Genomic DNA, 243,793 nt, shown 5'->3' on the forward strand with positions numbered 1-243,793 from the left:
ACCAGTTGCAGAGGCAGCTATGAGACTGGAAAACAAAGAAACAAAGAATCAAACTATAATTCCTGAAGATGTGCACTCTTTAATAGTCTATAATATAGAACTTATTTTAAAAAGCAGCATAATTCTCTGTTGGAATCTAAGCAGTATTTGCTTTAAACATCACAGGCTCATACTTTATATATGAGTAATTTTTTCTTAAAAAAATGAAGGAGATTCATTCAAAAGTCTTATTCTTGCAGAAATGTCCTTTTATTTCAATGGAATAAAATATGCCTAGTGCTATTTCATTCAGTAATGATCTGTGCGCTCTCAGCTCCCGATGGTAAGCCACGTGATTAGACCTTCTAGACAAATAAGATTGTTTCTCCACTCGTGTAATTGATTCTGATGTGCAGGTCTGGACATTGTTTCTGTGTTGTGCCACTTTGATTCGCCTCTTTAATTGAAAATGTGTTATGTTTACAGAACATCAGAGGGAGTATATAATCCATTTGTAAAAGTCTGTTGCAGCAACTCTAAGCCACAAGATGGCAATGGTGTTTACATTTTTTATTAGTATTTAGATTATGTTCCGCTATATAACCTACACTTCGGTTCAATGTTAAAAAATAATTGAGATTTCACTCTGGAATGACATCTTTAAATCTCTGACCATATATCTAAAACTTTAGCCATGGCCTTCACACCACCAGAGAACACGCAGTGAGTCACACTATAGAAGCCATCCCACTATCTCTGTCAGTCACCTCTCCCAAGCCAGAGGAAGTCACAATGACACTGTGGTGAAGAGAGGTATCAGCTGGCTAATTGCAAGACAGCTTGAGTCCAAGGGCCACAATTCATTCACTTTGGACTACACCCGAGCTACCACATGGACTTTGTGCTCTGGGTGCACACACCAACTGTATCTATACCTCACTGCTTTATGTTGGATAGACGTACACTGGATGCCTTGTGGAGAGCAAAACCAAGAAGCCCCTGGCAGAAGTTCTGTGATGGTGTATAACAAACTTCCAGGTGCTCAGAGCTTCTCCCTGGTCCCCCTGCTGGGTCCATAACCATTTCTCCCAAGCTCGGACAAGGTAAGACAGACTGCCTCACACACATCTATGCCTTGTAGTGCAGACTGTTTCAGATGCAAACATTTTTTTTCCCAGAGATGCTCATTTACTAACATGGATTTAATTTCTCCAGTAGTACTCTAATATCCATACTTAACTACCTCTGGGTAAATTTAATCCTCCATGACCTTTATTTACATTTGCTGGCAAACTGGCTGGCTTGGTTGGTTAGTAGACTTTCTGTCCCAAGGTGTTTACCTCACTCTCTTGAGACATGATCTAAAGCTTACTGAAGGGAGCAGAATTGCTACCTGATTTCAGCAGGATTTGAAACTCCTGACATTTAGTTTCCTCCCTGTGCCATTGCTACCAATCCATCCTTACTCCACCATGATTTATACTTATATATATATGCATATTAAAACCCACAACAACAACAAAAAATAAAGAAGCAGCAGAGGAAATACAGGATCATCAAAGCAGACTCCTAACCTTGCAACTGTAACTGCATTACAGCCCTCAGCAAAGAGTTTAGGAGTTAGTTTATTTAATGACGTACTTCAATTTGGAGTATAAGATTTTAGGCCAGGGAACATTTGTTCTTATTTTTTGCTAAAACATTTCTACAGTACAGCACTAGACAGAAACAAGTAATACAATACAGAAACACTACATGATAAACAGCTTCACTATAATCAACACTGATTAACATCATCTTATCTGTTTCATTATAATCTCAGGTATAATAAGTAATGATTTCAGACTGAGAATGCACCCACAGGTTACTTAGGAACATGAAAAAAACTCTTCACAGAGGAAAGCACAGGGAACAAAAAGAGGTTTTAAGGAAGAAGGCCTAGTTCAACTTTGGCCATGAGAAGATTAAATCAACAATGGAAACTCACAAAGATGTTCAAGTGAGTCTGTCTCTGACACTTGTATTGGGCAGAGGGAAGTGGGATGGGAGCAGAGAGAGAGAATTCTTAAATGTGAGATACTGAGAGGTTTTGTACAGAGCAATGGGCTATTGATCCCGAAGGCAAGAATGGCAAAGAGGAACATCCAAACAGCTGCTTGGGCTCTGGGTCAAAAAAGCATCTTTATTCAGTACATTTTTTTAAGCATATGAGTGTATGATTTACTGTTTCTCTGAACAGAATTGCATTTAATCAGTTTTTCTGAATAGAGACCAAAATAAATACTGAGAGGCAGGAGACGAGACAGTAGAGGACTGAGCTGTGAAAACAAAGGGAAGGTAATATTTCAAGGCAGTTACCATAATGTTGAAATCCAAGGAAAAGTCAAGGATGATGAAGGTGGTATTTGACTACAAGGATGGCATTAGTTATTTAAGTATAACCAGTTTTAGAATAATGGAAAAGGTCTCAAGAAGGACTTTAAAGAAGCAGGAGAAGAACAAAGGGCAGCAACAGCTCAGGGAGAGGCAGGTGTTGAATAGGGAGTTGGGAACAACAATGCCAGGGAACGTGGCATGTGCGTTTCGAAATAGTGGGCTGTGATGGGAACAAGAAGACAAAAAAGAGGATGAGAGGAGACAGAGGGCATTGGAAATGGAGCCATTGGAGAAGGGGGAGAAAGAGGTGAAGGGATAACTCAGCTGGCAGCCACTATGTCAATCTGGCCCATGAAATGTTTCAGTTTGGATCATCAGTTTTCCCCAGAGAAAGAGGAGGAAGGTTCCACCCTGTGCTGATGTTCCCACAAAAGGCAATGCTTTCTCTTGTGCCTTCTGCTGTCAAAACTGGTGATGCTGAACAGCAGTGACTGATGGAGACCGAGCTTCCAGACAGCTGTTGCATCCTCTCGCTTCCTATGCAGCAGCCTTACTCCATATTGGGCCATCAGCTTGCTGTCCTGCTGCCCTCCTTCACGCTCTCTAGTATCCTGTGAGGCAAAAGATTCAGTGAGGTTCGGGATAAGTTGACTTATAGCTTAAGCATGATTGTGCATTAAGACTATTCATCAGAAACCTTCTTGTGTCATCCAAAGATGGGAAGCGATGGATGTGCTCTACAGTGTTTGCCTTTGTATACTCAGTCAAAGACAGCTGGCATTTTGCCTCAGTAGAGATTGCAGAATCCATCTACATGAAAGAAAGATTTCAGTATCTCACTCTAAGCCTGAAGAATCAAGACTGGCTTTTCAATCCTACTTCTCACCCCAGCTACTTCAGTGACCTATGGTAGCACATTTTGTAGCACAGCTTTCAAAATGAACGGTAATTTTGATGCCACACAGCCTGATATTCAGACATGCTCAGCTCCAATTTCCAGCTTAAAAATTAAAGGCTATATTTGAAAATGCTGCTATAGCCTCTGGCCCAGTATCCCTGTTTGTAATAAGGAGTTAGCTTATTTCCCAAGAATGCTGAGAATTTAATTACATAATGTCTGTAAAGCAATTGGAAGAAAAGCACTATATAAGTGTTAAGCATTGTAATTGTATTAAATGTGTATGCCCAGTATTGCAGGGAAGAGATGTGATTATCTAATAAGCAATGACCTCTCATCACCAGCAATAAAAGACTTTGTGAAGACCACAATGTTGTGCTGGCATCGGCTGAATTAAATGTCAAGAATATCAAGCAGTGCTTTTTAAGTTTTCATTGTGCAGAAGGTTAAAAGAATTTCTGTTAAAACATGCACTGCCCAATCAGAGTATTCTGGCTACTAATGGTTTTACAAATACTGGTACAGATATTAACTGGAAGAGCTAATTTGAGGCTATCTACTGTCACCAGCACAGCTTTAGATGGATGAATTTTAATCTGACCCTCAAGAGTCAGTCTAGCCGAATAATAACAATGAAAAATGCATGAGAATAGCAATTTCAACATGGCTATTTCACAGACAAGCTTATTTTATGCATCGATAGCAAATAAATCAAGAAATTGGATGGACTTTCTGAATGTCTTTCACTGATCTAAGTAAATCCATCTAGCCAGCATAACCATTGGTTCTGAAGATAGGAGAGTAAACAGAGGAAGAATATTGATTGATTGCTTTATTTGGAATAGAATTTCTAATGTCACCTTTGCTAGGAATTTAGCTTATAGGGGTGAAACTATCTTTTTGCTATAAGCTGAACTGTAAGATATCCTAATTGCTAGCATTTGGGTTTCACCGATTATCTAAACAGAAACTGCATCTTAAAATGACTTGCTTCAACTTCGTATAAATACCATGGCATAAAAACTCATCGCTAGCAACAGGTTGTTATACAGCCCTGGTAGAAGGGGCTAATGTATATTTAAAATTACAGTTTCTACAAAATGCACTATAAAGTATGTGTCCTAATTAGTAACAATTGGAATTACATGTTGTCACAGAAAAATAGACAAGTCCAAATTTAGGTGCCTAAAAAAGTAATTCAGCCTATTCTGGCACAATTTTGTGGTCTATCACTTTTTGCTCTAAAACAGTTTCCCAAGTAGTACATACACTGTGCCACTGTTAGGCAAAAATATTGGGGTTTGTGTGTCATTTATCTGCTCCGAATATTAGGTGCTCAGGTTTAAATTTCAGGCCCAATTCCCAGGACATATTTCATTTGATTTGGAAGACGGCCCAGACCTTTGTATTAACACAAAGCAGAAAAGTTTTAATATCAGTGCTTACCAGTGGATTCAAGTAGAGTTCAGACAGCCAAAGTTTCATTAAAACCATCAAGTCCTAAACAGTAGCTTACAAAAACAACAGATCGTATTTTGTTTTTAAAAGGAAGTTTGACATATTGTACTTGATGAGTGTTCAATTTTGCTATATGAGAACTGATGGAGTCTCAGAATAATATTCTATAACATAAATTACTGTACAGATTTCAGTATCTGAAAATCTATAATATCAGTTTTTTTAAATACAATTTTCACTGGAAACCCCAAGCATGAACATGTGCATTCAGGTTCATGAAGATTCCCCTTCTATTGAGCAAGACGTAGTAACTGCTCTATTAAGTACAGGTGAGTTAAACAAGTGATGTATTGTTATACCCGAACAGGTGCACAGGAGATGACTCTTGGACTTTGTATGAATGTGCGCCTGCACACATGCAGCACTGAACAGCTGGGACTAAAGATTATGTTTGAGAAGTCTTAAACAAAACACTTGTTTCATTTACCCTGTCCTGTGCGAATCTTCATTCATGTGGGCGGTTTAAATACAATATCAGCATTACAATGGTCTGCCCATGGACTTAAAATTGCATTGCTGAGAACAAAACTAAGCAAATGTTAATGAAACTCTCCTTTTCAAAATCTGCAGCAGAAAGGTGATATGAAGCCCTTCTGGGCTTTCATTTCCAATGTGTCTCTCTCCTGGCCTGATATTTGCACATTGATACAGATGAGAAAGAAATCCTCATGGGCTATTTGAGATAATTGAGACTATTTTTTTCTGAGCAACTTCCTCTGTGAAATTGAAGGTCTGTGTGATAAACTAAGAACACACCTGGAGAATGGATCTACCAGGAGAGTGGTTAGAGGAAGTACCCAATAAGAGTTGACAGAAAGTGTGATTTCAAAGGCAACAATAACATACATACACAGAGTTTTGACCTTAATGGGGAAAAACTAAAACTAAAGATATGTTTCTATTGCAGTACAAACATTCAAGAAAGCCTCACTTTGGAGATTTAGAAGAAAACCAAAATAAAATTCAACAAAACCCATTGTTGTGTCTATACCAATAAGATGCATCTCAGAGTAAAGGTAGAGTTCTATGCCATATATTTGTAACACATCATTAACATCACTTTCATCAGAGACTGGGAGGCAATATAAGACCTTCACTCCACAGAGTGGAGAAAAGAAATACTGAGTACAAAAATCCTCTATGAAAATCCCTTTCCTAGTGTATTAAGCAAAAATAACATCTCCAATTAAAATAATGAAATTTGTAAAAAGTCTACTTCCAGCTGTGTATGACTGATACAATTCAGAAGTGTACCTGGGTTTTCTTTGGGTTAACACCTATTTTCAAACGCAGTACCATAGCACATGAGCCAGATGACTGCCATCAACAGGAAGATCCACAGCATTGGAAAAGATCTCTTAGAAGGTCGTGGAGATGAATATAAAGATGCAACAAGGGATCCTGGTCCAATGTAGTCAAAGCTTGAGCCTCCCCACTTTCAGTGATATCATTAACAAGATTTTCTCAGCACGTGCATTCAGCATAGTAGATCTTCAGTCCTATGTCAGAAGATCATTTGGAATGATTGCAATGGGTTATCCTTTCAATGTTTTAAATGTTTGGAAAAGGTGTGCTGAAAGTGTGATAACTATGTAAAAAACATCTCAATAAAAAATGGCAAGCATATCAAAACAGAAAGAAAGTATTGTCTAACATATTTTCCTGAAAGTTTCATGGGAGGACAAGATTTTTTGAAAGTGGAGGAAGAATTTGGGAGGAAGAAGTTCACATGATACTACAAAATATTTGTGCATTTGTACATAAACCAGAAGCATAAATGATGGAATCGGAAAGAAATAAAAAAATCAGGAAGAAATAAGATATTGAATCTCTGAAGAAAATAAAAAGGCTTGCACAACCATGCTTCTCTGCCCTCAAACATGTTCTTTTGGCATTTAAAACATGTTCAAATGAAAAACAGATTTACTGTGTAAAAGAGACTATTATTCACACAAGATTAAACAATGATCCCAAAGAAAATGTCTTTGAATCCCTGTGTACGCTGCACAGGGTAAAAGATGGACAAGACATCTTAGTGGCAGCATGAACAAACAGTCAGAATTAGTCATAGACTGTTTCATTTGTGCAAAATATCAGGACAAAGCTGCAAGAGACCTTAGGTAGTTTGTAATGAATCTAGCAGAGCCTGGCAACAACTGACCATAGATTGACCTATCTGAACAATGGGAAACTACTATTACCGCTAGCTAGTTACTGAAAATTCATTTTTGAAGTAATTCAACCATGTTATTCAGCACTGGGATTAATCATACCATGGCAATGTGCATCAGGCTTGCTCTTCATGATGAGCTTGTTTTAGCTAATGGCTCACCATACGTAATCAAGGAACTGTATTGGGTTGCAAAGAGCTGGGATTTCATGCCTATGGCTAATAGTCTGGACTAGAGCAAGCTAAAGCAAATGAGAATAGTTAAAAGTTTTAACTGAGCTTGCTAGACTACAGAAAGACATGTACAGGACTACAGGCTTCACCTACACAGTTATATAAGCAGAACACCTAAATAGGCAAACCTCATCAAACAGTATTGACCAATGCTCTAAGCTGTGCAAACCATAACAAAACAAATGAACAAAAAAGCCTTGGATACACAGAAAAGGATAGAAATGCCACTAAACCATAAATGTCTGAACACTGAAGTTCTTCGCAAGACATGCCGACATAATGGTGAAAATGCCAGATGTTGTTTGGTGTCTTGTCATGGTAACTGAGTCAGCCTTTGCCTAGAACAACCACAGCCTATTAAACCTGTAGCTAAACAAACAGACCTATTACCAACAATAGAACAGGTAAAAGAAGCTTTGGTTCAAAACTGGCTTAGAGTAGGACAACTGTGATTGTAAGTATATTGTAAGATTGAAAGTATAAAGAGCCACAGTAACGCCAAGTATGGGGAAAGTTTAAACCTCAAGTGTGGCAGGACAAAGAGATATTCTAATGCTGGGGTAAGAAGTCTATTAGCATCAGCACTGTTCAGTCTTAATTTAGGGTGAATAGATTTAAGGCATGTCCAGGAAATGACAGCAAGATCCTTCTGCTTTCTTTGTATGTGTGTGCAGACATGCATATACACAAATGGAGATGACTACACTGAGGTGAGAGCAGGGAGCAAATTTGGAAAAAACCCTCAATAATAGATGGTTTGTTTAGTTTGTTGATCCTGAGTGGATCTTCATTCCACCAAGTTGCTTAACCAAGCCACTGCAACTGCCAAATCATGAAGTTCCCACTTCCAAACTCTTAAGTGAGTGGGATTTTTTACTAAGAAGGACTCAAATATTTAAGCCAGAATCAGTGCAATTCCTGGCAATAAAACCAGTAAAAACATCTTGGTATTAAAATCCTCCATCTTCCAAAGAAGTGTCTCTGTGCCTCTGACAGAGGTGAGCTCTAGAAAGATGAGCAATATGCTTTACTTAGCCTGCATACACTTGGGTTATGACTATCAGTTAAGAAGTTTGTTCTCTAATGCATATCCATCTGGACAGGGAACAATAAGAAGTTAAAATGGGGTGGGCAGGGGTGTAGGAAGGAAGGAGGAAGAAGATACAAACTTTGATGGAAATAGTACCAATACTTTTCACAACATTAGGCATGTGGAAAAGAGATAACAGAATTCTTTTTCAAACAGCTCTTTGGCTTCTCTGACTTGGGGAGAAGATCCTCCTGCTAGCTGGGGAGAGCCATAGGGCAGAATTGCTCTTGGCTTTCCCTTGGTGAGGAGCCAGGCCCTCTGTTTAACTTTAAATAAAGCTTCTGTAAACACTCTGCCAGTACATTTGCAAAGGATGTCTGAATTCCTGGTGGAATGAGTGATCTGTGCAGTTCATAGAAACACTAGTGTGACACTTGGAAGGAATGTAAGGTGGTGCCTACACACAGTCACTAGTACAATAATTTCTCCTCTTCCTTTAGGGCACAGACAAAAGAAGCTGCCTTATTCAATGTAGGTGGTTTATTATACAGCAACGTCCTTTGTTAAACTGCAACAGTACTAGGGAAATAATAAATATGGAACAGTTATTTCCCACTAATTATTGAATCATCAAATTGAAGGCAAATGTATCTCACCAAATTTACAAGTCTACAGCATCACGAGCTAGTCACCATTCACTCTCTTTACAACTGATGGAGAGATAGATGTGTTGTAAAGAACAGTTCATTTGACCAAATTTCAGAGTCCGCTTCATAAATGTTATATTTTAGAAGTGCCTTTTTATCTATTGACTATAAAAGGATCTAGATGATCTGCTTAAAAGTACACCTACATTGTTACATATGTAAGAATTCACTAAAGGGTTTTTTGTGATTATGGATACATGACATATCTTGTTTCTGTCAAACTAAGATTGTGAGGGGAACCCAAGTGGTTTGTTGTTAGTTTTTTTATTTTAGTGATAAATTATTTTTAACTAACACTTTTCTTTTTGCTGTGCAATTTCTGCACTTTACATGTTGTTTAAATACATCCAACAAATCTAGGATGGAGGTCAGGTATTAAGATGACAACTTCGGAAATATTTCCAAAGAGCTATTATTTTTCTCTCCAAATCAGCTAAATGATCTATTCATTAATTAAGTATATACCATAGGCATAACTCCATAATAAACTGAGTTACAGTATTATATTGGTAAAGTACAGCTTTATTTTACACTTTCAGCACAGAATCATTAAAATCATAGTGTTACCTTTATTGAGTGCTGTATGTATATATCAGACAGATTCAAAAGTTTACATCATATTTTATCACTGTCAAAGCAATATTTCTCTTGACTTGGTCTAAACACCTCCCAGTCCTAACAAATCAACACATCATAAGGTTTACTACTCAAATTAACAAGAGAAGTTGGCTTTTATGTCAAGGGTAAATCATCTGTATTCTACTTATCCCACAGTCCTTAAAGATTTTAGTTTGGTAAAAATCAGTTAGGTCTTTGTCTCCCTGAAGTTCAGTCTTCTCTTGCTAAGCTTCATAAAAGAACTAAACCCAAGACCTTTACACAGAAACAAATCCCACCCAAGAAGAAAGGCATCCTTCAGAAACAATAGCATGTATTCATGCATATAACTAAGACAGTATAGTTAAGACTGTGTGGAGCATCATGACTTACATTTTCACACTCTTGAATGTTTTGATCTACTACCTTTTAACGTAGGTATTTGCTAATATAATTAGGGAAAAGCCATAAACAAACAAAAACCCCCAAAATTCCTTTTTTGAATCCTACAGTGAGCCTATCACTGTGATAGCTTATGCAATGAAATGTGCAACAGAGATTTAACTCAGACATGGAAATTATTTGCTTGTCTGGATCTGATTTATCTTTGCAGTCCTGGGTCATTTTTATTTAAACTTCTACCAGCCCTCCCACTCTATATGCTGTAGTGGAAACATAAGGTCCTCTGAATGAAGTAAAGCAGGATAGAGATTTTCAGCTTCAACCACACCAGTTGTAGCTTGACTTTTCCTACACTGCCCTGACTTGAGCTATGAAATAATGCATTTTTAGGTAGTGAAATAAACTTATTGGAAAAAGAGCCTGATTATCTACAGACTATCACACTGTGTGGCTATTTATATAGAGCAAAGGAGGAATAAATCAAGTCTTCACTCAATCTACAAACAATGTTGTAAAATATAAAAATAAAACAGAAGACAATACCCAGAAGAGAAGTGGGAGTATACTTTCAGCAATGGAGAAGTAGAGAAGATTGCATGCACTATAGTAAAGCGAAGTTTGGACCAAAGCTTGTACATTGCCATGCAATTGCTCAGTGCTTAATTTTTAGCAGACTGTATCATGGTTGTGGTTAAGCCAGCTACCATTTTCCCAGGCAGTGCCCTGGCACGAACTGCTGGATAGCTTGGGCTAGGAAGTGATCCAGTAAGCAGTATGGTTGGGAGCATCTGGTTTGGAGCAGGGAGGAGGGAGTTTAGCTGGACAGATGTAAGCCAGGACATTGTCACTGTTGTTTATTGGTTAGTATAGATATGGCCACAAGTGTATACAGTGGAATAGTCTTTTTGCTCTCCTGTAGAAAAATATTTTTTTTTACCCTCCTAGTCATGGGTGGCCTATGCTAAAGGGCTTGGTTGTTGGGGTGGGGAGAGGAGATGATGGACAGTTTACCATCTTTTATGGAAAGGTTCATACCCATTAAAATTATTATTACAATCTCACTAAATAAACTAGTCTTTTAAGTTCATCTACTAGAAGATAGAGGGAAGAAAGAGGAAACCATTCTCCTTGTTATCAGGATTGTTCTGTGGCCAATACCAAGTAAATTTACTGTGTTTGCACACATGAATAAAGATTCTCTGTGGTCTAAGCAGTCAAGATCTGATTAGCAAACCTCGTGAAGATGTTCACAGTTTAATACAAGTGACACTTATTTGCCTACAGCCATCTTTCTAGTAAGTGAAATAATGAATAATTGAAACATTGTTATTTGATACCTGCTCAATTATTCAATGGTAAAAGAGAGAATATAAATTTTTAGGTAAACATTGCTATCCTTAATTTGTTTAGCTGTGGTGCTAACATCACAGTGGCAGTTTTACCTGCAGTTACAGTGAAGAAGTTAAGGCTATTTTCTGATGGTTTTTCTATGTTCTAACAGACTAGAAGCATTATTTTCAGAGGCATTTACACTCGGGCTTCCCACAATGTTTGTGTTTCTGGGTTGTGTTCAAGAACTCGGAAAGGAGGTCAGAGATTTATACACTGTGCAGTAAAATTTATTTTCCTTCTGGCTTTGCCTATTGTATCTTACAGAACATTCCTAATTCATCGCAGAGCACTGATGCTGAGCATTCTGCTCAGTTATTGACAACTGGATTAAATTTCCAGGAAGAAATGTAAGAAAGGTGAGATACAACATTAGATTGAGGATTTGAAGCAATGATCATTTTACAGCTCTGAGAGAAAAAGGTTTGTAGTCTCTAGGTTACACAAGTAAACTGATGACCTACAAGAATTATGTACAGATAGAGTATATATGAGTACATACAGTACATATATTTAGACCAAAGATCTTCCAGCTAAAATTCAGCAGTCAACATTTCACATCAGATTTTTTTAAAAAATCAGACTAATAAAATAAACCTACTTAAGAAATCTAGATTTTGACAGCCAAAAGTTCAGATATGCCCAGAGACACACCTCATTATTTGTATAGAGGCTTGCAAGGATGTTTGAATGCCTGCCTTGGAAACAGGAAGTCTGAAAGAGCTTTGGAGTGGTTAAGGTTATCACAGGCAACAAACTGACTTCCTCAGAGACACTCAGAGCACAATGTGAAAAATCATGACTCAAAGAAGAGATGAAAACCAAATTTACCATTGCAACAGTTACATTATCACAGCGGATGTTACAACTCCCCATGTGACTTTTTAATAAGGGAACCCAATTTTCCCAAAGACATATATTTTAAATACTCTGTCTAGACTTTCTGGAATGATGTTTTCTAACTCTACCAGGATTTGGACAGGACTTCAGACTTGTGTAGCAGGTCAATTAAGTGTTCTGAACTTTACTCTGTGTATAGAAATCAGACTCTAAGGCTGAAGTCCCAATTGCTTTGTTTCTACAACTCTTTTCAAGGAGTTTCCAGTTCTGGCTCGACCAAGCACTCCTCTCTGAGCAAGGTTTTCTGGTAATATTTGCTCTGGAATAGGTGGTTGTGTAGCTTATTACACATGTACTTAAGAGACATAAAATTTTGATGTCATTAACCTCTATTCCTATAGGTGTATTTTTGGGTTAGGTCCAAGAACTTGAGGTCCTAGCAAAAATTTGCTCACAGTTCAATAGAAGATACAGTCTGAATTTCTAGATTTCTTGCAAAGGGTACTGACTAGTCCTTTCAGTGCTTATTCTAAAAAAGACAAAATATTGGAAGAAGTATAATTGCATGATTTCCTGAAGTAATTTAATTGTCCCTGATGCTTTCCCAAGTTTGACGGCAGTATCAGAAGAAACAAGGTACTGCTTCCACAACTTAATGATAATGCCTTCATCCAGGACAGCAATAATTGAGTTTTAATGTCCTGTGCTGTTGCTTGTCATAAATCCTCTCTGTGTGAAACTCTAACCTATGTTAGGCAAGATTAATGGTTAACAGTGTATATAATATTTATTAAAGCTCTTTTTTATATTGCTTGGCAACCTGTGCTGCCATCAAACAACTTGAAATAATTGACATTTAGCACATCAACCTTCTTTTGACTAAGAAGCATGACATTCATGTAGATAGTAAACATTTGACAATTGCTGTAAATGTCTCCAAATTTAACGCCATGACCTTTTCTCAGGTAAATGTTTTGGGATAAAATGTAAATAGTAATTTGCTGTATGTCAAATATCATGCAACGTCAAGTTTACTGTCTTATTATTCTTGAGAGGTTTGCAACTTGATTTTGACCTCTTGCTTCATCTTTTAAACTTTTGTACAAAATACACGTGTATGTGTTTTCCAGTTTATTTTTAGGACTTGAAGACTGGGAGAATTTAGTTGTATCTTTTTTTTTGGTAGTTTTACAGTTGACAAGAACCCAGTAAAATTACCACTAAAATAAATAGGAAGAGACATACAAATTTTAGCAACGTGACTTTAGTAATGTTGTATATGTCAGAATGTTTAAAAAAAAAAAAAATTTTTATTCTTTGTTTGTTCTGTCATGTACTCTGAAGACAATGCTCCAGAAATAGATGAACCAAACAAAATTCACACTAGAAAAAGCAGCTGAAGAAAAAATGACAAAAGCAATGAAAGTTGGGTTCATTCAGGTCAAAAAGGCATTATTACATTGTGATTTAATTTGGTCCAGAATGAACACAGCAGGTGTCTGATTTCATGTGCGGTCAGCAGGTAATTATTTATATTTAACCGCTTTGGAGTACAGTTAATTTGGAAAGAAAAACTGGAATATTTCCCTGTATACGCCTGTGATTAATAATGGAGGCATTTGTTTACTAACATGGTTTGTACCAGTTAAAACACATGCAAGTGAGAAAACATGTTCCTGAAGTGAGAAGAACACAGGTTGTTACTAAGAGACCTGCTTTGGTCAATGAGGAAATGAGGCAGTATGTTATGAGAGTTAAAACAAGAAACACGCATGTCTGAGTCCCATGACTTGTCTTCCTGTTATTGTACTCCATTGACATCTGGCTCAGCTTCACACACTCCTACCAACTATTAATCACTTTGTGAGGCCCATAGAGGTGGGAGTAGCAATTCCTGTCTGAGGAGAAGCCTCGGGTATTGTCTGAAGGCAAACTGAAATCTTTCTGATACTGCTGTTAATTGCCATTTTAGCCATGAATTTGGAAACAGTTTATGATATGGAGGTCTCTTAAGGATAGCCACACAGCAGAGCACATACTTGCTATGATCTGGCTATCACTATCACTGTCATCACTGGTCTGTTGTTACCTTTCTCTTCTGCAGGATGGTCCTGGTCCTCTGATTCATTTAATTTGCTGCTTTCAGAATATCAGTTTACACAGGAAATTCCAAATAAAGCACATAAAGTCCCAGCAAGGACTTGTGTAAAACTCTCAGCATTGCTGCTACAGTTCTTTTCAGTTCTTTCCCTCCATACCTCCGCAAAGACTTGTAGGGTGAATGAAGGTCTTGGCTTGTCACTGAATAGCAAATCCCTCTCCAGAAAATTCCAAGCAAGACCAGATACAGATATTTTCTGCTAACCCCAGCTTTGGACTATTAAACTTGTGTCTCTTACATTTACTGTCAAAAAACAAACACCAGTCTCTGTTTCTAATCCTTCACCTTACTAAACATCATATATGTGCCAGGAACAGATCCTTCCCCAAACAATATATTTCTCAAGCAGTAGTCAGTAAAGCTTCCTGCTCTCTCTCTACAGGCCAACAAAATCCTCTACATGGTTAGCCAGATGTGTTTGTTTTGATAATTGAGCTTCCAGGTATCTATTCACCCTTCTATGCCAATGTGGTATTAATGGACCTTCTTACAAATGAATATACTGTATAAAAAAAAACAAAAAAACAAAAAAACAAAAAAACGAAAACCAAGCTGAAATAAATAGCTGAAATAAATGCAGAGAATGGACTACCAAGACTCACTTTGCTGGGAATATATTTGGATTTCTGTTGATGAAAAGGGTATGAAACAAATGCCATCAGAGTGGGAGGAGCACACAGCAGAAGCCATTCAATCTCATCACGACATACATTTCAAACATCTTGCAAAGCTGTGGATGAGTGATAGAATTTAGAGGAAGTCATTAGTGTGGCCATGAACCAGAGCATAACCTGAGAAATAAGTAAAACAGATTTGCAGAGAAGCAAGGAGTAAAAGCCCCATCCTAAGACATCCACAACTTGAAAACTGGAGTGCAGAATGCTGTATTATTGCTTGGCTTACGTGGCTGCTGATGGAGCAATAAGGATGAAGCATATTCTGCCACTATCTGCAGACTATCAAATAGTAAGTGTGGATATGTTTTTTTAAGAAATTAGCTTTGTGTTCACAGTGAAATATTCACTGACTGAAGATGTCTGTTCGTTAACTACATATTTGCAGAACAGGCAGTATAAAACTCATTATCTCTTGACTCAAGCAACAATCAAAGACACTGATGAGCAAAAAAGCTAACTCCATCCAGTCATCAGTAGCTATAATCAATAAACAGAGCCATAGGTTTGACCATCAAACCATAAGTGGCAAGAGAAGATAAAGGCAGCTATTTGTTACAGTAATAATGACCGTATAGTCAATAATAATGTCTCAAACATATAAAAGTTTAGTTGGATTTCACCAGCCTCTAACTTCCTTAGATACTTTGTTTCTGGATCACATTTAGAAATTTTGACCTTCCCTATTGATTAAATGGCAATTTCATATAGCCAATGATTAGATAATCCAATCTTATCTGCCAAAAGTGATCAACCGTATATGAAATAAAGGGCAGAAGTTGTGCAATTTACAATACAAATGAGCTGGTTCCTGTGGCTCTGATTAAATAAAACAAAAAATCAAATTAAACAGTGATCAAATTACAGGGGTGGCACTGTAACAATTTTAATTTTTCATGATTCATTTAATTTAAGACAGCACTTAGCTAAAAAATAAATAAAGAAGAAAACGCTTTTTACTCCTTCCTTCTTTGAAGTTAATTAGCCTTACTTAAAACTATTTATTGAATGCCATGGTGGAAAACATTGAGAACTATTTTCAATATCATCCAAGTATTATTTCTACACCACACATAAAAGTGCTGACAACATCCTCAGTGATAAATTTAACATGGGAACAATCCTTCCACTTTTTAAAAGCATTTTTTTCCCAAGCTGTTTCAGTCCATTCCAGAGAAGTTGCTTCTGTTACAATACTAAAAAGAAATCTTCAAAGCATCAGTTTCTCATGTCCTAAAATTCATCAGGCAATCCAGCTGGGAGAATTTAGGCAACTTTTCCTGAGCACCCACCTGATCTCCGTATCCATATGTGGGAGGATGAGGGGAGGCAGGTGGCTGCCTCAGGACACCCTCCTCCTGGAGGGAGGAGAAGGAGAGGTGTCTGTGGTCACTGATCTGAGTCAGACCATAGAAGCAGTAGATACAGGTACAGGTGGGTATGTCAAGCATCAGGAAAGTTATGCTTACACTTGCAGAGCTGTTTCTGCAGATGGACAGACTACAGCTGTGCCTGTCAAACCATGAAGCTACTTCTGAGGTGCAGCATGCATCATTAGAGAGTTTTGTGTGATATAGACGTTTTCCACTAACATAGGAATGAAGTTCTTTAACTGGAGAATTAGTATTAAGCTCCTGCACAAAATAATGTGGAGTACAGTGTCAATTTTTAATAAAGATCTAAATGACAAAAAAATTAATAAGATTGTCAGTGTGCCTCTAATATCTGGATCAATAGATCAAATGTACACAAGAATGCACTGGTGACCATTTTTGATAATACAGATCCAGAAATAAAACAATTGCTGCAAGTATGGCATCGAAGCTATACTGTGGACAAACTGGAAGACAGGTTCTTTCTGGAAAGAATGTAAATGAAAGTTTGAAAGTGGAAGGTGGGATAAAATGAGTGACTGATATCGATTTGGTGTATTGTTTAACAATATTTTATAGATTAAAATAAGTAGAGCTAAACAGTGGTTTAAAAGTAGCTCACTTCAGAAGGAAAGAGCTTAATGGAGGTGGTGAAAGTATGACAATCTATTTTAATAACTGGTTTCCACTTACAAGAAACATACTGATTAGATATAAGGAATGCAAGGTTTTGAGAGGCTGCTCTATAGCTTTGTTGTTGTACTAACACTGTTCTTCAGTGTACCTCCATGTCCAGTACTCTATTCAACAGTTTGGGGTCTGAATAACTCACTATTCTAAATTCTAACTTGTTTCTAAGAGTCTTTCTGGTCTCTGGACTCAGAAATTTCTCCCCTCTTAATGCTGAAACTAGGCTTTAGTTGGCTGGGAAAGCTGCTGCTTGAAGACTTATGAATGGAGTGAAGAGAAAGAGACCTTATTGGCCAATGCTTGTTCTGCACATATTTGTTTCAAAAGGCAATGAAAGACAGGAATAATGATTTATATGAAAACGATGTAGAATCACTTCAACCTATTAAAATTTAACAAATTCTCCTTTCCTCCTCTTCATTCCCCTCCACCCATTTTTTTGAGTTAATTTTTTAAAGTAGTAACTATAAAGTAAGTAATTTCAAAAAGCAATCCTTATTCGTGATGGTCAAGGTTCAACACAAGATTAGCAGACCTAACTTTAAGCTGTTTTTCTGTGTAAGTTAGAGTAGGATATACCTGCTCCATGTGCCCTTTCAGCATCAAACTAGTTCCCTGACTGTCTACACACTATCTTCAAGGTAATCTTTGGAGAAGGACCTCCCCATAGGAAAGTATGCTTCTGCCAGTGCCAAAATCTGTCCATTGTTCTAATTAAGCTTTTTTTTCCCCTTAGGGCCACTAAGGAATTGATGCTGTTGAGTCAAATATTATGGGCAGTTTAGTATTGAGTTGGTGCCATTGTTTATCTTGGCTTGCTACCTCAGAAATAATTATATTTTTAAAAGGCTGACACCAAACTATCAAAAATGTACTGCAGGTAAATCTAGACAGATGGTCACCCTAAGTGTGTATGCCTGGACAGTGGAAATTTCAAGACTTGTTTTTCTCAATTCTGTCTCTGTATTAATGAATTGACCCCCAAATAAATTTGGGTGTTTTAATAGTTTCAGTACTTTGACATGTTCTCAGTTATGGAATGCTGCCCCCCTGGCACTAAGAGAGAGACACTAGGAGAGAGGCAGCAAGGTGACTATAGATTAATGATTACAGTAATTACTTAACACTAAAGAGGAAAGTGTAACTTTGCCTTATTTACTAGGTGAGCTATAAAATTTCTGAGCCTTTTAGCACACTGTTAAAATTCAGTAAGGGGATACTACTCAGGTGACAAGAAGGATTTTTGGAGTGATATCTGTAAGAAGCTGTGTAGAGTTAATCAATTTACAAACCTATGAAATTCCAAAGGCTCTGAAGAGCCATGAAAGTAGATGGCCTGAGTAAATCAGGTACTGATCTATGTAGTTTTAATATACTTGTATATAACAGAATTTGTTTTTATAATCACTGTAAATAACATAGAAAAAGAAGAAAATTACAGTTGCAAATTCGAGCACATCAAAGGTGATGCACTCTTAAATCAGCTTCCATTTATTATATATCATGATACAGTCTTTAATGACATGATAACATACCCCTACCTCATTAAGTGTGCAGAATGTAGTGTGATTAAAGGAAGAATGTTTTACAGTAGAGAAAAAAGCACCTTCTGTTGCAGCACAGGATGAAAGCCCAGGAAAGCTGGATGTACCCATGGTTCTATCACAGACTGCATATGTGATGGCTATGAGAAAGCAGATAAAAAAGGATTTAGAATATGACTGCATGGCCAAACTTGTTAATTTCTGAATACTTTATATTTTCAGAGGTATCTTTCTCTTAGCACCATTCTCTGTATGAAATATAGGCTACATGCAAGCAAACTACAGCAAAGTTATGAGATGCTCAAGTAGTCTTCTACAGGTGATAAATGTTTTTCTATTTCAATGACAAAATACATAACAGTTCTTAGGGACAGTAAGCTAGGAAGAGTAATTTTCACCACAATGCAAATTAAATTCTAGTAAAGACATGCAAACTGGTGAGGAAATTAAAACATTCTTGCCCTTTTAGCTCATCTGACACAGATTTATACATTGAGTCATGAAATAACAGAAGCGTACAGTATTCAAAATACAAACGCACTCGAACATTTGATCTGTTCTGTTAAAACTTTTCTGTACAAAGCATTTTGTTGGCAGACAGACCCACTCTACACAAACAAATTCTAATTCTAGACTTAGAAATGCCCCAGTTCAAAGTAAAGGGTGTCTTCCAGAGCTAAGCCATTGTAGATATTCTCCAACAAATTTTTCATTAAAACACTTCATTTTATGTTTGTTTCCAAAGTGTTACAGAACACCAAGCAGGAGAAAACACTGTTTCAGCTGTAAAAGATACTTCTTATACATAAGAAGCAAGATAAAGATGTTAGGGAGTAATTAGTATACTGAATAATTCACGGACATGTGTTAAAATATATAGAAACTTACAGATATATATTCTCTGACTCGCTACTATCTCATTTTATACAGGAACACATTATACATTTTTCAAAACGTTAGCTGAATTGTAATTGGCACTTGAAATGAAAACTTAGTGATAGCAAAAACTTTCATCAACTGCTAGTGAAGCTTAAATGAGAGATAATATAATAAATATTTTAAAACAATACAAGGCTACAAATTGAGAAATTATAAACCAGAAAAATCTGTTTTGACAAGAATTAAGTTTCTTCAAAAGACCTTTTTGCTTCCTGAAACTTAATGCTAGTTTTTGAAGTCACTTCTGTTTTTTCTGCACACCAAAGTGTACATAAGTACACACACTGTTTATAAATCTGAAAAATAGATGCTTTCAAAACTGTAATACTAAGGCTTTTGAATGCTGAAGAAATCTTTTTAGTAATACTGCAAAAACAAAAAATTCATCACAGAATAAAATTAGAAAAATACATACAAACTAATTTCTGACTTGCCAACTGTTTTGGAGTAATATGATATACAGCCCATAATCTGCAATTATTAATGCCTAGATAAATTGATCTACCAGTAAATACTTATTGTTCCCCTTAAAATATCCTGGCTTTTATTGAGTTCGATATCAGGTTTTAAAACTCATTTTAGAACACTGCTGTATATTGAATTTATTTGAGACTTATATCCCTAAATACCTCCGATTTTCTTGTGATTGTAATTCTACATAAATTAATAACTTCAGTCAACAGAAAGGAGTGACTGTGCTTTGAAATGTGGAAAAGATTACAAAAGTAGTACTCAGCAAATACATTAACTGTACACTGTCAACCATTAATCTTAGTTAATGTGGACTTAACGGGGTTAGCAATTGTAACTTGAATGTTGGGTTTTCGGTGTTTCTGGAAAATGCTAAGAAGAATTAGCACATCTTGGAATATGGTCTTTAATACAAGAAATGCAGGGAGATATTCAGTAACAATTTATTGAAAATGCTAATGTTAAAAAAGGGCTAATTAGGTTATTATTTCCACAGAACAAGTTGTTTCCCTGCTATAAAATGTCAGGTAGAACAGCCCAGATTCTCTGTTGTTGCACTAACAGTACACTGATTTAACCCTTGCTTTTTCTGCTTTATAGCAAGTTTGAATGTGACTTCATCCTAAAACGAATTAAGCTCCTTGATTTTGTATTTCCTGTGAAACTGGTATTTCAGAACACTTTCAGAGTTGAAGGCTGCCTATTAGAAGACAAAAGCTTTTCATTTCTAAGTATGGCTGAAAATGGATGAAATTCTATAAACAATTTGTAATTTATAACTGAGGGGACCAGTTCCATACTGAGTGTTTTTAATTTATGGATCAGAAATTGTGCTCCACAGAACTCTTCCTGGCACTTGTTCTAGCTGCCTGCCCTGCTTGTACAGAAAGCAGAAAGCAGCCAGCTGTAGCGAGTGACTGCAAGGGCTCTTTCCACGGTCCCCTGCAGTGGATGTTTCCAGGAGAAAGCTCTGCAGCTGGATGAAGCAATGCAGTGATGGCTTGTTTCAGGGTTGTGGGCACAGCAGGAGAGGGATATTTGCATTCTCTACCCTCCACTGTGCACTGAATGCAGCTGAACCAAGTCAGAGAATATAAAACTACGCTGTGCCTGCATACATCCTGGACATGAGCAATGTTGTAACACTAGGTGTGAAAATAGTACCGATAAATATTGCAGATTTAAATGTAACAAAATGAGACTTCGGGAACTCTGTTAGCATTAAAAATGTTTTCAATAAAGAGTTGTTAGCAGCACATATTTTTTACTTAGAGAACCCAAATCACTTCTTAAACAATGGGAGGCCATCATTCCTGTCCCAGCCTCTGGGGGACCTTCTCTGTCTCAAAGAGCTTGTAGCTTTGCTTGTAGCAAGTTATACAGCAAAAGCCATATAGTATTAGGTAGGTGTGTGGGATCTTGATATTTTTTCCTTCTCAGGCTTCCTTTGGTAGTGAACTGAATGTCTGCCAACCTTTGGATGAGCACCTACATGACAGAATGTTTCTATCCAAGTGCTGAAACTATTCTTAGACAATGTTTGTTTAAATCTTCCCTTTTTGGTAGAATTGCTGGTTGCTCTAAATTGCTAAATATGTCTATACATTGAAACTCTAACTCTTAATATTTGACCTGTGTGAGTTTGGGGATTTTATTTTATTTTTTTTTTTTACTAAACTTGTTTAATTCAAATTCCAGAAAAAATCTAAAAGCTTGAAACGTTCTTCTTAAGTTCATGCATCAGTTCAACTTAAAATTAAGAGCTACAGGAGTCCTGATGTTGAGAAGTTAGCTCATTATATTTCCTTGAGATATGTCAAAACACACAGCAATGCCCTTCACCAAGGTGGAGCAAGGAAAATTCCATACCACTTTTTCTTTAAAGTCATAAAAGGTTTTGCTCATATCCACAGTCTCTGTAAATACTGGAAAACATACAGAAATTTGTAGTCAAAGGCCATTCATGTATAACCTAATCCCCAGATCTTTAAAGATCTTCAGATATCAAGCTCCTGAACTTCCATTGACTCCCAAAGGTTTTAACAACCTAAATAACTTTGAAGATATGGTTACAGAAACTTCTTTTTTTCCTTCACACCAGTCCTCACAAGAAAGTGGCTATTCAAATATACCTGTCCACCATCGGGTATTACTGCCCCGTGCAAAAAAGGAGACTCTTTAGTATAATTTCATATTATAGGGAAGAAATGGAAGAGGAACCCTGCAGAATGAGTGTCCAAGCCCAAATTTGTCACTGAGCACTCATAGTCAGCAGTGGAGAGTGGCTGCAGGGAAGCCAACACTAGATCTTTTCTGCACAAGTGACTCTATAAGCATTTCACCTCTCCTTGTGAAAATAACACAAGGAGGCTTTCAGTGTATGCAGAAGATTTGAAGTATTGAAGTCTCAGTGTTTCCTCATTAAAGATTTCCAGAATATGTAATGAGCAAGGCTGCTTGATAGACAGCCATATGTAACTGACTAAAACCACTTTTAACCAGTGTTCTGTTCTAACAGAAATTATCTGTGTAACATAGAAAATTAGGGTAATCAATCCATTTTTATACAAAGGGCAAAAATAATTTTCTAGCATATTGAGCATGTTCTGTGTAGAGATGTCACAATAAATCTTTACAATAAAATAAATAGCAGAAGTAACAATTATGCAAACATTTTAGATAAAATAAAAAACCTAGTTATCATCAGCTCACTAGGAAAGGTGAAAGATTACTTTTGTATTTTTCCAGCTACATGCATGAACCTTCCTTACTCTGTGGTATCAGGGACTTCTTGGGAGTGATTAGCACCAGACTCAGTGTCCCTAATTGAACACTCAGACAAAATGCCATACTTCAGAAACTACTAGGAAAAATATTTAGTGAATAAATAAAAAAGTTATGAAGCTGCAACTATAAATAGAGCTTAGAACATTTTACTTTTAGCTCCTTTTCAGCGATCAAGCAAAGCAGTTATTAAGTGCAAAGAAATTACCAGTTTTCAAATGTGGCTATTTTGAGTACACTTACCCAGTAATAGCTGTACTATTTAAGTAAAAATGCATACTAGTAAAATGACTATGAATTGCTAATAATTAACAGGAAAAATATAAAAGTAATTGTTTACTTTTGTTAGTGAGCTGATGATAACTAGTTTTTATGGCATTCTAAATGGATGTATTTAGAATCAATTATGAAACAAATGTTAGAATAATAAGGTTATAGAAAAGGTCAAAAATCAGAAATATGCACTGGTTTAATCCTTTACTTTTTCATTGGACCAACGCAGGAATTTGTTTTCACATTAAGGATTTTACAGTATGCTGCATACAAGAATATATAAAATTAAATGCTGAAGGATGATGGCTAATAATTTAACTTTTAGGATGTGATCTGCATTTAATAAAACTGACAAAATTGCTAGCAGATTTAGAAGAAGGAAGATTAGTCTGCCAGCTATCAGAATCAGATTTCTTCCAGCTTCCAGAAAAATTAAAGTCTTAGAAACCTGTCTCCAAAATTTGGCTGAAATTTGCATAGAGCAAGTCCTAACCACATATTGTCTCTATAGACAGGCGCAAAAAACTTGATTGCAAGTATAGAATTGTCTCAAAGATTACTGCTTTTTGCTTGCAATAGAATTAGGACTGGACAAATGTGGGAGATCTGAAAATCTAAATTAATGAAGCTGTATTGGAGCTGAAGAGTTCACTACCATATCTCATCTTCCATGAGACACAAAGAAGGTGAAAGCAACGGGAAAGACGCATTTCCTCTTCCGCAACAAAAGTAACATGCAAGGCATTTAGCAGACAGTCTCAGTGAAATCTGAACATCTCTCCACTGTAAGAAAATACATTTTATTATTTCAAACACTTCTCAGGGTTGCTGCTTTCCTTAAAGACTGTAGTAGGAACCCCAGTAACTTTTCTGCCAACAGAAAGTGTCTTATCCTTACTAATCCCCCGGTAGATTGGTTTAGTAAACAAAAATATTTCACCCTTCTTTGTATGTGTATATAGCTCACTATTATCTAAATACTTGAATTATTTTTAAAGTTGGAGCAACAAAATTACTACTGATCAACTACTTCGGGAGTCTGTTTCCTGAGGCTGATCCCTATATCCCTCTGCCCTCTGTGCAGTCTTTATTTAGAAACACCAAGATTTTTGATAGAACTGATTTATCTTTTTTTGGTACATTTTTCTACACAGAATATTTACAGAAATGTAGGATTCCAGCTTGCAATTCTTGCACCTAAATATCTTGCTGTGAATGTATGGTCAGTAGATCAATTTGACCTATGACTGAAAGTATCTGAAATGATGGCATGGCAATGTTGTTATGGAAATGCCTAACATACAAAGCCATATGACACAGTAATTTTAAGCATACCTTGACTGAGAACTAAGGATGAATTCTCAGTTGCATCACCAACAGACATATGGTCTGAAATCTGTTCTGTGAATGTGAAAATTTTGCCAATGGAATTTATAATTATTTTACAGATTGGATTAGTTGATAAGGCATTGTATGTGGTTTGTTCTTGTTGACTTTAAATCCTAGCAAAAAACCCAGTACCATTTAGACTATAAAGAAATTGTGACATATTCACAAATCAGCCAAAATATGAGTGAAAGAGACACTATAACCTCAGTTTAAGCAAATGAGTTTTTACTAACAAGATGCTGTGAATGCAGTTGCTGATATCAATGAATCTATGGGATGTAGAATGGTCATTACTGAAGCAGAAGTCACCACATGGAAGCCAAGATGAGTTATTTAAGAAGTGAAATATACGTAGGTCATCAATGAGAGATATTTGTATTCAGTTGTGCGCGCCCCCCCCCCCCCCCCCCCCCCATTTTTGGTGTTTTTTTTTTTTAAGTAGAGAGGAGTATGGCTGAGAAGGAGGAAGCAGTGGCAACTCCTTCCGAGCTATTAGTAGAAACAAATCTATTCCTATGTTGGGGAGGTTCATATGCATGTTCTGTAATGGGAGTGAAGTTACAGGGGAAGGAGACAGAGGCTGTGACTCAATTTACAAGTATTATGGATTACTTTTAATGCCTACTCATCTATTGTAATTCCTGTCCAGAAGTGCTTGGAAAAAGTAAGTAAGAAGCTAGAATAAAGCTCTCCATAAATCTCTGCAAGATTCTCAGTCATAACCTGATGGCTGAGAGGACTTACTTTTGAAGTGGGAGAAGCAAATTAAATGATTTTTCTCGTCTGAAACCCTCTGCTTACAGCTTCTGTTCTTGATATTTTATTCTCAAGACAATTGAGAGGTAGAATGTTTATTTCTAAATGACTGCATGTGTAAAGATGGAGCCCTAAAGACAGATTTGGTTTTCAGGCAGCAAGAGGTCTCAGGCTTATTCACAAAAGTGCTCTTTGCCACCAAAGTTAAACTGCATATACCACAGTCTCCTTTTTTCTAGATATCAGTGATACAGAAATCCAAAATCACTTCTCATTATATTTGGCACTGATCTTACTCTTAATTTGAAGCATGTGGTACAAGCCAGAGATGTGCTGCTGTAATCAGTTGCCCTTTAAACAAATAGACTTAAAGTTTATAGCAGATATATTATGAGTAAAATTAACCATTTAATTCAACTTCACATAGACTTATTCCTAGGGACAGCTTAGCATAGCAAATGTTAACTTTCCAGTTAGTGGAAGTGTGCATCTTCCAACAACAGTGATACACACCCTGGATTCCTTCTCCTTTGGCCATGTTGTAACAGACTGCTGCCTCCGTCACAGACCATACACTATAACTCAGAGGAAGCCCAAGTATGGCAGAGTTATTCTCCTAATTTGCACCTTTCAAGAAACCTGTAGTGGTTCTCAGTAAATTCTTAGAAACTATTTTACCAGTCAATGAGTCTGTCTGCAAAGTGTTGTATGTTTGTACTCCTTTCCTTACATCATGTTGAGGACAACAAACAGAGTCTGGCATTGTTAATATTTTCTGAAAAGCACTGATGTCACTTAGAGTGAACAGATAAAGGCAGTGAGGCTGATGGAAAGCAAAGCAGATACTTCTCTTCTTCCATCAGTATGTGGTTTTCCTTTCTAATGGGTTCACTTTCATGAGAGAAAAGAACTTGGAGGCTCCCACATAAAACATATTTCTAGATCTCAAATATATCATGGTATCTTATTCACAATGTAAGGCTAAGGAGCCCAGTTTTGTAGAATCATAGAATAGTTTGGGTTGGAAGGGACCTTTAAAGGTCATCTAGTCCAACTCCCCACATACCTTACAGCAAAGCCCAAGTCTGAAAATATTTCCTTCTCAAACTGGTGAACACTGCCAGCAACATCCTAATTTCCTCTCCTTCCTCCTCTTTTTCCCTCCACAAGATGGAAGACCTCTCTGAACCTCATTTTAGCATCCCCAAACCTTTCCAGACAACAGTCAGCTCCTGGAGCATTTCTCAAGCACCACACAACCTAGCTATTTCCCAGACAGAGCACTATCCCCCTGGAAATTCTCAAAGGACTGCTACTAGAAAGCATTTGTAATTATCACACTTCTACACACTGCAGGGAAAAAAAGCCTGCCTGGACAAATTCTATCAAGTTTCTACTGCTCAGTTCAGGTAAGCTGACATCAAGATAGCAAGTATGAACATTTAGCCAAATAGCACACATAGAATGCATTTTGAACTAAATATTTGAATATTATCCTGATTTACATCTAGTTAGATGTTTACACAGATTAATAGTACCATAATATTAATATTAATTTAAAAAGCATACAAAATATAAAAGTATTCAGGAATAAGCTCAGTAGTGCTACAATCCAAGTCTTCATACTGCATTAAAGGCAGTGTTATAGCTAGATGTGTATGTTTTATTGCTTTGGGTTTCTTAACTCATATTTTTCTTTTTATCTCAGGAGAACACCATTTAATCTAAAGATGTATTACCTTATGGGATACCAGAAATGCCAGAGCCAAAGCATAACATGTGATGCAGTATGAAGCAGAAAGAACACAGGCATAGCCTTACTCACCAAATTTATTCTGTGAAACAGAATGCAATTGAATTACTTAACTATCAGATTTCAAGAGATGCTCTCAAGTACCTATTAATCTTATTAAGGTTACCTATTTTCTAGAAAGAATATACAGTTCAGCAATTAAGAGGCTTAACAGTGTTGCTTCTTACATATTGCCTTTTATTTATTGCCATATTTTGTAATGGATATTGAAATAGTTGCTGGTTTGTATGTAATTTCTCCACTAGCTTTATATAACTCTGTTTTCTCTTAAAGTCCAGATACCTTCACAACAAGTTGAAAACCACTGGGTGATAACTTTGCTCTGCCTAAGTCAATGATGAAGTTAACAGAATTTCAATCACTATGTGTACGGGCATGCTTTTAAATTCAACGTTTACACTGAGCAGCTAGCAGAACTACTAGCTAGGTATATAAATCTTGGTGATAGTGATATAATATTACACATGTCAATGCAGAGGGTGTCTTGAAGGCCCACAACTATACAACTGAATTGTTGAAAGGTTGTGAGACAAGTTGATGATCTTTTATGCTGCTAGAAATAACTTCTTAATCTCAGCTTCAAGTAAGTACATTTTCGCTATGTGAAAACTCATTTACTAGACATGTAGTTTTAAACTAATAATTTAATTCGTGTATTTGGACCATCATTAACTACAAATCTCTATCCCTAAGCACTTCATAATGAAGTTAAATTGTGAACTAAAAGGTATCCTTCTGTTCTTTTATTTCAAAAGTCCCCAAGTTTGTTGCTATCATAATGAAATAAGTTTTGAGTAATTCAGCATCCAAGCTAGAAAAAGTATTTTGACTGGAAAGTGGGGTGCTAAAATGTACAAATGGTACCAGAAATCAGACAAGTCAGTAATGTGTATTTGTAGTCTGACTTTGCACCTTCTATACTGTTAATTTATTAGAGAATTTACTATGTGCTCTTTATCACAATGTACAAAGACTGAGAGATCCTTCAATGATTACAGAGTCAGATGATTTCACTAAGCAAAAACCTCTCAGTTACATGTATAGTGGCAAAAACTACAAGTGTGTTCTTTACCATATGATTTTAGCCATCAGAGAATTACGTACTAATCTCAGGAAGAGGAAGAACCATCTTTGTATTTCCAAACTTTAGAATTTATATTAGACACTTATAAAGATTGCTTTAGATGATTAAACTTGGGCAGTGAGGCCTGCGTCTAGTGTATTGCTGACTCCAGAGCCGTGAAAAAAAAAATCTGGGAGAAGAGATCTCTTGTAGACATCTTACTTGCACGGATGTAGTGGACTGTTGTGAGGAGTACCGACAAATTCCATAAGATGTCTTGCAACATTCTAATATTGCAGGTTTTATTTGTTTTAGCCGCCATACAGTACAAAAACCACCCCAGGAGTACCACATATTTGTATCATATCAATGACTACATATTCTACTTTCACTTTGTAGAATCTTGGAAAATTGGATTATTTCATTTGCTACTTCACCAAACATATCATACTGAGGTTCTGTTCTGATAAAAATATGAGCTCATGTATTACCTATAGACACTGTCACCTAGCCTTAAACTAAAGAATGAGATACAGAGATGCCCATTATTACTCACTTGAATAGAAGATTATATATTCTCCACTTAGAGAAACTGACCAAATTAAGATTTTCTTATCCCTATATCTTACCTATATTACCCATATATATTATTATCTATATATCTTACCTATAATTACCTATAAAATGTAATTACACTTTGTTTTAGGCATAATTAATAATCATATAGAAACCTTCTGGATAGTTTGATAGTAAGTGAAACTAAAAGAATCAACATTCCTATTAGAATTAATTGAAAATAAAAGTTCCTGTATTGTTCTCATGTGTTATGAGTTCTATAATATTTTTCTATAAAATAGAAAAGTTCATTTAATAGTCTTAAAGCAACTTTTTTTAAGTTACATCAGCATACTAATTAGAGAACAAATTTGATAGTTTTCCATCTTTCAGCGTACAGGTGCTTCCTTGCAAGGAAAGAATTTCAGCCCTAGTTGCTGTTATCAGCTGGGGTGCACACTGAGAAGTATCCAGGGCTATCATCTCCCTCAGAGACAGAGACATTTAGGGCTGGGGGGGAGGGGCGGGAAGGGGGGAATTAGTGGTGCAACAGGCTTTTTTATCAGTTTAAGGAGCTGATGCAGGGATGCAGTTTGGTTGCATCACCTGCAGTACAGCTGGGGAGGATGAATCGTCACCCCTCCCTTGGTCTGTGCTGTCCTTGGTCTGTCCAAAATGGAGTTGGGACAGATTTTCTCTCCTCTTCACTTTACTTTTTACCCTGCACATCAAACAGCTGGAAGTAGGGTAATGTCATGATCAGTCTTTCCAAAGCAGGGATGAGCTGCATATGAATGTCACCACTCTAGAGCAAACACAAGAAATGGTTCTGTTGCAGGTTCTGTTGGCAAAGACAATTCCAGAGCAACTGTCCCTTACTAGGACAACATGGCTGCTTTCCTCTCTTTTCTGGAGACTCTTTTCAGAGATAACCAGAGGCTAAGCCTCTGGTTATGCAACACTACCTTAAGCCTGTTGAATTTATGGTGTCATACATTCTCAATCTTTACAAGAAATGTTTCGATTAGTCTGTTAGTATCCAAGTCAAATAAATAAATTTCGTACTCTAAAACAAATACATGAAGAACTTACTCTTTTAAACTTAACATAATAGACCACAAACCAGTAAATGACATATAAGGGCGTTTTTTAAGTAAATTTTTAAAGAGAAAAATGCTAGCGTTCTCTATCTGTATCACTCTGATAAGCTGTTCAGGATGCCACCTGACATTATGTAGCTAAATGATTTCCAATTGCTCTTCAGATTTGTGGAGCCTAGAAATAAACTCAAAGTGGGTTTACTGGTCATTACCGTTCCTTTTTCTTTTTTTTGTTTTTTTGTGGGTTTTTTGGTAAAAAGACTTTTCTTAGGATATGTTATTTGTGGTGTGCTCTAGTCTTTAGAATTTCCCAAAGACACCTGAAATTTCTGCTAAGACCAAAACTTCACCGTGTCTGTGGTAGTTAGGGAGTGCTATATTGATTCAGCTTTCATTTCTAATCCATGAAAGTTCACTGGAGAAGTTGTGCCAAACCAGTGTTAATTCCCCCATCACACATACTGTCAGAAGATGATGTTTACACTTTGTCCTCTAATTGTGCCTGCGGGCTGCCCCTCAAGCAGCCTTGAGGGTAAGCTGGCAGAGAAAACACACGGGAGCTTCGGTGGAGAGGAGAAGGAACAGTCCTTTAAACTGTCATCACTGGATGTGTCAGCAAGCAGAATCCTTGCCAGTGCAAAGTCAGGCAGGTTACATGAAGAAGGAAGGAATGTATTGTCTAGCCCGTTTTATAAAGTCTTAGATATCATCAAGATGGAATGTTTTCTGGATTTTTCTTTTTCCGCTTGTGTGTCTAGGACCACGAATAAGAATCATGCCATTTAGGGTAAGAAAAGAACCAAACAACAGTTGTAACAGGGGGCAAGGATAAAGGATTTGAAAATACCTCGGCTAGTTAGGAGCCTCCTATTGTACTAGTCATCATTAAAGAAACAAAAGTAAAATAGCCAGAAAGACCTGGGGCCACTCAGACAAGAAAACGATTGTACATGAACTTAATGACTTTCCTTACTGATTACATGAGAGTACTAAAGATATATCATGGGAAAATATTCATAAAACATAGCTCCATTTTTCCACTGATCATGGCCACTTTTCGCAAAATGGCTCTTTGAACCAGCTTTACATGTAGGACAACAATTTTATTTCAAAAGCATCCTGGCAAGTAGGGCAAGACTTCCAGAACAGACCACAACAATACTAATGTGGGACAGGCTATCAATTTTTCTGCATTAAAGTATACTGGTTGTAACTAAATTAGGAGAGAGCTTTAAAAGCAGGTTTATTGTATTAAGAGCTTTGTGGAAGCCATTAGTAAAAACTATTTTCCAAAAGTAGTCAGTAATATTTTCAGGCAGTTTTTTTCTCGGCTTGTTTTTATTTAAAAAGAAATACTCATATGAAAATTTCTGTTGCTTAGGAGTACATTTGTTCCACAGGGATTTTGATTTCAAGTCACGAAAAAGCAGCAGCAGCCAGTAAATTCCTACGTGCATATTTTTATGCAAATATCTCTAGTAATCAATAGGGAAAAGTGATAAAAAAACATATATGCTCTAGAAACAGAATTATTTCTATATAAAATGTTTTCAGAATTTCCCATGAGAAGACAGTAGTTTTAAAAAGTAAGTTGCAAATGCCATCCTTAATCTGAAAAAAACCCCATCTATGGTAAGGTTTTCACAATATATTTATGAAAGGCATAGAAGTAAAGATTAAAGGGTGCACTCACTGTCAACCTTGGAAACAGTGCCCATTAATTAAATATGTGCGCAATTTTAGCTATTATGTTGAAAACACGCCTCTGTGAGAGCATCTGGCTTAGCACTCCTTGTCATCTAGTCACCAGGTTACTGTCAGGGAGAGCAGATACTCCGTCACCCAAATATTGTAAGCCTCAAGAGCTACATCAGAGCCCAAACACTGTCCATATTTTACTGCCCCTGCTCACTCGAGGGATGCTGCTGTGCTGGTTAGGATCCCCCCTTGAGTTTCCTCTCAACAGACACTTTGCCTTCTGTCTTGCTCCTATCACCTAAGTTGTTTTTATCTCTCTCCCATCGCAATACAGACTTGTCCTTTCCCATTATTCCTTAAACCTTCAAGGTTCCTGGTTTCCACTTCAGCTCTCGAGAATACGCACTATAAACATGCAACGAATAGTGAAACAAAGGTAGAGGTAGATACAGGTGCACCCTAGATTGCCATAACGGATTACATTTGCTTGCATAATTTCCTTTTACTCAGAAAGATAAAGCTGCCAAGTCATTCAAGAACAAACTTACAGAAAACAGTGCAACTCAGGCTATTTTAGACTTCTCAATTTAGCCTTGTATGTTTGTTTATTCCTGTTCTTCAATCCAGTCCCTCTGAGGCACCTTTTTTTTAGATTAGATGCAAACACACCTTCTTCCTTTGCCAGAAGCCATTGAGATGTACCGGGCTTTGCCTAAGGCTTGATGGAGCACTTCCAGCTCATGGTGGATATGCAGATAGGGGTATTCATTTCCACAATGTTAAGCCTCTCAGCTGAGCATTATCTTGTCCAAATACAAGGCAATATTGAATCTAAGGCTATCCTCTCTGTCCAAAGAGCAAGTGTCAAAAAAATTGCATTAAGAACTGAAACTGCAGGTGCCCCTCCTTTACATATGAACCTTTCCTGTACCACTGCACAGACTGCTTTCCCTGCAGTCTGACTCCATCCCCCATCCTCCTTCAGCAGGTAGGTGCCAGGTAAGTAGGAGGCTAAAGAAAATTAATACACCTCGAGTTTATCCTCTCACAATGACATTTTGGCTCATAGAGGACCTATGCAGACAAATAGCCCTTAGGCTGTCGTCCACAAGTACAGGGTGAGCTGCATTTTTCCAATCTTAATTCCCCAAAAATCTGGCTTTATGTTCAACTTAATATGTTGAAAATTTCTTAATATCAGCCTTAACTCTTCAACTGTATAGACAGGTTCCTTAAATCATTGTTCCAGGCTGATCATTGATCAGATCAGAGTGACGTCAGATTCACATCCTTCACTGTCCTTCGGGCAAAGAGTAGGTAAGGTACAAAACAGTTCACCCTCAGTCCATCTCCACTAATAATAAAACACATTAATTTTGTAATAATTTCAGTATGTATTCAGCTAAAAAATACTCACATTGAATCTAATAAATACTTGGAAAATAATAAATTCTTTTTAAAAAAAAAAAAAAATTAGGCAGAAATCCTAAGACCAGTTCAATATCAATAGGAAACTAATCAACACTGGGCACAAGTAACCTCCTATCTTGACTTCTTGGATGCACTCTTCACATAAAAAGAAAAATATCAAAGTATTCATAAACTTCCTGAAAAAATCCAAAAGTCATTTGCAAATATATAGTCACAATTATGGAACCTTTATCAGTCATTTGACTGTAGGTGCCACATAATTTTAGTGACACGTGTCACATTTTTCAGAATCAAATGATCAGTTATTCTATGGACATGAAGAGCATTGTTACTCAGAAAAAGAATTTTCTATTCAATGAAAAATTCAGATGATTGTGAAATGTTTTCTATTCAAAATTGCATGAGGAAACAGTTTTAATGATACTCCAAAATTGCTTAGGACAGTTAGACTACTGTAATTATATAAAATATAAGCAGCTGGGTTTGACTATTTTAATGTAATTCTTGATAATTTTTCTTTTCAAAGAGAAAAATAAAAATTGAAAATTCTAAAAATAAAAAATGTTAGTTTAATGTGTTTTGAGTATAAACTACTAGTGTAAATGAATATTGTCAAATTTAATATCGTAATTTTGACCAATAAATATTAGACCAAATAGTATTCACTGATGTAAAAAGGAATATCAACAAATTTTCTAATGGCTTTGAAGATAAGAAATTGGATGAAAGAGAATAGAAGTAGAAAAAAATTACACAAATTGGCATTCAGTGGATGTTCAGAGAGTGTAATTTACATGTATAGGAGACAGAGGGAAGTCATTAAAGGAAAAGCAAATTATGGGATAGTGTAAGTCAAAATCTGTTCCCTTAGAACTTTAATTAGCTACCCTCATCATTGCTTTTCTCTTGTAGGCACTTCTGCCCCATCTTATTCAATCTACACCCGTCTAGTGCAGCACCTAAATTCAGGGATAAATTACACGTTTTAATAAATACCCCAGACAGGCTCAGTCTACAGCTTGTCACTCTTTATGATGTTGCTAAAGTTAGGCCAGCTTTGATGGAAGATTCGCTCACTTACTGCAGCCCTGATTTATCTGTCTTGGAAGCATGATCTGAGGCAAGCTCCTTACATTTTGTGGAACTGCAGTGAAAATTTTATGGCAGAAAATATTTATTTTTAAGGATTATTTTATTTGATTAAATACAACAGTGCATACTGTTGTGCACAGCATGATTTATACAGTATGTCTGATATTACATTTATTTCATACTGTCCATGTCATTTCAGCTTTCAGTGTACCATATGCTGTCATTTGTAGGTTTGAGTTAATAGTTCATTCATATCTGTAGGACACTTCACGTTCCTCAGCAATCATGTCTTTAAGGTCTGGAAAGCATCACTAAATCAGTTTATACTTGATTCATATTTTCAAGGCCGTCACCACAACAACAAGGTCTAGGATGTTGTTTATTTATTTGTCAATGTAAAGCTGGGATTCTTGAACACTGTTCCTGGGTAAGGGGTGAAAACTATTTGGGGCTGACTGTGCAGAAGTTTTTAAAAGGATAGCATTATCTTCCACCCTGATCTTTGTGGCCATCTTCTCTATCATTACCAATTTTTCTACATTATTTTTGACTACCAGCTCTGGATGCATTTTCTTGTATTGATTTTACCAATTATATAAAGCATGTTATATTCCTACTCCTACCATGGACTCCCACAGCCACATAGCCATTGTCTCGCTCAGCCAACTCACTGTAACAAGAATTCAGAATGAGACAGTTTTCTGCTCAAAATGATGAACCTTTCTGAAGTCACTGTTTGCCAGGAAACAAAGTTTCATCCTGTGCATACAATTTTATTCTTAAATATATAGATCGGCATTCAGAGTCTATTTTTTTGAAATGGCTAAGGCTGCAAGATGAACCAGCATGCAAGTGTGGCTGGTGCATGGTCCCCAGACTGGGCAGGGGACAGAGCTGCTCCTTACACAGCAGACCCTGCCCCCAGGACAGGTCCCAGTCACCAAAGCCAGCATCAGCCACAATGTCAGGACAGGGATGCTGGAGCAGGTCGCAGAAGGTATAGCGGCAGTTTCCCATTTAGCAAATATTAATAATATGTGGGGGAAAAAGACTTTAGAAGACAAATATTCAATAAAGCAATAAATCTCTTGTCATATTTCTTCTTTTTTCTTGCTGTCATTCTCTCAAGTAATCTATCAAATCACAGTAAAAACATTTGGGTCTAGTGAGCACACATTATAATTTTCTCCTCTATAATAACAACTAACAGTGCAGTTTTAATGTTCTCATATATGAAGAACATTTCAGCTTTTTTCAAAACAACAGAAAAGATTGTAATTCTTGTGAACTGCTTATGAGACATAACCTGTTAACGGTTGCTGTGACTCTTTGGCAAGTCACTTAATCTCCCCTTCTGATTTTACTTTTTATAATAACTTATCTTTGTCTTACAGAGTTTGACGTAAAGACTAAATAGAACTATTTGTACAGTAATTATGGCAAGAGCTACCAAAAAATTGAGTGTATTTTTTTGAATGAAAAATACATTAATATAGAATAAAATTATATTATTATAAAAATATATAATAAAACACATATAGTACAAATACCATCAATTGAATATTGAAGTAAATGAAACAGAGCACTTAAACTGAATTTCTGTTAAAAAAATTTAAAAATTAGCATGATTTGTAAATAGGCTTCCCTCAAGGTTTTATTTCTAAAAAATAAATTTTTAAAATGTTGTTCAACTTTTAAATTAATAGCATTTTACTGATAGTCCTTTAAGTGTCTTTTAATTCCTTTATTCTCAGACCATAGGCAGTTGTTAGAACTTTTATGAGATCTGAAATGAGCAATATTTGAATATAAACCAACCTTAATCTCTTCTGTTTTAAAGCACTATACTGGGAAAACCTTTAACAAAATTGAATTCATTAACTTAAGTTGTAACTACAATATAAACAGGCATACATTAAATACCATAATCACCATGTCCTTGCAGTTACCTTTATGTTTACACTTACAATAAGGTAAATTTACAGCTCCACAGAAATTTCAGGCAGCTCAAAGCCTTGAAACACTTGCAACGTTAATCTAAATTTAGAGCAAAATGATGTGAGATCTGACTTTTTGGAGCCCTGGTGAGGGATGATGCCTGTGGAGAGCAGGCATGGCTGGGGTAAGGCCATGGGACCAGGGCAGCATGGTGGTGCCCATGGTGGCGCTGGGTCAGCAGGGACATTGCTGGTTGCTGCCTGGCTGGAGGACATGGGAATTGTTTGTGCTGCTTGTGTTGCCTTCTCAAGAAAGCACCATGGCATGAGACCAGGCTGCATATGGTGGGGAGAGGAGGAAGAAGTCCCTGTGCCTTGCCTTAAGGAGAGGAGAGATGAGAAAAGAACATGAGCTGGTCTGCTGGTTTCTAGTCCATGCTCAGCCTCAGACCTCCATTGATCGAAATTACTCCACTACAGGTGAGAACAAATGAAATCGGGGTCTAATTGGAAAGAAGTCACTCAAAATTTAATTTCAACTGCAAGGACCAAATCATGGCATGTGTTAAACATGTGTAACCACTTGGTCCTTTGGCATGGATTGGGTGTCCTAAAACTTTATCGTTTTGTCCACAACTTGTTAAATCAATGTGTCACAAATACTAAGTAAAAGCCTTTTTACCTATTAACACTATTGCCATGAGGTGTTGGAGAAGTTTGACATAGAACTAACTATTTTTAGTTGCTAAAACTTACATGGCTTTTAGAAAAAGTTTACGGGGGGGGGGGGGGAATAAAGATGCGGTGAGAAAATGTTCACAGGAGAAATAGAATCAAACATCACTAGGAAACCTTTACTCACAAGAGCACTGTTGTGCAGACTATGAAAATGCTGTTTAAACGTCTGTTATCCTCCCACTTTGTCTTTATTCATTGTTTCTTTACCTCTTTTTGGTGTATTCGATCTTTATTCTCCCCCCCCCCAATTTATGCCTCTTCATGGCTTCTTCTCACAACAGAGGGGTATTTTATAGACAGTGCCACGGGCTTATTTGAATTTAAGGTAATGGAAGCAAATAACATTTTAGTGGCAAAGAAATGAGTCCAGAACACTTACAGCTTATGCTTTTATATATTGCTATACTGCAGTGTTAACAATGATGGCCTGTAATTACTTTAAAGTACAATTTCCACTTTGAACATGCTAGCAAATGCTTTCTACTAGGTGAACTCTTAGCTCTTGACCTCTGTTCTTGTGCACAGTTGTGAATAGCCATCTGGAAAGGTTGTACATATTGCTGCTCTTCCTGCATGTGCTTATGATTACTGACACCAAGGAGTACATAGGAGTGACCTTTTAATGCTCCTATGATGGGCAAACTGTATTTAATTTTTAATTTAATATGGAATAGGATTTAATAATAATCTCAGAATGAATTTGAGAAGGAATATAGTCTAAATGAAGAGAAATCATTTGCTGAAAATCATTCAGATAACATAAAATTTTATCAACTCTGGTCATTTTACTGCTACTCAGATGAGGAATTTGCATGGTGATGTGTTTTTTGGAAAAATGATTTGCAGCACACAGTCTTAAAAACATATCCATATACAAGTCCTTAATTTAATGAGTCTTTATTCATGTTATTGCTACTCATTTTAAGGGTATATGAAGTCACTTAAATACCTATGTTTCCTTCCTATCATTGTTTTTGGTGTATCCAGTGAAAGAATTTAAGACTGCATCAACCAAAACTTCTATTAAAAATTCCACTGAAAATGTTCAATCCAGAACTCCAAAACATTTCATCCTCATAAAAATGGACTGCAAATGGGATCACAAAGTTCTGAATAAGAGCCAGAAATAAAATCAGACTGATCTAATAACTTCTTCATGAAAATTTTAACAAAAGACAAATTAATTTTGTTAAATTAAATACGCTAAAAGTCTAGGTTAAGAAACTTCAGAATGCTTCATGCACTTTGTTCTAGTAAACTAAGTGGAAATCACAGACATTGCAAAATGTCTGAGGCTGGAAAGGACCACTGGAGATTGCCCAGTCCAATCTCACTGCTCAGAGCTGGGTCACCTACATCAGGCTGCTCAGGGCTGTGTCCAGATGGGTTCTGAATATCTCCAAGGGGGGGGGCTCCATACCCTCTTTGGACAACCTGTGCCAGTTACCCTCACAGTAAGAAAGTGTTTTCTGATGTTCAGAGGGAACCTCTTGTGTTGAATTTTGTGGCCACTGCCTCTGGTCCTGTCACTGGGCACCACTGAAAAGAGTCTGTCTCCATCTTCTTTGGACCCTCCCTTCAGGTTTTTATACATTGATAAGATTCCCCTCAGTCTGCTCTCTGGGCTGAACAGTCCCGTAGCTTGTCACCTCATGAAAGATGCTACAGTCCCTTAATTGTATTTGTGATCTTGACTGGATTCATTCCAGTAAGTACATCTCTTTTATGTACTGGGTAGCCAAGCAGTGGACCCAGAACTCCAGATGTGTCTCACCAGCACTGAGCAGAGGGGAAGGATCATCTCCCTTGACCTGAGGGCAACACACTTTCCTAATGCAGCCCATGTGGCTGTTTGCCTTCTTTGCCATGATGGTGAATTGGTGGCTCATGGTTAGCATGTTGTCCACCATAACCCCTAAGGTCTTCTCTGTAGAGCTGTTCTCCAGCAGTCAGTCCCCAGTTTGTACTGGTGCTGGGATTTTTCCTTCCCAGATGCAGGACTTGGTATTTCACCTTGTTGAGCTTATTGAATTCCTGTCAGCTCATTTTTTCCACCTGCTCAATACCAAATCCATCATCTCATCATAGAAGGTAATCCAATTAGTTAACTAAAATTTCCTCTTTGTAAAGCCATGCTGACTGCTCCCAATCACCTTCTTGTCTTTCAAGTGTCTGGAAATGGTTTCCAGGAAGGTTTGGTCCATCAGCTTTCTAGGGACTAAGTTGAAACTGACCACTTCAGGTTCCCCAGATCCTCTTTCTTGCCCTTCTTGAAGACAGGAGGACACTTGCTTCCTTCCAGTCCTCAGGAGGCTTCCCCAATTGCTATGACCTTTCAAAGATGATTGAGAGTGCCCTCTCAGTGACACCATCCAGGTCAGCCCTTGTGGCTGTGTCCCATCAGGTCACATGGACTTGTAGATGTCCAGTTTGTTTACATGTTCCCTAACCTGATCCTCCTTCACCAACAGTGCATCTTTCTTGCTCCAGACTTTCACGCTTGCATCAGGGGCCTGGAATAACTGAAGGTTAGTTGTACTAGTAAAGACTGAGGTGACAAAAGGACTGCCATGTCCTTTGTCACCAGGACCTGTTCCTGATCTGGTCAGACCTGGAGAGCACAGAGACGATTATGTATGTGCAGTAGCGCAAGGGAATTGGCTGTGTGCTGATACGGAACATGAACAACTTTTATACCCCTATTGAGTCTCTCTCAATACTTTCTTCATTGTGTCAGCGATGCCCTGGCTCTGGGGGAGATGAAAATCCAGCTGGGAGACATCTTCCTCCTCTGACACCTCACCTGTCGGGTCACAGGCCTTGCTTCCCACTTAACTTGAGTTATACCGAGCCTGGCAGAGCCCACTCCCATAAGGGGCATCCTGTGCACACAGTCCTGCAAAAAAATGTCACAGATTGCAGATCTATGGACTTAGTAGTGGCACCTGGTACAGGAGATGAAGAGCTGGAGGGAGGTCAGATGATGCACAACTTGCTTGTGCTATATCAGGAACATATGACACAGGGCCAGGTGAAAAATATCTCATCTATTATGGGATTTTTCAGGTCTGGCAACATAGAGAAAACATCATGGATGCTACTGTCACCCCTTTTCCTTCTGCTCCTTGTTCTTTTCATTTCTCAGCTCATCTATAACCTGCTTTCTATGGCATGCTACCTACAAAAAAGCTAAAAGGAAAATTCATCTGGGTAACCTGTGGACACATCTATTTGTACAAGATTCCAGCTGCTTTAAGGCGTTGTTTTGTTTTATTAAGCTGGAAAATAGCTCATGGGGGAAAACCAGCATTTTGCACATATAATTAGGAAGGTAGGATATTCTATTTCTGTAGATGCACAGTCAAGAGCTGGGAGATTCTGGCACTTACTGAAACAAATAGCTTTTGAATGTCTGAAATTGCTCCTGAATATATTTTGATTACAGTGTGAGTATGGTAATAAAGGAGTCCCTTGAGAGAGAAAAGATCTGGATTCAAATATTAATATCATTTGGCTGGGAACTGATTATCTCCCAACCTTAGAGCTGTTAGGTTTCTCATTGATAAACCTTTCTGCTGGCTCATGGAAAGAGTCAGAACTGGGGCTGCTCTCTGCAAACGGGGTACAGAGCCCTGCTTCAGGCAGAAACAACAGTTGTTCTCACATTGGTCAGTGACAATCTCCCGTTTAGCCTCCAACATGACTTCCCATTTTGATCCCAGACCCTTTGCATTTTGCTGTTCTTTCGACTCTTCTGGACTCCTGTAGGCGTCACTGTTATTCCAGATCCTGGCACTGCCCGTCAGTTGAGATATCCCCAACACCAGCAGCCAGTCTGCTAATACAGGGAAAGGAACTGTTTTATTGCACTGGCTTGTGGAGTTGAAGAGCAACTGGACCTACAGTCAAAAGACTTTTCTTCTTTTTAAAGGGGTTCTGAAACTTTATTCTGCCTTTCTGGATAGAGACACAAGTCAGTCTCTCCATTTTGTGCCTTGTGACTAATGACTGGGTTTGTGGACGTAGTCAATACTTGCTAAATCATTGCTAATTCTGCCAGCTGCATCACAAGTGTTTTGATAACTGCATGAGTTTTTTGTTGTTCAAGCCCAATTCTGGGGCCACAATTTTTAATATTTTATTAAAAAATAAACACATTGTTACTGAAAAAAGCTGTAAGGGAGAAGACAGATGCCCTTGAAGTCTCAGTACTCAGTCAGCACTCTGCCCCAAACTGTACACTCTTTTTTTTTTTTAATGTTATAAATTTTAAAACAATCTGATAATTTTTGAATCTTTGGCACTGCGAAGACTGATATTACATTAGTCTTTTAGAGCTTTAGGGATTTTTCAAATGTTCCCAAACTGCAAAACTGTTCCCCCATCCGTAATGTGAGTACAGTTCATAAAAATAAAATCCATTAACATTAATGAGGTAGTTAAATTAAAAATTAAAAAAAAACTATAAGAAAATCTCTAAAAATGATGTAGCTGTTTTTCTGCTACTAGTCACTCAGCCACTGTTTATAGAAATTTAATAAACTTCTTTTACAAAGATAGAATCAAAGCATTGAAGAACAACCAAAGCTGAACCTTGGCCTTTGTTCTTTCAGAATTGTCTTTAAAATTAAAAAAGAAAAAAAAAAAAAAAAAAAAGGAAAAGGCTCGCACTCTAATCAGCTTCAGCAGCTTCTCTCTCCACAAAAGTTGAACGATTTATCAAATATATTGTGAAGCTTCTTCACCCAGTCAACAGAGACAAATCTGCCTCTGACTTCTTAAACATTATCAGGAAACATTATGTAGAAATAATGTAAAAATTAGAGCACACAGCAGTGCCACCATTTTGTACAGTCTAATACAAACTATACACTCTGATATAGTCAGCAATTAAATGCCTGTCAGATGGTCTGCAAAATTAAAGTATCCTGATCCTCTGGATCACTTGTTTACCTACATCCATCTCTACTTGTAGCATAGTGAAGTTCACTGAGTTCATCCAGGTTACAAACAGGCATAAAGTCAAGCACATATAAAAACTACAAAAGGGCTAGGGCAGAGTTCAGAGTCAATTGAAATGATTTTGCCTTTGAGAAACAAGGCATGCATACCTAATAGTAAAATGAGGATAGCCTAGCAAAATTAAATATATGTAGGTATATGTATACAGTCTCATGCTGATAATTAATTTGTCTTGTAAAGGGTAAGCACTGTTAAAAGTACTTTTAAAAAATTACTAACAACCTCAGATAGAGGTTGCTGTCAAATAGAATAGAACTAACTGCGATTGAGATCTGTGACAGTAATTGATATAAACATTGACATTAATGTTGAGATACTTACAAGGAAGAATTCAGCACCTCATAAACCTCTTTCCATGCAAAAACTGACCTTTTAAGCTAATGACAGAGTTGCCTGTCTCTTGCATAGCAACTCATCATACCCATCTCTGCTTTTTCCACAACTGCCAGAACAAATCCTTTTTCATCCTTATTCTATATCTTTTTTAGGACAGTTGCAGCTCAAGATAATGATAAAACAATAACAAAATGGAATCCAATTAGTTCTTTAATCAATAAAATGTCCTTTCCTGAGTCTTGTCTGAATAGTTTGTGCTAGAAATTGGCTGAATCACTGCAAATCAGTATAATAAAATGATGATGACCAGTTCCTGTGTAGAAAATGAAGCAATAAAGAGCTTTTGTGTTAGCTTTATGTTTTTGTTGATAGATACCATACTGGAGACCACACACATTACCATTATATATGAGAAAAAACATAGCTGTTTCAACAGACAAAAAAGAAAGTGCTGTTGATTCATCGGCTCCTTTAAGAGGACTGGCATCTGGACCACATGCACTTCAAAGTCAAATGCTGTACTGAGATGTGCTGCTTTGAAGTACAGCTGCTGATCCAGACAAATTTTGGAGCCTAAACCAGCATATGAATCTGCTGTACTCTGAAAAAAAATCTATTTCAGATGCCAGTTTTGACTCATTTTAGAAAATTGCTGTCTGGATCGGCTGAACTTCAAAGCAGAACATCGCAGTGTAGCATTTCCCTTTGAAGTGCAGCTAATCCAGATAGTGGGTTTTTTCTCCCCCCTTTTTTTCTAAGTACTTAAAATTGGCATCTGACCTTACCAGTATTTCTCCTCACCCTCTGTACATTCTTCTTCCCTTCTCCCTTATTTCCTCTTATTTTGACCTCTCTGGAAAATACAGCGATACTCACTATCTTGTTAGCTCCTTCATTACCAAAGCTACACTAAAGAGGGTCGTTGTGGGAATAATCTATATCAAGTCACGTAATGGACAGTGGCCAATTACTGCACATGGCTTGTCATAAAGTTTGTTCATAAAAAATGCTTAATTTTACCATCCAAGAAAAATAAAGGTCAAAATAAATCCCCTCTAAATGCTTGTATTCAGAGTATTCATAACTACATTTCCATGGTTCTGCTAACTTATATTAACGGTCATTAGCACTGGTTTAAAAAGTAGCTGAGCTTCTTAGTATTTCAACTTTAAGAAATTTTAAGCTATTTTGTCACAGAAAGATCTCCTTCGCAGCCAAGTCAGGAAGGCCTTAAGAAAATGGTATTACTGGGGAAGAAGTGAGATTACTACAGGGAGAGTTTGCACAGCTTGTGGCAAGGGGAGCCAAGAGTAAGTGCAGAGTACTCACCAGGACAGGACAAAAGAGGAGCTGAGACATGGTTGTCCAGGAGGACCTTCATGCAGTGGATGAAGCAATCTCTCCCTTGCCCAAATTGTTGCCAGTTCCACAATGTAAGGGAGGCCAAGGGGAAGGGATTTCCCTCTGGAAAAATGCAGAAAAGTCAACAAATTACTCTTGCCTCTTAGTAAAGGCAAATCAGAAAATGCGTTCTTCACGTTGAATATAATCATGGTGATGGCTGCTCATATAACCACCTACTAAAGAAAAGTCTTGAACAGACTAACAGCATTCTCTGTTACACTGAACTGTTGAAAAGTTTTGAATCCTGCTGACTCTTTTTTGCAGGTAGCTTGTTAGATCCTTACAGGAATAAACCTCTGAGGAGAAGGAAATAGGTTGAACAGTCCTCAGGACAAACCCAGAGGAACAGGAACATATGGTTTTATAAATAAAAACAAATCTTGAAAAAAAGTGGGTAAGCTTTAGCCCTGGGCAGTGGTTGTGGATTGTATTTGGGAGAGGCTTATGTCTCCTGAGTACCTTAAGTCCTGCCAAAGCAACATGACTTGGCAGACAAAACGTGGGAGCAGGGTCCGAGGCACATGGAGAGCCACAACACCTGCCAGGCTGCTCAAGCCACATGCACAAGTAAGGGTCATGTTTTTTCCTAACCCCTCTGTGCTCAGACCTCTGAAACAGGCATCCTCTCCTCACCTCATGGGTTGTGGGTGAAGGCAACCAATGTTTGTGAGACTTGACAGAGAAGCCCAGGAAGAAATTAATTGTTACTTCTCCTACCAGGAGGAGAAGGAAGTAGGATTTGTGTCCATACACCAATCAATGTGACTAGAAGAAAGAGAAAGTAGCTGCTTATTTTATGACTGCAGCCAACTGAATGAAAAACTATCATGCATTTTAACATTGCCATAATCTGTATTTGCCAGAAATCCATAAAAATGTTAGAAGGACACCCCTTATTCTGACAGTTCCCAACTTGTGACTGAGTGACTTTGCCACTCCCAAGATGTTTTAGCAATGCTCCCGTCTTGTATACACATAAGGGATGCTCCCATTTGTTACTAAATTAAAAGACAAACGATGAAGAAATGATGAACTCTCTTCAAACTGCAAAGACAAAGCAAAAAACCCACCTAAATAAATGCTAGTAGAAGAGGACGATTTAATGACAGCATCTCTCATTTGCTGAGAAATAACTTTGGAGAGAGAAAGGACTGGACAATGACCAGCATTTTATTTACACAGGTCATGAGACATGTCACTTGGGTGATCTGTTCCTGTCAGGCAGTTCTTAATTAGAAAATTCCTAGAGAGAGCTCCTGCTCCCACTAGGTGCTTATTAAAATCTAAAGACAAAAGGAGTTAGTAGAAAAGCCTGAGAAATGGACAGAGAACTCAGGTTACACTGGAAGGCAAGAGTCAGCTGCTGCTAGCACAGGGAGAGACACTCAGGATGGGATGCTGGATTTTGAATGAAAAACTCTCAGTGCTGTTATTAGTGAGTATTTTTAGCATTAAAAAAATCTAATTGGATATATATATAAATATTTTAAGCTTGTTTAAAAGACATTTTATGGTTTGCTTACAGTAATACTCCCAAGCTCAATGTAAAACTTGCTATAAAATATTCAGCAGCGTTTTTATAACTAGTCTTAAAAACAGTTTAAAGTCTTACTGTTTTATTTTTAATTATTTTTAAGTCTGTGTACTTTAGTCCTCAGATAAAGGGAACAGGGGGTTGCAATTGTAATTGAAATTATATACTGAATTTTTTTCAGAGGCTTTGGTGAACTGAGAATGGAGGACAGAGAAAGGAATTTCCTCAACTCCTAACTCCCTCCATTTCTGGAATTCTTTAATTTTAGCTTTTATTGCCTTTTTAGAGACAAGGCTAAGCCCTGTGTTTAAGATCAAGTTTACCATCACACAGTAAATGTCATCTATATCCTCTACTGGGGATGTGGGGATAGGACTGTAATCCTGCATTTGCTAAAAGATAGCCTCATTCCAGCAGACATTTGTGATTTCTATCATCTGTGATCAAGAACTGCATAGCACACTGATTTTGAAGTATCTCTTAGATACTTTTAAAACTGTAACTATAACCGGTTTTATATGCATCAAAAAATACTGTAAGTGTCACTAATCTGTACCCTGTCTGCTTTGCAGCTGGTGTGGCTGGGACTGAATTTCTATTTGTTTATTGATACCTTCCACTGGTATGAAGATGAAGATGCTTATATTTATACACGGATTATGCTGGGAGTAAGTATGAGTTTGACTGTTAAAGGGCTCCACAAGAAGAATATATGCATAGTCTGATTTTATTTACATCCTTCATAATAATATTTTTGATGCTTCAACAGTGATTTTCCCATATAAGAGTATAATGTTATTTTCTTTCTTTTGCTATTTCTATACCAAGCTTGTAATTTAATTTCTTTATACTGTTATATGTACAGTCAACCCTGGCTTGGGCAAGGGCTTCTGCAACGTGCCTTAATTTTAACTGCATGCTAATCCTGTTACCAGTCAGTAGAAACCTTACTTCATTCTTAAGAGGAGCAAGCATTGTAAGTACCATTTCTGAAATAGCCATATTATCCGCTCTTTTTTATTTCTGTAGTTCAGCAGTATTATCCATTTTCCAAAGAATTTTAATTTTTGACAGAAAAGTCTGTATGCTATTGACTAGTTATTACCATTCAAATTGTCAGTATTCATGACTGAAGAGAAAAAAATGGCTTGTTTAACACAGTGCTCTAAATGCAATGCTGATTTTGGCAGTTGCTGCATAACATGGTGTCATGAAATGAAAAGTGAGGAGCTACAAAAAATGGATATAATAATGCAGTTTGGCCAAATGGAGAAAATACGTATCCATCATGTGTATCCTCTGTAGCTGTAAAGTGAAAATTGGAGAGAGAAATGTACAGATAGATAGAAGTGTCATAAGGATAATAAGGAACATGTCTAAACCCTTCTGCCTGAGTGGCCACCGTTCAGGTCTTTCTTGTAAATGTGTTTTTGTAACTGAGTGGTCATCTGCTCAGAGGCCTTTACATTAACCTTGGCATCATGCATAGGAAGCACTTTAGGCTTTAGCTCTACTAGCTACAGCTTCAACTTGCAGTGAATTATTACAGTGAGAGCAATTCCAATACTACATGTTTGGGTAAAAAAATCACTGATCACTTCATGCCTCCAAGAACTACAGGAATTTAGAAATCATAACATTAATTTATTTTCTTGCAAGCTGGTTCTTGAATTTCAGTTCTGCCTTTTTTTTTTCTTCAGTGTTAGAGATAGATTTCAAGCAATCTTTAGGCTGGGAATCAACACTGGTTTATCATTGTCTGAGTCCAGGAACTGAGCATTTAAGAAAAAAAGTCTTATTGGTTTTCTGAATCAGTTTGTGAATTAACATAAAATATATGCATGCCCACTTAGGTGCTGATTAAGAACTCAGAGAACTGGAACTCTTTTGCTCTTCTGAACAATATTCTGCTCTTCAGGAGCATGGTACAGAGCAGCTTGACTGGCTCCAGCATGGTCAGCGTGGGACTGGACCCAGTGACTCTCTGAGGAGGTGCTGTGTCTTGGCATTGCACCCACTGTGCTCCAGATTTTTGGAAGAATTATTAGCTGGGAAACAAGATGGATAAATGCCAGGACCTTTGGCATGGCATGGCACTGTGCCAGGTCAAGCGAGCAATCCAGACACCCGCAACACCATTCAGAGACTGAATTAGGTCCGCGAGGGCTGTCTAGGTTCCAGCAGACCGTGTTAGTTTTGGCTGATGGCCGCCCGCGCTGGCCCCAGGCTTGCTCTGCGCAGAGGCACTCAGCTGGTCATGAGCACACCACCGCCAAGCATTTCCGATAATGGGAAGACGGCTCAGTAACACATCAGCATGCAACCACCTGAGGTCTAGACAGCCTCACCCTCGTGGGGTGTGCATTTCATGAAAGCAGCAGAAATGCTCCCGTTGCCAGCTGTCTTTGCCAGCAGTTCAGCTGTGTTCATGCAGCTAAACCTAAGCTTGCAAAGCAGTGGTAGCCCAGCCTGGCGTCCTTGTATCAGCAAACTAGTTAATCACCAGCTCAGAAAAACCACTCACAAATCACAGATAAATTTAGCAGAGTATTATCAAACCTGGTTTTGAGCCCCAACATAGGCTGAATAGCTTAAGAAATCCTGGAGTGTCACTATGCTGAAGTTGCCTGAGCCCCAAAATTAAGGCTAACCCAAAACTTCCACTGAATTCCTTCAGCATTCCATTTTTAAATGTACTGAACTCTTCTCTTCTCCTATCCAAAATGTGAGCTGCAAATAGTAATAGGAATGATATAAAACAAGGTCTGCTTTTTCACCAAGTGCTGTGGAGGAGCACTGAGGAGACAGCTTGACAAAAACATCGCATTTCACAAGATGGTTGCCTATGGAATAGCTGTAAATGCAAGTAAGCTTTTTTTTTCTTTGCCTTTGAAATGTTTTGAATTTCACAGTGATGCTGCCTAATGCTGTAATCCTCATCAGCTCTGAGACATGCTATTTTAGTGCATCATTTGATGACTGCAGCTTTAAATAGGCGTAGCAGTCCCATCTGGTTAACCATTTGTAACTTTTTTTGCTTGAGAAAAGTTTGATTCTTAAGTCAATAAACTTCCAACTTGGATAGTAACTATTAGTTGCCATTTAGTTAATGTGACCAGCTTGTGTGCTCTTAACATTTAATGTAAATAACTTTCATTAAATCCCTGAGAGTAGATGTTTGTGGAGGTGACATTACAGTGTGGTTTCCTAAGGAAGTGGTGCTCATGAGTCACACTTCTCATCTGTTCACCACTACATATTCTTCAACAATTTTTCAACCAGGTAATAAATTTAATCTGAATTTGAGACAAGGAGCTGTCTCAAAAACACTAAATTCCTAAATATATATATTTTTATAATAGGTGATGGGTAGAGGGAGCTAATGGCCCCCTTGAGGGGAAAACTGCAACTTGAGATCAGAAGTTCTCTGTTCTGCCGGTCTTAGTGACTTACTGACCTACAGATGTTTGTTCACATGACTGGGAAGAGGACATGGCACCTTTCTGTTCCCCAAGCCATTAAGGGATCTGGAGAAGACTGAAGCTTATAGGAATTCAGAGGACATGAGGGGAACAGGAGAGAGCATGGGGAACGGGGATGTGCAAAGAAGGAAGAACAAAAGGTAACATGAGGAAGGATATAAGCACATAGAGATGGAGAGGTATCTGGAGCAGATAGTTCTCTTAGAAGACATAAAGGAGACACAGGAATAATCAGGGTAATTTGCAAGCATAAGACATTGCAGGGTAACAGTACTACCTCCAGGCTGTCCAGGTGGATCCTGGTCCCAAAATTTTTTTCAGCCTACATGAGGCAGCTGCTTTTGTGTGTATAGGCTGTTAAAGTCCCCATGCAGTGAGACAAGAATATGAAGAATATTGATTCCTGATTGCCATCAGGAATCAATAGCTAAAATTTGTTCTTTGTATAAGAATTAAGAAGGGAAGGCTGGGAAACGAGAATGTGCATCTTATAGTGTATTATGATGATTTACTTATCTGTCATGTCCATTCATTTATCAGAGTTCAGTTTCAGCACAAAGCAGATTCCTACAGAATGCAACATTGCTTCTTTAATTAACAAATCAACCCAGGAATGTAAATTAACCAACTTCTACTTGGTGTATAATTTGTCATGCTCCAAAAAGAAAGCAAAACTGCACAGTCAAACCTTTTATGTTTTTTGTTTTTACATTAATATAAAAATGTTTGCTAGTGCATTAAGGTGGACATTTTGGGAAGTGCAAGTCTTTCAGAAAAGTGATTACTTTATGCCTTCAGTAATTCCAAGGAAAAAGACACAACACAGGGAAATGTGGGAAATGAAAGAAAGCACCATTATTTAATTCTGTCACTCTCTAGGCAGAAAATGTGTGTTTGTTGTTGGGTTGTTATTTGGGTTGGGGTTTTTTCCAGAATATAAAACGGACAAATAGTTGATGAGATATTTGGGGAAGAGAACAAAATAAAGGGAAGTCTAATGAGCAAAACATGACAACTTATGAACTCATGCTTCCCTAACAGACAAGTGAGAACAAACTATCATACCTAGAAAAACTCTACATCACTGTATAGTCAGACTTGGTTAAAGAATGGTTAGAAACTCCATTGCATGCAATTACATTTCAAATTCTAAAAAAAAAAGTAAAATCTACAGCACATATTGTGACAGGAAAGCAATGTTTCAGGGTAAGGAGGTACCACAAGTATATTGAGTCCCTTTTCATAAAATCTAAGAGTGTTAAAATGATGTGTAGATGCTGTTTTCCTCTCAACTGACACATTATTTATCCAAGTGCTACCTATATTGCCTTTTGCTACACAAACCATAGTCAACTCCTATTAGTCTATTGCAATTTAGTAATTCTTAGTTAAATGAATGTTCTCCCCTCTATGATCAATAGCCTAAATGTGGCAGCAAGAATTTAAACCAATTTGCAGATCAGATCAGTAAGCTTAGCCTCACAATATAAAATTGTAGACTCCTTTATTATTAAAGTAAGATGTATTCATCTCAGCTTGCCAGGTGGTGTTATTCCAGCATATTTATTTAATAGCATGCTAAAAATAGTCAGTGCAACATCAGTATTGTCTGGCTTCTAACAGGCAGCCAGCTCAGCTGAGGTGCGCATGGCCTTGGAAAAAGTACATCTGTACCTTTAATTTTTCATCAGCTCTAATACAAATTCAAGAGCAGGCTTTAATTGGTCAGGTCATAAAGGGATATAATTAGAGACTAGTGGAAGAGGGAAGTTGGAGGAAAGAGAGGGAGTAAACAATGCTATCTATAATCAAGGGCATCATTGAAAATTCAGTAAAGGGAATTCTGCTTAGTTTGGCTTCCTGCATTCTGCATGCCTGTCTGTGATAAGAGCTGTCTGGGAGTTATTCACCCACTAATAAATCTTCCTTATAGACCTGTAACTCTGCTAGAATAAAATCATAGTTTCATGCACTCCCAGTATGATCAGTGCAAATCATTCTTTGCTTTCTAATACAAAAGAGACTTTTCAGTTGAGGGGCAGTTGTCTGAAACCTAAAGATAAGAAAATAAGATAAAAAAAGATAAAACCAAGAGATAGTAAATAAGATTTTGTACAACTCCTCTCTCTTGTTTTTATTGTTTGTTTTTTATCAAAAACAAGTTTTAAACAAAAACTGTATTGTTTTTATCCTCATAAGTACGTTCATACATTTTCTGTGGGGAAAGTGGGGAGTGTTGGGGGAAATTTTTTTTTTTTTTTTACATAGGCATACAGTGCATATTTTGAAGAGCAAACCACTTATGTTGTTTTGATGTTTACAGAAAGATTATATAGATATATTGTTTCAATAGTCTTTGAATGATATTGAACTATTGAATTAAGCAATTAATGGAAAGTAGGGGAAGGACAGTGAGGTTCTTTGTAGTTAGGCTGTTTGAAATGGTGGTTCCTGATCCTCAAAAATTCCAGCAGTATGACTTTCTTTAAAAACATGAAGAATGCAGAAAGAAGTATAGTGATACCAGGTGTGTTTGTTTTCTGTCAAGCACTGAAATATCTATAGCTAAAAATACTGGAAAAGCTTTCAATTTTCAACTACATTTTGGTGTGGTGGCTAAGTGAAGGGCTTTGGTGATCTGAGTAACATTTCTATGTAAGCGATGAAGATTTCAGGGAAACATGCTTATCTTCAAAAGAAGTTTAGCTGATATCTCAGTGTTGTACTTTTAGAAATTACAGAAAACCAAATTTCCATTAAAGTACTTTTTTTTTTTCCAGTCAGATTGTTTAAATCTAGACTTAGTGCAAGTATGAAGAAGGAAACTACATTAAATTAAAGATTATAAGCTTCCAGCTATCATAAAAAATAGTCCAAGTCATGTTCTTCTTTGATGTTTATAACCTTTCTAAAAAAAAAAAAATCAAATGTAAGTATGTGTGTGGTCACTATTGTTGTAATTTGTACATAACCTGCACTTTTTTAGTCCACAAAGATAGCATGAAGCTGAATTAAGGGTTCTGTGTAACCAGAAAAGACACAAGGCAGTGAGTGGCAAAAGAACCCCGGCTTTGTCAGGAACAGACTTCCCTGTGCCTGGGATAGCTGCTGTTCACTTCACTGTGGGCAGAAAGGCCAGGATTTGACCCTTTGATTTTATCATGATGGGTTGGTTAACCAAAACATTTAACTGCTAGCAGCAAGCTCCAATTTGATTATTATCCTGTACAGGCATGCAGAAAAAGAGAGTGAAATCTTTTCCTCAGATAAACACAAGCAATTTCTGTTTAGTTCAATGAGAGTTGTGCATGCTTCACTGAAGGCACAATTGGCTGAATAAAACTAGTTAAATTGACCAGACTTTCAAGATAATTTAATTACATCTCCTTGTATTTAAGAATACATACAGTAAACACCATGCTCTAATAGCAACCCTTTTCCTCCCTCCCTCCTTCCAATAAAACCTTTTATTTGATCTCAGAGGTGGACTAGATAGAACATCTCAGGGTCAAACACAAATTAATGCATGTTAAGTGCTTCAGACATTCCAGATGTGGTTAAGAACAACAGTCAAAATCCTTCAGTCTTCATGCACAGTTATAAAAAAGGACTTTGTTTAAAAGATTGCATGATTTATTCTGTACTTTATGTTTGGCCCTGTAGAATAAGGAAAAAATAAAACTGAAAATCCTGAGATGTAGTACCTTAAACTTTGCCCTCATGGTTAACTTACCTAAGTGGTGCAGAGAAAAAACCCAACTGTTGTAAGCTCAGATTTCGCAAATCTACATATCAATTTTGGAATTGCTTAGTAAATTCTATTCACTGCAGATGCGAAGGACTTTCAGAAAATGCACTTTAGAGATATAAAATATTTTAGCTAATGGCAGTGTATCCAGTGCCAGACTTTTTAGTCTGCTACAACTATTGTACATTAAATGAACCACACTGAAAATGGAATTAGATCTTTGCATTACTCTTACCATCCAGCTATAATTCATTTTTAGATTGCATCATTTTTTCCTAGCACCATACAAAAAATCATCAGAAGTATTCATCTAATAACACTCTAGGCAATATTTAAGATCATGGGAGACTCAGGTAAACCAACATATTCAGTACATCATTAGTTTGAATGTTAATATTTTCCACTATATCATTATACTCTGTACTTTAACAGCTACCACAGAATAACTTGCAAAAAAGACCACCACTTTTTATTCTGGAAGTCATTAACACTTGCAATATCCTCTACCTGTTAAATGAAAACTGCAGGGAATGTCACCCAAAAGGGAAGATGTGGTAAATCCCAAAGAAGAGTGTATGACGGTGTTTCCACTGACAGTAACACAGTGAAGCAGAACAATGTATAGATGAACAAAATGATGTCCTTTAATAGCCTGTAGAAAAATCTTACTAGGTTAAGTAAGGCTTGCCAAGCTGCTCTCCATCATTTACCAGCAGTCCTGGTTGACCAGGGCAGTCCTTGACAGATTGGAAATTGGCCAATGTGACACCCATACATAAGAAGGGTCAGAAGGATGATATGGGAAATTACAGGCCTGTCAGCTTGACTTCGGTGCCTGGGAAGCTTGTGGAACAGTTCATCCTGAGTACCATCACACAACACATGTGGGACAACCAGATGCTCAGGCTCAGTCATGGATAAGTTTATGAAAGGCAGGTCCTGCTTGACAAACCTGATCTCCTTCTACAACAGGGTGACCTGCTTATTGGATGAGGCTGTGAATGTTGTTTACCTTGACTTTAACAAGGCCTTTGACACCATTTCCCACAGCATTCTCCTAGTGAAACTGGCTGCTCATGGCTTGGATGGGCACACGCTTTGCTGGGTAAAAAACTGGCTGGATGGCCGTGCCCAAAGAGTTGTGGTGAATGGAGTTAAATCCAGTTGGCGGCCGGTCACGAGTGGTGTCCCCCAGGGCTCAGTGTTGGGGCCACTCCTGTTTAACATCTTTATTGATGATCTAGACGAGGGGATCGAGTGCACCCTCAGTCAGTTTGCAGATGACACCAGGTTGGGTGGGAGTGTTGATCTGCTCGAGGGTAGGGAGGCTCTGCAGAGAGACCTGGACAGGCTGGAGCCATGGGCTGAGGCCAACTGGAGGAGTTTCCATAAGGCCAAATGCCGGGGCTGCCCTTGGGCCACAACAACCCCCAGCAGCGCTACAGGCTTGGGGAGGAGTGGCTGGAGAGCTGCCAGTCAGAGAGGGACCTGGGGGTGTTGATTGACAGCCAGCTGAACAGGAGCCAGCAGTGTGCCCAGGTGGCCAAGAAGGCCAATGGCATCCTGGCTTGTGTCAGCAATCGTGTGGCCAGCAGGGACAGGGAAGGGATCTGACCCCTGTACTCGGCACTGGTGAGGCCGCCCCTCGATTCCTGTGTTCAGTTTTGAGCCCCTCACTACAAAAAGGACATTGAATGACTCGAGCGTGTCCAGAGAAGGGCAACGAAGCTGGTGCAGGGTCTGGAGCACAGGTCGTACGGGGAGCGGCTGAGGGAACTGGGGGTGTTTAGTCTGGAGAAGAGGAGGCTGAGGGGAGACCTCATCGCTCTCTACAGCTCCCTGAAAGGAGGTTGCAGAGAGCTGGGGGTGAGTCTCTTTAAGAAAGTAACAGGCTATAGGACAAGGAGGAATGGCCTCAAGTTGCACCAGGGAAGGTTTAGACTGGAGATTAGGAAGCATTTTTTTACAGAAGGGGTTGTTAGGTGTTGGAATGGGCTGCCCAGGGAGGTGGTATAGTCCCTGTCCCTGGAGATGTTTAAGAGTCGGGTTGACATAGCGCTGAGGGATATGGTGTAGCTGGGAACTGTCAGTGTTAGGTTAATGGTTGGACTGGATGATCTTCAAGGTCTTTTCCAACCTTGATAATTGTGTGATTCTGTGAAGTTGCAGAAAGTAGATCTCTTCTTCCAGGGAAAAGTTGCAACATGACTACCCTTCATTAAACCTCGGGCTTCAGACCTTCTTGAGAAGCTTTGTCTATTCAACCCACAGTTTTTTCCTGTTCGAGTCTGAAAATACTCTGCGAAGAAACATGGAACTTCCTCTGCCTGGAAGAAACTACAACCTCATTTCATTCTCAACACTCAGCATATACCAGATAGCATTAAGTTTCCTGTCACTGCTGACATGACTGGAGTTTGTACAAATGAAGAACAATCCTGCACTTAGAGGAAAGTGCAAGACTTCATAGTCTTATAAACAACAGGAATGTCATCATTTCACATGAAGATTTTGCAACCTGCAGTATCACTTTTAAAAAAATATGTGTTTTGAAGGTGAAAGAGAGAAAGTGTGTTATGCTCTGAACACAGATTTGAACCACCACCTCTAGTCAGTTTTGCTCTTTTAAGTGAGCAAGGATAGTTCAAAACCTGCAGTTTACATACTGCAGGGAACCCTTGGTAAAACACCACTGTGGATCACAACTGTGTGAAACTCACCTGGTCCCAAGGCTATGGTGACTATTACATCATTTAGGAGTTATAAAGAGCATCCTGCATGTATAGAGGACAAGAGGCCCAAGTACCATTACTTATTGCAGCAGTAATCAATAGCAGATGCCAAGATATAACTCCTCAGTAGAAGTCCACTCAGAGATTCATTGCCAGGGCTTTCCATCTCTCTCCTCTTTCCCTCCATCCAGTACCAGAATACATGCAGCATGTAACTCCACAACCTACCGCACACAGCAGTCCATTAGCCCACACTCCTGTCCTCCAAGTGAGCTCTTTCAGATGCTAGAGAAATCAGGTCCTTGTCAAGCAATTACTTGGTTCCCTTCCAGCTGGATCTGATAACATCCTTACCAGGCCAAAACATCTGTTCTGAAAGAAACGCCTTGTAGGAACAGCTCCCCCTGCTTCCCACTCAGCACTTAAAAGTGCTGTTACACTTAAATACATAAACAGTGTTTATATACTGCTTATACATCAGCTGTACACTGGGGAACAGATTGCCACAGCCCCCACACAGCTGCCACCTAAACCCAGCAGCTCAGAGCCTCTCAGCCTTTTGGGTTTTTACAGTCTGAATCCACAATTTCACTTGCTGTTTGTGGTTTTCTGCGACATTTCTTCCAGTGTCAGGGTGCTGCCGAGGTTCTCGGAGCTTCCTCTCACACACAGGCTCCAGGGAACATCTCTCACCTGACGCTGGCCAGGTTGTTTCACATACAGCACCTAATCTATAACAACATACACAGGACATGCCAGGTCACTGAGTTCAAAACCCTCTAATGCTCACAGTCACGTCATATATGCTATTTCATAAAATGACCAACCTTCAGCTGAAAGCTGCTTAGATTGCTTGATCCCATTATCCCATTTATTGAAAGGTTATTTTAGAGTCTCATTCCTTTGATGGCTTGAATCTGTCTTCTAATTTCCAGGCTCATTTTATCTCTGTGCAGCTCATACCCATTTGGATTCAGTCTCCATTCTGCTGAAGCTATTCCAGCTTGTATAAATAATTTATTATTCATTGGGCCAAAGATTCAGAAAAAATGGGAGCTTGATTTTGCAGTTTGGGTGCTCAGAATATTCACTTGGGATGCCTATGTCAATAAATATTTGATTATTTTTATTAAGGGTTTCATCAGAAGACAGCCCACAGGAGAATAACCAGTCAACCCAGTGACTAAGACTTGATTTGGTTTAAAGCCCTACTTTAAATTTAATGTAACAAGGATTTTAAAATAGGTCTTTCATCTCCCAGTAAGTATCTAAGCATGGGGCAATGAGGTGAAGCAGGTGTTAGGGAGTGGCAGGGGGGAGTCCCTAAGCTAACATTATGTTTTGAATGAAGTGCAACCTGACAGTCAACCAACCACAACACATCTACTGCTCTCAAAGGATCACCTCAGGAGAACAGAGTGAAAATAATCTCCCTCCAGCCTGGACACATGGGCTAGCCTACTGTTGGGGGGAAGAGTGCAATCTTCTACGTTTTTGCACTGGCTGCTTTAAGCACTTCCATGGCCAGCATCCTACCTTAACTCATTCCCATGCCCACGGCTCTCCCCATGCACTGCAGAGGAGCTGGACTCCAGCATGCGGAAGACTTAGCAATACCAAAGTCCTTTTGCATTTAATCCTGTGTTGTCATCTATGATTACACAGTGACTAGCACAGTAAGACATTACGTTTGTGCAAATAGGTACAATTAAAAAAAAGAAAAAAAAAAAGAAAGAAGAGAAGAAGAGGACAGAAAGAAGAATAAAGAAAAAGAAGAAAGAAGAAAGAAGAAGAGATGAGAGAAAAGAGACAAAAAGAAAAAGAAAAAAGTGAAAAGAAAAAATTAAAAAGAGGAAATAAATCTTCTTTTGAGAGAGTATTGTTCAGGGAAGCGGATCATATTTGTTTTACTACAAATACTGCCTTTTAGAAAAGTTTTTTAAACGGACAGGAACAAGAACAGATAAACACTGAAGGAGAGATGATAACAGAAAGCTAATGATAAATCCTAGAAATGACACATCCTAATAGGTCTACTGTAAACATATAATAATTTTTCATTGTTATCTTTTCATTCTTTGGTGTTTAATATTTTTCATTAATTACAACTTTCCTGCAGTAGACTCAAGAATCTCTCATACTGAAAACTGAAACTCTGCACCTAGCATGGTTACAGCTTTTTCTATGTTAGTCAATAATAAACAAAGTCCTTTCTTTTTCCCCCTTTTGAAATTACCATCTTTCCACTGAGGAAAGACATTACATGGGAGTTCTTACTTCACTCTAAGGCATTTTTCTAAACTGACTATTCCATATACTTTTTGGAGCAGGCCAGAAGTAGAGGTGATATATGATGCTCAGGGCAAATCAGATCTAACACTGTGATTCAGACTTCTCCCTTAAAATCATAGTTCCTGTGGTTTCTCCAGGCTCCACCTGCATAAAGTACTGCTATAGTTACTTGTTAATAGCAGACAGATTTTGGATGCACCTCTTAAATATCCCTGGTGCAAGTTGCAAACTGGTCTATGCCTAAAATAAACAAGTTAATGTCCTGCGTAGCAATATTAGACCATGGCACATCCTAGTATGTTAATTTAAAAAATAGGGATTTTAATTATTTTACCTCATTTGGAACAGTTTAAAATCAGAGGCAAACACCTTTATATCATCTCTCAAGACATCCTTCTTTGATGACACTGAAGACTGCAGGGCACTTGACTGTAAACATGGGAAGTGACCTTGGAACTGTTCCTCTCCTCCTGTAGACACATATTTGATAAAATTTTCCTTTCATTGTCAGCTTAACCCTTTCAAAACACTTCAGATCATGCCCAAGCCTTTTCAAATAGTTCATAGTGTGCTTAATGAAGTTCCTCCTGGCACTGTGGACACATACAAGTGGGTCTGTAATTTCACACTACTCTTTCTCCCATGCAGCCATCCATATTGTTGCCCACTTGATCAACATCGAGCGGTATCATACCAGCCAGTCAAAGGAAGCCGGAGAGTTACAGAATAAACTTTCTGGCCTTGGCAAGAGCCCAAATGAAAGCTACTTGAACCCAATCAGGACCTATGAAACTGTAAGCTGTCACTTCTTGGTTTTCCTCATCTAAAAACTTTTCCTCTGTGGATTCTATTGTCGGTAAAACTGTATTTCAAAGCCTTTTAACCAGAGCGAGAAGGTGCTGCCAAAGGTTAACCTCAATTTCAGCTGAAAACACTTACTCAGAGCTGCAATTTTCAGGTTACTAAGCTCAAAGAAATGTCTACAGTATTTTAATTAGTTTGTCAGGAGACAGATGGGAGGGGGAATAAGGAGTGTTGTGAATAGTAGGCAATGAAATAAACCTGCAAATAATTTAAAAAAAAACTAAACTAAACTATCAGTACATGGAACAAACACAATTTCTTTCCAGAAAGAAAAAAAAGAAACCAGCAACAGCACATAACAATATTTCTTTCACAGTTGCTGTTTGTCTCTCCCCATGGTTGTGCATTATCTTCCCAATCTGGGGGTCGATTCTGCCTTGTTAACATGTTGAGTGTGGCTGCCCAGGGAAGAGCACATGCAAAAGCACCTGGAGGCTTTTGCTGCGTATAGGAGACTGTGCATGGGGAAGCTAGTGCTGCTGTGTGCTCTTCAGGGCCAAGTAGGACTACGGGCACCTCAGCCCTGCAAATAAAATTTTCTGCTTCCTTCAGGGAAAAAAGTGACTGTCTCCTTCCCACTTCTCACAACAGCACTGTAAGTTCTTCCTTATATACTCATAACACAACCAGAGCCTTTCTGCAAGGTGTCATGTAAAACATGCCAAAGTTAATCAGCTTTTTCCTTATGCCATTATACTATATATCACAATTTATGTTATATGTTTGCTTATGTACATTGTTGTATACTGTTATATACTGCAGGGTTGAAATGGTCCTGGTGAGATTCCCACACATACTGTTTCTGCTCTTTAGAAAATTTCCACATAGCCAGCGTGCACTAAAGACTGATTGAACACCATGGAGTGGGGCTCTTTCAATTAGTGGCATGCTCTACTGAAACAAGAAACAAAGTGGGACAATGGCTGGACAACCATCAGTAGGATTTGATAGTACTTTTCAGTTAGAAGACATTTTGTCTTGCTTTTTCTCAGTTCCTTTCCAGTTTAGACAGTGTGATTTTTGCATCTTTCAAAAGAAACAAGTAAACAGTTCTCAAATTTGAAGAGATCAAGAAAATTAATGGTCTCAGTGATATGAATATAAAAGTCTTCATGCTGATGTTGACAAAGTAGTCAGGTTTATTTAAACAGGACAGTGAGCCAAGGACCCAGCTGCAGAATCTTTCGGTACACCTGGTGCCCACTCTCACCACATGCATGTGAGGTGTTCCCCAGGAACAGAAAAAAGCTCATGGGTCTGAACAGGAACCTACCAGTACACATTTTTTTCTTCACTAAGCCCATGGTGATATAATTGTGAGGTAGGCCTCTAATTAGCATTAAGATCCTAAATACCCTTGAGGAGGAAACCTAGCATTTTTTGAGATCTTTTCCAGATTTCTCACAGTAATATGCCCTACAATTACCTTTCAATTCACAGCCTAGATTTTACTCTAACCTCTAATATTTGTATGTCTTTTATCACTCACTTGTGTCTCAGTAGCTACACTCAGAATTAATAAATTATTAAGGAAAGCAAATAAAAGATTGCTTCTAACTTCAGAAAGTTCTGAGCGCAACAATTCAGGCTTTCTTTTCAGTTTTATCCTACCCTTGTAGTAGCAATGTACTAAGTGTCTTTGACATTTTTCCTTGTTTCATCTCAACATTCAAACTAGCCACTGTAGTGGAAATGTTCAAAATATCACCTAGATCAATCCTGTTAATATGTAATAGGATCTGAACACACTCTTCAGAGGCACCAATTTGAAAATGTACTGTGTGCTGTCAACTGTGAACATTTAGAAGAATGATTTTACTGTAAAAAATGACTGTAAAAATGGCATTGTGGAATTTTATCACTTCTAGGATTTCCATATCAAATGAGTGCACATTACAAGTACAATATAGGGCTTTTTTCCTCCTAGTGTATTAAGCTGTAGAATCAACTCAGGATCCAGAAAGCATGGTGAACTCCTTCATTCCTGTACATCACCACCAGGAAAACAGATATACATGCCTCGCAGGGCAAATGGAGACTTCATTTATACTCTGTTGGCATATTTAGCTTTAGTTTCATCTTGCATGTGAGATTTTTACTGCTGTTCTTCATGATTTGCACTTTATAACTGTGATCAGCATCTGACTTTTGTGTTCAAAATACATCTTCATTCACACTTCTGTGTATTTTGGTGGGTTTAGACAGATGTAACAGACCTATGCTGATGCCTGTGAGTCATGAACAAGAAGGAACATGATCTAGCCCAGCATATTAATGTACCATAACTAAAAAGCATAAAAAAGTAAATCTAAATACGTCTTTTAAAAAATAAACACAAGTATTTTCCAAAGTATCTCCAGGTAAATGTGAGGAGCCAGCAAGCGCTACAGGCTTGGGGAGGAGTGGCTGGAGAGCTGCCAGTCAGAGAGGGACCTGGGGGTGCTGATTGACAGCCAGCTGAACAGGAGCCAGCAGTGTGCCCAGGTGGCCAAGAAGGCCAATGGCATCCTGGCTTGTGTCAGCAATAGTGTGGCCAGCAGGGACAAGGAAGGGATCTTACCCCTGTACTCGGCACTGGTGAGGCTGCACCTCGATTCCTGTGTTCAGTTTTGGGCCCCTCACTACAAAAAGGACATTGAATGACTCGAGCGTGTCCAGAGAAGGGCAACGAAGCTGGTGCAGGGTCTGGAGCACAGGTCGTACGAGGAGGAGCGGCTGAGGGAACTGAGGGTGTTTAGTCTGGAGAAGAGGAGGCTGAGGGGAGACCTCATCGCCCTCTACAGCTCCCTGAAAGGAGGTTGCAGAGAGCTGGGGATGAGTCTCTTTAACCAAATATTAAGCAATAGGACAAGAGGGAATGGCCTCAAGTTGTGCCAGGGAAGGTTTAGACTTTTAGACTAGATATTAGGAAGAATTTCTTTACAGAAGGGGTTGTTAGGTGTTGGAATGGGCTGCCCAGGGAGGTGGTGGAGTCCCCATCCCTGGAGGTGTTCAAGAGTTGGGTTGACATAGCACTTAGGGATCTGGTGTAGTTGGGAACTGTCAGTGTTAGGTTAATGGTTGGACTGGATGATCTTCAAGGTCTGTTCCAACCTAGACAATTCTGTGTTTCTGAGCAGGTAAATGAGCTATGCTGTTTAGGTAAAAGACAGCGTGCCTTTTTTATACACCATTTCAGGCTTGCTAAAAACCCACGAACTTTGAAGTAAAATAAGCACAAACAAGCCCCATACCTTCATGGTTGCAGGTGTCTTAGCACCTCACTTTATCACCCTCACATGAATAAGCTGGTTTCTAGTGCTGTTTTGCTTATCACATCTCTAGATTTCTCATTTCTCTAATCATTTTCCTTTTTTTCTGAGACACTTTTACATAAGCAAAATAGATAAAAGTACTAATGAGACTGTCTAATTTCCTCCTTTCAATTCCTGAAAAAAAATAAGTGGCAGCAAACATTTACACATCTGTCTGGGATAAGCCTGAGTGGAAATAGAGCAGAGGGATGTTTTTCCATGCTTTTCTGTGGTAAAATGGAGCTTTGCCTTGCCTCCATGTCTTGTTCTGGTTTTGTTCCTAAACTGAAAATATATCTTAGATTTTGGTTTCATATGTAATAGAAGCAACAGTAACAACAGTAACAGAAGTAGTAATAAAAAAAAAAATATAACAGCAATAGCTACTAGTATTAGTACTAATGATGTATTCTTATTTTAGAACACAACAGGAGAGGTACTAACCACCATAGCTGGAATAACTGGAGTTGTGATAACTGTGGCTTTAATTCTGATCATTACTTCATCCACTGAGATCATCAGAAGATCATGCTATGAGGTGTTCTGGTATACCCATCACCTCTTTGTGGTTTTCTTCATTGGTTTAATAATCCATGGTATGGGGTAAGTGTCTGCATAAACTACATGGGGTATACGTACACAGTTTGAGATTAAACATGATTCAAATCTATAATCCTGTGCTTTTCTATTAACAAACTGCTGAGATCTTTGCTTGGAGACAGATTGCAAAATGAAAGCATTTTGAAATTAAAACACACCACTTTTCTGAGGACTAAAAGTGTGTTCTAGTTCTTTCATTCACCCTTCTAACATCTTACAATGTGCAACTTATCAATCCATCAGTCTGAACTTTCATCCCGGAGAGCTGGGGGCATTACAGATTAGGAATCAAACCTTTTGAGGTACAAATTAATAAGGAATAGACCTTAGGCTCACAGCTCTTGTAAGGCATTTTGCAAGAGAGCTTGTACAAGTCTGACAAGCTTTCAGCATGTCAGCTACCCTATGGTGGGTATCCTTGTGCCCATTCTCTGCATCCAAAAATGTAAAGTGGTTTTGACCTTTTTGTCTGTGGGAAAAGAACCCCAAATTTCCTTACCATAGAGAAATACTGTGCAGCAGCAGTAGGTGCTATATTACAAACCAGGTTTAAATGACTACAGTAACAAACAACTCAATCATAGAATACCCAGGTGGAAGGGACCTCAAGGATCATCTGGTCCAACCCTTCTTGGCAAAAGCATGGTCTAGACAAGATGACCGAGCACCCTGTCCAGCTGAATCTTAAAAGTGTCTAATGTTGGGGAACCACAACTTTCCTGGGGAGATTATTCCAGTGGCTGATTGTTCTCATGGTGAAAAATTTGTCTCTTGCATCCAGTCAGAATGTCCCCAGGAGTAACTTGTACCCATTACCCCTCATCCTTTCCCTATGACTCCTTGTAAAAAGGGAGTCTCCATCTTCTTTGTATCCACCCTTTAAATAGTGGAACATGGTGATAAGATCTCCCATAAGCCTTCTCTTCTCAAGGCTGAACAAACTCAATTCTCTCAGCCTTTCCTCATATGGCAGGCTTCCCAGTCCTTTGATCACCTTTTTGGCCCTCCCCTGGACCCTCTCCAGCCTGTCCACATCTTTTTTTGTATAGTGGAGACCAAATCTGAACACAGTATTCCATGTGTGGCCTGACAAGCACCAAGTAGAGTGGGATGATGATTTCTTCTCTGATGGTGATGCCCTTGTTGATGCAACCCAGTATCCTGTTGGCTTTCTGTGCCACAACAGTGCACTGTTTGCCCATACTGAGCTTGTCGTCCACCAGGACCCCCAGGTCCCTTTCCACAGAGCTACTCTCCAGCCAGGTAGATCCCAGTCTATGCTGCACTCCTGGATTATGTTTACCCAGGTGCAAGACCTTACAACTCTTCTTATTGAACTTCATAAGGTTCTTGTTAGCCCACTCCAGCCTATCCAGGTCTTCTTGTGGGGTGGCTTGCTCTCCTGATGTTTAAACATAAACTCAAGTTTATGACTAGCCCAGACAGGTGGCTTTTACAGAGAGGGATGACTGCCAGGTTGCTGATTGTCTCCCTGTTCCTCAGCACAAGAGGAAGGTCCATCTTCTTGGTACAGGGCTCTGGTTCTTACACCAAGTGACAGCAGAGTCATGGGAGCCTCCCTAAGAAGCGCAGGGGCTGATAAATCCCCTCTCTATGCAGAGTGAAAGCAAGAAGATGCCTAGTGCTGAAAATATTTCCATCTTCCATTTCCAGCTCCACTGACATCTTCTGCTTCTTATCCATTGTGTGCTTTCCCTCATTTCCTTTTCTCATTTCTTAGTGACGGTGTTAATGTGAATCTACAGTGGTACATCTATATTCACATGTTAATTCAGATAAGGAGTGCAGTTTTGGGGTAAATCTCATGGTCCTCCTCACCTTGTAGGATTGGTTCATACCAATCCCTGGACTGCATAACACAATCCCAACAGAGCAGTACCCTGTTGCCCCAGCACATCCCTACCACTACCCCATTTACGAAAAGGAGTCAAAACCCAAGGTTTAATCCACTTCCCAACTCTTTCTCCTTCCCAGATGACTGAACAAAACTCACTCGAGCCTACCTCCTTTTCTGCCTTTCTGTCTGAACTGGTGGCAGCCACTGACACTGCCATGTAGAAAAAGGCAGCGCTTCTTATCTCCTCATCTCTTGTTAGACTAGTGGGCAGCACAGGCTAACATTGTAGAAACAAAGTAAGTATGGGAGGGAAAATTCAGAGAAACAATATGAAACAAATAGGGTTTCCCCATTAAAATCTTCCTTCACTACCCATAATCAACACCAGCTGAAACCCATTTAAACTGAACAGTCAGGATTGATATGTTTAGGAAAATTCACATCATTAATATTCTCAGAAGTAAAGAAGCTAGAATTTAATATGTTTAGAGAGTATACATCTAATTACAGTCCTCCAACTTTATTTGCAGCTTTTAAAAATGCATTTAGAAAGCAGCAAAGGAAAGAGAAGGTCTGTCACTATTAAATTTTATTATTTTACTAAACAATACCAGATGCTCATATACAGAGGAGGTCAAAATGTCTGCTCCAAAGAACTTAGAAATCATTCTAATTTTGTCACAAACAGCACAATGTACATTTTATACACAAGGACTCTCCACACTTCAGCTGCATCAATATATATCAGTACTATAACACACTTCTTGCATTTGGTCAAAAAGTCTTGGCAAAGCTAAAGGAAAGGTAATTTGAAGAGAGACAAACAGGGTGGAAATGGCCAGTTCTTGAATTTTCAGTTATCACTGAATCTGCATTCAACTACTAATGCAAAACCTACAGATGCACAGAAACCTGGCAAAGCAGCACATCACTGATGAACATTTTTGTTTTAAGTCAGCTTGTCCGAGGTCAGACGCCTCAGAGCCTGCTGCTTCACAATGTCACTTACTGTAAAGATCACTACTTGGAATGGGAGAACGCCACTCAGTGCCCTTTGCCACAGTTTTCTGGCAACAAACCTGTGGTAAGAGTGATGTTTGTCTTCTGTTTTTAAGTTCATGTCCTTCCCTGGGAGGCCCAATGACTTGGGGAGCAGGGGGCTGGGGTGTATGCTAGTGACCAGCACTTAGTGTCAGGTTTAGAGAGTACTTCCACATTTCTTTTCCATGACCTCTCCCTGTGCATTAAGATAGTGATCCTGATCCCATCTATAGTCAGTATAGACAGGTACGGATGAAGTGTGATGTATAAAAATTGGTGTTGTTAATAATAATTTTTATTTCTGGAATATCCTTTAGTTAGGCAACACTCCCTTTGAAGGGTATGGATTTCAGAATTGTACTCTATTTAAATCTGTTGTTGTACATTTATTTTTAATTATTCAGTATCACAGCCTCCAAGTGGAAACCTTACACGGGTAGAAATACAGAAAATACAATGGAACAATAAAGCTAGGGATGCAAATTAATGTTATTATTTTAACTAATAGTACTTTAATATGGATAACCTAAATACCAAGGGAGAATAAGTTGGAGATAAAATTATGTCCTTGCTTTGGGGTACATGCTTCATATTGTCCAGCCTTGATGTCTTAAGTTAGGGAAAAAGGAAAGAATTTGAAACAATGAATTATGAAAGGGAAAGGCAAAAGGCAGGAAAAATGTCCCACGGAAGGGTGGTTTTGCTGCAACAAGATTGCAAATCCACAGGGGGTAATTAAGTAGCAGATTTGTACAGTATGTCAGATGTCTAGCATCCAAACAAAATCATTTAACATTTACAGCTCAAGATTTAGCTTGCTCATATGCAAGTTTTTGTTGTTTCTTCCAAAAAGAGAAAACATACCAAAGGAAATCCTAAAGTAGAGGAGAAAAATTAGCATTCAGTGTCTTGCAGCTCTTTTAATGGCTGACATAGATTTTTCTTAAACTAAACTATTGTTAGCCACTATCCAACCCGCATATTAATGAGAAAATGAATGCCTCTCTAAAAATTTCAGCTACAATGTCGCCATAAAAATCAATACATGGCTACGCACCATGAATACAGACACAAGCTTGCTTCCAACAGCATGTCTTGACATTCATTATCATAAAGCTAAGTGGAGAGAACTTCTCTGTGTTAAACCTATTTTGCCACACTTTCCTGCATACCCAAGGCCATACTTGCAAAGTCATATTACTTTAAATGAATTGTGATAATACCATATGGCATATAGATCATCTCTAAGAACAGTGCTTTGCTGGATGGGTAATGTGCTATGGTGTGATACCTGCTAGACACTGCAGATAGATAGCACAAATTCATTCAGAGGCTAAAAAGCCATGGCAAGGCTTGTGCAGTGCTGGCAGGGCAGACACAGATGGGGCTGAGCAGGGAGGGGACAGTCTTGTGCACAGCTGGGACTGCGTGGGGTGACACTGGAATGCATGCCCTGCTGGCCACAGCTCCCATGGGAGGCTACCAGGGCAGAGCCCCTCTCTGTCAATGCCACATGTGCTTCACTGCTCCATATTTCAGCAGGTAGGAGCCCAATCTGGCTCCTACTGAGGACAATGAAGCACCTCTGTTGCACCCGAGGCATTCAGACTTTTATCCTCACAGCCTCTCCTGAGGCATCGCTGCCCCATCTCAGTTCATTCTCATTACAGGAGGAAACACCACTCAGGCAAGAATACTGATGCCTTGATTAGCTGACCAGGAGCTGTGCTGCCTAGCAGCCCATCCCTCCTGGTGGATGGCCTGTTGTTCCAACCCAGCCAAAACATATTTTGGATCGAACGCTCCGTTTCACTGGAGCGATGGCACATTTGAAATCTTAGCTGAGCTCCTGCACAGAGTAGCCTGCAACTTGAACATTCCTGTCACGTGCTTTTATTTACAGGTAGCACAAATGGAAGGGAGGAAAAACAGGTCTCATCATTATTGTGGCTTGATATATGCAAATATATTCAAGATGTGAAATTACCCACTGTGCAGAGACACCTGTAGTATTTAGGGACAACAGATATGTTGAGTTTCTGCGTTAACTGAGAATCTTCTGGCTTATGCTGGTTTCTTCCCATTATTAAATCATGCATTTTTTTAATTTAATTTTCAAGACTTAACCTTGGGAAATTGCTACTCCATCCTCTTAGCACTTTCTAAGGAAGCCACAGAATTTTATCGCTTGGTTCTCATAAAAGATACTTTATAACCCCTGTTACCCAGCTTGTGGAGCAAAGTCAATGTTTCAGCAAGTAAAGCTACTCTTTGAAGATTTTAAAAGCCAGATGATTGTAGAGTCTTCCATTTGCTACAATGAGCTGTGTAATTAACAAAACTGAAAACAAAACAGTGTCTCTTCTAGGGGAAAAAAAAAAATTTTAAACATGAAGATTCAATTACATCTAATTATCTTAGCTATCCGTGCAACACAGTAAAATCATCAGCTAGTATACTTGAATAGCCAAGTATCTTTGATTGTATAGTGATCAGTACATACGATTAGCAAGTACAACCACAGCAATCATCTGCAATACTTAAAGTATGACCAACTTAGCATCCTAGATCAAAAAAGCACATTTATTGATGCAGAGCTGACTAATGAATTAAATGGAAATGTATCCTGTTGCTCTAATTGAATATTTGGGACAATGTTTTCTCAGGCAGCATCAGAAAACTCACAGCTGACAATAAAAGCTATTCTTGTCTGACCCTTCTGAAATATTTTAGACTTTGAAGAGCAAAAAATAGTAAGGCTATGGGTAATATTGTATAAATGTATGCATCTATATATCTTCAGGTCCAATGACATCTATATGTAACACCTAAATAGAGTAATCATTTTGCCTTTTAGTAGGAAAAGATTTTAAAGGACTCTTCTTGGCCAGAATACAGATAGATATTAGCACTGCTTTCGGAGTGTGTCTGTGAAGGAGTCCCATATGTCTCTTCCACAAGAAAGCCAGAACTGCTACAGTAGCAACAGAAATACTCTCATGAAAAAGGCGAACCAAAAATCACAGAAGAGAAATCAAATAATTTAATTTTAGGCTACTTGCTGATTTAAACCAGAAATGCAAAACACTTTTGTAGACATTCAGATAAATGTTATTTCTTAATATGCAACTTTCTACAGGCTTGGAAGTGGGTTTTATGTCCTATGGTTTTGTACATCTGTGAAAGAATTGTTAGATTTTGGAGATTTCGACAGGAGGTGGTCATTACTAAGGTATGTAACATAGCTTGCATGTCTGTGTAAAAAAGTCATTATGTCAATGACTTCCTTATTTTTTATTCGTAACCTCTCTACATTATGACCTTATTTTTCACTTCTAGCTTCAGCAGCTCTTCCATCATTACCATGGTTTCAGCCAAGTATTGATTTTTTTTTTTTTTTGGTTTTGCATTCATTCTAATAGCAAGTCCATAAGAATATTCCATATGGGACCAAATTTCATTAATCAAGTACCAGACTTTACACCACCATAATGCACAGAGGGTATTGCTTTTTCATGAACAGAAACCATGTTCCACTCCAGTAAATGCCAGAGACACCCTCAACTGTTGTAGGACACAGTTTTTATTTTCAAATCTGGAGGCTTCCAATGAGATTAAGGGTTATTTTATCCGTTAGCATAAAGAGTCGAAGCCTCATTAACACCACTGCAGCAATTGATCCTAGTTGTAAATATCTCTGTGTGCTAAGGGCCTATTTAAATCACAGCAGAATGAATGGGGAATGCTGCTACTGAAGAAGCCATGTCCACATGTATCGAGCTGGCAATCAGAACAGACTTGCGTGAGGGGAAAAGTATGTCGGATCAGTCTTTCTACTGATTTCACAGAGTGGCTGTGATCTGAGAATCTCAGTATACATGTGTGACATCTAAAACTGGCTGCTTGACTGAGATTACCTCTTAATAAAAGTTTTTAGACTTGAGTTGAATTGAGCTCAGTGGGCTTTTTTCTTCTTGCCAAGCCGACAATAATCCCATACATGTTAATTGTGTTACATGAGAGTAAATCTGGGAAATTATTCCAGGCTATTAAGGAATACTTGTGCATAGGGTCTACTAGGATAGAAAGTTGACAAACTGTTGAATTGTTACAGCCTTTTCTCTGCCTCTTACACTCACAAAGCAAGCTGCCCCTCAATACACACTGTATATGCTCTCAAGCTATTGGGCAGCAACAGCACTGCAACATGCAGTTTAAGACGCAATCTACAAAACATATAAAAATTACTGTGCATCCCAATTTGCATTAACTTGTGGTTGAGCTCAAGTAGAAACGATTGCAAAATCACCTGTAATGTAATGGAAACACACAGTTACTATTCTGAGGAAAATAAAGCAGGTCTTTTTATTATTGTTTAGGTGGTGACACATTCCTCTGGAGTCCTTGAGCTTCACATGAAGAAACATGGCTTTAAAATGGGACCTGGTCAATACATCTTTCTACAGTGTCCCTCTGTCTCACAGCTGGAGTGGCACCCTTTCACCCTCACCTCGGCTCCTGAGGAGGACTTCTTCAGTGTTCACATACGAGTCGTCGGGGATTGGACTGCAGCCCTTTTCAAGGCCTTTGGAGCAGAGGAAAAAGCTTTCAAGGAACTGTGGACATTACCAAGGTCTGAACAACAAAAAATATACTTTAAAATGTTAATTCTACATTTTAAAATAAATTTTAACATTTTAACTTTAATTCCTTTTTTGTGTGTTCTTTATGATACAGTATTAGATTGTAGTTCTGGATTCATAAATATGTCATTATGCTAAAAGAACCACAAATAAACACAGTCATGAACTTAGGCCAACAGCTACCAAGAAGACATGATGACTAAACCAATATTTAAAGTCCATATCAATATCTCTGTCGCTATCATCTAAATCTCTAACATCTATATCTACACCTAAAGATACCCATTTTTACAGACAGGTGCTTAAGAACTGAATTAAAATGACACTGGAAGCTATCTGCTAGCTTTGTGCCTATATGCTTATGTTCTGATGGCACCCATCATCTGCCATCCAAATTTTCAGCTTTTCCCTTTCAGTTACTTAGATATTTTGTGGTCCCAGAAAGTTCTGCCTGAACCTTACTTTTTTACAGCAGTGTCCCTCAACTCTGTCTGCAGTTTCCAAACCCTGCTTCACGTTATCAGGGTTACTGGTGTTCAAATTCTGTATCTGTGGCATCTTAATCCAAGCGAAAGGTTGATGCTTTGTTGTTGCAAGTCAGCAGGGCTCTGCTGAAGTTGATGAAGCCATCCTGACTTACATCAGCGAAGCATCTGGCTCTATACATGATGCATTCAAACCATGGCATATTGGAGTTTTACAGCAAAGAAGAGCCCAACACAGGATCATTTCAATTATGGTGGAGTGTGTAGGACCTGGGACCAAAGGGACTATTTTCCCACTGGAAAACTGCTTTTGATGAGGGTGTTCTGATAAAATTGAACAGTAAAATGCCCTTGTTTCACCACATTTATATAATTTAATGGAAACTGGACATTAAATTAATGGAACATTTCTCTAAAAAGCTTATAGACACCACTGAGCTCCAGAGGCATACTAGAAGGTGGGGACACAGAAGAAAGTCTGGTCCAGTCCTTGCATTTTATCAGTTAATAAGAATTAGAACTGAAAACCTTGCCTTTGCTAAAGGCAACTGAAATGAGAAGTGTGTCATTTCAGCAGAACTGGAGCAAAAATTGTCAAAAAGTGATTGACAGCCAGTGTAAAGAATGAGAAAGAGAAAAATGTTATCAAACGTTGCTGGCCACAATGCAGAGTTGAAATTAACAGCACTGTTATATATAAAGACTTTTCTTTTTAATCTTGTTAGGGTGCCTAATGCCATCATTCAGTTGCTTTCATGCAATATATTAAAAAGAATATTTCAATAGTTAAGCTAGCAACAAAGCAGAAACAAGTCTTTTTCACAGGTTTCAATATCTAGATAAACACCAAATTGGTGACTATATTAAAAAATAACATATAGCAGAAGCTGAGCAGAAGACATGTAGTAACAATAATAAGGTAAGGTTCTAAAAATAAAATATGTCTATTGTAATTAATAAAAGAAGACTAAAATAAAATGTATGTACATATATACAGGTAGCAAAGACAATTAGTTGTGATTTCCAGCCAATTTGAGAGACAAGACCATAGAATAGACTATTCCTGTGAAAATAATCAAGTTCGATATTATACCTCTTTGGGATTTTGGCTCACTTAATTGCTATTTTAGCACATTGTCCCAAAATATAACTTCTTTTACAGTCAGGAGTACTACACAGTCATGCTTATCAGAAAATGTTTAAATTCTAAAAATAATAAAAGAATCCATTAATGTTAGTTTTCAAGAACTAAATATTTGCCCCGTCTTTCCCCAAAGTATAATGTTTCTTTCTAATGAAATTGTGTAGATGGACACAAAGAATATGGAGAATCCAAGCCACAGCTAGAAACAGTCTATAGTCCTATTTTCTACTCCTCCCTTGGCAAATGCAATGTAATATTTTTTGTCACTTTGTTTACTATCTTCTTATCTTCCTCCCCTCTCTCTAGATCGAACGAATGGGTTGTATATCTCAGTTTCTCTTTCTCCAGTTTCTCCTCCCTACTTCTCTGAATCTCTGTATTTGGCTAAGCTCTCTAGCTACGGCTGAGCAAGGCATCCAAACCAATGATGGGATCTCTGTCAACTGAGGATTTAGGAGCAGACTGACAAGACAAATCTCTGTAAGGAATGGTTCAGAAATAATTGATCCTGTCTTGCAGCACAGAGACAGATTAAAGAATCTCTTGAAATTCCTTCCAGATCAATTTTTTCTCAATCTACTAACAGTAATGAGAATTGCTCCCAATCCCACATTGAACTACATAGAAAGCTTACCTGAAAGCAGTTCTTAGGAACTTTACATATATACTATAAATTAACTGTATTTTACAGGAAGTTTTGAGTGCTCAAAGAGTACAGGCCTGGACAATAATCTAAATAACAACACATATTTTTAAAAAGATTATTTTGTTTATACCCCAAGCCAGATTTCCAAAAGTTATCCCTGAGTAGCCGTTTCATTTGCTATCACACTTGCAGAACATTTGGAATATTGAAATATGTGACAAGTGACAAGTACAAATGAAAGAGAAAATATTTGCTAGGACTTCAGGTACACTTTAATAAAGCAACAAGAGGTTTTCAGACACATTGTGTCCCTATATTTGTATGTACCATTGCTTGGTGATCCCCCTTTCAATTCCTATTAAAACATTTAATTCTTCCTACATCTGCGTATTGTTCTGTAGTATTTAAGCTGAATTTCAACAATTATTTGTTCAATAAAGAGCACAAAACAACAGAAAATCTGAAAGAAGTAAAAAAATGATTTTTTTCTGAAGACTTGGTGTTAGTGAAGCCGTCTTCCAGAGCATTTGCATTATTTAAAGACAGACTGGACAGAGCACTCCAAAGTACTGTATGTATTTACATTCCATGTCGCTAGAGGAATTAACCTGACTATTTAATAATCTTTTTCATCTCTAATTTTGACCAAAATGAATGCCTTAGCATCAGCAATATTGATTATAGGAGGTAGCAACATAAACAAGCGTTTCTCCTTACACATTTTGCCTTTATGTCAGATACTAAGTACAGTATTATTGCCAAAAATATATTTCTGAAATACTGGTTTTCAGAAAGAGCTGAGAAAATAGTAGTTTACTTGCATATGATGCCCTCTCTCTTGCTTTCTCTTTTATCACTAACACATATAGAGAACTTTTCAAAATTATTAATATAATCTGTTCCTCTTTACTTTGATATATACAATACAGAAAATAAAGCTCTAAAACAGGATGCTTTTCAGTAATTTGTAATCAAATATGCAAATTCCACAGCTAAATTTGGACATGCAATTATATGACTAATCACATTTCAGAAAGCCAGAAAATTGCAATTGCATGCTTAAATAGATGGCCAGGCCCCAAACCCACATGGGTACTCTTGTTCTCTCACTTCAGAAAAAACAGTTGCTTTGCTATTAAATGTCACCCACTGAAAATTAAATGTGTTTGTAGGGATAATGTGTGTGCGAGCTTAGACCTGTCTTCTCTCTTTTATTTTAACAGAAGTTCAGTTTTGAAAATATGTAGTCCAACTTATTTTAACCTTTCTGTCATTTTATATGTTGCTGACCGTTGACTAAATGTCTTGTTGCTGTAGATTGTCTGTGGATGGACCATACGGATCTGCAACCACAGACGTCTTCCACTACCAAGTGAGTGTGTGCATTGCAGCAGGAATCGGCGTGACGCCATTTGCCTCTGTTTTAAAATCCATTTGGTACAAATACTGCAACCCTAATTCAGTACTGGTGCTGCAGAAGGTAGGTGGGAAAGTTTATTGCTCCATCAAAAAGTTCTACAAATGAGCCTATTTTGCCAGCTGAGAGAAGCAATTCAGAGCTAGAGACTCACATGAGTGCTTTAACTCGCTCTCAGAAGCAGTCACTCACTTTCTAGCTGCCTCAGGAGCTGTTGTGGGGTAGGGTGTCCTGAATTCATTGTTACTCCCTGAGGAAGAAAGGAGCCCTAGCTGCAGTGGTTTTAGCAAAAGGTGAAGAATTAGATTTTCAATAGCAAATGGAGATAAACACGGACTGTCTTTCATAGCTAGACAGGTAGTTAGAGAGCTAGAAGAGGAATTTGTCCTCTTTCCTACCAAAAATAAATCCTGCAAGGTCATCTTAGACAGAAGTGAAGGGCAGCACTTTCTCCTTGTACAGCTGCAGGTTTTGTAAGGGCCCTTTGACTTAGTGTCCTGGTCCAGAATGCTGCATTCAGCAACCATTAGATGCTTTTCTCACCTTGCAAAGTCAGGATATTAGCCAGCACAGAAGGAATAAAAAAAGGCATTTAAGCTCTGCATGAGATGCATGTATCAAGATGCATGTTACTGCCTCAAACCACTTTAACTATTTTGTTGAAAAAATATGTTGGGGTCTGTAAGGCATGGATGGCACCAATTAAGTTAACATACTCTTGATTTGCTAACCTGTTATACATCTTCTGCTGAGGATATGTGAGGCAGCACTAGAGTAGGATAGGTGAAGAAGACATAATGGATGAAGTCGAGTGAGGGATAAAAAGATAATAGAGAAAAAAAACAGCCTTAAACATTCTCTTCCCTACCCACCATGGCAAATGGTAGTTTGTGGACCTAACAGCTTCTTTTAGATCATTTTCCAATGTAAAAGCTAAATCAGGAACTGTTCAACATTTCACATTTAGGGACAAATGCTGAAATTGCACTGGAGTGGACAGATCTCTGAGAAGGTCAGTACATATGGAGCTGATTGCAGAACCAAGGGGCTGATCTTTTTAAATGAAAGAGTTAAAACTGGCATCTTAATGACAATCTGCCACTGAAAAAGCATCTGGGATTTTAGTAACTGAGGAGTTGAGGACAGGTTCAAAATGCCAGGGGGGATCTTTGAGGCAGAAAAAGCACTGAGAAGGGAAGGAAATAAAAATGAAAATATGTGCTAGATGTGAAAAGTGTATTTGCAAACACTATGACTGTACCAGAAAGATCTTTTCCACTGGAAGGAGAGTTATATATGTACATACACATTACATATGTACATTATGTATATTCTATACATATACAGGCAAAATTATTATTGTCATTGCTGTTATTATCTTAAGGGGAAAATAAAAGAATTTAACTATGCACTGAGAGTACAGTATACTCAGGGTGTTCACCTATAGCTTAGGAAGAATCTTGGGTAAGTTGCCTGCAAAGATAAATGCACGGTTCATTCTGCCATGTTTTTTTGCTATAAACTCAGTTTTTCTGAATTCCTGCAAAATACAAAAGTATCATGATTTCTATATGTCCTTTCTCTATATCTTGGCTTCCTTATTGGTGCAGTGGGAACAGTGATGCTTATTTTTCACAGGTGTTATGAGGCTAGACTTCATCGGTGCTTGTAAAATATTTTGAAAGCCTGGATGAAAGGTCCTGGGGAAGTTCACAGCATTACTTAAAAAATTTAGCAGTCATCTTAGTGAGAACGATTAATCTCAGGGTAGCTCCACAATTTTATTCCATTGGTTAAAAGCTTCCACTTGTGGTATAATTACAAATAATTTAATCTTCCTCAAAGTATTCAGCACTCTTTTTCTGCCATGATGAGTACCATAGAAATGTCTATTAAGGAAATAAATAAGAGGTTTTTCTTTTTTTAACAACTTCATTTTGATTTGAGTACAGCTATCATTACGCTTATTGAACTAATATTTCTTAGTGTTGCCCACATACGGTTGAGATATAAATACTCATAGCTTCCATAATGTCTGCAGCTGTATAATTTAAAAAACCCAGCAAATCAAAAGGAGTACACATTTATCTAATTGATTCTTCACAATTAAATAGCCTTAGAGCCTTCATTTCCCTATCATTTTTTGTGATGAGGAAGGGCACTACTACTAGTCAGGGCTGGAAAGTTTCTACTGGCTTTAGTTATGCATAAAATGATCTTTTTTTCACATTAGCGGTCTCATTTTTCAGATCAATTGCTGCTGAAATTGATAAAATTGTACTGATCCGTCAGATGCTAGTATCAGCAAATATCCACTTCCTCTTCTACCCTATATAAGGACATAAGAAAGGTCCTACTGAGTGTCACTGAAGATCCATCTAGCCCAATATCCTGTCTCCAACAGTGGCTCTTCATGAACGCCTAGGGAAAAGTATACAGACCAGAAAATCAAACAGTAATAAGTATGGACACCTTCTCGCCTTTGAGCAACCTGCAGTTCAGTAATGTCTTGATATAAGAGCTGCATCTCTGTGTTTAATATCCCTTAGTAGATTTTTCTTCCATGAATTTGTCTAATTGCTTTTCGGACCCATATAGACCTTAAACAACCACAGCATGTTGTGGCAGTAAGTTCAGCTACATACTGTGAGGAAGACAAAACCAGCTTCTTCCACTTGCTTTGAGACCGACCGTCCCTGCCTGAGGTAACCTTCTGCTTCAAGCTCTACCCCAGCCCACATCCTCCACAAAATATCTTCTTCCAAAGATCTAAAAACCTGGGTTGTTGTTGCTGTCAAACGTAACCACCTTTCTGAACTCTGACTGAGAACAGTTTAGGACTCCTGATTCAAATTTGAGGGTATTAATTCAAGCCTTGTCCTGCATTTATATGAAAGGATGCTTGCTGCCACCCTAGCTCTAAGTCAGTGCCTCATGCAGGCTGCCAGACCCCTGTGCCCTGCATACCCTGGGCTGCAGGCACTGCTGTGCCTTACCTGTAGCAGCCCACTGGATCAATTAATTAGGCTGGGGAAGATCTCTGATCTTTTTTGGTACTCTACAGCCCATGGGTGATGTGGTACACTCAGGAACAGGAAGGACTGGGGTTTTACAGAGACATGTCCAGCTGCAGGTGTACGAGGGTTTTTCAGGGACTAGTCATGTCTAAGAAGGAGCAAGAAGAGTCAGAGATGAAGGTGCCTCCCTGGGCATCCCCTGCTTCACCATCTTTAACACCCCTTTGTTGACAAATTGGCTTTGCCCAGAGATGCAGCTCCACCTCTGTCTTCGGGGAGGAGGGAGAAACAGACGGATGGTCATCACAGATAATTATTAATGACTTTCCACATGATGAAAACTGATTTATGAAGTAGCTTCTTTCTTAGAGAAAAGAAGTATCAGAGTATGCTCTTGTCTGTTGTACAAAATTCAGGATGTAGGAAACAATGATAAATACGCATGCATTGCAAGGGAGCAGAGTATTACAGAAACAAGCGACTACTCAAAACCCTGCATTACAAATCTGATTAATAGCAATACTGCATCTAACTCAATTTGCAAAAAGAGCACTTGGAAAATTTAAGACAGTTTACTTGGGCAAGCCATCAAGCTGATGAATGTAGTTGATGGGGGTAGGGTGGGTGGAGACTAATGAAACATAAATCTAAACCAGATTTTTAAGAGTCCTAAATAACTGCTGTCAGTTAATAGTATGAAGCTTACAAGAAAAAAAATAGGATTCAGAATTGTTTAATTATAGAAATGCACTGATGCTGGCTTTATTCTAGAGTTTTTATAAGGATTAATTTTATTGTGCATTTATTGTATTTTAATTATACATGTAATATGTTGTGCTATGCTATGGGCAGTCAGTGTAAAGAAAGAAAGACTTCTTTGTAAACACAATTTATTTTAACATATTATATTAGAAGTCCTCTTTGATCTAAGGGAAATGGAGACCTTTTACCTGTAGGCCATCCTTCTTCACTACCTCATTTCTTTCTAAGATTATAATCACGGCCAAAAATACTTCTTATAATGGCCATCTTTCTTCATTACCAAAAGCTTTCCACCTCTAACATGTGAAAACTAGAGACAGTGCAATGGGTATCGCTTCAGTGGAACCACATCAGCAATGAGTTTCAGGAATTTCTGCAGCTTCAGAAAGCTACATCCTTTCTCAAGAGGACTGTGCCAGAGGCAACTTGACCCAGTTTGGTTGGACTGTGTTACTGTGACAGCCAGGTCTGCAATCAGCTAAAAGCACTCCTTCAAGTTCTATAGCCTGATACTCTGGAAACCAGTCCCTCATTTCAGCGACCACATCATCTCAACTCATGGTCTGGCTTTTCTTCCTCCTTCCCTGAATAAGCTGCCCACATGCTCCCAGTTGCTACCCCATGCACAACTCATTATTCTAGAAACACATGCCTCCTCTCCACACACATGTACTAAATATACATATCCATGAAATTAACTACTGAAAAGACCTGAGAAATAAGAAGATCAAGTAGAGGCTGGGGGAAGAAATTTCTCACTACAAATCAACAGACATGATGTGATACAGGCTGACAGCACTCAGTGGGTTCATTTTTGAGACGCTGAGGATGTGGAACAAGTGGGCATCTCAGAATTCAGACACAAAAAACTACATAAAGGTTAAGACTTTAAATCTTATCGAGTTTTTGTGATTTAAAATAGTGCTTCTGTTGGTCAAAAAATTAAATGCTATAAAGTCAGTGGGCTTGCTTTTTCCTCATAACTTATGCCAGTGTAAATCAGCAGCAACCCCCCTGAATGAGGTTATATTTAAAGCAAAACATTGAAACAGAAGGGGAAAAAGCAAACAGCCAAAATGGTTGGTACTAAAGTTCTGCAGAAAGTCCTATTCCTGGACTGTAAAAATACCCTGCTTAACCCTGAATGCTTTATCTCTGTTTCCTGGGATCATACTTCATTTATATTTCTTACAGAAACCACAGATGGTCCCTTACAGTACACTCAGATCTAGGAAATATCTGAGATTACTGGTAGTCTCTTTCACCAAATCTCCAGTGAAATATGATGTTACCATATTTTTCTCCCACCACCTTACCAGAAGTCTGACAACATCCTATATTAAATCTTCAGGAAATCTCTTTACAGAATTCTGTTTTCTCCTCTGATTTTTCACTTCAGAAGTGTTTAATATGCACCCATATTTCATTGATGCTATGGAAAAGGGCTATAATTTCCAAATCATCAGAGTTCCCACAATTGCCTTGAGGAGAGACCTTCCAGATTACCTTTGATACTGAGGTAAAATAAAAGACAGAGGGGCCGGTGAGCACAAAGAGAGATGGATTCGAGGAAATGAGGGGATTTTGCAACAAAATAATAATCACAGTCACAATAAAACAATTTCCGACCCTCTTTTTGTTATAAGCTTATACATTGTCCACCATGACATTCCTTTTTCATCTGAAATTGTGTATTTTTAGGCTTCCTTCATGTTTGTGAATTATTTCTTTGGAGGCACTATAAAAATAATTACACTCAAAATTACATTGCCCACAGATGCTCATTCGAGGTCTAGTGACCTCTGTTCAAAAGTAATGACGGATTGTGTGGCAAGTGCTACAGAATTCAAGTTATCAGAATTGCAATCAGATTTGGCTTATAATTGTGGTTCAGCTGGGCATCAGGGTCTTGCCTGGGCAGACACCCAGAGATGTCAGACATTCAACCTCTGGGTGGTGCAGGAACTCCCAGTCTAGTCATCTACACAGCTGGTCTGGCTCGAGACAGCGGACTGAGCTGAAACCAGAGGATGCGCTGTACTCCCAATCCTCTTCACAGCACAGCACTGGTGGAGGAGATTTCCACATGGGAAATTCTGACTGTCCTGAAGACTCCCTAAGGTAGCTCCTGCTCAGCCTAGGACACTGTATGTCTCAGTGTGTTGCTTAAGATCCTGAGAGGGCAATCTCACCAGTTCTGAGACTCCACAGGAAGTTCCTGCTGCAAAAATGATTAATCTGTACACAGATAAGACATCTGCAAATGGTCAGCAGAAGTGGTCACACAGGACACTCTTTTATACATAGTTAATTAGCTAGAAGATGCTTTGTATGTAGTTAAGACAATAGATCACAATAGATCATGCACATGCTGGGGTGGTCACAATGGTCCCTGAACCAGCTGGCTATAAGAACTGAGCAGAAAAGGGGGTTTGGAGAGTCTCGCCTGATTCAGCTAAAGATGCCACAGCAAGGACTCTTGAAATAGAAACTCTCAACATCATATGGACAGTGACTAACCATCTTGTTTGAAAGATTTTATCCCCATGCAAGCATTACCCTTTGCCAAGATCCTAATAAATTAGCTTTTTTCTTCTTTTTTTAAAAACAGACTCTCTGTTCTGTTTGTGACTGACAGCGGTAGAGAAGGAATAGACAGAAATAAGCCATAGAAATGATTACAGGATGGAAAATTAGCCTCTCAGTGACAGATCCCAGGAATGTTCCATTTACCATAGAGAGGATTATAGGATGACTTGATCCCAGCCTCTAATTTCTACCCGAGGAACAAAACTTTAATAACAGGCTCTTTAATCTGATAGAAAACTAAAACAAGATCCAGCATGTGGAAGATGAAGCTAGAGAAATCTGGATGAGAAAAACTGCAAAATTTTCATAGAGAGGAGGTTTTCAACCAATAGAAAATCCGTGATGGGATAGTGGTTCATTTTGCCCCTTTGGCAACTTTAAAATTAGTTTCATGTTTCTCTAGAAATTATATGCTCCAATTTAAACAAGAAATACATTCAAAAAGAAGTAGAGGCATTCTGTAGCCTGTTTTGTACAGGGTATCTGACTTGAAGAACAGACTTGTATCTTTCAACCAGATCAGCTGTTAACCTATGGCATAAAGTCTTGAGAAACAGGAATCCCTTGCTTTATTGCTGAATGAAATCAAAATACCATTTTAAACATAACTGAAAATAAATCCAAAATTTCAAGGAATAATCAAGTTATTTGCATGAAATGCAGGGCTAGGTATTATAAGTCAAAGCTGAGATGCACTGGCAGGGGGCTATGGGAAACTTCTACATTGCCTATCTTCACTAGTACATTAATATATTAACTGAATCTTTAAGATGAAAATGAAATTTTTAAAAGATAGAAACTACATCATCAAATGTGTAATTATGTTTAAAGTTACAGTGGAGAAGAGTCACACACTATGCGGTTAATGAGTTGAACCAATCATTAGGAAGTTTTATTGATGGTTTGCTTCTTGTTAAATCTCTTTACTTTTATCTGACAGGTTTATTTTTACTGGATTTGTCGAGACCCATCAGCATTTGAGTGGTTTGCTGATCTTCTGTTCCATTTGGAAACAAAAATGGCTGAAAAGGGGAAAAATGATTTTCTAAGTTATCATATATTTCTTACTGGCTGGGATGAAAGTCAGGTAATAATTAAACTGTTACGAGTCTGAGTTAATGTACCTTGCTTTTCCAGTATGGTAACATATGGAACAGGAACAGCTGAATAAATGATGGATGAAGCAGAGAGACAAAGAGCTGTAAATATAAAGACACCAAGCCGTCTGTTTCCATCTCACATTTAGGAAAACAGGAATGGAGAAATCAAGCCAGTGATCCTTCCAGTCCTATATCTTGTCTTGGGCAGCGCTGATTACCAGATGTCTCACAGTAAAGTGCAGAGAGCCTTTCAGGAACTTGTGAAGGGACATTTTATCCATGTCTTTGGAATTGTCTTTAAATAGATTCTGGCATTTTTGTACTGAAACATGGAGAGTTGTATAAAAAGTGTTGGTTTGGTTTACTCTTATTATTTACTATCATTTTTGTTGTTCACATATATGTCCAGTGCACTTTTGAAACCTGCTGCACTCAGAACATTTTGGCAACAAATTCTATGGTCTGATTCATGTTGTTTGAAAAGGCATTTTCTGTGATGGACCTTAAATTTGCCATCTCATAATTCTTTGGATCATCCCACCTCGAGGCACTCCTTACACTGGGTGGATTTTATTCAAATTCTTTAGTCTTTACCTATACCCAAATGAGTTTATTTTCTCTCTCTATTTTTTTTTTTTAATAGATCACTCAGATCACACTGTGATCAGACTTAGGCACCTGCCAGAAAAGCTCTCAGAGGAAAGTCTTTGCTCTACTATTTTATTTCCTGCTGTCTGTGTAGAATGAAGGACTGTCTAGTAGAGATTAAAAAAATAGATTTCATAGAGCTTTTCCTTTCCTGCCTCTGCTGCCACAAAAAAAAAAAAAAAATCTGCTTTCCTTAGGGCTTCTGTCAAGTAATGAGGTATGTGCATAAAGTTGTATTCAGAAAAATCCACTCTCATTGTGAAGTAAAAGGGAGTCATTGAAACTACCACTCTGCATTAGCAATATCACAGGGTATTACCTAAAACCTGCTTTGAAAGAACCTGTTGAGAAACCTAACAAAAGACAAAGTTGCCCTCATCTCTCAGCTGTCATCATCCCACTTCCCTCTTGGGCAAACATCAGGCCAGAAATCAGGTAGGGAGACAAATACTCTTGCTGGGATGTCTGACTCTCTTCACTTGTATGTCCCGCACTTTTCTGAAGTGCTTCCTTCTTCTCTTCAAGTCCCATCATCCCAGCCTCCTGTCAGCACTGCCTTGTTATCCTGTGTTGCTGGTTAGTTGACATAGGAGCATCCCTGAAGCTGTGCTGCCTCCCTGCTTACACTGGTACTGCTCTTGTTCCCAGACTCCCCCAGCATCCCACCTCTAAAGGGCTGTGGGGGAAGAGGAATGCCCTTCAGTGGCTGCTTCTACTCTGACCAAGCTCAGTGAACTGTTCTAGGTCATAACTGCACTTTCTTCAAACATCCACAAAGCTCCCTCATCTTACAGGTCTTACTTATCTTTAGCAAATTCCAGTTCATTATTCCTCAAAATGTGAGCTTCAGCACCAGTAATATTTGGATGATGCTTTACTTCTCCCTTCTAGCAAAACCTACATTCTCCCTATTCTCTCCCTGTCTGACCATACAGATGACCAGTAGTTGGGTGAAGCTGAATCCAAGTAGGATGAGCAATTTACACCTTCTAGTGCACCCTCCACTACTGGCAGGTGTTTACTCCTCAGACATAATGTTTGTTCAATGCTTCAAACTCTTTGTAGATTCCATATTGGCAACAGATGGTCAGATATGGCATATGTCTGCCTCTGCTTGGACAAGAAATCATGTTTCAGCCAATTGCTCGTTGCAATGCCCCTGACATTCCAGGCAACTTAATGCTGTGAGCTATAGCAAGGGCAAACACCAAAAATCCTTGAAACGTTCCACTTAATGTTAACAGAAATTACCCATCTGCTCAGTAGCACAATTTTGCTATAAACAATTAAAAAATCCTGCAGCTCTCCACCTCCCACTCCTACCAAACACCTTGTTCTTTCTTAGACTATTTCAAGTCCTCCACGACATTGGCCCAAACTAACAAGAAGAACCCTTTAGAAACATGACCTCTTGTGACAACTGTGATTGACCAGAATAACTGAGTTGTTAAGCAACATGGAAGACTCATTATCACAAGAAATATACAATATTCCCAGAAAATGGATCTAAATTTCAGCAACCCCTTCTGCAAGAGATGATAATGATGCCTAGTTCATGCTAGGGCTTGAACTAAATGCAAAGCCCATTTTTTAACTTAGCTTTCCTCTAGTAATTTCTTGACAGTGATAGTAACAATGATAGTCTGTAGTGAAAACAAGCATATTACTCCTACACAATAACAGCACAATTAAGAGAGATGGTGGTTTTGTTTTTAAATGCATCTGGGAAGTACTCAGATAGCATGGTAATGGGTGTAGTATAGGAGCTGAGAGACACTAAATGCCCATGAAAATCAGAAAATCGGGATTTGTTTTCTTGGCACTGAGAGCTGTGCAGCTCACTTAGTTCAGTGCTTCACCTGCGCTGATCCACTTTCTGCACCTGCCTCCACCTGAGCAGAAGAGTCAAAACACTCAGTTTTACCCCTGCTGAGCTGGTACATCCGTTGTCTTTTCCATCACCAGTAGAATGCTCTGGACTTACTTAAGGTGCATGTAATTGCTAATATTTATTGTCAAACTCTGTTACAGTACACTTTGCTCCCCTTCCTAAACTCCAATGCAGTCTTAAAATGGTGACTGTCACTTCAGGATCTGCAAGAAGGAAGTGTAGGGTGAGATATTTAATGGCTGCAGAGAGGTTCAGGAATCCAAGACCTGCCTGTAAAAGTGACTGAGGCACTTAGGCTCAGGCCAGTAAAGACTGTTATTTATTCCCAACCATTTTCAAACATTCCATCTGAAGAAACTGAACTCCTTTGAGGTACCGGGCATTTTTGGAAGTGCTTTTTACAATTCTAGTACTATTCCTCTCCTCTCCTCTCCTCTCCTCTCCTCTCCTCTCCTCTCCTCTCCTCTCCTCTCCTCTCCTCTCCTCTCCTCTCCTCTCCTCTCCTCTCCTCTCCTCTCCTCTCCTCTCCTCTCCTCTCCTCCCATTTGATAATTACAGTTTCCTGTCCCTCATTAATAGTTCCGTGTTTCACAGCAAAGCAGCTTTCTCCTCCTACTTGGAGTGTATGTTGTGGACTCTAAATTTATTATCTTATAAATTTGCCTTTAGGCTACTCACATAGCCCTACATTATGATGACAAGATGGATGTAATTACCGGTTTGAGACAGAAGACCTGCTATGGAAGGCCAAACTGGGACAATGAGTTCAAGCAACTAGCCAAAAAACATCCTAGGTAAGGCAGGTTGTCTTCTAACCTTGTTAGGTAACTCTTCTCTCAGCATAAACAGTGGCAGAAGAGGAGGCAAACCTTTCTAAATGACCCTTTTAAAATAATTTAGGGGTTTTTTCTGTGTGGAAAGAAGATTTATGCTTAATGAAGCTTTTAATGAAGAAATCTCGGAAAGAGAATGCCAATAAAATCTAATTTTTGGACAAGAAAATCTAATATTTAGAAGTATTTCAATATCCTGGCCTTTGTCCAGATATAATTGAAACACACAATCCAATTACTGTTCTGCACAAAGGACAAAGTAGCATTAATTTCCCTTGAAGATGGTTATTAAAGAGATAAACTGTGATTTTTTTCTTATGATGTCAAGGATATGTTTGTTCCCTTAACATATTTGGCTACTCTTGCAAGACTATGCTGTTCTGTTATTAGTTCATCTCTGCTGGCAAAGACAGTTCATTTGAACTTGCTGGATTCGCTAGTGGTCTGAGAAAAGCTTCTTTGTTCCTGAAAGCCTTTGAAGCAAGAATTTGAAATATTTTGTGTTCAGTAGTAGAAAATTCCAGAATCTTTGTGACTCTTTATGATTTCCAAACATTTACCTGCTAATGCAAAATAAAGGCTTGCACTTGGGAGACAGAGATACAAAAAGAAAAAGATGAAAACTTTTTTTTAAAGATGAAAAAGACCCAAGAAAAAGCTGAAAGGGAGGAGATCAAAGAGAATACAGTAAGCTACAAGAATACCATAAAATTGCAAAAATAACAGTAATAGAGAAACCACTTGATGGAGGTCAAAATAAATACAATCAGGAAATATGAAAGATTAAAAATAGAAAAAAGGCCAAGAGTAGAAAATACAATTTTTGAAAAGCCTTTTATAGGGATTCTACTGCATAAACAGAGCTTTTAAAGTTATAGGTAAAGCATTACTTTTTGTTACTTTTCTTGAGTACAACTGAGAAAAAATCTGATGCTCAGGGAGGCAGACGGGCATTAACTTTCTATACTGGATCTTGTGCTAGTTCCTTAAATGGGCAGCTAAAGTGACAGAAAAAGCTGTATTGCTTCTGAACCTAGATGCCCATGGTTACAGTTAATGTTGAACCTTTTAAAAAAAACCTTGAATGAATTAAGGATTTCTTATGAGAAGAAAAAAACCCAACCTTTTCTTGCTCTGAGTTACAGAAGGTTCAAGAGGTAAAGAAACTCAAGCATTTCTATTGTGTGATGTAACAATAGGCTTTTATGCACTGACTACGTTTTGGGTCCCTGCACCTAGGTCCACAGAGTCTCCCTTAGCTACAACAATGTCTTTTAGTGGATTAACAGGAATATACTGATGCATGTTAAACCTAGTGCAATAGAGCACCAGAGCAATATGGGCACTGCTTCTGGGGACTGTGGCTTGGGCACCAAAATCATATCTACAGTCCGTCCTTTGCAGAAGCAAACTTTTTGAAACTCATGCTGTCACCTGTCACTTGCATTGCATTTATGTAGATTGAGCTTTCCTCAGTAGCACAGCACGTGTGTTTATCTGTGTGTACATATATGCTGTAAAGCAATATGTGCCATGTACTTAGAAGCAAACCCTTTAAACCCTTTAAGACTTGTGCACTTATGAACAAAATTGGCCATGTTCTTATTTTATAAGTACTACCTATTTTAAAATGTTGTTCTTAAATCAGCCATTTAAATATTGTCCATAGGCAGAAAAGAAGAAAACTCAGAAGTAACTGAGAATTTTTGGTCTTTTTTAGAAAAAAAAAAAAAAAAAAATCAACTCAGCTGGAGAAAAAGAATTGAAAATTTTCAGCACAAGCAATGTGTTTGCTTCTCTGATTAAAAAAAGCTATGAAGATCAAACCCAAAGAACTACCATTTAAAATAGTTTGTGACCTCTAATAAAGCAATTCAAATAAATAATGCAGTAAGACATAATAAACATTAAAATAATAAAATAATTATACTTTAATACTTTGTGACAGTAACACAGATGTTTTCAAATGTATTTCTCGAAAAGACACTTCAAAAGATGCAAATCTGGAGGCAGCCAAAAGGTACAGTTTATCTGCTACTCTTATGTTTTTGTTGTTATTGTAATTACAGCAACAGTATTGGAGTATTCTTCTGCGGACCCAAGACTCTCTCTAAGACCCTTCAAAAGACATGCAACTCATATTCATCAGTTGATCCAAGAGGAGTTCAATTTCACTATAACAAAGAAAGTTTCTAGGTCTTCTTAAGTATATAATCGGTATTACCAAATAGTGTATTTTTTTCTTCTCTTTCTCCTGTCCTCTACTCATTCTGCAGCATTCAGGACAGATATTAGGAGTAGTAAATTGAAGCAGGTGCATTGACTTCAGAAGAAAAATGCCATCCCATGCCAACTAAACATTTGGACCCCATCTCTTAGCCTTTCCTTCAGAGAACCGAAGTGATGCTTCTCCATTGCTTACTTAATGATGCTGTGAATCCTTCTACATCTGTGTGAAAACAAGCACAAACCACTAACCTTTGAATAAAAATTCATGAGTAAAATGGACATTTAGAACTGTACCTCACTGTTGTGTATGATCAAACTACTACTGCAGGCTATACTCACATTCTTGCTGTTTAAATTGTGCCTAGACATTCAAAGCATTTTCCTTCCTGGTGTTCTGATTTTGCACTTGTAGCCTCCCACTGCAAATAGATCCACATCACCTTTTGTGCCGTAGCAATACTGTTTATATACACACACCGTCCAACAAATTCCTTTTCTATGCACCACTGAAATCTGCCTTTTCCACAGTGATGGTGGCTGTGCTTGCATAATTTAGTATGTTCTGAGGGTTAATATGTTAAGGAGACTCCAGAAAATTTTGCACTCAGCAAATGGATCTCCTGAACCAGGCAACTGAAACTGTGGAAAAAAGTTTCAGATAATGTTTTAAATGTCACACAGCTTCATGGGCACTGAAGAATAAGATACAGAATCACAGATATATGACAGAGTGACTGAGGTAGGAATGCGTTCCTGGAGGTCATCTACTCCAAACCCCTTGCTCAGAGCTGATTCCATGAAGACAGGAGTGACATTTACATTCTTCCAGTCCTCAGGAACCTCCTCCCATCACCACGACCATTCAAATATAATGCAGAATGGCCAGCTCCCTCAGCACTTGTAGGTGCATCCCATCAGTTCCCATGGACTTGTTTAAAAGTTCCCTAACTCAATCCTCCTTCACTGAGGGTAAGTCTGAATTACTTCAGATTTTCCCACTTGCCTCAGCAGCCTGGGATCTCTGAAGGTCAGTCTTACCTGCAAAGACTGAGGTGAAAAATGCCCTGAGTACCTCTACCTTCTCCATGGCCTTGGGCACCAGGTCCCCCATCCCATTCAGCAGCAGACCACTATTTTCCTAGTCTTCCTTTTGCTATTCATGCATGCATAGCAGCCCTTCTTCTTGCCCTTTACTTCTCTCACCAGATTCAACTACGAATGGGCTTTGGCTAACCTAACCCCATTCCTGCACACTCAAATGTCTCTATATTCCTCCCTTATTACCTGTCCTTTCTTCCACCTCTTGTAAACCTCCTTTCGTGCCTAAATTTTGTCAGGAGGGATTTGTTCATCCATGCAGGCCTCCTACCACCTTGTCTTGACTTACTCCACAGCAAGAGGGATCATTTTTGAACTTGGAGGATGCAATTCTTGAATATCATCCAGTTCTCCTGGACCCCTCTTCTCTCTAGGACCATATTGCATGGGATCCTTCCAAGCATGGAATTCCTCCTGTGTCCTCTCCATGACACCTGTGTTAGTGTACAGGCACTTCAGAGAGACATTCACTCATGTAGGTTTTCCAGAAGAGGCATTAGAGCTGTCCTGTAGGCACTTGCTTGATTGTGTGGATATCCTTGGGGTGGGACCCCTTCTGCTCTGTTTTACTGATTGTGACATCTCTCCTGTTAACATCATCCTGCACACTTTGCTTGTCACCCCAGTCCACCACTTCCTCACTTGATTGTTGGTCATCCACTCCCTCCCCATCTTTCCTAATTTAAAGCCCTTGCCACGCTGGCCAGCCTTTGCCCCACCCCATCTCTTCCTAATAGCCCTTGATCGTCAGAGCGGGTCTCATGGTTGTAAAAGCCAGATCCCTGTTGTCAAAACCAGATGCAAAACCTGTTGTTGACTTGCAAGATCCATGACCACCAAGTTCCCCATCATACTGAAAAGACTTTTGTTGGGTTGATTGTTCAATAATCTCTGACGATGTGCAAGGAACCATGTTTGCCCATCGTTTTGTGCCAAGCTGACAGCCTCAAGAATGGTGTATGGGTGCAAAGTCCACCCATACATATATTCCTGCTTAACATTTTTAACAAAGTCTAATTCATAACTGCATTTCTTGTTTTTTAAATCTGCCTTGTAACTGATCCAGCCTTTCCTTATAGGTCACAGACTATGTTACTCAGACTAGTTATCTGTTCTCTGATATACTCACATAGCACTGAGAGGGAGGTACAACACAGTAAGTCATCTTTACACCTCTGCAAACCTTCTGAGGCAGCTGCTGAGAGTCCTGAAACACAACTGAGGACAGCTACAAAGCCACTGGAAACGCTGTGGTCCAACAACTGTCTTTCAAACAACCCATCCATGGCCCATAGAATGTTCTCTGGAGCCACATCTTCTAAAATGCTGGGACTAACTTAAAGCTATGCATGCCACCTGTACAACCACTATTGCTTTCTCCAAGAGAGGACTGTCTCCAGCTGGTTAGGTCAGCTTGTATATCAAAGCAATGAAACAGTGGCCTTCATGTGACCCAAATCTTTACTCATCTTCTTGTAGCTCTCACTGGCACTAGAGCTGCCATGGCTATAGGTACTATCTCCTAAAGCAGTCCTTCTCTCACCACTTTGTACTTCTCATCTTTGATGGCTGAGTATATACCATTGCCAGACCAGATTCCTAGACCTCATGTTGTCTTTCACCTTCAAGTATTATTTGTACTTAGCTTTGTGACTTTAGCACTGTTGAGAGCATAGAGCACAGGATAATTCCAGAATGAGGGGGAAACTAAATAAAAAATATGGGAATGTTGTAACATTCACTTAAGGTAGAAAAGCGAGGAGAATATTTCCCTATTCCCTAGCACAGAAAGTTAAAGAAAAACTATATTCGAGACGGACTGAGGCATAACAGAGTTCACTAGGATCACATAACGCACTGACCCAGTCACGCAATAAAAAGGGGTGGCAGAAAACATCCTGTATATGTCAGCACTCAAATAAGACAAATTACAACATTATATATGTATACTTATACACACACACAAAAATACCCAGTAGAAGGGACATAACTGTATAGACAAAAGAAACAGAATAATAAAAATTATGTCACAGAAGACTCCAATATTATTTCATACCTCTTTTATTAGGGGATAGTATGTGCAAACTGAGATTGTTCTACAAGATACAGTTGTATTATTATTAAGTTTAGGGCAATGCATCTTTGTTTTAAAATTGCTGAAGTTTTTTTAAATGCCTGCCTATGTGAAATGATTAATGTGGTGCATACTGTGTAGCAGTAGAGTGAGTAGAGAATTAGAGCCTCTGCCAGTTCACCTAGAGGCATTTATCTTTTATTTTTTTCCCTGGTGCCCGTGCTGAGCCTCAGGGTAAGCTGACACATTTTTAATATAAATTAAGCTTCTTTTTTTATGTGTGTTGAAAATCTTGAAGGAAATGAGAAATGTGTGTAGGCACCAATACCAGCTGCCATTGCATGAAAGAAAGAGGTGACAATTTCCTGCAGATTCTGAATGATTGTTTTAATGGGGTTGGATCGGAGGTAACAAGCACAAAGATATTGTGCTGCCAGAAAAACAGGATCTGTTCTCCCTCTAGCCTCATGCAACAAGATGTAACATTTAGCTTCTGGCTCAACATGGCATCTCTTCACTGCTTTGATTTATTCCCACTTTTGCAAATCACTGTGGTATGCTACAGGAGATGCATTTAGAGCCCTTGTTATAGTTCATTGAGTAGCACTGCTGTTATCACCACCAGAGGAGAATTTCACTTGTATCAGGAATGAGTGACCTAGAATAAAAGAAAAATAATAATAATAAAAAAAAAAAAGAAGAGGGGAGGTTTGTTGGACTAGGATGAAACTGCATTTCGGTTGAATGAAAATCCCTTTATTACAAATACAATTTAAATCAAAATGGGAACTAGGAAGATTTGGCTTCCTGCCTTGTTTTGAATAACACTGAGCACACAGCAGCTATGATAATGTGAGTGCATATGTAATGACTCTATTATTATGTTTATATATGGAAACATCATTCACTGTCAGGGATAATGAAAGATATCTTCATGGATTTGTCCATTCAGCTTCTTCAGCAGGAAGTGTTCAGCACAGTGTAGGAAAATATTATTAAATAAAATATAGTCATAACAGCACAGACTCACCATATCCTATGACAGCAAACTAATCATAGACAAGGATTGTAAATATACTGATTAATTACTTTGGCTCTTACAATAAAAAGAGTGGTATTATAATGATTGAAGTTGTGTTACGATAATTTAAGTTTATTCACTAGTAAGTGTAAATTGAAATACATGGGTTTATATGTTCTGGGTTTCCTCCCCACCAAGTTATGTATGTAGCAGAAATTATTTAAGTAGATTTGCTTCTTAGTTTACACAGAAAGATTAAACAGAAACTGCCATTCTTAACAGAAAGTCCATCATACAGTGACTGTACCATATCATTATAAGGACTCTCCTGCTTCTTTCCTGCTCTTAGATATAATTAAATGGTTAAGAGGAAATACTGTTAACTGAAAAAAAGTAACAAACTTTTCATAGGTTTGAGTACTTCTGATTAGCAGGAGATTTTATAACAACTGCCTTAAAGGCAGCTCAGCCACTCTGGAAAAGTAATAAACTAAATTACATGGTAGGTTTATAATCTCAACAGGTCAACAGTTTCACTGATTTTTTTTTTTTTTTTTTTTTTTTTTTGAGGGAAAATCACCTGAATTTTTTCAGGTACAGAGAAAAGGAAAAGCAAAATGTGACAGTGCTTCCACCCAGCTTGCCCTGAGAATACAAAAGCTTAAATGAAACATGCATAGTCAGTCAAGTAATGAGGAATGCAAACCCATGACTGTGAAAGCAGCATAGCAGGTGATGGACTGCGAGGTGCAGTACTGCATACAGCAGAGGCGAATTGTCCCTATGCCTTCCTCTCTTCTCCTGACACTTCTCAGGCAAACAAACACTAGGCATGAAGTCACCTCTGTGACCTCGTACAGGGTGGAGGGCATTCTTCTAAGGAATGGCTGGCCTAAACCTTCCTAGTGCTGGAAACCAGCTGAGCTCAGGCTTTTGCATCTCAGTCAGGTTATGTACACTGCAGCAGAAACTCCAGCTCCTCATGTAGGATCACTTAACGGTCTCAGAAGTTCTGCTTTTCTGTGGAATAAAATCAGGCGTCCATTTCACTGAAGCTGTGCTACTTACATGTTACTGAACATGTTCAAATCAGAGTGGACAGATGATTTGCATTTTAAAACTCTAACCAGTTAAGTCTATTTAACAGGAGTCTTCTTGACCTTCAACAAATCACATCTTACAGTGAAAAATATCACAATTACACAATGGTCTTAATATATGTGAACAAATGTGTTAGTTGACATGGAAACACACCTTTTCCACTTTCAAAAGCAAGAAAGGATGAAAAGGCTTAAAAGATACATTAATATCCTTTCAGAATACATAGAAACAAACAAAAGTTGTATAGTATAATGAACCACTCAAACCAGCATATTTCAAAGGCTATCTGCTTCAAATATTTGCAACTATTATTTCTAAACAATAATGACTTCTAACATGGTAAGACATTTGTATTCATTGAGGATAAAAGCCCTGAGCCTGCCAATACTTACACATGTGCTTTTCTAACTTCAAACAATCTTTTTACTGTCCTAGAGGACTAAATATGGTTTCTTTGAAGCTCATGCACAGAAGACTGATGTCAGGCTCAAGGTTGGGTCCTGAAGGCTGATCTGTATTATTCAGCTATTAAACTACTGGATTGTCTTGATTCTTGTCTACAGACTGTTTCTTTGGTACAGTAATTCTGAATATGAAAGACAATTTACAGTCACGCTTGCCTTAAGGTATACAGATAAGATTGAACTTATGCACTTCAATAAAAGGCCTGGTTTCAGTGGTCTTAGAGCTTCTATTCAGCAAAATACGTGGGTTTGGGGAGAGCTTTTATCTTTTTTTTTATTTTGGCCAAATGATGAATATGCAGATCTGAACATTTTATTCCATGGATACACACAAATAAGCAGGAGAGAGGGCAGATACAACACTGCCCTCTGAGACAGAAGTCCTGGTCTCCAGCCTACTGCTGATCATTTCCCAGCATCACTGCCTTGAATGTTGTCTCCTGTCCCACACAAAGACCTGTGCCTTTGCTTGAGACAGGGGTTCTATGCACAAGAGCAGTATCTTTCCTCCTGCTGCTGTTCAAGGCTGTAAAACCCTCACAGAAATCATTACTGTCAAAAAACTGAACTAAGTGGGACTTTGTCAGAAAAGATAAGGAAGCATGCACACGCCCAAATTAACACATAGTAGTTGTGGCTTGAATGCACACAGGAAATTTGCAGAAACCTATCTGTTTTATATCTCACAGAAGATGATGTCCACTATTCCTTCATTGTAACAAGTACAATGTATTTATTCTCATGTTTCCAGGAACTGATCAAGGTTAAAAAAAATGAAAGACAAACTTTTAATTCAAAATGTCACAGGGACCTAATCAACCTGCAAAACATCACGTTCATTAATTATACATTACTATACAATTACATTACATTTAGATAAAAATGTTTAGATTTAAGAATGCCCACCATTTGCTCATCAATATTAGTAAAATATCCATGCAATTTTCTGAGTTTGTGTTCTGCTAAGTAAATTCAGAGAGTTATGCAGAATGCATACCAATGCAGTTAGCTGTTTTTTAGATCCCTCTTTTTTAGATTCCTTACCATGCTGGCAAGAGGAAGATAGTTAAGAGACACAGTTGGACAACTTTGAATGTAATATCAAAGGTCTGAGGATGAAACAAACAAATGTACACTGTGATACTGGTCAACACAGAACTTACCTCAAATATAAATCATGTGGAGAACAGCTAGATTTGACTGAACTGGACCTTGTGTAATACAAACATGCCCAAGTACAATTTCTCTGACAGGTATGTACATAAACTATTTTATTATCTAATGGAAGCTGTGGTCACCATTACAAAGATGTATCTATACTAAAAGACATCAAGCATAATTGCAAACACTGGCCACCCTATGTCTATTATAGCAAGTACATCATCCTTCCATAACACTGTGCATTCTTAAAGTATCACAGAATCATAGAACAGTTTGGGTTGGAAAGGACCTTAAGGATCACCTAGTCCCAACCCCCCTGCCATGGGCAGGGACACCTCCCACTAGACCAGGTTGCTCAAATCCCCGTCCAGTCTGGCCTGGAACACTGCCAGGGAGGGGGCAGCCACAGCTTCTCTAGGCAACCTGTTCCCCTGCCTCACCACCCTCAGTAAAGAATTTCTTGCGTATATTTAAACTAAATCTACCCTCTTTCATTTTAAAATAATACCCCTGGTTCTATCCCTACACTCCCTGATAGAGTCCCTCCCCATCTTTCCTGCAGCCCCCTTTAAGTACTGGAGGGTCGCTATAAGGTCTCCCCAGAGCCTTCTGTTCTCCAGGCTGAACAGCCCCAACTCTCTCAGCCTGTCCTCACAGGGGAGGTGCTCCATCTTCCTGGAACTTCTCTGGACCCAATCCAGCGAGTCTATGTCCTTCTTATGTTGGGGGCTCCAGAGCTGAACACAGTACTCCAGGTGGGGTTTCATGAGAGTGGAGCAGAGGGAGAGAATCACTTCCCTTCATCTGCTGGTCATACTTCTCTTGATGCAGCCCACTAACAAAGATGTTAAACAGCGCCAGTCCCAAAACTGCTACCTGAGGAGTGCCACTGGTGACTGCTCTCCACTTGGACACTGAGCCATTGACTGCAACTCTCTGAGTGCAACCATACAGCCAATTCTTTATCCACAGAGTGGTCCATCCATCAAATCCATGTCTCTCCAATTTAGAGACAAGGATGTTGTGCAGGACAGTGTCAAATACTTTGCATAAGTCCAGGTAGATGATGTCAGTTGCTCTTCCCTTATTCACCAATGCTGTAACTCCATCAGAGAAGGCCACCAATTTGTCAGGCACGATCTGCCCTTAGTGAAGGCATGTTGGCTGTCACCAATCACCTCCTTATTTTTCATGTGCCATAGTACAGTATTCAGAAAGAGCCACTCCATGATCTTGCTGGGCACAGAGGTGAGACTGACTGGCATGTAGCTCCTCCGGTCTTTCTTTATTTCCCTTTCAAAAATGGGGTCTATGTTTCCCCTTTTCCAGTCAGCAGGAACTTCACCAGACTGCCATGACTTCTCAAATATGATGGATAGTGGCTTAGCCACTGCATCCATCAGTTGCTTCAAGACCTGCAAATGCATCTTATCAGTGCCCATGGACTCGTGCACCTTCAGGTTTCTTAGATGGTCTTCAGCATGATCTTCTCCTCCAGTGGAAGTTCTTCATTCTCCCACTCCCTGCCTTTGCCTTCTAAGACAAGGAGCTTGAAAACACTTTTAAAATAGTCTGATGCTGGGAGGTGCTGAGCTGAAAGAGCTTTTAGTGAAACCAAAAGAAACTGCATTCTGCAGAACCAGATCTTTGGAGTCCAGGCAACAAAATTAACTGGAGTTTTTCCAAAATGAGGACAGTAGCATTTGGCTCAGTTAGTCCATGTCAGTGCAGAATGATATATTGCAAATATTGAACACTGAACTTTAAAGGAAAAATTTAATTCACTTTAAATTGTCTGACTTATCATGAAATAGCTCTTTACAACATGCTGATTGACTTATTGCTATACATGTCATCAATAATGAAGTCTGTAAGTGGAGAGACACCTTTTTAGGGATAGACACAATTATATCCATATATATATAATATATATTATTGATGTTACTACACCAGAGTCCAGTTCAGCACAGCATTGGTGCTTATGATTAGTTGAAAGCATATAAGATGTGTTTTTGTTTCAAGAGGGTCAGACACATGCTCAAGGCTCAGTCCATATCTTGAGAGCTCTGGTCAAGTGAGACATCAAATGCCTTCACAGGGAAGTTCTTCCTAAATTAGAAAAGACTTTTCTCACAGATAGTGAAGAAACTGGGAATCTTCTTGCCTTTGCTCTCCATAAATCTTGTCTTATACAGGGGTATGAAACTTGTTGTCCTCTTTTCCTGGGAGCCAAGTAAGACTATTCTCAATTCTTAGATTTGCATTTGGCATAACTGGCTGTAATGTGGTTCCCTAAAGAAAAAAGACTTATGGAATTATGTGTGTGTCTGTCTACTGGTTCCCTTTTCTGCCCTTCTACCCTCAGAAAATATTGCTTAATTTGCCAACCAACTTCAACCAAGATTTAAGGTAGATAATCTTATTCTAAACTCATATAGCCCATATCACCAAAAAAGACCTGAATACTTCAAAAGCTTTAACAAGTGGGCAATATCACTAGGCAGCCACTCAAACAAAAAGGCCACTGAGAAACTGCACATCTCAGCATGGGAGGCATGCCAGACTCAGAAGCATACTGATGGACCTTGGAAATTAGTGAGGATGAAGAAGAAATTGAGGCTTTACTAGACAAACATCTCATCACACACACTCAGTAAAATAATGCAGCAAAAGAGATAACTGCTCCTTTGCACATGGGAGGGATGAGACTAATACTGGTATACTGAAAATTGTTCTGTTGCACATCTTAGGATGTTAAGAAATCAGAGTAGAGGAAAGAGCCACAAACATATTCAAGGACTTCATAAAATACCTTGCAATTAAAGGGCTCAATCAGCTTAGCATATCAAAAATTAGATTAAGAGATGACTCTATAATAGCATACAAGTACCTTCATGTGGAGAAAAACTAGGCACTAGCAGGCTCTTTAATCTAGCATATTAAAGTATAACAAGAACCATTTCAAATAGGAAATAAGGCTCTCACTTTTAACAGAGGAGGTGATTAGCTACTAGAAAGCCCCATTGAAAATGGTAAAACCTGTATCTCTTGCTGTTATCCAGTCAAGCCTGGGTGCTACTCTGGAAGATCACAGAATCACATAATCATCTAGGTTGGAAAGGACCCTGGAGATCATCCAGTCCAACCGTTCTCCTAGCACAGTTCCCACCTACAGCATATCCTTAAGCTCTAAATCGACCCGACTCTTGAACACCTCCAGGGATGGGGACTCCACCACCTCCCTGGGCAGCCCATTCCAACGCCTAACAACCCCTTCCGGAAAGAAATGCTTCCTAATATACAGTCTGAACTTTCCCTGGTGCAGCTTGAGGCCATTCCCTCTTGTCCTGTCACTTTCTACTAGGCTAAAGAGACTCATCCCCAGCTCTCTGCAACCTCCTTTCAGGGAGCTGTAGAGGGTGATGAGGTCTCCCCTCAGCCTCCTCTTCTCCAGACTAAACACCCCCAGTTCCCTCAGCCGCTTCTCAAAGGAACATGTGTTCCAGACCCTTGACCAGTTTTGTAGCCCTTCTCTGGACACGTTCGAGTAACTCTATGCCCTTTTTGTAGTGAGGGGCCCAAAACTGAACACAGGAATCGAGGGGCAGCCTCATCAGCGCCAAGTACAGGGGCAAGATCGCTTCCCTGTCCCTGCTAGCCACACTAATCCTGATACAAGCCAGGATGCCATTGGCCTTCTTGGCCACCTGGACACACTGCTGGCTCCTATTCAGCCGGCTGTCAATCAGCACCCCCAGGTCCCTCTCTGACTGGCAGCTCTCCAGCCACTCCTCCCCAAGCCTGTAGCGCTGCTGGGGGTTGTTGTGGCCCAAGGGCAGCCCCCGGCATTTGGCCTTATTGAAGCTCATGCAGTTGGCCTCAGCCCATCGCTCCAGCCTGTCCAGGTCCACACTAGCCAGATACAAGTTAGGCTTAGTTAAGCAGAAGTTATTGGTGCAACTCAGTAACTGGGTTCAAATTATTGGCTGTTGCTGCTTAAGCATCAAGGGTAAAGGTATAGTGGTCCCTTTGGGGTTCAATCTTCTTTGAATGTACGTTTTCTCATAATATCCTTGACAGGTGGAGAATTTATTACTTCCAGTTTTAGATGGGAACTGAGACATAGAAATGCTAAGTGGTTTGCCTCAAGCTCTCAAAGGAATAACAGAACAAGGATTAAACCACAGCCTTTTAGGACCAGAACTATTGCTTGAACTGCTACAGCAATCTTCCTCTCCCATAAACTGTATTACACATATTTGACATGGCCCTTAAAAATATCTATGAGCTTTCTGAATGAACATAAAACTGAATTGAATTATATTCTTTTTAGTGGCAATGGTTAATATTGTTATTAGGCAGCATGGTCTGAAAGGCAAGTATTTTGATTCTTAGGACCAGCATGATACATGTTTGCTCACTCTTAGAATTATATGTATGATATAAAGTATTTACATGAAAAGTAGGTTATCTCACATACAATGAATGATTTCCACAATAAAATAAGAGGTTTTAAAACAACAACAACAACAACAAAATGTATCAGAAAAGAAACAAGATTTGGAGTTTTCTACTAATCAGTATTATTCAAATATGTGAGTACAGATTTTGATGCTGGACTCAAGCCTGATCCTACTCTGAGTAAAGAGCACAGGAAAATGCCACATAGCACAGCAAAATATGCTGTCAGGAAAGCCAAGATTTCATTTTCATGTAGGACAAGTCAGAAAATTTTCAAGCGTATTAAAGCTCCTCTTTAAATATTTCACACGAAGAATATACAATAACAAATAATAAAGCTTGGTAAATAAATAACATTCTGCTTTGGTTTCCTGGGACGCACTTATCCCCTTTATGACCATTTGAGGCTACACTGCATTTGTTTGCTTTCTGATTTCTGCCACTTTGCTTGTACTTAGAGAATTTTCTAAGATTGCAAAGGTGGACCTATTTATTTCTTATGTCTATCTTCCATTAACAGCTTGAAATAAATTCTAAGAGAACCAGATATGAAGTCTTCATCCTGACTCTTTATCACCTCTGTTATTGGCTCCTTAGTAATCCAGACTAATGGTATTTTGTTATTGCCCTGCTTAAAGGTACATTAAAGTGGTGTCTGCAATAATAATATTTACAAGAGTAAATTCATTTCTTCTCATTCCATTCACTAATCTTTTCTATTAAATTAATGCTAGGGGAGGAAGGATTTAGTACACTTCACCTCCTGCAGAAGTAATCAGAAAACATTTATGAATGTTTGCAGTTGTGATGGGAGGAATAGAACAGAAAGCATTTTATTATGCTGATTTTATCCTATTTCTTTTGACTGGTGTTAACTAGTGTACAAAAATCCAAAGCTCATCAGAGAAAATGGATCTATGAATTTTCAAAATTTCCGTTCAATAAAATGAATCTGAGGGGGGAAAAAATAATTCATACCTTACTGTGCAAGTTCAACTCCACTAGCTGCCAATACCACAAAGCACTGGCACATACAGTTGAGCAGAAGAATGAAAACTACACTAAAAGACAATATCAATCTAGAAGTTCAGTCATTGAGAGGTTGCTTCATGAACTGAAGCTAATTAATGCTCTCATGTAGGGTTGAACCAAAACCATCAGAATGATAGCAGCTCCACAGCTGAATTACTTTTTTAGTATGCTGCCACTTAAAATTCCACCCAGTCACTTTAAAAGGATGGAGCACATGATTAAATTGTGCTACAGGAAGGGAAAAGATGAACAATTAAAATGACAATCTCCTAAAAAACAAAGATGACCTAAGATATTTAAATATAGAACAACTTTATATTGCAAAAAAGCTTTCTGCAAAAAGAATCCTTTAATTATCTGCAGAGGGTTACTCTTTGCACAGCTCTGTTTGGAAGCTCTAGAAAAGGTACCTTTGTCAGCTCAGTCTTAAATAGCTGCTTCAGTAAAGGAGTTGACTATCCTAGTATCAAAGCACAACAACGACACTGACAGTGTGAACTATGCAATTTTTTTAACCACAATAATTTATCTGTGCAGATGTCTGGAAGAATGTGAAAATAAAAACCAAGGGCAGATTGAACAGATCCTTTACCTTAGGAGCTGGAAACAGGACAGATCATTCTTATGAAAGGGTATGAATCTGGAATATTAGCAAGTTACTTTCAGATTTTGCAAAATTACTTTAACTTCGGACATTGTCCATGACAGTGCTTTCAAGACATTCCAGTTTATTTGCATTCCCAGCTGCTCTTCTTTGGATACTCTGCTTTCTGAAATAGACAAGAATGAGATTTCAATGTGTGTTTAGACTTGGAGAGGATGATCAGATGTATATGGCTATAAAACCACATCTGTTAATGTCTCTAAATGATGCTACAGCTGCTGAAAATTGTAACATTTACTTGTCTAGGTTATCAACTAAATGAAAATTATATTTACAACTGGATTTTTACTGGATTTTTCATCAAATACATGGGATTATCAAAGGTAACATTTCAAAAGGAATTGAGTTAGGAGACTAAATCACATTGACTTTCAATACAATGCAGGCATCTATGTGACATAAATATGTGACATATATAGATGAGTATTTTTAATACTAACCTATGTCAAAGGCATGAGGCCTTTTGTTGAGTTGGGAAACAGCACATTGCAATTGGGAAGAAGCCAAGAGAAAGGGAGGAGCACAGGAAGTGTAACAGGGGGCACAGCATTTTTAGAGACCATTGTTCAGTGAAGCGTGGTTTTGCCCTCAACCAGGAATAGGTGGAAGGCTTCCTCATGCTGCTGTGAAGGAAGATTAGTGCCGCCTTCTGCCTGGTGTTTGGATTTGTTGTGATTTATGCCAACTAAATCAGCTTGTAATATTCAAAATAGCATGGCTTTGACAATCCTTTGTCATAGTCAGAATATATGAAGATCAGTCCCATATTGGAGCAATGGACAATGAGGCCACAGTCAGTGGCAGGATGGGTGGTAGGATAGCAAGAGCTGTGGGAGGCTGTAAAGCACGTGGAGGCCCAGAAATAATCCTTTTTCTAGCTATTGAACTGGGATCAGATACGTCACACAAGGTAATGGCACACAAGGAGAGGGAATGCTACTATGGCAGAAGCTCCTTTATAGATGTTTCAGAGTGATCTGTGAGGCCCATAAATGCCCCGGGTATGTATGGGCTGTCTTTCTGTGATCAGCATGGTGCATGGCACAGGGCATAAAGCTGCCATCCCTGACTGTAGCAATGTGAGTGAATCTACTGATGATGATTTAGGCAGGAAATGTTCTTTTCAGACTCATATCCAGGACAACATCACTGCAGCTCAGGAGTTTGTGCAGCTCACTCAGAAGCATGTTTCCCTGTTGAATCATTGATTTTGTAATAGCTTTCTATCTGGCACCATACAAAGAAAACTTTTGCTTCCAGCAATGTGTCTAGCCCTGAGGAAATGATATAACATGCAGAAAACTGACAGGAATTTTGACTTGGGCTTTAGACAACAAAAAGAGGCAAAAGCCTAAGGTCTTGAGCAATTAAGTTTGTCAACTCCTCCTGAACTTCTAGGCTGTTCTCCTTTCTGAGCTGGATCTAGTCTTCTCTGTCCACATACATGGGGAATCATGTTAGATAACAGAAGTGCTTTAGGAGGAGTGAGCACCTTAGGAGAAAGTAGAGGTCCTTAACAAGACACAAACCTAATGCTATGGTTCCCTCATGTTAAGTACCTGCAGCTGTATCTCAAAGATTGCTGGAGAACTTCTAGAACTACATGGGAAGTACACAGGTAGCAGACAACTCAGAACTCCCAAAGCTGAGTAACAGGCTCAAAGTGTGTGTAGGTGATGCAGCTGTGGATCCCACCATGTGGACAAACAGACACTGGTACTGAAGTCAGGTCAGGTGATGATGACCCTGGTGCATATAGGTTTAGGCTTGAAACTGGGACCTAAGAGACTGATTTCTGTTATAGACCATTAATCACATTCTGTACACTTGTGTAACTGTCTAGAAGAAACATCCTTTCCTCTTATCACTTCAAAACAATGAAAACCATGTCCAGAATGGTGGATCACTGGAGGATAATGGTGTACCCCAGAAAAACAGTCTCTGCAGGTTGACTTGAAAATACCCTGTGTTTCTGGGGCAGGCAGAATTCCAAGAGAGGTGGCCAGGTTGTTCAGTTCACTGTACAGATGACTGGCAAGTGAGTTGCCAGTTTACCCCATATAGGATTCCCAGTGCCATAGGTAGACAAACTGATGAGTACAGCACAGAATGAAGGGCTTCTCTTGATTCACTGCAAGATGATGTCATTCAATAGCGACAGTATCCCAGGCTGCATTAGGAAGTGCAGGTCAAGGGATCCTTTCCCTCTACTCAGTGCTGGTGAGACACATCTGGAGTGCTGGGTCCAGTGCTGTACTAACCAGTATAAGAAAAATACGGACTTACTGGATTGAGTGCAACAAAGAGCAATAAAACCAATTATGAGACTGGAGCATCTTTCATGAGAGTACAGGCTGAGAAAGCTTGGAAAAGAGAAGGCTCAGGGGGATCTTATCAGTATGTATAAGTACCTGATGGGAGAGAATTAAGAAAAGAAACCCAGACTCTTCTCAGTGGTTCCTAGTTACAGGGCAAGAGGAAATGGGCACAAACTGAAACACGGGACTAGACTACCTCAAGAGCTCCTTTTCAACCTAAACAATTCTTTGATTCCCTAAAGACATTGCTGCATTTCTTGTGTGCAATTTAACAAGTCTTACGGCCATCTACGGAATTTTCTCCCTTTCCATTATTATACATAAAGTAGCACCAGGGAATACTGAACCTGCAGGAAAAAAACAGAGAGCAGAAATAAAAATGTGACCTGATATATCCTTCACCTGAGGAAGTTGCACAGATTTGGATACTTTGCCAAGAACCTATATGCCACACTATACTCAATAGTAATGTAATTCAGTGTTGAATGTTACTTACCAAAAATCTGATCAGATTTTGCTTTTTGATGAAAAACACCACCAAATTGTCAGTAATTGTCATGTCTCATTTGAGATACAAAGGTGAGTGGGGAAGCTGAAAATGTCATTTGTTTAGTAGGGAAATGTGGCCATGATAGTCTACTGCAATTTTGGAAAACAGGAAAGATGTGTTAAATTCAAGGTTGCGCTGTCCAAACTAACCTTAACAATTCAAATACGTGTCTCGGCAGAGGATCTAAATGACTCATCAGAGAAAACCTATCTTAGACCTCAAAACAGAAGCTACAAGACAAGCTAAGAAGTTGTCAGAGGTGTTTATAACCAGGTCAACTGAGCACCTTTCTAACTATATGGAATTACTAAGTGTAAGAAAACACTTTGTGAGGTGGTTATCAAAGAAACCAAAAAATAGTTGCAGAAAATAGCTCATTTAAGCATCTTTGAAAAGTCACAATTGTTTTAGCTGGTAGTATCTGCAATTTGTATTGATTCCTAGAAGGGTTCTAAAAAATGAAGCAGATGAATTGACCCAATCTGATACTTTGCACCGATGAAATGCAAAAGACTTGGGGAACAGCCATTGAAAAAACAATCAAGTTAATTAATGGATATTGGCAAGGTCTGTTATTCCTGAAAACCAAGAGTTACATTAACTGCCTTTCTAGTCCCTATATCAGCTGTACCTATACCACATCCTGCTGCTAGGGCTAGATGGAATGGCTTGGTAACTTGCGGATGAAGTCCTTTGATACTATGGATATTCATACATACGTCTTGATACATCACCTTGCGAACTCAGTCCTTGCAAAGAGAGCTCCTCAAGTCTCTAAGGTCTTTTTCTCCAGCAGTGTCACATAATTGACTGCAGGTTTTAGTAATATCTAATAAGGTATTTAGACCCTGTGCAGCCTAGTTACTGTGGGTTTAATCAAAGGAAGTCTCCATTTCTCTCACATCAAATATAAGCCACTACTTATCTTCACCCCCAAAGTCCCCCAATGCCCTATTTCCAGCTTTCTTATGATCTCTTGTTCGCTACTGTGAATGTACAAGTCAGTGAGTTACTTATCCATGTGAAGCCATACCTTGGATTCCTGCTGATTTTAATTCCTGCTTTAAGGCCTTTTATTTAACACAGAACCAAAGTTTCTGACGTACTTAGAGCAACAAACCTTCAGAGTCTTGGTTAGATCTCCTTCTCTAACGCTCAACTGTCCTTCTAGTTCATAGCCAGATCCAGGTTTTTGCATCCTTCTTGTTTACAGCTTGTCTTAGTAGACGACTCCTATACTTCAAACACTTTCCTAAATTCTTCCTGCTATCAATGAGTCTTTCACAAAGTGCTTTCTGATCTTGACCTTCCCCCTTCACTCTTAGCATGAGCTACAAGAGCTAAAGCTTCCAGTGTGCACCTGTGTGCCCAGAATGAGGCCTGGGATGACATGGTCTGGACAAAAACTGCCTTAAAATGTTCTTCCTGCACATTCTTAGCAATACTTTTTCTGATTACCATCAACAATATTACCACTTCACTCTCATCTACTCATATAATCAGGTTATCGTTATCACCTTGGACCTCTAACTGGGCCTCATTCCCACCCTTTGTCTTGCAGACATTTCTGTGCAACACCTCTAAGATACTTTTTCACTCATGTAGTTAAAATTCTCATCCAATTCTCAACTCTTCATACCTTGCATACTGAAACCACCTTCTCTCTGGCTTTCATAAATGCTTCCTTGTCTGTCTACCTCTCACTTTGGCCAGATCTCTCTTAACATCTTCCACTGCTCGCCTTTTATACTGCAACATATGCCACAAACCCTCACACTGACTTGCCCCTATACAAAGATTTCTGAGTCTGCTTCCTGGAAAGTTGTTCACTGTTGAGAGGCCAGCTGGTTCATGAGAGCAGCCCATGTTTCAAAGAAGCACCTTGATGTTTTTTTCCCCTCTGCCCTCCCTGCAAACATCTGCAAAGTTCCCTTATTGTACCCTTCAGATCCTTCTTTTGTGATGCTATAGGAAAAATGCTGCCTTGCTGAGACCACAGCTTGTCATGCTGACCAGTACTAACTCAGTGACTCCTTATTCTCTTAATCTTTCAGTATCTACTTTTCCCTGTTCTTCTGGACTCACATGGCAAGGTTTTCCTGACAGAGGTCATATTTTCTGCTGTGTTAGTACAATTCCTGACATGCTGGAGTTCTGTTGGGGGACTCTGGGTGTAAGTACAATAAAAAAAAATCCATTCTAAGCTTTGAATACAACATTGAATAGTGTCTATTTAATACACAGGGCTAAACAGACACATTCATTAGCAGTCTGAACAGAGCTGCAGCTCCAAATTAACTTCAAACAAGTGTTTTGCAAATGACGAGCCAGAAAGAAATCAGTCTATCCCCCCTCTACCTCATTTTCAGATCACAGTATGACAGAATATATCTGTAAGTAAGCAGATCACTGTTATATTTTCAAAGATGTTAGAATATTTTGGTTTAAAACCAAATCAAACTAACAAGACAAAATAATTAAAAACTATTCCCACCTGTTTGAAATCAGCACAGTTACCATGACTTTAACAGCACAATATACTTAGAAAAAGCTCACACTGTTGATTAGGGGAGCAATTCCTTGCTGATTAATTTTTAGTTTAGCACTTCCCTTACTCTGGGCAGAGAAATCATTCCAGTTAGCTTTACTCTTCCACACTCATCACTACAGCAGTGGTGGTTAGCTGCCACCTCAGAAATGCATGATCATCAGAATGCTGTGGTAGCTACAGCACCCTAATGATATAGGTAACTCAAGCTTCAAACAGAGGCATTATGTTTTATTGTAGCATCAGCAATAGATGCAAAAAGCTGACTTAAGATCTAAGTTAATGAAATGCTTTCTTCTTAAAATACATTTTTGAATCATTCTTCTTACCTCTTTTTTAGCAAAATACAAATTCTGACCTACCCTACTTAGGAACTCTCAAAAAGGAGAGCACCTATGATTAACAACCTACCATTTCATGTGGCATATTCAGTAAACCTGAACCTCCAGGTTTTGTAGCTTGAATCTTGCTTGCTAAACCTTCCTTTCTTGTTTACTGTAGGCGTCTATCATTGACCTTCTGCTTTTTATTTCTGCTAGGCAGACTATATGGCATTCGTATTCTAGCAGCCTGACTCGACATAAGGACATACAGCGGAGTCAGTAAACTTTTTGTTCCTTCCTAAAGACTGTGCAGTTCACTCACCGTGGAACAAGAGTGGCACCCAGTGGCCAGAGAGCTTGGTCCAATAGTCATGCCCTGAAGTTTTTGCCTTCTGCATTTTAAAAATCCCCTTCCTGCATTCTGAAGACAGAAATTCTTCCATCTTCAAGCTCAAAGATGCCTCTCCCACCTCTGTACTTGAAAGACAGAAGCTAGAGAACTGAAGCTAAGAGGTTTCCTCTCTGTATTTTCTGAATATCACCTTTCCTGAGAGCATAAATAACCCACCACAGGTATAAGACATTTCTAAATGCTTATTTCTGAGGGACCAGGCAGCAACTGATTTGTCCGACAGAAGCAAAGGAGGAGGACTTCAAGGACCTCATCTAACTTGAACATATTGTCCAGCAAGTCCAGATGAGGTAAACATGTTTTTAAACTGTCCTGCAGAAAATGTAGCAGCAGGAAAGGAAAACCCAGGGATAGAGCCTGCTTTGTGATCCCCCCTCATGGGGAACATACAGCCTCTGTGCTGCTCCCTGTCCTTGCCTGGGTTTTGTAAGACCATAAATTAGATTGTTGCAAAGGAGGCATAGATGGTGATAGTGTGATGATGAACACTGTTACCTGTGTGACAGTACACATTTCATGTGCTTCTCAGAGGTCCATGTAATTTTGTATTCATTTTTCATGATACACAACCAGAGTATAAAAGTCTGGGCTTCAGCTGATATATCCTGTACTTTGAATTAAATTCTTTGTGGGAGCTGTTGAAAGCAGTAAGAAAGCTTTTACTCTTTTTTTTTCTTTAACTTAGGGATACTTCATGCTTAAAACTGGACCATCAATTTTGAAAATACTCTGCTAGAGAGCCTAATTAAGATGCAAACAGCTATTACCCTCATAGGAACATTCTCCAGGATGCAGACTTGAGTGCTGGGTGAACATGACCAAGCTCACTAGAACATCAATGTTTCATAATGCTATACAATTCCCCATGATAAGGGTGCTAATAGTGCAGCAGCTTGCAGTGCTCAGTCTGGGTCTGCATTTTTGGGTCCTGCCTGCAGTGTGTAAATCCCTATTTCAATAGAGGTGAGCAGATAATGTAAGTGAGAGTAGTCTTGATTCTCCTGAATCCTGGCATTCCTAAAATTTCACCTCAAACTTTGCACTACGTGATATCCCTTCCAAATGTCCTAGCACTTAGAATGATATGATCAAGTGGAAATCAAAACTGTCAACTAAAAATAAACTTTCTAGTGGATGGCTACAGCTAGAGCTTGACAATGTTGCCCAAGTAGATTAAACAGCTCACAAATCAAAAGGCACATCAGCAGAATCAAGCATTAAAAGAAATTCTAATGTTTTAAAATAAATATAATGATTTTTAGACATCTGCTGTGGCAATACTGAAAGCCATGGATCTTTGTACTTCCTGAGTTATGTTAGGAAAGAACTCAGCAGTCTGGACAGAAATTTCTGCCAGATTTTCTGTTAACAGGAAGTCTTTGTTCCTTGAGTGTTTAGTTTTTGCTACACAACATTACTGAAGCGGTAACAAGGAAAATACTGTTCTTGATCATAATGTGGCCTGATGAATCGACAGTGGTAGACTGACAAAAGTAGGAACATTTTCCCCATAACTGGATTGTTTTGCTCTAGGGGAAGAAATGGATGTAATAATATTCCAGTTTATTTCACACTGAATATAACCATTGCACTGAGCAGAACATACAGTTCAAAAAAGGTATGCTAAAATGCATTGCCTCCACCATCAAAGAGCAAGAAACCATCTTACAGATCCTCTACAGAGTTAATACTGAAAACGTTTCATGACAGTTTTGCGCTTTTTTTGCAGCCTGTGGCTTCTAAAATTACTGTGACTATGCAAATGTACATCTCTCTGCTGTTATCTTACCGAAACTTTTTCCCATTTGCTAATTTATTTTCTTCAGCATTTTATCTGGTCACAGAAGTTTCCCTGAGGGAGGACAGTCACTTGTTTGTACAGTGCCTGGTGCAATGGGCTCCTAAAATCTCTTGAAGATCCTTATGAGATCATAGAAATAATAGAACAGAAATAATCAACATTTTATTTTAACAAACAATAGAAAACAGTGTCTTTGAGAACAAGCTGAAGAATAGAGGCCTTGTGGTATGAAAATACTTCCAGCAGGGTAGAAAAGATTTTCTGTATCTATCTAAACTCTTTGGGGTGTTACATTTCCTCATAATTTTTCAATGCATCTGGCCATTTACAACTTCTCATCTTATTTACCTTAAGCTGATGCAAAATAACTGTCAAATAGATTTGTCTCAGAATTCAAATGGAGTGTGTCATTTCAAGAGCATGTGTGAATGCTGTTTTCTACAACATGATACTATAACATAACACTAGTAACAATCCCAAGCAACACAATCATTTTAGGTCAGTAATAACGTACATACTTTTAGAGGGGGTTATTTTTAAGTTGTAACAACCTGAACTTAGAACCAGTAAATAATTAGAATCTATGAATAAGCTCAGCAAGTCTGTAAAATTGAAAATTGAAATTGCTACTGAAATTCTACAATTACTGTGCAAGCTTTCCACTGGTGCACATGCTTTTTCATACTTAAGGTTGCAACTTTTCTTTCAAACCTTGCAATGCTGGCAGGTGAACCTGAACTAAAGCTGCAGTCAAAAAAAGAACTCCAAGTGATCCCATAAGGGTGTCTCTGCACAACTAATCTCAGGACCTGAATCTGAGCTGCTTCAGATGCCCAGTTTATCTTTCCCTGGCATTTATCTGATCTGTGGAAAATGTGCTGAATGTTTCATTGGTTTCAAAACATGCTATGTCTCCAAGGTCAAGACAGAATTGAATGATTAAGTCAGTCAGATGGTGGATTCCTGCCATTCTCAAAATAAAGTATTTCACCAGCATTCCAAAATTCTGTATTATTTTATTTTTCTGTCAACTGCTCTCACCCTGGAAGAAGGGAAGAAAATAGATTAAAAACTTAATAGATTCTTGGGCTGAGCTCCAGCATCAAAATGTCATTGTCCAAAGCCTAACTTGAGGGGTCATTAAAGTTTTGTTATTGTCGTTCAAAGTAGTGCTCTCCATATTCCAGCTGCTTTCTACATACTTAAGGACTGTCCTGTACATGGTGCTCATAACCCTTTGTTGTTACACAAATGTCAGAAAGTCGGTTCTGTCACCAAAGACCTTACATTCAAAGCAGGTAAGACAGCTATAAGGCAGTGAATGTACAGAGGAATGCACAGTACCTCCCAACAATCACACACATCATTGGGACAGGTGGGAACAAAATCTTTATCTCCCCACTTATGGGTCACTGCCTTGTCAGTGGCACCACAATGACTCCTCAAGGTTCTCTTCTGGACAGTGAACTCTGGAAAACAAACGGTTCACATACAGTGTGCAGGTCATTAGAAGGCCACCTTTTTAACAGTGGCAGAGCTTGAGATGCGACACAATAGCTAGAGTAATGCAGAAGATCTTCCAGTAGCTAGTAGTAGATCTTCTTCCTGCAGACTTAGAGGCACATAATCAGAAGTGTCTTCCAGTGACAATTCCAACATGTCAAAGGAGAAACCATTTTCCATTAAGAGGCTGGAGAGTCACAGGGTGGGTGTGAGGCATTCACAGAAATGGAAAAATTCCTTCTAGTTTCTTTTTCTCACATCTACTCTGTGAACTTTGTGAGGACCATAAGAAGGAAGTGCTCTTCCTGCAGGCCCTATGTAACCTGCAGAGGAACAACAGGGCTAGGATAAGCAGATGAAAATTCGAAAGGCTCACTTCTCCTCTTACAGAATATGCAAAACTTAGTTGTAGGCATCTTCTATAAATGACCCAATGATGTGATGAATTAAGGCTCAACTCATCCACTTTCCCTTCATGAGTTTTAGGGGCCACCTTGACTCTCCAACCCATACACTGCTACCCCTATAGCTACTTCAGGAGTCTGGAAAACATGTCAAATATAAACTGGAAATATTATTTTAGCAAGTGATTTTTCTACCAAAATTTTTCTACAAGTAGACCTATTAGCACAGATTGCTATATTTCTTTCAAGTACTTAAGTATAAATCTATTATATCTTGTTATTATTACAATAAGAGTTATGGCCACATAAAAAAATTGGAAACTGCTATATGTGCATCTAATCAAGAAAGAGCTTGTACTTTTAACTATGACAGAACAGTATTTGTATACAAAGACTGAGTAGACTTGAGGTTGCAAGATGAAAAAGTCAGTCTTAGAGACAATCAGGTATGAAATGCATTCTTAAAAAATTTTTTATGTATTTAGAAAAACTTTTAAACTGGCATCTTTTTTGCTTTAGAGTTAACATAGCCTGGGTGCCTCAGCTGGTCATAAAGCTGATTCATCCCATGCCATTTTCACACTTGCTCCTCTTAAGAACCAGTCCATATTCCTTCAAATTTCTTCAGATTTTAAGTAGGAAAATCACCATTATTTTCTCATAAAGCCCTTTTGGAACTGGGCAAAGTAACAAATTTAATTTGAAATCCCACATTTTCACCAACAGGTGGAGCTTACATTTTATATTTCATTTATCATTACTTTATATTTAAATAATCTATATTAAGACAAATACTTTATAGCCCACAAACTGAAAACTCCAGTGTTTCAGGTAAGATTAGGACCACAGTTTTTATTGCAATATTCCACTGTATGTAAATAATAAACCCTGGGCCTGCTCCTTTTTTTATTTACACCAACTGCAGTTTCCTGTTTTTAATGACTGCATAATTAGATCCATTTTCATTTTTAAGTGTGGCCACTTTCCTATTAACATTCCTATTAAATGTTCACACATGTATTATTTATCTCATATGAATAGGTTTCAACTGTGATAAAACTGATGGGTCTCAGAACACAACTGAACCTGTATCTGTAAAGAGATATTGATGCAGATATTGTGTATCAACATTCTTCCACTTAATTCTACACAGGACAACACTAAAATAAATTGTTATTATTTAACTAGAAAAGGCTATTGATGGCTGAAGCTATGTCTAATGCACAAAGCTATTTAGAATTACACCCACTAATTATCCTGAGTGAGGAGTTACTTTTCACAAATCCTTTAATGTCTTCATTTTCCTATATCTACGTAACAACATCCTTGATTGTCCGTGGCTTTTTAGTAACTGTTGAGATTTCTAGAAACTTCTTAGTATTCACTTGCACTGACATAATAATCAAGCAGGGAATTATAAAGGCAAAATGGAAAAATAACCTTAAAATCCAAGTTGCTCAAAACGTGCTGTGTAGAAGGGAACTTCCTTAATCCACCATGACAAAAGATATCACTGAAATACTCTGCCAAAATGGCTTCTGATGCTACCAGTGAATTTTAGGATGAGCAAAACTGGACAGTATTTTAAGAATATATACACAGATATAAATACACAGGCACATACATATGAACAGATGTACTTATATGTTGGTACAGTATATTGCAGCTAAAATTCTCTTGCAGCATGCATTTTTTCAGTTTATATAACTACTCCCAAGAACACTATTATTAAATCTGTTCCTTCAGTACTCATTTCCCAGCCAGATGAAGACATGCATGTTGTATGACTCCAACTGGAAAAAACTTTATACAGAAACATAGAAGCAGTCATCTTTTCAAAACAAACAAACGACAGGTTCAGATCATACTCTTAAAATTAAATCTTCATACACAGAAATGAGCAGAGTCAGACACCTGTGCAGTATCCAGACCAGCTGAAAAATAGCCTAGCAATTGGCTCAAACTAAAAAAAAACCAACCAACCTCCACTGCAAATATAGAAATCCAACTCAATTACAGTCTGATCAGCAAGTCTGTGAACCTGCATTCCCATTCCACTATGTGTCGTTTGAAAACATACCATGAACATGCATGTGCCTATTCGGGAGCCTGAAGGTAACAGTTCTACCTATCTGAAAGGGTATCAGACAAATCGAGTTCCCACAGAAATGGATAAACTACACTTTAACCAACGATGACCACCAACGCTGGCTTTTTTACTGCCTAGGATCACCTCTGCCGTGGTTAGGCACATCCAGAGTCACTGCCATTTCAGGCTCACGACAGCGGCCCATCCCCGCCAGCAGAGCCTACAGCTCCAACGAGGCCTTGCTCTGGGCCTCCTGCGCAGACGCTACAGGAACCCTCCCTGGCAGCCGCAGAAGCAGCAGGAAAATGAAACCTGAAGGGTTCACGCTGTGGGTACAGAAAGGCCTCCGAGGCCGGCCCGAGCTGGCAGGGCCGCTCCGTGACCACATCGACCCGCAAGAGCCGCCAGCACCCTTGCCAGCCGAACACCATTTCGCACCGCGCATGCGTGCCCCGGGGGCGACGGTGGCGCCCACCCGCCGCGGGCGCATGCGTGGCCTCTCCCTCCCGGGACGCGGAACCAATTAGGGCGCCGAGCACGCGCATGCGCCTTGAAGGATCCGCCCCCGCGGCAGCGGAGCGGCACTTCCTCTTCCGGGTTCTCTCCCTCTCCGCACCGTAAGGAATGGCGGCGCTGCGGGGTGTCGCGCTGGGGTTTCCTTTTCGCAAAAGTAGAGGGAGAAAAAGTGTGTCCGTCCGCATGGCGCCTCCGTCCAGGCGGTGGCTCCATGCGGTGCCCCGCTCTGCTCCTCCCCTGGACCTTGCGCGGCCCCGCTTCCTCAGCCATGCTGGCGGCTTCTGCGCCTGCGCAGCCGGCCGCGCTGGGTGTCCCTGGGAGCATGCGCGGCCAAGGCGGGGGCATGGGGCGGCGGCCGGGGTTGGGGCCGCTGGGCAGGGCGGTGGGGGGAACCCCGCTGCCGCCGAGCGATGGCCGGGCTGCCCCAGCCCTCTGGAGGAGAGGAGCGGGTCGTGCTCCTTTGGGTGCGAGCGCGCTGGTGACAGCGCTGTCCGTGGCAGGGGCCGTCATGGTGCCGCCGCCTGCCCGCCTGCTGGTCTCGCCGGGCCGCGGCTTTGCCCCCCTTAGCCCTGTCGTGAGGCCGCTGAGACCGAAGGCGGCCTGTCGTGGGGTGGTCCGCTGCGGCTTGGGTGGCAGCTCGGAAAGCAGCAGCTCTCCTTGGGTGGCGGGCCCTGCTGCCACGCCGTGACTGCGAGCGCTCCGTGCTGGAGCCTGTGGGCGCGGTGAGGCTGAGGCTGGCAGGTGCAAGCAGAGGGAGATGCAACATTTTGTCCTGTCAGGCTGAAAGTGAAAAGAGGCTTGTAAAATTTTTTTAAATTAGCTCATGCCATTGCTTACACTTGGGCTTCCTATCTTTACCTCTACTGAGAAAAGCAGGTGGATCAGTAATAAAATATTTTAATTCTTCTTCAGGGACACCTCAGTTACATATGTTCTGTTCTTACCTGATGCTGTGGATTCAAGCAGATCATCCTTAATGATTCTTTTTCTAAAGGAATGAAAGAGTGACATTGAACAATTGTGAGGGGGTTTTGTTTTACACTGATGTTTTGGCAAAGCTACAAAATAAGACTTGCCCAAATCCTACAAATACATGCAGAGCATAAGCACTGCACATGATAGTCAAAATATTGATGTTGAAAATTTAGCACGTATAATGATTTGTAAATCGTGTCATGCTTTGTAGACTTAGTAGTGGTTTTAATATTAAGCATGTTAGAATTTATTGCATGTACTAGAATAATCTTTTCAATATCTCTAGGAGGAAGGAACAAGAGTGTTGTCTTATGGCGGTTCCAGGGAAGGTAGCAGCTTTCCGTCTACCTCCCCTGCCAACGGTTGGAGAGATTATTAAACTATTTCGCCTTAAGGCACGGAAACAACTTTCTCAGAACTTTCTACTGGATTTGCGATTGACAGGTTAAACATTTTATTCTAATATTTTTAGCTGCTGTGAAACATACATACTGGTTTTCTTCAGAACCCAGATTCTAGCTAGCCAGGGAGATGATGCTTACACGATGACATCTGTCAAACTAATGGCAGCTCAGTAGTAAACCTTTAAAGTAGTTTTAGCTTAGACAAATTGATTTTACTTGTAAATGCCTAGAAAATGTGTTTCTTTATAAATTATAGTGTAGTTTTTAGGTAGAAACTACATTCCTATATAAAACATGGATTATTGATTGAAATGTAAACTTCTAAGCCTTAGTAGTAATTTTATCATTCAGGTACTATAATAGTTTATAAATTTGATTCAAAAATTAGTATTTCTTTCAGGTTGTTATGTATCATAGAAAGTACTGTAGTTCATTGTGCAGTTTAACTTACTATATACTGTGGTTGGGAAGGTCGTTTGTCTCAGTTTATCTGAAATGTTCCAGCATTTTTGAACCAGTTACATTGTTTTGAACCATTCCGTTTTCTCCAGCTTCATGTCAGTAATGGGTGACAAAGCTGGCACACTTCGATAAGTGGTGGATTTCTTTACTGCCCTAGTGGTGGCTGGGTTTTGCAGTAATAAATGTGCAGCTTCATGTAGCTGATGACTGGATTACATTTGAAGATTCAGGTTGATCAAGATTTAGGATATGAACATGAAACTCAGTTCCACTTCCTGAACAACTGTACTCTTATCCTGGAACAAAAATGTCTGCATGCGTTTAGTAAAACCTTACAAGTAGACAAGTCTTCAGATACTTCTTATTTACTCAAGAAGTTATGGAGTGAGCATGATAATTTCTCTCAGCATCTTCCTAAGGATCCCTTTGTTTCATTAGCTACGTTTTTAATCCTTAATCTGTTTTCTTTCTTGGCTGTTATACCTTCCAGTGTTGTATCATTCCACTCATGTACAGATATTCTTTCCCTACCTTTCAAGTTCCCCACTTCCTATAACTACCAGTTGCCTGTATTCCAACTCTTACTTTACTCCAGCTCATCCCTCAAAATTGCTCTGTACATACTGCAGTCTTGGTAGAGCTTCACTGTGTCTTTTTTACTTCTTAAATTTCCTTGAAACAGTTACTGTAATGAAATACCTTTGTAAGGTTAAGTTGTGAGATTTTATGACATTGAGCACAAGTGCTTACTTGCAGGAGAATAGTACTGCTGGTTTACAGATGAGAAGTAATATTCTCTTTTTATTTGATTCTGTGATGAGGAATAACGTATATTAAAGATATTAAACTGAAAATAGTATTTTTTAAATAGTTGACCATATCTTGTATGAAACAAATCTGAATTCTGTGCAGTCTAGCAGGCGCACCATCATTTGATTGGGATGTGTCACTGTTGGTGTCTGTTCAGAGATAAGCATGCTTGTGCTTTAACAATAAACAATGAGTTTATCTTTGTGAGCTGGATCTTCTGGAGAATAAAGGCTTAGTATGTTCTTTGTGTCTTGCAGACAAGTTAGTGAGACAAGCTGGCGAGCTGAAAAATGCCCATGTTTGTGAAGTGGGCCCTGGGCCAGGAGGAATTACCAGATCCATTCTCAGTGCTGGTGTTGAACAACTCCTTTTAATCGAAAAAGATGCTCGATTTATTCCAGGATTGAAGGTACCAACTGGAGAATAATTTTTATAAATGTATTCACAACGTTGAGTAAGAACATCTTAAGAACATAGAAGTGTTCTTAAGATGTTGAGATGTCAGCATTGAAAATAGGTTTGCTTCTTTGGCTTAAACCAGAGCTACCATTTGCGTGAAGATGAAAATTCACAGTATAGCAGTTAACTGCTGCTGCTTTCTCATAGGCCTGATCCCTTAGGACCTTATCCTGCAACTGAGTTAATGCTGAGGCCTGTCTGTTTTTTTTCAGGTTGAGACATTTCGGGTGCATTGCAGGTGAAATAATAGTTTGAAGGCTGAACATGATGTTCTTTGGTCTTATTTTTAATTTTAATCCTAATGTGCTTTAAAGTTTATAAAATTGTGAAAGTGTATGTCTAGCTAATACAGTTCAATGTGGATTAACATCCAGATACAGAAGAATAAAGCAAGCATTTATTTTACAGTTAAAGAAAAACACTCTAAAACTTTTGTTCATTTCTTTTAAAGTTGGTATAAGTTCACAAGTCACTGTGCCGTTTTTCAAATGCCATCTGCTTGTGTTGCTGTTATTTCCATGTTTATGGAATTTAGCTGTATAAATCTAGCAAGAAAAGCGAGTCCAAAAGCTCTTCAGATATGACTGTTTTTCTTGTGCCTCTACAATCTCAGATTGTAGCAATTCAGAGGGCTTTCCTTATATTACACTGTGTCTTCTGTAGTAAATCAACAGTGAAAATAAATAGGTAGTTTACTTGGGAACTGCTACCATCTTTTTGTAGGTCAAAACCAATGTAAGATACGAACAAAATTGCTTATATTCTTAAACCTGAATATGTGTGTAACTATGTCTTTGTAAGGTTAGCCATTGATAATTTACAGTATGCCATCTTTACCTTACAAAGCATGAAAACTATGTTTTCACTTTTCTTGAGTGGGGGCAAATCTGCATTTTTGTTTGAATTTTAAGAACTGGTTTGAGATTGGAGAGAATTTGAGAGTAAATGATACTTGCTTTAGTTACCAGTTTTTTAAGTACTTATACAATTTTCCTGATCTTTCAAGAAACAGCCACTACAACAGATTTCTCTGAATAAAAGTATACTTTTCAGGGTCTGTAATGAGCTCTTGGTATGTAATTATCTTTACTTTTCAAGTGACTTAATGTTAGTCATTATTTTTAATTAGCAACCTCCTCACAGTAGAAATAAATACGTCTGAGTGAGGTTATTGAATATAAAGATGCTCTAACTTGGTAACAGTGGATGTGAATGAAGAAATATGTTGCATCCGTTGTGTTAAATTTGGTACCTTTTTTTCCCCTCCTAATAAGATGACACAACAGAATGTATCTTTTGTGATAATGTGAGTTGTAATACCTGTAATGGTTTCCCGTTAAAAGCTCTATCAAAATCAAATGCCCATACAAGGGTTGAGATTCGAGTAACAGAAATGTTAGTGATTAATAATTGGGGACCGTTACTTACCTGATACTTGTAAAATCACTGATGTAAAGCATGCAGCTTTTTTCATTACCTTTTTCAGGCTGTGATCTGTCACAAACTGAAGCTGGAATCCTCTTTACTGCAAAACTGAAATATAGTAAAGAATGTGTATGTACAGAGTAAAAGTACACCAGCTAGGGTTCTGTCAGTTCTGTCTCATTCTTAAGGAATCACAACCTCCATATGCCCTGATATTTGTTAGCCTGGAAAGATTTACACAGAGAGAAAGGGTGCTCTCAGCCAGAGAGTGGGTTGAATATAGAATTCTTCCAGGAGCACCATTTTATTTTTTAAATTATGCCTTTTATGTTTTCTTTTTGCCTTTTTGGTTATGCGTGAAGAATGGGAGGATTTGTATGATGGAGAATCACTTGGCTCATGTTCTTGGCATGCAACAGCTCCTGGAGCTGTTAGCTGCGCACATTGGCCTTAAAGGGGAGATAGTTTCAGTGGGTTTCCGAGTCTTTATTTCAAATTCGAAATATACAACTGTAATTTTCTGCTCACAAATTAAATGCAGTGCTCGTTTATGTTAAGTGTGATACTTAAAAAAACCCCAAACTCCTCCTAAGATGAGAACCATTATTTAAAAAACAATATAACATATGTTAATCCATTATTGTGTAGGCAGCTGTCTGCTTCCTCTTAAGCTATTTTTGAACTTTATCGATCTTACATTATCTTTCATCCTGTTACAGCATTTGTAACAGCTTCAAAGAAAGATCTGACAAATAATGGTAGATCAGTGAATTTGTATGCCATATAATTGCTAGTGTAATGCTGAAAAATCTGTTAAGTGGTTTGGAATTGAGATTAGATTTATTTTTTCTATTTGGAAATAATTGCACTTAAAACATGTAGGAACACTTAAGTTTTAGTTAAGTTTTTTTTTTTCATACTCAAAATTTAGCTGTTTTAATGCTAAGAAAACCTTTTACTCAAAAACATTCAATGCAGATATTTTGTGAACAGTATGAGAAAGCAGCACTTTCCTTTGGCTTGGAGACCTGTGAAAGCTGTTTGTGCCCCTGAGCATATAAACATGATTCGATTGAAGATGGAACTAACAGTGGTGAATAGTTTATTTCAGCAGTTAAGCCACTTAACTGTTTATGGATTTTGATTTCTGTGCAAAAGCAAAATTGTTCTTTAAGCCATTTTTCATTATTCTGATTTTAGGAACAATAAATATCCCCAAATGCCATCTTTCTAAAAGTTGACTTTGCTTTTGAATTGTGCCGTTTGTGCATCATTTCATACTATAAGAGAAAAGATTGCTACAGCACTAAAAAACAACTAATTTTGGTTGTGTAAACTGATACCAGAAATTAAAGAATTGGTCATAAAACCACAGCCTGTTCTGGGTATGTATTTCAGCCTTTATTAAATACTAGATAAGCTGCAGAAGTGGGATAGAGAAGTTAACAACAGAGTGGATTTTGTTATGTCTAAAAAGATACACTTAAAAAAAAAATTCTCTACTGCTAAGTACTTATTCCCTCATTTTTTGGGAACTCCTTGGTTTTTAATGGTGTGAGTTCAGACAACTACAGGGAGTATTAAGAGAATCTTTTCCCCTTTTTTATGTAAAAGGAAAAACTACTGAATATTTCTGCAACCCCGTATCGCATGTGCCTAAAATTGGATAGTAGACCCTACAGCTGTGGGGGAGACAGAATATACAACATGAGCCTTGTTTCCATAGGTAATGTATCTAAAAACTTCTCAAAAGCTGCTGCTTGCATTATTACTTAAATCAGGTGTGATCCTGTTAGTGGCCTGGGTTTGTTAATTGTCCTTGTTGAAAAGACTCTTAGCAGTCTTTTCAAGTTTAAATTCCCTATTAGGAATTCTACAGCTGTGCATAGTAAGTGTTTACAGAATCACATTTTTTATTTAGTGTTTGCTTTTTGAAAGTAAGTACTTACTAATAGTGTGCTCAGTCTTAACTTCTATTGTACTTTTTTGTATATTGAAGATAAATATATGGCAATGGTTTGATTCTTGTTGTGGCTGAAACTGGATATCAGTTTGGTTAGTACTCTGAATTCTGCTTGCTTGCTTATAGATGTTATCTGAAGCAGCTCCAGGAAAAGTGCACATTGTTCATGGAGATATCCTGACATACAACATGGAGAAGGCTTTTCCAAAGTGCTTAAAAAAGAACTGGGAGGACGGTTAGTATTTGGATTTGGTTTACTTCCTTTTCAAGGCTTCCGAGTTAGAGTTGGAGTTCACTCAGTGCAAGTGTTACTCTCTTCTAGTGCATTCTGGAGGTGAGAAGAGAGACAAGCTACCTTTCTTCCTTTCTGGAAGGAAACAGAGAATCATAGTCCTCTCTTAAAGACGAAACAATGAAATTTGTGTGACATTCTGTGATTCACCCTAGTCAACAGTGAGGAGCTCTGTAGTTACAAACCTCCGAGGGTCTTGACTGTACAATAATGACTCTTGGAAAGTATAAAAGCAAATCAAATTATATACTTTCTTACTAGCTTCTTCCACTTTTTGAAGAAGGCAGAAGCCACCACTGCTGCTGTTCCACTGAAGAAATTTCTGTAACTTGCTTTGGAACTTTTAGGAAATTTGTCCTCAACAATTTAGTTTTCTCATTGCTTTGGTTTCAGCTAGATAACTTTGGCAAAAGTAGAATTTAATCAGAGATTTGTGGGTTTTTTCAAATGTGAGGTTCTCACAGGACTCAATTCCACCTCCCTTTAAAACATGTAATATTATTAGATAAATCAGAGATGACCTCTCAGTCCCTTTTTCCAGATGTCTTGTTTTAAGTTAAGAGTTGCTGTCTGCAGTACCTGAAGAACAGTAAACTGCTTTCTGACTTCACAGAACCATTCAGGTTGGAAAAGACCCTTGGAATCATTGAGTCCAACCATCAGACCTACTCTACAAAATTCTCCCCTGCACAATATCCCCCAGCATCTCATCTAAACGACCCTTAAACACATCCAGGGATGGTGACTCCACCACCTCCCTGGGCAGCCTATTCCACTGTCTGACCACACTTTCTGAGAAAAATATTTTCCTAATGTCCAGTCTAAGCCTCCCCTGTTGGAGTTGAAAGCCGTTCTCCCTTGTTCTGTCTCTAATTCCCTGTGAGAACAGACCAGCACGAGATGCTCTACAATGTCCTTTCAGGTAGTTGCAGAGAGTGATGAGGTCTCCCCTCAGCCTTCTCCTCCTCAAACTGAACAGTCCCAGCTCCATCAATCTCTCCTCATAGGATCTGTTCTCCAGGCCCTTCACCAGCTTCGTTGCCCTCCTCTGCACTCGCTCCAGCACCTCAATACCTCTCTCATTGAGGTGCCCAAAACTGGACACAATACTCCAGGTGTGGCCTCACCAGAGCAGAGTACAGGGGGACTATCACCTCCCTACTTCTGCTGGTCACACTATTTCTAATACAAGCCAGGATGCCGTTGGCTTTCTTGGCCACCTGGGCACACTGCTGGCTCATGTTCAGCTGCTTGTCAATTAGAACCCCCAGATCCTTCTCTTCCAGACAGCTCTCCAGCCACACCTCCCCAAGCCTGTAGCCATGCATGGGGTTGTTGTGGCCCAAGTGCAGGACCTGGCACTTGCCTTGTTGAAGCTCATCCTGTTAAGATTGGCCTACCGATCCAATCTATCCAAGTCTCTCTGTAGTGCCTCCCTATCTTCATTCAGATCAACACTCCTGCTTAACTTGGTGTCATCTGCAAACTTAGTGATGATACGCTCTATGTCCTTGTCAAGATCATTAATAAAGATGTTGAACAGAAATGGTCCCAACATGGAGCCCTGAGGAACGCCACTTGTGACCGGCGGCCAGCTGGATTTAGCTCCACTGACCACCGCTCTCTGGGACCGTCCATCCAGCCAGTGCTTGACCCAGCAGAGCGTTCACTCATCCAGGCCATGGGCAGCCAGTTTTTCTGTGAGAATCCTACAGGGAACTGTGTGGAATGCTTTTTGAAAATCCAGGTAGACAATATCCACAGCTTTTCTCTCGTCTATTGGTTGGGTCACCTTGTCATAAAAGGAGATCAGGTTTGTCAGGCAGGACCTGCCTTTCATAAACCCATGCTGACTAGGCCTGATCCCCTGGTTGCCCATTATATGACTTTTAATGGCACTCAAGAAGGTGACCTGCTCCATGACCTTCCCTGTCACCGAGGTCAGACTGACAGGTCTATAGTTTCCTGGATTGTCCTTTCTGCCTCTCTTGTAGATGGGTGTCACATTTGTCACCCTCCAGTCCAGTGGGACCTCCCCAGTAAATAATGGACAGCGGCTTGGTGAGCACATCTGCCAACTCTTTCAGCACCCTTGGGTGTAACCCATCCGGTCCCACAGACTTGTGGGCATCCAAGTGGTGCAGCAGGTCTCTGACCACCTCCTCTTCAACTGTGCTGACCTCAGTCTGCTTCCCCTCCCCATCTCCCAGCTCATGAGGCTGGGTGTGCAGGGAACAGCCAGTTCCACTGCTAAAGACTGAGGCAAAGTAGGCGTTGAGCACCTCAGCCTTTTCCTCTTCCTTTGTTACCATGTTTCCCTCTGCATCCAATAAAGAAGGAAGATTTTCCCTACATTTATAGAAACTTTTTTTATTATCTTTAGCAACTGTAGCCAAGTTGAGCTCTAGCTGCACTTTGGCTCTCCTGATGTTCTCCTTGCATAACTTCACTACATCTTTAGAGTCTTCATGAGAGACCTGCCCCCTCTTCCAAAGGCAATAGATTCTCCTTTTGTTCTTGAGATCCAGCCAAAGGTCCCTGTTTAGCCAGGCCGGTCTCCTTCCCTGCCTGCTTGTTTTTCGGCACACAGGAACAGCCTGATCCTGTGCCTTTTGGATTTCTCTCTTGAAGTACGTCCAGCCTTCCTGGACTCCCGTATCCTTCAAGGCAGCCTCCCAAGGGATTTTGTTAATCAGTCTTTTGAACAGGTCAAAGTTAGGCCTCTGGAAGTCTAAGGTGGCAGTTTTACTAACCCCTCTCTTTGTTTCTCCAAGGATCGAAAATTCGATCATTTCATGATCACTGCACCCTAAATGGCCTCAAACCTTTACTCCTCCCACAAGCTCTTCCCTGTTCACAAGAAGCAAGTCCAGGAGGGCACCTTCCCTCGTCGGCTCACTTACCAGTTGTGTGAGGAAGTTGTCCTTAGGACATAACAGACCATGCCACTTTATAGTCACCTTGAAAATTCCATGCCATATTTGTCTCATTGCAAAAGGTAACTGCTTCACAAAACAAAACTATGAGCAAACGCATGTATGAAGGTGTAGTGCAGTTTTTAAAAATGTACTTTTCTTGAACATACCTGTAAGTCGTTACTGTCTTTGGAGCTAACTAATGAGAGGTAAGATACACTTTTCCTGTATTACTATCATATGAAAATCTGAAAGGCTGGTGGGTTTCAGAAAGATACTTAGCCATTTCCAATATATGTGTAATATCACAAATATCCTAGAAATATCACAGCCTAAAAAGTGCATAATAAGTGTGCCAGAAAACCAGCTTAAATTTTATATCGTCTCTTATTCATGTTATCAAATGCTGTAGTATCCAAGAAACAACACACTTGCTTTTGTTTTGTCCACTTCTATTGCACTCCTGCTTAGATGTAAGGATCCCTGCTAATGAAATGCCTGCTTTGTGTTGTAAAACATGTATATACTGATACAATCCATAATTGAACAATACATATCACTTCTTATAGCTAAGTCATGTACATGCTCTAAGACCTTTTGATTAAAGAGGACTCTTTACAGAAGGAGAGATCTGTGCAGTTTGTGTTAGGTAGTTTTGGGGATTCTGAAGACTCAGTAAAATGCCCCTGGGAGGAATGTATTGGACAGAAGGATGAGTGTGGCTATTTACTCTGCACGTAATAGTCATAGTTTAAAATCACAAAAACACTCTTGTAGTTTTGCTGTTAGAGTTCTGCTATTCTGGAGTAGCTCAGCTGAAATCTACTGATCAGCAGAAATCAGCTGAAAGCTACTGATTTATTCAAATGTAAATGAGAACCAAACCTAACCACTTTTTTCCAACTAATTACTGGGAATAGTAACAGAGTTTTGTCAGTGTAAGACAAGTATAAATGGAAAGGCATAATTTTGGTGTGGCATCATAAAATTGTTTTCGTATTGTAAGACTCAGTTGATACACACGTATCGTTCTTTCTTACTTGTTCTTTCATGGCAATATCTTATCCAAAACTTCTTGACAGTTGTTTTTCTTCCATCAAATGTTAACAGAGCCACCAGATATACATATCATTGGGAATCTGCCCTTCAGTGTTTCAACTCCTCTAATCATCAGATGGCTTGAAAATGTTTCCAAAAAGGATGGACCTTTTATTTATGGCAGGACGCAGATGACACTGACTTTTCAGAAGGAAGTTGCAGAGGTGAGATGGTAGTGTTTTCCCAAAATTTTACAGATGCTAAACTGAACAAAAATTTGTTTGCATGCAACCTCTTGTTCGAAAGTACAAAGCCAATATTAGTTGGCTTTAAACTTGTTCGAAAGTACAAAGCCAATATTAGTTGGCTTTAAAAAGAGAGGAAAGAGTTGATTCAATTTTTAGTTTGTGTGGCTGTAAGTTATTAATGTTGAGTTAATAATTTTCTCTGATCCTTTCACAGCACTTTTTTTTTTTTTTAATTTCTATGGGAAGATATATTTCCATGAGGTACTTAATCAATTCTTTTCTGAAGTCTGATTTCTTTGACAGATTCCACAGCACTCTTCTGTTTTTAAGTATGTTTCTTCTCTCAGTCATTCATGCACCATTTCATCAATTTTTTTTTCCTTACCTTTTACTCATCTCAGGAAATACCCTGATAGTTCTTTCCTTTCCCCTCTTACTTAAAAATTATTTTTAAAAAATGCATCTTCCTTGAAATGAGGAAAAATGGAAAGTCAGCATTATTTCCAGTTGGGATTAAACACTTAAAACACAGGGAGTGTTTTTCCAGACCATAGAAATTGACTCTGGCTTTTTTGAATGAGACTTGATATCAGAATTATTAGTGGATTGCTGCCAGTCTTGTGTGTATAAAAAGGCATCATTTGAGTTCTGTCACAGCAAATCCAAGAGCAAGTTGAGATTTTACTTTGTCTCAAACCATTGTATTCTCAAAGCAGGATGAACAAATCTGCTATGCAGTAGTGTTAATTCTAGATCAGTTGATGCTAGGTTGACTTTCCCCACAATCCTTTCAGACTTAACAGTTTATTTCTGTTGACATTACATGAAACATGTCATAACATAGATGCTGAAAGACTTTTTGCTCTATATTTATGAAAGTGTTATGGCTCCTTACCAGCATCTCAGAATGGCTTCTCATCAGCACCTCACTTGCTTTTAAAAATAAGAAAAAGCACATCAGACTGAAAACTGAATTTCGATCTAGTTACTCCAGTGTTTGTGAATAGCTGTTCTTCTGTGTGCAACCTGAATGTGTGTATTTTAATTCTAATCTTTTAAAGTAAAAATTATAATAGGAAATATTTTTGGTATGTAAATCAGTAATAATTATATATCCAAATGTCATGTCTGCTGTCCTTTTTTTGGGGTCATAGAAAACCATATTGTGCTGTCATGACTCTAGCCCTGCAGTCAAGATTCAAGACAAAGACTGAAGTATTTCCAGTAGGTGGCTCTAGAGAACACCAGGGACAAACATTTGGTGTGAAATAAGCTAGATTTCTTAATTCAGTTCTGAGCTCATACGGTTTCAGGCATTAAAAAATCCAGATCTGTTTTCCAAAACGACTTCATGTCATTTGAGATTAGACCTTGTTGCAAAATATGGCTAATAGACTATGATGTAAAACGCAAAGTGATGATGGTTAAGTTGCCAAGTTCTGTGACAGCAGTGGAAAAAAGTGGCCTAGCACTGAGAGTATAAATGCACTCTGTACTTTATAGAGCTGTAACCAGCTGCATACACCATCGGTGACATGCAGATTATAGTACTTCTGCAGCCAGCGTAGCACAATGAGATGCAAAATACCATGCACTCTTAAGTTCCTTGTACTTAGAATGCTGAGAAGTTAGAAACGGAAATTGAATATGTTGTTCAAGGTCATGAAGTGAATCAGTGTTAATTGTTGAGTTTACATTCTGAGATCTCTTGATTCTTGTTCTTACATCTATTTAAACACAGGTCTTCCACTGAAGACAAAATTGTTCCTAGTTCCTGGTTTGCGTTTATATCATTGATTGGATATCATGAAAAACTAATTGAGGGGGACTGTTTGGTTTTATGATTAGGAGAACAGATGATAGTCAAAAGCTGTGTCTTTTTTCTAGCCCTCTGGAGTTGCTTCAGTTAACATTATAATTTGACATATACAGGCCTATTCAGTACCAGGAAAGAGAGAACACTGTAATTCAGATAGTAAGTTGCTACTGTCATTGTATGTATCTGTGGATTTATATTCTTGAAAGGAAAATATCTCGTACTCAAAAGTTCAGTGTCCTCACTGGATATTTCTAAGCTAAGAGCTTAAATATCAAAGAAAGTCTCGGTGTATATGCCATAAAATCAGCAGAAAGTTAAGATGCTGTCATGGAATGGAGCCATGTGCTTTATAACCAGTTAGGATAACTTGATGTTAACAGTAAGAAAATAAAGCAACATGCTGTGTATTCTGTGGTCAATTTCGGTTTTGCTAGTATAACAGGAAGAAAATACCTTTGCCTTTCTTGCTAGCTGTAGTTTCATGCTTTTCTGTTTCCTTGTAGCACAGCTATGTTGGCATGAGTTGTGTCAGTATGGTTCTGTTACCACTCTGATCTGATATGATTTGATTAAATTGGTTAAAACTGTTAATGAGAACCAGCAGTTATGTTTTGTACTGAATCCCAAGACCTGTTAAGGAGGATAAGGCCACATATCCACAGCAATCAAAATGGAACTTTTAAGTGTTGAGCAGATCATTCTGTGTCTCTCTAGTTTAAATTCATAAAATTTGTGGATAAGAATTTTTACCTTGCCCCACATTCTTCAGTGCTTACCCTCAAATCTGCCACCTGGGCTGGGTACTTCCTGGCCTGCTTCCATTAAAATGAGTCATATTTCAGTTTAAATAGAAAATCTTTGTCAGTCGCTAATTTTGAGTAAAACTGGGCAGAGAAGAGTTTGCCTGAACTGCTCTGCCAACATGATCTGCAGGCTGGGAGGTGGGGTGCTAAACTGTTAGATATCTAGAAGACAGGCGTGTTAGAAGAGCAGAATACTTAATGATTTTGTATTTAACACTGCTGTCTATTTAGAACACTAGGCAAAAGGTGCTAATAAAGTGGAAAATATTTCAGATTTATGAGCAGCAAAGAGAAGAAAAATTACCATTATGTTTTCATAACTGATACAGATTAAATACTTCAGTTCTAAAAAAAAGTTGTTTTGCAGGAAGCAGCTTGTGTACTAAAGTGTGTTTAATATTCCTTTATATGGTCAGCTTTGCCAGTCTTAATTCTTCATGTTTAGTTCTTGCGACAGATTTTGCAGATTCATTAATACTGGGGTTCTAATACATGTTTATGAAAAGCACAATTGTATGTATAGTTTACTGAAGAACAAAACAAATAGTTGTTCATGAGGTAGTCATTGAGAGTGGTTGATAGTGAGCAGCATTAGAAGAGATGTCAAGTACTACCTTGATTGTATTCCAGAGTAGGCTTCAGAATCTTTGTTTTGCTTCATGCCTTTCTAAAATTTTCATAGCAGATGTAAAAATGTTATCTAATTAGTTGAACTCCAGCATGGTTTAACCTAGTGCAGTGTCTGGTTTGACTCCAGCTGGCAACTAAGCAGGTACATCTCGAAGCACTATCCAATAAATTCTCATTAACTACCACCCCACTTCCCATCCTTTAATATATTATGCAGATATAATTCTCTTAGTCTATGGACCACCCTTGTGAAATGTCCACAAAATTCCTGTTAATTTAGCCCATGACTTTAGGCTCCATCTGTTACGGTGGTCACTCAGGCAGGACAGGAGAGGTGATGTGTTACTGGCACCAAAGGCAGCTCAGGTCAGGTCACTGCTGCACTTGCAGTGCTTCTTGTAAGGCTTGTCCTCCATTGGTTCATGTGGTTCCTGCTATAGTAATTCCTATAGCATGCAACTCAAATCATGGGTTACAACAATTTGAAGGTATATCCATTACAATCTCCACCCTTGGTCTCTTTGGATCAGATTATCTGGTTTAACATTGTAATTAACTCCCCTTGCCCCTTGCCTGGCTAGCAACAAGGGGTTCCTGCTATAGTAATTCCTGTAACATGCAACTCAAATCCCAGGTTACAAGAATTTAAAGGTATTTCCATTACAATCTCCACCCCAGTCCCTTTGGACCAGACCATGGGGTTTAACATTGCCATGAATTCCTCCCCCTTGCCCTTGCTCTGTCTTGGACTTATCCACAGACTGCAGTTCCTTAGGGGTATACCTGCTCAAGTGGAGCCTTATGTGTGAGGTGCAGCCCCTCCAGGGGTGTACCTGCTGAGGCATGGACTTACCCACAGCCACAGCTGCTTTGAGGTGCACCTGTTCCAACATGGCCTTTTCCATGGGCCACAGTGCCTTCAGAGGTACACCTGCTGCAGGTGTACCTCTGCCTTACCCACAGCCACAGTCCCTTCAGGAGTTCCAACATGGCCTTGCCGATGGCTGCAGTCCCTTAGGGGTGTATCTGCTCTGTTGCGGGCTTATCCATGGCCACATGCTTTGAGGTGCTCCAGATGACCCTCCTGCGCAGCCACTGATGCTTCAAAGTGTACATGTCGCAGCATGGACTTACCCACAGCCACAGATGCTTTGATGTGTACCTTCTCCAGCATAGACTTACCCTCCAACCACAATCCCTTCAGAGTTATACCTGCTGCAGCACAGAAATGACCATGGCCACAGTCACTTTGGGGTGTCCTGCTCCCACATGGACTCATCCACAGATACAGTCCCTTCAAGTCTAGTTCACACTGGAGTTTCAGCCTGGCTAGTGCAGCAGCATAGGAACAGCAGTGATGCTCTGGCCATCTGCCAGCCCAGGCTCATAGCCACTGCTGTTATCAGAATGTTCCCAGGCACAGCAGAGTAAGATGATAAGCAGTACAGAAAGCAGTAAAAGCAAAAAGCATCCACTAACAAACACTAGACTCCACTATACAGTGAGGCAAGCAAGCCCCATGGCAAGCACAGGAGCCCGTCAATTAAGAACTAAACAGCAATAATAGCTATAAATCTGATCTAGCACATTCCAAATAAATCTCTCATTATCTTGAACCCTTCATGCCCCATGCTGGGTGCAAAAAAGGACTGTCATGCTCTAACACCAGCTGGCAACTAAACCCCACACACCCACTCACACAGCCTCTGGTGGGATGGGGGAAAGAATCAGAAAAGTAGAAGTGAGAAAAATTGTGGGTTGAGCTAAAGACAGTTTAATAGGTGAAGCAAAATAAGGAATTAATTCACCACTTTTCATCGGCAGGCAGGTGTTCAGCCATCCACAGGAAATCAGGGCTCCATCACATGTAATGGGAAGACAAACACCATAACTCTGAATGTCCCTCCCTTCCTACTTCTTCCCCCAACTTTATATGCTGAGCATGATGCCATATGGTATGGAATATCCCTTTGATCAGTTGGGGTCAGCTGGCCCAGCCATGTCCTCTCCCAACTTCTTGTGCACCCCCAGCCCAGTCGCTGGCAGTGTGGTGTGAAGAGTAGAAAAGGCCTTGACTGAGTAAGCACTGCTCAACAGTAAGGAAAACATCCTGGTATTATCAACACTGTTTTCAGCACAAATCCAGAATACAGCCCCCTACTAGCTACTGTGAAGAAAATTAAACGTGTCCCAGCCAAACCCAGCACATTCAGTTTCAGATACTATACATATGTTAAAAGTAATAACAAAGAAAATTTTGAGAACTGAGAGGAAAAAAGCTTGCAAAAATAGGTTGGGTTACAGAAGCAGGGTCTGCTGCAATAGGATGAGGTGTAATGGTTTTAAACTAAAGGATGGTAGGTTCAGACTAGATATAAGGAGGAAATTTTGTACGATGAGGGTGGTGAGACACTGGAACAAGTTGCCCAGAGAGGTGGTAGATGTCCCTCCCTGGAAATCTTCAAGGTTGGGTTGGATGGGGCTCTGAGCAACCTCATCTAGTTGAAGATAGCCCTGCTCATTGCAGGGGGGTTGAACTAGCTGACGCCTCCAACCCAAACTATTCTATGATTCTATTCTGTGAATATACTCTCAGTGGTTTTGTGTTCCTTGAGGAGTACCATACACAAGTGTGTTCCTGGTGTTGTGGTTGAAGTGGTTTAAGATGTTACTACCCAGAAGTGGATGATGTTAAGTTATTCCTCCTGTAGCTGAGAAGCAGGAACTAACTGCCAGAGGTTTCTTAGATTGTTCTTGTGGGAAATAAAGACTGGCTTGTTTGAATTGGCATTGGAAGGTCTACAAGCATTGTCATAAGGTCTGTTTCATTTCCGCTGCAGAAGTTAAGGAAGTGCATATCTTATTGAATTATCAGACTTGGCAGCCTGGCTTTTTTTCAGAGAATAATGATGGTAGATAGATTATTATTTTTTTTTAAATAGGTTTTCTCTGAAACAATAATGAAGGTAGTTTTACATGCTGATGTAGGCAAAAAGAATTGCTAAGCTTTCTTTTCAAAAAGTCATTAAAAAGCATTTTATTTGTTCTATGCTGATACTTAAACTGCCTTTAAGTAAGGAGGGTTGTTGAAAAAAATTTAAAACTTCAGCGATATGTTTAATTTTATTTTTCAGTGATGATTTTAATAAGCATGGTAGCATTTCATGAGCAGGCTTTTCATCTGAAGCTACATGATGTACAGGTGTTACCAGATATGCAAATTGGTTTTCATCTTCTATTGTTTATTAAGGTAGTGGTAAATAAGAACAGAAATCTTCTTTTTTTTTTTTTTCCTGCATAGTTAGTACAGTGTCTTTTACCATTTGAGACTTGTTTTACTGTTTAAATGTTTAAATTGTTTTAATGTTTATATCTTGTTTATGCTAGCAAAACACACATTTCTTTCAAGGTCATGAAAGTGTAGAAAACCTCTCTAGGCTACCTTTTTGTTATCTTTGTTATTAAATTGAATAATGCTACTACTAATTGAATACTAACACTAATTGAAATATTAAATGTTCTTGCTGTTAGGTATTCTGAATTTATGTAAACTAGATCCAGCTTCCTTGCATATCTTGTAAGCGTAGACCAGTTAATCATGAAAAAATGTTGGGTTCTACTTGAGTTTATGGAGCTTTGTTTCATCTTGAAGGAGAAAAAAGTAGTAATATTTGATACAGAAACAATGGAAGGAAAACATGTGAGAATACTGTCAGCTGGTGTTATGTTCGTTTTGAATCCTGCAGTCAGAATAGTTTTCTCTTGTGCCCATACAAAATTCTTTTGACATTCATTCAGTTCTGCAGACTTTCAAGGAGCTCCTTTTAATGTGCATTTGACTGCAGGACGGAGGTTGTAAATTAGCATGGTATCTTAGTGAAATGCTGCTATACTGGAGAAGAAAATTCTAGATTATCTGGGCATAAACTTTGATTCCTAACAATTGTGGTTTTTAATTTGTCTTTGCCATCAGTTATACCAAAAATTAAGCTTTAATGTAACGGACCATTTGGTCAACTCAGTTTCGCTGATTTACATGTTTTGATTTTTCAATAGAGGCTTACAGCTAATCCGGGGGGTAAGCAACGTAGCAGACTGTCCATCATGTCTCAGCATCTCTGCACTGTTGAAAACTGTTTCGTAATTCCAGGTCAAGCCTTTGTTCCACAGCCAGAGGTAAGTTTTCATGTATTTCTTTGGGTCTTTTGTTACTGTGTCAGTCAAGCAATATATCAGATTTTGTGTAAGGAACACAGTTGTGTGCTCTAGTTCAACATCTGCATACTACAAAGTGGAGTGATGTGATATTCCTGTAAACAAAGCATACGTGCTTCAAGAAGGTGCTCTTCTTTTTTGTTCCTCATAACTTGTCTTTAACCTTCAAGTCTGTCTGCAGGATCAGCGTACTTCTTTGGGTGTTTCTGGAGAGGGAGATTAGGATTTGATGACAGGATAGTCTGCTAGGATTGTAGCATCTTTGGAAAGCCTGCTGGTTTACAGTTTGAATTTATAAATAGTTTGGGAATTGTGCCTAGAAAATTTGATGGGTGTTTTGAAAGACCCTGATAAATAAAAGCTTTTCATTTGTCATCTTTGTCAAAGATCTCTAATTTTACCATGTCTATAATCATTACGTTTCACCCTACTCATTTTTAGCATATTTAACTCCTTTTCACTATAGCACTTTGTCATCAACATCCCACTGCCTGTTTAAAAAAGCAACAATCTTTTCTCCCTCCTGTCTGCTCTTGAGCGAGTGGAGGAGAACGATCTCCTTGCTGTCCTCTTATCTACTGCCACTGTTTTTTATTAATAGTCATTATGATTACAAAAATCAAGAATTAATAAATTAAACTGCATTTTGGACAGGAAGGTATCATCTTTTTTTTTCTTTCTTTTTAAATGTGTGCCTGATGCTAAGTGGGGTCTGTTTTCTCTGAATGCACATGGAAATCTGATGTTCAGATTCAGAAATGAATGTGCAGCTTCTGAAATTTCCTCTTGAACTGGTTGGCTCAGCCCATCAATACATCTCCTTTCCCTGTTACCGCAGTCTCTCTCTTGGTCTTTTTACTTTTCAGGCTCATGTCCTGTGAACCCTTTGGAAGGTCGTTCTCTCTTTTATCACAATGAATTTTAAGGCCTCTATCTGGGCATATTCTGATGATGATTTAAAATTCTGTTAATATTTTTTGAGCAAGTAAGTCTTCAAATATATTAAATGATTAGTTGTGACAGCAGTCTGTTGTGAAGAAAAATGACCATGCTTAAGACATTTCTTGCTTTGAATTTTTGGGTGATTTGTTTTTTGTCTCCTGACTGAATGAAAAATAATTTCAGAATGTCATCTCACTGTTAAATATGTGAAATAGTGTTCGGTAAGGCCAAAATTCCAATTTCGTGGTGGTTGTTTCTCAATAGTGGATACAGTTTGAGGGCATAGTAGAGCTAGTGTAGTCAAAAGTCCTGTGCAGACTTTGTCTTAGAATTGGGAAGCTACAACTGATATTCCCATTTTCCTGTACTGAAAAGGCCACAGTTGTCTGAGAGAGAGGTAACTATCACAGAGTTGTGACAGATGTCTTAGTATAAGCAAATCCTACAGCTGGTGCTCTGTTGAATAAAAAAGGCAGTACCACTAAAGGCAAGCACATTTTTATTTAATACATTTCTTTGAGTTAAAACAAATACTGCTTATATTCCAAAAGCAGAGAGTACAGATTTTTCCAACAGATCTGGCACCTGTTTTCACTGTATTTTGTTTCCTTCAAACTCCTGTTGTAGATTGATACCCTGTTTTGTCCCTGTTTTTTCAGCCGTGGATTGACATGTGGTTTTAGATATTATTGTTTCTGATAGAATCTTTGTTTTCTTGGAAAGCTCTTGCAGTGTATTGTGACTGGTGGCTCAGTGCTTGATTTTTGTTTCCTAGGTATACGAAGAAGGTCAGGTGCTTCTGTGTAAAGTTTTAGGAAGAAAAATTTGCTGCTTATGTAACTGATGACTACATTTTGCTCGTAGTATGCAATTATTACCTTTTTCTTATGCTCTCCTTTGGTTCTTATTTTACAAATACTAATTTTAATTTACATGCATAGCAATGATCACAGCTTAATGTCATGTCAAACCTTTTACTAAAGATGGAGATGCATATTTTTGGGAATGAGTTATTTACTTCATTTGCTAAATGAATGAATATTATTTCAACAACACTACAAATGTTGAGACATAAAAACCTCTTGGTTTATGGAATGGAATGGTGCTGTACAGCATTACGTCTAAGCAAAGAAAATTTGGCTTTTTGGTCATAGTTAAGTCTCTGCAATACCAAATAACTGCTGATACTAGCATTAGGAATGGTACAAAACAAGCTCCTTGATGAATAGGAAACTCAAAATAGCTACACAAAGTAGTAATACAAGATATAATTGTATTCTATGTATGTTTGAATAAAGGCTGTTTACATATTAGATGCATAAAACATTTCACTTTATCAAATGCTGTAACAGAAGATTTTACTTTTCCAATAAACTATACATGTAATGGTAAGGCCCCTGCATACTGTTCTAGTGAATTTCAGGCGAGTAATAAGGGAAATGAAAGTTGTATATAAATACGCAAAATAAATAGCAGTTGATTTTGTTGAAAGTCCAGCATAATCATATTCCTAAATTTAAAGGCCTGTATCATACCCCTTTCCAATCCCTTACCTATGCTAGCAAATTATGATCAATTTTATTCTTATTTAAGGAAGCATTTAGATAGAACATACTCTGCCAATAACCAATATAAACCAGAGTCTGTGTGTTGAAAGAGAAGGTTAAAGGATCTGATATTATTAATCAAATAAGGGAGTTAAGAAAATAAATTTAAATAAAAAAGCTGTCTCTTTATCACCACTGTATATTACATTTTACAGTAATAGAATACATGGGAGTGGGCCTGAAACAGACCCTACAGGAATAATTAAAAGGATTTATTAAGTTCTTTTAGAAGCCAGAAATGAAGAAGATGATAAATTGTAGCTGTATTACTTGAGCTATTAAAAGCTACTTTGAGCAAGTGTAAGCGGGAAAGCGTCCAGATATTTCTTGAACATAATTTAGTTTGTATCCTGTGTGTTACAGTTTGCAGGTGTTTTCATAGTCATGGTTACATTTCTGTTGTTGTATTGCACTTCAAATCTAACATTCATTGTCTAGTGATAGATTAGTGGCAACTGGTGAATGCCAAGCAGACATTTTCTTTAACAATAATAAATGAAACCCACAGCAGGTGGCAGTTTGGGGCAGGAGAGCCATTTTTGGCAAAATCTGAATGGTATTGCTGATTCTTCAGCCTGATATGCAGAATTTACAATGCAGTTAAGGTTTGGGGCTAGGGTTTTTTGTTGCAGTTGTGTTGATTGTGGGTTTTTGGGGGTGGGGCGTGTGTTTGTGGTTTTTTGTTTGGTTGTTTTTTGTTGTGTGGGTTTTGGTTTTGGTGGTGTTGTTTGTTTTTTTTTTAAAAAAAAAGAAAGAACTCTAGTTACCAAGGCAATTTAGAACTGAAAATGAAAGGCACATGTGTCTGCTATTTAAAAACTGTTGAATTGGGCTTCTTGGACAAAGAGTGGTTGGGATTTTTTTCTTTGTATCATAATTAAAGATAAAAATGTAAAATATACTATAAAACATTATATATAGTTCTTGATAGCCTGATTTGCTAAATAGAAAGCAGTTATTTTTTAAGCATCTTTGCTGTAACAAGCCAACAGTACATTAATTGTACTGTCAGTTATATTTTAAAATAGTTCCTTTTTCTTCAATAAATGTTACTCAAAAAGTCATAAAGAATGGTTTGAAAAATCAACAAAAATATTCTTGTAGCAGACTTAAACATAATTTCCTACTTCATTCTTTTTGTGGGTGCTGCTATAAATACCTTGCTTAAACGTTATAACTGCAACCCAGATGTAAGAAAAGTTAAGTGCTAGGTTATACATTCTTTGAAATAATCAAACTACCCAGCACAAAAAAACCCTCAGTGGATAGAAGTAACTGTATTTACACATAGTCCTTCAGGTTGTAACCTGCGTTGCTCTCCTGCTCTGTGGATGGGAAATGGTGCTGCTTTGGAGGGTAAATCCATGATGCTCCTTGCCGCTTTTTAAAACAGGAAGTGCAGAAGATCACCCCTGCGATAAGCAGAAACCCTGCTGAAATGAATCCGGTATAAACTGCTCCTCCTGGTTCATGTTTACTGCTCTCTGGAATGGTCTGGTCCAGAAAACTTGAAATAATTTCTCTTGTATACCAGGATGTTGGTACTAATCCAAAGATTCCTGCGAGAATGAAGCAGACTCCTCCAGCAAAGCAAGCATAACTTTTGCTGTCTGTGTCCCCTCCCAACTTTGTGCATTTCATTCCAACTGTAGTGATGCAGATCCCAAAGGCTGATAGGATACAAGACAGTACCATGGTCGTCCGTGCAGCCTGGATGTAGATGGGGAGAGAGAGAACCGAGTATTTCAGGGTACAGCTAAACATCCCAGTGCTGTACCATGTACAGTCCATCCAAAGTCCTTGCATCTGTGTTATAGCTGTTATGATATTTGAACCAACATCTGCATTTACCTTCCAGTTTGGTAGCAAGGTGGCTGTGATATCTCCAAAAACTCCGAACAAAGCCAGAATAAAAGCAAAGAACTGCAGACTTGCTGATGCCATGATGATTATCGGCTCTCACCTTTTGTCTGCCTGTTTCTCTCTTGTAAATGAGTGTAACTGGTTGGTAGCTTCGTAGCCAAGGCTGTAGCCAGCCCTCTGTGTAATAGGGAGAGGGGGAGGAGAAGAGCGAAGGGGAAAGAAAAAGAAATCAGCAAACAAAAAAAGCTTGCATTTAAAATTAGAGCTATCTGAATGAATATCTGAACATGACCCTGCAGCAGATGAAAGCAGCTGAGCAACTGTACACAAGGTACTTGAACATAAATGATGGCAAATGGACAGTGTTTTAGAATTGCTTGTAAGGAGGAGCTGCTGCCCCTTCATACATGATTGCAAGCCATCAAGCAAAACTTATTTTACTGGAGTTGGTTTTGGTAATGGTATACAGATTGCAGGCTTACTAGGAAAATACACCTTGTAAATGGAACATTAGAAGTTTGCAGATTAGAAGTCATTGTGGGAAAATGCTGTGGTAGAAAATATATTATACTCTTCAAGTACTTTCTTTAAATGTGTTGATGGCTGTAGTCGGCTCCTGTTGACTATTTTATAACAGTGAACATTGTTAATAATATCTTTTGTAAAGGTAACCCTTTATTTCAGTTATTTAAATATTGTGGGGTTTTGTTTAATAATTCATGAAATATGTTTTTGAAGAATAAGATTGAATCTGCTTTTTGCAGGATTTTCATAATTAAGTCACATGACTTTTCAAAATCAGTATTTTATTTTCAGTCAGTAATTCTCAGTCCTTGACTTAGAGCAGCAGTATTGAGCAAGTCATAAGAGTGAATATGATCTGCTTTTGTCTATAAAATAAAATACTGGCTTTAACAGTACAAACTGTTAAAAAATTGAACTGTTCCAGAAATGGAACAACTCAGTTGTGTAAGTGCACTTTTTTTTTAGTCAGTCATCTGTCTGAAGTAATTTGCAAATTTACCATGAAGTGGCAGTTTTAAAAATTCATTTTAAAACCTCCCTTCTATTCTTGCATAAAGAGTCAAATTTCATTTGACAGATGGGAACATTTTAGGCAGTATGATAACTGTGCACCTGGGGGGACACAACTGTTGCTGTTACATCAGCTGGACTGTTGGGATAGCAGATGAACAACAGTGGTTTGAAACTTCTGTGACAAGGATTAGAAATGGTGTCCTGCCTTTTGAGTGAGGCTCTATAATTGGCAGGTTTTGTCCTTTATCAGAGTGATAAAGGGCAGTCTTCAGTCTGGACTATGCTTTTTAAGACATTCTATCTAATTATAAACAATAATATTAAAATTGGCCTTTAGCATTGGAACTCTTTTGAAAAGCCATAGTAATGGGATAAAGTTCAAATAAGTGAAACACAAAATAACTGTGGCACTGTACTCTCAGTTCATTATACATAAGACAACAAGGTTTTGATCAGTATGTATTCTATCATTCTTAGTGGCATTAGATAACAAGTAATCCTCTATATATTGTACTTAGTTTAGGTAATTGTTCAAGGATGTGCTAACTTTGTCCAACATACATACATGAAAAATGCTTATAGTTAAGGTGAGAATATTAACAGCTATTCATTTTTAAAAATCTTATTTCAAAGAACTGCCTATATCCAAATCCCTTCAGTTTGTTCAGACTCTGAAGAATTGCTTTGGCAAATAGATACCATTTGCTGTATCAGGCCCATAGGAAAGATGGTTTAACTTCATTTTGAAGAAGGAACTGACATGTCTGAACAGCTCAAAACTCGTTCAAAAGCATATTCTGGAACAGCTAATTAGGGTCTTGAGTTAGCATTTCTCATTGCTTCCTTTTTAAACTTTCAGTATACACAGACATGCAAACAAATGCAAACCACTGCAAACGGTAGTCATACATTACATTTAATGGGATGCACCAAATTAAAGGCATGATAAATTCAAGTATAAGCACTGAAAGTGTAATAAAAAATACAGTTGTGTTTCATTCCTGTTTGTGTAGCACTTACTGCTGGATGTGAGATCTGAGATGTTTTCTTCACTGCAGATGTCCTGGATAAATGCTGTTTCTCTTGAATGGAACTATCCCTTCTCATATAAAACTGCATTGGCGTGTATTAACAAAATTTCTTGGAATGTTGTTTTTTTTCTCTTCTCTACAGCAAGTGCATTACTGCTGTTTGTTCGCTCTCTTAGTTCCATCTACCCGAGAATAAAGGAGTACTTTGTTTTATGAGTTTTGTTTGTCACTCAGTAAGGGAAAGCAAAGAGATTATGGAGAAAAACACATGGAGGTCCTTAGTCCTAAATACATAATGATATCCAGGTTCTGTGATGAAAACTGTGAACAGTGTTTAAAAGGAGTAAAATTCAGAGAATCTAGAAACTCTGTGGATTTATGGGGGGGGAGGGCAGTGAGTAAGTTTTATTTAAATTTAACTGAAAGCCAGAGCCAGAGGGTTTTGTTTGTTGGTTGTTGGGTTTTTTTCTATCACAGATAATCTTATTAAGTGTTTAAATTTCCTAGGAAAGAACTATGCCATTTATTTTAAGTTGTAATTGGAACAGCAGGACATTTCTATTCAGCTGCAGCTTTTGCTTATCTCTTTTTGATAGCTTTAGCCTTCTGTAGGTCATCCTATAACTTGTTAATTTTGCATGAGTTTGTATAAAAGAATGAAGGAATAAAGCTACTATTAAGGCTTATATGGTAACTGCAGTTTATTGGAGAATTGGCCTTGAGAAGTTGGTGTGTGAAATCAGGGTTAGGAGAAAAGTCTTGCTGATTAGAGCAGTGATGTACCCATAGGTTCTGTACTGACTCGTGGTTTCCTGTGATCGTGTTTGTGAGCCTGGTGTGAATGGAGTTACTACAGAGCTGTTCTTACACAGGAATTATATTATTGCTATTAGTGCAGTGGCACAGTTATTTTTTGCTGGAAGTGGACCAAAATAAAACCCCTCGCATTGGAACAAGATTGCTATGAGATACACTTACCTGGTGTTAGACCTAATGTTTGTCTGTAGTACAGTACCAGATAAAATGCTAGTACCGAACACTTGGTTTGTGAAGGTGCTGGCTTAGAACTATTGTAGTAGGATCTCAAGCAGTCTGTTTTAATTAGTTGAATATATTCTGCTTAGCTTTCAATTCCCCATGAGTAAATTACAGCATGAAAAAGGCATGTTGGTTTGCTTTTAGTACAGCCCTGTTGCAAGATACATATATTGCCCATCATGCTATTGTCAACAGCTAGTAAAAATTTCTCATTTAAGATTATTCTGATTTAGAGTGTTGATTTCATCAGCAAGGCAGCAGACTTCTCTGAATTGAATTGTACTCTTGTCATGTGTTCTTTCTACCCTACCAGAATATAAACCTTCGTTGTACCAGATACACTAAAAGAGCAAGGGGTGAATAATTGCTGTGCTATTGACAGTTCAGGATATATCAGTTGAATAATTTCCATATTCATTATTTTGTAAGAATTGAGTATTATTTTGTAAATGTTTCTAATATACTTGGTGGGGTGAAAAAAAGTGTTGCTAATAAAATTATCAGCAAATTAACTTGTGTGTTTTAAGTGCTCTTGTGTACTCTATGGGCTTTCATAATTCTACTCTATTTTATGCATATTAAAAAGGTTAAGGAAAAATAGCATGTATAATTTTAAAGGAGTGGCCAATTACAAGTGAAAAGCTTTCGCCTGTATCTGTTGCTATAGTAACCAGGCAGCTTTCCTGGGGTCCAAAGAAAACAGTGTCTATAATGGAACAAATGCTGAGAAGTGCTGTGTTTTGTTTCAGAAGCAGAAATTATTGCTCACTGGCCCTGAGATTGCAGATTGAGCTGTTTTTCTCTTAAGCTATACACTGCATCTAGATTGTGGGTTTTTTTCTTCTCCTTCAGAAGTTTTTGTTAAAGATGCAGCTCCAACTCCCAGAAGAGCCCTCATATCTCACTTAAAAGCAGTTCTGCAAAACTGAGGTGACCAGGAGATCCCAAGTGGTGTCTGGTGGTTTTCTTATCCCTAATTTTGTGGGGGAAATACTTTGTTTTATTTCTTGACAAAAAGGTACATACATACACATGTGTAAATAAGCCTTAGTATTTCTGTTGAAGGAGCTGGTTGGTAATGTGAAGTATGTATTTGCCCAGTTCAAAAGGATAAAATTTTCTGACACTCAGTGTGAACACAAGTTTTTGCTCTGTTCTTGTGGTCTTCCTGACAGGTAGCAGCAACCTGTGGCAAAGGCAGAAGCTATCGACACTTGAGAAATTCAGAAACTGCTTTGGAAAGTACATTTATGTGCATTTCACTGCAGATTCCATATGTCAAGTTTTCTTTGTCACCTTATTTTTAAATAAGTTCTTGTGTCTTTACATTTTAGTAATTTAAGTATTTTTTCTGTCTTATTCTTAACTCCAGCTTTCAGAAGAGGTGGAAAAGTAGAGAAAAACCACTATCTGTAACATATACTTGAGATCAGCAGTGCTAATACTGGAAACTTGCTGTGGTTTTTTTCATCAGCACTGTTAATCAGAGTTTTCTTTCTCTAGCCAGTATTTTCATTCAGCTTCATAAGTTCTACATGACAAACTTAGATTGTTTGAATTTCATAATTTCTGTTGAATGCAGATGTAGTACCTCTGCTGCTGAAGCAGTTGTACTGGGTATAGATGTACTTGACAGCTGAGCTGTTCCCACTGAAAGTACAACATGGATGGATGGCATATTTGTGCCAGAAGAATATATCCACATCAGAGGTTACTATGATTTAATTGATTTTTAAAAAACCCACAAACTTAGAGCAGTTTTGATTAAAGCAGTAGAAAAAACCCTCTCTAGTTTTGAAGTAGTCTTTTTGCTATGGGTTTTCTCAAACGGTTGGTACAGAGAGTGTGCTTAGAACAGAAGCAGTTCTTTGGCCTGAGTGTATCTTTTATTTCAGCCAGAACTAGCACATCTCCAATTTAATGTCATATAGAATCTGTTCTATGAATGACACTACTGACTTCCAGACCTTTTAAAAAGATGGATGATAGTCTTTCTAAAAAAGCAGACTTTTTAAATAAGAGACTGGATATTTTTAAAAGTCTGGCACATAAAAACTTTGTAGTCGTTCAGTACCAGTACTTGTACAAATTGTACAAATTTTCAATGTGTTCTTCCACAGAAATTTTTCATATCTATTGGTGTTAATATCTAGTTTGGAAGATGAACTGCTTTATTCAATGTTGTACAGAACTGGATTTTTAGTCCAGCCTGTATTTTTTAATACAGGATTCTGAATTCAGACATTTCTGTATAATACAGTTTCTCTATAATTGGATGACATGTTTTGTGTTTTCTATATGTATATGTGTGTACATCAGAAGGAGGATATTACTCTATTTTCAGACGCAAGGAAAGTGACCGTTCTGTGAAACAAGCTGATTTTAGAACTGTAAAGAAATAAAAAAGCTTGAAAAAAACCTTTATAGAATAATTCAGATATAACTTTGGATGAAGGGTGATACAATGCAAATACAGAGTTGTATGGTCACTTAAATGAAAATTATTTCTTCCTACCATTCCTTTAAATAGACTAGAATTAAAAAATTGTAATATGTTGAAAAGTAATTCCTTGGCTTACATTTTAGAAAAGCCCTAGAGCAACAGAAAACATATAGGGAATGGGTTTGATTTCTAATTATAATACCAATTTTCTCCAGCTGCCCTTCAGCCTGTATATCAAATATTGTCTAATTTGTGTATCATGTCAGAATTGTCTTGTGGAAGGATCTGAAGAAAGAAGTGCTAATTACTTTACAGATTACATGGAAGTTGTTCTAGATGGAGGAAGCGCCATGGGGAAAAAAGTACTAAGTACTAATGGCACGTGAACTAATTGGAAATATGTAGATAACTAAGACTAAAATGATGTAGGGCCTTGAAAGTTAAGCTAAATCTTTATATTCAAATACTATGACATTAGTCACTGCACAGCTCTGTTACCTGTCACAATAATGTCTTCTTATGTTCTGCCTGTTTCTTAATGTCTAGACAGCTGACTTAGAGATAATGTCTCAGAGGAATATATCTACTCAAATTTATCTTTCTTTTCCATATAGGTGGATGTGGCTGTGGTACATTTCACTCCATTGGTTCAACCAAAGATACAGCAGCCATTCAAGCTAGTAGAAAAAGTGGTTCGAAGTGTTTTTCAGTTTAGAAGAAAATACTGCTTCCGTGGAATTGAGTAAGGATCTTTAATGAAGATAATCACAGAATCACAGAATCGTCTAGGTTGGAAAAGACCTTGAAGATCATCCAGTCCAACCATTAACCTAACACTGACAGTTCCCAACTACACCATATGCCTACGCGCTATGTAAACCCGACTCTTGAACACCTTCAGGGATGGGGACTCCACCACCTCCCTGTGTAGCCCATTCCAATGCCTAACAACCCATTCTTTAAAAAAATGCTTCCTAATATCCAGTCTAAACCTTCCCTGGTGCAACTTGAGGCCATTCCCTCTTGTTCTGTCACCACTGGGTTAAAGAGACTCATCCCCAGCTCTCTGCAACCTCCTTTCAGGGAGCTGTAGAGGGCGATGAGGTCTCCCCTCAGCCTCCTCTTCTCCAGACTAAACACCCCCAGTTCCCTCAGCCGCTCCCCGTACGACCTGTGCTCCAGACCCTGCACCAGCTTCGTTGCCCTTCTCTGGACACGCTCGAGTCATTCAATGTCCTTTTTGTAGTGAGGGGCACAAAACTGAACACAGGAATCGAGAGGCGGCCTCACCAGTGCCGAGTACAGGGGTAAGATCCCTTCCCTGTCCCTGCTGGCCACGCTATTGCTGACACAAGCCAGGATGCCATTGGCCTTCTTGGCCACCTGAGCACACTGCTGGCTCCTGTTCAGCTGGCTGTCAATCAGCACCCCCAGGTCCCTCTCTGACTGGCAGCTCTCCAGCCACTCCTCCCCAAGCCTGTAGCGCTGCTGGGGGTTGTTGTGGCCCAAGGGCAGCCCCCGGCATTTGGCCTTACTGAAACTCCTACAGTTGGCCTCAGCCCATGGCTCCAGCCTATCCAGGTCTCTCTGCAGAGCCTCCCTACCCTCGAGCAGATCAACACTCCCACCCAACCTGGTGTCATCTGCAAACTGACTGAGGGTGCACTCGATCCCCTCATTGAGATCATCAATAAAGATGTTAAACAGGAGTGGCCCCAACACCGGGCCCTGGGGGACACCACTTGTGACTGGCTGCTAACCGTGTTTAACTCCATTCACCACAGCTCTTTGGGCCTGGCCATCCAGCCAGTTTTTTACCCAGTGAAGCTTGTGCCCATCCAAATGTTTTTTGTAAATTCATCAGCTACCCGGTCAGTTGAGAAGCACTTGTAGCTATGCATTTGATTTTATTTCTCCTGTTCTAAATTTATCAGATCAGAATTTGTGTTCATCAGATCTATTTCAGAATGATTTCTGGAGACAAAAGTATGACTTGAAACGCTTTCTGCTGTAATTATACAATAATCACTGTGCACTTTTGTTAGTGCAGGTGGAAGTTTTTAAGATTACTAGAATAAATTGGTGATCTTTCCAACGGTTTGTCTGTCTCTGAAACCAGAAAGAACCACCAACCACAAAACAGCAGCATTAGTCAGTTGAGTTAAAAAATTATCAAAATTCAGAATGAAAGATGGCAGTGGGAGGAGGGAAAACGTCATCAGTGGGAAATTTTACTTATTTGGGGATAATGTCAAACGGTCAAATTCTTGTTTCTGTACTTGCCCTTTTATGGAGTTCTTACTGACTCCTTAAAAATCCCCATGTCTTACTGAAGGAATTTACTAGGTTCTCTAACTGAGAAACCTGCAGTCGGTTTGCCAAGGATCCTGTTAAAACTCCAGCATAGCCACGTGTCTGACTTGGTATGGGAAGAACTCAGCATTCAGCAGTGTAGAATGTGTGATAGAGCTGCTGATAGGATTGGAGGCATGCTGCTGCAGCTTGGGCTAGCTGAATTTTGTTGGGCATGGTTTTGGCCCTGATGCAGTCTAGAATGAGGGTGGATGCCACCTTACTGACCTAGAAGCCTTTTATGTCACTATTTTAAAGGTGAACACAGAATTTTGCCTCTAGTTTTGAGTTTTTTCACTTGAGGCAGTGAATGCCATTGATGTCTGGGATGCAGATATTGGATCTAAAATGAGTACTGATTTGCCTGTGTTAAGGTTTGAGTATGCATTTGGAGGTGGTTAGAAAATGAGGTATCTGAACTCTAGATTGATTTGTATTTGATTTACAGGGTGGTGGTGGTTTTTTTTTACAAAAGAATGGTTTCAGTTGACAATGTAACCAGAAGGCATGTGCAATCAGCGTCTTTACATTATGCAGAATATTTTTGCCAAAGTTTAAAAAAAGCCCCAACTGTTGTGTAATCTCCAGTAACTGCTTTACATTCTTTTGAGGCAAGGAGGGGAATCCTGAACTTTTGGACGTCATGTATCCCCTAGCAGCTTATCATACTTTAGCCCCAGTGTGCAGCTAAGAAACACAATCTTCTTATTCTTTAGCTGACCTGAAAAAAAGTAGCAAATTTTCATGTATAATAAGGCTATTAAGTTCATTATAAGGTATCTATCTACCTGTATGTCACATACACTGTATAAAAACAAGATAATAGAATGAGTTTATGTTTGTGTGTAAATTCTGAGATCTGAGAAGTATGGCATAGAACATTAAGCTATTAAGTCTGTAAAGAAAAAGGGTATAGTTTGACTTGCTGTTCATGGACATTTATAAGATTGTTCCTGGTCTGTATATAAAAGGTGATCAAACATTTTTAGCTCCAGGTACATCTTTTAACTACCAAATCAAAGGAGAGAATAACTTAAGGACGGATACCAAAATAAGGATTCAAGGTTAAGGATCTAGATGCTAAACTAATGGGGACGTTTTTGACCAAGGCCTGGAGTAGCACATACATTAAACCAGGTTGTTCCCAGAAGTTCCATCCTTCTCGTAATTTTTAAACCCTTTCTTAACTCTGTATTATGTCTGCCCACCAAGAGCAAACTATTGCTTACTTACAAAGCCTTTTGACTAGCTTGTCTATCCAACTGACAAAACATGGCTGGGGATGCTACTGTATTAGATGCACAGCATTTTTAGGTCTTACGTATGACAAAGGCAGATCATTTGAAAATGGAGACATGCACATCAACTGTGTGGAAATTTTCTGCCTTCCTGAGCTGTTGCAGACTGAGAACTACTGTGAATAAAGAGATAGTCCTTTCAATAGTTTGCACTTTGTAGTATGCATTTTTGTGAGGCATTAAAAATCATTTGAGCTAATAGCGTTCATTAAAATTCGGGGAACTTGTAAGAGAGAGGTGTGAATACATCTGGCCACAGAGTAAATATGTATGTTTCCATTTGCTTAGATAATGAGCCATATTAATAGTACCAGAGCTAAAATGATGACATACTTAATAGTAAACCTGTATTAAGTAAATTCCCAAGAGGATCCTGTTTTTCTTTAGGGAAACTGAATTGTCTTTCTGAATTGTTTGACTTTGTTTGTCTTCTCCCCACACCATTTAGGACTTTGTTTCCTGAAAGTGGACGTTTGAAAAGAACAGAACAGCTGATGATGACAGCAAATGTTGATCCAACTCTGCGTCCTCCTCAGCTCTCCATGTCCCAGTTTAGAAATCTGTGCAATACATACAGGAAAATGTGTGATGAAGACCCAAGCCTTTTTGTGTACAATTACAGAGAAGAACTAAGGCTAAAGAAGAGGGCGAATTTGCTTATAAGTAACAGTCAGCCTGAAGAGACTGAAGAAGACAATCAGTTCTAACAGTTATAATGCAGCAGACTGCCTTTTTTATTAGTTTTAACTCCTTGATCTAGAGGTGTTGACTCAGTAAGAGGAGGCTTATATACCCCTACATCTGTACAGGTATGGAAGAACTACTTTTGAGAAAGTGGTAAGGGAGAGGGCTTTCTCATTTTATTTGTTCGTTTCATTCAGCTGCAGACAAAAGTGAAAAGACAGTCCAGTTACAAGGTCCCTACAGGTTCTTTTTACTTCAGGGGAATGGCTAGAACACATGCCAAGAACAAGGTATTTTGTGAGACATGTAATTAGGTTGAGATACTTCTGAGATAATTTGAGTTTTGTATGAATGAAAGTGCATTATTGAAACATAAGAAAAAATACATGCTGAAGTATGAAAGACAATGTTTGGGTTTTTGTGCTCTTTTTATCCTGGAACATCCTACTGTGCAGAGTAATTTAAAAAACAAAAGCCAAAACTCTTGTATAAATATACTCAAGTGACTGGCTTAAAGGAGGATAAAGTGCACAGATTGCCTCAAGGTCTGCTAATACTCTACTCTTTTATGCAAAAGCAAGGAATTTGGGATTTAAAGCTCCAACTAGAGAAAAGCAGCATGATAAAAAGTAGAAAACATGGCTATACTTATTTGTCTTTTACTGTACAGGCTGGTAGAGAAAATAAAAAATACAGTCAAATAAAAGATTACAGGCCAAGCTTTGTTTTTGTATTTACACATATATATATATAAAGTATAAACAGCATCTTAAAACTTACAAAAATGATTTTTCTGCACTATTGTGCACTAAAACACATTAAAATAACTTAATTCTGCTTTAAATAAAGCAAAAATGAAAACCAAAGAAATAAAATGCCCAAGGTATTGAAAAATTCATTTTGCAATGCTACTCACTAGCACCTTTTCCACATTACTTAAAATACTAAGGAGGCCGTCCTTCCCTTCCCCTCCCCAGGAACACTACATCATCTTAATAACTGCTTGAAAGCGATGAACTAGTTTACAGACCTTGGCCAACTTAATCTATTTTTGATCCACAATAAATTAAAATAACTTAAGAATCCTTTACAGCTGGTTTTTGTGGAAAAAATGTATTAGTGCACAAAATCAGATAGTAGTTTTCCTGCAGCTTCCATGAATTTACTGGTTTTAAAGCAAAATAAGTATGTTGAATTTTATGTGGACTTCAAATGAATATTTTAAATATAGTGCTTAGAAAGCTAGGATTTCCCATGCCTTTCCACAGCTTCATAAAAACAGTCCTCATTAACTACAGATGTTAAACTCTGGACACTAAATTCTCTCTCTAAAATAGAGTTCAGATCCAGGTTTGCAGCATCAGAGTGACTGTCAAGGGACTGGTGACGTTCTTGCATTGCCATTAAAGTTCCTCTGTTACGCTTCGTGCTGTTTACTTTTCTCTTCACTGGGCAGAAGTGGCCACGCACCAGCTTTGGATGCTGTCCTGTCTCAAAGCCATCTCCTTCCTCATTTTCAGGAGCCTGATCCCGTTCAGAGTCAGTACTCGGTTCCTCTGAAATCTTCAGCCGTTGGAACTGTATTTCAATGTCTTTTGTAGGGCTGCCCTTCTTTACGCCCCGAAAGTCATCATCGTCATCATCATCACTAAGAATATCAGATTCTTTCACAAGAACGTTAGAAAAGTCGGATGCACAGCTCTGTACATGTTTATCGGCAGAGGAATTTTTGGGCTCCTGTATGCTCTCAGCAGTGTGGCAGCTGCTGCTCTGCGTACTGCTGCTCAGGCTGCACTCATCAGAGTCCTGGAAGGTGCCTTTCCCCGAGTCACCATTCCACTCGCTACTGGATGATTTCTTCAGTAGCCTCAAGGACCTTGTGGACGCTGTGCAGAGGAAAAATGCAGTTTTATTTTTTTCAGTAAAACATCAGCTGGTTATACCGTCTAATAGCCCATTTGGAATTACAGTGCACGTAGTCTCATTTGATAGTCATCCCAGGTCAGATGTGCCAGCATTCCGATACCAACAGTGCAATCCCATGTCAGAGTTTTCATTCCACCTACGCCAGGGCTATATGCTTGCCTTTGTGTGTAATACGTACAAAATCCTCCAAAAATTTTAGTAATGATTTACACACATCTGCAGGAAAGCAAGACTGAATTCAGGCACCTCAAGCAGTGGAGGGCCAGGTTGTAGGTCAGAGTTGAACTGTCCCAGTTCCTGTGATGTTAAGGGGATTTTACAGAGAACTGATCAGATGGAGAAATACTACTCATTTAACTAAAATCTCTGAAGCCTGTACTTAATTGGGGTATCTGCTGGGACGCAGATTTAGTGCACTGAAAGAAGCAAGACCCCTGCCTTTTGCCAGTTGTTTTAGTGTTAAATGTTACCAGGGCTGAGTTACTAAAGGGAACCCAGAGGAAAGAACACTAATACTCCTGCTAAAGGGAGTCTGTTTCTTCCCAGCAAAATTAATTGGGGCCTTATTAAGTCTTCCCTTAAGAGAGCTAATGACATCACAGTGTCATAAGCTTGCCTATCTCCTCTAGGCCTTGTCAAGAAATGAATTGTGGAGAAACTACCACCTTCCCCAGCACAAAATAGAAATGGGATTTGTGGGCCTGCGACGTGACACTACAGTCAATAATAATAATGGTAATAATTGCAAATCTTCTGCCAGCACTGGCATCTCCATTTTTCACTTTGAGAAGGTGTTTCTTACCCAGTTTGGCTGTTGCAGGTACACGGTTCTTGAGTGGGACAATGCGATCTTTACATGTTTTCTCCAGTGGTAGTTCACATTTTATGTGACGTCTGAAATTCTCCCGCAAGATAGAGCGGATCACCTTTACGATGTTAGTCTTGTTCTCACAGTCACTGCAAGTGTTAAGAAAACAGATAACCTAATTTTCCCCTCTGAAGTTTTGACACTACTGGGATAAAATCTGTCTGCCTCCTTTCTGCTGATGGGCTTTAGTGCAGTGGTTTTTCTAAAGCACTTTTCTGCAGTAGTGGTTCTGCAGCTATCATCTTTATGTGCTACTATTATACTTCATGAAGTTAAACACTGGCATAGTGCCTGAATTCAAAGAGTGAGAACCGCATCAGAAGTGCTGATACAAAGGTCACATGGGGGAAAATCTTTTATTTTTGTAATTCCATTAATGTGATTTGTCAAATACAGCCTCCATGTAAAGCTTACCTGCTGCACAACTGAAAAATTGTTTCTGGCCTCCCTTCTAGTTCTGACTTTGTGTGAATCAGTTCCCAGATGCAGCTGTTCTCTGTTCCTGTGCATGGAAGGAAACATTATTTTTGTATGTACTTACAAAATCTTCAGCATTAGAAAGTCCAGTGTAGAGCTCCTCCACTCTGGAGGCAGTGTTAACATAGCCATAGGTAGGTCCACAGATCTCACCCGAGATGGAACCCAAGGGAAGGAAAGTCCCCTGAACTCTGCCGGTTGCAGCAGCCTAGTACTGCCTTTGATAACTTCTCTCTTGGAGAGTTGCTTTTCCCCATTCTTACTGCTTCTTGCAGCCTTAAAAGGCCTTCTCCCAGGTGCAGAAAGCCTTTGTTTGCTCTATAAACACCTAGTGACACTTTACAGAAGATACAGAACTGGACAGGATCATAAAGATCAACTCAAAGAGAAAATAAAAACACAGCTGTCTACTACCACAGATTACACGGTCAACTTTCCCACATTTGGGAAAACACAAGGTTCAGCACACACACAGCATAAGGGTGTCACCAGGACACCAACCATGGTAAATCACCTTCCTGTTCATGCTATCTTTTCTTTGGGGATTTCTATTATTCATTCCTTCACGTCATGTTGTTATCTTCCTGAAGTCATGGAAGAAGCCAATGTAGAAATGAAGAAAGTCTGTTAATGTATCAAGCCTGTACCTCCTGAGTGTAGAGGCAACAATAGATACCATTTTCTCTACATCTGCCTGTTTCCAGAGGCTGCAGAAGAAACAGTATTACAGAATCCCAGAAAAGCGTTCAATCCTAAAGTATTCAGTTCAAGGGAATTACCTGCTGTGTTCCCCAATCGAACTTGAAGAGCAGATAAAGGAATCAGCCAACGAAATTTAAATGGATCCAAGTCACCATAACTATGTGCAGCACGAACATTAGTAGGCTGCAAAAAGAAAAACAACAAGGATATTTCTAAGAAATAAAAAAGTGGGGTTTTTTTGTATTACTCTTACAGGACCTGCCTCTGAAGAGAGACTAGGCTTTTTTCTTCAGTACCCTAATATGTGCTTGTAAATGTAGTTGAAACGGTGATAGACACAACCTTTGGAATTCTTAATTGCTTCAACTTTTAAAAGCACTTGGTTTTAATGGATAAAAATAATACTTTGCATCTAAGTACTACTAGGGAACAAGTTTCCCATGAAGGAACCTGCAAGCAGTTGATTAGCAGAATACATTAATCATGTAGATGCTGCTGCTACTTTTAGAGCTCCTCGATCTGTTATGATAAGCATGGTGCAGTACTTCACCACTGGTACTCGGGATATACAACTTGCGACTTGACTTCAGCATTCCAGTTTTGTAGATGGGGACAGAGGAGGTTATGTTTATAATGACCCTTTTCCTTTCCTTCCAGGGTGATCAAAGGTCTGTAAACAGAGGTCTTTAACCTACACACTGTGTTAAGGTAGGCCATTGTAAATGCCATCTGGAAGAATTAATGATTCCTGCATGGCAATGTTTCACGTTCCACCTGACGGAATTAACATGGGGCTCACACAGAGAAGATGCTGCTGCTTACTAAACAACAAAAAATATTAATTGCTACACAGATATTGAGCACTTGTTTGAGCTGTGATAGCTAGAATTCCAGCCTAGCAAGAGAAGGTGGTGTTTCACTGCAGTCACTCCCCCTTCAACACCGGTTATGGTCCACTTCACACTGCAGTAGGATCCTGTGTGTAAACACCCACCACCTCAACTGATACCAGACTTACCATTTTCTTCTTCAGTTTGTAGTTCTCCTTATACACCAGTATTACGGCCCTCTTAAAAACTAAAAAGAAGAAGGAAAACTGTTAATTACAGGTGTAATATTCAATGAAAATATTATATTGGAGAAGCTGATTATTGTATTAACGGGAATGTGAAGGATGAGATAAGCAAACGAATTTGAAAAACACCTGCCCTATATTAAGATGATAGCTGGGTTTTTCATCCTACATTTGTTCATGCAATGTTAGTAATTTTTCCTCAGATTTTGTTCTGAACATTTAGGATGAAGCCTTTCTGCACATTTGTTCTGAAACTACCATCAACCTGCCTCCTGTAAGTCTTCACCTAAACAAATACAGCAGATGTAGGTTAGATGCAAAGGTTCAGATTTTCTTTTTGTAATCAGTGTATGTTTTCAAGTGGAGTGAAGGGCCTATGGCAAGAGAGTACTGTGAAAAAGGACACTAAGTCTGTTTTTCCTGCAGTTCAACATTTGTTTAGTTGGAAACTCGAACATCGCAATGCCTACTGTTCCATCTCAGGCTTCCACAACATCCAGCTGCAGTGGATCGCTAACATTATTTAATCCTTCAGCCTCTAGGGAGGCAGGGACATGTTCTCTCTCATCTGTAAGGAGGAGCAGAAACATGGGACATGGAAGCTGCAGGCAAACTAAGGGATGGCTCTGCCACGATCGCACTCGTGGGCAGTAATAGCTCTATCCAGGCTCATGCATCCATGTTTCCTTCCAGCAGAGTAAGAGAGAGGGGCACTGGTATGCAGTTGAGTCTCATCCCTATGTGAAGCCATGATGTGGCCATAGCAAGCACGGCCCTAATCCCAGAACTTGGCAGTTTCCTTCAGTTCCACATATTACGTGCATTTTCTAAGCTGCCCACATAGGGTTTGAAGTGAATATAAAATTCAGTTTCCCAAGTGGCAGACGAGCAGTCTAAGCTAAGCATCAGGCCATATCCCACTGGGAAGTGTCCGGTGTACAATGGATCACTGAGAAGCTCATCCAGGGAACCTGGCAGGTAGTTCCTCTTTGTTCTGTTGGAAGCATCCCCTCCCCTAACCTGTCATGCTTCCCAGGGAAGATGTGCATGACAGCACTGAGAAAGAGAAACTTGTCTCTCGTCTACCTGGAGTTCTTCTGTAGGTGCTTATCCAATGACAAAGAAATACTTTTTAAAGAAATGGACAAGTGCCTAAGATGTTTCACTGGAAGATTTACTTAGGTAATTATTAAATGATGAGTTGTATATATACACTATTAAATAAAACTCTCATTTGTATGCTATCATTTCCATATCCATTTTTTAGGTTAAAATAATCTGGATGGGGATTTCGAAGCAGTAGCCGTAAAGCAGAAATTAGCCTGAATTCACAGGAGTAGAATAAATCATGATTTTCCTACCAGCTTCCTTTGAAAGCTTGGTTTAGCAGATTGTTCTAAAGAGAATACTGCCTTTTGAAAATCACTCATTTACATAGCTTACATACAGGCAGGAGAGCAAAAGCAACAGCAAACAAACGAATGGAAACATTTTTCATATTAGGAAATGCAACTGTCTATTTTTTCAGATGTAAGTCTACCCTATATATCACATGGCTACAGGGGAAGGAGATGGTGGCTTTCATCTTGTGCGAAGATTTAATGTGGCAATCTTCAGATTTGAAAGAGCAGAGTCATTAAGGAAGACACTTACCAAACACTGTAAGTTCAAGGTCTTTTCTTGCTTTGCCCAGCGATGGGAAAGGATTCAGCCAGGAAACTATAGAGTGCATGAGAAGTTCTCCCATTGAAAGCTCTGTCACCTGTATTAAATTGTAACAGTAGATAATATAACTAAATAGTATAAATATATACATCGGTGCTGCAATCCACATATGTGAATAAAATGTTAATGAGTACACATCAATAACTTGAAGGATCTATGTTTTCTGTATTTATGTACAGAGAGAAAGGCAGAGATCTGCACTACAGCAGGAAAAGTGTGAGTAATCCCCTTTTTAAAATAGGTAACAACTATAAAAAGTAATAGCCCCTAAGTTATGGAAGTTGGATTGAAGTTCTTACTATTAATAACTTATAAGAATATTAAGTTGGTATGATGATCTGTCACTTACATATAGCCAGTTGTGAACTGGCTGATTTATTAGCTGGAAACATCTTTAATTTTTATAGAGTCATTAGTATTAATGACACTGCCAATAGCCAAATTAAGGAAGGCCTTGTACTCTGAGCCTGCTTTCTTCTGTGGGATACAACGTAACACTGTGAGGAATCTCCCAGGCTGTCAAGTTTTGTCTCCCTGTAAATGATGGGAAACCAGGTAGCCCACAGCGATGATTTGGCTTTTACTAGGAGGAAATAAAACAAATGAGCTGGTGTCTCTCATATCTGATCTTCACCTTTATGGATTTGATCTGCTTATTAATCGTTTGATGTAAATTACGAAGTTGAGACCTTGCTGCCCCAGTTCTGGGAGATGTGTGCACACAGTCTGTTTAACTAATGGTTTTGGCTCTGACAAATGGCCATGGATGCCTCAGAGCTGCCAGTGTAGAGAAGGAGAATAGCAGACTTTAATGTGAAATCCCTCAAATTGCCATTTTCATTTATATGGGTGAAAAAATATCTAAGAACTTAAGAACTCTATAGCATAAAGTCTGAATGCCTTGGGGCATAGATGATCTCTGCAACATTTGAGAAAAGGAGGATTTTTCCTACAAAGAATTATGTCTACTCCTGCTTGTAATTCCTGTCAGTCCAGAAAGCGGCTCTGGCAGCTGTCTGAAAATTTTACCGTAACCTACTGACAAAAAGAAATTTGACAGGCAGATATGAAACGGAAGTCAAAATATTAAAGGAGAATGAAGGAAGCCCAGCACAAATAAGTTCCCAAATTACCTCAGGAAGAGATAAAACATTCAGTGGCAAGTGGGATAATGCTTCATGAGTGAATAAAACATGTTGCTCTTTCTCTCACCTCCTTCTCTGTTCCACTTTGATCTGCAACCAGTTGGTCAAATACAGTGCCATAATCTTCATATATCTTCTGCATCTCATTGATGTGACTTGCTACTTTTTCCATTGCCTTCAGAGCTTCTGTAAGGTTTAAAAATTTCATAGACATCTATGTAATTCAATTGTATTTTCTGAAGATGACATTTTTTATTGAATTCCACTTGAGGCAGGCAAAATGACACAGCATTCCCAAGGTTTGGCGAACAGAATTCTAGCTTTATACCAGTGCTCTCACAGCAACAGTAGAAGGTATGCTTCCTGATCAGAGTAAGTGAAAAATGCTTATCTGGTGTTTTAAGTGCCTGAAAATGCTGCAGTATGCATTCCAGTGATGAGCCCCCAAATATACGAATACTCCTATCAATATGATATTAAACACAGTTAGCTTTTACATCTTGTATATCTAGGACCACTAGGATCTCTAATCTGCACCCCTACTAGGATGTCTTCTGATAAGCTTTAATAGAAACAAATTGCATATGGCTCACCACAGAATAGACAAAGAAATACAGTGCTAGGTTGTACAAGTTCCTCATGGATTGTACCCATGAAATTAAACGCTGGTGGCCAGGTTTTGCTTACATTTTGTTTTTTAAGCAAGAATGGCACTAGATTTCATTTGACTTTTGTGTGTTAGTTCACAAAGGAGTTGGAGAAGGGTGCTTAGTTTCTCCAGTCCTGCCAGCTCTTAACGGTGAAGCCTTTTAGCAGTTTGGCATCCATCCTGACCTGCAAGTAAGTCCCTCCAGCTTGGTTGTAAGGGCAAGGAAACAGAAGCTCCCTTTTAAATCAGTAACAGCCTCGTGACTTTTTGCTGACAGTGTATTTTGTCTGAATGTATTTTGTTAAAATGACAATCAATCCATGAAATGAATCTCCAGACTTTCATCCACCAGGTGCTGACAAACCTGAACGAGAATTTGCCAGGGTGAAGTCCCAAGCATGCAAACCTAGAAAAACAATCGACTCTAATATATATTGGATAGACAAGTCTTTCTACGTGGGAAGACTGCAAAGCTTTGACACAGTTCTGTCCTATGTAAGCGAGACTCACAGCCAAACCTCAAACAACTATAATTTTCTTCTGTGGCTTTGTTAAACTTCGACACATTTTAAGAACTGAGTAACCACCACAAGATGGAGCTTTGGTCAGTGTTTCCCAAGTGGAGGGGAAAAAAAAAAAAAAAAAAAAAGCAACACTATGACCTGAGATGTCCTGTACAAAAATTGAGGAGAAATACCCCAGTCGTATTTGTCATAACAAATCCTGAGCGTATCTTCTTCACAAAGGGACTTCGACATACCAAGTAGGACTTTTTGCTAAAAGCACAAAAACCCTACTCATTATTTTTAAGGAGAGGGAGGAAATTCTCTCTAGGTTTTGATGAATTCTGCAACATCTACCAAAATGGCTACCTGCATCTTCAAAAAGGGCTGGAAATAAAACTTAACTCATGTTAATTCCTGTAGAAGAAAGGAAGAAGTTACCTGTCAAATGATAGTGCTCCTCGCTCTCATTGTCTGTCAGAGACACCAGCTCTTTTAAAAGCAGTGGATATTTCAGCACTCTCTGAACAGGCTTTATGAGATACGACTCCAGTGTAGAAGAGTGTTGCTTTGTGGGATTTCGAGCATCCAGAAAAGCCTTAAAGGCACTATCTGTTTTGGCTAGATGTAAATAAAAAAGAGTTGGTCAACTGAACATGGAAGTCATAGAAGCTACGATAATTTGAAAGCACAAAACTGCAACTTGTAACCAGCACCAAAAGCCTCACCCTTTTCAATAGATGGTTTACAAAGCAGTTTACACATTTAATTTCATAATCATTTCCTGCATTAAATAACATACATAAGGGCTAAGAGAGCAAGTATATCAAGGTGACATTATTCCTCAGTGTAATTTTTCCACTGCGCTGCAGATTTCTTCTGCATCAATAAAGTGATGGCAGAGGAAGTAACTCCTAACTTATTCTGCCATTTGTTGCTTCTTTTTGGAGTATGAATTGGATCTGCAGATGGCACAAACTTGTGGAAGGAGGTTTCTGTAGCTATTCAGGCTACTGCCTGGGTGTTACAAAAGGAATCTTATCCCTTCGGTTCTATACCATACTCCAGCAGAACTGCAAATCTTAACTGTTCCTATTGAAACATACCTGGTTGGCCCTTGCTTTGTACCAGTATTCTCTGCAAGTTGATGAGATTTGTTATGGCAGTTCACCGCCGTTTAAATTCATGCACATGAATTACAATAATTAAGACAATAAATTACCTCTCTCAAGAACTTTCTGAACTTTGATGTGGTTTGCGCAGAAGCCACTGTACAGTTTAAAGTGATCAGCATAATACAGAAAGGAGCCTCCGAGAGAAAACAGCAATTTCTGAAATCAACACAATCAAAATATTACTTCATTATTGGAATCCTAAATAATGTTCAGGCACATAACACAGAGACTCAACACTCTGATTATTTGCTATCTTTCTATACCTATCCTATATATGTGTGTACATATATATATGTGTGTATATATATATATATATATATAAAAATATAAAAATCATGAATATACTATTGGTAGTATTCCAGAATGTTTCTGTATTTCTCTGGGCACAGACTTAAGCGTATTTAGGCAAAGCATGTAATTGTCTCCCATTCTCTTAGCAGGTAACACCACTTCAGACACTCTGTTTTACTCTATCTTTCAGGCAGCACAGGAACAAAAATCAACAATGTAACAGGGTATCTTGTGCTGGGAAAAAACACGAGCAATAGGAAGCAAGGCACAGAAGTGCCAAAGCCAGAAGGAACTGTAAAACAAACACAGAGGATTGATTGCTTTCCAACTGTTTTTCTTCTTTCAGGCAGGTGGTAATTACAGGGCACCTCTGATGCTCTTGGATGAAGGAGAGGTTGTGAAGATGTGGGAGGGACTGAATCACAAGGGAGATGATTTTGGAAAAATGCTTCCCGAATTAAAGATAAGAAAGAGGAGTAGTGAAGGAGGAGGAGGGGGAGGAGGAGAGCAGCCCTCACCCCTCTTTTTAATCGATGTTTGCTCTACAAAAGGCACCAAGTGTCTGGGACACCTGCCAGCAGTTTCACCTGGTCCTGTGACAGTGATGCCATCTCAGGGGAATCTACTTCATACAGTTAGGGCGGGTACTGAGTGGTGCTACCCTGAGCAAGACAGCACAGCGAGGGCACAGTCTATAGCCGTTTACACTTTGCAGGCCCTCTTCTTGGACCTCACAACATGAGCAACTCCTGCGGCATTTAACAGGAAAAGCACGGGTGAACTGGGCATAGGGGGGAGGAGCACAGGGCAGGGCAAAATTCAGCCCAGTTGCAAGAACCTTTCTACAAAGCAGTTCTGCATCATAAGCACTGATATTTACAGCATACTCAGTCTACGCTGCGTCTTCCATGTTGCATCTTCTGCCATGGGAAAGAGGAAGATAAAACCATGAAAAATGGCACTAATCTTTCACTGCTGAACAGTTGTCTGTAACCCAAAATAAAGCTTCAAACAAAAGCAACCCTACACTTAGGAGTTCTTAAAGCCAGATCTTCACAAACAGGTGTAGATGCAGGCATACTACAAAGTATTAAATGACAAAACATTTACCCGGAACTGGGATGGTGTTTCCAGTGTATTAAAATCTGAGGAAGAAGATATTCCATCTTCAAGGGTCTCCAAAAACACCTTCTGGAAATCCAGCATTTCTGGCAGACTGCCAAACAAGGACTCCATCTGTGTGAAAAGCATCAAGCTATGAAGTACAGGCTTCCATGCACCTAACAGTGGTCTTGTGAAAACAGTCCACTAAGGATATTGTGACACACAAAGAAGTTGTGAAGGCCAGTAATGTCTTTGTTAATACTTTTCTGATGGGTTTTATAAAAAAACCCTTACAAAAAATAAAATATTTCTTAGGAGTTAAGTCAGAAGAACAATCGCCATTTAAAAAAAGAAGTGGCCCATGCACCAGACAGAAAGGCACCAACTGGTGTAATTCCTATTGTTATGTTCACTGTTTGCTTTTTCTGTCACACTCTGAGCAATGAAAAATCCACATGCCAAGATTTTAACCCATAAAAGAATAAAAAGCACATCTTTCAGTTATTTCCTCACCTCATCCTGGGTAAGGAAGGTTTCATTTTGAAGGGGCTCCAAGTATAGCTCGAAGAGGCAGCTCAAGTCCTGCAAGAAACAGAACTCATTCACTTCTTATGTAACAATTTGAAATTGTTCTTTATACAACAACTGCAGGATAGGGGCAATTTCTGGGAATCAACTAAGGATACAATTTCTCTTCCGTAACAAAATCACCTGCGTGTTGTTAGCATTAAAGTGATTGCTAAATTAAACACAAATTTCTTTCAGTGTACTGTTTTTGTTTCATCTTCAAGGCTTTACAGCTTGATTATAAAAAAATTATATATTAGTATAGCATGAGGAAAAAAATGTTATGGATGATGGCTTTCTAAAGAGTCCATGTATATGAACAGCATCAAATAGACATTTAAACATCAGTAGTAATATTCAGAAGGACATGTGACATTTTAAAATCCTGTTAGGTATTAACATGTTCATTTACGTTGTTGGGGGGAAACAATTAGGGGCTTTTTCAGTCACTGTTTCAAAGAATTGTTGGCACTTTGGAAGACTTACTATCCCCCACCAAAGCGTAATGGCAGGCCTGGGGTGCACTGCAGGGCTCTCTGACCCTGAGAAGTGACATGGCAGAAATTCTTACGGAGAAGGAATAACAAGCATCTCCCTGAGAACACCGTAACAAGTATGCGCAACCTGACAAGATTTTGCCTGATGCAAAATTTCACACATGGCAGTGACCTCCATGGTCATACCTTTGTTCAAGCGATTCCTCTATGAGAAACATCAGCTGGACATATATATGGGGGTTCATGTTCTATAAAGCTTCCTCAACCTTTACAGCATATGGCTATATTAGTGCATTGGTGGATGTACTAACAACAGACTGAAAGCATTTTCTCTTCTTTTCCATATACATTATTGCAGCAAGTACCTATATCTGTAAGTATGTGTTTTGAGATCCAGTAAAGTGGGTGATTCCTCCTTGCTGAAGGTCAGTGAAAGCAATGTTTTCATGTTTCGAAGAGACATACATCTAACAAATTATGAACTTATCAGTCAGAGGAGAAATAACATGTGTGATGCTACAACCAACTGGAGCTGTGCCTTTTAGCTTTGCTGATTCAAAAATAATTATGCACTATTTTCCACATTTAAACTTTTTTTCTAATTTGTAGGAGACTCTATTCTGTTCTTCTACCAGATTTATTTTCATCTTGGAAACTATGGAAACATCCCCTGGAAAACCCCTATGTTAACATATTGCAGGTATCTACTCCCCACAAATTACCACTCTCCGATATAAATACAAATTGACTAGAATTAAAGCTACTAGATCAAATCCTACCGTTTCTAGTACAGGAGCAAGACGGTTGAAAACAACAGGCACAATTAGATAAACAGACTTTGTAGGTTATGGCCCTTGTAGAGGGATGGTTATATAAAGGTAAGCATGAAATATGTTAAGACCATCCACAAAACATGGTCAGCCTCAAAAACAGGGCTGTAACTAGCCAGATTATATTTTTTACCTTGACATAAGATTTCTCAGTGTCCATAAGTTCTTGGATGACTTTCCTCAGTCTATCTGCATCAGAAAGGTGGCGAGCCAGTGGCCGTGGAGGTGGATCCTGGTTGTCCTTCTGTCCTTCCATACCACTTGCCTGGACTTCTTGGAAGTTTCGGCACAATGCGCTGATCTGTTCTGCGCTCTGTTAAATGAGAAGAAAGAGACAAACACTGATGTTTTAGAATACAAGCTGTACTACAATTATTTTTAAATTTCTCATATTTTGCTCTTGTTACAAATTTGGGGGCCAGAGTACACCACTGACTTTTGTCAGATTTGCATCCTGATAGCTTTGAACAGCTTCAATTTACAGCAGATCCAGATCACAATAGTAAAATGAAGTGAACATTTTCTAGTGATTTTCCAGTGCAAATTATTTTCAGTTTTCAGGTACAAGCCTGTGGGATGCAAAAGATGGGAGAGCACTTGGATATATCAGATACATGCTTCTTCTGACACTACCATCACACTGGTTTCCATCTCTCTTATTTTGCCATGCTCACTGCATCGAAATAGAAAGAATTAGTAAATAAACATCTTTTAAGGATCCAGAATAACTGTTTTATTTGTCATCTGCTACCTATATTGTGTTGTATGTGTTTTCAAATAATGAGACTTGGAGCTGAGGGTTCAGATTCCAATGCCCTGGGTTGTCAAAAGATATTTAGATGCTTTCTCTTCAAGGAGACAACTACATATCAAGATTTTTTGCTTTCAAAAAGAGCAAATGGAAACCTAAATCTTCAAGATTCTTTAGAAGAATCATAAACATCAAAAAACCTCAGAAAATTTTCAAGCAAGGTAGGAATCGGAGATGGAACAAGAACAATTAATCTTCCATCCAAAGGTGGAAGAGAAAGAGATTTTTCTGACATTATGAAACGGTTGTATAGTTTGCTTTTGCGTGACCATCACTAATACCCAAGATCAACTTCTGCAGGCAATAATCTTTAATGCTTAATTTGAAAATTGTTTCACTGTTCTCTTTCATATGTGATGTTTTCCTGAAAGCTAGATTATCACTACCATTAGCCAATTCTACTTTAATAGTTATTGGTATCCATCCATTTATACTACATGAAACAATTCTTCTGCAGTGCTGCTTCTTTCAGACATTCTCTAAGACACCAGAGTTGCATATGCTGTGCTGTATATTATCGTCTATTTAGTGAATGTGTTCACTTGAGGACTACATGAATGCTGCCTTATTTCAAGTGGAAGTCTCATTTCAGTGAAGAAATCAGGACATGAGTGCATTTCAGAACTGTCTTAATCTGTATGAATTTATTCCGCATACTGTTTCAAGTGGTCCTTTTTGGATCTCCTGATTATCTTTGTAGCTTAGTTCACAAGCATACTAGGTTATCAAATAAGCAAATGCAAAAGTTACTCTGAAACTGAACCGAGCTATACAAAGCCTTATGTAAGGTGGAGGCTAAATGCACTAGCAATATTAAATGTCAGCTATTCATGTGACAAAACACAGGTACATCCCTCACACCTATGTGATGGAAATAAATGTTAAAATGTTAAGTACTTGTCATGTAGTCTATATTACTCTGTAGCTTCCCAGCCCTAGTTTTGAACAATGGCACTAGTCTAAAAAAAAATGTTACTTTCTTTACTAATATGGGTGACCATCTTCCACAATCCTGTACAATGACAGCTTGCAGGACTATGGAATTTAGATACATTTTATATTTACAACATTTATTAGGATACAACAAAATACAAAGTAAATTAAATGGTGTTTGTGGGAATTAGAGCTGCACACTGATGGAATACTTTTAAAAATCACAGTTACTCTGTGCCACTAAAATTCATCAGTGTTTTAGAAATAAATCACAACTTAATTTAGGAAATGGGGGGGAGGGTGTATTTTAGAGCAACTTCTAAATAGCTGAATGCCAAAGTACTTGAGTTTTGGTTTGTTTCTAATGTCAGAAAGTTTTTTATTTGTAGCAAAATGACTCAGATTTTATGCTCTCTACAGCCCAAGGTGCGCGTGGGCAGCTTGATTTGCATCAACCTGATGCCTGATCAAGGACACTAGATCAAGGATATGAGGCAGCCTATTGAAAGCAAGTCATACATCATCATCAGGCGCAGTTTTACAAGGAGGAGTTAGAAGTCCTCTATTCCTCTTCAACTGCCTTCACAATGTAGGTCAGGCAGACATTGGAGAACAACCTATGTTCTCCATTCCCTTCAGTTCTGGGGCCAGAGCTGCATCTGCCACCAAGAACCACTGGATAAGAAAGCATATGGAAACAGATGACACTCCTCAATATAAATACTATTTAAGCATCTAAGCAACATAATTTTGGTGTCAGAAATTGTTCTGCATAACTGGCCTAAGCCCAAGGCACAGGATTACCTCTCAGCCATACTGACAACAAGTAGGGATTTTTACAAACTTTAGTATGTTCCTGAACATGCAAGCACTAAGTGCATTAAAAATATTGCCCTTGTCGTGCAGTGCTGCTCATAGGCTCTTGTCCTTTCCAGTAGTCTTGCTGCTCTCTATCCCTCCCTTTATGGGAGGCTTCCAGACTGTGCAATATCCAGACCTCATTCTTTCTCTGTTGTATATACATTTGGGTCAAAGCAACGATGATCACAGGACAGAAGTATTTCACACACTCCTCCTACACGTTGCATGAACCATAGAAGATGCAGGAACCCATTTTGCCAGTGAAACCACAAAGTGTACCTTAGGTTCTCGACTAAGAGCCCAGTATTCATGAGAGACTTCTTAATAACAAATAAGTAGAGAGGAATAAAAACCGTTCTTGCTTCACATTTCTTCCCAAAACTCCCTTACCACCAAGGTCACAATCTCCACCTTTTTTTCACACTGCTCTGGATGCTACTTTCTGCCTCCCACACCAAACAATGTCCTGATCTTTTCTAGAAAGGCTCTAGTGAGAACCCCCAAAAACATCCCTTTTGTATCTTTTATGTGTGGGCAGGAGAGGCCCAGCCTCTGCTTTGTTACTGACTTCAACTGGGATTTCAAAGCCACCTGAGCATTCTGGATGTCAAAGCAGAGTCTGGCAGTCCAGTGCCCTTAAACCAAGAAGTCTCAAGGGACCCCCAAGTTGGTACTACATACACCCACCATAATCTTGAATTAAGGTGGGAATTAACCCTGAATGTGCCCTGACAATGACACTGCAATGGCAAACACAGGCAGATTTGACTCTCAGATACATCTGGTAAACTCTTCAAGCATGCAGCTTCTTTTACTTGCACAAGGTAAAGACTGTCTGTACTTAGCAAATGGTAAAAAAAATTATTTATGTCAACCTTTATAGTGTGCAGCTCATCAGAATAAAAACAGTTAAATTGGTGAAAAGAAATGCCCAGATGACTGACTGTGGACAAGGCTGCAAGGTAGCTGAGGAATAGCATACAGGGGAACCAACAAACTTTCTCCAAAATCCATCACTTGAGCTTATGTATGCCACTTCCAGCAACACGTAGAGGGAGACTGTAAGCAGCTTCAGCTTACCTTTGGCACTGAACAGCACAGATTAGGATAAAAATCAAAAAACTGTAGACTATGAGTGCTAGAGTTGGGAAAAGCAACTAGAGCTTATGCAGGGTTTATAGAAAAAGCAAATACTTGCATTCCAGGGAGAATGAAGTTAAGCAGCACTGTACTGTTTTATTGGCCATTTTCACAGATTATCCAACAAAGCTGTATTAAACCCTTCTACAGACCTAGCAGTCAGGGGAAGCAGACTCCTGTCCACTCTTGGCCTCTAAGAAAACAGAAGTATGTGTAGAAGCAACCTTGAGAAACCTTTTTCATCACTGTATGTTTATGTCTCATACTTAGGTTCCACATCCTTTTGCAGGGAGTATTCCCTGTGAATGTGGAACCTTAGAAGGGAAAGTTCCAGTCCACACAGTTGTCAGCTTGACCCACAGCAGTCAACCATCACAGTGGTGCTCAGCTTGTCAGATGGAAATGAAGCACATCCCATTTTCAGTAATACTCCTGATAGGAAATATTAGAGATTATTCCTCTGAACTGAACAAAAAGATACTTGCAAAGAACCTCTTAAGAGATTTTCTTTGCTCCTTGTAGACAAGCACATCATCATCTGAGGCTGTGCTATTCCCACCAGAGTTAAAAATCTCCATAAAATTAATCGGTGAGAGAGCAGAAGACATTAATCAGCAGTGGTTAAGCATTAGCACAACAATTTCATGGCTACCCTATGACTTTCTACTGAATTATACTGATTGAGCATAAATGCTGCACAAGGTCAATTAGTGTTATGGTGTCTCTGCTCACTGCTCTTTATTTTACCTTCATTTATACACCTTATGTATTCTGTCAGATGGTTGGGGTTTGTTTGAAAAAGTGATGGAAAGGAATATTTTGAGTAGGCTTAGAAAACTCTACAGCCTAAGACTCCTGGGGGGGTTAAAACCATGCATGTCCCTTTGATGAGTTTGCAGATTTCTGTACCCTTGTGCAGGACACTGACCACATTTACGGGGTGATCACCAATCCTTTGAATTCCTTAGCTGAAGAGGAAACATGCTCAGAAAACATCCTGCATAAACAGATGAGTCTTGTACCCTCTGAAAACAAACAGCTAACAGCTCCGCTCTGCCTGATGTATGTATTTCCAGGAAGACTGAATGCACGAGTCAGCAGAAGAAATACAATTACATGGGATTTTGAGAAATGAACAGCTGGCCAGAAACCTCTTTACATCCCTCACTCTGTGAAAAAGGAAAGCTTTTGGAGATATCCATCACTTTTCCATTGTGTTAGAAGATGCTTCCCTCCAGAACGAAGGCAGCCCTAACAGCTAGCTTTGTTTGTAGGTCCACCACTCTGCGGACTTCTCTATCATGCTCAGAGTGAGAAGTGCTTTGTAACCAGCCATATAAAAGGCTAGAAAGTTGCAGGCCTTAGCTTCCTTAAAGACCACTGAAGAAAGCTGCTTTATGTTACACACCAATACAGTACATGCACTCCTCTAAATTATTTATTAAGAGTGAAAAATGTCAGCAGAGTTTTACTGAAAAACACCTTGTGGGATTTTCACCACATGTATCTGGGCAAGACTGCCACTCAGCTTCGGGCAACAGAAGCTAAAACAAAGTAGTAGCCTCAGTCATCACTTATCTTCTGGTCCTTCTCCTTTTCTTCCTCAAGTTCAAGGCCACTCAGAACATGAAACTTTTCTGACTGACACTGCTGACATATTTTAGGGGTCTGTTTGGTTTCAGTGTGTCTCTTGCATGTCTTTTAATTAAATTGCATAAAACATTGCTAAAGGAAGGTCTTTTTTTTAAGTATCCACTTAGATCCTTCGTAGCAATTATCCAAGTGTAGTTAGAGTTATGCTTTAAGGAGGGAGGAGCAACATCTCTACTTCATGTTACGAGAAGCTGCCCTACCAGACACCAACAGACCAGACAACAGGGGAGGAATTAATGATGCAGTTTTGTCTTTGAGTCAGAATTTCCCTATTTCAGGGAGATTTACATTAGCAAAATCAGACTGTTCCAGTAATGCAAGTAAGTGTCACCAGCCTCATTTAAAAATCACAAGTACGGTAAAAGGAAGGCATGATGACCTAGTAACTCTTTCCTGACAGAACAGATCAAGGCCTGAAAGAAGGCTGAACATACAGCTGAGTAAAACAGCTAAGATACAAACCACCTCAGCTATAAATATGAATTGCATGGTGGCAAATCTTCCCTCTCATTTGCCACACAGAGAGACATGCCCATCCTTCTCCCTGGGTATAAAGGAAGAACTGCTGGTGACTTAGGTACTTGACTGAAATGCTAGTTATAAACCAAGTCATGCAGCAGGGATCTAGGCCCAAGAGCCTACACTGACCAGGTCCTGAGGACCAGCAGCTCCCACTAAGTTCACAGATACTGTGCTCAGCTTCTCTAAAATCAATCTCCTGGCCCAACGCATACCAAAGTCAAAGGCAAAACAAGTCATTTCCATCATGGAATGTTAAATTCTAACCACACAAAAGGTAAAGATGAGACCATCCATCAGAAAAAGAGAGGAACACTGACAGCCCAGATCACAAAAAGGAGACTCTTGTCAGGTAATATTAAAGCACACAGGGCAAATTTTCCCAAAACCTGATCCAGTGAAAATACTGTCATTCTTTCTTTCCCCATGTCCTTATCCTGATGTTGTTAATTTTTAATGCAGAAGGCTCATGTATTTTTCTACCACCTCTGTAATATATTAACAGCCTTCTTACATTCCCCCAGCAGTAACTTGATTGTAGCTCTAATTTTTTTCCTGTTTCCACAATCCTAAATTATTTATGAAAAACCAGATAAATAGTTAAAGCATTCATGGTGCAGTTATTTCCAAATGTCCATGAAGAATCTTGTTAAAACCATTCCACTTCTTGTTAAAATATGGGTCATGACTTAGTCCTTTCTCTGACAGACACAAGAAATAACTTGAGCCTGGCAGCAAACAGCACAGGCAACCACCTCATCCTTCCCTCCCCCTGACTTGAAAAAGCCCAAACCTTTTCCCATGCAGCGTACTAGTATAAACTCACCCACTGACTACATGTTACCAGAATCCATTATTCGATTACCAATGCTGGGACAGTTGCTATTTATCAAGCACAGACAGCCTGGCACGCTCGTGCAGCCCCATCAAATACCTTAGCCAAATCAAGCAGCACCCCCCCAGCTTAGCCCGCGCTGCTGCAGAACTCACCACAGAAAACATCCTGTGCAGGGAGCCGTAAGCTGCTGCTGCCTGCTGCTGGGTTTTGCGAGCCAACGCTAAACTCTTAGCTCTGGTTTTACTCCTCCTGAAGGCGGGCATTGTGGCTTGTGAATATAAACTTTGCCAAAGGAAAAGGCCCCTTGGAAGGAAGCTGTGGATGTTGAGATCCCCCACGAACACACCTTCTCTCTAAGCTCAGCCGTACAAGTTTCTCTTTTGTGCCGATTAACAAAAATCAAAGATGCTGTCAACGTCCCAGTGTAATGGGGCTAAGCAGTGTACGAGAGCACAAACTGACCTGCCATGTCTCCCTTTATTACTACAAATGCAGGGAAAACGTGCCAGATTAGAAGATTTTTTTATAAATAGCTTGACATAGAATGCAGGACAAAGTGCAGTTATGGCAAGGAAAGATGGGGTTTAGATCCACAGAAATGTACCTGCCTCTGTGCCTGTGAGATTTACTGCATAAACAAAACATCAGGTGCTTTGAGAAAATCAGCCAAATACCTAAAAATATCTAGGGGGTGCTGACTGCCCTGAAGGTCAACATGAATTATCAATGGTACTGATGCTCTGTCAAGGGTATATGCCGCTAAATGGTGTGGCATACAAATACTCTTACTATAATAAAATGAAAAACAAATAGGCAGCTCTCTGCATGATTTCTTTACATCATAGTGCTTGTCCTTTGTTTGAACTTTTTAGTTGTAATTACATCAATAAAAAGAAATTTAAACTGTGCTCAGTAATAAATTCAAGGCTTGAAAGTAAAAGTCCCCATGTTGATATATTTACACAAAACCAATCAGGTCTACAGATAGATTATTCTAAAAACAATGTAACTTTAAATAAAACATTATAAGACATGACACCACTGAGCTCAAGAGTTACAGGACTGACAAGCAATTAATAAAAGAAGAACTATACCAGTGGCATAATAAAACGCAGTAACTCCCATGTTCCCCCTACCTCAGCACTGTTAGTGTGCAATGAAGTTGCGCTATCAGGCTTCATTCAACACGGCCCTTGCCACTGCCTATTGCCCTCTAGTAAACCCTTTTCTTGAACCCAAATGATACACCAAGGCTGGCTTTCTATATCCTTGGTTATGAGTTGCTGCTTCAGAGGCTTCAAGGATATTCACCTTCATACAAGGGAGTAATGCAGCCTTCTCCTTTAATTACTGCAATTAAACTTACATCCATCTCTTTCCAAATAATTAGCACAACTTGACAGCTCAGCATTTGCCAAACCTTACAGCTCAGTTGCCAAGCAGCCGCCTATCAGAGGAACAATGAAGCTGGAGCCCTGAAACAACACACTGGTGATAAGGCTCACAGCATAACCTCTTGTTTAGCTGATGGGACTATGCCCTTTCTTTCTTTTGGAGAGAGATATCAGATACACCGTGTGAGAAGACTATAGAACAGAAAACTGAATGAATGGTCTCGAAGGAGTGAGAGAGGTTTTGCTGGCTCCCTAATATTTCATTTTTCAATGGATGCACAGACTGGTTTAAACTTCCAATTATATGGACTACTGTGTAGCATGTACAAGGCTACTTTTCTTATCACCCATTAGTGGTTGCCTCTGCAGTAGTCCACAGACTCTAGGGATCCACAAAGCAAGTCTGAAGAAAAAAAAAAAAAAATCACTAGTCTGTGAAAATTAAAGGTTTACAGTACTGCATATGGCATTTTAAAAATAACACAGGTCAGGACATCAGATCCACAGTTATTATGATTATAACTATACTTTCTGGAAAGATACTGTTTCTTCATTTTCTATCAGCACGAGTCACGGCAATTTCAAGCTCTGTTTCTGTAATAGATAAAGTGTTAAAAGACAGCTCATCCACTGGGACCATGCTAAATTTCATGTCCAAGCAATATCATCAATCTTGATGAAAAACAATGACAGGCCTTTTTAATTCCATATTATGAAGTTATTCTTCCCCAGATTTGCTAATTAAGCCTGAGTTATTAGCTAACCATATGTCAGCTAAAAGATGTTACCAATTAACAGCTCTTTTTAAATGTGTATTCATTAGGAAAAAAAAAAACCCAACTATGTTTTAGTAATCCTTCCAACTCTTATTGAGAGACTTGGATAATTCAAAAAGTGAAAAACGCAAATTAAAATAAACCAAATGAATGAAACCATTTTCTTTATCCTTTCTTCTTCTCTAGAAGCATACAACAAACACTCAGGCCCTTTTCAAGAACATGCCTCCTATGTAAAATTTACATGTAAAATAATCAATCACCTTGAAATATTTTTAAGACGACTGGAAAAATTACATAGCCTTGTTGTTTGTTCCTGTGTGTTTTGAGTAACACACATTCCCTTTACAGACATCTGGTTTTCATCTTTCCATTTTAGTGGCACCAGGCTTGATAGTTACCATAACAGTAACATCCTTCGTAATACAGGCTTCCCTCTATTGTCCCGGTATGTCTAGGTGCACTTATCTGCATCGAGTTCATTTCCCATCCTGCTTTTTGCCCTTAATGCATGAAGGTAAAAGGCTAATTTTGCTCTATCTCTATATACTTTAAAAGGAAACAGCAACTCGCCTCTAGGACAATTCTTAACACTTGTGGGCTACTTTGTAACATCAGTCTGGACCAGCAGTGAACCAGAATATAAAATATGTACATACATATCCTGGACTAACAGAAGCTTTGTGACATTAGTGGTCTCCAAGCACTACAAGCTCGGGCTTAATTCAGCTGGTCTCCAGATCTCTACAGTGTTCTAGAGGGACTCCATTTTTTACTTTTATAAATGTGAGTGAATGATTTTTCTAAATATTTTTCTATCACACTTATTATAATAACATGTTTTTTAAAATGCCTTCATTTGCTTTAACTCCAGTGCTAAAAAAATTAGTTAACATTCCAAATGCTTAAAATTAATTCTTGTTTAATTTGTAATTTCAAGCATCTTAAATATTGTTTGTAACATTCTCACCCAAAGTGTTCTGTGCTGAATGCAAAAACTTTTCTCAAGTGTTGAATTAGAAACTATGGCAACCACTGAGACATTATCTTTGCAGTTGCATTAATCTTTCACAATGTATTTTTGCATTGTGCCTTCTTTGGAGGCAGAGAGGGCAACTCTTACCTCTGCTTGTTAGTAGCAGGCATACTGTGCTTCCAATGTTAAAAGATGCAATAACCCCCCTGTAAAGACAAATACAGGCCCTCTGAACTCCATACCAACTCTCCCCTGGTTTCAGCAGCATTTTGTTTAGGCACTACAGAAAGATTCTGCTGTCTCTGAAGGAAATCATCTCAGAAGGAAAAAAAAAACGCAGAGGCACACAGTGCTATGGACAAGAAGGAACAAAACATGAAAATCTGTTGGAACTTCCCTGTGCATCTGACTCAAATGATCCCTTACTTTCTTTAATTTCCTCCCTCTGCCTTTCTTTCAGGTATCTTTTTATCTCTGATTTTGCAATCAGGTAGCAGATTTTTTCAATTTTGGCATTTCAGGTCTACCTTTGGCTTTACATGTTCCTGACAGCATAAAATACGAATCAAGCCTCGTTGAAGTATATGATGGTACCCAGGATACAGTATTTCTCTGAAATCCTGTATTGCTACTTTAAAGTGATGTTGTGTCCTATGGGTACATCATGTGATGGGTCCTGCTGGGCACATCACATACTTCAGCATGCACCAAAACTGTGTTTAAATGCTTCTGCATCACAAAGAAAAAAGATGCGTGTTACTGCCATCACTGTAACTGAACAGTATCTCTGTCTTAAAAAAAACGACCAAATAATCTACAGCTGGCCCAGTTCCCGGGGTCTGTCAGAAGTGTGATTAGATATCTCTGCCTTTCATAGCAAAGTGAAATGCTGCCGTCATATCCTGTGCTGCAGGTGACTAGGGTTGCCTTTGGAGGCCCAGGGTTGTAGACTCCCAGGCAGCTTCCTGCCTTTCATCCGTCAAGTCACAAGTGTCTCCAGAGACACTGTATCCTGTTGCAGTGAACCAGGACTGTTGTCATATGCTTCTCTTTTCATCTACAGGTAAGCCTCATGGATTTTTCCCAGAAGACTACAAAGAAAAGCAGCATTGTAAGTCACCTCCCACTGGCTTCTTTCATTTACAAGTGGCAACACAACACAACTTCTTCTCCCAATCAAAACCATCTGCATTTTTTACACTGACAACTGTCACAGTACTTTTGAGAGGATGTTCTTTGAGTAAGAGGAAAGACAACAAATACCACCTCTCCCCCCAAACTCCAGCAACTCAATGTAATAGCACAAAACAGAGCAACACAAGTTCACACCTCTGCAGAATCTCCCTTTGGTCTTCTTTCTTGCCATTCTTGTGCCTCCCTACCAATAAGTATGCACACAGGTCTCCATCTACAGCTTGACCTAATGCCTGGTTACAGGTTCACTCTAGATATAGCACCTTTCATGCTTTAAGCTCTATGATTTCAAGGCTCCTTACACCATGTTAGCCAAGACAGGCAACTGTTGTTTTTGAATTCTGGGCCATCTATAGGGTGGTTCTGCTGCATTTGAAGAACTGCAGGATCAATGCAAGAAAGTGAAATCCAGGACTGGGGTCACTGGTAGGTTCTGTAACCTACAGTCCATCTGTTTTGGTGCCTTCTCTGAGGGATGGAATAAAATACTGAAACCTAAATTAATTAACAAAAGTCTTACAGACTTCAAACAGGCTACAATTCAACTTATATCACTGATACCCTTCTCAAAAGGCACATGATGACAGCAGGGGTCCAGCCACGGCTCCACACTGCTGGACCCAGCAACCCTGGTTAGGCTCACCATAGGCTGGGCTGTCTGCAAGGGAAGCACAGTAATTAGCAGAGCTCCCCACAGGTTTCTGTCGCACTTTTGATGCAGAACTGTCCCCTCCAGGCACAACTGAATCAAGGAAAACCACTGCTAAGGAACATGCTATTTTCCCATGTTAGCTCTTAGACTCCCTAAATGCATCTCGCATCTGGAAGGAAATGACACTTGGATTGCAGAGGAGTACACATGATTTTGAGAGTAATACATTGTTAATCCCCTTCCTACAAAAACCAGAAAAAAGGATGTTAATTGCAGACTACTCCCCAAGCTTTTGGATCTCATCAATTGCTAAAGAGAAGTTCTCACAATTAAAATAAAGGAGAGTTCCTTAATGTCCTCTGGATGCTGTGTAAACCTTCAGGCAGGCAGCTCTCCTGCAATTAATGACATGCTGTGAAAGTGGGAACTGCCTGAGCAATGCAAAATAGAGAGCTAATGAGAAGCTATCACCATGAACATCATTTCACTGGAATTGACTCCATGGAAGAAATAGGTTTAGGGGCATATGGGCACACCAGTAGCTTTTTCTTCCTCTTATTTTACTTTTCCCAGAGTGACCACTGTTGAGCTTCTGGTCGTTTCTGCTTGGCTTTCAATGTAGCTCAACAATTGGTGTTTACTTGATCAGTAGTAACATTTGCCTTCCAAGATTTTTGATTTTTACAGTCTTTGCTTAACAGAATTACTCTCACACACTTTTTAAAATTTTTTTTTAATTTTTTCTTTTTTTTTTTTTTTTTTTTAGATTTTCCACAGTTTTATTTCAATGTTAATGTTTCTTTGGGGATGTTTTGGGTGTATGGGTCGCTAACTGACTACCAAGAAAGGATGCCTGCCACTTACATCGAATGGAGAGAAATATGGCTCTGGACTCTACCAGACACATTAACACACATACATAGACTGCCACACCATCCTAAATGTAATCACAACATGTTTGTGCTTGTCAGTTTTTATGTTTTATGCACAGTACCATTGAGAATAATCCTTCCAATTCAGTACAGTTTGGTAAATCTTTTAGCTGTCTCACTGAAAAATCATACTAGGAAAACTGTTTAACTTTGGTGGGGAAGAATAAACATTTCTTGACATTTATGTACTAAAAGACAATCATCCACTGCTTATACACACACATTCAGACTGATGATCTCTATCTCATCTCTGAGAGTGAGTGTCATCACCAGATCAGAATAAATAAAGGAACCACCACAAAAGAACACACAGAATTACACTTAATGACAATGTCAAGGAAAGGCTGTTGGGTGTGTCTTGAGTAACAGTGCCCTGAACTATCTCACAGCACATGTGCTACAGATCACATGCTTGTACAGTGTTTTCTAGGTAACAAATCAGAGGAATACATCATTTCTAGCATCCACTTGCTTCCTTCCGGAAGATGAAATACCAAATAATCCATAAACACTGAACAACTGCATTAATTTTCCGCTGGGATTGGACTATATGAGTAATGATTACTAACTGCTTTCACCCCTACTATTCCACAGCAACCATCACAGTTGCCCCCTTCCTCTCCCCAAAACCAAACTACACTTTTTTCTTTAACAATTGAGCATTCAGACAGAAAAGCAACAGGATACACGTTCTTTCATTCAGGTTTGAACTTACACCTGAATGTATATAGTACCTCAGGATTTTTACCCTTAAATTACTCTATCTGCATGAGAAGCTGATGGTTTTAATGCTACTTCTAATGAAGAGGTTTCAAAATCAGTTTTAGAGAGTTTGAATACAAAATACTAATTTCTTCAATTTAGGAAAACCATCCCTCCAGTACATGGCTATGCTGTACATAACAAGAGGCCAAAACTACAAATGGAACAAACTCTTTACAATACTCACCGATTTTCATTACAGAAATTGCTGTGTGAAATCAGCAAACACGTAACGCAAGGATTTACTTTTTGAAATCATGACACATGTATTTCGCATCCATTGAAGGCACTGTTTTGGGAAGCTTGTTGTGGCAGCTGTATGACACAGAAATGGGAAGATGGGTCTGCTTTCTGACCCAGTCTCAGTCTGCATTCACACCACTTGGGCACCACCTGACATGCAAAGCAGCTGCTCAATTGCACATACACTTTAGACAGGTCAGAAGAAAAACCTCAACAGCTATAGAAGTTAGGTACATTTGCATGTTGGCTCCTTGAGCACAAGAAGTGGGACTGTATATGCAAGGAGACCAAAAACCAGATTTCTCACCATGGTCCCAGACATGCAGAGTTCATGGAAACGTCTGCTTCTCACTGCACTTGCAAAAGCTCCTCTCTGGCAAATGGAGAACTGTCCACAACTGGCACCACAATAAACTCGATACACAAGCTTCAAAAGCACTGGAGGGATGATTTGACATCACATAGGCAACTTGAGCATCCAAAAGCAGACTTTTGAAATGCACAAATAAATAATCTTTCTACTTTCTTTTTTCCCCTATATCTATAAATATTGACATTTCAAGAAGGACCATGATACTGACCTGCATCTCATCCCTGTAAAAAGCTGAAAGCATTTGATGAAAATGCTCCATCCTGCAGGAGATGCAGATCTGTGTTTGCCAAAGGTGCCATGCGCTCTGCTGACCAGACCTGTTGCAAGTTCATTTCCTCACCAGATGGAGGGAAAACGAACATGGTTGTCAAATAGGAGCGGAGGACAAGTGAGCTGAGCTAATCTAAGGCAGCCGATTCTAGGGAAAGGTCTTCAGGGATTTTTAACTATAATTTCTGTTCATTGCATTAAGAATGGTATTCTCAAGAAAAAAAGCTAGTTTTCTCCCTCTGAAGGGGGAGTATTTTTTTATTTTTTATTAAGAGGTGATGGGGATATACTTGCCCTCATATACACATACTGATGTATGATCAGTAAGCCGTTCTGGGAATAGACTGACTATTTTAAGAGTCAGCAGCAAAGCAAAGGCAATTTCTGTAAGTCTCTCTACCCAACTTATTCCCAGAATCAATTTTACTTCATTCTTTGAAAGAAATATAGCACCACTTCAAATGCATTACAAAATCAAACCAGTTTGCCATTCTTTAGAAAGCAAATTCTTGTTAACATTCAAAGTTTCTCATCACAGTAGCTTCCGTTTCTGCATCTGCAATGTTAATTTTTGAAGATGCCAGCATAAAACCATTCTGCACTCATTGACTATTTTTACCATGATCACAAAGCACCACACTAGCTATTTTTACTGTTTCTTAAGTTTCTTAAATAACTTTAAGATACAGCTGAGAATATAATGAAGTTATGTGAAATATTTGCACAGCGTTTACTCTAAGGTTTTTTCTTATGATCTGTAAAATATCTCACACATGCATTTATATGAAGTTCCTTCTTTCCGTCTGTTTAAAATTTATCATGATTTCAGAAATACTTCTCTCTGATGATACTCAAAAGATTCAGAGCAACTTAAAGTCAGATCACAGCAGTCTTACGAGAGACCCTAGAATAGTAGCTACTTATATGGTAAAATTGCACCTTTTAGCTATGTTTGTCTTTCATAAAAGGATATTTTTAATATACTGAAAATTCAAAGTAAAGATAAGTAAGTTACTAAACTTCATCTTAAAAGAAACCATGGGCTAGAGAAAACATTTCTAACCAATACAGTTTGCAATTAGAAATCACAAGTACCTAAAGTTGCATTTTTTATTTATTCAGCTTTGTGCTACTTTGATGTACGGAGAGCTCCATTCTTGGTAACTGTCAACATACCAGGATTTAACTGAGAATCAGGAGCACAGACAATTAGTTCCCAAAATTATTAAACACAACTAAACCTAATTGCACTGACAAGCATACTCAATTCCCAGATTTTCTGAGGACCTCTATTCTTCTGTCAACAGTACGCCTACATACTCCAGAACAAACAATTGCAAGGACAACATGCCACTGTCACATAAACAGTATTTTAACATAGTTTGAAAACGTACTGCAGTAGAATATGTTAGAAGTATAACATCTATCCTTGTTAAATAAAATAGAAAATAAAGTTAAAGGTATAAAAGGGGCAACCCAGAGAATACAGAGATGACAAAACTAATAAGCATCCGGAATGGATGGTTCTTGATGTCCACGTGATTTTAATAATATTTTATAACTTAAGGAATGGATTCCATTTCTGGAATTAAACAATCCTTTATTGCCCTTCTAATTCATTTGTTAGCTCTCAGATGAAAGACAAACACACAATTCTAAATTCATTCATTTCTCAGACTACAAAAAAATGAATGAATGACTGACTGAATGAACACATGTTTGAATGTAGTACACATGCAACAAAAGACTTATTCCTCTGAGATTACAAGGTATTTCAGAAATGCCTCAAGGTACTCTCAGTTAAGATGATGCTTACCTTAGCTTGGTATGAGACAAAGAAAATAATAGTGAAAAAAAACCCCAAAATGCTCCAAATGAGAAACACAAAATCTAGAAATCAGACATGCAACCATTAAATCCAAAGCTTTAACTCCGTTTTTTATTTACTTACATGTTATGGGACAAAAATCAACCAAACTTCAAAGGAGTCTGCTCCCTCAGAGCCAAGTAATTACATCTAGAGTTGCTGTCAACTGGGAAGTGAGCATCCCTAGCTTGCTTTCCCCTGAAATAATCCCAAACTGGCTGTTGTTCCAGGCTCTGCTCAGAACCTCTTAACGCCACCAACGTCTTCTCCACAGAGCTATGCTGACAGATCTCCTCTCCCCCATACTTCTGTGACATCGCCTACTGCTGAGGTGTCTGCGCTACTGCTCTCCCACAGGCGTGGGTCAAGTTAGCACATGCAGGAAGCAGAAGGCAAAGGGGAAAAGAAAAAAACAAACCCAAATCCAGATGCTACGCTTTCTGAGGCTGCACAATTTCCTCAAACTAGCTTTTATTAGCAATAGCTATTGTTTATCTGATGAGCAGTCCCAAATCACAGCTATACAAACAGAAATTATTTTAATTCCTTTTATGCCCTGTCACAAAAGCACATACAATATATACCACCTAAATTTACTGTGAGGTTTGATTTTTTTTTTTAATTCTACATCTACTGGAGAAATCAAAAGGGTCAGTCAAAAAAGCTGTGACAGTAATAGGCACCTTCTAACAGAAAGACAGCAATCAATTACAAGCCATTTGCAGAAACTGTAGAGCTGTCACAGACTCGTTTACAGCTGCAGTTCAAGTCAGACTGCCTCTGATTGCCAAGCCATTTCCCCTCTTATACCTACAAAACTAGGACAGCTTCAGATAATTTTTAAAATTACACTAGAAGACCTGCATGCCAACCCAAGAAATGAACTGCAATATGGCATGGGCAGTTACTCCATCAAGTTGTGCACAAGCCATTAATACTGCTAGACGTGACAGATTTGAAGCTGGAGAGAAGGCAGGGAGCAGACCCGTCTGTTTTCCCCTCTATTTTGAGCTTTAATTGCAGCACATAATTTAGAGCATTAGAGCAAATTTCGAGCATTTAGAACAACAAGTAGTGTACATGAACTGTTCTCTGTGTATTTAAAACCTGAATCCTCCATAATTTTCTGTCATCTGGTGTATTTGGCTTTGTTTTTCTGCAAAAACTGATGCACCAGAATTTCCTCCCCTCCAGCAGGATGGGGACAGTGCACGGTGGGCAGCGTGTACCCTGGGCAAGCAAGGCACCCTGAGGCACCTGAGGGAACCCAACCAAGCACCAGCCTGCTGGTACAGCCAGCCACCAAGGCATCCTAAGCCCTGGGGTCACGTCTGCTGTGCTCCCTCAAAGATGCCTGCTCCTAAAACACTGCAGAAGCCCTAAAAAAGGACAGTAGAGAAAACCATACAATTCCTTCTAAAGTAACAATGTGCCCTAGAGGGAGAAAAATCCAGTTTATTCTTGTCTGGTTGCAAAGACTTTTTGGGGAGCATAAGCAATGTGTTACACAGGATAGGGATTATCTCTGTGGGAATCCCCTGTGCAGCAAGAGATGGGCCAACAATCACTGGGCTTCTCCTTACTCTCTAGGGAAACTGCATAAAGTCACCTATATTAGCCTGAAGTAGATTACAAAGTAATTCCAAAAGTAAGAGGGGATCAGCTCCTCTCGGCAGGTATGGCTAGAGACACAATATATCTTCCCTGTTCTGTTCTTCTGAGTTCTTACGTTCTGCCTTACCTCTAACAGTTTTTCATACAACCTAATACAAGACAGTAATATATTCCAGAACCACAAAAACTCTAGCTTCACTGTTTTGACACTGTCTTTCACAACATCCTTGTCTCTAAACTGGAAAGACATGGATTTGACGGATGGACCACTCAGTGGATAAGGAATTGGCTGGATGGTTGCACTCAAAGAGTTGCAGTCAACAGCTCGATGTCCAAGTGGAGAGCAGAGATGAGTGGTGTTCCTCAGGGATCAGTTTTGGGACTGTCGCTGTTTAACATCAACGACATGGACAGTGGGACTGAGTGCACCCTCAGCAGGTTTCACGATGACACCAAGCTGTGTGGTGCAGTCGACACACTGGAGGGAATGGAAGGGAGGGAAGTAGATGATCTTTAACGTCCCTTCCAACTGAAACCATTCTGTGATTCTATTATTTTTTTTATACAGGAGTGTAATGCAAGTGTTAGCACAAATTTGCTGGGAGTTACAACCAACTCATCAACAGAAGTAACAAAAACATTTCTGTTGTCAGAATGGCAATGTCTAGTAAAATCACGGCCACCAACATGAAAACACTACCCATGTTAGCAGTGAGGGATTCAAAACAATACACTTGAGTTGGACATAGGTTGCAATTTGACTGACTCAGAGCAAATGGACCAAAAGAAGGTCTTCAAAGACCAATGCAATCGAAGGTGGACACTAATTCTGGGGGTCCCTGACTCAGCTTCCAAAGTCTCAACTGAGAGAAGATCTGAGCATCCATTACTTTAGCTGAAGACAAACAGTAACTGCAGACATATAAAAGTTGTCCAAATTAGAGTAGGAATCACTGGCTCTGACACACTGCACTTCTCAAAGTCTGCAGTCCAGTCTAAAACTAGTGATGTTAAGCAAATGTTGCTATGGTCACTGCAATCTTAACAACAAGCTCTAGAAGTATCAGCAAAAACCAAACATGAACCAAACTGAACCAGTTAGAACATTATAGCAGCTTTACTGTTCTCTGCAGAACTGGGTTCAAGCAACACAGAAAGATTAATTTTACAAGTTTCCACCTGTTTGCCATTTGCCCCCATCACACTGCTTTTGGAGATGCAGCAGCTGTGCCTTAAATGCTGACCTGTCAGCATGGCCTCGAGATAATAAAACACTAAGTACAGCTAATATGCATAAATAATTTTCCAAAGTAGTCCTATAAATTAAATCCTTTCCCACAAAATGCAGAGTGTTAACACTATGACACTGTCTTTTCGTTCATAAAATTGTTATGTCAATGTTCTTACCCTGAAAGGTGGATCAGGCTTCTCCCTGTGTGGCACTTGGTCCAGAGTGCCATCAGTACTGCTCCTTTTCAAGCTGGATGTGACATCAGGCACATTACTAAAATCTACATTCAAAAGAAAACAAATAAATAAATTAAAGGATTATAGGACAGGAACAGGAAATCTATTTGCTTTTATCTGCAAATACTTTCAGTGTCTAGTAGGGGAAGAGAAGGAATAAAAATCTGCCATCTTCCCCAGCCTCTAGAAAATACACAAAGAGGTCAAAGTAAGGAACAACTATGGAAAGCCTGGAAATTATGCTTTCAAAACAGCAGCTGGACATCTAAGACCATCTGAAGCAACACATATTTGATCTACCAAAATAAACCCAACACTCTTGCTAACAGTGTGCTTTTGAAGGTAGCATTATCTATAATCAGCACACTCTGTGCTGAGACAATCAGTCAGGATAATTAAATGCACTCAGTAGTTCTCCTTGGATGAGCACACTATTGTTCGACACGACTTGGTCCTGAATTCCTTACAGATTTAAGAAGAAAAGATAATTTTGCCTTGGAACAAACACCACAGTTCATAATATGGACAAAGTCCCTTCTTGTTAATAATAGTTTACCAATTTTACTAAGTTTGGAGTCCATGTACATAGTAGCTGGCACAATGCAAAAAACAGAGGAGGTACTGCCCTGCTCCACTTATTGACAGACTGTAGCTTTCAGTGACATGTATGTTTGTAAATTCAAGATCTAGCCAACAATGCTGAACATTCATATAAAAATGATGGGTTTTTCTCTTTACATTTTCTGAATTGGCTGCTTAAAATCTACAGAGATGTTTATGTGGAAGTTCTAATTAAAATTCTTAGAAGTGAAAAAGTGATTTTTGTTCTATAGTATTATGAATCCAAGTAGCAGAAAATCATAAAGCAGCCACAAAAAAAAAAAAAAAAAAAAGAGGATTTTAGCAACCTCAGATGATAAACAGTAATAAAATAAAGAGGTTTTTTCTTAATTTGCTGCTTTGCTTCCTAGCCTTTAAGTCTCTAGGGTATAATTCACACCACATTAACCACATTTTCAAACTCTCTCTCAACACCTACAAATGCTGAAGATTTATTTTTAAGTGAAAACTGAGACTCTCATTTAATCACCGACTCCAACTGAGGTAGTAATTAAAACAAATATCACTCATCTCGCAGTTCAATCATGAGAGCTAGGAACAATTAAATTGTGAAGGACAACAGTATCTCTCCAGCCAGGTGTTGCTGTTGTCCTGTCCTTGCAGAGCAGGACCAGCTCCTCTCCTCAAGAACTGACAGACATGGACTGTAGCAGGGAGAGAAATGGGAACTTCATGCCCAGAAGAGCACCTTATAGCCCATGAGGAGCCTTCCTGGGAAGACAAAACATGGCAGACAGACTCCACAGGAAAGACAGAGAGAAAGATGCAAATAACTCAGCATGATGTCATCTTAATACTTTATTTTTCCATATGATATTAAGGTGTCTATGCCAAGCTTAGCATCGATGCTGACACTTTCCATCCAGATGCTAAAGACTCAACTAGTTTGTCACTTCCCTATCCTTGCAATTTTGAGTCTCTCTTCTGTATATGGGTGCACATGAATGCTGATTGACTTCCACCACTGTCAACTCCTGGGTAAACAAAAGGTAAGCCAAACCCTAAAACTTGAACTGACTTTGAAATAACGTTTTCTCAGGAGTTAAGCAATGCCAAGGATATTATTTCCCATTGTTTCCCACTTGTGCTCTTTTTACTTTCCTTCTTAGTTTTAATGCACTTCTCTCTCGTATCTCCAAACAACATGCACCAGAGATAGATGTTGCAGTGGCATATAAGATCTATTGATCTCAGGTAGCAGCTATCTGATGAGAAAGAAAAAAACCCTATGTCCTTCCCCGGATTCTACAAAGTGACCTTAAACATATTTGTCCTTTACAAAACAGGAAGTAAAACTAACCTACGCAAGCAGTGAAGAGAAAGCATAAATATAGGAAGAGGAAAGTAAGGTAAAACAATCAGTAGACAACATGAACAGAAATCAGGATAACAACATCCAAAGTAGGCGAACGGATTATTATATCATTTTGTCCAGGTGATCTATCATTTCCTCCCTTCACCCTCATCTTTGTTTTCCCTTTGTAGTCTATAGGATTGTCAGAGGCAGGTCTACATAGTCCTGCCCATTTTTACTGCATTTTCTATTGCCAGAATGTGTTGCTGATGGTAGCTAGGGTAAGAAACTGTAAATGTTAGTTTAAATATTAATAACTAAAAAAAGTTACATGGAAAAGACCCAAGGTGAAAAATGACATCCTACTGCATGCTGTATGCCAAACTAACAGGGGGAGGGAAGGAAAGAAGCATGTATGGCTTGTTAAACAGTTGAGCGTCCATATCCTGTCTCCCCTTCTTTCTTTTACTGTGGAAGTACTACTTCCTTTGGATCTGCTCCTATAAATCATCAAGCTATTCCCAAAGAGCATACAGGCATTCACATCAGCTGCATAGCTAAAAAAACCCAAAACAACAACAAATCAAGGGGCAAAGAAAATAATTATTACCTTAGAGAATGGGTAATTTCAAACGCAAAGTCTAAGGACATAAACACAGCAGCAAGTTTAATACTGAAATTCTCTCTGCTTCTAGTAATGAATGAAAGGGGAGTAACAAGACAAACCATACAAAATTTATTTTCTTTAAACATTCAAATTTGGATTTAGCTCTACAATGAGATTCATATTAACAAAGATGTTCAAAAGTAGTAACGCAAAACTGTTATCTTACGGGCTAGGTAACCACTATCCTTTCAGGCAAAACTATCAGTAAAACTGTAGGGAGTATGCATAGAACTAAGAGAAATGTTACAGATGTGTGAGTACAAAATCATTCGAGTACATAATGTTCTGGACCTTTGCTGGGAATGAGCACAGAAAAGTATGCAAGGAGATACACATTCCTAAAAATAACCCAAATGTGAGGTCAAATCATCACTTCCTGGCAATTTATTTTTTAATTAATAACTATCTTTAATGTCACTTACCTTACTACAATTACATTACTGACTTGTTAAAGAAAACATGGACTACTTTGCCAGAAACACCACTTGAGAGGCTTTCCAGCATAGTAATGGTGAGTATACCATGACTTAATTCTGCCTTTACAGCTCCATTACAGTAGTACATTTAATTTATTCTACTGACATACTTGTAATAAACCTATCTGGAAGAAAAAAAGGGACTGATCACATTGGGTTAAAGAAAACTTGGTTTAAATCTTTTAACATAATTTATCTCTACTGCAGCGTATCTCTCTGTCCTGTTTACACACACAGACACACACAGACACACACACACACACTCATGCATAGTGAGTTGAAATGTGTATCACTTCCATCTGGGAAGGACAGGAACCTCTTAGGTAGGTAGATTCTTCTGATCTAGCAAACAGAAGTGTCTCCAGACACTAAAATACAAAGTCAGTGTGGTGGGTTGACTTTAGCTGGATGCCAGGTGCCCACCAAAGCAGCTCTATCACTCCCCTCCTCATCTAGACAAGGGACAGAAAAGGTATCAAAAGGCTCATGGGTCGAAGTAAGGACAGGAAGAGATCACTCAGCAATTACCATCACAGGCAAATCATATTTGACTTGGGGAGATTAGTTTAATTTATTACCAATCAAATTAGAGTAGGGTAAAGATAAATAAAATAAATCTTTAAAACACCTTCCTCCCACCCCTCCCTTCTTCCTGGGCTTAACTTTACTCCCAATTTCTCTACCTCCTCCCCTCTACTGGCACAGGCAGATGGGGAATGGGAGTTGCAGTCAGTTCATCACGTGTGGTTTCTGCCACTCCTTCCTTCTCAGGGGGAGGACTCCTCACACTCTTCCCCTGCTCCAGTGTGGGGTCCCTCCCATGGGAGACAGTCCTCCACGAACTTCTCCATCGTGGGTCCCTTCCACAGGGTACAGTCCTTCAGGAGCAGACTGCTCCAGCATGGGTCCCCCACGTGGTCACAAGTCCTGCCAGCAAACCTGCTCCTGCTTGGGCTCATCTCTCCACAGGTCCTGCCAAGAGCCTGCTCCAGGGTGGGCTTCCCACAGGGTCAGAGCCTCCTTCCGGTACACTCACCCACACCAGCGTGGGTCCTCCATGGGCTGCAGGTGGACATCTGCTCCACCACTAACCTCCACGGGCTGTAGGTAGGGGCACAGCCTGCCTCACCATGGTCTTCACCATGGGCTGCAAGGGAATCTCTGCTCTTGTTCCAGAAGCACCTCCTCCCCCTCCGTCTTCACTGACCTTGGTGTCTGCAGGGTTGTTTCCCTCACATATTCTCACTCCTCTCTTCTGCTGCAATCACACATGATTCTTCCCCCTTCTTAAATATGTTATCACAGAGGTGCTACCACCATCACTGATGGGCTCGGCCTTGGCTAGCAGCGAGTCCGTCTTGGAGCCAGCTGGCATTGGCTCTGTCAGACACAGAGGAAGCTTCTGGCAGGTTCTCACAGAAGCCATCCCTGTAGCCCCACCCCTACCAAAACCTTGCCACACAAACCCAATATAGTCAGCTTGTTGCAGAGAAGAAAAGTAGCAACCTCAGATAAACGATAAAATTCTGAGAAAAGCACAGGACGAAAATGCCATTATGTGAAAAGCTTAACTACATCATATGAAATGCACACCAAACTGTTAGCTTGGTTTCTAGCAATAAACAGCTAAGTACTAAGAGCCTGCTCAGCACCTTCAGCTATCAACAACATTAACGAAAAAGAATGCCATTACTCGTGCAACGCTGTGCCTCGGTGGCAGGCAGATACATGACTCACAATCATTCAAGATAAATTATAATGTAACCACTAAAACCTGAAAGAAAGCATACTTCCGAAGTCATGTTCCTTGCTACTCATCATTCAATTAGAAGTAGGCACAGAGCACACAGATGGGACAGTTGGTGAGAAAAACAAACACATACAGCATATTCAAGAGCTCTGTACGCCTACAGGAATGTATCTTCCCACGTCGCCACCATGTGTGGTGATACACATACAAGTGGTCAATATGGAAGTTATTCACATGTTATTGTGAGTGGTGAGGTACAATGGAAACACATCCTCTAGCAGATGTGTGAGACAATAATAATCTGTGCTACAATCCCAGCCAAGAAACCAAAGGAAATCAACTGGAAAACATCAACATCGACCATCCGGCAATACATTTACCATAAAGAAGCCATCAACAAATGCAAATGTCACTTATCTCTTTTTTTCTGTTTAATTAACGAAGAAGCCTTAATTACTTACTAGTCAGCATTGCTCTTACCACTTTAGCTGCTCACTGCAAGGCAAAAGTATGAGGAAAAAGTAAGGACTGAGGCTCCTTCCTTTTATAATTCTTTTTTTCCTAACACTTCAGAACTTGTTCTGGTTTAGATTTTTCTCACCAATTTCAAAAAATGCCAAATAATCATCACAAGCATGTCAAGTGTTATCAAATGTCGAGCACTATGTAGGTGGTGTAACCACCCCCTTTCTCAAACTACAGCAAGAGGGTGTGTTTCCACCTGCCACTCTACTGACACCAATAAATTGAACAAAAAATTCCTTCAAGCTCTACACAAGAAGGCAACACAGCAAAATTAAATGTACTCAAGTCTCTCACTCCAAGACTAACTAAGACCACTGCAGGGGATAATTTTCAGATCTAGCAGGAGCAGCAGTTCTGTGCATCACTTGATAACTATCCTCAGCAAGTAAAGAAATACTCTTGACGGGCACAGACAGTCTTGACCTCGGTAAAAATATAGCGACTTCCAAAAAAATGGAAAATTTGGTTTCCATTTTGCAACATATCTGAGATTGCAAAAACAGTTTGCTTTGTATCAGAATGAAACCATGTCCTTTTACACTATGCTATTTTATTTTTGTCAAAATGCTGAGAAAGAGATACCACAGAGCAAAAAGAAGTAGCGTGACACCAGGATATTCATCCATGATGTAGGAGAGAAAGATGAAATCACCTGCTCTGCCAGATTCAGGCGAGGAAAGTGAACCTGGGTCTGTCTCAGCTAAGGTAAGGCGCTTGATTAACAGCTAGTAGCTGTGAGTCTTCCCTGGTACCCCCAGCTCCATCTGATCCACTTACTGTATCACCAAACATTCACTACAGCAATAGATTCAGACTCTAGAGCTCATGGCAAAGCTAGTCCCATAGGACGCGACTGACCTAGACGAAAATCTGTCTGTCTGCAACAGGGAAGAATGAGGCAGGACATCAATTAATGACTAGAAAATGATCACATCTGAGGTGGGTGCAAACCGAGTTGTACTCAGGCAACTCAGCAGAGGATTAAACATCCTTTAGCTCTCAACATTTAAAACCTGGCATATGAAATTGAAACTCAAGAGAAAGGATTTTAATAAATGATTCAACTGATGATGGGGAAAAGAGGATGATGCTACGCAGCTGGTGAACAACAAGCAATAGCTATGTTTAAAGAAAGAATGAGAATGTTGGGGGAAAGTAATATAGAAAACCACAGATCTGTGACCTATGTAGTAACCTAAGGCTTTCACAATCAATTCAAGGAAAGATAAACTTAATATGTGGAGATAAATGAAAATTATATACATACAGTATGTATAAGCAGACTGTGTCAAATTAACCTGACATCTGCCTTCAGTAAAAGATGTTTTTAAAGACAAAGAACATAGGATATGTCCAACCTTCTGAAAACTTAGTTTAAAAAAAGAAAAAAAGAAACCTTATAATATCCCAAGGGAAATTATTAGCTAAAACGAAAAGGATAGGAATTAAAACAAGGCAGAACTGGATAGCAGGTAAGATAACAATAGATCAGTCCGAATAAACTTCTAGGCCTGGGAGGGGCTAATGGTAGATTTTGTCCAAGGTGGGTTTGGGGACCAATTTTACCTGGTATTTTCATTATTTGTCTCAGCAAAGAAAGTACAATAGGAAGTACTCTGATTAAATACTCTAATCATTGCAAGTTAATACACAGCATTAACTAAAAGCATGACTAGATTTGCAGAAAGGAGATGCAGGATGACCTTGAAAATGTAGCCACAGTCCCAGAATGCAATCACACAGAACTAAATTTCAGGGTCCAGTAAGAATAATTTCTTATATAAGCTGTGGCTCATCAGTTGGAAACATGAAAGGAAGAAAAGTGTGAAAGTATGGAGAAGGGGTTAACAACATGTAGTTTTGAGCTAGAGCTACTTAAGCAATAGTCAAGACCAGCAGATACTGATCAGTTATAACACTGGCCAGGAATATGTCTCTGCTGGCAATGAGAAGACTGGCTTTCAACCATCATATGTAGAAATTTCTGGAACAGGCTTACCTGCGAGCAAAGAATGCAAGCAGTCTATCCTGTTTTAAAATGGAATATGATAAATGTATCAATAGGGTTGCTGAAAGGCCTCACTAGCAGAGGACTGGACTCACTGAATATGGAAATTCCTTCCCATCCTAGGTTCCTCTGTCACCAACATAGCACAAATATTACATAGATGCCTAAATGCAGCTGCCAGAAGCCTCTGCTTGTTCAGTAAAGCACAAAAAGATACTTCAATTTTCATTAGTGCTGGTGTGTAAAGATCCTGGCAAAGAGTCTTTATGACTAAAAGAACACTTGTATCACAAGTCCATATTGGTGAAGAAGCCCTGACAGCTGTCCTGTACCCCAGTCGCTTACTGATTCTCGCTCAGATGTTCATCATTAACTCTAGTGCTTACTCCGCTACAAACTGATCTTTCTCTCGTTTGTAGTTCTCTGGCTTGAGAGGGAAATGGCACTCCCACTTCTCATCCTCTCTGCTGCAGTTTTTAATCCACAGTAGTTTGATGGTTCAGATATGGCAACACACACACAGAGAGCTTCAAACAATTATGATGGGCTTTGTTTAGTCTGTAAAATCACATACCCCAACCTCAGATCAGCATTTTGAAACACTGGTATTGTCCAGTGATTTCAAACAGATGTTGTAAAACAGCAATAAAGCAGGCATCAACTTATTTCTGAGAATATTAATACGAATTTTAGCTTGAAAAAAATTAGGATCTGTAATTATGAGGAATTATAGGAGGTCCAGTCTATCCACTAGAAAAGAATGCATTCAATATTTTCACTAATTCCCAAATGCTCTAGAAACTGCCAATAAAACACAACACAGCCAATCTTCAGCATGTAAGATATTCTCCCTCTCCTCATTACAGAGAGTTTCCATAACACGGCTGCATGGTTTAGATGGAAATGAGATATTACATTTGGGTAATAAAGTTAAGCCAGGTGTATGGAAAGCTGCATTTTTCATTGTTGTGTGAATTCTCCAGACTGATCAGTTAATTATGATAAGCTTGCAGTTCCCATATTCTTCTAGCCAATGTAACTATCAAGAGAAAAATAAGCTTCCAAGAGAAGATAACAAATATTTCCAAAATCCCTGGTGCAAATAATACTAAAGTCTGAGCCAACTCTCATAAAGGTACAAAGCCTTGGTGGTCTTAATGCCTTCAGACTTACTGAAAAACAGGGAGTGGTAGGTGAGGCATTCCAGCATTGCCTGGAGAAGAGAAGTATCTGTGTGGTGAACTTGAAAAATGTTCCCTTGGAGACTAGTACTCATAACTTCAGTTAAATGGTTCAGCCTGGCAAGTAACATGTATGTGCTTATTTCTTTTGGTTCAACACAACTAAATATATTTCAGGTTTTCAACAACAGTATACTTATTCTTTTGTAAGTAGTTTTGAAGTTAAAAAATAGGTATGTAAGCATTTCTTTCTGTATTCTTTTCCTTTCTGAAAGACTTTAAGAATAGCTTTCAAAAAGTAACAGTTGATCCAAAGGAATTTATTGAATGGCTTTCAAGAGACATTCTCATAATCTCTGTTAAAGAAAGCATCCAAGTTTCACCAGAGAGGTATGAAGGGTTCTGGGTTCACTACTTCAGTTATGAATAACTCATATGTCTTGCTTATGTGAGGATGAGGCTTTTCAGTTCTTTAGCTCATGTTATCCCCTGGGATCAACATGGAAGGGGCACCCAGCAGCTGGCATCCAAGACAGAGCTCATGCAATATCTGCAGTCCTTTAAATTTCTGTCTAGGTTGAGAAGAGAACATTAACTGTGATCAGAAAGGAGAAAAACAAGAGTTCTAGGAGAAGACAAACTCCCATGCAAGATTCATTAACTGTCCCACAACAATCATTTGCACTGGAGAAATTGCTACTAAAAGTGAGGAGGGTCTAGAAGATGAGGTGTGGGGATAAAGCCACATAGGTTTAGTAAAGCTGTGATACAAGAGGACAGTAGAATTGATCCAGGGTTTCCATCATGAAGGCCCAGGTCTGGAATCATCAGGAGGTGTTTGGAGGCATACAGTTCTTTAAGGCCTTCATACAAGAGCAGGGTTTTTTTCTCTACATCCTCTTTGGCCAGAGAAGGGTGATTATAAATTTGGTGGTAAGTCAGCTGAAAAAAATTCAGAGCCCATAACACAAGAATAAGAATGGGCCAGCTCAAGTGAAATGTGGAGAGCTAATTTCCACCTAGGAAAAGTGCACTGAAAGGTCCTACTTTACCTCAGGATGCTGATCTATTTCCTCTGTATGTCACAGCAGCAAATAAATAAACAAATAAATAAATATTTTTTTTTCACTCTTATGTCCTACCAGTACAAGCCTTGACATAGAAAAAATGATTGCTACACACTGAACTTATTCATGAAGAGCTTTTACAGCCACATTTGATTTCTAGACCAAAAGCTGTCTCCAGGTAGCTTCTGCATTAAAGAAACAGATCTGAGAAGGCAGGTGCAGCCACAGATGAAAAATACCTATTGAAACACATCATACCTTCCACCACTTCAAGCTGAAAGACAAAGCAATTTGATTCACCTCTCATCTTCATTGGGGTTCTCTATGAATCCGAGCAAACAACTGAAGTACCATGGACCCTAAATTCAGATTCTTATTAATCTCCAGTCAAGTTTTCCAGAATTATGGGAGTGTTCATGTTAGCTCAGTTCAGTAATTTTAACCAGAATTTATGTAAGTTTTTAACTATGGCACAGTGCCAGTTCAGTTGTTTCCCCACAGCTGGTACTCACAGGCAAGTATTACTACTTAAGCATTCACACTCCAATGCTGGAGTAAATTCAAAACAATTTGCAGGCAGTAACTGGAGTTATTATCTGTGCAGTGGTTTACAGCTTTCATGCTGCTTTAACCAACAGCTAGAAAGACAGTGAAATACTGAATTTATTACCAATTCAAAAACCCCTCCTCTTTTTGCCTAGGAAATTTTCAAGTTCTTCTGAAAGCCTTTGACCTCAGATACCAACTATCTCAAATTCTCATTGCTAAATTAACATGACTAGAGTCTACTAATCCAATACTACTGTAAAGTTACAATAGTAACTTTAGTTTCTAGAAAACTAAAACTAAACATGTTAGAGAAAAAAAAAAAACCAAATAAAATGTACCAGATTTTAGTAATTCAGAAATTATTTAATCTCTGCAAGGTATTTTGGCTTTTATCACTTGTTGCTGTCCTAGGCATTCTGTAACATTTTGGGACTAGTTGGAAGGTACCCTCTCAACAGCTTCAATGCTGTAACAAATGACTCTTTGGTGTAGCTAGAAACTTCATTTAGGAATTCATTCAAGATGTTAAATCTGGCAAGTAAAATTAGCATACTGCTGTCATAACATCAGTCTTCCTATATAGGGTTCTGAAACACAGAATTATTATATGTCTGTCACTGACAAGACTGTTATCAAACAAGACAAGAGCTATAGGTTCCCTTCATGGCCCCATGTTCTGGCTTCAGGGAACAAAGTATGAGACATGAGAAGCTGCTCTACAATGCTTCCTGAAGTACAGATGGAACCAGGCTGCTGCTTTTTGCAGATCTGATACTGCCTAGACAAAAGGAATCTCATACTTCTGGCCAGGGTCTGAAATGCTCGAGCACGACAAGTCTCTCTCCTTTGTTGTCATCCTTCAGTGAAGGAAAGTGATGCTTCTTCTTTAAACACTCCACATTTTCACGTTTAGAAAAAGCCAGCATGTTCATGCAAATATTCTTCTATCATACAGCTTGCTTAAGACATGTTGGGCCACATGCTGAACAGCGGCTTAGCTCCAGTCAGCCACCTACTTCTGCAAGTGTGACTTTCTGTAGGCTGCTTTATGCTCTCTTTTCTTTTTTTCTAAATATCTGCAGAAACATCCATCTTGAAGCTGTAGCAGAGTCCTTTAGATCCCTTGGGAGTTTCTTTGTCGGTTAACTGTTCATCCTGAAGCAAAGTAATTTGATTCATTTGCTAATTCAGTAATCAATAGGAGATACAAATTAGCAACATAATAGGAACTAGCTGCCTGCACTTCTGCAGCAATGCCTGATTAGCCCCTGCATGTCAACGGTATGTTTTATAGGGTTATTTAACTTCCTAAACTTTCTCCGTCCAAGTATCTGCCAGTCACACAACTGTTCAGGCTTTTCACTTTTATGCTTAACAATTCATACTGGCTTCTCAAACTGTTACCTAAATATGTTTGTTTCCTAAGTGCATAACAAATGCCTTCTTAGATGCATTCTCACCGGAGGCCAGTGTTAGTCGCAGCTAGTGCATCACCCTTCTACTCCAGTTCAACAGCTGGAAATGTGTGGCTGTGGTATGGAGGAGGAAGACAGAGCAGAGCCCATGTTGGGTGGCCACCATCCTCTCTACAAGTGTCAGCAAAGGCTGCAGCCCACTGCTGCCATTAGGTCTTCCAGGTTGAGGCTGCTGGACATGCAGGAGTGCTGTCAGTGGCTCCTCTCCTGGTTTCTGCTGCTACAGCGGGATTGCTCACATAGGACAGCTTTGGCCATTCTCAGGTCATTTGCACCAAGGAGATTTGGAAAGTAAATGGAGCTGGCCCTGTCAAGGTACCAAGTGTACCACCTTAGTGGTATATTTTCTTCCCCATCTCAGATTTACAGGCACAAAAGTAATGAAAACAGAAAGGAAAAAGGGAGGAAAAAAAAGTTACTTAATAGTTTAGCAAGAATTGGTGGCTAGCCTCAACAGTTTTTATAATTACTCAACCTACGTTACCTCCATGAAACACGGAACATCTGCTGTTTGATGTGTTTTAAATTATGCCTAAGGCACTGGTCTGTATGTGAATGTCTCTAACTTTATCATCATTAATAAATCTCCTTGCTGTCCATATTGTCACTCTACAGAATTCAGTAGGATGGGCAATGTCACCATTTATGCCTGTGTACTGTCACTGAGCCAGAAGGTGCAGTTCCACAGGGTTTAATGGAATTTACACCAAGAAAAAACAATTTGGCCCACTGACTTCACAGGAATTAAATCATAGCAGCATGTAGCAACGCAGAACAAAATACTAGAAAAGCACAACGGAGAGCATTTAAGGCTGTCCCATTTTATAGCACAAACAATCTTTTTAATTTGCAGCACACACATCTAGCAGGAAGCCAACAGGACAGTTTGTCAAGTGCCAGCAAGAGCTCATTAAACCACCACTCTTAGGAAACACTCTGTATTGCAAAACATGCAGTAGGCAACGAGTGCTCATACAGATCCAGCTTCTGAAGAGGCAAATGCTTTCCTCAAATTAACCTCTACACTGCTACAGTCCCAGGTATAAGGATAAGACCTCTTCACAAGCCAGACCCAGTCTTCTGGTGACTCGCAAGAGCGTGGTATAAAGACACTTATGTTAATGGCACACAAACGGCTGGAGCAGGAGTTAACCTACCATGGTTGTCCAAGACTACTGTAAACACACACCTCACCTCTGAGCTCACTTTGATGAACAGCCACTACCTGTTCTATCACATCTATGTGGCTTCCTGCTGAAGTAAATTGGGTAATGAGTTAAAAAAAAAAAAGAAAACCCAGCAGAATCATCAGTCTTCAGGCAGATAAGTAGTCATGTTAAAAAGAGGCACTGCTTTTAAATGTGTTGCCTCACACCATGTAAAACCATCAGATATCTGGTATTAGATCCACCAGGCAAGATGGAGTGATGCATGCAGACCTGCACAACTAACACAGACCAAGGCCTACATCTAACAGGACTGTGGGTGTCCTTGGGACTCAAGAAGCTAAGAAGCAATATTCACCTCTTCTGCGCTCAAAAGGGTTTCCTGTGAAAGGATAAAAATAAATTTCTTTGACTTCTCACACACGCATTGCAATGAAGGCCATGCCCTACAGCATGAAGAAGAGAATTTAAATGTCAAAACAGCAACAAGGCAAACAAACAAGACCTGATTTGGGAAGAACTAAAAGTAGAAGTTACTTTAGAAATGTTTTCAGTTGAGTTTTAGTTTCGCTTTTGTTTACGAAATGCTTTGAACATTACATTAAAAGATGCTTACAAAATGCTTAAAAACTATGGGCAAAGAGCAACAAGCAGAGTGGTCTGAGCTAGCGCTCCAGGCACAGCCCCCAGCTGCTGGAGGCTACAGACCACTTTGTTTCACATCTTCCTGACTTTATCTATTTTTTTAAGAGGGACACACAGGTCCTTCTGATATTCAGGCTGGGTTGGGTTTGGAAAAGGATATATAGGGAGTGCTATCTAGAGAGGCGTGTGTAGTGACATGCATAGAGCCAGCTGGCTGCAGAGCCAACCTCTAGTGTCCCTTTTCCTCCCTCAACTCAGTGGTATCTGACATTTGCTGAATGGAGCAAAGTTTTCTGGAGAAGCTGAGAGTTGCAATTACGCTTTGCAGAGGCATCTAAACCACCTAGTGAAGCGTATTTGAAGCAGAAAGTACCTTTGAACTGAATCCAAACCAATTATTATTACAACCACATTTTTAAAAGTAATTTAGTCATATAAAAATTAAACTTGTGGCTGACTGATGTGTTTTGCTTCTGTGCATGCTTACTGAAATCAAAATCAGAGGTGGCTCACGTCTTGGGAAACAGAAGAGCCACTTCCTACGTGAGGGTTCCAAAACACTGATAGTCCTCCTGAAGTGGCTGCATTTTGCAAAAATATCTCAGTGTTTAGCAGATCAGGAGTTGAAACGTAATTGCTCCTCTCCAACACACATCCAGGCTACTTGTCAGACAGCACAAAGCCTGACTCCAGCCATGCTTTATACAACGTGAAACAGCTTCATCAGGAGCAACTCAAACCGGCATGTCCCAGACTATGCTGACCAGGGATCAGCGCAAGGGGTGGGAAAGCTGAGGGCAAAACCCATGCTCCAAAACCCCTAGAGAGGTGCTTTGCAGGAAAGTCGGCTGGAAGAGAGCTTACTGCCTCTGACAGTACCTCTCCTTGCAACCAGGTCTCTCCCCTGGCACCTGCCTGCTTGCCACTCCTCCTGCTTACCTGGCTCTGGCCCTTGTCAGACCTCTGCACCCGCCGGTTCAACTCACTGTGTTTGCAGGAGGAAGGGAAAAAAAAGTTTTTCTCCTTAATTAGCTTCATCAAAGGCTCCAGCAAATGCTACTGACAGCACAGGGGTGGGATGAGTGTTATGGGGCTGAAAGGTAGAGCTAAGGCAGTGCAGGGAAGGAAGAGGAGGAGGAAGAGGAGGAGGAGGAGGAGGAGGAGCAAGCCTCCCCCTTGTCAGCAGCACCCAAGCCTTCTTTACTGCTCCTGGGGCCACACCTCTAGAAAGATGGGCCAGACAGAAACCCAGACCCCACACAGAAGGTAAGTGCCCTACCCAAAGATGAGGGGTAGAATGGGGAGCAAAGGAAGAGTATGTCCATCTTTATTTTTTTAATTTTCTTTTTTTAAATTATTTCTTTCCCATTTAGTTCTCTGTCCCTTCCAGATGAAAATGTTTCTTCATGGAAACTCGTTAAAGCATATCCAAACTGACATCCTCCACTTCTTTTTTTTTTATTCTCTTTTAATCACAGAGATCTATTTACAAATTAAGGCTGATTTCAACAGTGTCAGCTAACCAGAAATGACAGCTTTTTTGGCAAAAACCCACTTGCTGGGGAAAAAAGATAATTGCCCAACTCTGACAGCAACTCAGCATACTGCAATGGGTTTTCACACCTACTAATACTTCTACCTCCTGCCTCAGCACTCTATAGATATACCATTAACCCACACAAGGTTGCAGTAAATATACAGTTTTCAATTCTTATGCCTTCTCTGTTGTTTATTCCTCAAATATCCACGCCATCTTAAAATGAGGCATTTTTTTCCTCCACAGTTGTAAGAATTCCAGTCCAATTCCCTCAGTTTTTAATTCTACACAAATATTAGTTTAATTTCCTTAGCACTGGAGCTTGAGGCAAATTTAGTTGCTCTGTTATTTGGTTTTCCACATTTATGAGTGCATTTTTTAAAAGCATTTCATCTCATTTCTCTTCCAGGATAAGCTTATTACTAGCCAAGCAGTTAAACAGCTAGCACATAGCGTTGCCATGTGGGAGATCAAATGATATGACCACAGCAGGTCCAAACACAGCTACAAGGGTATAGCAACCTCTTGGAGCAAATGAATCACTCTCACAGAAAATTCCCTGGGAATGATTTTTAGGAGTGGCAGAGTTAGTAGCTTTGGAGAAAGTCAATCACTTCCCTTCTGTGCAGTACAGGCTGCCAAAGTTTGCCACAAGGTATAATTGGGTATCCTCATCATGGCAGAATACATAGGAAAAGGCATTCATCAAAGTTATGCTAAGCAGTTACAAAACTGTAAACAAATGTGGACCAACTATTACCACCTAAGTTATATGAAGTACATAAAGTAAATTCTGTTTTGCTCTTGCTTGGTGGTTGTCACCAAGCACCAGGCAGGCTATTACCATGTGACTCAGTGCTGAGAATTTTCATTTTCCAAGCACTTCGTTAATTTTAGTTCATTAATCCTCACAGTATTCTATAGAGATAAATAGAGTTAGTTAATTTATAAAAAATTACGTTTTTTTACTCCAGGTATGTACCTTGGACCAAATTGTGCTTGATTTTTGAAAGAGGTCCCCCTCTGCTGGCACTAAACAACTTTCAAAGGTGCCACCCTGGAAGCACAGGCTGAACATGGACATGCATATGTCAAATTATTTTTGAAAACTCCCTCAACTCTACCAAAGGAGACAAAACAGTATTAAACACTGGATGTGAATGTAAGAGTCTCTAGCCTCCAAATCCCTGCTCAGATCATTAAATACGACCTCTCTTATCTAAAAATCTTACTAAATTCCAGAGTAACAGCACATAGAACAGTTAAACCCTTTATGATTATCTATTAATTCAAAGTAATGCCACTTTCTTCAGTTTCCATTTGAATCCGATCAGGTGATCACACACTAGGCACTGAATTCAATAAACATGAAAGTCCTTCTCCGGAAGCTTAATTTAGAACTATTTGTTCCCTTTCAGAATAAAATAAATCTTCCTTAGCTTCTTTTAAGCAGAAAAGCAAATATACTATGTCCCTTTATCCACTTGTGCTTAGAGTATAATACATACTCCAGTAATTTCCTATTATAATGGAATATTTGCACAGGTTGCAAATTTATCCCGGAGGAATGAGGAATCTAGTGAATGGACACATACATTTATTATACTGAATACTCCAGGTAATGCTGGCCTATGATATCAAGCCAATGCTGAATGATAGCCCTGGTATAATTATGTAATTAATTAGCTCTATCATAATTTTTGTTTTATGGCACTAACTTTTATGTGCCACTAGTCAATTTAATGGCATTTTAAATTGAAGTAAGGCCCCTGAGAGAGATGCTACTTACTGTATCACAAATCTTGTATTCAGATTTCTTTTAATTTCAAAAGATGACCTAATAAAACTGCTTTATAATTAAATCCATTCTAACAACTTCTCCTATGTGATTCTTTTTCTTCTCTCATTTTTAATTATGAAAAAATTCCAATCAAAAAACACTTGCCACCATAATTATATACAAAAATCAGCGATATCTTTTTGTACTCTTGCTGCTCTCCTCGCACAGCAGTGCACTCCGGCTACCTCTTCTGCAGAACTTTACTAGCATCCCCCAGAGGTGCATTGAGGAAACTGCACCTTTTACACTTAAGAAACTAGACTTAAATTTGCTTCCATCTTGTTTGAAAAATAGTCAAGGCGTGGGAAGGAAAGGGAGCAAATCCCCACGTACTTTCTATTTCAGACAGGCGTTTACAAGTATTCTGGTATGACAAGATGTACTTATCACATAAACCAAGATCAGCCAAAGGAAGGGAAGGGTGACCACGGCTCTCCTCCACTCAGTATGGCAGTGCCCCTCCATGGGCCACCTCCTATTTCCAGCTGAAAAGGCAACCCAGCAGTGAGCACTGGCAGCTTCCCTGGGGCTGTGGTGTCATACAGGAGCAGTCCTTACCACTTAGGGTTTTGGCACCTTTCCTGCCCAATGCTCCTCATATGGAAATCCATCAGGATCTCACCCTGACACAGCGCTGTTAGGATATGTCCTCCATGAGATAATACAGTGGTATTACACTGAATAAGAAATATGAGCAGGTAGTAGCAAAACAATCCCTATGAAAGGAAAACAAATACGTTTTCATGTATTTTCTTCTACACAGTGAGCAGCTGTATCCATCCGGAACATGATAATATCACTGGGTGGGAGCAGAGCTAAATGACTCCTTTCTGTGCTGATGATGATACATTAAGGGTACCTTAAATGCATGCAGTACTTTACCATACGTAAAGCATGGTAAACACAGAACAATACTTCTGCCTCGGAAAGCCATCACATCATTTCAACCACCTGTGCCTGGGAAATGGATATATTGGAGGTACCCAAGATAACACACAATATAGTTAAGAGAGTGCTTGATAATACTGGATGGTGCAGCTAAACAGATTAAAACAGTATCATTCCCCTGAAGAAATTATCATATTCTGTTCCATTTCTACTTTCTAGAAATTAATAAAATAACAGACAGATATGGAGCGTAAATGGAACTTGAACAATTTGTACTTGGGTTTCTCAGTAAGGCAAGCACAGATTTTTAAACATAATTGAGTTTTAAAAAACAGCAATATTGGAAGGGAGGTGAAAGAGGACTGTCAACCTCTTACCATTTGCTGTGTTCTTTCTGAAGTTATCTAGAAACTCTTCTAGAAGCTGTGACTGGTTTGGAGGGGGTAACAAACTCTTTGGGTCCCTGGAAATGTCGCCATCTGACCAGGACGCACATAAGGGTTGCTGGGTCCCACAATGGTTCATTCTCAGAGTGAGCATGACGGTTCTCTCTGAAAACAACTCCTCCATCTGCCTGAGGTCAAGATCAGACACAGCCTCTCCATTTATGCTCAGGATTTCATTGCCTACTCTGAGCCCTGGGAACATACGAAAGGAAATAAATAAATAAATAAATAGAAGAGGTCACAAACCAAACCTTATGTTGATACACCTTTTATTTTTGCAGTTTTAATTCAAATAGCCTGACCCTACCACAAGTCCACTAGAATTGACAGCAGCTTTATTTGTGTTATAATTATGCAGATGGACCTCATGCTTCCTCTGATAGCTGTTACACATAGTACAGCAATCGAGTTGTTTCTTTTTAAAGATACCACAGAATTTGGTGGGTAGGAGGGCAGCACAACTTTTAAAAAAAGGTTAGAATAGAGGCACCTCTCATGACTCAGATACCACCAGTGTACAGCACCATAACACTTATTATCTGGGAAGAACAAGGCACTAGTCACACAGATCAAATCATTCATGCAAAACTGGAATAACAGCGGATGGAGTCTTTAAATAGTTGCAACTGCTGCCTTTCAAGGTCAGCAACAATCAAGTGGTCATTACCCTCAGGTAGCAAATGAAACTGTCTCCATTTTTCTGGGTTTGTCTCTCTGCTTTTCAGAGAGCAGAATGCATGTGATCCTGCTGTGCTGATGAAGAGAAGCACGATTTCTGAGCAGCACAGTAGAGAAGGCACTCACAGAAACACATGCAGAAAACTAGTTGGGGGAGAGAGAGGCTACTTTTCATTGCCCACAAAAGTGGAAGTGTGAGATGAACTCTTTCTCCAACCTGTTCCTCTGTGCAAAAGCACTTGATTGGATGGCTGAATGCAGACTTTGTCTCCAAAGGTGAAAGGATAATTCAATCACTCTGTGTACATTATCTTTCCTAGTATCACATACTTTCCACCATCTTCAGGAAAGAAAACTATGAACATTAAAAGCCAAGAACCGTTTCAGACAGCAGTACTAAAGCTCCTTCATGTTTTGGGACTTAAAAAAGATAATGAAGTACAGTATTAAACATAAATATGATACAATACCTTCCTTGTATGCCAGTCCATCAGGGAGGACATCACTTACAAATATACGGGTGAGGAGATGCTGATGTTCATCAACTTGAGCTGTGACAGCAAAGCCTGAAGTAAAAGAGGTTTAAATGAAACAAACCTTCTCAGAAACCTTTCCTTTTATTTTGTGTATTTAGTAGACTCTACACAGAGGAAGGATGCTTCTCTTGAGAACACACCCATGGAGCATAGAGAACACAACCATGGAGCATTACATTGTTTCTCAGTTACTGTAAGACCTGTTAAAGTTAACAGGATTTTTCAACTTCCAGTAAATGTCATGCTGTGCTGTAAAAAGCACCAAATTACATTTCAAAAAAACAGTTTCTACCTCAGCCCCATATGACATTTCAATAACTCAGCTAATCATTATGGTAAGAGTTGTGCAGTGTGTCCATCAGACATAGAGGTGTCTTAAACAGATCCAAAAATTGGAAATCAAAACTATAAAGCAGCAAGTCCAAATAGACCAGTGAGTGATGCAGCCCAGAAGGGAATACTTTATACCACCAGACTCGCAGCTGAAGACCAGCACAGAGCTGTCTTACAAAGGTATCCTTGCAAGGTATGTAATTATTCTTAGGCATAACTGTCTCCCACATCAAAAAAGCCTGTCAGAATTTGTACCAAAGGATCCTCTGTTGATAGTGTGCCAACAGAGGATCCCACTTGACCATGGCCTGAGACCAATTGTATCAATCTTGGCAAAGGACATTTGTCTCCTGACAATTCCGTGCTTGAATTATTTGTCCAGAGCAGTAGATCATAAAGTGGACCCTTCCCAAACATAAGAAATGAGCTTGCCAGTGTAAAACAACCAGTTTGGGTCTTTTTTATAATGCCTTGAGACCTTTGCAGACTCAGACTTTTGAGCAATCAAGGATGGCTCTACCTGTTCTCAGAGACAGAAAAGTCCTGAAGAGAGAAAGTAAACAATAATAAGAATAAAAAGAAAAATTCCTGAGAGCTTACCAAAATCAGTTATGTTTTCAGTCTTTGTAAGATGAACGTGATAAACATTTAAGGGACAAATTTCTATTTCATCATACACCTGTTGGAAAAAAAACATAACAGAAGTCATCAAATTATGAAACTGCATAGAAACTGCAAGCATCAAAATCCAGTGGTACAGCATGAGAAATAAGCACAATATTCTTTGCATCAATAAAGAGCCAAAACTTGCTGTCTTTACAGAGAACTGTGTTACTGTGCAAACGTCACCGGTATCAGTGGGACTAAATGCAGAGTACGCTAAAGATAGAAACCCCAGCCTGGAGTAGAGACTGACACTTTGCTTTTGTACCAGAAGCCCAACTTAAATGGTTCTTGAAGAAAGTGTTTCCAGGGCCTAACCACCCAAATGTCTGCATAGGCATGGACTGTGTGAATGAGGATGGCAGAATGCAATCCAGGAACAGCTTTAAAACCTTATTTTAGATCTAAATCACACATATCCATAGGTGATAATACAACTGTAGCTACAGACATCATGGGGCTTTATCTAAAAGGAGTCACACTTTCCTGGTCTACTATGTATTCATATGGTTCAGGAGCACAATATTCAGTATTTTCATCAACGAGTCTTCTGAGTTGTAGGCCATAGTGTCTTGGCTCCAGCTGTTTCATCTAAGGAATAAAGAGAAAGGGGTTTGGAATTTTTATTTTTTTCCAGAATTCCAGAAGTCAAAGATGTGACACACACACAAAAAGCTTTTTAGAAATCATGCAAAAGCCATCCTCAACAAGTAATTTCCTAACTATTTTTGTGGTATAAACAAAACTAGCTGCATTGCTTAGAAGATAAGGTTTGAAGTGCAATTTCCATTTTCCCTTACAATCCTCTCAATTTCTTTCATAAACACTATGTCTTGGCTATTAGATTATCTGAGTACTGTTATATGTTTCCAAAGGTATCACAACCATTTTCTGTCCTTTTGAACTTACGCTCACAACCATCTTTTTCTGTCACAAATTTTAGGGACTCAGTTCTGCTCAGCAACTTTTTCTTCTGATGGACAAAATTTACATGCATGTACGGGCTGTAAGAAAAGAGGATGAGATGCAAAGCAGGTTCCCTAAGGATTTGCCTTTACTGGATTTTATTTTTATTGCTGGGTTTCATCTATGATCAGAGAGTTTCAGCTATTTTTTCTTGCCACATGAGGTCAAAACAAAAATCCTGTCTCAACAGGAAGTCAAAGGGAAATAGGAATATTCCTAAAGGATATTAGCCTGAAAGTGTTGAGCTGCTGATAGGAGTCTCCCTGAAAATCAGGATGCTGGTGAGACCACTGCACAAAACATTTCATTTTAGCATATTAATGGAGCAACATTTCTGAAACAGAAGGAACCAACCTTTCTAAAAGAGGACGAATGACTGCCTCCCTGAGGGTTATTTAACCTCTTTAATGCATCTCTGTAGCTTACAAAATCTAAATCTACTGAGTAACTAGTAATTACTTTAACATTTTAGTATGTGTAACAGTTTACAAGTTGCATGTGTTCTGTATCCTGAACAATTGTATTCAACAGCACATTTTTTTCTATACATGTCATCCAAAAGCCTCACATAGAAAACATAGATGAGAAAAGTATAAACCCCATAAAGGAAGAATGAAGGGGGGAAAAAAAAAAACCAACCCCTTTGAACTTTATGCTTATACACATAACATTCAAACATGTTCTGTTAGGAAGAAAGATTCCTTACACTCACCAGAGCAGAATGAAAATGTAAGAAGGAAAAGAACCAGGATAGATGAGCAGAAAGTATTCAGCATTAGAGAATGCTTATGAAAAGCTTTACACACAGAATAGAAAGAAAAAATAAAACAGAAAAACATTTAAGAAAAAAATCAAATAACTTAATACTAAGTTTTCATGCAATACAGACAATGAAAATTAAAAGTCAGCTTTACAATTACAAATATTTTGGAATGATGGTGTAAGAGAGGTAAGGAATTTCCTTTTCAACTTAATGTAACGTTTATAACTTTTATTTCCTCTTTCAGAGGTCTTGCATGTTACCGTAATCACTTCCAAATGTTTCAGCTCTACCGCGCCATCTGCTGGTCAAATAATGTCTTAGACAATCCCTTTAGCCTGACTAAGTACAGACAATTTTTAAAAAGTAAAGCTAGGCATTAAACTGTTTCTCCACGATTCAGTGTCCATCAGAAAAAGCAACAGGAAGATAATATCTTCTCAGTGATGCCATGGAGAAGCATTGTGACTTGGCTAATTCAGTGTGCTTATTTTGATTTAAAAACTATAGCTCACCCTGGATTCTTAAAAATTTGTGTAATTTAATAATTGTTTGTTTGTTTACAACATTGCAGAGAGCCATTAAATTGGGTCCTTTTCTCCATTATAAGTCTCAAAATTCATTAACTTCTAAGCCAGTTGAATGAGCTCACCTGTAAGTTCACGCTAACCTACGCCAAAAGCTACAGCTGGGTTTTGTACAGAGCAGAACTCCTTTTTTTCCTGTTTTTCCCCTTTACTAGTGAGGTAAATAAACTATATTTACCAGTTGTCCGAAAGAAGAACTTGAGAGTAAAAAGTTAAGTTTTTCCAAAAAGCTTGTTTGCATAATTTAAGCGCCTTGAACCACAAAGCTAGAGCTAAATTCAAGCACTGACACACACAGAGACAAAGGTGCTAGGTACGCTGAGATGCTCTAGAGATGGTGGCCTTTTGTCTGTAGTTAAAATTGGTATTTCTACTTTACCTTCAACCTGTGACTCAGTTTTCTGTCCCAAGATTTATACCAATTCCTCTCAAATCGTTGGCACTAACTTTCAGAAGAGGATGCACTCTTTGAAATTAAGTAGAGACGGTATTTAATTAAAAGCTTAAAAGGGTTCTTTAAGAAGCAAACACATATGATAACCTTTGTCACAGCAGTCTTAAATGTCTTAATCTCACGGCATTAACTCAGCCAGTCCCCGTTACTCTCTGTGATTAACTTGTACAGAACAACTAGGTTCACTACAACGACAACATAGAATGGACATGTGCTGAGATCTCTCAGGGCCTGGCTACCTGGCAAACATCACCGCTCTTTAAGTACTCACTGCACACTGTCTCAAGCAATGCTTCTTGAAAACGCTATTACGTTCCTTCTCAAGTCCATAGCTATTAACAAGGTGCAATTGTACATGAAAAGTGAGTACCTTGCATGCCAAAGACAAAACATCTTCCACCCTGTGCTCTGGCTTGAGGGTCAGTGCCACTCCCTGGCCATCACAGAAGTGAACATACGTCTGTGTCTCCCAAGCGCTCTCTTTCTGAATGCTCTCTGGCACTGAGCAGTAGACATTCAAAACGTCATCAACTTGCTGCTGGAAACAAGAAAGAAATGTACAGCATATGTGGATGTTGTAAAAAACCCCAAAAGTACAATTACATTGGCAGTTTGCAGTGGATATGTATTTAGACACGGTACTCTGTATTTCCCCATGGCAAGACACGGACAGAGTTCAGTTACCTGCTCTCATTCACTGTCGAAGACTTGATTTTCTTGAGAATAGATTGCACTTCCTCTGCATTCCCATTATGGGCTTTTATGCCTTTATCTTACATTAATTGCTGATTTAATTCGAAGTGAAAATATGTATATACCTGATATTATATTGCGTGGGAATAAATTCTAAAGAAGAACTGACCTCTACAATTTTTACCTAATTAACAAATGCAAAAAACCCAGAATGACTGCAATTTTGACAGAAAATGGTAACATAGTAAACTTCCAGCAGAGAGCACTGTGGAGCAAGGCTTGCCATAACATAATAACGGACTAAAGCAGGAATAAAGTTTCCTACTCACAGTTTGAGAGCGTATTGTTCCACAGGTAGCATAGGGTATTTGCCTGTTTACTATTTTGCTTCACATTCACCTTCATTCCAAAGCCACTCCACTAGATAAATTAACAACATCCACCCTGAATAAATACCCTGTTGCTTTCTCACAGTTCATTTTCACACTTTTTCCTGTATTGCACTTCAGGCTACATGTTTCAACGGAAGCCACACAAGAAGAAAAACACTGAGAGCTGCTCAGAATTTGGAGTTTCACCTATATATTTGGGTCTGCCTGTCCCGTATGTCACTGAAGTACCCACATAAAGGTATTTCGGTTTACGCAGATAGGGTCCCTCAATTCCCCTTACCGTCACTGGAAAGGGACAATAACCTTGGAAAGCAGCAGAACTGCCACCCAAGACATATCTTAAGATACACCTGTTCTTAGGAGTGCCTACCTCCCTGACGCTTTCTCTTTACAATTCTGTTTGTTTGTTTGAGTCAGGGGCAGAGGTGGGGTGCTGTTGACTACACAAAGTCCCTTGATTATGCAATTCTTCCTCCTGGCTCTGCAGCGACACAAGCCCAGGGGTGCACTGCAATTAAATCTCCAGTAAAATCACTGCACAGGGACTGCTTCCCATGCTGCAGGCAGCAAACTTATTGACAACAATCTACCAGTAGCAACATAGAGACCAATATTATTTTTTTTCCAAATAACAACTGTGGCTGTGAAAATGATGTAGTAAGCAATCCTATCCAGGTATTTACCAAACAATGCAGAAATTCAGGTTTCAGTCAACCCAGAGTATGGCACAATTAAAATTTTATGCCAGACTAACGCTGGGTTTGGCAGAATGTTAATGCACTAATGGCATTCACAAATCCTGTATCTCTTGTTTAACTGTCCCTTTTAACTAGCTGAAAATGAAATTTCAATTAACACAGGTCCATGGAAATCCTACTAAAATCCAGTAACTACTATACATAACATGAATCCTGTTATGCTACTGCAACTAATGAAGTGATGAAATCTACACCAGGTGAAGCTTCCCCTTGGTGGCTGTGGTTCCAGACTGCTCTTCAACAGCAACTGGTGCTGTTGAAGAAGATAATTCCCATAGAAGCGTGGTCCTCTCAGAAAGCACCAAATCAAGTTCCTGTGAATAAATGCTGACCTCCTTCCCCAGCGTAAATAGCAGAAAGGAGAAAGGTCAAGGCAGGCAGGCTGCAAGAGTTTAGCAGGAATGAGTCAGACTGAATTCTCCGGCCACTTCTTCCAGTGAAAACCAAAGCTATGTTGCCTCAGCTAGGGAGATGTTCCCAGAAGCCCTGAGGTTTGTAACTACCAAAGTGGTTTATTGCACTGCAACGGTAATTCTTCAAATCTGTGTAACTGAAATAAATCTCACTATTGCCAGAGATCAACAAAACCAAACCCCAAAACACAGAGGATTAAGGTGATGAGAAATGGGATTAAAGCTACCTTTTTTTCCGGAAGCTTTTAAGACAGGACAGAAAGTTCTGCAGCCAATGTGTGATACTTCCCTTTCCTGCCACGTACACTGGTGCTCAAGCATACGCCTTGAGATAAACTCGCCTCTGTTATTAAACATGACTATGTTCCTAAACTGCAGTCAAGGTACTGTTGCTTCGCCCATATTTTCCATCTCAGAAAATCTGACATGAAAAGGGATTTTTTTTTTCCTGTTATGCCTGCAGTGACTAATTCTACAATAGTTCATTCATTCATTGCCACATAAAATTATAACAACCCATCCAATTTTCCAGAAATAGGCGCCAGGATTTGCAGACTGTCACACATTGTGCCACAGGGCTGCTGCAGGACCAATAGGTTACTTCATAATTTCCTCCCACTGTTTGCCTCTGGTTTTAGCATCCTTTTCAGGGAAAATACAGCCTCCCTGGCAGACTTCACTATTCGTCATTCGCTGCACTCCGCAGGTAGCATTTTATAAAAGTTTTGATGCTGTTTTTGTTTTTCATTTGAAAGCAGCCAGTGAAACCAGGCTGATGCCAAAGTAACAGTTTACAGAGTTATGATGAATCATTTCTGAGTTGTTGTATGACTCATCAAAATGTCAAGATCTTAAAAGTGCCCACACGATATTTAGTTCCCATTAAAAAAAAGGTTTGAGAAATAATGTTGAGATGATGATAATAACAATAATAATAATAATAATAAGAATAAGAATGTTTTTCTAGAAATAAGGTTGTGTTCTAGAGCTCTGCTTCAGGACATATATTGGGGTATTTTCTAGACTTGAAACACAACCCTGCTAACCTTTGTAAAAGTCTAGCCTAAAATCTGCAGTGACATTGCCCCCCTGACAGTCCCCTCTACCTGGGGAGCAGGGCTGCAAGCCCCTGCCTAAATTTGGAGAAAGCTGCTTTTATCCAGAGCTGGGTCAAGAAGCCAGATGACATCACTTCCCTGACATGGCACCAAAGGGAGGGGACTTCATTCTGACTGCTCCCTGGCACCTTCAAAAACTTTCTGTCTTCTCAGAAAGGTTCAGGAAGAACAAACGGTCTTGTTAGGACAGAGGACAGGAGACTCACAGCAGACCCCACTGCACAAGGCATCACCGTTGACCTACCAACGCCAAGGGGGCTGGTGCTAAACCGAGGGACTGGTGTCACAGCCTTTTGAGAGAAACTTTCAGAGGGTGCACACAGAAGATTTTGTGTCTTCTCATTTTTAGGAGGGACCAAACCTTTCCATGTTTTAACAGGGCTGGACAGGAATGAATTGTGTTTGCTGTCTCTGAGGTGGGTAATGGATGTTATCTCACACCACACCCAATAGTACATTCTGGAGGAATTTCTAAGTGTTCTCTACAGGAGATCATTTCCCCCAGAAATCCCTCATAATTATAATTTATTTTGAAAAAAGAGGGGTAATTTGGTTTAAATACTTTCCACCCCAGGAAATAATGAGTGGTCAACTAACTAAGGAATTCAGGTGTTTCGATGTACTCCTTCAAAGAACAGACAAAATGTGAAGATATTTTCAGGAAGCAAAAGAGTGTTTAGGATTAGCTGCTGTCAGTGGGAGATGCCACTGTCAGTGGTATAACTTCTGCATAATTACATATTTCTTTTTTATCTACCCATTAAACGAATGCACAGGATGAGAAAATAAACCATGTAGCACATAATGATGCAAAAAAACGCAACATAAAAACCTATGAGAAATTATGAACTTTGTCCAAACCTTCCTCACGAGATTCATTACAGCTCTTCATTATAGTTGATCATTTTCAAGAGCAGCATTTCATTTTAAATACAGATTTTGACTTTTTGTCTAATACCTGGTACACACACTCAGCTGAAAGGGAACAGTACTGTAGTATGTTTTTTTTTAAAGTCTTCTTTCAAGTTTTAAACTGGATTGAGGGAATATCTGGTTCAGGGAAGAAAGGAGGAAAAGGGACAGGCGTTAGAGATGGGAAGACAAATACCCCTTTGAGTCTGGCACATGTTGCCATTGAAGAAATCCAGCTACAACATACAGAAAACAAAGTCCAGAAACACTGTGCCTAAGACTTAATTTGAATTTTTTATTTGGAGCCTGAACAAGCCTACTGAGGGAGAAGGATTCTGTCTATGTAAGCCCCGCAGTATACAGACAACACTCAGCGGTCCTATGTTTATGCAGTTACAGATTTTGGAGCTTTGCTTCCAGACTGGGCATGGAAACGTTATCCCCAGGGAGCTGAGAGGGACCATGACTCATGCCAGGCAGGGACAAGCAGTAGGTCTCCTCCTGGGCACTGAGGACATCAGCCACAGCTATTTACTGGGTAATGCTGTTGGGGGGATGCCACTTCCTCTTCCTTTACTTGGGCAATCTCCAACTATGTATTAACTCACATTTCTTTGCTAGTATGCTCCACAGACTTTAATTAAACTTTATTTGCCTTTATACTCAAAATACACAGGTTCTGTTGAAGTAGGCCAAGGGGAAAAATACACCTTGGTTTTCACCATACTGTGAAAGATGCTTTCAAACAAGCTCAGTCCCAAATCTCTTGGACACTGTAAGGATTAGTGCTGTGAAGAAGCTTCTAGGGATTTTTTTTTCTTTTTTTGAAAAAGGCTACCATGCATGTTCAGAAACTTACGTTAAAGTGGTTTTATTAGCAGAATAATATTCCTACCATCTAACACTAAGTGCATTTTATGAACCTCTGTGGGGTTTCTGAACCAGCCGCATCATAGACTTACTGAAATATATTCAGGAATTTAAAAACAAGATGGTGCAGAATGAGGACAGGCATATCTTACCTCAGCAGAGTTGGCTGAATTCTGGACACCAGCAAATCCATGTCCTCCAGCTGAATCAAAAATCTATTAAAAAAATTACAATATTACAGATAGAGAGGTTAAACAAATAAAACCTTTTATTTCTTACCTGCATTATAAATCCTTTGAAAAAATAAAGCTGAAAACTAAATTAATAAATATCTATCAACTTTTTGTCCCTTTATTCTGACTAGAAGAGGTATCAAAGAAATAGAAATCTTCCTCTATAAAGAAATTTAAGCAAGTTTTCTCCTTCAGGCTACAGGCACACTCACATTCAAATGTATAAAAGCATTCATGTCCTTGTTTTTTCCTATTTATTCTTTAGCAATAAGACTAAAGCAATTTACTTTTAAATCTTATACTACGATGGAAGTTATAGTTTCACCCTTTGGGATACTGTCAGCTACAGCTAGCTACAAATCTCATGATTTACAGGAAATATTTCAAATCATAATTGCTGTTTTCTAAAACTTCTTACCCTATAGTTTTTCATCTCTTCTAACCAAGCAGTTAGTTTGACACTATCAACAAAAACTTTCAACTTAGCTTTAAGGCATACTTGACCCAAAACCCACACTATTAAGCAGTGAAAACAGCTGACTACTGCGTCTGCTCTGCAGTGATGAAAGCATAAACTGAGACACGTTCCCCATCTGTTTTGAAAGCTTAACTACCAGTATCTCACAAAGGTGTTGGGTGTACTAGTGAAATTTTTAAAAATCCAATAAATGGCTGTGGATACAATCAGGTATTTTGGTGATACAGGTTGTATAAAAGCACAGATAGACCTATACAGTTTATACATGATGTTGAGATTTACACGTAATAACATTACCTTCCTGAAGTGCAAATATAAATAGCATTTTTTTAAATCCTTTTGCAGTCAACAAATCAGGACCCTATCAAACTTACATCTGAGCTTTTTTGTTTAGATTTTTCTTTTTAATTTTTTTTTTTTTTGTACTAGCAAAAAGCCTTTTGGATAATCTGAGACAACAACAGTCTCTCTTAAAATTTCATACGATATCTGCCAATGCAAATAAAGGGCACCACTTCTGAACTTCCTCTTCCTTGTCTCACCCATAGACATAATCAAAGTATTTTATTGTTTATGATTTCTCAAAACGATTTATCACTTAGACACAAGAAAGCAGATAAGCATTTAAGAAACTGAGGATAATGTAAGCCTAGACATCCCCCATCTGCTACAGTGCAGTTTTATTAACTGATTTGTAAAAGGCTGAACGCCACTTCATTAATGTTTACAAAAGCCTCCCAGCATAGAAACTCTGAACCTTTTTTTTAAATTAGTACCACAAAATTAAACTTAAGATAAAATTAAAAATTTTTCTGACACAACAGTGTTCAAGAATATACCATGTAATTTTGAAGCTAGGGTTCAACAGATTAAAATATACCAGCTCCAGTCAAATGGATTTTAATAAAATCAAAAAAAGCAAGACATTTTTAACATATTGTTTGACACAGACATCACAGCACAATGCACAATGAGCTCTACTTCTCTGCTTAACCCAATTTCCCAGTGGGCTGAAAGAGATGACAAGAAAGGCAGCCTCAGGCCTATTCTGATTTTGATATACAATTATGTGCATACACTTAAGTCTGAGCAAAGACATGGCTTCCTTTTTAGCCACCTTCTAGGTTCATGGGTCAGGTTTCAAGTCATGCCCTTAAAAATTTCTCACTTTTATGGGTATGAGTCACAGCCCAGCATCATTCATATGCAACACTCAGAATTTACATTTCCTTAATTTTATTGTAGGATGTTTAATTAAAAAAAAAAAAAAAATCAAGAACCTCAGCTCACAGATGAAAACGGAACATGTTCTTGGTCCAGCTGATTGCAAGGTTTGGAATAAGGAGGGTGAGGACGTGCTGGGGGCACCTCTGCCTGCACCAGGACTTCCTCCTCCATGCACAGAAAAGCACTGGGAGGGTGGCAGGAGCCTCCTCTCCTTGCCATGGAAATAAGATTCCCCATCCCTGAGCTTTGCAAAATCCCCTTCACAGGCTATAAAGCATACAGGAGGATGTATTACCCAGTTAAAAGAAGTGCGAGGTATCGGCTCCACTGGGAACGGAGCTAAGGGGCATAAAATCCCTTCCCTCAGGCCTCTTATTAATAAAGAAATAGAGCTGCAGGACTCACAGACCAGCATTACCTGCTGGGGAACACAGGGGAAAATATGTGAAAAGGATGACCCAGAGAAAGCATCTCCTTCAGTTTCCTCTTTCATAAAACAGATTTGAGTTCTATTCTCACACAATTTTACCATGTAAAAAGTCACCGCAAGAAGCTTCATCCCAGTGTAACACATAGGTAAATATTTACCTATTAAAAATACAAACCACTAAACCAGAAAATCCTGACATGTTGTTTTGCAACATTAAATCTATTGCATCAACGCTGGGACCACTGCAGTATGCGTACAGATAGGCTTGTTTAAATATTCCACAAGTAGATTACTAGACATGCAAGGACAGCTAATTTTCAAGTGCTGATCATAGATTTTTAACTAATAAAATCAAAATACAAGGGCTGGGGAACAATAGGAACAAAGTCACCTAATGAACAATGCATGAAATACTGCTTTGCAGAAGAAATGGCAGACATGGCAAAGGCAAGTGAAAACAGCAATGTTTTGAGTGTGGGTCTACGTCTATGCCTTCTGGCTCACCATCAAGGAAGTGTCTCTGCTGTAATTTACCTTTGTTTCAGGGATAAGGCAGAGAACTTTGGTTTCACATTTAACTGTGTTTTTATTGAGAAAATACAGACTCCTGAAGTGTGGGGTTTACACCCAATGCATGCACAGGCCATTAGTTTCACAAAGAGAAAAAGACCCTGTGAGATGCTGTAGTTTCAGCAATGCAGCCTTTCAGCAGGGGCACACATCAGCACAGCCCCCTTCCCCAGGGCCAGCCTGCCCCAGCACATCAAACCGGTGCCAAGCCTTCAGCTGGTGTAAACTTGCATGGCTTTATTAGTCTGCTGCCTATGCCTACAGCTGGCCTCCTGCATGACAGCAGTCTTCTCCTGTTGTCTAAAACGTACTTCCAAGCAGCATGTGTTGCTTTGAGATGCCATGCCAAAGACATGCAGCGGTCTCTCCTCTTTTTCCCTTTAAGACTCACCAGTTACTTCATATTAAATTGCAATAGTATTTCAGAATGCCAGCACTATGTCAGGACATACTGTTATGGACTGTGCATACAGACTATCTCCAAAGAAACTTCCAAACAGTTTGCAATGTGCCAGAAGACAAGTTTTGTTAGAAATTCAAACCTGATGGTCTTGTGCTGCTGATAATAAACTAACCCACTGGGCCAAAACTTCTCACCAATTTTATTTATCACAAAAAACCCCAAAATTAGATATATATGCTTCATAAGTGATGTTCCCATTGCAAGTCTGCCATGTCTACTTGAAATTGTGAATGCAGGTGTGATGGACAGACGTCTCCTACCCCATGCACCAAAAGCACCTTGAAGGATCAGCCTCAGCAGAAACAAGCCATTCTATGCTACCCTCAGCAGATAAGATCTACCTGAGTTATGGAAGGTCGCTTTTCTTTTCCTTTTCTTGCCAATGTGTCCAGTCCTTTTAGTGAAGAAAATAAACCCTTCTTATTTCGGACCCTTTGTGACAGAGATAGGGTACGCTTCCTGAGAGCAGCTTCATCCCTGGAGCAGATCTATTTAAACACAGAGACAGGCCTTCCTATGTCACTTTCATAAAAGCAAAATATTGACAGTGATTTCAAATTGAGGCATCAAATGAGCGCTACTTCAGTTCACCTTAATGTAATATGCCAAGGTGCAAGGATAATGTTTTAAACTTTCAGAGGTGATGCTTGTTTTGGTATTCCAATGGCATGATAGTGTAATTGTTTTGTCATGGCGAAAAAGCAGAAGGTCATAGGAAGGGAGGAATTGAGAAAATATTGCTCTGTAAAACAAAAGAAGTTAATGAAAAGGCTCTGAAGAAGAATGATAACCTATCATTAAGATATGAAATTGCTAGAGGAAGAAAGACTCAGAATTGCCAAACATAGGAGATAAACGAGCTATGGTACTGAGTTATTAACAAGCAATACCACACCACACAGATAAAAACAGTGGCAGAGAGAAAACACATTCCCTGACAGGACTTTGAGGACTACTGTTCAGACTGACTTCTCATGCAGCAAATGTGGTCCACGCCCCTCTGAAAAAAACAGCCTCACAGCCCTGCCAAGGTTAAAAAGCAGAGGCGAACCTGCTACTGCCGTACTTCTCTTGAAGCCAACAAGGTGATGACAGCTTACAGCAGCTGAGGATCTCCCTCATTCTTCTTTGCAAACACAGCCCACAGTTCTTAAAAAGTGACTTCTAATTTTGTTTTTTCTCTAGTTCGAGCCCATTTTAAAAACACTTCCTCTTCAGGAGGGTATCAAACTGTTCTGAAAAATGGAGGCATCAAGGATCTCCAAAAAAGATCAGCTCAGCCCAGAAGGACCTGAATCACTTTTGGAAATTTCAGTGTTAGGCTCTTTTCACTCTAAGTGACTTAGCTCCCACAGATTTAAAACTCTTAACTCAGGGGAGGTGAAATCACCATGACAAGATTTCAGCACAATAACTCATTTACATCTGAAGAATATTTTGGTTTGTTTCTTTTTTTAGGTATAGGTCAGAAGTACCCAGGGAGTCCTCAGGGACCAAAAAAAGTCATGGCCATATCCTCATAGTTTCAAAGTCTGTCTGTAAAAGAAAATTTATTTTCAGTCAAGGAACAGGCAGAAAGGGTGAGAAGGGATCAGGGCTGTCTGAGCAATGCAGCACAATTCCACATTTAAGTAAAATATTAACGATGTCTTTGCCATGACCGCACCCATGAAAAGTGCATTTGGACTTACCAGTGCATGGAAGGATGAGACAGAGAAAATACCGAGCCTCCCCAGTGCCAATTTTGAAGGACGACTGGCAGCAGCCAAAAGGCTCTTTGGGTTTGGGAGCTCCCCACCTTGCAAACTGGCTAGGTAACATCGCATTCGGAAAAGGTCCATGTTAAATTTTTCCAGATTCTGTTCCCATTGCTGGATCTGTTTAGATATAAAACGGGACAATTAAAAGGGGAAAAATGTCTTTGTGGGCTGCACTGAAAATTCAAGCTCTTCCCCAAACCCATAGTAAATTACTTTCATCTGGTAGTATATGGATTAGATTAGTTATTCCCTGCCAAAACACATTCAGTCGTATTGTGTTACATCAACCCAAAAGATGGCTTGAAATAAAACAAAGCTGGTGGTCTTAAATGCATACTGACAAGATGAACATACCATGAACTTCGGGTAGTTTGACAGCCACAAAAGCAGTTACATAAAAACACAACCCTGTGGTTCACAAAGACTCCCCCCTCCCCTTCTCTCTCCCCTTTTTGGAGAGTACTTTTATTTCCTTCATTATTACAAGCTTAGATTGTATGGCTGGCTGGCTGAAAGCAAAGCGGTGTAGCTATGCTAATGCACCGTGCAAAGCAAAGTAGCTACAGACAGGTCCTGCTCATTCTTTACTATCGTCCTCTGGCCTCTCTAACTGTAAACTTGAGACAGTATTGGCAACACAAGCATGGGGTTTTTTTCTGACTAATAGGTTAAGACATACTTGCACACAGGCAAACTGCAAAAATGAGTATATATGCCCAATACAAGCCACTGGACCAAGAGCAAGAATGGATACATATTAAACATACTTAACACAGGTACATGTAGATATAACAGACAGCTTAATCATGTTTCAACGTAAAATTAGGAAAGTGAAGAGACCAAATATTTACTAGACAAATAAGAGTTCTGAATCAAAGGCTCATGTGACAGATCTTAAGTATTTCTGTAGATACACACTCATCTACACAAACACGTAGTCTTATGCACTGCACAAAAGCCAAATTTTGCTTTTCATTTCCCCAATTTACAGATCGGTAGTTGCAGCTAAAATCTACCCCACAGTGTACAATATACATGAATACAATAAATGGTACAAATAAAAAGGTAGCTGTGTTTAACAGAGTAGGCACATTCACACATGGGAAGGCAGAAAGGCAGGTCCATTAGGTTAATGTACACCAAGTTCATGTACTGAAGATTGTTAAAATCCCCTGATAATGCTGATCTCCCAGTGTCAGCCCCAATCACTGCATGTTGGTTGATCAACAGGTAGTTCGTGGCTGCAGAGAAAGTTCATCACATTTTCTCTAACATGCGTTGACTTCATACTTTTCACTGTCACGCCCTGCCTGTCCCTGTGCACACAGGACATTATCACCTTATATTGAGATTAGCCAAGGTTGGGACAAGCACCTTTGTGACTCAGAAAACAAGCTGACAAATACAATAAAAATCTCAGGTAAACCATGTCCTGCAGGCTCATCTAGAAGCAAAATCAGTTCAGTTTCCTTATAATGCTGCTAAATATCACAAGAACTAAACAAGTATCTTGCCATTTATTTTCAACAATGAAGAAACAAGCAATAAAAGGGTAAAAAAGGCCCTGTTAACAAAATAGTGCTTGTACTACAACTGGCAGAGACCTTACCTAGTCTGGCTTCCTTACACATGTGCTGACAAACTGTGGCATCAAGTTATGGCTATGTTTCTGGAAACAAGAGTTAATCTTATTTGGCAGGTAGAGTGAACAAAGGAAAAACAATATAATATTTTGTATATCTGCAAATGCAAACTTTTAATTTACAGTACACTAAAAAAAAATCTTTTATGGAATGACTAAAACAAAAGATCGACTTTACAAAAGCTTACAATGAGAGCATGATGAACTCCAGAGAAAAAGGACACAGACATACACATAACGAAGATGTCTCATCTAATCTCTTATTGCAGACATTCAAAACATATATCCTTTGCGCCTCAGAAAGAATAATTATTTTTTCTTTGGTTTATTTGATCATTGACCTTTGTTTTGCTTTCTTTGTGCTCTCAGACACCCCTCACAGGATTTTTCTGCTTGCCAGTACTTTACGCATGGGATGACTCCAATAGGAGGTTTTGTAATGAGCTCCTTCTCTCTGTTAACACCCAACTAGAATGAAAACATGGTTGTCAGCTTTTCACAAAGCCAAAGCTACAAGCTCAGGTGAAGTCTTTCCCTTTGAGATGACACCTCCATGGGTACAGAGCCAAGCCAACTTTGAATAGCTCGGGAACAAAGTAAGGCTTGTTCCGGGCACTGCTGGAGTAGAGCATCCTGTCCCCATTGAGCTGGACACAGGCATCCTTGTGTTTCTGAGACTGTCTTCAAGATCCCCATTAAACATGTGTACTAAATTGCATTTTAAAATAAAAATAATCTGAGAAGGGGAGTGGGGTACAACAGGAGGACATTCTGAAGAAATAAATTACAGTGTTTATCAGTCACACAGGATGCTAGCTAATCAGCTCCAAAAGCATTGGTAATCATGATGTTACATTTAATGGCATTAGCAAAAGCTGTAGGCAGGGAATTTCTGGGATTGTCTTGTAGTCTTATCAAAACCAGGGAAGTCTGGAACCAATTGGAGACTACGAACCAATACCAGCTGCTCTTTGTCTAAGCTTTTTAAACTATGATAATTCTTCCTAAAGATTTATATTCTTGAAGACTAAACGGGGGAAGCACACAAATAAAAAAGCAACAACTTCAAAGCGCAGTATGACCTGGTCCATGAAGTTAAATTTACAGCCTGAAGACTAGTTGCTGCAATCCTTATTCTGCTATTGTGTGAGGCAAATCTCTGCCCCACGTGGGAGGACTGCCTGAAAAACGGCTCAAGGACTTAACTTCATCATGCACAGACAAAACAGCCCTTTTGAAATCTGCTTGAAAGCAAACGGGAAAAAGTGGAGGCACCAGACAGCTGTGAGAGTGGCAACGGGTGACAAAGGCTAACAGCAGCATGAAGTGAGTCCACAAAGAAAGAAGAGATACGGCCCAACGTGAGGCACACTAACAAGCGAGTACACGTGAAATGCTCCCCACATGACCTGCTCAGCTGTTGTGCCTGTCTGCACCACCAGTTACAGTGTCTGGGGCATTCAAAAATCATCCTCTTCCAGTCACTGTTTCAAAACCTCCATGTGAATTTCTACAAAAAGTATTAAAGGTTTTTCTTAGAGGAAAAGGAGGATGTCATTCTCAGCACAGTCAAATGTTAGGCAAGGATTTCTGGGTTCAGTGGCAGCATGAGAGAGCCTGGGAGAAAGGCAAGGAGGGGCCACTCAAATGTATTCAGCCTCAGGATCCCCTTAAAGTAGATAGAAAAAGGAGGCTGTGGCAGACAGATAGAAAGGAGTAAAATATGGGAAGCCTTAAGAATTAGGGCCATGAATTATTTAGCCTGGACCACCAGGAGAACTCATGCAAGAAAGCGTGGTGCAGGGACAAGACAGTAATTACGTGGGGAGTGCTAAGTGAGGGGATGAGATTTTGCATGAGAGACTTAGCTCAGCAAGGAGTTTTTAAGCATTAACATACAAAGGAACACCAGCATGCTACTTTTGGCAGTACTTTAGCAGTAATGATCATTTTCAGAACATAAATAGCCAATTGTTCTCCAGGTTAGTGAAAATCTATTTGGACACTAAGAAACAATTATAAATGAATTACATTTTAAAATCACACTAACAGATGAGCTAAAGGAAGATGCTTGGAAGAAGGTCTCTGTTAATTCAATAACCCTGCTAGGTTTTCTATAGGTAAACTCTAAAGTAAATACATTCGGACCAGACAATACAGACCAGTGATTTCCAGCAGGTGACATGGGGATCCATAGTTCCTATGTGCTATACAGTTCTCTCTGCAGGTGACATTTCTAGTGGCACCTCCATCTTCACTCGAACATGCTTAGGGTTTGCAGACTGTAAAAGAGAGGGCCCAGAAAGTCCCAGCAAAGGCAGCACCAACAGCACGGCTCAGGGATGGACCCTGGCTCCTCGCCCTTCTTGTACTACAGTGCAAACAGCGTCTTCCCCAGGGGGCTGGGGAAGGATTGTCTCATTTTAAAATACCTGTTCTGTACAAAGTTAAGAAGAGCTCAGTGTGATAAAACCCAAACCAGCATGTGAATGGTGGAAAGCACTGACAGAAACAACACATACAAACTCAAGGTAGCAATACTTTAAGAACCTAGAGGAAGGATGGAAGAAACTTCCCGGACAGCTCACCTGATAACAAAATACCAGTGTTGCACTTATTTAAGGCAGCACAAAAGAAAAGATGCACATGGAGGAGGGCCTTCTCTCAGTGCTCAAGCCTTTAAAACTGATTGGATTTAGTAACAGTTCTTATACCATATAGAAGCACGAGTTCCTTGCTGACACAATTCACTATCTATAGCAGTAAAACATCCAGAATTTTCCCCTACGCAACATCTTCTTCCCAGATGGAAAGCGTCTCTGCAAGCTGATGTAGGGAACTCTACGGATTTAAAAGAAACTTCTGCTGCTGTTTTATATGAACAGTTTTTCAACCACATTACAAACAGCACCAAACTCTTTGCATTCCAGTCCCTGGTTCTCAGACACAATTCATACTGTACCCATCTGGATAAATGAGTCACTTGGTTTCTGGGGACAAGGAAAAGATTTTTATTGTCATTACTTCCTAAAGAGAACTCAAAGAAGCAAAAACATCACTCTTCCAGAAATTCCATTACTTTAAAGGACACTACAGAGATACTGTAATAATTTTCAGCTTGAAGAAATAAAAAAGGGAACATAACAGAGTACAACAACAATGATGTGCAGTTAGCAATACACTTTATTCTTCATTCTGCCTAGTGACTTAAAAAATGGTTAAGAAAACTTCATGAAGTAACAAGACACAGCTTTTTTTACAATTAATGTAATTTTTCTGCTTGTTTAGGAAGAACAGAATTTTCTTCATTTTTAACCAACACAGACAGAGAAAATATTATTCTCAATACCCCTGATAGCATAAGCACCCACATGTACCCAATTTACATTCATGTCAATAATCTGATTGAAACTAGCAGTACCACATGTATGTCTAAAGCTAGGGATGCAATTAAGAAAGCCACTGAATCTTATTATCCAACTGACTCTCCCCAAAAAACAGAACACCAGCCCTTTCTGCATACGCTCCCCCACCAGCTTCATTGTATGAGATAATGCTATGCAACTCCACGCTCAGTAATAGTTTATTCCTTTTTCATTATTTTATACTAAATCTTTGTGAAACAAAGATGGAAACTCACCCATCTGCAATTATAGCAGTGAGGAGAACGGAGATGACCTCCCCTAACTTTCTGGCTTCCTATTCACTTCATTCTTTAGTGACAGTCTACTACTACTAACGAGAAGGATTTTGCTAATGTTACAGGGAGGGACCATCCTACACTGAAGAGTGACACCTGAAAAGAAATAATACTGAACCTCTTGGAAAGCAGAGCTCTGCTCTAGCCAGTTTAAAGACCACCCAAAGTGAAGATCTGTTCTAACAAGTTTAGGTAAGTTTTTTGGTTTAAGAAGGTATGGAAGAAAGAACAGTAACTGTGTATTGAAATTCAAGATGAATTTGTGTGCGGCAAAACTGGAAAGTGCTAGCAAAGTTCCCTGAAAAGATTTTCTTTGAGTATTATTATTGTGAGTTTCCATCTGATTGTCAGACATTATTTCATCAGATGCTTTATAGAAAATTAAGCCATGAAATCTGGGGAGCCTGAAGAACAAAATTCCCCAAACTATTCTAATTATTTTCCTATAAATGTGAAAAGAGTCAGGTATGTTTTAAACTACGACAAAAAAAAAAGTAATGAAGTTATGATCTGTGTAAAAAGCCAAAGACCACTACAGGGAAGGGAAGAAAGGTACTAATAGATTTAGTGACTACCCAGAGTAAACAGACTGATCCCCTCATTTTTTTATGTCAACAGATAAACTGCTTTAAGCTGGAGGACACATATGAAAACTTCCATAAAAATTATCTCCAAGACTGTGCCTGTTCTTTATATTAATGCCTCATCATTTCAGTGCCTGCAAGTAAATACCTATGTTCATAATCCATCTGATAAGTAAGTTAAGTATAATAACACAGAATATGAATCACATCAGAAACCTCTGAATAGCTTGGAAAACATGATTATACTAACATATTAAAATTTGAAGAGAAAAACCCAGAAGGCTTTCAAGCAACTATTATTCATATTATTGTTCTAAAGTGAGACAAGAGAATAGATTTATGTACAAAGCACATAAAGAAGTACACCCAGGGCTGCGGTGCCCTCACTGTGAGGTAGATTTTCCGTTTCACTAAAATCAGTTCTACAGGCACATACAGTCACACTTTGGACTTAATGTGCAGTATTTTGTTAAAAGAACTCCAAATAAATGCTTATAATCCCTTTCACTAACTTCAGTAGAATTCAGACAGGGCTCCATATTCACACCAAACACTGATTTCTCTAGCAAGTTAAACAGCTAAGAAAACTAAATATTTTTTTTTAAAGACAGGCTTTGAAATGCATCTTGGCGCCAGAGGATTTTCAAACTTACTACTGTTTGTCCTAATTCTCTTCAGTTTAGGGGAAAAGTTACACCCTGGGGGAATACCACCACCCACCCACATCATATTTATTGCATATAGTAATATAAATACACGTGGCTGTAGGTAGTATGTGCAGACTTGGGATTTCCAACCATGCCACCAGTGGCTGACTGGGACTGGCTGCTATATGTACACTGCTCTCACAGATGCTTCACTGATCTCTTCTAAACTGCCCAACGATACCAATAGCTGTGTAAAGGGCTGCCATTTTCTCTTAAACAGTTATTAAGACTATTATTATTATGGGACCAGTAAACCCAGATAGAAAGAATCCTTGATCTAGGCCGCAAGGTTGAAGACATTTCTCAACCAGTTCGATAGCATCAAATCTCTAAACCAATCATTTCTCTAGAAAACCAACATTTTCCTTGTTATTTTTTTGTTTGCACTTCTTCTATTTAGTGCTAGCTTTATCCATTGCTAGCCTGCAAATCCACAAAATTTAAAAGATAGTACCGGATAAGCTTCTCCAGTCCATCTCCTGGACACCAAAAAGAAACATGTATGTGCATTACAATATCTATAGCAATTTTAGAAGTCCAGGTTTCCTTACTGCAAATGCCTTTCAGGTGATAGTAACTGTGAAACAAGAAAAGGTTTTGCTTGCTTGTAAAGCCCCATGAATTACTAAGTCTTCAGCAGAGAAGTATTGGTTTTAAATCAATACAGATGTGAAAGAAATTAGAAAGTGGTGGTTGCTTTTCTGAGGAATAGGAAGAAAAAGGGGAAAGGATATAGAAATCACAGTTTCCAAGATAATTCCCCAGTAGAAATAAAGATCGTGCCTCATCTTTCTACATAAGAAACCACCGTGGTCCTTCTGAAGTCAGTCACACTATTTTCACTAACTTCTCAAAATACATCACTAGTCCAGCACAGGATGTAGGGCATACTTATAAACTACAGTACTGGAAATACAATATACTTCAGAATGGAGGAAACATAACCGCCACATGATTGAAAACACCACCAGAATTTATATTCTTCTTCTTACTCAAAGTGGGCAAAAGACAACTAAACAACAGTTACTAAACAACTGAGAGAGAGAGAGATAGACACACAAACTTTTCCCTTGGGAAAATTGTTAGCTTACTAAATATATTAAGAATTCTCGGTTACTAATTATATCAAGATTTTTTTTTCCTTTGCAAAAGCCAGTCTCTGAGACATCAAATCAAAAGATTAGGAAACCAAGTTATCTATTGACTTTTCTCTAAAGTGACTTTGCCAGCAAACCTTCAGCAATTGTAAGGAGAGATTTTATAGAGATCAAAGGGATCAAGACTGGAGAAAAGGCTCATTATAAATTTATTGTTTGCTAACTAGTGGATGTTTGCACATGATCCATCTCACTCTTTGTCTCACTGGTTTGCTCTCATTCAAGAGGCGAAATTATGTTTTAAAACAGTCATAGAAACAAGATTAACAGGAATAAATCTTCCGTAGCCCTAGTGATCAATTTCAGTTCTAACAGAATGCAGCCAACTTATTCCAGGGACGGAGCTGGAAACAAACAGCAGCTCTTCAAGGACAGAACATCTAATTAGCAGATATTAAGAAAGCATCACTGATACTCTTCAGCTGACTAAATAAACTACTAATGGGGAAAGGGCTACATTAATTATTTATAAATAAATATCAGGATTTTTTGTCAGTGTATCACGCTATAAACACTAGACATCTCTAGAAATCTGTATATTCTTCTAGGTCTCAAACCTACTTCAATAAAAGGATGCTTAATGTTTTTCCTCCTCCATTCACTGCACTAGGCTTTGGACCATGAAATAAAGTGACCTAGAAATAAATTACGAACATCTGAGCACTCAAAGGGCTGATGAACATCTGTACTACAAATCCTTACACAAACCTGCATACTTTTTGGACTCTGCTCATATAGCTTCAGACTGAAGTGTGCTACAAGAGCCTGACAGTGAAGTCAGTATCAGCCAGTCTGCCCTTCATCAAGTTCAAACCAGTATAGTAAGAATTTTAAATACTATAAGCATCAAACTCCTGAAACTAAAAGTGTTCCACTAACCAAAGAAACATAATTATGCTGTATTGGATCAAATGAAATAATCTTCTGTTACTACTCAAGAGGCCACAATATGCAGCCTAAAGTTATGAGAGAGCAATAGCTACTCTGACTGGAAAGGCAAGTAGGGATGGGCTCTCAAATACCAGTCAAAACATTCGAATTATCAGATGTCTTCTGTTAATGGCCTAGTAAAATAAAAGATAAAGCAATCTCAGTCCACAGACCTATTAGGCCGAACTACCAGACACGTTTAGTATACAAGAAGGCCTGGGTAGCGAGGTTGAGGTCTTTGCCTGAACACTAGACATGTCTAATTAAAGCATCTTTTGCCAGTAGCTGCCTGCAAAACTAGAGACATGGGCAAGATATCAATACCTCAAGATGTACTTCCATAAGTATCACTGGAGTGATTCCCGGTTCACATGCTAAAAGTAAGAGCAGAGTAAGGCTTGATGTTTATGCCCCACTGTACATACAGCAAGATGAAGCAAGATGACCATTTTCACTGAGGAACAGTTCTAGCTGCTCATCAATCTGCCCTGACTTATTATCATACGTATAGCTTGGCTAAAATCCCAAGGTACATACACACCATGAACACTAAATTTTGGGGTGGTTTTTCTGTTTTTTGTTTTAAAAACAAATCTTCCTCAGCACTAAGCTGCTGCTTTAGCCAAGATTCAAGCATTCCTACCACTGTAACCTGAAAACATGATTCCAGTAACACATCAGGCATTCAGAAGCCATACTCAGATTGGCAGGGGGAGGGAACTGATGACTCAGCTCATTCTTGCTGCAATGAAACAAAATTAGCCTAGACATACGTTTGGACGCAAACACTTTGTCTGCTCCAGCCATGGGCAAAGTTCTTGCCTTTAGTACGTTAGCTCTCCCAAGCTAAGCAGTGATGGATCTAGGCATATACTGATAAAAAATTCCCAGCACACAACCAGAGAGTGTTACAAGAAGTGCTGTTAGTAATAAGCATCCCTCTTTTCTTTGAACCGATACTGGTATAATGCTCCAGTGGTACTCACGGCAGTGCTTTTCCCCCTAGGATGGAAAACTCCAGTCTTGACTTCTTGTTCCCATTTAGACTCCTATGGGACTTTTTAAGAAACCTAGTGGATCCTGGCCTTTGAGTCATAGCTAAATTTCAAGTGAAGCACGTGGTTTTGTCTCCCTCAGTCCTTCCTCTAATTTTACTTGGATAAAGTATTCTTCACGTCCTGTCTTAAGATGCAGAACAGTACTGCTAAGTACGCATTCCTAAATCTCTACTGCAATTCAATAACTAAATTATTCACAGAACATATTGTATATTCTGTGGTATCCCATATAACAACTAGATATTAACAGCTAAGTATATCATAAAATAGTATATAATAAAATATGTTTTTCCAGAAGGGAAAAGAAACAGCTTTGTGCTCATAAAACAGATTGGTCTGATCCTCAGCTCTGAGAAGCCTACCTCCCGCACTGCTCTGGCAATAATTACAACTACCATGCCAGCTGTCCCCAAGACAATTACTCTCAGGCCTAGAAAGCACTGACAGACAAGCCCAAAGCAAGAAATAACGATAAATATGCTCCTGTAAAAGCATTTTTTCCAGTACCTGATTCTCTATGGCCTTTCTGTTTTTTGGATCACTAACAATTGAGAGCTGCAACTCTGCCATCTTTTTCATCTTGCCATCCATGTCAATCTTCTGGAAGAGACTCTTGGTTTGATTTTTCAGCAGTCTAATGGTGTCCTCTTTCCCAAGCTTCTTCGCAAAGAGGGAAGCACAGGCTGAATGTATGGCAGTAACCCAGTTTTCCAGATCCGTCTGGCTTGTCGCCTGTGAAACAAATCAACAGCACAACACTGTGAGCAGACAAGAGGGAAAAAAAAAGAAAAAAAATCAGCAGCTCTAGCACATGAAGCACTTGATGGGTTCACTGTGATCTTAGGCACTTTATCTTAAAAGGAGTGAAATAAGCTTTTATCTTTAAAACTATGCAAATAAAGGAAGTGTGAGCTTTTCCTGCACTCCATCATGACTTGTCTCCAAACTTCATCTTCTGAGAGTTCCAAGAGTGCAATAGAGTCCTACAAGCTCTGGAAAGGATGTGACTTGCGTCCTTTGTCCCTCCAATTAATTAAGGTAAAAAACCCACCAGGTTTAAAAGATAAACCTCCTCTTCTGAGCTAACACATAAACAGAGAAGATTTTACATGTAAGGCCTGAGGAGAGGTGTTTGCCAAGTTAATGGAGAGAGGACAGCAAAGTAAAGAGAATACATCTGTACAAAGCGTCTCTGGAGACATTTACATGTGTGCCTATGAATCAACATGTTTCTATGCAGGCAGTTCCACATAATACTGTTCTTTATTAACATTTCCAGTGGTGCAGTTAAGCAACCAAGATCTTTAGATTATTTTTAGCCTTCTTTTTTGAACATCTTGCTCAAACAAACTCTTTCTGAGGACAGCAGATTCAGGGTTGAGCACACCATTCTGTAAGGGTGTAATGCTAACAGATGTGAAAAAAATAAAGCTGCTTTTTTAGAAGCTTGTAACAACCAGGTACCAAGAATGTCTTGCAGATTTGTGATCTTTGTTCTTTTTATTTCCGAACCATAACTGACTGAGCCAACTGGTGTAATATCATATACCTGAAGTCATATCATACACTTAAATCAATATTATAACAGTATAATGAAATAGTGTAATTATGTTATTACTTTTAAGTCAAAGGCACAAGCATGATGTGTGTGTGTGCATGCATATATACAATCATATACACGCATGTGCATACTCACAAACACATGCTAAAATGGGAACAACCACAAAGTTCTATATGTATACTGTTACCTGAAATAGGTAGACATCTCCAAAAGAATTGCTGAGACAGAACACATTTTCCTTCTTGGGATGTTCTGGAACAGACTGAACTATACTGTCTTCTGCAAACAGGGCATATCGAGGCAAACTGCTCTGCTCCATTGAGTTCCTTCCATAGGTCTCATAAAACAGCAGAGTGCAACCTTTGCAGTTCGGAGACAAAAAAAACATAAGGAAAAAATAAGTTCCAGATCTCCCATTTCAGTTCACTTAATGCTTTTGTGAATTAAGACACCCTTCAGTGATGAGGAACATCAGTTCTGCTCCTTTTTTGAAACAGAGAAAAATGGAAGATCTTCTAAACTGGAAAACAGGGGAAGTTAACAATAAATTTGCCAAAGAAAAGTTGGAACAAATATCTACTAGGCACACAGCAAACATCCACGGACTTAGAAAATAAACCAGGACGCTTCAGTATGGAGGTGTTTAAGGTCAGATTGGATGGGGTTTGACTAACCTGACCTAGTGAAAGATGTCCCTTGTCCATGGCAGCAGGGATGGACTACATATCTTTAAGGGTCCCTTCCAACCTAAACCATTCTTTGATTCTATCAAATCAGCCCATTAAAATGTTAAAACACATAGAAAATATTAATTCCTGCTTAGTTAAATCGGCCTTTGTGTTTCTTTATTAAATTGAACCAACTCTCTCATAACAGCCACCTAAGAAATCTTCATATTTGTTGAAAAGATTTGCAGAAACTTTTGTCTTCAAACAACACAGTGATTAAATTTTGCAAATTTAAACCAGATTTCATTGAATCTACCTGCAAACTGGAGACTAAGACAATTCTGAATAATTTAAAACAGTTAAAGGGGCTGAGTTTGAGCATGTTTAGTCCCATAGATAGCGTAACATCTAAGGTACAGAATTTGCATCCAGAGAACAAACGTCATCCTTGACGATGACAGTCCTGAGTGTAAAAAGAGGAATTACTGCTGGAGGACAGCAGAGGAGACTTGATTCCAGTCCCCAGCAGTATGACTACACTGCCATATCGCCTTTGGCAGTGAAGCTGGCTCAGGAGGGCCTGTCCCCTCCATCCCTGCCAGCCTTTCATTCCTGACCCGTGTTACAATCCACCGTCTACTGAGATGCACCAGTTTCCTTGTTCAAGGGATCACAGACTGAACTGCATTACTAAAATAATCTAGAGAAAATAAGTAAATAAACCTTGCTTTCACCACTGGGAAACGGCAGTTTAATTTTTTTATTATTATTATTTTGGAAGATAAATACTGTGCTATGACCGAATGTTTAACCTGGAAGAACTAAGACTAGATATTTATAAATACATTTTGAAAACTGAGGGTAACCTAAGCAGTTAGAAAAATTTGAGGCTGATGGTGGATTCTCCAGCAAGGCAAGCCTTCTCCAAAAGATATGTTCAAATTCATTCAGGAATTAATTTAGAGAAGACCTATGGCTGCATTACACAGCACATCAGACTAAATGACCACAGTGGTCCCTTAGGGCCTAGTAATCCATGAATATATTACAGCTGTAAGCCCTATACATATTCAGTAGGACCTGAAATTCAACCTATACAAGGATTAAGTTTTTTAGGGCTACAGCAGTGGCATCCCTCTAGCCTGCTTTTTGTTATGGTTTTTCCTTCAAATCAGAGAGTCACCACAACACAGGGCAGCACCAAAACTGAGATTTTGGGTTGACTTCTTGATTTCAGGCTGTTGGTGTTTTTCTGTGTGACACACTGTGTGCACGTATGCACATGCAGATACGCCTAGGAAGTGCGTATCACGGGGACATAGCAAAACCTGCAAAACAGAAATGTTCCCTCTGTGGATGCTTTTAAAATACTTAAGTAAAAACAGAATTCAACCTTTACTTTATTAATTCTCCAATATTTACACTTAACACTGTATTAAAAATCCCAGACACATCATCCAAAGTTATGTACATTCAAGAGGAGCTTCCTCAAAGGTCAAATCTGAAATCAGAACCAAAATCAGGATTTTTGGATTCTTCTGTCTGATAAAAGGGAAAGCTGGGCCTACTAGAGTTAATGGGACAGATTCGCTGTGAAAAGTTATGAGGTGGAATACACTGGTCCAAATCTACAGCATATGAAAAGTGAGAACCATCAGAGCGATTTCATCACATTCTCCAGTGCCAAAGAATGTACAACAGCTACAAAAAAAGGGAAATACATATCAGAGGTTACTGACCAAATTATTTCACAACTGAAAAGTTGTCAGTGGAAGGAATCCAATAAATAGAAATGCCTCTATACTACTTAAGCGCACCTTTGCCTATTACTGTCCAGAGTGTCTGGAAGACTATTTAGGGCAAGAGCAAATCCTATAGAGTTGGTCCTACCCTTTCCTCTGATCTTCTTTATGACACAGAAACACTTGGAGATCTCTGCAGTTGGAAAAGAAGGATATAGTTTGTCACACTCTCCATATCAGGCATGGCACTTCTGCCATCATTTCAACATAACAGGGCAAACTAAAACAATAAAACCAAGTCCCTTCTTGTATTCAGCATCAACAGCAGAACTCTACAACCACTTCTACTTCTGTATTTTAGGAGAATGCAAATTATGTTCTATTTTCAACTCCTGTATTTCCCCTATGTGTTATCAAAAAGGTAACTAAAGATACATCATTTTTTTTTATTCTGACAGTTATTATGTATGTACATAAATAAAAGCTTCTGAAGGGCACACATACGTGTTCAGGTATATGGCACCCTATGTATATCTTCATTCGGGACAAGCCAAGTGATCCCTGGAAGCAGCTAGTTTCATCAACTCTGAAAGACCCACTGGGACTGATTACTGTCCGAGTATTTTAATCAAAACTTGAACTGAAGAGGGAGGGCAGTGAAAAAGTAATTTACCTCATTAAAATAAACTAATTAGATGGGACAGATGGAAAAGAGAGTTCCTCTTGTTAAATGGTTACTATTCAAGCTCAGGTCTTGGTGGCTCTGAAAGCAGAGCAGAGGCCTCAGGACATGTATACTTTGAAGTCTGGCAGGTAACCAGATGGTTATAAGCCTTCTGCATATTTATAATTAAACACATCTCAACAGAGTGCAAAGAAACATGCTGTTCTCCATTTGCATATGTGGCTATTTTAAGTCATACTTTAAAATAACTTGGCTATTTAAACTTCAAGAACAAATTAAATACAGATTTATTCAAAACCCTGTATAAGGAGAACCAAAGCAAGCACCTTGATCTTGATATGGCATATTATGAAAACAGAACTACGCCTTGATATCCAGACAGGCAAGTTTATTCTGGCAGCAGAAGTCTCCACAGACAATAAAGGTAGGAGATCAAGGAAATGAGGAATGCATATTTAAAACAGTTAACAAAGCGGAAGAGATTCGGCCCCACAATTGCAGACATATCACCCACCCAAAGTAAAAAGCATTGTATCTAATACTTCTTATAATGTTAGAAATTAATAAAATTTTTTTACAAATAATTTTATTATTCATTTTTTATAGCTGAGGAAATTCAGGTAGCAGGAAGGGATGGGACTTATTCAAGGTCACCAATAAGTCAATTTTACAGCAAAGAACTGAACACGAAGCACCTAAATTCCTTCCTAGAGCTTCATTATCGCAGAAATGCATTAATTACTAGTATATAATGTACTTTAGTTGGGAGTTTTGATAGGATTGTTTAGAAACTGTTTGAATTTTAGAAGAGGCAGATCAGACTCATATGTATACTTCATAATGCAAACACAAACAATAAGGGTGGAATTCAGATACTGTTTTTCCCTTTGTATATGCTTCTTGTAACCATGAATCATGCTATCCAGTGATCGGGATAAGTGATTCAAACTGTTAATACTGCCTACATTTTGATCCCTTGATAACAGGTCTCTGAATTATTAGGCAGAATTGCTACTTTCTTGTGAGTTTAATTCTTTTAAATCAGCACTATCAAGGACAACATTCCCAGCACTTGCTGTTTGCTGTTCATTTTTCTGCAGGTCTACACCCATGCAGAATTTTGAAAAGGATAACCTGTGGGAAAGTTGTTATTTTCTCTCCTCCAGTCCCAGATAGGCTAGGAAATTATTAAGTTTGATCATTTCCTTACTCATTAACTTAGCATTATATTTACTGAAAGGCAAATCCTTTGGATGCAGTTCAAAAAAAAAAAAAAGCCTATGAACTCACCCATTAAATTCCTCTTCCTCCCCACAATAGATGTTATTTTCCTTCTCGTACTCCCTGACACCCATACACTTCTTGTGGCACACCTACCTGCTCGATTACTCTGAGCCATCAACATGCGCTGTGAAAGCAGCACTGAGCACAGCAATCACATCGCAGCCCACCAGCAGCAGTCCCTTTAAAGGGGATTGCCTTCCCACAGGCCTGTTTCACAGCAGGAGCAGTCAGGGGAGATGGGAAGGTGGGCATGCTGAAAGCCAGAAGGCATTGGTATTGTGGGGAGTGGGTAAAGTGAAAGGGAAAGGAGGGACACTGGTGAGCCCTGGGAGTGGTCTGTGGCAGCTAAGCTTCCCCTGATGCTGGTTCAGCCTCCTCTGCCCTGAATTGCACTTTTCTGTGTAAACACTCTAGCACGGGGAGTTCACCTCTTTGTTATGTTGCCACCTGAAGCGCTGGAAACAAACTGAACGTTTTAACACCAATTTACCCCAGCTAAGTAAACCTCATGGCAGAGCCCAAGGAACAGGGAACTGGGCACCAGGGACTTCTCCTGATCCTTAAATTCTGAATCCTCCCAAGACAGAAGTGTAACTTCTGTATTCTTCTCAGTTTTGGTTCAATTTGGTCTTTGATCTCCAAACATCCAAAAGTATCTTATAAACCCCAAGTCTTGTATGAGTACAGAAACTGAGAAGTCAGACAAAACAATTCCCACTGTGATATGAGACACGCGGCTGCACGTGCAATACCAAAGACATGAGCACCACCCCAATTCAGTGGGCTGCTTAGGCACATGCTCTACTTCAAGCATGGAGATAGACTGTGTAAAGTTAGGCATGAAGTTCTGATCCCCCTAAACCTGCTAAGAGAAACTGCCATGAATGAAAAGTTGCTGAGACACAATGAAAACAACTGCTGCTGCTTGCCAAGCCAAAGGAGTAATGCAGTGATTTACCTTTGAGTGTGACCCAGTACTGCTTCCACTTCCGCCGCGTTACCAGCTCCAGCTTCTTCTCCTTCTGCAGGGTCACCAGGGGTTTGAAGAACAGCCACCCTGCTTTGCGCACCACTCCTTGCTCCTTCTCATACAACAAATCCAGCTGCTCCAAGGAGCTGAGGGACTCACCACTGGAGTCCTCTGTTTCCGATGAGGTCTCGGTGTTCTCCAGGTTCGTCCTGCTCATCTCCAGCTCCCGCATAAAGTTTTCATAAATGTTCTGCCTCAGGGCATCACTGCTGACTGCGTTAGTGGACTCACTTCTCTGGGACAGGACGTGGCTGGAGCCGGGTGACCACAGCAAAGCAGAGAGCTGCGATGGTGCCAGCGTGTCCGTGGTGAAGTTGTCCATTCTGCTGTCAAAGTATTCACTCCCATCTCTACATTTTGGCTCCTGTGCAAAAAAGGAATATGTCAGCGATCAGCCACAGGAGCTAGGATGAAGAGGCACACCTCATTTGACATTTAAATTTGTTTTATGCTTAGCCACAGCCAGTTCCTTCATCAAGGGCCACCTCTTTCCACCATAAGCTTTGCCTTGGCAGTCACTGACATCGTCAGTGCCACCACTCATGGTTTTCTCAGCAGAACCCCATTAAACCCTAACCATTAAGTCTGTGAGTTTTTGTAACTCAGACACTTGCAAGTAATCTCCAAATTCACTAGTAACTACTGGAGCTTCTACTGGCTGAAAACTAAGTGACTCTAGGAGACAACCACATCCTTCGGCTGAAATCCAGGCACCACTGCTTACACATCTGTATGAGTACAAGCAGAAAGAGCATCACAAGTTTCTTTATTATTACAGGGTTTTCACTACTTTGGTGACACCCCATTGTAAGCTACATATAGCTTCAGCACAGCTAGGCTGATTTTACCTTCACTTTCTATTTGTCATATAAACTGGGCTTAACCAACACAAAAAAAAAAAAAAAAAAAAAAAGTTGAGATATTTTAAGCTTGTTAGTATTGACCAATTGACAAAAACCTAATCTAACAGAAGATGCAATTTTTTAAAAAAAAAGTCACGCTTGCTGACTTGCATGACTCAAGATAGAGACTCCTCATGCTAACTTCACTGTTGAGAACGACACCATCCATCTTAAGAAACCATTTTTTGTCTTCCCAACTCAAGTGTTGCTGATACTATTTGAAAGCAGCCAAGGTTTAAGAACATACAACATAAAAAACCTGCTGCCTTTTTCAGTGTGTGAAGGAAGAGAAAAGATGGCTATAAACAATTCAAGAAGTAAAGCTATTACCCTCAGTAATAATAAAGCTATTATACTTTCAAGTTTAGACTGCCTCTCTAAAAGCATTTATTTGCTCCCAGAATTCTGTACACGAATAAAGTAAATAAACCTTGGTCTCCTGTGAGCTGCTCTCACCAGCAGCTTTGAAAGCAACTACTTTTTTGTTCCTTTGCTTCCTACTTGATGCTCTTCAAAACTGCATCAGAAAAGCTGTGCTGTGTTTTGATAGCATCAGGACCTGCAGTGTGCAGCCAAGAGCAACAGTGGGATTGTACACCCTCCCAAGCGTCGCTAGACAAGCCACTTCTCAAGCAGCAGGACACTGCTGGTCATGGCCTCACAAAACCAACTTGAACTAAACCCATGTTCCCTTATAGTACATTGAAGTTCAAGCCTGGCTTTTCAGATCACTGTCTGGTGACAAGGATCCAATTCTCTTGGTAATGGAGCACCTTCCTCAAATCTTATTGCAGAGTGTTAATCAGCAGTCTCCAAGAGTAACTCCCTCAGCACCAACAGTTCTGCTTTTAATACAGTAAAGGGAGGGAAATCAGGGGGGGAGGTGGGGGGTGGTGGTGGTGTAATAATCACGCTTGTAATGTGTTTATGCCCACAAAGCAACCATACAACATGACCGTACAACTGTGCTGGCCATCTGCAGTTCAGTGGGATACTGGAAGCTTTCTCTACCTTCTTTTTAATTACTGTCTCTGTACATGTGTGCCAAAATCCTGTATTTTAATTGTTTGACTGTTCTCCAGCAACTGCCACAGTCCTCCAGAAAACATTAACATACAGTTTATTAAGAATATGTATTTTAGTCCCAAAGCACTAGTAAGGAAAACAACATGATATGCATACATAAGTAGGTGTCTACTGTGAAGGGCCACTACTGGAACAACAAGCATTAATGAAGAGGGTAGGTTACAACCTGTCCATAAACAGACACTAACCACATCCTATGTTTTCTCCATGCACACAGAAAGAGTAGAAATGAGGAAGTACCAGAGCAGAGCAAATGGACACAGGATCCAAAATTACTATATACACTTCACCATGACATCACTTGTATTTTATGTTTTTTAAAGAACAGAACTGGAAGAGTCACACAGTCTCCGGTGGTCCTCAGGGAGGCTGTCATTGTAGCAGGATCTGGTCACTGCTGAAAAGGCCTGACCCAAATCCCTGCTGGTGGTGGCTTTCCTGCCAGCCAACTTTCTGCTCATTTTCTCTCTGTTGCATCTAGCAGTGATAGAAAACTACCACTGCTTCTACTCAGCTGCATTTGAGCAGATGTCTCAATGTCTGAGATATACCCTAGAATAGTTATAGATAATGCAAAAAGATAAAGCGGCTAACTAAGATACCAATTAGACAAAATGACGTATGTAATAATTAGCTGTAAAGAACAGTGCAGGAAACAACTCAGCCTGCTAAATTCATTAAGACCCAAGCTGAAAGCAGAATCTAATACCAGTTTTTAAGTCAAATAAAGAGGTTGTCTCAATGTACCTTTTTATAAGACACTTCAGGTCTGTGGCTTATAAAGTCAGGTAATTTCAGCAATTATTCCCATTGAATAATCTGTCTGCAGCAGCTGTTTCTGGTGGATGGATATGCATTTTACATAGCATTTGCTCATTTTCTCCATGTTATATATACACTTGCACACTGAGTTTGCACCACCACCTTTAGGAGTGGTTGACTGTGCAACAAGTCCGCCTAAATTCTTTCCACAGGTTTCACATGCATCACATATGGCTTGCTGTTCATACGTAGTGTATTGTGATAAAGCATCTCCTCAATGCTGTTTCAGCAAGGATTAAACTAAATTAGGACATGCCATGCAATAGAATAGCAGTGATGCATTGAGGGAATTCATTAGGACGCTCTTGTGCAACGAAAGCTGGGTCATGGCACAGAATGACTGCAAGTCTTGACATGAGAACATTATTAGAAAGGCAAACTCAATTCCAGGATATATCAGATCAAGTATCAGATCAAGTCTGACATAAGGAAACATCCAAGTCACTATTCAGGGCACAGTCGAGGGCTCCTCTGGAATATCCCATATCCAAATCTGTTTATGGATGATTTAAAACAGGTGCAGAGGAAGGGTGCCAGAATGAAAAGGAAACAGACTTCCTATCTTAAAACAGGAGACCAAAAAGTCTGCAGAGCCCGAAAAATGCAGACTGAGAAAAGATACCATTTCTCCCTTTAAATAAATCATAACAGATTAAGTAATAGGGAAGGATAACTAATGTAGCAGACAATACTGGCATCAGAACAAACTGGCTGGGACTACATTTACTCTGCAAATTAGCAAGCATCAGAGTAAGAGCGTTTGGAAACAGCCTTCAAGATGGGGAAAAGCCCACCTGATTTTAAGCTGCAATTTGTTCACAAAGGGGATTAAACTCCACTGCCTTTTTAGTGGCAAGGGACTAGCCTCAATATCCCAAGACTGTTCCTCCTGGTCCTGCACCCCTGTGAAGCAGGAGGCTTCACTGACTTGTTTCCACTGGGGCAGCTGGAGAGATCTATCCACCCAACCAGCACTGCCGCTTAGGTCTGCTTATTGGGAAATATCCCAGATTTCACCTACGTTCAGCCCAAGTGACTCACAATCAGTTATTAGTAATGTACTGAGGCAGGGACACGTTGTTCAGAGCAAAGCACAGTGGCTACAACTGCCATGATGAACAGTCCTACGAACAGGGACTAAGTGTCTGACAGATCATAACCGTGCACGGTACTTCTGCATGTTAAGCCAAAGGACCTGGTGAGAGCCTAATCATTACCAAACTACAACACAGCAACCCCTAGAAGAAAGGACAAGTTACTCAAAGTGTGCAAGGTGGAAAGGAGCTGACCAAGCCTCGTGAGGAAGGCAGAGTCATAAAGCATTCACTACCCTTCTTATCCTTCCTGTTGCTGGATACTTGTCTGATAAAAATCAATGACTAACTATTTCCTATGCCTTTTTCTAAGAAATCACCATTTTTGGAGCTAGGGCTGATTTCCTTCTACCAGAATCAGATTCAAGCTTGATGCAATCTCGCCAGCCAAATTTCCTTGCTGTGTCTGAAGTCAGTTCACTGCGCAGTGAATTCAAAACAGCTATGAATCGTGCACCACAAATACCATTCTGAAAATGTCATAACTAAGTAATACATGGCAAAGGTCTGGGATCCAGCGATCATATATAAAGCCTGGATGTAAAATCCAGAACAGCCACGGATGTTGAAACCAGTGACGAATCCTGGCACAAGGCACTGAGGCTCTTCACTGATTCCAGTTTTTCTGCCTTCTTTTTCACAGTTGAGTAAGAAGGTGGAAAGACAGCATCTGATAAAATACACAAGCACCAACTCACAAAAGAAGTGATCCAGATAAATGGCTTCCATTTTAATTTTCCCAGTTGTGTAGCCCTTACCTAGGACTGATGTTGGCAAACCTTACGTTGACCTCATTTCTGAGTCTAAGGGTCCGTCAGAGTTTTACACTGCAGTGACAGATGCCTGTTAAGCACAATACTCATCTGAATTTCCAACACAGGCAACAGCATTTGCTCTCTACATGACACATAAAGCATGTGTTACGATCTACTGCTTAGCTGCTGCCTAAGTTGCAGAAGTAGGTGTTCACTCTCTGTTCACTTCTGAAGTGGCCAGCACCCCCATGTTGCTGAAAAGGAGCAGATCCTTCATTTAGGGAAGCACAGTGACTTTCCTGTATGAGAAACACTAGGGAAGATTAAAAACAATTAAATCAAAACCAAAACCAGCCTCTGCCCTCCATCTCAGCTTGTGAACTCATGTGCAGAAGTCCAGGCAAAATCTGGCATTTAAAGAGCCAATTCTGGGGCCTACAGCTAGAGATGAGAATTTAATTTCTGACCACAGGCATCCTAAATTCCTGTTAATGGGATTAGCCTTAAATTCTTCTACAGAAACATCCTTTCCCTTCCTCTTGCCCTCCTCCCGTCTCCTCCTTCACACCACCACCTCCTGGCAGGCCAGATGGCAACTCCAACTTTTCCATCTGGGACTAAACTGACACACAGGAAGGAGGAGGGCGCTCCATGTAACTCCTTCTGAGGAGGTGGAGGCAGAACCAGCAGCTCTGCTCAATACTCTACAGTTGCTCGCCTTGCTAGAGATGGACCGACAGTGAAACCAGAGTGGTGAAGCCAACAGTAAAAACAGGGAATACCCACAAAGATATTTATAACATCGTCCTTCTACTACTCCTTCCACATTCTTTAGATATGTAGGCTGATTCATCGCATATATATGCTATCTAGGTTATATTTTCATAACTGAAATAAAGAGAGGGCTTAAAAGCTCCAAGTCACTTTTTAAGTAATGCAATGATTTCAAACACTAATTCACTGAGAAATTAGGCTGCAGAGACTGGAGTTAGCTAAGAAGCTGGCAAAACAGGAAGTGAAATTTTGCACCCATGAAGGTGTATCTTTTTTGCTGTTGACACTTCAGACCGCTCCAGGAATGAAATACTTCTCAGTATTCCACAAAATACTAAAGGAGATCAGCAAGTAATTATCCTGTGAGAAAGACAAACATGATGCAATCATTCCATTTGTAAGAGGGATCTACAAACCATCTGTCAGACACTTAGGCTGGGATTTGTACATACCTGCAGCTTCCTCTTCTTCCTCGAGAGACTTCCCGTCCAGTCACTGATACGTCGCATTCGGTTTTTTAATGTATCCTTCTTGGATACATCCTCACTGAGGGGCTTGGACTTTCTGCATGGGAGTGTGTAAGAGGAGTAATGTGCAGGACTTCCCTGCTCTACCCTGGAGGGAACATCAATGTCTGAGGCAAATGAGACACGGTTGCTGAGGCTACCATGAGTGTCAATATATTCATCAGACAGCCTGATTCCAGGTGAAGGAGTGCTTTCCAAATTTGTATCCTTATAGAGATCGCGAAGTGAGGAAAGAGATGAACTTTGGTTGAAAGACTTCTTGTTGTCGCTTACTGGGAAACTGGCATGAATGCTTGTATCTGGAGTGCTTCTGGTTAAATATGGACCATCCAATTCATTGATATCTCCAGCATTTCCCCAGAGAGAGTCATACCATGAAGACTCAGAGCTGAGGGAGCTTCCTTTACTAGATCGAAGCCTTGAATCAGTAGGTGACAGACGATGGCTTGAAGAACAGTCTGCGCTGGAGTTCCTCCTGACATCGAGCAGGTTATTCGGCTTAGATTCCAAGGCAGGTGAATACCTCAGCAACTGGACCGGTCCACTAGACTCCTCGGTCGGTACCTTGCTGTTGCTGCTGTTGTGGAACTCAACCCTCAAGCAACCATCCAGCTTCCCCAGAGTTTTAATGAGAACTTTCGGACTCCTCCTGTCCTCTGATGGGGAGGTTGATGCAAAACTCTCATTCTTTCCATAGCAATTTAAAATGTGTCCATTGCATTCTCGCGAGGCAGCATGATTACTTCCAGCTTGAAGGCCAATATAGTGGAAACCGTTCTCGGGAAAAAACACCGTGTTATTTCCTTGACAGTAGTCCCCTGAAGCATTTGTCCTGTGTTTGGCATGGACATTGCTTTTAGAGACCTTTACCACAGTGTCACCGAGTCTAGATGAATAAGGCTGACTACTCTTGAAGTGTGAAAGGCAGCTTCTGGCAAGGGACCTCGATTTGTAGTTTGAGCTGCTACTGGTATGTCCCCATCCATGCATAGAGCAAGACTTTTCATCTTTAGCATGAATGCTGCGAATTTTCAGAGAGCAAGGCTTCTGCTTGGCACCAGCTGTAGCAGCAGCATGATTTTTTGATCCCTGAAGACTGTATTGGCTTTCTGAATTCCCCATTTTCCACTAAATTAAGAAGAGTTTCATTAGAAACAATGGCTAGAAGACAGAGCGCAAAGTAACAGACCATTTTTACCCTCTACACAGGAAAGTGTCTTTTTAAAAAATGATATGAAACAATCGTTTCAAAAAATCCATTAAATAGCCATTTACAACATTAAATTCATAGCTGAACTTATTTTAGGGGCAGGCTAGGAAAGCCTATTCTCTGCATGCCTCATTACCCCTCTGTTATAAAGCTGGAATCTAGGTCCATTGAAATCATGTCAACACCTTTCTCCACCCACACCCTTGGCAACATCCTTTTCTTATAACTTACAAAATCTCTGGCTCCCAAGAACAATGGCATAATGAAAGGGAGACAGCAAGATAATCATAACTTAGATGTAAAGCGAACTGTACTTTCAGAGAAAACTCTTCTGCCAGGAGACAAGCCCACTGCAGTTTCAGCTTGACTGTTTCTGTGCAACCAAGTGCTGCCTCAATAAACTGTTAGGCAAACTCCAACTCCGTGTTTAAATGGAGTCAATCCAGGAGAAAGGAAAAAAAACCCACACCAAAAAAACCCCAAAAAATAACTTGGTTAGCAAATACCCTCATCTTCCATTACATCACAAAACTTCATTATGTTCATTCTGCATGGCACAGTTCGATAGTTCACTTGGTAAAATGCTTTTCAGCTTTTTACTGAATTGACAGTGAATAGCACACATTGGAGCAGTCAAATTGCTCTAGTGAGATGATTGAAGATTTTGGACCTACATGAAGTGTACCCCAAAGTAAAAAGAAAAAAAAAAAGATCTGGTTCTTTTTTGTTATTTGGATTGAATATTCACTGTTTGTAATTTACAGAAACAACATCAAAGTACTTTTTCCATCAGCACCATGCTTTTTTGCACATCGGAACTCAGACTATCACTCTTAGGAGAATATGCTGCAGCCTCATTAAAATTTTGTCAAAATAAGCCTTTGTGAAAGAATAATCTTATCTTCTAGAGTTTTCACTTCCCTACTTCTAGCCCTCAGCACTTCTAGATGAAAAGCACAGTCTAAAATGAAGAGCAAACCTGTAGGATCACTCTTAAACACCAGCACGGTTAGCAGTTAGCATGCTCTGCATTGTCCTCGTGGCCAGCCACTACACTTGCCAAAACCAGGATGGAGTTGCACGCAGACTTCCTAGAAAACACCAAAAAGACAAAAAAGGGTTCTCAGTCAAATAGAACTTACTCCAGCTGTAAGCAAAATGAATACCAAAAAAACCCAGGCTGGTTACAAATGGAGAAGAGAGGCCTGGTTAAGGGGATTCCTGGACTTTAGACATATATTTTATAAACATACTTTACCAACTGGCATTGAATTAATACAATTAAGTCACTGTTTGGGTAAGTGTTTTATTTTCTAATTCTGTCCTTTTTTCCCCTCTCACTGACAAGTTAGGGAAAACTTTAAGCCCCCTCCAGTTTTCTTTTTGGAAGACCAATTACAGATAGCAGGATTATGTGATAATCTATTACAATGTGGACCAAACAGATCAGAGCAATGTCCCACAGCATCTGTTTATCCTTCCCCATGCCTGGATTCCAACTATGACCCTTGCAGCAAAAGGCCACCACAGAATTCACTCCACCAACCACCCAGCAAGCTCTCTTTAGGTTTGTGCTGGTTTTAAATTAATCTGCCAGTAAAACAAAAAAAAAGGCAGCACCAAGCATGGCACACACCCAAAGGTAACAAGACCCAAGTTCTTCATGACCATCTGAACATACTGGCTCTTTACTTGGCACACAAAGGCCACAACGCAAAACAAAAAGGACAGAAGCTGAATCTCACAGAAGACACCAGCAGTTTAGGGATTGAAACACCCAGCAGAAAAGAAGCTGTACAATATCTTAGGCTCAATTTTGGAACATACAGTTTAGCTAGAAACCATTCTTAATACACTACCCCCCAAAAAATATTATTTTCTGCATAAATTCAGTGGCTACTGTTCATATTTTTCAACTGAATAACTACCTGATTTGAACATGCGGACTTTTGCTCTTTTTTATTTGTTTTGTAGTTATTTACTGTACAAGAACCTTGAAGATATTTAAAGGAATTCACTGGTAACTTAGGCATTTTGCTAACCTTACCAAAAACAAAAGTAAAGCTTGTAAACTAGAACTAAAACCAGTCTCAACAGCAAGCCTGGAAAAAAGTCAGCAAATAAATTACTTAGAAGAGATATAACCCTTTGGATCATGCTAGAGATGCTAGAGACCTATAAAAACATATTCATGGCTGTTACCACAAAGATATCTGATAAAACAGATAAGCCACAGAAATTTCATTTTACACTCCAAAAAAACCCCACAACTCTTTGCTTATTTTCTCTAACAATTTGTAAGGTTGCTATTTACCAAACCCTTGCCTTGCAGGTTTGATTGCCTCTGCTGCTAAGTGCACCCATTTATGTAAATAGTTTTAAAAATGTCACATGCAACATGGATTGAACAAAAGACTTTTGATTCAAGGTAAACAGAAGACAACACACAAACTTCCTAAACTCTAAGCTGCTGAACAAATCACAAACCCCCAGTAAAACTGCCTGCCTTGTTCCAGGAGGTACAGACAACAAACAAGCAATGAGTTTACATTCAGAATTCTTCATCTGGGAGCAGAAAGTACATTCAACAAGGGGGCTTTGAAGGGCTTATATCTATTCATCAGGGAACACTGAACCCAATTTGTCTAAAGAAACAGGCAAAAAGACCATCTGGTCTCCATAGTGATTGTGCAATGGTTAGGTAATCCTTTTAACAGAGTGGGTAGTGAGCAAGCTGCTGTCATGAACCTCAGAAGATAGACGTTCAATTCGTCAAGGCTTGAGCTGCTCCTGCAGGGTCCATTGTACGTGTCTGATCCAATACACAGGTCACATAATGGGTGAATGAATAAATTTATCTCAGGGTACAATGTCTACAAAACAGTGTCTCAGTCTGTGCAAGAATCAGTCAGCAGTACAACACAACAGTCAATAAATCCCATAGAAATAGCCCTCGGGGAATTTTCTCAGCATCCCAGCCATCCAGAAAGCTATGGTAGGCTAAACATTCACGCGCACTGCGATAACCAATCTGGGCATCTGCAAGGCTGCACAAAGACCATCACCCTGAAAATCAGCTGCGATGCCTTTCTCTTGCCTCACACTTGTGTGGAGCGATTTTCTTTCTGCTCATTACAATGGCAGGGAGGGGGGGAACGGATCAAGTCGACTTGTGCCCAAAGGCAGCATGACGTTGGGGCGGGAGGCCAGACGTGGACAAGCTCTGGCTGTGCTCGCTCCAAACACTCACATATTTTACACTATTTCAACTGTGAAAGCATTGGAAATTACAGCACAGGGGACAGAGTTCAGTTGCCCCTATATTTCTCACAGCAACCTACCACCACAGAAGACAACGTGCTTTTCTCCTTTCCTGTACAGAGGGATGAATACTTCTTGTAAGCAAAACCAGCTTCTACGAATATTTTCTGCAATTATAATCAGTATATTTAGAAAGCAGCTCACTGCGCCTGAAGATGACTATTAAGAGTTTTATTTGCTTTCAATTATACCCACATTCCCTAAAAAAGAAGTTTTTAATCTTCACCCTGGTTCCCCTTGACACATTCAAAAAACACAGCTATGCAAACATACTAAACTGGGAACCCCACCATCCCCACCACACCCAATAATTAACGCAAATCATAACCCCAGAGCTAAAAACGTATTTCCCCACCTTGGGGCTTCTCCACATAAGGTTCCCCTAGACTTTTTTGGCTCTGAAAAACAAACACACACGAGCTCAGGAGCTGTTCTGGAGAAGCGCCTGCCACCTATATTCCCTCATTAATACCACCACAGCTAGACTGCTTTGTAAATGCTAGAGGGGAAAACACCTTTCTTAAGATTAAGGTGAGTGCTCTGCAATTGCACAGGTGCTTTCCTCCGCAGTCCTAATCTCTCAAAACAAAGGTTTACAAAGCTTGATACAAGCAAAACTGAACCATAAGAACATCCCAGTACTAGGTTTGCTTTTGAGATTCAAGGAGTTATTATATTATGAATTAGTGGGATATCTGAGTGAAAAGAGACAGGCTCCTGCGCTAGTCTCACCTGCTACAGCAGGAACACACACCAAACATGATTCTGCTACTGCCAGCCATCTGCTTCCAGTACAGTCACACCAACCAGGCTGAGACTCTCTAAAACTACAGGTCAGAAAATGGGAAGCTCCAGACCAACAAGAAGCGAGCACAGAGCCATAAGGAGACTGAATGCTCCACAACCACAGCCAGCATGGCCATGTACCAGTTAAAAAGGGCAAGAGATTGTGGTAGCATCTTCCTAGGGAGGTTCAGCAGACTTCCTTGACTGGGACTGGCAATCTTGCCACCCAGGATGTTTGTTGTAAGAGCTCAACTAATGTCAGCCCTAGCAATGTTAAGCTTTAGCCTGGATCAAGAAGTTACCCTCATCAGACATGAACACATGCATCAAAGCTGTCTCTCTGATGTATTTTGATGCCTTTATTCCTTTGGATGGCTGATGACAACGAACATTCACTGGTAGATATATAGTATATATAGTAAGTGATCTACTTTAATCCCTTCTGAAACTTCTCTGAAAAATCTACTGATGAGGTACAGGGAACTTGATTCTCACTTCACTAAACATGGCAGCCGTGCAAAAATGGCAAAAACAACAATGAAAAAATAACAATATGGATTGGTCCAGATGAGGATCCATCAAATTAGCATCACTGAGTGAGAACCATTAAGAAATGAAGAAATTCATGAGACTCTAGAGTTACCAGGAACGGTAACTATGGACAGCAGAAAAGCTTAAGTTTAAAACCTCCTGTCTTTAAGAAGAAAAAGGCTTTTAACAGAAGAGCTAGAGTAAGAGCTAGAAAATAGGTAAGAGATACAGCTAGCTGACACACCCCTAAAAATGAGAGCCTGCAGCTTTTCAGTTCTTTACAACGACACACCAGGACACAGTTTAAACTTTTTTAGAAGACCCTTCCTTGAGGAGAGGACAAAAAATTATTCAAGAAAGAAGTAAGATTATAAAGTATTTTCTTCCTACTTGTAGCTTACGCATGTGTCACAGCAATCATGTGTCACAACCTCTTAAGACTTTCTTCAACAGGAGGATTGTTACCTGCACCAGTGCAATACCTTTCAAGAGGGCACAGGACTAATTCTTGAGTCCCTGCCACCAGGCGCAGCCCCTCACAGCCATCCACATGGTTATGTCTGCCAAAGAAAGGCAGAGCTTCAACAAACTTTGTGGTGACAGAAATACTAATACAAGGGCCCTTTATATGCAAAGGGTGGATTATATCCCATCAACTACTCTCTAGTAACGAAGGAAGAGGAAAGCGCCATGTATGCTTTTTGCTGTGTTTGAAAACTATTTCCACGAGGGCAGGTAAGGACTCCCAGCTGCAGAGCGGGACTGCGAAGGCCACCTCCAGACTGTGCATAGTGGAGTGGGGAGGCACGGAGAGGAGAAAAGGCAGCACCACGGTCTTTACACAGGCAGCTGCTCTGAGTGCGTGGTTCATAAGTGCACCACAGGAGACTGTCATCAGGATTAGTGGAGCTGGGATAATGGAGAATCTGAAAGTATTTCGGAGCAATAAAAAAGGAAACAGAAAGCCCCATCATTTATATGAAGTGATCAACTTCTTTTAATGGCAGATCTAGTTAGAAATGTTGCAGGCTTCGAAGTATAGCAACTGTGCCAGTGGTTTTTTACAGCAGGAAAAGCTTTTCTTTAATTGACAGAGCAATTCCTATCTTTTCTTTCAAACTACTTTTACATTCTCTTTCACCTAATGATTAAAACACCGTACATTTTAAACAGCTTATAAAGTCTTAGAAATTGTATATAACTATCTTTCGGATACTAATGTGTTCGTAAGTTTTGCAAAGAATCAATGTGCTTTGTGAATTCTTACAGGGATACAGAATTACAGGTTAGAAGTCTTAATTAACTTTTAATCTACTTTGGGTTTTAATATGAAAGTAATACAGAATGCTAGAATGTGAACCTGCCCCCCCCTTCCTGCACTGCTGTGTATGGACAGATACATGAAATGAATGAGGGAGGCAGGTTAGCACAATGCTGTAGCTGGATTAAATGAAGAGCTTCTTACTGGAAACAATTTACTGTATTTTTTAGAACTACACTCATTGGTCACATGCTCCCACAAATCAGAAGCAGATTTCTTATTCCTGCAATCTCAATCATATTCCTATTACAAAAATATACTATAATAATTATACCATGGTATTCTTGGCAGGATACTTTACATTATATACCACTGTATTCAAAGAATGAATAACCAAAACACCACAAATATGCCTTTCTTTAAAAAAAAAATAGAACTACTTTGCCTTAAAAATCCAATTTGAAGCCAGAATTCCTCACTCACTCATTAGCCTCTTTAGAGTTATAGCCTCCTGTATTAGAAACTGTTTGGTAGTTCACAGATCAAACTAAACCCAATTGTTTTTCCCATTAAACATGAAGTAGTCATTATGACTCCAGACACTTTTCATGCTGTGAATCATATCTACATTGCATATAGACTTCTAATTTCACAGTTTAAGCAAGAAAGGTACAATTTCCTTTTCTGGTTCTTTCTCTTAAAATAACATTAATCCCAAGAGGTCTACACTGCACCACAGATCTACTGCATCCTGTACCTGGGACATGATTCCTTCTTTTGATCAACATATTCTTCTGGGTCCAAGACATTGGCAATTTAATTAAATTACACTTTATAGCTTTCAAGTTAGCGCAATATGGAAGGTACGGTCAAGCCTGAAGATCCTTATCGTATTACACCAGTGCTGATACAATCTGAATCTCTAGGGACTTATTTTTCTTTGGCAGGAAAAACAAATTTCACCATTTGTAAATCTTATTGAATTTATACACAATGGCTAAAGTGCACATCCATTTAAATAAACGCCATTAAGCTTGTTAAAAAAAAAAAACAGGAATGCCAGCTAACATCTTGGCTTAATGCAGTAGCTGCAGTAGTTAAAGAGTTGATATGTCAAAAGGGTCTATTTCCTGCCCTTGAAGGGGAAATGAACTCTGTGATCTGAAAGGTCTTTTCTTCTCCACCTACTCCGGTTGTAAGCACACTGGCAGGTCCTGATGCCGATTAATGTGGTGCTTTCAAGGGATTTCAAGGTCTGGGGCCTCAGGCAGGGCGGATGGTGCACCTGAAAGGAGCCAAGATGCTCCAAGCACGGGAGCCAGGGCTCCAGTCTCACTGCCACTCTGGGCTGTGGAGGAGCAACATTTCAGAGACTGAGCTCAGGTCTGCAGCCTTCCTGCCTGAGCTTAGACAAACTCCTGAAGAGGTATCTGCATCAGCCCTCCTTACTCATGATAACCAACAAGGAGGTGAGACTGCGGCTTTCTGGTCAAACTGGGATTCCCAAATCCCCACCAGGAACATCTGCCCTTTTCCTCTCATTTGCTTCAGTAGAAACCAGCTCATGCTATCAAATACAACCATAGTCAGCAGGCAGCTACAGGGATATTCTCTCACAAGTACCCACCCAAAACTGTAGGTGCCAAAACATCAGCTTTGGAGAGGGTAGGAGAGAGGTTATTTTTGGACTAGGACACAGTTTACAACAGTGCTCTCTGGGCGGCCCTCTAGACCCTACCAAAAGAAGTGAACGGCAGCAAGGACGAGCAATCCCAGGCAGGAACATTAACCCCCAAAGACCCTTTTTAGTGTAACACTTTCCAAGACTATTAGGCCAACAACCCTTGGCACCAGAGAAAAACTTCCAGTAGCAACTGGCAGAGACAGAGTGCTTCAGGCTGAGGGACAGGGGCTGTGATGGCTGCAGGACTCCCTGCCTGCCACCTATTACACAGTCCACTTCACAAGCAGGAGGGGAAAACCACACTGCATTTGGCATAGTCTTTTTCTATTTCTCAGTTTACACATTCATAAACACCTGAGGGTGTCAATTCCAAAGTAAATGCTTTCCCACCTTCAGCCCTGGGAGTTCCTAAAGAGGACAGAAGATCTGGGAGTTGGACACCAGAAGTAAACTTGAGACACAGTCCCTTGGAAAATTAAAAGCAGATCTTGATTTTTGCATGCCAAGGAGCCCTACGGCAGTAACACATCTTAGGGCTTCCTTTCCTTTACCCCTGTAGTACCGGCTTGCTACTCACACATTAAAAGAATAAAAAAAGTACACTGAGGATTGGGTTTCCCCACTAAAACACTTGCTTTGCAGCTTCACAGCTACAGAGTGCCCTGTTCAGAAAATCCTCTCTTCCTGTGGAAGGTGATCAGATGAAAAATATCCCCCCCCTTGCCTCCAACTAGTAATTTGCTATACATTGTATAATGCTATCAAATCATCCACCCTGAAGGGAAAGAAATACACGATTTCCAGAATGAAGTCATCAATGTACAAAATTAACTCCTGACCACATCAACAAGCATAAATGATGTAGTAAACTTTCATTGTATTGAACAAGCAACTAATCACTCTCATTTAAAAAAAAAAAAAAAAAGGCACTTCTCCATTTCTACGGTATTTCCCTCTTTTATTTTTTCTGTGCCTCAGAACAGAGCATTTTCACAATTTGTGTACAGTTATGTATTAAAAATCTATGCAGAAAGATCAAAACCTGTGCAGGACCTACCTCTGCCAGACGCAGAAGCTTCAGTTTTCCATACCATCCCAGTTCAGTAGCAGTAGTAGTGTGGACTGAAACTTTTTCCTCTAACGTTTCACAAACATGTAACTCTTGCTTGGGCACACTGTCTATTTATTGAAAGTTATTTTAAGTATTGTGAGAATAGACAGAATAATAAAAAAGAGAAGATTCAGATGGATTATTAATCATACTGCATTAAGAAAGTCATTTTAATGTTGCAGAAACTGTAGCACTCTCAAACGTACTTTCTCATACTTTGCCTTAAAAGAAAAATCCAGCCCTGCGATAGCAGAGCTGTAAAATGATCCTAGTTGTGGTTTATTTAGCAATTCAGGCAATTGAGTTTGACAGATGACCACCAAGAACAGTTTTCTGGAGGAAAACTATTCATCTTGGGCACAGCCGGCAATAGCAGAGGCAGCACGGGGGCTGCAAGTCCTGGCACTGCAGCAGCCCC

General features: G+C 39.3%; 4 protein-coding genes across 10 annotated transcripts; 2 read left to right on the top strand and 2 right to left on the bottom strand.

The window, feature by feature from the left end:
* The first annotated feature begins 44,773 nt into the window (after positions 1 to 44,773).
* On the top strand, positions 44,774 to 86,198 carry NOX3 (NADPH oxidase 3). Of its 2 annotated transcripts, none has more exons than XM_074924583.1 (13): positions 44,774 to 44,818; positions 45,490 to 45,585; positions 45,783 to 45,893; positions 47,681 to 47,783; positions 57,820 to 57,965; positions 61,750 to 61,931; positions 64,741 to 64,870; positions 67,967 to 68,059; positions 69,207 to 69,460; positions 73,063 to 73,225; positions 80,471 to 80,617; positions 83,839 to 83,963; positions 86,072 to 86,198. In XM_074924583.1, the coding sequence occupies exons 1-13, from the start codon at positions 44,774 to 44,776 to the stop codon at positions 86,196 to 86,198; spliced, it is 1,722 nt and encodes a 573-aa protein (XP_074780684.1). The 2 variants fall into 2 exon arrangements, with proteins under 2 accessions (XP_074780684.1, XP_074780692.1); XM_074924591.1 differs by having other exon boundaries at positions 47,699 to 47,783.
* Positions 86,199 to 111,819: 25,621 nt separating this feature from the next.
* Positions 111,820 to 145,740, top strand: TFB1M (transcription factor B1, mitochondrial). 5 transcript variants are annotated; one of them, XM_074896521.1, is made up of 8 exons: positions 111,820 to 111,872; positions 113,033 to 113,190; positions 114,680 to 114,831; positions 118,396 to 118,504; positions 122,587 to 122,738; positions 130,071 to 130,190; positions 140,806 to 140,933; positions 144,290 to 145,739. In XM_074896521.1, exons 2-8 carry the CDS (start codon positions 113,058 to 113,060, stop codon positions 144,546 to 144,548), a joined length of 1,053 nt encoding a protein of 350 aa, XP_074752622.1. In that variant the 5' UTR covers positions 111,820 to 111,872; positions 113,033 to 113,057; the 3' UTR covers positions 144,549 to 145,739. The 5 variants fall into 5 exon arrangements, with proteins under 5 accessions (XP_074752622.1, XP_074752623.1, XP_074752624.1 ...); XM_074896522.1 differs by lacking the exon at positions 111,820 to 111,872 and adding an exon at positions 112,125 to 112,512; XM_074896523.1 differs by lacking the exon at positions 111,820 to 111,872 and adding an exon at positions 112,151 to 112,235.
* Positions 133,102 to 136,953, bottom strand: CLDN20 (claudin 20). Its single transcript, XM_074924602.1, has 2 exons — positions 136,700 to 136,953; positions 133,102 to 134,818 (listed from the first exon to the last, which is right to left on the bottom strand). Exon 2 carries the CDS (start codon positions 134,720 to 134,722, stop codon positions 134,060 to 134,062), a length of 663 nt encoding a protein of 220 aa, XP_074780703.1. The 5' UTR covers positions 134,723 to 134,818; positions 136,700 to 136,953; the 3' UTR covers positions 133,102 to 134,059.
* On the bottom strand, positions 145,169 to 243,445 carry TIAM2 (TIAM Rac1 associated GEF 2). 2 transcript variants are annotated; one of them, XM_074896519.1, is made up of 27 exons: positions 243,322 to 243,445; positions 235,661 to 235,772; positions 233,397 to 234,599; positions 227,440 to 227,875; positions 222,290 to 222,462; positions 221,049 to 221,273; positions 210,695 to 210,880; positions 209,345 to 209,491; positions 205,755 to 205,817; positions 200,817 to 200,984; positions 198,160 to 198,270; positions 197,617 to 197,695; positions 196,618 to 196,713; positions 195,401 to 195,661; positions 177,275 to 177,378; positions 158,193 to 158,372; positions 156,679 to 156,747; positions 156,172 to 156,297; positions 154,818 to 154,926; positions 154,037 to 154,216; positions 152,511 to 152,629; positions 151,227 to 151,335; positions 149,517 to 149,575; positions 148,576 to 148,681; positions 147,734 to 147,821; positions 147,254 to 147,408; positions 145,169 to 146,411 (listed from the first exon to the last, which is right to left on the bottom strand). In XM_074896519.1, exons 3-27 carry the CDS (start codon positions 234,591 to 234,593, stop codon positions 145,768 to 145,770), a joined length of 5,190 nt encoding a protein of 1,729 aa, XP_074752620.1. In that variant the 5' UTR covers positions 234,594 to 234,599; positions 235,661 to 235,772; positions 243,322 to 243,445; the 3' UTR covers positions 145,169 to 145,767. The 2 variants fall into 2 exon arrangements, with proteins under 2 accessions (XP_074752620.1, XP_074752621.1); XM_074896520.1 differs by lacking the exons at positions 177,275 to 177,378; positions 195,401 to 195,661; positions 196,618 to 196,713; ... (10 more) ...; positions 235,661 to 235,772; positions 243,322 to 243,445 and adding an exon at positions 164,967 to 165,052.
* Positions 243,446 to 243,793: the final 348 nt, after the last annotated feature.

This window comes from Athene noctua, chromosome 1 (genome assembly GCF_965140245.1).
Source record: "Athene noctua chromosome 1, bAthNoc1.hap1.1, whole genome shotgun sequence".
Taxonomy (NCBI): Eukaryota; Metazoa; Chordata; class Aves; order Strigiformes; family Strigidae; genus Athene; species Athene noctua.

What these genes read in the sequence shown, in the direction of transcription:
- NOX3 (XM_074924583.1), top strand. Translation starts at nt 44,774, where the DNA reads ATGGGATGCTGGATTTTGAATGAAAAACTCTCAGTGCTGTTATTA. An exon ending in TTTCTGGCAACAAACCTGTG is followed by an intron (nt 64,871 to 67,966) that starts GTAAGAGTGATG and finishes AACTTTCTACAG; the next exon opens with GCTTGGAAGTGGGTTTTATG. An exon ending in CTAGCCAAAAAACATCCTAG is followed by an intron (nt 83,964 to 86,071) that starts GTAAGGCAGGTT and finishes TTGTAATTACAG; the next exon opens with CAACAGTATTGGAGTATTCT.
- TFB1M (XM_074896521.1), top strand. Translation starts at nt 113,058, where the DNA reads ATGGCGGTTCCAGGGAAGGTAGCAGCTTTCCGTCTACCTCCCCTGCCA. An exon ending in CCTTTGTTCCACAGCCAGAG is followed by an intron (nt 130,191 to 140,805) that starts GTAAGTTTTCAT and finishes TTTTCCATATAG; the next exon opens with GTGGATGTGGCTGTGGTACA. An exon ending in TACTGCTTCCGTGGAATTGA is followed by an intron (nt 140,934 to 144,289) that starts GTAAGGATCTTT and finishes CACACCATTTAG; the next exon opens with GACTTTGTTTCCTGAAAGTG.
- CLDN20 (XM_074924602.1), bottom strand. Translation starts at nt 134,722, where the DNA reads ATGGCATCAGCAAGTCTGCAGTTCTTTGCTTTTATTCTGGCTTTGTTC.
- TIAM2 (XM_074896519.1), bottom strand. Translation starts at nt 234,593, where the DNA reads ATGGGGAATTCAGAAAGCCAATACAGTCTTCAGGGATCAAAAAATCAT. An exon ending in TGAAAACATAACTGATTTTG is followed by an intron (nt 196,714 to 197,616) that starts GTAAGCTCTCAG and finishes CTTTTACTTCAG; the next exon opens with GCTTTGCTGTCACAGCTCAA. An exon ending in ACCTGCAACAGCCAAACTGG is followed by an intron (nt 146,412 to 147,253) that starts GTAAGAAACACC and finishes TCCTCTGCACAG; the next exon opens with CGTCCACAAGGTCCTTGAGG.